The sequence below is a fragment of the Delphinus delphis genome, chromosome 15, assembly GCF_949987515.2.
Source record: "Delphinus delphis chromosome 15, mDelDel1.2, whole genome shotgun sequence".
Lineage (NCBI taxonomy): Eukaryota > Metazoa > Chordata > Mammalia > Artiodactyla > Delphinidae > Delphinus > Delphinus delphis.
Window position 1 is genome coordinate 61,232,660 of NC_082697.1, and position 288,358 is coordinate 61,521,017.

The 288,358-nt window shown below is 42.3% G+C and overlaps 5 protein-coding genes and 1 long non-coding RNA gene across 15 annotated transcripts in view; 4 read left to right on the forward strand and 2 right to left on the reverse strand.

The window, feature by feature from the left end:
* Positions 1-15,063: 15,063 nt before the first annotated feature.
* Positions 15,064-31,547, reverse strand: LOC132438780 (uncharacterized). 2 transcript variants are annotated; one of them, XR_009522224.1, is made up of 5 exons: positions 31,262-31,547; positions 18,414-18,495; positions 17,027-17,112; positions 16,393-16,484; positions 15,064-15,375 (listed from the first exon to the last, which is right to left on the reverse strand). It is a non-coding gene; the product is annotated as an uncharacterized lncRNA (long non-coding RNA). The 2 variants fall into 2 exon arrangements; XR_009522222.1 differs by having other exon boundaries at positions 15,067-15,375; positions 31,357-31,547.
* Positions 31,548-31,697: 150 nt separating this feature from the next.
* Positions 31,698-59,944, forward strand: RRN3 (RRN3 homolog, RNA polymerase I transcription factor). 4 transcript variants are annotated; one of them, XR_009522139.1, is made up of 19 exons: positions 31,698-31,790; positions 33,265-33,370; positions 34,531-34,587; positions 39,777-39,866; positions 39,979-40,108; positions 40,502-40,561; positions 40,913-40,976; positions 41,734-41,803; positions 44,285-44,383; positions 46,409-46,501; positions 47,504-47,642; positions 48,746-48,876; positions 50,663-50,793; positions 51,747-51,931; positions 53,074-53,182; positions 55,718-55,870; positions 56,021-56,118; positions 56,855-56,942; positions 57,840-57,876. XR_009522139.1 is itself a non-coding variant. In XM_060031781.1 (18 exons), exons 1-18 carry the CDS (start codon positions 31,702-31,704, stop codon positions 57,999-58,001), a joined length of 1,956 nt encoding a protein of 651 aa, XP_059887764.1. In that variant the 5' UTR covers positions 31,698-31,701; the 3' UTR covers positions 58,002-59,944. The 4 variants fall into 4 exon arrangements, 3 of the variants coding, with proteins under 3 accessions (XP_059887764.1, XP_059887765.1, XP_059887766.1); XM_060031781.1 differs by lacking the exon at positions 56,021-56,118 and having other exon boundaries at positions 57,840-59,944; XM_060031782.1 differs by lacking the exon at positions 56,021-56,118 and having other exon boundaries at positions 33,316-33,370; positions 57,840-59,944.
* Positions 59,945-61,421: 1,477 nt separating this feature from the next.
* On the forward strand, positions 61,422-75,343 carry NTAN1 (N-terminal asparagine amidase). Of its 3 annotated transcripts, XM_060031786.1 has the most exons (10): positions 61,422-61,645; positions 67,157-67,259; positions 67,336-67,401; positions 67,686-67,794; positions 69,674-69,747; positions 71,350-71,403; positions 71,949-72,002; positions 73,045-73,142; positions 74,473-74,586; positions 75,000-75,343. In XM_060031786.1, the coding sequence occupies exons 1-10, from the start codon at positions 61,565-61,567 to the stop codon at positions 75,177-75,179; spliced, it is 933 nt and encodes a 310-aa protein (XP_059887769.1). In that variant the 5' UTR covers positions 61,422-61,564; the 3' UTR covers positions 75,180-75,343. The 3 variants fall into 3 exon arrangements, with proteins under 3 accessions (XP_059887769.1, XP_059887770.1, XP_059887771.1); XM_060031787.2 differs by lacking the exon at positions 67,157-67,259 and having other exon boundaries at positions 61,437-61,645; XM_060031788.2 differs by lacking the exons at positions 67,157-67,259; positions 67,336-67,401 and having other exon boundaries at positions 61,437-61,645.
* Positions 74,510-124,588, reverse strand: PDXDC1 (pyridoxal dependent decarboxylase domain containing 1). Its single transcript, XM_060031785.1, has 24 exons — positions 124,431-124,588; positions 110,905-110,978; positions 109,880-109,945; positions 107,227-107,307; positions 105,356-105,502; positions 103,999-104,188; positions 102,265-102,333; positions 101,133-101,211; positions 98,170-98,254; positions 97,237-97,285; positions 96,983-97,084; positions 95,985-96,110; positions 91,675-91,725; positions 86,421-86,484; positions 84,610-84,698; positions 83,045-83,150; positions 81,410-81,581; positions 80,690-80,808; positions 80,299-80,420; positions 79,228-79,320; positions 79,043-79,139; positions 78,058-78,162; positions 77,314-77,540; positions 74,510-74,640 (listed from the first exon to the last, which is right to left on the reverse strand). The coding sequence occupies exons 1-24, from the start codon at positions 124,449-124,451 to the stop codon at positions 74,581-74,583; spliced, it is 2,394 nt and encodes a 797-aa protein (XP_059887768.1). The 5' UTR covers positions 124,452-124,588; the 3' UTR covers positions 74,510-74,580.
* Positions 124,589-143,057: 18,469 nt separating this feature from the next.
* On the forward strand, positions 143,058-178,130 carry MPV17L (MPV17 mitochondrial inner membrane protein like). 4 transcript variants are annotated; one of them, XM_060031791.1, is made up of 4 exons: positions 143,058-143,387; positions 146,018-146,088; positions 150,536-150,565; positions 177,997-178,130. In XM_060031791.1, exons 1-4 carry the CDS (start codon positions 143,078-143,080, stop codon positions 178,114-178,116), a joined length of 531 nt encoding a protein of 176 aa, XP_059887774.1. In that variant the 5' UTR covers positions 143,058-143,077; the 3' UTR covers positions 178,117-178,130. The 4 variants fall into 4 exon arrangements, with proteins under 4 accessions (XP_059887774.1, XP_059887773.1, XP_059887775.1 ...); XM_060031790.1 differs by lacking the exon at positions 177,997-178,130 and adding an exon at positions 150,648-156,286; XM_060031792.1 differs by lacking the exon at positions 150,536-150,565 and having other exon boundaries at positions 177,997-178,128.
* The window catches only part of BMERB1 (bMERB domain containing 1), a 119,434-nt gene continuing 9,083 nt past the window's right edge, over positions 178,008-288,358 (forward strand). The window contains exons 1-3 of the mRNA XM_060031789.1: positions 178,008-178,257; positions 251,135-251,258; positions 286,375-286,448. Coding sequence (XP_059887772.1) covers positions 178,152-178,257; positions 251,135-251,258; positions 286,375-286,448 — 304 coding nt within the window. The 5' untranslated portion in view covers positions 178,008-178,151. The remainder of the gene's footprint in view (positions 178,258-251,134; positions 251,259-286,374; positions 286,449-288,358) is intronic.

Below are 288,358 nucleotides of genomic sequence, written 5' to 3' on the forward strand. Positions count from 1 at the left end.
CACCCGTGCCTCAGGGAAGAATCTGACTTGTTCAGAAAAATGGTAGATAAGGACAGATTTCACCTCTCCACTCAGCTGGCTGCAAATTCTGGCTCTACGGGAGACAGGCCTGAAACAAGTTAATAGACATTAGCTGTTATGCCAGGCACTCTCCTAGGCCTGCTAATTTAATGCTCTCAAATGCCAAATGAGGCGGATATTGTTACTAGTGAAGAAACTGAGGTTACAGAGGTAACTTGCCCAAGGGGATGGAGTTCCTCTGTTCTGTCAAATCCCCATGGCCTGGTGTGTAAATACGGCCCCAAGAAGCCTTTTCCTTGCACTGAATTTACTAAATAACCATGCTATCTCGGCTGCCTACCTGATTGTTTAACAACAAATACCTGCTAACACTGAAACCTTAGGACACGTTTGTATTTAGAGAAAGTTCAAACCAACAGGGTCCTACTGTTTAGCACAGGGAACTATACTCAATATCTTCTAATAATCTATAATGGAAAAGAATCTGAAAATGAATATATATATGTATATGTATACACATATATGGATATACCATAAAGAAAATATATATATATATAAGTGAATCACTTTGTTGTACACGTAAAACTAAAACACCATTGTAAATCAACTATACTTCAATAAAAATTAAAAATAAAAAAAGTTTTAAATCAAAAAATAAAGTTCAGAATGGCAAATCCTATAGACATTTCACCCACATGAAGTAATTACAGATCACTATCCAGATATACAATGATTGCGGCTCAAACTGTTGGTTTTTAAGTTCATATGGACTTTACTTTCTCTTGATCATATGTTTGTTTTTATGAAGTAGAAAAGTTCACTAGGATTTACTCAGTAACAGATTACTTCCTGAAGTTGTCTAAAGCCATACAGAATTCAAGCTGGGCATTCTCTTCTCTTGAGCATCTTTCATGGGAGATAATCAAGATGATCCTAGAACACTATCTTCTTTATCGATATCCAGAAAACTAGATAGAGTAGAACTCTAGTCTGATCAGTCATGCTCCTTATGGGTACAAATAAACTTCATATTGAAAACAATGTCCTTCTGAAATGAGTTCTTCAGTCAACCTTTCAATGGTAATTCTTCCAATTCTTTTTCTCATCTTTCTGCCACCAGCAAAAATCCGCTGTGGCTGGGATCCCACGTGCTCCTATTTTAAACACCTTGTCACAGGAGATGAAGCATGAAAGGAGTTTCTTGATTTTGTACCGCCAATTCATCATTCACTTTATGTTAGGATATTTGCTGTTATCGATTGGAATGGCTCTGTCAGCTAAAGACTGGATAAGTTTTATCCTTAGACTGCTCCTTCTCTGGGTTCCGATGCAGGAACATATGAATATGTTATGAATATAACAATTATGAATATGTCAACAATATGAACAACATGAATATGTCAACATATGAATATTATAGCACAACAAGAAGGTGAGTCAAAGGCAAGCAAAGCATTATGGTGTCTACCTGCAGAAGGAACCTCCACCTTCATCTGGGATGCAAGAGCCAGAATAAGCCTATTATCCATTTTTGTGTGCAGAGCCAGGCCTCAAATGTATCTCCATTTTATTTATTCTTCTTAAACCTGAAAAAAATTTTAGTTTTTAAGATATAGCAACAAAGACCTTGCTTCTATTCAGTTCATTTCCATTTTCAGAAAAGCTTTTCTGAGATTGTGTTTGGGGCAGAGGGAAAGATTCTTCTTAATTATTCAAAGTTCTCTCCACATGTTAGTGATACAATAAATAACCAACAGAAGAGGTGGGTTTAGGGAGAAATTCTTCAGAGCCAGTTTACTAAACCTTTCCTAAATCCAACAATCAGTGTTCTCTAGAATAAATAGGGCAAAATTCCTATTCCATTTAACATCAACCAAGTCATCAATTAGAAGTTAAAGATGACCCAATTTTAATAGCTTTTGCTACTTACAGAGCACAAGTTAGGTGGGACCAAGAAAACATCAACAAAATCAGTACCATAATCCCTGTTCGTTAAACAGAAATGACGTGGGTAGGATGAATATGTCTTTTGTCCTTTCTCAGGATTCTGATATTGCCTGATGATAACAGAAATGTGGGCTGAAGCCTAAGCTCTTTGCCTCTTTCTCCCACAGGATATTTTTCCTTCTCTCACAGCCACCCACTATGAAAAGGAAAGCAACTGGGCCAGGACTTTCAGGGCTGGATAGACATGTTTCGATTCCTCTACAGCAGTGGTAATCCACTGGGACAGTTTTGCTTCCTAGGAAACACTTGGCTATGTCTAGAGTCATTTTTGGTTGTCACAACAACCTGGGGGTGGAGAGGAAGGTCCTACTGGCGTCTACCCACAATTAGAGCCCAGAGGTGCTTGCAAAATGTCCTACTGTATAAAAGACAGCCTTCCCACAACAAAGAGTTACCCAGGATAGTCTGTAGTAGTCTGCTTGGACTGCCATAACAAAACACCGGAGACTGAGTGGCTTAAACAACAGAAACTTTCGCAGTTTTGGAGGCTAGAAATCTCATACTGAGATGCTGGCAGACTTGGTTTCTGGTGAGGATTCTCTTCCTGGCTTGTAGGTGGCCACCTTCTGGTTGTGTCCTCAAATGGACTCCTCTCTGTGCACGTGGAGGGAGAAATCTTTGGTGTCCCTTCCCCTTCTTATAAGGACATCAGCCCTGTTGGCTTAAGGCTTCACCCTTATTACCTTAATCTTTATGACCTCCTTATGGGCCTTCTCTCCAAAGAAAGTCACACTAGGGCTTGAACATATGAATGTTGGCAGGACATAATTCAGTCCATAACAAGGAGCAAATGTCAACAGTGCCAAGAAGAAAGCTAGGATAGCCAAAAGGGAGAAACAGCCCAAATATTCATCAGTGGATGAATGAATAAACAAAATGTATATCTATACAATGGAATATTTTTAGCCTTAAAAAGGAATGAAGGGACGTCCCTGGTGGCACAGTGGTTAAGAGTCCGCCTGCCAGTGCAGGCGACACGGGTTTGAGCCCTGGTCCAGGAAGATCCCACATGCTGCGGAGCAACTAAGCCCGTGCGCCACAACTACTGAAGCCGACGCACCCTAGAGCCCACCTGCCACAACTACTGAGCCCATGCACCGCAACTACTGAAGCCCACGTGCTCTAGGGCCCTCACGCTGCAACTACTAAAGCTTGTGCACCTAGAGCCCATACTCCACAACAAGAGAAGCCACCGACCGCAATGTGAAGCCCGCGCACCGCAATGAAGAGTAGCCCCTGCTCACCACAACTAGAGAAAGCCTGCGCGCAGCAATGAAGACCCAACACAGCCAAAAAATTTTTTTAAATAAATAAATAAGATAAAAATAAAATTTTAAAAAAGAAAGAAATTCTGACACATGCTAGAAAATCTACAGACCTTGAACAACATGGATGCTAACTGAAAAAAAAAACAGACACAAAAGGACAAATATTGTAGGATTCCTCTTAAATGAAAGGTACCTAGAATAGTCAAAGTCATAGAGACAGAAAGTAGAATAGTGATTACCAGGTGCTGATGGGGAGGGGATGATGAAGAGTTACCATTGAATAGGTATAGACTTTCAGTTTGGGAAGATAAAGTTCTGGAGACGGATAATGGTGATGGTTGCACAGCAGTGTGAACATACTTAATGCCACTGAATTGTAGACGTAAAGGTAGTTAAAATGGGGTAGGTGATGTTGGCATCAGAGTGGCATAGACATTCCTCATTTTTGTCCCTTACCCTAACCAACAGCAAAAATTTGGCATCCATCCATGGACAAAGGTGCCACTGAGGGAGCTGTGGGATCCAGCACCATAGGCCAAGGGATGCAGGAGGAGTCTTGCCAACCTCTGCTCAAGTAATAGGCAGACAGACCTTGGTCCCAGCTATAGACCCTACAGTGGCCCATGAACTGGCTCCAGATTCTCTCTGCTGTGGTCTGGGAGTCCCTAGAATCAACCAGGGGTGAGAGAGCCTTTGTTGAAGTCCAGCTTTCCAGATGAAAAGTTCTAGGACATGAAAGGAGCAAAAAAATACAGGTCTGGACCAATGGAGAGAGTAAGAGGAACCGCTTGACTCTACCCACATCATTCCTCCCCCAAGGCAGCCCAACCTGGTGCCAAGAGAGGTTTCCTCGGCCCACAGGGGAAAGGGAAAGCATATGAGTGAGTGCCTAGCCTTCCCAGTTGTGCAGGATGCAGCCCAAGGGGCTCATTCCTCTCTTGCCCTATCCACAGTACAGAATCCTGAACTACATGACTGGAGCATGGGAAGAGGCCGGGAGAGTGGAGATAGGATTCTGAGGGCTTTAAAGGGATGCAAATCCTACTAGCTGCAAAGGGACTCCATCGGGAAGCCCACCCATACGTCGTCGCTGGGAATGTCTCACTTGCGAAGTGGTCCATGGTCACCCTCAGTGCCCCAGGTGCCTCACCCACACCACACCACCCCTTTGGGGCCAGGTCCCTGTGTGTGCTCCTGACAGCAGCAGCGGGAACAAACTTTGATGCATTGCTAAAAGAAAGCCAGCCTGAATCTGTGGGCTGGGGACAGACCACAGGCTTGGTGGTGCTAAAGCTTTAGCACCTTCTTTGGGAAAACGAAAGAGAAGCGGTCAGAACTTTGCAGCATCCAGAGAAGGCATAGAAGCTTAAGAATTCTGCCACAAGAGGGAGCAAGAAGCATGGAGCATGTGTACCCATATAAGGTCTGAGAAAGTCTCAGAATCTCTAGCCTGGCCAATAGAAGGTATCTCTCTTCAGAAGGCAGTTAGTAAAGACTGGAGAAGATGACTGCTACTTCAAATGTGAAGATAGCAAAGCAAAACTCCAAGGAACATAAAAGATCAAGGTAACATCACACCACCAGAGGATCAAAATAATCTTCCAGTATCAAGACCCAAAGACACAGAGATCTTCAATTCATCCAATAAAGAATTCACATAGCTGTTTTAAAGAAACTCAATGAGCTTCAAGGAAACACAGAAGGACAATTCAATGAAATCTGGAAAGCAATATACAAATAAAACGAGAGGTTTAACAAAGAGAGAGAAATCATAAAAAAGAACCAAACAGAAGTTCTGGAGCTGAAGCACACAATGAACGAAATGAAAAATGCAATAAAGGGACTTCCTTGGTGGCACAGTTGTTAAGAATCTCCCTGTGGGGAGGGCAGGGGGGAATGAATTGGGAGATTGGGCTTGACATATATACACTAATATGTATAAAATAGATAACTAATAAGAACTGCTGTATAGCACAGGGAACTCCACTTCGCTGTACAATAGAAACTAACACAACATTGTGAAACAACTATACCCCAATTAAAAAAAAAAGAAAAGAATCCACCTACCAATGCAGGGGACACGGGTTCGATCCCTGGTCCGGGAAGATCCCACATGCCTTGGAGCAACTAAGCCCATGCGCCACAACTACTGAGACTGTGTTCTAGAGCCCACGAGCCACAAATACTGAGCCCATGTGCCACAACTACTGAAGTCTATGCACCTAGAGCCCATGCTCCACACCAAGAGAAGCCATCACAATGAGAAGCCTGAGCATCACATCAAAGAGTAGCTCCCGTTCGCCGCAACTAGAGAAAGCCCATGTGCAGCAACAAAGACCCAACACAGACAAAAAAAAAAAAAAAAATTATTCACAAAATGCAATAGAGAGCAACAGCAGATGGATCACACAGAAGAATCTGTGAGATAGAAGAGAGGAATTTAGAGATTATCCAGTTCAAGGAGATCAAAGAGAAAAGAATGAAGAAAGCCTATGTGGTCTATGGGTTACATCAAAAAAAAGAGAGAGAGAGAAACATTTTTCAAATTACTGGAGTTCCAGAAGGAAAAGTGAGGGAGAAGGAGGCAGAAAGCTTATTTGAAGAAATAATGTCTGAGAACTACAATAATTTGTTAATGAATACACAAAATAAAAAGACGTAAATTGTGACATCAAAAAGATAAAAGGGGAAAGTAGAGAGGTAGAGTTTTTGTCTGTCATTTAAGTTAAATTGTTATCAGTGTAAAAGAGATGGTTATACCTATAGGATGTTATATGTAAGCCTCATGGTAAACACAAAGCAAAAACCTACAGTAGATTCACAAAAGATAAAGAGAAGGGAATCAAAGCATACCACTATAGAAAATAATCAATTCAAAAAGGAATGCAGCAAGAAAGGGAGAAAGGAAAAAGGGAACTACCAAATGTCCAGAAAACAATTAACAAAATGGCAATAGTAAGTCCAGAGCTATCATTAATTATGTTAAATATAAATGGACTAAATTCTCCAATCAAAAGACACAGAGTGGATGAATGGATTGAAAAACAGCACAACTACATGCTGCCTACAAGAGGTTCACTTCAGCTTTGAGGACACACAAAGGATCAAAGTGAAGGGATGGAAAAAGACATTCCATGCAAGTGGAAACTAAAAGAAAGCAGGGATAGCTACACTTAAATCAGACAAAATAGACTTTAAGCCAAAAATGGTAACAAGAGACAAAGAAGTTCACTATATAATGATAAATGGGTACATAAGAGTAAAAAGTTAAATTCCTCCCTAACAATCCCATTTCCCGTAGTGGATACCTCTAACAACCATTTGCACATTCTTTAAAATTTTTTTTTTCTTCACAAGATTTCTTTTTACTCATAATGTAAAAGTTTCCTGATTAATTACTTAATAATTTACCCCAAAGTCCAACTTCTAATCCTATTGGAAATGCACCCAGCCTCTGGTACTAGCTACAGATTTGAGGACTTCATAGGATGAACTTGGGAGTGAGGGACCTCAAATCTGAAAGCTACCAAGGCCTTGATAACGCTTTCAGAGGCCTGGTTATTAGCCCACAAGACACACTCCTTCTTCCCAAGTGCTCTCCAGGGTTCTATATGCCCAATAAACAAGTAAAATAATAAATACATATTTGACTCCACTATCTGCATCATCCCATGTCCAATCAACTACCAAGTCCTATTATTTCTTCCTTCATTCAAAAATACTTCTTAAGAGATTATATGCCAAGTTCTATGCTAGGCTGTGGGGATACCAAGATGAATAAGACTTAGTTCCTGCTCTCATGAAGCATGTAGCTTGGAATGCAGGGAAAGACAAGTAATCAAATAAGTAAAATAGATTCAACTTTTAAATCTCGATGGTCGTTCATTCCACTCTTCTAAACTATCAGTTGACCTCTGAGGAATGTTTAAATCAAGAATTTTCAATTTTGGTTGCATGTTAGATTCACCTAGGAAGATTATTTTTTAATATGCTGATGCTGGGACCCTACCCAAGAGTAATTAAATAGAATCTCTGGGGCTGGGGCCCAGGCATCAGCATTTGTTAAAAATTCTCCAAGTGATTCTAACATGTAGGCAGAGTTAAGACATCCAGCATACATTTGCAGCAACATGGATGGACCAAGAGATTATCGTACTAAATGAAGTAGGTCAGAAAGAGAAAGACAAATACCATATATCACTTACACATGGAATCTAAAATATGACACAAATGAACTTATCTATGAAACAGAAACAGTCTCACAGACATAGAGAACAATTGTGGTTGTCAACGGAGGGGGGAGTGGAGGAAGGATGGATTGGGAGTTGGGATTAGCAGATGCAAACTATTATATATAGAATGGATAAACAACAAGATCCTACTGTATAGCACAGGGAACTATATCCAATATCCTGTGATAAACCATAATGGAAAAGAATGTAAAAAAGAATATATATATATTTTTTAATTTTTTTAACATCTTTATTGGGGTGTAATTGCTTTACAATGGTGTGTTAGTTTCTGCTTTATAACAAAGTGAATCAGTTATACATATACATATGTTCCCATATCTCTTCCCTCTTGCATCTTCCTCCCTCCCACCCTCCCTATCCCACCCCTCCAGGCGGTCACAAAGCACCGAGCTGATATCCCTGTGCTAAGAATATATATATTCTTATGGAAAAACCTGAACGAACTTTTTTTTTTTTTTTTTTTTTTTCTGTACGCGGGCCTCTCACTCTTGTGGCCTCTCCCACTGCGGAGCACAGGCTCTGGACGCACAAGCTCAGTGGCCATGGCTCACGGGCCCAGCCGCTCCGCGGCATGTGGGATCTTCCCGGACCCGGGCACGAACCTGTGTCCCCTGCATCAGCAGGCGGACTCTCAACCACTGCGCCACCAGGGAAGCCCTGAACGAACTTTTTGGCTAACCCTGTATATATATATGAATCACTTTGCTGTACAGCAGAAATTAACACAACATTGTAAATCAACTATACTGCAATAAAAAAATTGCGGCTTAAAGTATGTCACATCATTTGTCATGGTATATTAACAGTATGTAAAACCAAAGACAGACCAACAGCTCCCAGCTAAAAGGCGTTATCAGTGTAAAAGAAATCTATTATTTCTGAAATTTAAACCCAGTTAGTATCATGTTGGTTACTGGACAAGTAATTGCTCATGTTTCCTCTGGTTAATGAATTCCTTCTTAGCCAATAAATGAATAATTAAGTTCATTAAGTTACTGACTTAAGAAAAAATACTAATCTGAGGTGTGAAAACATCTTCCTCTGAGAAACTATATTCTTATAATGACCCAATCAAGACCCTACCTCATATCAAAGAGCAGCCACACTTGCTGGTTGTGCTGAAAGGCTTTGATCTGTGTTCCTGTATAAGAACTACTTTTTACTATCAGGTAAGTAAAGCAAACATTCCTTTCATAAAAAGAATAACTTTTAAAAAATTATTTACTCAGAAACATCCTGTGGTTTGGGAATTCCCTGGTTGTCCAGTGGTTAGGACTCGGCGCTTTCACTGTTGGGGCCGGTTTGATACCTGGTGGGGGAACTAAGATCCCACAAGCCCTGAGGTGCAGCCAAAAAAAAAAAAAAAAAGTTAAAGACAATTACTGGCTCATGAAAAATTGTAAAAAAAGACAATCTCCATTGAAAATGAGATATACTAATAAGTATATTTTAATAGTATTATTGATGTTTGCTTCCATTAAGACCAGGAATATAAAATTGTAATAAATTCTGGTTTTGGTATAAATACTTAAAATACTGTTGTGAAGTTTTTTTTTTTAAATAGAATGTAATAACTGAGCACGACTTTTTAATATTAATATTTATTTGGTTGCACTGGGTCTTAGCTGAGGCATGCAGGCTCCTCAATTGTGGCATACAGACCCTTAGTTGCAGCATGCACGTGGGATCTAGTTCCCTGACCAGGGAGTGAAACTGTGCCCCTTGCAGTGGGAGCCTGGAGTCTTAACCACTGCACCATCAGAGAAGTCCCAATATTGTGAGTTTTGTGGGGGGTTTTAAAGTAATTTTTATTTAATTAATTAATTTATTTATGTCTCTGTTGGGTCTTCCTTGTTGCTTGTGGGCTTTCTCTCTAGTTGCAGCGAGCAGGGACTACTCTTCCTTGCGGTGCGCAGGCTTCTCATTGGGGTGGCATCTCTTGCTGCAGAGCACAGGCTCTAGGCGCCAGGGCTTCAGTAGTTGTGGCTCACAGGCTCTAGAGTGCAGGCTCAGTAGCTGTGGTGCAGGGGTTTAGTTGCTCCGCAGCATGTGAGATCTTCCTGGACCAGGGCTCGAACCCGTGTCCCCTGCATTGGAAGGCGGATTTTTAACCACTGCGTCACCAGGGAAGTCCTCCAATGTTATGAGTTTTAATACACCAATTTTTCAATATTTTTTCAACTACTTTAACACTGTAAGGAAAATAGAATTCCCTGGCGGTCCAGTGGTTACGATTCCGTGCTTCCACTGCAGGGGGCACGGATTCGATCCCGCATGCCACAGGGAGCATCAAAAAAACTTTGTAAGGGGGCTTCCCTGGTGGCGCAGTGGTTGGGAGTCCGCCTGCCGATGCAGGGGACACAGGTTCGTGCCCGGGTCCGGGAAGATCCCACATGCCGCGGAGCGGCTGGTTCCGTGAGCCATGGCCGCTGGGCCTGCGCGTCCGGGGCCTGTGCTCCGCGGCGGGAGAGGCCACTGCAGTGAGAGGCCCGCATACAGCCAAAAACAAAAAACAACCAAAAAAACCAACTTTGTAAGGAAAACTAAAAGGGAAGAAACTGAAGACACGGGGATGGGTAGGGGAATTCACCTCTAGGCCAGCTATTAACCAGTAGAAGTATGTAATAGTTCAGTCACTAGGAGGCAAACAGGTAAGATCGGAATTAAGATATCTATCAACAGACCCTAATCTAGCCAATTCTTCACCAAAACAAAGAAAAGCCTTTAACTCTGAAGGTGGCAATACCTGAGACCAAGCTGTACTCCTAGCTGAGGAGGGGAAATTCCTAGAAGAGGGTTCTTGCCTTTTGCTCTCCTTCAGGATGTCGCCCTCGTTCTGGAAGGTGGGAGCGAGGGGAAAGGAATGTAGATACGTCCCCCCTCCCTACGGCGGGGACAACAGACGACGGTCAAGAGAGGTAAACTCTCTACTCTCCGAGGATCCCCGAGGGAACGAACACGCGAGGGTAGCACAGGGAGGGAGCACTGCGCATGCGGAGAAGCCGGCCCCGCGGGCGACGGGGCGTACCGCGCATGCGCCAGGATCTGGGGACGCGCCCGTTTTTTTTTCCTCAGAACAGGTGAGCGGCGGCTTCTCTTTCCCGCCCTCTCGCCCCGCCTCCTGCTTGGCTCGCCCCCAAGGCGTTGCCATGGGGACCAAGCGGCCACAGCTGGCCTGTGGCGGTGCCGCCTGCCTGGTCGCTTTTGCGGACCTGGTGGCGGCGACAGTGGGAGCTCATGGAGCTTTCGGTTAACGACGTCGACAGGACCAAGAAGCGGTGTGGTCTGGGCCGTTGCAAGCATTTCTTTTGGTTGGGCGTCGCCTTCGACACGGTGGGCGCGACCGTGATGTTCACCGGGGTCTTCGCTGATCTGCTCTTCTACGACCTGTTGCTTTACCTGGGTTCCATCATCATCTTCCTCAGCCTCCTCTGGTGGGTTTTCTGGTACAGCGGTAACATCGAACTGTCTTCTGAAGAACCCTTGAACAGGCCCTACCACCTGCCTTCCGCCACCACGCTGGAAGTCCTGAGCCAGACCATCAGCAACCGTTTCTCTTTCAACATGGGCAGCGTTTCCAACACCTTTATGCGGATGCGGCCGCGGCGGCGGCACCGCCAGAGGTTCCTGCAAGGGAGTGCTCTGGATATGACCGTCACGGGCCAGGTCGAAAACCAGCTAGACCAGGACAAAGACGGGATGGAAGGTGCCAAGGAGAGCGGCGACGCTCAGGACTTTGGCAGCGAGGATCTCCCCAAACCTGAAGCTGTCAAAAGTTTAAAGGGAGTTTGCTCCTTGGGCCCCAATGCGGGTCCCCTAGGCACTGACGCTAGTCTCCCAAGGTTTGTTAAAGGACCATGGACCCATCTGGTGCAGCCATTCACTCCATCTCCTCTGGACCAGCCTCTCACTCCAGCCATCCTGGCTTTTAAGAGCCTGCCCATAGTCCCCGAGGCCTCTGCTAGCCAGCCTCTGCCTATTCTGAACTCTGAGACCCAGCCTGTAGTTTCCTTGGCCTCTACGAGCCAGCCCCCTGCAGTTACTCTTGCCTCTGTGAGCCAGCCTGCTGCCCCCTTGGCCTCTGCTAGCCAGCCTCTACCTATTCTGACTTCTAAGAGCCAGCCTGTAGCTTCCTTGGCTTCTACTACTCAGCTTCCGGTCCTCTTTGCCTCTGAGAGCCTGCCTGCTGTCCCTTTGTCCTCTACAAGTCAGCCTCTGACCATCCTTACCTCTCAGAGCCACCTCCTGGTGCCTGTGGCTTCACAGAGCCACCCCCGGGTACCTGTGGCTTCACAGAGCCACCTCCTGGTGCCTGTGGCTTCACAGAGCCAGCTCCAGAATCTTGCTCAGGCCTGTCAAACTCAGCCACCACCTCTTCAGGCTTCCCAATCCCAGGGTCTGGCCACCCAGGTCTCTCTGCTCCAGCTGCTGCCCACCCAGTCTTTTCAGACCCAACCTGTGGACCTTCAGGCGGCCCAGGCTATCCAGGACTTTCAGGCCATGTATCACACCCAACAGACCTCCCAGAGCAGCTCTTTAGTCCAGAGGATTGGACCAAGCCAGTCTCCATCTGCCCAGGAGTTTCACAGAGAGCCAGTTGCTTTTGAGACCCCACCACCAGCGGGCCAGGAGCTAAGTCAGAACCCCCCTGACACTGCATCCCTGCTCCCTGAGTCCCCAGCTGCTCAAGCCCAGCAGTCAGTGCCCCCCGGCAGGGCGCCCACCCCCATCCCGGAGAGGAGGAGTCGCTCTCTCTAGCACAGAACCAGACCCCAGCCCTCCGAGTGGCCCTAAGGCCTCCACCAAGTAAGTGACTTTGGAGGAATACCTGCAGTATTCCTTAACTGTTGCCGGGTCCATGTTCTGGTGGTTTCCTCAACCCCCTCTCTTCAAAAACATTAAGTTACTGGAGGTGAAGTGGCCTCTTCCTTCAGGGATTAGATCATTTGAACTTTGGTAGATTTTTGAAACCTAGTGCTCTGAGTGGATGAGTTACTGTTAAGGTTTTATGGCTCTCCCAGCCTGATGCTTTATTTCGACTTGGTGTGGAGAGGGTGTTAATTACCTTCCTTCAGGGCCTCTAAGGTGGGGGGACTCTGCAGTGTTTCTGAAACAAGATGATTTTAGGTGGTACAGGGACACAGCACAAATAGCAGTGAGCCTTCCAGTGGGAAAGTTATTCCCTTTTCAATTCTTTTTTCAATCTTTCTGATTATATCAAGGAGAATGCCCTTAGTTTGGGGTTAGTGATCTCTAACACCTCTGTAACACTTTGGTAGGCAACACCTGCACCCACCTAGAATTTAATACCATTTGTGTTAACAAAGTTATTTCAGTGGATAACTTCTATTCATGCCCAGTAATACTGGTTTCTCTATTTATTGATACAATAGTGATGGTTCTTTTTTGAAATCCACTTATTTAAGTAAAAAATACTTTACATGAGTCAATGTAAAGGTAAAAATTAATTGTAGAGTGAAACTTGGAAAGATTCTGAAATTTGGAAAACATTTGGTTATTTGTACTAAATCGTATGCACTTTCTATTAAATCCCAAGACCCTTTATTCTGACCTATTGGATGAATTTTGTGGTTAAAGTTATTGAGGAGAAGTTCACTTAACTCCCAAACCCTTGGCAATTGGAATGGTAGAAAAGATCATGTGAAGGTCAAAATTGGTGACCCTGCTTCTCAGGGGGTTAAGTGCTGAGTGTCAATATCCTGGTCTTTCTCTCTAATCCTGTTGATAAGTTATTTGGGGGGGCAGGGAGGAAGAGTATGGGGGGCAGAGCAATACTTTGAAATTATGTTAATGCTCCTTGTTTAAATGCTACCAACATATTCAAGAAGGTGTTTATCCTAATTTCATATTGGTTGGTTTCATTTCCAGCGTGAGATACAACTGAATATTAGGTGGAAGTCAAACTCTTTATTTCCTTATGATTTTCTCCAATTCGCCTTTAAGAGAATGTGTAACACTCTCTAGGTATATAAACACATATATATTCTATAGATAATCATAGGGGCAAAGTATTTTAGCTCTTGATTTTGTACAATTTGGACACGTGGATTCTAAAATGAAATACATTCAGTGTTTTATGTTTATCTCTTTAAAAATTTTTTAAGAGCAAAACACTGACAAACCATAATAATTCCAGAAGTTAAAGATTTAGTATTATTGAAAAAGATCATTTTTTTCCCATTAATTCTTTCAAGTAATTCATATGATCAAAATAATTCTCCATGTAATTCTTAAAGGAGCACTTACTAAGTGCCAGGAATAATGGTAAATGCATATAAACATGAAAGGATGCAGACCTTGCCATCAGAAAGTTTAGAGACCCTGTTCTCTAAAGAGGAGAAAATTTTAGACAAGGAAGGAGAAGGGGTAGGCTGGTGTCTACCTGATAATTTTTAGTGGAATAATTATTTTTGACAGGAAGAGCCATGCAGTGCCTTTCAAATAATTAATTCACTGACCCGGCATTTACTGAATTTCTAGCAAGTGCCAGGCATTCCATTAGGCATTGGGGATTCAGAGAGAAGGTGCCCCTGCTCTCCAAGTGCTCACTGTTCATCAAGGCAGACAGATCTAGGAATAACTAACACAGTGAGCTGTAACATGAGTCTACTCACAGTCTTCCAGAATACAGGGTGAGGAATTTTTCAATTGGATCCTAAAGTAGGTGTCTATTGGTTGAGGAAGATGAGAAGAACATTCCATGCATGGGGGAAAATCATCAATAGAAAGGCTCAGAGGTTTAACAGTCAGTCCATGGCTTGCTGGCAACACATTTGGGAAAGGATAATCCGATGCTGGAGTCAAGAGTGCTTGGGGTTGGGTGTGAGGAAGTGGGAAACCTTTGAAGGCTTTTTAAGAAGGGTACTTGTGTTCATAATTCTACCTGTGGGCTCTGTTCTAAAGTAATGGCAGGTGGCCAATAATTAGAGAATAATTGCTAAGTTCTCTGCCAGTTAGTTCTAAGGGGAAAACAGTCCTCTTAGATGTTACAACAGTTTCTAATTAAAGTGTAGGGGACTTCCCTGGTGACGCAGTAATTAAGAATCCACCTGCCAATGCAGGGGACACGGGTTCGAGCCCTGGTCCGGGAAGATCCCACATGCCACGGAGCAACTAAGCCCGTGCGCCTGTGCTCTAGAGCCCGTGAGCCACAACTACTGAGCCCGCATGCCACAACTACTGAAGCCTGCACGCCACAACTACTGAAGCCCACACGCCTAGAGCCTGTGCTCCACAAGAGAAGCCACCGCAATGAGAAGCCCACGCACTGCAACAAAGAGTAGCCCCCGCTCCCCGCAAGTAGAGAAAGGCCGCCTGAAGCAACGAAGACCCAGCACAGCCATAAATAAATAAATTAATTAATTAATTAAAAAATAAAGTGTAGGCTCCATGGGTATTCATCCTGGAAAACACTGTCAGGTGTTTATTTACTTGTACATAACATTTTTTTTGCTACAAAGATTGTTGCCAGGCCGTTTCCAGATTCTTGGATGTTACCACCATAGAAATGATAATGTTTCCACAAGACCCTTAGGCAAGCAGAGGTTTTTATTCAAAGAGGTAGCATGTGCACAAAGGAGAGGGCGGAAAACTACAACAGCAAGAAAACAAAGCAAAACAAAACTTCCAGCTCCTAGAGTAGAAGGGGCGAGTTGCTTTTATAACAAAAGGGAGGGTTCGTCTCATGGATCACTGATAATTTCCAGAAATCATCCAACTTCTTTGATCATCAGCAGGTGGCCCCATGATGGCTATAAGGAATAGGGAGTTGTTTCTGTGAGGGTGTAGAAATGCATGAGAATTTTCTGCAAAAACGCACAGGAACAGATAAGGTTAGTCTCTGGGACTCAGACCCCCGGGGCCTTTGTTTTTTAGCTTACAAGGCCTGTTTTTGCCCAAGGCCGTTACCCTGGTCCTTTTCCGAAATGGCTGTGCTCTTGTCTTCCTGTCTCAAGATGACGTCAGGTAGAATGACACCATTTTGTTGCATTTCTCTGTACTGACGGTAGGATAAGTACCTATCTAAAATGGAGGTTGACAAATTTTTTTCTATAAAGGCCCAGATGGTAAATATTTTAGGCTCTGTGGGCCAAAAGGCAAGATCCAGACTATTACGTGGCTGCTTATATAACAAGAGAGTAACTACTCCCGCCCCACCCCACCCCCTTTTGCTGGGGGATGGGCTGTATAGCAGCTTTGACTCCAGTTGCATGGCTGGAGTCATCCACCTGACCAAGAGCAACTGGCCCGAGGCAGAGGGAGACCAGCCTGCCTGGCCAGGTTCGCAGCCAACAGAGTGTATTTCACTCTGCCCCAGTGACACCCAGGCCCGAGGCCGTCATCCTCTCCTCTCAGAGAACCTGGCTGTCTCATCTTTGTCTGCTGGCCTGAGGAGAGCTGATTTGCCCAGTCCCTGACTCCCAGGTTGAGATTCCACCGTTGGATGCCTGCCATCTGCTGTAACGTTCAGGCCCTGAGGAGACGGCAGGCCAGACAGGCAGGCACAGGGAGCTCTGGGGAGAGCAGGAGTGGAAACCGATCCCCGGGGTTTAGTCCTGGAGGCTCCCAGCCATAGACCACAGCAATGTAAAAGCACGGAGTGGGGAGAGGTGCTGCTGGCATCTGGTGGGTGGAGGCCAGAGAGGCCGCCCAACACCCTATAGTGCTCAGGCCAGCCTCTCACAGCACAGAATTATCCCGCCCCAAACATCGTCAGTGTGAAGTTGAGAAACCCTGATCTAGACTAATAAAAATTTGCGCTATAGTTCATTAGGCACTTAAAAAAAAAACCACTTTATTTTGATCCTCAGATGATGCATTACCTCTTAAATAGTAATGGTATCTTCTCCACTTGACCATGAGGATCTCATTCATCTTTGTTTTGTTCATCTTTGTATTCCCATTTTGTATAATTCTGAATCAACACACACATATGGGGCATTTATTAATAATAATAGCTAACATTTATTGGGTGTTCATAATACACTACCCACTGTGCTTAAGTAACTTACAGGCTTTATCTCATTCGTCACAACCATCAGAGATAAGGCACCATTATTATCTCCACTTCAAGGAAGGGAGATTTGTTATTGGAAGGTTATGTAATTCTTTTCAATGTCACATAAATGGAGGAGCTGGAATTGATGTGTAATTGATGTATAATTTGTTATAAGGTGTATATTATAAGCTTTCCTTCCAAGCGATAGTTATTAAAGAACTTTTTTCTTAAGCCTATTAGTCATAACTTGGGCTGTAATACCCCAGATCAGTCTAGGGTTATTTCTCTGTTGAAAGCTTTATTTCCAGAGAGAGAATGAAAATCAACAACTCTTTCATTTTTTGGTTCCTCTCTATGTTTGTAAGTCTCATCTCAAATAAAATTGCTTTTTTCTTTCCAGAGCTCACCAATGTTCCTACAGATTTAAGTGCCAAGTTTATAAAAGCACAAATACTTACCTTAATCTCGATTTGGAAACCTCCATCTGGAGCCCTGGCCTGTCTCAGCACTGCAGACTTGACCAGCTGCCTCCACCAAGTCTGTGCTGCAGAGTGGGGAGAATTTTCCAGCCCCAGACAGTAAAGATGTTTATTGCCAGAATTTGAAGCCATAATAAACTATGCTGTTCCAAATGAACTTCATTTTAAAAGAAGTTGGTTTTTAAAATAGACTTCTCTTGTGAAAACATTCCAGCATTCTAAGCGGAAAATCATGTCTCACATACTCTGGGTGAATGTGTCAGTACAAATCCCACAGAAACGGACATTGAAAATTGCAGCTCCTTGTATTTAAGGATGCTTTGTGACCTCGTTAAGCTATCAGAAAGGTTAATACAATCAGGGTATTATAACATGTTACAGTTTATTTATATGTTCATTTGATTTAAGCAATATGAGTTTCCCTTTTTCCCAAGGATTTAAAACCTGCTGATTTGATTGCATATTTTAATGATAATCAAATAAAATTCATTTGGGACTGCTCTCCTCTTATGTTCTTTCTTTGTATCAGTGAATTGTTTATGCAAGAATGGTCTAATATAGGGATAGTTTGCTTTTAAATTTTCCAATTATAGGCAAAAGTACATTTTTAGGTGGTATGGTACTTTGGATCAAAACTTCCAAAAATTTAGTTGCTTTTATATTTCTTCCCCTTTTCTGCCCTATGCTTCATTATTTCTATGTTTATAATTTTTAAAAATTAACTCAAGTTGGAAGACTTCATGCATTGCAGATACTTGGAAAAAAGAATAAGGGAAGGACATTATGCTAAGTGAAATAAGCCAGTTTCAACAAGATATATACTGTATGAGTCCACCTATATGAGATTTCTCATATCAGAGAACCAAATTCAAAGAAACAGAAAGTAGAATGGGTAGAGTGGGGAACCAGTAGTTGTTTAATGGGTACAGAGTTTCAGATGAAAAGAGTTCTGGAGGTTGGCTGTACAACAATGTCAATGTACTTAACTCTACTGAACTGTACACTTAAAAATGGTTAAGGTGGTAAATTTTATGTGTATTTTACCACAATTTTTAAAAAAGAATAATTGGATTAAACCAGCAATTTATAAACTATATGACATTTATCAATTTATTTTTAAGTAATAATATATGCAACAGTTGAGCTTCTGTATATAAAATGAACCAGGTAAGCACAGCTGTTTTAATAACACAAGAACTATAGTTAGGAACTCAGAGAAAAATCAACTTTAACGTAGTACAGAACAAGCGACCAGGTAAGTGCAAAGGACATTGTTGGGGGTGTGCCCACACGCACGTTTCAGGAACCTACAGAAGAGCCTTTTATCTTGCAGTAGCTAATCAATATTTGTATGGTTGGATTTTACCTTGGGTAAATAGAGGTGGTTCTCAAGAACTGTGATTAGTGAACCTCAGGTGCTACCACAATGCCAGGAAGCAGACAGTCACCTTGAAAGAAAGATAGAAACAACTTTAATCATCTTAGTAAATATAGATGTTTATGTATTTTAAAAATACAAGGTCCCCAAATGACCGGCTGCCTGGAGCAGAGCTGCCCACCAGCCTGGACTCCACACGGGCCTCGACATGAAGGAGAAAGAAATCTCGTTATTCTTAAAAAATAAATACATAAATCAACCAATAAATATAAAATAAAAACACTGTCTGGTTTATTTTCCCCCCATTTCAAAAGAAATGTTTTTATACTACTCAGCCATAAGAAAGAATGAAATTTTGCCATTTGCAACAACATGGATGGACTTGGAGGGTATTGTGCTAAGTGAAATAAGTCAGACAAAGACAATACTGTATGATATCATTTATATGTGGAATCTAAAACATGTAACGAACTAGTGAATATAACAAAAAAGAAACAGACCCACAGATACAGAAAACAAATTAGTGGTTACCAGAGGGGAGAAGGAAGGAGGAAGGAGCAAGATGGGAGTAGGGGATTAAGAGGTACAAACTATTATGTATAAAATAATCTACAGGGGACTTCCCTAGTGGCACAGCAGATGGGACTCCACGCTCCCAATGCAGGGGGTCTGGGTTCGATCCCTGGTCAGGGAACTAGATCCCACATGCATAGCGCAACTAAGAGTTCACATGCCACAACTAAGGAGCCCTGGAGCCGCAACTAAGGAGCCTGCCTGCTGCAGCTAAGACCCAGTGCAACCAAATAAATAAATAAATAATTGTTTAATGAAATAAATAAAATAAGCTACAAGGAAATATACAACACAGGGAATATAGCCAATATTTTATAACAACTTTAAATGAATTATAACCTTTAAAAACTGTGAATCACTATATTGTACACCTGTAACTTATATAGTATTGTACATCAACTATACTTCAATTAACAACGTGATATAAAAAAATAAATATATAGGATGAACACATTTTTAAAGTTTAAATCTTTGGGTAATATATTTCCATATTACAAAATCCAAGCATAAAACAGCACAGAGTAAAGTCTCTCTATACTCCTCAGCACATTGCTACTGATAGACATTAAAAATGTTATTAGGACTTCCCTGATGGTGCAGTGGTTAAGAATCCACCTGCAAATGCAGGGGACATGGGTCGAGCCCTGGTCTGGGAAGATCCCACATGTCGTGGAGCAACGAAGCCCGTGTGCCACAACAACTGACCCTGCGCTCTAAAGCCCACGAGCCACAACTACTGAGCCCATGTGCCACAACTACTGAAGCCCATATGTCTAGAGCCTGTGCTCCACAACGAGAAGCCACTGCAGTGAGAAGTCCGCGCACTGCAACAAAGAGTAGGCCCCACTAGCCACAATTAGAGAAAGCCCACGTGCAGCAACAAAGACCCAACACAGCAAAAAAGTAATAAATAAATAAATATATATATTTTTAAAAATGTTATTGGTTTCTTGTAAATCCATTCATTCAAATACATATATACAATACATTCATTATATAACATTCATTTATATATATAACGTGCTTATACTGTACCTTCTAGTGTTTTTTTCAAAAAATTTTTTTAACATCTTTATTGGAGTATGATTGCTTTACAATGGTGTGTTAGTTTCTGCTTCATAACAAAATAAATCAGTTTTATATATACATATATTCCCATATCTCTTCTTGCTTGCGTCTCCCTCCTTCCAACCCTCCCTATCCCACCCCTCCAGATGGTCACAAAGCACCAAGCTGATCTCCCTGTGCTATGCGGCTGCTTCCCACTAGCTATCTACCTTACGTTTGGTAGTGTATATATGTCCATGCCTCTCTCTCGCTTTGTCACAGTTTACCCTTCCCCCTCCCCATATCCTCAAGTCCATTCTCCAGTGTGTGACTTTATTCCTGTTTTACCCCTAGGTTCTTCATGACATTTTTTTTTCTTAAATTCCATGTATATGTGTTAGCATACGGTATTTGTCTCTCTCTTTCTGACTTACTTCACTCTGTATGACAGACTCTAAAATAGCTCAATTTCATTTCTTTTTATGGCTGAGTAATATTCCATTGTATACATGTGCCACATCTTCTTTATCCATTCATCCGATGATGGACACTTAGGTTGTTTCCATTTCCGGGCTATTGTAAATAGAGCGGCAATGAACAGTTTGGTACATGACTCTTTTTGAATTATGGTTTTCTCAGGGTATATGCCCAGTAGTGGGATTGCTGGGTCATATGGTAGTTCTATTTGTAGTTTTTTAAGGAACCTCCATACTGTTCTCCATAGTGGCTGTACCAATTTACATTCCCACCAACAATGCAAGAGGGTTCCCTTTTCTCCACACCCTCTCCAGCATTTATTGTTTGTAGATTTTTTGATGATGGCCATTCTGACTGGTGTGAGGTGATACTTCATTGTAGTTCTGATTTGCATTTCTCTAATGATCAGTGATGTTGAGCATCCTTTCATGTGTTTGTTGGCAATCTGTATATCTTCTTTGGAGAAATGTCTATTTAAATCTTCTGCCCATATTTGGATTGGGTTGTTGGTTTTTTGATATTGAGCTGCATGAGCTACTTGTAAATTTTGGAGATTAAACCTTTGTCAGTTGCTTCGTTTGCAAATATTTTCTCCCATTCTGTCTGAGGGTTGTCTTTTCGTCTTATTTATGGTTTCCTTTGCTGTGCAAAAGCTTTTTAGTTTCATTAGGTCTCATTTGTTTATTTTTGTTTTTATTTCCATTTCTCTAGGAGGTGGGACAAAAAGGATCTTGCTGTGATTTATGTCATAGAGTGATCTGTCTATGTTTTCCTCTAAGAGTTTTATAGTGTTTGGCCTTACATTTAGGTCTTTAATCCATTTTGAGTTTATTTTTTTGTATAGTGTTAGGGAGTGCTCTAATTTCGTTCTATTTTTGTGTATGGTGTTAGGGAGTGCTCTAATTTCATTCTTTTACATGTAGCTGTCCAGTTTTCCCAGCACCACTTATTGAAGAGGCTGTCCTTTCTCCATTGTGTATTCTTGCCTCCTTTATCGAAAATAAGGTGACCATATATGTGTGGGTTTATCTCTGGGCTTTCTATCCTTTTCCATTGATCTATATTTCTGTTCTTGTGCCAGTACCATACTGTCTTGATTACTGTAGCTTTGTAGTATAGTCTGAAGTCAGGGAGCCTGATTCCTCCAGCTCCGTTTTTCTTTCTCAAGATTTCTTTGGCTATTCAGGGTCTTTTGTGTTTCCATACAAATTGTGAAATTTTTTGCTCTAGTTCAGTGAAAAATGCCGTTGGTACCTTGATTGGGATTGCACTGCATCTGTAGATTGCTTTGGATAGTATAATCATTTTCACAATGTTGATTCTTCCAATCCAAGAACATGGTATATCTCTCCATCTATTTGTATCATCTTTAATTTCTTTCATCAGTGTCTTTAGTTTTCTGCATACAGGTCTTTTGTCTCCTTAGGTAGGTTTATTCCTAGGTATTTTATTCTTTTTGTTGCAATGGTAAATGGGAGTGTTTCCTTAATTTCTCTTTCAGACTTTTCATCATTAGGGTATAGGAATGCAAGAGATTTCTGTGCATTAATTATGTATCCTGCTACTTTACCAGATTCATTGATTAGCACTAGCAGTTTTCTGGTAGCATCTTTAGGATTCTCTATGTATAGTATCATGTCATCTGCAAACAGTGACAGCTTTACTTCTTCTTTTCTGATTTGGATTCCTTTTATTTCTTTTTCTTCTCTGATTGCTGTGGCTAAAACTTCCAAAACTATGTTGAATAAGAGTGGTGAGAGTGGACAACCTTGTCTTGTTTTTGATCTTAGTGGAAATGGTTTCAGTTTTTCACCATTAAGGACGATTTTGGCTGTGGGTTTCTCATATATGGCCTGTATTATGTTGAGGTAAGTTCCCTCTATGCCTACTTTCTGGAGAGTTTTTATCATAAATGGGTGTTGAATCTTGTCAAAAGTTTTTTCTGCATCTATTGAGATGATCATATGGTTTTTCTCCTTCAATTTGTTAATATGGTTTATCACAATGATTGAACTGCGTATATTGAAGAATCCTTGCATTCCTGGGATAAACCCCACTTGATCATGGTGTGTGATCCTTTTAATGTGCTGTTGGATTCTGTTTGCTAGTATTTTGTTGAGGATTTTTGCATCTATGTTCATCAGTGATATTGGTCTGTAGTTTTCTTTCTTTGTGACATCTTTGTCTGGTTTTGGTATCAGAGTGATGGTGGCCTCGTAGAATGAGTTTGGGAGTGTTCCTCCCTCTGCTATATTTTGGAAGAGTTTGAGAAGGATAGGTGTTAGCTCTTCTCTAAATGTTTGATAGAATTCGCCTGTGAAGCCATCTGGTACTGGGCTTTTGTTTGTTGGAAGATTTTTAATCACAGTCTCAATTTCAGTGCTTGTGATTGGTCTGTTCATATTTTCTATTTCTTCCTGGTTCAGTCTCGGAAGGTTGTGCTTTTCTAAGAATGTGTCCCTTTCTTCCAGGTTGTCCGTTTTATTGGCATAGAGTTGCTTGTAGTAGTCTCTCATGATCCTTTGTATTTCTTCAGTGTCAGTTGTTACTCTCCTTTTTCATTTCTAATTCTATTGATTTGAGTCTTCTCCCTTTTTTTCTGGATGAGTCTGGCTAATAGTTTATCAATTTTGTTTATCTTCTCAAAGAACCAGCTTTTAGTTTTATTGATCTTTGCTACTGTTTCCTTCATTTCTTTTTCATTTATTTCTTATCTGATATTTATGATTTCTTTCCTTCTGCTAACTTTGGGGTTTTTTGTTCTTCTTTCTCTAATTGCTTTAGGTGTAAGGTTAGGTTTTTTATTTGAGATGTTTCTTGTTTCTTGAGGTAGGATTGTGTTGCTATAAACTTCCCTCTTAGAACTGCTTTTGCTGCATCCCACTGGTTTTGGGTCATCGTGTTTTCATTGTCATATGTCCCCCTCCCCCTTTTAAAGTTTCTCTTAAGATGCAAGAGGGAAAAGATATGGGAACATATGTATATGTATAACTGATTCACTTTGTTATAAAGCAGAAACTAACACACCATTGTAAAGCAATTATACTCCAGTAAAGATGTAAAAATAAATAAAGTTTCTCTTAAGTTGTTAATATGCAAGTTAAATCTGACTTTACAGGTTTGTAAACTCCTTGATGGCTAAAATCCTCTCTCTCTTTTGTTTCTCCCACAGGTCATATAATATACACTGAAGTATTTTGGACTTAGTTTTATTCTTCTAATAATTAAGGTCATACTTGACATCATCCTGAAACAGAATCAATGTGTGTTCTATTCAACACCATTCTAAGCATTTCATTTAATGTCTCTGGCATAGTCAAAACTCAGTTGTGAGAAGGCTAGAGATAGTGACAGTGAAAAACAAAATAGCATTGTTCAAAGAGTCTTATTTTTACCTTTGGTCTTACCCAAGACTTCTAAAACTGGAGTTACTAAAAAGTGATTAAATTGTTTTATTTTTTATTTAGTACATACTAAGTGCCAGATACTATACGAGGCACAAGGATGATTCAGTCTCTGCAGAAGTCATTTCCTTTCTCTCTGTTTTCAATGTTGTACAGCAAGAAATTAAGGGCTGAGTAGTCCATAACTAGATAATCAAGCCCAAAATAATCAGGCATTGGCTGCAGTTTTTAGTTTAAAAAGCCATAAGAAACAAACTATAAGTAATAGGATGCAAAATATTTAAGGTGTTACTGCTGGGCAATTTATGAATTATTTTCTTCTTTTCTACAATAAATCCATCTCTCTATCTCACAGGTCAGTTTTCAGCTGACTGCAACTACATTTCTCATGTTTACATGAAAATAAATGGGCAAATACTACTGTCATTTAATTAAAACCCACTCTGTAGTGCTCACTGTGCCATACTCTGTGGTTTGTGCTTTACACGCTCTAATCTGATCCTTACAATAGCCCTAAAATAACTGAAAAAAATTGTTATCCCCATTTTATAGATAAGGTAACTGAAGTTCTGAGAACATTTAGGCAGTTGCCCAAAGTAATAGAGTAAATGACAAATCTGGGGTTTGATTCCTATTCTTTGTGACTCAGCTCTAAAGGGTGAAACTCCATCAGTAAAACCCATGAAACAGTTTTTTAATTTTAAAATTAATATTGTTAATGTGATTATTTACCCATCCCCCATGTTCTATGAGTTAATATACTTCATTAAATTAAATAAGCATGGAAGACTATATGCCTTTTAGTCACCTGCACAAAAATAAGGAAAGAAAACTGCATTTTGACAAGTGCCAAATACCATAAATTATATTAGAGTATAATTATAGACTGTATGTAGTATAAGGCTTCCAATATTACAGTCTGCAAAACTAATGTGAATTCCCCACCATGTTAAGATCTCTCATAGTTTGACTCTGCTAGACAAAATGGCACAAGGGTCATTACTTATGATTAACAAAGTGATGCAGAACTTTGTTGTAAAAGTCGAAAGGGGCTGTAATTAGGAGATTAACTTATTTATGCAGTAATCTGGTTTGATCAGCCTGAGAAAGGGTACTTTTCTAGTTCTTGTTTCTGAACAGAGTGAGCTGAAAGTTTAACCCTGTGAGCTAGGTCAAGGTGTACAGCTCTAGAGCCTGATGCTCTTTCTGCGGTGCCACTCTTTCTCCTCAACGTGCTTTTATATCACACAGTATGTATTTACCACACGAGTTTAATAAACAGGGAATGGATCATACAGCAAAATATAGTTCTAAGTCTTTCTTTATCCTCTGTTATATAAGTAAATTTTTAGTTAAATGATTTAGTGTAACTGAGCAGGACCCTGTGGAACCTTCCCGGGACAGATGACCCCGCCACAACCTCCATCCTCCACCTGCCTCATGTTTGTAGAAAAACTTTAGCCTCCTAGGCCTTCCCCCAGTTCCAAAGAATAAATTTAATCTGAGAAATGAGAAAATGCAGAGGAAAATAGGCAAGCAAGACAAAATAATAGTTTTGCTATTAAACAAAGTCAAGGACATTTAGTACCTCCTCAAGGACTATAGATAATATCCTGAGCCATATCCTTTGAACTGTTTTGCAGATACTGGAACCCCCACAAGGTAGAAGAAGTTAACTGTATACTGCCCACAAGCACATAGACCCCAGGCCAGTTGGAACCAGAAGGCCTAGCTGACCAAAGATTTATGGCTCAGATAATGTTCCAACCACAAGTGAGACATGATGGCTACTTCTGTGTGATCAAGACAATCATCTCTGAAAATAGAAGATTGCCCCCTCCCCAGAATGTAGCCCTTTCCTCTTTTCCCTGTGTAATCGCCAAGCAAAACCTGGGGAGTAGGGATTTGGTTCTTTGGGACATGACTCCACCTTCTCCCCAGGATTGCTGGCTTCCTCAATAAAGCCATCTTTCCTTTTCACCCAACACTTGCCTCTCGGTATTGGATTCCTGAGTGATGATCAGGTGAACCTGAGTTCAGTAACATTAGTATGGAGAAATTTTTCCAGTACCATTATCAGATTATATCATGGTGAATTGCTGTTAAATAATATATTACTTCTTCTGAAATTTAACATCCACTTAGCTTAGATCTCTGTACTTTGTGTCTTGCTTTGCAAAAGGCTAATATAATTTGAATATAAAGAAGGAAAAGGAATGAGTATTTGTATTACAAAAGGATCCCTGGACAATTATTCATTTATTTCAGGATTCCAATTTTGGCTGTTTTCTCAGTGGATTCTCTTCTTCTCACCCACCACCACCCTCCTCCAAATGACTGTTACCTCAACCCTGAACTGACTGAAATCCTAAATGATATCCCATTTTCTATTCTTGCCATGGGGTCTTGCACACACTTTTCTTCCTACCTTCAAAGCACTGTCCCCTCACAGTCTCCTGACCCCTTCACCCTTAGTGATTTTTTTTTTTGGCCATGCCACATGCGAGATCTTAGTTTCCCAACAGGGGACTGAACCCGTGCTCCCTGCAGTGGAAGCGTAAAGTCTTAACCACTGGATCATCAGGGAATACCCGCTTAGTGCTTTTTAAATTTCAACTCAATAATCACTTTCTCAAGGAAACTTCCCAGAACTCCCTAAAGATATAAATTATGCACATTATAGAACCCCACAGCACTATGTATTCTCCTGTAAAGGAATTAATAGGTTTGTAAGTGTGATCAATGATACATTTGATCAATGTCTGTTTCTCTCACTAGTTGGCAAACCCCATGAGGCAAGGACCATTACTGCTGCTGTTGTTGTTAGCTGACCACAGACTTCCAGTGCCTAGCACAGGGCCTGGTACCTAGGTGTTCAATAAATATTTGTTGAATAGATGAATATAGATATTAACTACTATTAGACTGAAAGTCTGTCAGAAAAGATAAAGTTGAGGTTTGGTAGTTCCTTCCAACCAAAGATCAATTAGAAAGACAGATAAAACAAAGTTCAGAAATTATGCAAATAAAACAATAGAAAATGTTATTGATTCATAACTTAAGTCAGATGCAGTTGTCTTCTAAGGAATTTAGGGAAGAAATTAAGGCACTTTTCTCTGTAGCATCCTTCTGGTAAAACTCTGAAAAACATTCCAACTAGGCGTTAAATAGCATGAAGCTCTTGCGCATTACCACCATTTCCCAACAGAATAAAATGGTAATATTTTTTAATATCCTCCAAGAATATTAAAGGCAAAATTGAAAATTTTATGACTGTTTACAATATAATTTTGTATACTGTTTTACCTTTTTTTCTCTAGTTGTTTCTTATATATTTTGTGTCTTCAACTGGACTAAAAGTTCACTAAGGCCCTGCTTCATACCAGTGGTTCTTAATTTTGGCAATATTGTCTCCCAGGGGCATTTGACATGTCTGGAGACTTTTGCTTTTCATAATGGGGAGGAGGGGAATGCTACTATCACCTAGTGGGTGGAGACCAGAGATACTGCTAAACATCCTACAATGCGCAGGACAGTCTCCTCCCCTCATAAAGCATTATCTGGACCAAAATATCAATAGTGCCAAGGTTGACAAACTCTGCTTTATACTTCTCTGGGAAAAGGAAGGCTCTAAATTAATGGTCTTAGGATATATTTATACTATTATTTAATAATGTATTAAATACATTATATTGTATGTAATTATCTATTATAATTAGATAGCAATACAATTTATATGTATTTTTATTATATATAATTACATATACTGTGTGTAAATATACTTTAATTAGTAAACATATATACATTATTAATTAATATACATTAACTATATGTATTAAAGATACACAGGGACTTCCCTGGTGGGCCAGTGGCAAAGAATCCGCCTTACAATGCAAGGGATGCAGGTTTGATCCCTGGTCAGGGAACTAAGATCCCACATGCTGCGGGGCAACTAAGCCCATGCGCCACAACTACTGAGCTCACGTGCCTTAACTAGAGAGCCCGCTTGCTGCAAACTACAGAGCCCATGTGCCCTGGAGCCCGCGCCACAGCTAGAGAAGAGAAACCCCACATGCCACAACTAGAGAGAAGCCCACACGCTGCATCAAAAGATCTCTCATGCCTCAACGAAGATCCTGCGTGCTGCAACTAAGACCCGACGCAGCCAAAATAAATAAAATAAATAAATAAGTAATAAAGATATATAGTTGAGATCTTGCATTAAGGAATGGCGTTTTTGTAAAGATAAGTGACATAAAATAATTGTTGACTGTTTTTGGAAAGGGAAAAGGGACAAATGTGATATCTATTATTGGCTTTGCTATTTAGAAATTGTTCATTTGAATCATCCCTGCCATATAGTGATTTGAAAAACATTTCTGGAGCATTAATAGTGACATTTTCATCTACAGCAAAGGTACAATATGACCTCACCTCTCAAGATTGGGTTAGAGGAGGGCGCCTGACTCAAATTTGGCCAGTGAAAAATTATTTTCCGGTGCTTTAAGATATCCTGTATCCTTAGAACAAATTCTCCTTTTTTGCTTAAACTAGCTTGAGAAAGTTTCTGTTACTTTCAAGCCAAGAGGCTTTAACCAAGAGAACTACTCTAGGGATGACTGTAAAATTCATCTCTTGGGGAACACTGCTCTTTTGAAAAACAGTTTAATGGGTCTTCTGGGTATATGAAAGTAAAATTTCATTCTGGAGTGAAGAAGCTCAGAAAAATTATGAACGGCTGTAATGTAAAGGGATGACTTCTTTGTGAGCAAGGCTGCATCTTTTCAGGAGCATGTTAATTCTTGTTTGCTTGTTGTTGTTGAAGGAGAGGTCTTTCTTCTTATTTTTTTTTTATTAGAGTTGGAGACAAAAAGAGATCAGAGTCTGGGAAAGGCAAGATTGGATAAAGGAGGCTTTTCCCTGGCCAGCTGAGTTGGCCCATGGAACAGAGTGAGTAGAGGATCCCCAATGAAGAAACATGACCAAGGAACTCCAATAGTAGATTATACTATCTAGTTTTAGGATTTTTCTTGCACTGTGCTCAGGTTTCACTGAAAAAACATTTTAACTTAGAAGTCTTGTCTTAACTGTGCTTTGTGGGAATAAGGAAGGAGTTGTGCTCAAGCTTAAGGACAAGGTATTGCTGGCAGTGTGTAGTGGCACAACCACTTTGGAAAGCTCTTTTTTCCTTTTATTTTTTACTGAAGTATACTTGATTTACAACGTTGTGTTACTGCTGTACAGCAAAGTGACTCAGTTATATCGATACATATATATACATTCTTTTTTTAAAGAGTATTTTTTAAAAATACTTATTTATTTATTATTTATTTATTTTGGCTGTGCCGGGTCTTAGTTGCGGCATGTGGGATCTTTAGTTGCGGCATGCGGTCTTCTTAGTTGCAACACGTGGACTCTTAGGTGCGGCATGCATGCAGGATCTAGTTCCCCGACCAGGAGTCAAACCTGGGGCCCCTGCATTGGGAGTGCCGAGTCCTACCCACTGGACCACGAGGGAAGTCCCTATATACGTTCTTTTTCATATTCTTTTCCATTATTTATTTTTAAATTTATTAAATTTATTTATTTTTGGCTGCACTGGGTTTTTGTTGCTGCGCGTGGTCTTTCTCTAGTTGCGGCGAGCGGGGTCTACTCTTCGTTGTGGTGCATGGGCTTCTCATTGCGGTGGCTTCTCTTGTTGCAGAGCACCAGCTCTAGGTAAGCGGGCTCAGTAGTTGTGGCTCTGGGGCTCTAGAGCGCAGGCTCAGTAGTTGTGGCGCATGGACTTAGCTGCTCCACATCATGTGGGATCTTCCCAGACCCGGACTTGAACCTGTGTCCCCTGCATTGGCAGGAGGATTCTTAACCACTGTGCCACCAGGGAAGCCCTCCATTATGTTTTATCAGAGGATACTGAATACAGTTCCCTGTGCTATAAAGTAGGACCTTGTTGTTTACCCATTCTATATATACCAGTTTGCATCTGCTAATCCCAAACTCCCATGGAAAGCTCTTTGACTGTGTCTTGTATACCCCCCAAGCCAGCAATTCTACCCTAGAAAAATTCTTGCACATGTGAATCAGGAGACTATTATAAGAATATTCATAGCAATGTACATAACAGTGGGAGGGAGTGCGGAAAGAAAAAATCTAAATGTTGGAGATAAGAAAATGGATTTATAAATCATGGTATGTTCATATAATAGAACACTACAAAGCAGGGAAAACACAATTACATACAACAGGGATGGATTCTAGAAGCATAATGTTGATTGAAAAGAAGCAGCAGCATAATACAGCATGGAAGTAATTTTATCATTGAAAGATTAGTGAAAATAAACAGTATATTGTTTGGGAATATATATGGTAATTACATAAAGAAAAGTTGAAATGATTTTTAAAAAATCAGGATAGTGATTACCTTGAGAGGAAGCAGGGAGAAGGTGGGATATGGAAGGAGCACACAGGAAGAATCAATAATACAGGTTGTTTCATAAGTTCGGTGTACATTCACAGGTGTTCACTTTACTATGTTTGATAACTTACATTAATATATATTCTTTTTTACATATCAGACTTTCTAAAAATGAAAGAATAAAGTAATTGTCAAATTGCTTGACAGTACAGAGTTAAACTTCTACTGGCTGAGAGTGCAAAGAATTGTTTTGTTTTGTTTTTTAAGCTCTGGAGGTGGAGGGGTAAAGATTCCCACTTAAACAGCTGTCTTGAACATCTTTGTGAGCTAGGGCGTAATTTCCTCTGTTTTGGGGACATGAATGATTTCTGCCCAGCATTCCGCAGGAACTCTAAAGCAGTGAGCGAAGAAATGGTGAGACCATATGGAGACAGCAGAAGGACAGTTACACTGTTGCAAAAACAGAACAGTGCTTTATATTCAACAAGTTGCTGTAGCTGGTTTACGTCCTTTTTATATAGTTCTATACAGTTTCCAAAGGTTGCAACATTTTCCCTTCTTAGAAACTGAGGGGAGGGACACTCCCTTTTTCCCTCTGCCTCCTTCCCACCCACCCTGCTTTGGCACCTGTTGTTCCCTATGCTTGGAAGACCCTTCCCTGCTTTGTTGGTCGGCCGACTCGGTACCTCCTTTAAAATTTTAAGTTTAAGGGCTAATGCCTTTTGGAAACTGTCTTCTCTCACTCTCTGATTTCTCATCCCAGCATCATCACAGCTCTGAGATTTCTGGGTAACTCTCTTCATGAAACCTGCTTCCGGGAGGGTAAGATTAGCTTACCCAAGCTAATCTGCGAGGATAGCGCAGTGGGGACGGAGAAGCGGGTTCCTGGGTCAAGCCGACTTGTTCAAACCCCGACCCACCTATGTCTCTGCGGGTTTGGATTAATCACAGGGCTTCGGGTTCTTCAGTTTGATTGAGGAAGGCTTTGACTCCAAAAAGTTAATACTCGACATACCCAGCCACCGCTTAGCACCTCCCGGTGTCCTCGCCCTTTCTCCCGGAGCCTCAGGGCTGGACCGAGTCATCCTACAAACGTCTCCAGTCTTAATACTGGAGGTGGCCTCATCGCCGCACCTCGCTGGGCGGAGAAAGTCCTCCAAGCGGAATGAGGGACCTGATGCAGGGGGCCGAAGAGACCGCCTTGGCGGCACTCTAGCCCGCCGAGGTCACTCAGCTCTCCCCACGTGGGGTTCCTGATTGGCTGAAGGCCGTCGCTCGCACACTCGTTTTCCGGGATGGAGGCGGTCCTAGAAGGAGCACGACTTCCGGCGTAAGGTGTAGTCGTCGCGTGTCCGGTCAGATGGCGGCACCTTTGCTTCACACGCGGTTGCCCGGAGATGCCGCCGCTTCGGCAGCTGCAGTCAAGACGCTGGCCGCGTCGAGGACCGGGTAAGAACCAAGGACGCTTCCTTCTGCGCGTCTGGGACCAAAGCCCAGGACCGGGATTAGGGGAGAGGAGCTGAAGAGTCTGGGACAGAGCTAACGGAGTGGGGTGGGAGCAGAGGGAAGAGGGTCACTTCATGTCCTCAAGAGTGAGTCCATGCCCCTTAGATGGGTAATAAAAGTGGGAGAGGGGATGGAAAAATGAACCTATTCGCTGTTCCATAGTCCCTCCTTTCTCCCCACTGGTTCCCTTATAGCATCCCAGGCCTGGGTACTGCATTCTGTTCCTTTACTCTTTCCTCCTGCTTCTTCGACTAGCTTTGGAAAGAGGTCCCTGGGCTATTTGGGTTATTAGCCAAATGCTGCCACTGACGGAAAATTACGTCTTACGTTTTGCTTGTTTTTTTAAAATTTGTTTTGACACACGTTTGTTTAACAGTGTTTATATCTAGCTCAGCTTTTAAAGCCCCTAACGCCCGTAAAACACTTCGGGGTTTAACTTTGAGAGTCCTTAGCAGGATGCTATGTTTTTTCACTAATCTCTGTTTAAAAGAAGCAAACTTTGCGGAACACTTGGCATAATATCACTCATTTTATATATATATATGTATATATACATATATATATATATATATATATATATATATATATATATATGCAGGCTCAGCGGCCATGGCTCACGGGCCCAGCCGCCCCGCGGTATGTGGGATCTTCCCCTACCGGGGCACGAACCCGTGTCCCCTGCATCAGCAGGCGGACTCTCAACCACTGCGCCACCAGGGAAGCCCGTATAATATATTTTTTTTAAGTGCCTACTTTTGGCGTTAGGCATGGGGGACAGTATATCAAAAGAGACAGTGTCCCTGGTCTCAACAGACCTTCAGTCTAAGGTGGGAAAGACAGTAGATAAGTAAACGATGATTTCAGATAGAGGTAACTGCTGTGAAGAAATAAAACAGTGTGATGGTAGGGGAGAGGGAGAGGATGGGTACTTTCGATTTCTGATGGGGAAGGTCTCTGACATTTGAGCTTCAACTTGAATGAAGACAAGGGTCCAACCACGTACACATCTGGAGAGTGTTTCTGACAGAGGGAATAATAAGTAAAATGGGAATCTGCTTGGCAGGTTTGAAGAACAGAAAGGACCCTGGCTGCAGTACAGTAAGTGGTTAGAGGTGAGGTCAGAGAGGTAGGCAGGGGCCAGATTAATGTAGGACCTTGAAGACGATAAAGAGTAGGAAACCTTTGGAGAATTTAAGTAAGAGAGTAGAGTAGCATGATCTGTCTTAAGTTTTTGAAAGATCATTAGATCACTGAATGAAGAGTGGATTGCTGGGGGACTCAAGTGGAAGGAGGGAGGCCAATTAGGAGACTTTAGCAGTAGTCCCACTGAATGATGTTGTTTCAATAAGTGTTGGCTGTTATAGCTTTTATTTTTCCCTGTCATGCACTTAATGGCTTGATAATCTTGGTTCTATAGGCTTTCAGATATGCTTGCACTAGAAAATGATTTCTTCAATTCTCCCCCAAGAAAAACTGTTCGGTTTGGTGGAACTGTGACAGAAGTGTTGCTGAAGTACAGAAAGGTAAGAGGTGATAATGTGAGGTTGGTGGGTTTTTTTCCCAGCTTTATTGAAATATAATTGATATATTGAGGTTTGATTTTTGCTAGTCAGAATACAATTATAGCTGTTATACTAAAAACCAGTAGATAAATAAAATGGATTTTAGATATCAATATTGAAATCAAATAAATTTAACAACAGCACGGTGCTGTCAGTTCAAAATTAGAGTAGTAACCCCTTTACTGAGGTTTCACATCTTCAAGTGCTTTATTTACCTAGTGTCTTTTAAAATCTTTAGCAAGTAGTAGAATAAAAAACCATTAGATCAAAGCATTTTATTTCTTTTTTTAAAAATAAATTTATTTATTTTATTTATTTATTTTTGACTGTGTCAGGTCTTTGTTGCTGTGCATGGGTTTTCTCTAGTTGCGGCGAGCGGGGGCTATTCTTCATTGCAGTATGTGGGCTTCTCATTGTGGTGGCTTCTCGTTGCAGAGCACGGCTCTAGGTGCGCGAGCTTCAGTAGTTGTGGCACGTGGGCTCAGTAGTTGTGGCTCGCGGGCTCTAGAGTGCAGGCTCAGTAGTTGTGGCACACAACTATGTTGCGGCTTAGTTGCTCCTCTGCATGTGGGATCTTCCCAGACCAGGGATTGAACCTGTGTCCCCTGCATTGGCAGGTGGATGCCTAACCACTGCGCCACCAGGGAAGTCCCACATTTTATTTCTTAAGGAATTACCAAAGCATTGCTTTGGGACAATAAACCAGCTCTATTAATGGGGATTTTTTTTTTTTTGGCTTTGTTTTTGTGTTAGTTTAGAAGTGATTCTGCTGTATCTCAGCAATGGTGGGAAAATATGCATTACTGTCCATTTTTATATGTAACCTGCATTTATATCCATATATATGATTGGATAGTATCATGGAATATTGACTATCATATTCAAATGTCAGTACACAAGTATAGCTAAATATGAATGGCCTGTTGTCATTTTCTTATTTCTAAACCCCCTAGCTACACTAACATGAGTTTTAAAATTTTCGTAGTCAGGATTTTATAATCCGCAACTGATATGTGTATGTTACAATGTTCTTTTTGTAAAAGTTAAAAATCCTGCTGTTGGTCTTTAACTGGAAACCCAAGCAAGGAAAAATTCATTTTTTTTCCCCCCTTCCTGTTAAGGGGGAAACAAATGACTTTGAGTTGTTGAAGAACCAGCTGTCAGATCCAGAGATAAAGGTAATTAATTTTGTGTTTGATTATTAGCAAAGTTGTTGCCACTTTGTAGAGACATTGGTTTGCACTTTTGGTCCTATTCCATTCTCTAGAACTTGCTCTATGATCCTTCTTTAATGGTTCTCAACCAGGGGCACTTTTGCCCCTGAGGTAATTTGGTGATGAACTGGAGACTTTTTTTTTGCGGTACGTGGGCCTCTCACTATTGTGGCCTCTCCCGTTGCGGAGCACAGGCTCCGGACGCGCAGGCCCAGCAGCCATGGCCCACGGGCCCAGCCGCTCCGCGGCACGTGGGATTCTCCCGGACCGGGGCACGAACCCGCGTCCCCTGCATCAGCAGGCGGACTCTCAACCACTGCGCCACCAGGGAAGCCCATGGAGACAGTTTTGATTGCCACGACTGGGAGAAGTTGGAAGAGTGCTACTGGCATCTAGTGAGTGGATGATAGGGATGCTGCTAAACATCCTACAATACACGTGGCAGCCCTTCACAGCAGTGAATGATCTGGCCCCAAATGCCAGTAGTCCTGAGGTTGAGAAACCCTGCTTTAATTTTTCCTTTTTAGAACCTTTCTTCTATGCTGCATGCAACTCTCATGTCTCTCCAGTTCTAAAACAACAAAACAAAACAAAGAAACAACAAAAAATGACTTGTCTTTCAAACTACTACTCTTTCAGTGTTTTTGGAAATGGTTCAAGGTATATATACCTGTCATGTAGTAACAACTCAGTAAATGTTATTTCCCTTTTCTTCCTTTATTGCCCAGTTTTGGAAAGAATAGTCTGTTACTGTGGGCAGTGGTAGTTAAATTGCCTGGCATTAAAATCCCAACTCCATTGTTTCCCAGTGTGTGATATTGGGCATGTTGTTTAACCTCTTTGCCTCTGTTTTCCTCCTTGTAAAACCAGAGAAATGAGAGAAGTACTTTAAATGTAGCTGTTTTAAGAGGATCCAATGAGTTAATATACAAGAAGCATTTAGAACAGCCTCTGACTCAGAGGACTTTGTAATTGTTAGTTGTTGTTCCTGTTGACAGTCTGCATTTTCTCATTTCTCATTCATGTTTAAATCCACTGTTAAGTCCACTGCTGTATTTACTATGACAGAAGTTACCAGTGATTTCTTATGTGTTGATTTCAGTGGACTTCTTTTTTATTTTTTAAAGCCCCATAGTAATTCCTTGTAGCAGTTTATACAATTGACTACCCATTTCTTAAAACCTTTCCTTCAAGACTTCCCTGGCGGTCCAATGGTTAAGACTTAGCGCTTCCACTGCAGAGGGTGCAGGTTTGATCCCTGGTTGGGGAACTGAGATCCCGAGCATGCTGCGTGGCGTGGCCAAAAAATAGAATAAAATGAAAAAACAAAAAACCCCTTTCCTTTGGTTTCTTTGATCTTCCTGTCTTCTTATCACTTATCTCTAATCATTTTCTTGACAGGTTCTTCTTAAATTTGGCATTGATTGGATTTCCAATCTTAACCCTTTCCTCACTTTACAGATTCATCCTGTGTGTTTTCCTTATGCCCTCATGGCTTTGAAATTTATCTGTGTCCTGATAACTTCCAGATTTGCATCTATAGCTCAGATTGCTCTTGTGGACTCCAGACCTGTTTCTTTCTTTCTTTTTTTTTAAATCTTAAAATTTTTATTTAATTTAATTTATTTTTTATCGAAGTATAGTTGAATTACAATGCTGTACAGATGTCTTAACTGCCAGCCCACAGGTGTTACAAGTGCCCTGAACTTAGCATTCTCTCTCTCCCAAACCCACGTCTGCAGCTTTCTTTATGTGCTTAAATGATTTATTGCTTATCTCTGTCTCAGCCTAAGTCATCTCTAAAGCACATTCTAAACATGTCATTGCCCTACTTCATGCCCACTGAAGAATAAAGGACCAGCTTCTTAGCATGGTCTGCAACAAATTTTCAGTGTTCAGTCCCACTAGATACTTTATTTCTTAAATTTGCCATTTCTGTTCATCTTTAGGGCTTTGCATGTGCCTTTTTTTTTCTGGCTGTAAGAGGTCCTCTGTATCTACTTTGTTTGCTACCTATTTGAGCATGGGCTCTGGTTACATAGCCTCCCTCCCTTACTGGCTTTATGACTGAGGGCAAGCTACTGCATTTCAGTGCCTCAGTATCCCCAGCTATAAAATGGGAACCAATGGTAGTACCTATCTCATGGAGCGGTTGTAAGGATTAAACGAGTTAATATATGTTAAAGTCTTAGAATAATGCCTTGCACATAGTTAGTCTTATATTAGTGTTTATTATTATTATTACTGTAATTATAAAACTCCTACTCTTTGAGACCCAACTGCAATATCATCTTCGCCAATGAACTTTCTCAGGTTCTGTCTAAGCACATGGTTGTTCATTCAGTCCATACCCTACACTGCCAGCAGATCTTTCTAATTGTAAATTTGGCTTACAAGGACTTCACTGATTTGTCTGGCCCCTCTTTGCTCCCCAGATTTATCTGTTGGCTTGCTTGCTCACGATATAGTCCAGCCATACTGAACTACTTTTGGTTTTCTGAAGACATGCTTTTACCTCTGTAAAGTATAGAGCCCCCAAGAATACTGACTCTGTTTAAAGACAATGGAAGCATCACTTCTTTAGAGCTTTCTTTAAAGACCTGTGCATTCTTCCACAGGTACGAAGAACCACATTCTTTGTGTTCTGCTGTATTTTATATCAGCACATCTCCTTGGGATTTTGACAGACCAAGAATCACATCATTTGTGGCCACATTAGTTCAGAGGAGTGTTAAAATAATTTGTTTCTAATAATAGTTCAGTACTAAAGCACCAAAGTCTCTGACTGGTTTACTTTAAAAAGTGGAGCAGTTTAAATGTTGTCCTTATAATTTTGTTGTACTTGTTTTAGTGGGAAAGTGACAGGATAGAGCCAACTTATTTTTATTTGTGTGTAACTTAGCTTGTCTTCTCTGTTTCAGGCCTTGTTATCCTTAATGACCGTGGACATTATGAAGTTACTGTAGTGCAAATGAGTTGCGACTTACTTTATTTTATTACCAGGTTACTTAGGGTTCATCGGTAAATAGTCAGTGTCATTGAGGTTTGTCACATAGATAATGCATAGGAAGCACTCACTGGTGAACCGGTGGGGAAAACGTGGGGAGCTTCTTCATGTGGGGCAAGGCATTGTGGGAAAGTGGGCAGAGCGTTGATCTAGGCGGACAGGTTTTTTTTTTTAAACATCCTATTGGAGTATAATTGCTTTACAATGGTGTGTTAGTTTCTGCTTTATAACAAAGTGAATCATCTATACATATACATACATCCCCATATCTCCTCCCTCTTGCATCTCCCTCCCATCCTCCCTATCCCACCTCTCTAGGTGATCACAAAGCACTGAGCTGATCTCCTTGTGCTGTACGGCTGCTTCCCACTAGCTATCTGTTTTATATTGGATAGTGTATATATGTCCATGCCACTCTCTCACTTTGTCCCAGCTTACCCTTTCCCCCTCCCCGTGTCCTCAAGTCCATTCTCTACGTCTGTGTCTTTATTCCTGTAGGCGGTCAGGTTTGAACCTAGTTTTTTACTGGTTTGGTTGGGCAAATTGCTTATTAATCTTTCTTAGGCTCAGTTGCCTCAACTGTAAAATGGGAATAACAGTAATCCATTTGCAGCATTGTTAGGATTCGGAAAAGGTATATACGTGCGGTGTTGAGCACCGTGCCTGGCACATGGTGTGTTCTCACTAAATGACACTCCCTATAAGTAGTCTGTTGCTGTAGGTCCAGCCCTGTCTGCTAATAGTTTATCACTGCAGGTTCAACACTGTCTGTTTGTAGTCTGTTGCTAAAGGTACAACACCGTATGTCTCTTTCCCCTACTGAGTCTTAGTCAGCATTAACCATTTTCTTTCAAAAATTAGGGCCTTTTTTTTTTTTCTTTTTCTTTTTTGGCTGTGCTGCCCAGCTTGCGGGGTCTTAGTTTCCCAACCAGGGATTGAATCTGCACCCTCAGCAGTGAAAGCCACTGGACCACCAGGGAATTCCCCAAAATTAGGGGCTTTAATTTTTTTCTTGTGTATGCTGTATATATGCATGAATACAAACAGTATCTTTATTAAATATAACTGATATCTTATTCTCTACATGGCTTTTTTTTTTTTTTTTTTTTTGCGGTACGCGGGCCTCCCACTGCTGCGGCCTCTCCCGTTGCGGAGCACAGGCTCCGGACGCGCAGGCTCAGCGGCCATGGCTCACGGGCCCAGCCGCTCCGCGGCACGTGGGATCCTTCCGGACCGGGGCACGAACCCGTGTCCCCTGCATCGGCAGGCGGACTCTCAACCACTGCGCCACCAGGGAAGCCCTACATGGCTTTTTTGTATTGCTATTTAGATTTTCCCATGTCACTAAAAGTATTATGAATAGTAATTTTATTGTCTGAAAAATATTTAATGGAGTAGTGGAACCATCATTTATATAGAACACATTTTAATTCATTTAAACCCATTTGAAGGTTGGGTTAAGAAAAAGTTACATTTATTGATGACTCTAGTTAATCAGCTTAGATGAATGTTGTCAACATGCTTGCAGGTCAGCATGAGTATAGAGGAAGTAGAGGTACCTGTTGGTCCTTGTGATCTTAGAATATTTGAATCTGTTACAATTCTTTAGTTTAAAGAAGTCCCAGGTGTCAGCATTTGAGGTGTTCTCACTTTTCTAGGGCAAACAAAAGTGATTAGAATTAAGTATTGCATTTGATTCTTTTTCCTGTATATCAGTTATTATATTACTTTAAAAAAAAAGGAAAATTTATTGTAACATCTTTTTCCATTTTGATACAAACTAAGAAGTTTTCACCCCAACTTTGGCTTAAGTCCAAGTTTGTGACATTTTTTTCCCTCAATTTAAATTTTTTTTTTTTTTTGATGTGGACGGTTTTTTCTTTAAGTGTTTATTGAATTTGTTACAATGTTGCTTCTGTTTTATGTTTTGGTTTTTTGGCCACGAGCAATGTGGGATCTTAGCTCCCTGACTAGGGATCGAACCCGAACCCACACGCCCTGCATCATAAGGTAAAGTCTTAACTACTGGACCACCAGGAAAGTCCCTAAATATTATTGATAGATGATCAATGCCAGATAGATATCATTTCTCTGTTATTTGAGAGAATTTGTGATTTTGAACGTACTTTTCTTTGTTTAACTTAAGGATGACCAGATCATTAACTGGCTGCTGGAATTCCGTTCCTCCATCATGTACTTGACAAAAGACTTTGAGCAGCTTATTAATATTCTGTTGGTAAGTTCGCCATTTATTTCATCAACTATTATGTGTAATTCAGTACTTCGAAAATAGTATATATTGTATCAGTAAAATGTTCCTTTTGTCTTTCTCTCTCTCCCACCTCTAGAGGTTGCGGTGGTTAAATAGAAGTCAGACAGTGGTGGAGGAATATTTAGCTTTCCTTGGTAATCTTGTATCAGCACAGACTGTCTTCCTTAGACCATGTCTCAGCATGATTGCTTCTCATTTTGTACCTCGTAAGTGACTGCTCTTTGCTTGTTTTGATTTTTATTTTTTTAAATATCTCTATTAAAAAGTTACCTTCCCACTATATTTTGGAGATTATGCCACCATGGAAGATTCCAGGATGCTTATTGGCAGCAGTTCTGGTACATGTCTGTCCCCTATAATGACCTCTGTGGAAGTGTCTAGATTCATTTGTTGCTATGATTTTTATGGATTGTAATTTGCTTTAGTGAGCTTCTGACGAAGTCTTGGAACTCAGGGATTTTTAGCTACTTAAACCTCCTGCCCCCATTGTAAATTTTATTGTATTAAGTTTGGACAATGGAAAAATCACTCTTTTATGTAGCTGTTGATTGTTTAGATCAATATTAGAAGAATAACATATTTCCTTTTTTCTTCAAAAGCCCGAGTGGTCACTAAGGAAGGTGACATAGATGTTTCGGATTCTGATGACGAAGATGATAGTAAGTATAAAGAGGATTAAAGCAAAGACTGCCTCCCGTGTCTTAGTGAATGCATGCTGAATGCTGAAGTATCCTGGCACCTCCAGGACTTAATCTAATACGTAGACTGCAACAAAAGGCAACCTTCGATGGAATCGTTTTGTTATATTTAATGTTAATGTGCAATCAGTTGCCCTTAATGGCATTATTTATAGTCTTCGTTGATAGTCGGTCATGGAGAAAACTCTTGAAATTATTATTTTGCTGACACATGATTCAGTTTTGGTTAGCAGGCATTTTTAGACTTAGGTAGATAATTGTTCAGTTTTCAGTTTTATCTTCATGCTCATACTCTCCCTTTTCACCTTGTAGATCTTCCTGCAAATTTTGACACATGTCACAGAGCCTTACAAATAATAGCAAGATATGTCCCATCGTGAGTATACTTTGGTTACTTATTTTGAATTGTGGTGTTTAAGTCTCAAGAAAATTATGATTGGTTAGTAGAAAATTGTAAAATGTTCATAGCATCAAAACTGAAATTATATGCTGCATATTTTTTGTATCCTGTTGATATCAGATCACATTCTACAAAAAATGGCATTTCAGTTCTCTATTCATTGTCTTTAACTATTTTTCAAAACTTGTATGCAAATTCTCCCCTCCAGCTTTTTATGGTGGTTAGAATTTTGCTTTTATGTTCAACAGACACGATAGCCAAAACTTTTCAGTGAGAAGCCCCTGCGTTTGTGCCATGCCATATGAATAAAAATTAGTTCTAAGAAAATCTTTTAAGGTGTGTAGGTTTCTTCTGGAGGGGTGAACTTCAAATTCCCCCAGTAAGTTTAGCAAATAAGCTAACTTTAAAAAGTCCAAGTTGATAATTTTTTCTCCTTTTTAAAATAATATATATGTGCAGTGATTTTAAACTGAAGCTCTTCATTAAACTTTTGTGGAAAAAAGGATCCCCCCCTTTAATTTGCTGTTGATATCAAACTTAATAGAAGCTTATTTTTCCCCAAGTTGTTACCGATTTTCTCTGAAGCCATGCATTTATTTTCAGTTCCAATTCCTTGAAATAGGAGCTACTGTTTGCCTCCTGTATCTATATTTGCTCTTATAATGGAAATGTTAGCCTTCTAAGGAAGTCCAGTTAACATGGATTGGTTGCATGTTTTTTCTTTTTAAAATAGAACACCATGGTTTCTTATGCCGATACTGGTGGAAAAATTTCCGTTTGTTCGAAAATCAGAGAGAACATTGGTAAGAAATCTTTTCATGGGGGAAACTAATGGAAAAGTTGTTTTTTGTTATGTAGTTTTAGCTGAGTTTACGTCTTTTTCTTAAAAGTTGTTTTGTCTGCTGAATTTTAAACTCAAGGCTAAGAATTTGACTCAGATTCCTTTCTTAGCAACCAACTGACTGAGGGTTCTCAGTGCTTTTTCTCTTATTCCTACGTGCAAGTCAAAGGCAGAGTCCATTTCAGAAATATCTAAATAGGCTTAATGCTTACACAGATGGGAATTACTAGAAGATAATAGTTCATTTAATACCAATTATAAACATGCTTTATTTGAACATGAAGGCAGAGCCTTCTATAGATGAAGTCTTATGTTTTTTGTATAATATTTAGATCATCTGCCTAACTTTCAATAGTGGTTCCCTTTTAAGCATAGATTATTTTTTCCTAAATAATGTATTACAGGTATTAAATAAGGAGTTAATAACTTTTGCTGCTATTTGTGATGGTGTGCTTCAAGTGGAGTATTACAAATTCTGTATCTCTTATGAACATAATTGCAAAAATTCCCAACAAAATACTAGAAAATTGAACCTAACAACATATGAAAGGAATTATGCACCATGATCAAATGAAATTTATCCTAGGAATGCAAGGTTGATTTAATACCTCAAAACCAATTAGTATACTGTATCAGAATAAATGATAAATACCACATGGTCATCTCAATGGATGGAAAAACACCAAAACCCTTTTATGACAAAAATAGAAGGGAACTTTCTCAACCTGATAAAAGGCATCTATGAAAAATTCACAGCTAACTTTATACTCAATAGTGAAAGACTGAAGTCTTTCCCCTAAGATAAGGAACAAAACAAGGATGTCCACCTTTGCCATTTCTGGTCAGTATTAGCCAGGTGAGTTAAGCAACAAAAAGAAAAAGGCATCCAGATTGGAAAGGAAGAAGTAAAACTATCTCTATTTGCAGATGACATGATCTACATATAGAAAAATCCTAAGGAATCCACAAAAACAGTAGAGGTAATAAATGAGTTCAGTATAGTCACAGAATATAAGATTAATGTATAAAAACTTGTTGTACAGGACAGTGGGGAAAAGAATAGTCTTTTCAACAGTTGGTCTGGGACCAGAGTATGTTCACATGCAAAGAATGAAACAGGATTTATTACACCATATACAAAATTGAACTCAAAGTGGATAAAACTCTTAGAAAATAGATGAAAATATTTGTGACCTTGGATTAGACAACCATTTCTAGATATACCACAAGCAGCCGTAGAAGTAGTTAAATTGGATTTCATCAAAATTAAAAACTGTTGTGCTTCATAGTACACCTTTAAGAAAATGAAAAGATGACTTAAAATGGGGAAATACTTGCAAATGGTGTATCGGATAAAGGCCTTGTATCTAGAGTATATAAATAACTCTTACTGACTCAATAATGAAAAGTCATATAACCCAATTTAAAAATGGACAAAGGGTCTGAATAAGTGTTTCTCCAAAATAGTTATACAAATGGCTAATGAGCACATGAGAAACTCAACATCATTAGCCATTAGGGAAATGCAAGTCAAAACCATGAGATATTGTTTCTTACCAACTAGGATGGCTGTACTCAAAAAGATAGATAACAGCACGTGTTGGCAAGGATGTGGAGAAACCAGAACCCCCCTACCCTGCTGGTGGGAATGTAAAATGGTAAATGGTGCAGCTACTTTGGAAAACAGTCTTACAGTTCCTCAAAAACGTTAAATGTAGAATTGCCATATGACCTAGCATTTCCACTGCTAAGTATATACCCAAGAGAAGTAAAAATATATGTCCACCTGAAAACTTTTACATGAATATTCAAGGCAGCATTATTCATAGTAGCCAAAATATGGAAACCAAATGTTTAGCAGCTTATGAATAAACAGAATGTGCTATGTTTATACATTGTAATATTATTCAGCAATAAAAAAAGAATAGTTTACTTGCTACAACATGAATGGACCTTGAAAACATTATGCTAAAACACCACATGTTGTAAGATTCCACTTATATGGAATGTCTATACTAGGCAAATTCATAGAGAAAGTAGACCAGTGGTTACCTAGGGCTGAGAGGAGGTACATTATTAGAAGATACAAGGTTTTTTTTTAGGGTGATGAAAATGTTCTAAAATTGATTATGGTGATGGTTACACAACTCTGTGAATATACTAAAAACTATTGAATTGTACACTTTATAAATAGGTGAATTTTATATGAATTATATCTCAACAAACCTGCTTTAAAAACACTGTAGAAGTATACAAATCACAAACTTAATTTACTGGGGGTAATTAAATTATACTAGTATTGTGTATATAAACAGTGTTGTTTCTATGTTGCTTGATAGTCTTTTCTGTTTGAATAGTTGAAACTAAAGATTGTGTAATGTTTTGGTTGCATAATTATGAAACATTTATTCTCTGTTGAAATGTTCATCTTTTTATGTTTTAGGAGTGTTATGTTCATAACTTACTAAGGATTAGTGTGTATTTTCCGACCTTGAGACATGAAATTCTGGAGCTTGTTATTGAAAAGCTGCTCAAGTTGGACGTAAGTATTGGGTAATCTGTTTTTCTCTTTGATTTTTATTTATTAAATAGTGTTATAGTATTTGTTACAATCATAATATTTGAAACAGTAGTAGCAACAATGGAAAAAAATCCACAGTTCCACCTTTGATTCATTTCTTTGAACATTTCTTCAACATTTCTTTGAGCATTGATGTGCTGGTGTTTATAGACAGTCCCATCTCTCATGGTTGGGGAACAAGGCATTAATTAAATAGTCACATAAATGGAAAAGTACAGTTGTGGTAAATGCTGTGAATGGAACACATGCGTTATGAGCTAGAAAACCTGATGTAGTCAGAAGAAGTTGGAAATGCATACCTAAGGAAGTTATTTTGGGATTCTTTATACTTTTTTTAGAGGCTTGCGATAAGCTGCAGTGGGAATGAGAAAGTGATGGATTCTGGTGACATGGGGAGGAAAGGTCCTTGAGACTGTATTGGAAGTAGGGGAGTAGAAGGTAAGGGAAAGGTAAGGGAAGGTAAGGGAAGGTAAGGGAGCTACCTTCAAAGGTAGCTCCCTGTGGAATGAAAGTTTGGTGTTGCGGTAACAGTAATAAGAAACGTTAGGAGGAAGTTGCAGGATGATGAGTTCCATTTTGGATGGATTGAGGTGCAGGTGGGGAGCTAGATGGAGAATATTCACCAAGCAGTTGTAGCTGCAGGCAGGGGACTGAGAATGAGGCCAACAGGAGAGAGGAAGTGAGATCGGAAATGAGAGGAAAACCAAGAGTCTGGATACCCAGGGAGGATCTGGAGGGAGGAAGGCTTTAGTAGGCAGCATGAGACTTTAAAAAAAAATATTTTATTTATTTATTTATTTATTTATCATTATTTATTTATTTTTGCCTGCGTCGCGTCTTAGTTGGCAGCATGCGGGATCTTTGTTGCGGCATGCGGTATCTTTTGTTGGCGACGCATGGACTTCTCTCTAGTTGTGGTGTGCGGGTTTTCTCTCTCTAGGGATGTACGGGTGTTCTCTATATAGTTGTGGCGCGCAGTTCCAGAGTGCGTGGGCTCTGTAGTTTGCAGAATGCAGGCTCTCTAGTTGTGGCACACAGGCTCAGTTGCCCCGTGGCATGTGGGATCTTAGTTCCCTGACCAGGGATCGAACCCACGTCCCCTGCATTGGAAGGCGGATTCTTTACCATTGGACCACCAGGGAAGTGCCCTATTGCTGAGCTTTTTAAGGAGGATGAGAAAAGCAAAGTCCTTGGGTTTGGTGTTTAGGATGTAGTCTATTGCTGGAGGGAGCATGGATGGTTAGGAAGTGGGGCTGCTAGAGACCTGGTGAGGGTTTATGGTGTAAAGAGGGGATGAGGCGGGGTGAGAGACATATTTCAGGGTTGGGGAGACTTGAGGTTTGTGGACTAAGGAAATAGGAGTTGATGGGAAGAACATTGATTCTGTAGGAGGTCTAGGAAGGGCTGGAGGTTGGGTGGGCTGGCACATTGCTCACTTGGAGTTAAACCTCTCTGGTCAACTGCATAAATATATTCTTATGGAACATTTTAGAGTATACTTAGGAAGAAGGTCATTTATAGACAGTTGAAAAGGCATGATTTGAGTGGTATGTTAAACAAGATATCTGAAGGGTTATATAGCCAAATAAATATTCATTAATTCAAATTGATTGCATTTAATAATTTTCTCCTCAGTTGATTGATGATATGCTTCTTATACACCATGCGTGTGTCTTGTGCATAGTTAGAGTTGGAATAAACGTTGAGTTTGTTGAAGCTATCTGTTTTAGACCAACATAGCACAGTTCATATTAATTTTATGTACATATGTAGTACAGGGAGCTTAATTTATAATCTTGTAAATTTCTCCATGACCCAGACCCATTTATAGGTTTGCATTGTGATTGTTTATTGAGTTACAGTGCTATATAGGGTGCTAATATGGACATCTTTAAAGCATGTGTATCAGATGAATTTCAAGTCCCTGAATAATGTAGTTATATTTTAAATGCTTTTATTCTTTTTTTTTTCTTTGTTGTAATGTAGGTGAATGCATCCCGGCAGGATATTGAAGATGCTGAGGAAACAGCAACTCAGACTAGTAGTGGAACAGATGCCACAGAAGGGCTCTTTAATATGGTCAGCGTTTATTAATGAAATCAGACATACGCAGTTCACAGTCCCAGAGGGTGGGAAGAAACAGCTAATGGCTTCTCACCTTTTTCAAGGCTTTGAATTAAAACAGTAGTTCAGCAAACTTGAAAATGATTTTTTAAATGAGTAGTTTGCTTTTTTGTTGCTTATTGACTAGTAGAGCTTATTTCCAAGGCTTTGAATTTGGGTTTGGTGAAGTATGTTTCATTTTTATTCTTCTGTTTGTTCTTTGTTTTTTGTAAACCACATATTGTTTGTGAAAGAGTGATAAATGGAAAAGCATACCAATGTAACTTCTGTGTTTTACAAATTGTATACCTTAATGCAGTGCTTCTCTACCTGGGGCAGTGTCTTCAGTTGGGTTCACCGGGAGGAAAGCCTGAGGTGGGGATTCAGGTGCCCTTGGGACAAAGGGTGTGAGGAAGCTGGAAAAGGCAGGGGAAGGAACTAAGTGAGAGTTCGGTCTCAGTTGGAAAGCAGCTCCAGCCTGATCCCCCGCAGAAGCTCTGGAGCGTGAGTTGCAGGATAGAGTTAGTCCTACCTTGAGACCAGAGAGATGGCCTCCTGTGACCTCATGTCAGTCAGTTCTGATGGGGCGGGAATGGGAGCAGCAAGGGCATTTCTCTGGAGAAGGGGGGCAACTGTGAGCTGTCAGCAGCCAATACTCATAGCAGCTCGGGGATGGGCGCCCTGTCCTGGGAAAGGAAACCTGGCACCAACAGTGGGTGCCAGGAGCTGGGGGAAATCTGTGATGTTTGCATGGCCACACTGTAAATGGGTGTCTAAATGAGAATCAGAGGCTGAATCTGTGCTTTCATTTTGAATTCCACGGGTGGTTCTGATTCACACCTCTGTTTGAGAGCCCCTGCCTGGAAAGGTCTTTGTGTATTTTCTTTTATCTTTTAAAGGAAACGATTACCTCAGAATGTTCTTACTAAACTACTTTTACTGAGGCATTTCATGTTAGTTTTTACTTTACTTTCAAAGGACGAAGATGAAGAAACTGACCATGAAACAAAGGCCGATCCAGGAATGCTTGATCAGATGGTCCATCCTGTAGCTGAACGCCTGGACATCCTGCTGTCTTTACTTTTGTCCTACATTAAGGATGTCTGCTATGTAGATGGTAACAACCTGTAGTAGTCACAGTAACCGCTGCTTTGTTGAACACCTACAATGCACTGTGCTGGGTATTTTTCATACTTTAGTACTGATAGAAATCCTGTCAAAATTATGTTTGTCTTCAAAGCCCTTGATGATATTTTCACCGATTACTGTATTGAAAGCTTATATATGGAGTTTGGACAGTTTTAGGTGGACCTCAAGTTCAAGACATTTAAGAAATGGTATAGTAGACGTTGATACATGGTACTTGGTGTTCCGTATTGAATTTAGAGAGTCTAGGTACTTTGGTTTTGCCAGGTGTTGGTACTGTAGTGAACAAATTGATATGCTTCTTGCCCTTACAGAATTTTTAGTCTAGAGGCTTTGCCTCATAATAGGACTGCCATTCAGTCCTATTATTAGGACTTGAATCTGAATTAATATGTTACTACTCTAACTTTTTTGTTGTTATAAAAATAATACATATTGATTAGAGAAAATTTGGAGAATACAGGAAAGGATTTACAAAGTTTATACAGCCACATTCTTACTATTTGGAGAACCATTATTAGCATTTTTTTTTCTTTTCTGTTTGTATGGGTATATGTGTTTTTCTCGGTGAATTTGGGGATCACACTATATGTAGTATTTTATAATCTTCCCTTTTCACCTCTTGTGAACATTTTCTCATACCATTCACTGTTCTTCTAAAACAGTTATATGGATTTAACTGGTTTCTTATTTTTTTTCTCCTCCTGCTTTTTTTGCCATTATAAATAACAGTATAATGAACATCCTTGTATATATATTGTCAATTATTTGCTTGTGATAAATTTCTAGCAGTAGAATTACTGGATCAGAGGGCTTCTGCTTCTAAATGGCAGTTTTACAATGTGTGGCATCACAGTAGTGTGTATGAGATGAGAGCCTGCTTCCTTGCTAGTGCTGGGTTATTGTAATTAAAAAGGGAACTCTGTACAAAATAAAGATGGCATTCCCCACCCCCCGTAGCTTAATAGATGATGTATGTCTTAATGGTGTTTGCTTTTTACAAATTTGGTAAATGAAACTGGTAGCTTGGAAATAATGTCTTTATAAAACTGAAATGCCAAATTTTCTTCGTAGGTAAGCTTGATAACAACAAAACAAAGGATTTATATCGAGATCTCATAACCATCTTTGACAAACTCCTGTTGCCCACCCATGCCTCTTGCCATGTGCAGTTTTTCATGTTTTACCTCTGTAGCTTTAAATTGGTGAGTATGTCATTCACATTATTGTAGCTTATTTTATTCTTTCCCAGAATTTCCCCTTAAAAAGTGGGGGGTGGAGGGAGGTGTGGAATAGAGACCATGAGGTATTTCTTTGTCTTGAGCTCATTTTACTTAGTGCCCCTGATGAAATAACAAGCCCTTTTTCAACCCGTGGAAAGAGCAGAGGGCATTGCTGCTGCCTGTCAGCTTAAGCTGAGTGCTCTGAAAATGTCATCCTGCATTTAGTCCGCTAGGTGGTGCCCTTCCCTTTAATTCAAGCTTTTATTAAAATCTCATAAGGGATATTTAACTGTTTATTTTCTTTATTCTCTTTCAGTTGATCTTAACTAGCCCAAACTAAATTTTTAATCTAGGATTTAAAAACTTTGTTTTTCTATTTTGAGAACAAAGCAAAACAAAAGAACACAGGACTCTTCTTTGCAACTGTTTTGTAGCTTCCTAGAATAGTCCAGGAGAGTTGGTCATGGATAGAAAGGTTAAACTCAATCTGCCCCAAAGCATGTGTTAGTGGCTTTTGAAAAGAGCTATTTGGGAGAAGTTGGAGGTTGCATCCTTTGTTGAAAAGGAGCAAATTGGTCTGTTTTTTTCCTACCATTAGCATAATTAGTCAAATGCCAACTATACTTTATTTATTTTAAAATATTTATTTATTTATTTTGGCTGCACCAGGTCTTCATTGCAGCATGCAGGATCCTTTAGTTGCGGCATGTGGTCTCATATTTGGGGCATGTGTGTGGGATCTGGTTCTCTGACCAGGGATCGAACTCGGGCCGCCTGCATTGGGAGCTCAGGGTCTTACCTACTGGACCACTAGGGAAGTCCCACCGACTATACTTTAGTCTCTATTTCTGGTTAAGTTTGATATGTGCAGTCTGAAAGGTACTGCAGAAGGGGTTCCCACGTGAGCGTGGTTAATCATTGGTTTCCAATTATGGCTAAATATCAGAATCACTTACATAGCTTTATTTATTTGTTTTTTTTTTGGCTGCGCCACTTAGCTTTTGGGATCTTAGCTCCCTGACCAGGGATGGAACCTGGGCCCTGGCAGTGATAGCACCGAATCCTAACTACTGGACCACCAGAGAATTTCCTAACAGAGCTAACAGAGTTTTGGTGGATCCCAAAGCCCTGTCACAAATTTGTAGGGTTCCAAAGCCCTGAAACTGTAGGGTTGATTTTGTTTTTTGGCTGTGTTGGGTCTTGGTTGCTGGGCGTGGGCTTTCTCTAGTTGCAGTGAGCGGGGGCTACCCTTTGTTGCGGTGCATGGGCTTCTGATTGCGATGGCTTCTCTTGTTGCAGAGTACAGGCTCTAGGCGTGCAGGCTTCAGTAGTTGTGGCACACAGGCTCAGTAGTTGTGACTTACGAGCTCTAGAGCTCAGGCTCAGTAGTTGTGGCACACAGGCTTAGTTGCTCTGCGGCATGTGGGATCTTCTTGGACCAGGGCTCGAACCTGTGTCCCCTGCATTGGCAGGTGGATTCTTAACCCCTGCTCCACCAGGGAAGCCCCTATAGGGTTGATTTTGATGCTTAGCTAGTTTTGGGATCCATTGAATTATTTAATGCTGTGGAACACCTTTTGTTTTTAATAGTATTATCTCAAGATGTTTTAAAAATAAGAACCATGATAACGTATTCATTATTTATCTAGCAGTATAACTGAGATACTAGAACTTTACCATATTGGTGAGTTAAAAATCTTAGGATTCGGATCGCCAGAATATCTTAAGCGTTAAAAAAAGATGAGACCAACACCTTCTCTTTTTATAGGGATTTGCAGAAGCATTTTTGGAACATCTGTGGAAAAAATTGCAGGATCCAAATAATCCTGCTATCATCAGGCAAGCTGCTGCAAATTATATTGGAAGCTTTTTGGCAAGAGCTAAATTTGTTCCTCTTATGTAAGTAACCTAATTTTCCAAGTGCTTTTCATATCATCCTTTAAAAAGTATAGTATTGTCTCAAGTCAGAGAAATATCTGCCTTATTTTTTTGGTCTGTCTTTAAAGTGAAAAAATCTGTTCTCCCACTCTATTCAAGAAGTTTATATTTCTGAGAGGCAATTTCAGAATAAAATGTCTCCTTTCAAAATGTAAAACCTCACATGAAAAGCTTTTGTAATCTGTTCTGTATGGTTGCACTTGAATATGAAGATCCATTTGTCTTCATGGATGGTGTACAGTGTTGTATACTGTTTTGATTCTTTTTATAGGTTTGTCATTTTTCATTTGCATTCCGAATCAATTGTATCTGTTAAAGCTGAAGAAAAAAATCCTTTTAAAGGTAATAAATCTATTTAGGAGGCCAGCTCTGGGCCTGTTTCTTCTACTTATCCATGAAGATATCTTTGGACAAGGATGCTATTTAAAAACCCTTTCCTGATAGCTAAAAGCTATCTGGCTGTTCTGTCCTAAATTGTTGACCATGGGATTTCATCAGAACCCCTTAGGGAATGGTGAGGTCAACTGGACTGTCTTTCTCTTGTAAGATGTGAGTAAACATGCCCTGCTCTTTGGCCATATTCCCCCAAGAGGGCTGGGAGGCCATTGGAGAAGCCCTTCTGAGTTGATGAGGAGAAACTGTTCTCCAGCTCTTGGGACTTCAGGCATTCTTAGGGGCCTGCCTGTTGTTCCTAGGAGGTCCATGTGCTTGAGCTTGTAACCGGAAGGCTGTCTTTCCACCTGCCTACCATTTTCTTTCCTTTCTTTGCTTCTCCTCTGTGCCCATGGGTGATAGATACAGAAGCCAATGGACAGACTTTTCTTAGTTTGTAAGGAGAGGCAATTGTGTGTTCTTATGTCATTCTAGTTTTTTATGAAGCAAGTGAAGTTGACTTGAATTTTTCTTTTCTCTAGTACTGTAAAATCATGCCTCGATCTTTTGGTTAAGTGGCTGCACGTATACCTTAATAACCAGGATTCAGGAACAAAGGCATTTTGTGACGTTGCTCTCCACGGACCATTTTATTCAGCCTGCCAAGCTGTGTTCTACACTTTTGTTTTTAGACACAGGCAGCTTTTAAGTGGAAACCTGAAGGAAGGTCAGTGATGTGGGGTGATGGATATGAACTGGAATTTCCTTTTAAGCCCCACTTCTAAAAAGATGTGGGGCTTAAAAATAGTTGTATGAACTCTAGTAGGACAGGGTTTTATCACAAGATAAGTAAAATCACTGCTTTTCTTTGTATAAATAAATGGTAAGCGTCTTGGTTAAAGAGGACCTATTTTATATGGGAACATATGTATAACTGATTCACTTTGTTATAAAGCAGAAACTAACACACCATTGTAAAGCAATTATACTCCAATAAAGATATTAAAAAAAAAAGAGGACCTATTTCTTGTAAGCCATTACATTATGCCATTTTTAGTAATTTTTATCAAAATATACATCAAAGAATCTCCTAACAAAAGACACTTAGGCACAAGTTGGTTTGCTTGCCTCTTAGAATAAGTGTGGTGTCTTTCTTTTTAACATAGGAGAGAAGTATATTTATTGGTTCCAAGACAGTAGTATCTACCTAATTTTTCCTTCTACCTCCATAGTTTTTTGTAAACAAACAAACAAAACCCTGAAATACAAACAACTAATGCACACTTGAAAAACATGCTCAACTTTACTGATAACTTAAGACATGTAAGTCTCTCTTGGTTTTGTTGGCTGTCACATTTGACAGATTTTGTGTGTGTGTGTGTGTGTGTGTGTGTGTGTGTGTGTACATATGGAATTCAAGAAGGAGAAATTCCATATTGTATAATCATTACCTCTAAGGAATGGAGAATCACTGTGTTGTCTCAGCTTTTTAGTGATTCCATGATTGTTAGCAGAAATCATCACAGTCTTTGTTTCCCTCTATACGCTCAGCATGTGCTGAGGTTGCTTATATCTGAGTTCCAAATTGTCATGTAAGGTTATTGCCCACTGGAAATGTATGTTTACTTCCTGAATCTTTAAAAGAATAAACTCTTTTCTTTAGAAAAGTTGGTTTGGTCATAAATACATATGGTTGAGCCTAGTGATATTCTTTGGGCTCTACACTGCGTGACTGTCTACATGGACCTTTAAAGCATTTGTGCAAATACCTCTTTTAAATTTGTTTTTTTTACTGTATAAAATAATAAGTGCTGCTTGGACTATTGTGTTTGTATCTTTTTAAAAAAATATTTTGTTTTTTAATCAAAGGTTTGAGGTACCTTCAAAGTCTAAATTTTGAACGGATAGTGATGAGTCAGCTAAATCCTCTGAAGATTTGCCTGCCCTCGGTAGTTAACTTTTTTGCTGCAATCACAAAGTAAGTTATTTATGCTCTATTTGTGGAAGTTATTTCAAAGTGAATTTATGTTAGTATTATAAAATTCCATTAAATTTCTGTGGAATTACTTAACAAAATTAATAGCAAAAAACATTTAAAAACCAATAACCCAGTACTTGTGGAAAGCACTGCATTGAAGGTATTGTTTTTATACTTTGGTTGCACTGGAAATTGCTACTACTTTTTAATCTGAGGACGATAATTCAGCAGAAGCTTAGGCACTTTGAAATAAGTAAGGCAGCTAGCAAGCTGAGAGGTACAAACCACAGATGTTTATTAGAGTGACTCTCATAATGGTAATAAAAATAGACTGGACATGAGATAAACATCCAACAATAGGAAATTGGTTCATTGAGGGCCTTGTGGCTACAGCTGATGTGCGTAGCATTTATTGTGTGCCCAGCACAGTTCTGATAAGCACTCTGCATAGAACTCACTTAATCCTCACACAATCCTATGACTGTATTATTAATCCCTATTTATAAATGGCGAGAAGGGGGACACAGAGAGATTGAATGACTTGTGTGGAGTCATGGCTAGACTGTGGCAGAGCTAAGGTTTGAATGCCGGCAGGCCGGCTCCTTCTTAAGCATTCACTGAATTATTTTGCTTCACGTAGCAAGTGAATTGGAGACCTTGGGTATCTTATCCTGATATTGAGGGCAGGATCATAGCTTAAAATCTTTAACAGATTGAGCTATTAGGAGATAAGAATAATTTCTGCATCCCTCAGTCCCCTTTAGACATCTTGTTGCTCTCATTCAGCAGGCTTATTTTTCCTTTGCTGGCCATCTAGTTGAAGGTATTCTCTCTCCCTCAGATCTCAAAAATGGTAGTAAAGAATTAAGATAAGAAACCAATAAGCAACAGTGTCCAGTGGGTGGACGTTTCCAGCACATCGCGGGAAGATAGGAAGCAGCTGGAAGAGTAGAACGGATGGAGCAAAGCAGAGGCAGCTGCCCGTAGAATATTCATGGGGTGGGAGTAGAGGGCTGCAGTTGAGGAGCAGACTGGCCAGAGAGGCTCTAGATCTGGGGTTTGGGGTTAGCATGGACGTTAGGAGTAAGACGTGAGGCTGAGAGCAAGAGGTCAAAATAAAGGTCTGTGTCAAGGAATTTATGTATCATTCTGTAGCTACTGCTTCTGCTATATTGACTCATATAGCTGTATTTTGATTTCGACTGCTGCGTAATGTTCTCATAATTTTAAAACATCGATTCTTTGTTGGGATTTAAGCTGTCTTCCTTTTTCAGTGTGGGTGCATGGTTGTGTGTGTGTCCTGGTACACAGGCACATACTTCTTGTCACCCAGAAGTGCAGTTGCTGGGTTGTAGGAGGTGCACATCTTCACTTCTACCGAATATTGCGAAGTACTCCAGTGTGGTTTGGCCATTTAACACCAAGAGTCAAATGTGATCCTTGGCTAATGGAACAGAAATGAACATATGGTGCTTAAAATAGCAGTAGTGACCTAAGAGCCTGAGAACAGATACCTGAATGAATACCGTGGGAGGGAGGGTGGGAGGGGGAGCGTTGGCAAAGGTGAGCTAAATCTTCCTCTCAAAGAAGTGGCCCAGTGAGTGATTTTTGAAGTTCCTAAGTCATAACCACCAGGGAGTTTGACAACATATGGTCCTGTTGGGCTTTGTTGTTGTTGTTTTTAAAATTAATTAATTTTTGGCTACGCTGGGTCTTTGTTGCTGTGCATGGGCTTTCTCTAGTTGCGGCAAGTGGGGGCTACTCTTCGCTGCAGTGCGAGGGCTTGTCATTGCAGCGGCTTCTCCTGTTGCGGAGCACGGGCTCTAGGCGCATGGGCTTCAGTAGTTGTGGCTCACGGGCTTAGTTGCTCCGCGGCATGTGGGATCTTCCCGGACCAGGGCTCGAACCCATGTCCCCTGCATTGGTAGGTGGATTCTTAACCACTGCGCCACCAGGGAAGTCCTGGTCCTATTGGTTCTTATCGCAAGTTTTTCTGTCCATTTAACTGTGTTCACTCACTATGCCTTTTCTTTTCTTCAGCATTTTCTGAGGTTGTGATTCAGTAAACCCCATGGCTCTCCCTTAGTACCCTCCTTAATATCTTCAACAGCCAAGTGTCTCCACCAACAACCCATATCTCCTCTCAGTGAATCCTGAATCCCTTTTTCACCAATCCACTAATTCTTACAAACAGTAAAAAATAAGTAAATACAGCTACATAATTCTGTAAACTAAAAGAATTACCGTGAATGCATTAATTTTTAGTGAGTTCTGCCTGATTAGTAATCTAAGCCCACTCTCATATTCTTAAAGTGATAGCACATATTCTTTCTCCTTCGCTAACTTGTAAATAGTAGGCCCAGAGGACTGTACCCTAAAAGCATTACTTTCTACTTTATGTTATTTTTTTTCTTGTAGTTGTTATGTTCAATAAGATCTATATAGTCGGGGTAGTTGTCACACATGAACGGGCGTGTCCATGCAGAGTAATTCCAGCACATTAATGCCTCTGTCTGTGTTGGTTTTATTCCACAGCAAATACCAGCTTGTTTTCTGCTACACCCTCATTGAGAGGAACAACCGCCAGATGCTGCCAGTTATCAGAAACACTGCTGGGGGGGACTCAGTGCAAACCTGCACGAACCCACTTGACACTTTCTTCCCCTTCGATCCTTGTGTACTGAAGAGGTAGGTACACTTAGACAGTCGACCTTTCGATGGTGAATTTAAATGCGGTGTGTATGTGCCTTTACCAGGATCGGGATTTGGGATTTCTTTGTGGTGAGTGACCCTTCTGGTCGTTGATAGGGTCTCGTGGTCTCCTTGCGTGTTTTCCAGGCCCAGTGTGGAGAAGCCTGTTCAAGGCTGCTGAGGGTCGTGGCACACGAGGGCTTGCAGGTCTCTCCTTCAGTAGGAGCCCAGATTGACACCAAGAGGTTTTTGTTTTTCTTGAAACCTGTTGGTTTAAAAATACAAGAGGCTGGGGATAGAGGTACCTGGATAGGGAGGATGCTGCCTTTTCTTGGCTCATAAATTTCTGCCAAATGACTTGTTCCTTCTTCTAGAGACCACATCCCATACTGTTGCACAGGATAAGCAAATGCCAAGTGATTTATCTGGATGGGTAGTTCTGGAAAACCCCCAGGCCAGTCTTAACTTCAAATGTATATATATATATATATATATATATATAAGGAAGCAGGATTTCTGCTTATGACAGTTTGTAACTAACAACACAATGATTTGGGATTATCTGGTCCCCCAAGTCTTGGTTGACTGAAACCAGATTGGTCTTTTTACCCAGATTTATTTTTAGTAAATGACTATAGGAATATTAAAAAGGAATTTCCAGAATAATATAATTTCACCTTCATTTGGCATATTATAACTCACTGTTAATCTTTGCAAAGTTGAGAAGTAATTTCACTTGAAAATGAAAAGTTGAGAAACAGTAGGTGTAATACTCCATCTACGTGAGTGGATGAACTCTTACAAAGAAGGAGCCCCGTTAGTTACAGAACCTACATAGGATATTTTTGGACACTATTATTATTTGAGCGATAGTTTTTACTTCTTCATTTTGGGTAATGGGTCTTGTGAGAAAAGAGTTAAATATGTGGTGACCTTTGCTGTAGTATTTAATTTGAGTTTGAAACCTGATCTTCTTGACAGGTCCAAGAAATTCATTGATCCTCTTTATCAGGTATGGGAAGACATGAGTGCAGAAGAGCTTCAGGAGTTTAAGAAACCCATTAAAAAGGTAACTTTATGATTCAACATACTTTCTGGGAATCTCCTGTGTGGTTACAGAGCACAGTCAAATAGTTAATAGCAATGTTACACTTGAAAAATACTACATTTGTTCATTCTGCCTTTACAGAATTCCAAGCCCAGGTTGTGTTCTTACGAGAATAGTGTTTGTTTTTTAATGAATTGTTCAAACCAGACACTTCACATGCTGACTTTGGGAAGTGAAGGGTAAATAAAAGTCGGCTTAACACATTTAGATCTCTACCACTTGATCGTTACTACCAAGTAACAGTCTCAGATTTGCTTACTGTTGAAATGTTCCCAGAAGTTAACATTAATTTTGTAGGTTTTCATGAATAGGTGGTGAAGATGCAGGTCTGCAGCATGTCCTCCAGTGCGTGGCCATGGGGCTGAGGCAGCTATTGCCAAAGGAGAAAATTAGAATCCAATAATAAAAAATGTCACCATTTGTTTCTTTGTGGTGCATTCATTTATGTATTAAAAGTCAGCTTTAATGTGCCTGTCTTCTTTTTTATAAGTAATCATTGGAAAGCTCTTTTTAGTTTTATTCTTTCTTTAAATTTTGCGTCTGAGGAGGATGGTCATTCATTCATTCATTCACATTATGTTAGATTGAGCAAGAATGACATATCATGTTACCTGCCCTCGTTGAGCTTAAAATCTGTTCAAAAACAAAAAATCAGACTTTAAACAAACATAACGTGTGATGAGCAGTTGTGCGGACGGTTCATAATAAAGAAGTGTGCATTGGGAAGCGTTCGAAATTAAGATTCTTTTCCTTCACGTTTGTCTTTCCAGAAGTAGCACATTCCTGAGGAAAGGGATTCTTGAAAGCATTTCAGACTGCCACTTGAGATCTTGTTGATAATCTCTGTTCTTTGTGCAGGAGATGGTGGAAGATGAAGAAGATGATTTTTTGAAAGGTGAAGCTGGGATTACACCGAGCTCCTTTGATGCGCATTTCCGCAGTCCTTCAAGCAGTGTGGGCTCCCCACCTGTCTTATACCTGCCAGACCAGTCCCCCATGATCACAAGGATTTGTGATTGAGACTGACATTCCTCCTGTCGTGCCCTTCAGTACCAAGGTTCATACTGTTTGAGCATCGCGTTGAACTAGAGCGAGTACGTGCTTCAGGCATCTCACTTTCAAGTTAGACTTACTCTAATGTCTGAACAGACGTGGTTGGGTTTTTTGTTTTGTTTTTGTTTTTTCTGTTTTGCAGAAAAGGAAAGGAAAAGACAGGGGCTTCCCTGGTGGCGCAGTGGTTGAGAGTCCGCCTGCCGATGCAGGGGACACAGGTTCATGCCCCGGTCCGGGAAGATCCCACATGCCGCGGAGCGGCTGGGCCCGTGAGCCATGGCCGCTGAACCTGCACGTCCGGAGCCTGTGCTCCGCAGCGGGAGAGGCCACAGCAGTGAGAGGCCCGCGTACTGCAAAAAAAAAAAAAATAAAAAAGGAAAAGACAGAATATCATGTGCAATATTTTACGGTGGAGTTGATGATAAGTGTTGAAAGCTTGGCTCATTTGTTTAATGTATACATTTTTTTGTTACAGCTTTTTGACATAATTATTGTGAAATTTCTAATAGCAACAGCCTATTTTAACAGATTGCATTTTTAATGAGGTTTTTGTCAGAGCCATACTTACAGGACTTTGTTGATATGATATCTTTTCACTGAAAAATCCTCAAGGACACTCTTTGAAGTCTTCAGAATGAGTTTCTTTTGGATACGCTGTTTCCCCTCTGCTGTAACTGTATTTGTGTTCCGCGGTTTCAGTGGGGTGCAGAGAAGATAGCAGCAAAGTGTGGGGAGGGGGCCAGGGCTGGTCCTGGATGCTGCAAGTTGGAGCTGGCACTGAAGGAGATCTCCAGGGACTTCAGAAACTAATAAAAGCCTAGAGGGACGAGAGAGGATTTAGAGAAACAGAATCAGACACATCGTACATTTGTGAGTGTAAAAATGGGTTTAAAAGAAAAAAGGAGTTCCAGGTAAATGTAATTCACATTGACTGAAGTAGGGTTGGACTTTTATAAAACACAGCTCACAGTGTTTTACCCTGACGCTCCCAGAAGTGCTGTCAGGACTGGAACTACTTGTAGTGGAATGTAGTATTGATCATTGAGAATTTCTTTGTCCAAAAGTAGGGGAAGAGAGGGGATTTTAGGTTATTTGGTGGAATGGTTTTGCTAGCAACAGTAGGTCAGGGTTACAGCTACAGTCCCTGTCTACTGACTGTTCGTACCATGGATGCCAGCTCAGTGAAATCCTCTGGCGAGGCTCTTTTTGTATTTTTATAACTAAACACTGGGAGAGAGGAGTCTAAACAACCTCGCTGTATGATAAATTTGTGCAAGCGCTGCTAGTCATTTTGAAGCTCCTGCATATTTTAGCTTCATTCCTTATTTGTGTACTTGTTATTTGTGAAAACGGACACCTTTAAATATATTTATTTTTCTGCCACTTTCCTATTCTTTATTTAAAGGCAAGTGATATTTTCTTGATCACAAATATTTTATAATGAAATACTTTCTCTTTCCTAGGGCTTTGTATGCTCTCATATATTTACATTGATGGCAATGTAGAGTTTGAATTTCAGTCTGTAAATATGTTTTTGGAAAATAGAAATTTTTATTGTTTTAAAAAGTTTTGGGTATTGGTGATTTTCTTTTGGTGACTTGGTGGAAAGTTGTTTGAGAGCCTTTAGGTTCTCTGTTTTTTTAACTGCTGACAAAAAGGTAGGATTTTTGTATAGTGGATAAAATGAGTAATTGAAAATGTGTCTGTAGAAATTAACAGTAAGTGGGGTCTTTGTGAGTTGAGAAGTAGTTTTAATGTAGAAGTATTTAGACAAATAAGTCAAAAATTTCAAAGGAGTTTGAGAAAAAAAATACTGTGAAAATAAAACAATGACATGGTTAATCTGGAACTTTTGTCCTTATGCCAATACAGGGAGGTACCCCAATAAAGAAGCTTCTCATGTAAATGTTCTTTTGACTCCTGTGTTTTTTCTATTTTATATTTATTGATCTACTGTATTAAAGCACCGTTTTGCCATAGAAAACTGCAACTGAGACTTTACTTGATACTATATTAAAGAGGCAAAAGTAATGCCAGTGTGATTGCAAGTACTCAAAAATAATTGCATACTGGTGATGAGAATGGCTTCCAGGTGCATCTGAAGTGTCACTGACTCCTTGATCACACCCAACGGGTCCAAGGAAAACAAACACTTCCAAAAAGTTACATGCTTTTAAGGAACATCTGTGCAAAAAAAAAAGTTGTTTAATCTCCTTGGGAATTATATATGAAAACAGGATTTTCCTATCCCTCTTACTCAAAAGCAGGTTTTCAACTCGGGTAGGAGTTCCAGGGTCCATGATTTTGTTTGTCTGCTATGGGCAGGTCTTCTTTAATGAGAAGTGGCCAATTCATACAAGTGTGAAAGGACCAGTGTCATGAGTGTCAGACCTGTCTTCTCTTTCTAATCAGCTGTGTGACCTTGAGCAAGTTACCTAGCCTCTCTCTGAGCTCCACTTTGAAAATAAAAGTGGAAATTACTAATACCTACTTTATGGTTGTGAGGATTTGATGAAAATGCACGTAAAGTCAGCTGTTTGGTTACCTTGTGAGAAAGTCTAGTTAAGCTGGAAGCATTTTCATGGAAAGGTCTTTACAAGGCAAAGATAACTTCCGTTTCACCTGTATTACCTACTTAGTACCAACTTAATCTCAGCTGGAGGGGAAGGGCCAGAAGGCTCCACCTGCCAGGCAGTGCTTATTACAGCATCCTGTAGACATTCTAATAGTTTTTGCTCTGTGTGAAGTGGGGCCTCTTTTTCGTCCCACCAGTCTTTTGTAAAATTATTTTTGTTAATGTGGAGTTGGATCTATTTGGGTAATATTTCCAAGTTTTAGAATAGCTAAAACTATTTTAAACTCAAATAAGGTGAGAAGTCTCACGCCAGGGTACCTGTCCTCAGTAGGGTCTGTAGGGTATCTTGCTGATCTTTACTCTCAGGGTTCTTAGCCCATCTATGAGTGTCAAGCACCAGGTGTTATTAATGATTTCTGAATGTGTGGAGCTAGCAAACTTTAGGCTCCATTTTCCCAGTTTAAGACAGGTTGTGTTTACTATTAAATACAATCCTATGGCGCAGAACGGCAGGTTCGGAAACTCGGAAAACTTGCTCAAGGTCACTATGGGAAGTGGCACAGCCGGGATATGAACCTAGGCAGGCGGCGACCCCAGAGCCCGCACTCAGGCCAGGTTGGCTGAAATGTGAGCCACGCTTTCAGAACTACATTTCCCAGCGCCCCTAGCGGAGGCGGGGCGCTCCCTCCCGTTTGGACTACGTTTCCCATGGGGCCATGCGCCCCCCCCCCCCCCACCACCACCATAGATTTCCTCAGCCTCTTGGGGCTGCACCGCTTCCGTCGGACTCCACTTCCCGGTGGCACCCGCGGCTGGGCGCGGCGGCGGGGCGGCCCGAGAGAGAGGGCGAGGGCGAGGGCGAAGGCGAAGGCGAGGGCGGGGGCAGGGGCGGCGGGCGGCCCGCGGCTGAGGAGGCCACCGCCTCCCTGGGCCTGCCGGGGCGGCCGCCTCCGCGATGCCGCTGCTCGTGGAGGGGCGGCGAGTGAGGCTGCCGCAGTCCGCTGGGGACCTCGTCCGAGCCCACCCGCTTCTGGAGGTGAGCAGGGCCCGGGCGGGGGGCTTCGAGGCTGGCCCGAGGGAATCCGCAGGCGGTCCAGAGCCCTCCTCACCCCGCCGCCACCACCCGCTCTCCCCGAATCAGGCTCGAAACTTGGCGCAGCGGAGGTGCTATCGGCACATCCGGAGCCCAGGCCGCCGGCAGCAGAGTTTCTGCCCTCGCTTGAGGCATCTGTGGAGCTTTTACCTTCTTTGGACCTTAGAGGGCATCTGCTGAGGCCCCTCTTTTCCAAAGGAGGGAACGGGGGCCCAGAGAGGTTAGGTGACTTGTCCAGGGTCGCCCAGCACCGCGGCTTGAGGACACCCCGGGACCCCCTTTTTCCAGACAGGGCGGTCCCAATCTCCAATCCGGACTTGGCCCGTTTAGGCAAATCTGGGCAGCGCCCTTGCTCTTTCCCTCGCCGGGGATCCCCACCCGTGGTGAGCGCGGCATCGTCCTTGGGTCCTCAGGAAGCAGGAGGTTTTCTGGGGTGGGCAGGGGCATCCTGGCGGGTCGCCTAGTCTTCTAGACCCGGGATCTGGGGCTCCCGGTTAGTTTCAGTCGGAAGAAAGGGCCCTATTTTCACCCAGCTGGGGCGTGTTGAGGAACCACACCCTATGGAAGGGTTTTTTGTTTTGTTTCCTGCTTTTGTCCTTAGATGGACCTCTGAACCCTTAGTCCAAGCTTATGCAGAGACTGTTTAGAAAAGGGTTCTTACTGTAAAAAAAAAAAAAAAAAAAAAATCCGAACCAAACCTCCCACTTGCCCCAGATCCAGTTAAGGGGAAATCAACCATTTCATTGATTTAAGAGATTCATGTTGAGCCTCTAATGTACGTTGCCTATGGTGTTTGCCTCTTTCCCCACAATCAGGACATTTATAGGGTGGGGATGTTTTTTAATCACAGGGTGGCTCAAATACCATGACTGTTAATTAAGTGCCATAAAGGGGAAAAAAAATGCCCCTTTTCACTCTGCAGAGTGAAGCTGGGGAACCAGATTGAGTCTGTAGGCTTAGGGAAGGTATTTTTGGGTTTTCTTTTGTAACAGTTGCAGGGTGATTTTGTCTGCATGCTTGTTTTGTTTATTTTCCTTTGGTCTCGCCCCCAGAATGTAAGCTTCCTGAAGGCAGACAGTGTGTCTTTGTATCCTCAGAGCCTAGGGCAGTCCCTGTCAGTGAATCTGTGCTTTGTAAATATTTGTTCCACAAATGTCTGAGCAGAATGACCCCTGAAAATGACCCAAAAGATGAGGCGCGGGGGGGGGGGGTGTTACTGACAGGGAAAAGAGGACAACTCTGTGTGGTTCTCAACTTGCATTTCAAGAAAACAGTAGTGATATTAGCCAACACATATGGGGCACCTAGCAGACACTAGGTTAAGTGTTAAATACTTTCCTTGTACTGTGTCACTGCCACACCATGAACTGGTGTAGTTGGGAGTACGACTCACCAAGGGAGAAAAATTGCAGCTGCCTAAAGAATATAGGTGGCACCCTATTTTTACGTCTGCTTGAAATTTTCTATGATAAAAAGTTAGATCAGTGTCCAAGGCAGCCCCCTAAGTGTGTAGAGAGGGGGGAATGAGATGAGATACCAGGGCGGCTGGACCCCTAGAAGGGAGGTTTGGCCTCTCTGGGGAGACGTGGCCTAGAAATGCTGTGTAGTGGGGACCAGTTTGCCTTACAGGAACGGGGGGGCGGGGGTGGGGGCACTTCCATCTCGGCAGCCTAAGGGAAGAGGGGGAGGGCATTCTAGCTGAGCAAGCTGGACTGTGCCCCATGGCCCCTGGGCGGGAGGGGAAGGGCCCCGAAGGCGGGTGGACTGGCCTGTTTCCCTGGCAGAGAGGGCAGGAGGGGCAGAGTGGAAGATAAGCTGGGAGGGGTAGGTCGTACCTACGTGGCAGGGGTTTAGATGGATCTTTCAGCTGACATGCAGTGTGGAGAAATGAAAGGTTTAATTATTTTTTTAAATAACAAGTAGTGTTCCCTTGGTAAGAAAATAGAAATTATAAATCTCAAAAAGAAGAAAAAAGAATCTGTGACCACAACCATGCTTCACATTTTGCTATACTTTTTTACATGATAGCATTACTATATATTCTGTTCTATAATGTGTCTTTTTCATGTGACAGTAGGTTGTGAGTATGCAGTAGCAGCACTTACAAGCCTGTCCATAGCTATGCTTAGCATAGGATAATAGTAACAACAGCAACAATGATAGCAATGCCGTGGAACTTGCTGAGCATCCCAGCCCTAGGAAGCAGGTACTGCTCCTGTTCCCATTTTACAGATGGGGACTCTGAGGCACAGAGGGTGGAGTAAATTGCCCAAGATCCCACATCCTGTGAGTGGTGAAGCCTGGATCACAACCCAGGTGGTCCGCCTTTGCCTCTAGAGCAGCAGTGCTCAATATGTTAGCCACTGGCTGCATGTGGCGATTTACATTTAAGTTAATTAAAATTTAATAAAATTTAAAAATCAGCTCCTCAGTCACAGTAGCCGCGTTTCAAGTGTTCGACAGCCACGTGTGGCCAGTGGCTGCTGTATGAGACAGGGCAGGTACAGATCCTTGCCATCGCTGCAGCAAGCGCCTTTGGGCGGTGCTGTGTAGAGCCTTTGTTCTTAACCAGTCACTGGATGCTCAGGAACTGGTCCTGCGGCCTCTTGAGAAACAGTCCCATGGAATTCCACGTAACTTCGTTCCTGCCTTTAAGCATGCGCAATATTTATGCTCTTTCCCCATTAGGAACGTTCACAGAGCTAAATCTCTATAAACCCCTGTAATTATTCCTCAGAAGGGTTTTTTTGAGCAGAAAAGCGGGGTCAGGACAGGGGACCAGAGGTGGGGAATGGTGACAGCCACCCCCTACAGACCTGCTGTCAGTTAATCCTCCCGCAGCCTAAGGAGTGGCCGTCATCAGCCCCGTTTCCCAGAGGAGGGGACGGAGCACCGAAGCTCAGCCTAATGCCCAGGTCACTGGCTCAGGGAGAGGCCCCCGGGCACTATATTGTAGGAATTTAGGTGTAAGGGAAGAAAGGACTGAAATGAGGTAGCGCCCGAGGGGTGGGAGGAAGGCTCAGTTCTGAGGGCTGCGCCTGGCGGCACTCTCATACTTGCTCTCCCGTTTTCTTCAAATTTCAGTGTCACTCATAAGTAGCTTTCTGGGGACACAGCCACGGCCACTTGTCATGTGTCGTCTATGCTGCTTTCACGCTGAGGAGCTGAGACCGCATGGTCTGCAAAGCCCAGGATACTTATTGTCTGGCCCTTTCCTGAAACAAGTGTACTGACCCCTGCGTTAAGAGAACAGTGCCATCCGATAGGGATTGGGAAATGAGGATGAGCCGTAGCAGGGAGAGACTGAGGGAAAAGATATTTTTTCGTGAATCTGAGCGTCCAGCGAATAAAAAAAGTTCAGAAAAAGTTCAGAAAACGACTGCTTTTATTTCAGAAAGGATGCGAGTTTATAAAGTAGGACTGTGTGTTTTTCCACAGAGGAGAACTTTGGCTAACCTTTTTTCATTTTTTAAAGTGAAAGACGAAAGCAACGTTGCTGTTTTCACTTTCTGGCCATTCTCTCTCCTGATAATTTGTGCTTCTGTTTCTCTGGGAAATAGTAGGAGCTGTGTCGATGAGAGACATTGTGATTTTTGGTCTTGGGCACGCAAGTGATAATTCATTTCTCAGAAATAGCTTTGCTTTTGGGTGGTGACCAAGTTGTGAAAATAAGTGGTAAAAATTTGCCGTGACTTCTCCCTCCCCCTCCCCGAAAAGAACAAAAAGAGGTAAGTATTAAAGGAATAATAAAAAGGAAATTCTGCATTCTCCTTTATCTTATCTTGAATTAAGGTGAGAAATGGCGTGAAAATGAAAAGTGCTTACTGCTATGAGGTGTTGTGAGTTTTTGCACAATTGGCTGCATCTCTTTCTCCCAGACTCAGCCGTCCGATCACACACTGCACTTCACTCAGTCCTTAGTTCCTTTCTTCTTTAAAAAATTTTTTTTATTGAAGTATAGTTGATTTATACTGTTAATTTCTGCTGTACAGCAAAGTGATTCAGTTATATATATACTCTTTCATATTCTTTTACGTTATGGTTTATTACAGGATATTGAATATAGTTCCTTGTGCTGTACTGTAGGACCTTGTTGTTTATCTATCCTATATATAATAGTTTGCATCTGCTAATCCCAACTTAGTTCCTTTCTTAAGTGGAGGGGCCAGTCTCACTATAACTGCTGCCTTGCTTCCAATTAATGAAAGTTTATTAAAAGAGAACCCTCTAGAACTCGTCAAGTGTATTGTCATGTTTTTTTACATCTCTTGTATTTTGTTAAGTAAGCAAGTACTAACCTAAATTAGCACCAACAGTGAGGAATGGCCAGAAGCCAGTATAAGACCATAAAAATATTTCCTGGTCTAGACAGTACACAAGCTCTGTATTTGCACACGTGGTTAGGAAATTGTTTATTGAGGAGTTTATTTGTTGCAAGTAAGAAGAAAATTATGAAACATTTTAGTGATGCCTCAATTTGATGTTTTTGAAGAAAAAAAAGTTTAGTTCTCATGAAAGAATTAACCACCTGAGTTTTTTCCCCCCAGGCTTACTAATAATTTATACAAATATTCAATTAGTCAGAATTTTCACACCTAATATTAACCTGTCTTTTCATAAATTTGCTTATTTATGAGGGCTCCTTTTTGGTTTTCTACTTTAATAACATAATTACATCATAAGACATTTGGAGAATAGAGCGACAGTTAAATGACTTGTGTTTGCCCTGTTCTAACACAATCATGGTTATATTGGTGAATTTCCTTCCAGTATTTTTCCCTGTATGTGGCGACATTTTTAGCATTGTTGTATTAACAGCATATTTGCAGCTTAAATTTTTTTACTTGAATCTTGCTCTTCAGTTTATATTTCCAAGCTCTTTTCCCATAGTCTTCATTTTTTCATGTCTGTGCAGTTAGCAGTTGTGAGTTGGTTCTGCATAATTTACTTGCCTTTTCTGTGGTTGTCCCCAGCTTTGTGCCATTCTCGATAACACAGGGATTGAGTGCATTTTAGGTTATTTCCACAGTACAGATTTCCAGAGGTGGGAATTACTAGATTAGGAGACAGGTAAGGTCTGGATCCCTCCTCCTCTTTAAAGAAAGTGAAGGTCTGTGATTTCTGAGCCACCCAATCCACTAGTCCATATGCTCTGATTCTCTTTACAATTGTAAAGAATGGGGAAAGATTTTTGCATCTTATTTCATAGGTACTAGGGTCTTGTTCTATAGGGTGAAAAAAGAACAGAACTTCCTTGTTTCCTTCATATTGTTCCACATGGTAGTTACTGCTGCTGCCTTTTTATTTTAGCTTTTCTGTCAGATAATACACACACCTCAGACCTCACAAGTGTGTGTTTCCCACGTAGGGCACACTTTGGCTCTCTCCACCTCTCTAGTCACTCAATCCTCACTAATTTCCATCACTATTTTATTTTTTTTTTTAATTAAACAGGAAAGAGCCAGACTTCTCAGAGGTCAGTCTGTTCAACAAGTGGGACCCCAGGGCCTTCTGTATGTTCAGCAAAGAGAGCTTGCAGTGACCTCCCCAAAGGATGGTAGGTTAGGAAGCAGTGAATTGGGCGTTATCCCCAAAGGCTATTGGATATTTTATTTTATTTCTTTTTTAAACAGGCTCCATCTCCATTCTGGGTTCTGATGATGCCACCACTTGTCACATTGTGGTCCTGAGGCACACAGGTATGATGAGAGAGATGAAGGAAACCGTTAACTTAAACGGACCCGACACGTGGGACCATGAATTTCTCGATTTGCGTTTCCTGGCTCCGCTTACCTCTTCTCCATCTGCATGGCCCCTCCCTGTGGCCCTGGTCAGATGGGTTGGCTGGGCAGCCCAGACGTCTCTATTTTTCCTTTTACAGGCTGTTCAAAGATGAGGCGGTCCGAATGGACAGGCGTAGACCTGGCCTGCTGCCCGAGTTCTCATCGGGAATAACATGAGTCGTTTCACCCTTGTTCTTCAGGTAATGGGGCTACCTGCTTGACACATTGTGACGGAACTGACACCAAAGCTGAGGTCCCCTTGATCATGAACTCCATAAAATCCTTTTCCGACCACACTCAATGTGGAAGGTGAGCTCCACGCTACTCTGTTTTGTGATATTGGGAACTTGACACCATCACATAGAGGGAACAGCCGTGGCAGCTGTTCCAGCAACGTGGCCTGTCACCAGCACGGTGGCCGCCTGGTCCCCCTGGAGCAGAGCGTGGCCCAGCGTCGGCCCCTCGTCAGTAGTTGCTGAGGGAGTGAATGGGTGGCGGGTACGAGGGGAGGTTTGACTTTGAATCTGTAGTTCTGTTCTCAGTAATGTCCTCTTAGATGTCCGTTTTGCGGACATTGCCTTGTTACATCCCAGCGGTGGAATCTCTTCATTCTTTCAGCAGTTGTTTGTTGAATGTTTCCTGTGAACTAGAACTTGTTTTAGGGACATAGCAGTGAATGGAGTAGACAAACCCTGCCCCCGCGGGGCTCATATTCCATAGCAAGGAGATGTCAGCAAAACAGGATTTTAACGGTGGACAGGGCTCTGAGGAAAACAGGGCTGGGGAGGAGCCGGAGATGGCCGGGAGGAAGGGGGTGCAGTTCTCAGTGTCATGGATTCTGTATGACAGCTGACGCCTGCCCTGGGTGTCCACCACAGCGCCCAACCCTCTCACCGGTGACAGAAAGCATGACCACCTGTTTCACATGTGCGGCCCCGAGATTCAGCTCCCCAGAGTCACAGGGTTAGTTAAACGGGAGGCCCATGACCCCAGCCTGGCTGTCTGGCTGGTACTCACGCCTGTCCTCTCCCCTTTCTCTCTCGTTGGCGGGCCTGGCAGGCATCTCATCTTATTTGAAGTCTAAGGCAGCAGTTCATTTGAATGAACTAGTCATATGCAAGTTCTTAGAATTCCAGGACTTTAAAAGACCAGCCTCTCTGTTCTGAGTTTCACTAATGTAACACAGAGCAGTTTTAAAATTTAACTCTTCTCCTGCCAGGTCTGCGACAGGCTGGGCTAGCCTCACGGCTTTGTGGCTTGTGCAGTCGCCAGACTGCTGGGCCCTCCAGGTTACGTAGCCAGACTGGGCCATGGGCCCAACTCCGTGATTCTCAGCACACAGTTGTGAGATAGAAGATGTCATGAGGCGACTTGATGCTTTGCCCTGTGCTGCTGATGCAGAAGATTCTGGTTCATTCCTCAGGAGGATTTCGTCTGTCAGTAGAAGGGATGTGAAATACGGCCACACTTTCCCAAGCTCTGGTTGCCAGGTTGTCATAGGCTGAGGACCAGGGGTTAGCAGAGAAGTGTGCATGGGGCACTCAGGGTTAACAAAGTTAGTGTGGTCTTTCCAGCTGTAGGGCTTCCTACCTGGAGCTTTGCTGTGCATGGTGACTCCCTTAGGGAGTAGGCAAGGCTTCCCAAACTTATTTAACCCCAAGAACACTTTTTTCTGTTTCATGAGGCCAGTGTTCAAAGTTTCCCACTTTGGGAAAAGCTGGTGTTGTAGATAAGCATGTGCTTTAGACACAGACGCAGTTTCCTTCTCTGTGAAACGGAGATGCAAACCCATCTCTCCACGACGCTGGGTGGTAGAGAAGACGGCGTCTGTGCAGGGAAGGTGTCAGTCCCGCCCTTCCCAGTTCTGCACCCCAGGTCCTCTTAGGCTGAGACTTTTAAGAGGTTTTGGAAGCATCCCGCTTGGGGCAGGTCCATTGTGTGACATGGTTGTCTTCTTCCAGAGCAGCCTTTTTCACCCTGTGCCTCGAGGTGGCATCATGTTGGTGTTAAGACACAGCTCCGCTCGGCCCCCAGGCACCCGGGCAGGGTCCCAGTGTGCCGCATGGGTTCTTGTGCATGTGCTGAGGTGTAAACGGGGCCCGGGAGCCGAGAGCTAAAGTTCACAGCAGACCCAGCACACGCTGTCCCGTGCTGTTCGGCCTCTGACCACCTCCTGTCTCTTTGCCAGGCTGGAAGTGCACCTCGTGGGCGGCTTCAGTGATGACAGGCAGTTGTCACAAAAACTGACTCATCAGCTTCTTAGTAAGTTCACTTTCTTCCTCAAATTTGATAAAAATATGTATCTATTTTTGCTTAGATAAAAATCCCAATTAGTACAGAACCCAATTAGTATCTATTTTTGCTTAGATAAAAATCCCAATTAGTACAAAATCCCAATTATTAGTACAGTACAAAGGGGTGCACCTCCTTGGAGCCACACAAACTGCTCAGCTTGGAATCTTCCATAAAGACAGGATAGCAAAGAGCTAAATGCTTAGAGGTAATGGGATGGGGACAAGATTTTCTTTCAAAATAGCAGGTGATGCATCCCAAAATAGCAAGTGCTGTGAATTGTTTGAAAACAAGAACCACCTTCTGGGCAGAAATGTCCATTTTAATCTGAAAAGAATTAAAACCCCGATAAAAGCCAATTTTTCCCCTGTTAAATTAGCAAATATTAAAAAAAAAAAAAGATGTTCTTTGATTAACCATGAGGCAGCGAGGTGGGTGTATTCCTGCAGCACTGGAACATACTTTGGTGTAACCTGTCAGGAAAGCCATTTGGCATCATGGTCCATCATGGACCCAGTAATTCCCCTTCTGGGAATGTATTATAAGAAAATAATCTGAAATGTACACAGAGATTTATGCCCAAAGATGGGCAGTAGAATGTTATTTACAATTGGAAATAATCTAATGTCCATTAGTAGAGGAACAGTTATATAGCCATTAAAAAATAATACTTATGAAGAGGTTTGAATTACATGAGAAAATACATATGTACAAAACAGGATATAAAATTGTCTACATCTGAGCTCAGCTGTGCATGGACAAATATGGCAGGAAACATACTGAATGTTAACTGCTAGGATTATGGCCATTAAAAGCCCATACACTTATATCTTTAAAAACCCACATATTCTTTCCACTCTGCTGTATTTTCCAAATTTTTCATAATGATCAATTTTTGTATGACTGATAATCAGGAAAAAAAAGTTATTTAGGAAAAGGGTAAAAATCTTATGAATTTGTCCCCCCAGCCTCTCAGAATGGAGAGAAGAATGGAAAGCCTTGGTCGAAGTTTCCTTTGAGCTTGAGGCTAGGAGCACATCTGTCCCTTGGCAGGCAGGGTTCTGGGCATCAGCTCATGTGGATCTGACCTCTGATAAGAGGCCAGGTTGTGACCGGAAGGCTAGTGGATCCGACTCTCTGTCCCCTTCTTGACTTGTTCAGCATATGCTCTGCTAATTAAAGGAACTTTTTTTTTTTTTAATTGTGTGTCAAATGCCTGAACTCTTTTGAATACTGCACACAGCTCAGAACTGGCTTACATATTGGCAGATGGATTTTGTTTTTTTTGTTTTTGTTTTAGTATTTATTTTTTTTAGGCTGTGCCGGCTTAGTTGCGGCACTCAGGATCTTCCTTGTGGCACGCGGGATCTTTTTAGTTGCAGCAGCATGTGGGATCTTCTTTTAGTTGCAGCGTGAGGACTCTTAGTTGCAGCATGCACGTGGGATCTTGTTCCCAGACCAGGGATCGAACCCAGGCCCCCTGCATTGGGAGCGAGGAGTCTTACCCACTGGACCGCCAGGAAAGTCCCTAAAGGAACTTGTTTGACATCAGTTTTTAAATTCTCATCGTAGGTGAATTTGACAGACAGGAAGATGACATTCACTTGGTGACATTATGTGTGACAGGTAAGTTCTGCCATCTTTCCCAAAGCAAAGCTGTAGATTTCGGGGATGTTTTGCCCTTGCTCTTAAAGCAGGACCCAGCATCCGTGCCTCAGTCGCAGACGGCACTGTTTGTCAAATGCTTTGATGCCTTCTGGCTTTTCCCATATCTTCTGGGATGGCCTTCCCCGCCCTTCCCACTCCAAATCCTGCTCAACCTCAGTTGAGATCCTGACCCACCCCCTTGAGTGCAACTCCTCTGTCCTTCCTTGGGATTCTCAGCAGTCTGCTTTGTACTCCTGGGAAGGTGGAGGGGCCAGATCCCGGAGAGGAGCTGCCGCCACGCGTGTAGGCGGCTGGGAGGCCCAGACTCTGGAGAGGCAGTTTGTTCGCTATAACCTTACTGCTCTGGGGCTCAGCAGGGAAACAGGGACACAGTCCCTTTCATGTTCTGATTTCCCCCCCTTTTGCAGTGGGGACTCCTCCTTGGCCTTTATTTATGGAAAATAAAAGCGATTGTTGGTATTTATTAAAAATTGATCTTAAAATTTCTTTTTTTTACGTGTTAGAATTAAATGACCGGGAAGAAAATGAAAACCACTTTCCAGTAATTTATGGCATTGGTAAGTAGCATGTTGATTGGAGCGTTTATTGGTCTCACACTGACAAGACAAGCTCCGGTTAAAGGCCGATTCCACCAGCTAATAAGCCCGTTGCTGTCGGTGTGTCACAGCCTTAGGTTCTGATCCTGACTTCTCGGTGTATTTGCTGGGAAAGAAGCTTACCTTCTCTAACCTTTATCTACAAAATAGAGAAAACATCCACATCCTAAGGCTGTGAAAAGAAACAGGGTAGCAAATATAAAGTGTAGGCATCACCCCCATTAGGAGAAAGCTGAATGTCAGTGGTCTCTGCTCCCCCAAGAGGCCTCTGCTTTTTTCCAGCCGGTGCTCTGGGGGCTGGAGCAGGGCATTTGAATTTGAATCTTAGGGATTCAGTCGAATCCCTAAGAAGATTCAGTTGAATCTTCTTCCCTTCTTAGGGAACTAATTAAGGTTTTGATTGAGAACAAAGATCCTACAAAGGAAAGTGTGCAACCACCAGGCTAAAGAAAACCCAGAACTTTCCTCCCTCCTGTAACAGCCCCGAGGACTCCCAAGGCTGTAATAGGGTGAGCCTGCCTGTCTCTACAGAGGGCTCCTGCCATATCTGTGATATTTATTTGGCTGGGCGTTCACTGCTTTATTCTCTATACTTTGTATGTCTGAAATAGTAAAAACCAACACACAAACACCAGATTTGGCCCCAGTCCCAGGCCATGTTCGCAGCCGTGTTTGGTCACAGGGCTGACCAGCGAGGCTTTGCCACGCACTGCCTGAAGAGATGGTGCGCCTCCTGTGGGGGGGGCCCTTGGTTTGGAACCAGGTCTTACCTAGTCCAGCTCAGGCCTCAGCTCTTCTCAGCGAGATGCTTGGCTAAAGGGTTGCATTATCCCTTTCCAGGAAGGTAGATGCTACAGACACCTAAGAGTAACTTTGTTCAGTTTCCACTCTTTTCTCTCTGAGGGAGACTCATCCATATTCTATTACATGTGGTGGTAGAAGTGTGAGACTGTGCCAGCCCTTGTGGCTTTTGTCAGGGAAGTCATCCTGTTGTCCCTCACAGCTGTCAACATCAAAACCTCGGAGATCTACAGAGCCTCCTTCCAAGACCGAGGTCCAGAGGAGGAGCTACGTGCCGCACGAGCTTTAACAGGAGGACCAGTGAGTTTGATTATCATCTTTGTGTTACAGGGTTAAGGAAAAAAGGGGGGCATCAAACTCCAAAGTCTTAAGTTTTATAGACCTTAGAAATGAAAAGTTTGTCACTTCTTTAAAGTTGTACATGATCAGGAACCATCACGAACACGTCACGTAGAATAATAATGAACGTTTTCAATTATAAGCTCAAGACCCCAGTTCTCTGCCGTGAAGATGTTGGGGAGGTATGTGAACACCCAGCACCCAGATCCAAAGAGAACGAGCCCCTTTTACTTTGTAAGGACTTTACCAGTGAAGCTGCTGCAGAGAAAGGCGAGCTAAGGGGGAAGAAGAGCCTTCTCCCCTCTGCACCTCAGGATCACACTCTCCTCCGGACCAAGTAACTGAAGACCAGTTTGCTGGGATGAATTGATTAACCCCCAAAATAATCAAATCACTTTAAGAGTCTGATTGCTTTAGGGTGCTTTTTAATTAAGTAACACCTTCATTTTAAAAGTTAGAAAAATAAAAACCTAAGACTTACACATTGAGGAATGGGTGAAAGAATCCTTTTAAAATGCTTAAAGTGAAAAAAATAGAAATCGCATTCAGAGCACCCAAAAGAAATCTGCTCACTTATGAAATACTGCCACTTTCATTGGAAATGTCTGGATTCAATGGTCTGTTCTGCCAACCCTTTGACATTGTTAGGGTTCCTTTTGCAGCCTCTCAAGTAGCATAACAGCCTTGATTTAGCTAAGATTCAGGACATATTTCAGTCTCAGTAACCAAAATTGAACATTGCTGGTGAAGCTGAAAACTACCATTGGCACATTTGAGAATTCAGGGAATTGATCATTTGGCAAATTAACATTTTTACAAATTGGTTTTCCCCTTCTTCTGATGGGGCAATGGCATGTGTACTTTTAAGTTTCAAGGTTACTCGGGGTGTGAATAATGAGGCAGTGTTTCATGTAGCATTGAGGAGTGTGGACTTCAGTCAGACACACCTGGGTCTGGGCCTGGCCCTAACTCTTACGGACATGTGACCATGGGCAACGGGCCCGTCTCTCTGAGCCTCGGGTTTCCAACCAAAATGGGAAAAATGCCATCTTCCTGCAGGACTGTTGTCAGAACTAAACAAAGTAATGTCTGTTTCCCACAAAGTGTAGTACCAGAGAGGTGGAAAGTATTCAGTAAGTAGCAGCTTCTGTTACTTATGAGACAAAAATTGAAAGAAGCTTATCATCCAGACAAATGCCTTAATTTCAAGACTACACTGGAGCTTGCATTAAAGGTAGGGTTTAAGCTGATAACGTTCCTTAAATTCTATCCTTGAAACGTTCTTTTTTAGATGATTAGTATTTACGATGCAGAGACAGAACAACTTCGTATAGGACCATATTCCTGGATGCCATTTCCCCATGTGGATTTCTGGTTGCAGCAAGATGATAAGCAAATACTAGAGGTGAGAATTTACAGGTTGGGTAAATCTTAAATCTGTGGACCTTGGTTTCCTCATCTGTAAGGAAAAAAAAAGGGATTAGACTAGATAACAGCAGCTTTTCCTTCAGTGTTTGGAGGATGCCATTGGCAGACCCTGTTTAGCTGCTGTGTCAGTCAGGGGTAAGTGGAGTCCTGGATGGACATCTACACAGGGCAGCAGTAGGCAACCAACTGTTTTGTTCTCATTAACCCAGGACACCTCGTTTCTTATGTAATTTTACAAATTACATATATATATATATATATATATATATAGTGATCTGAGAACAGCCTGATTAATGTTTAAGGAGCAGAGAGAGACTCTGACATCTTTATCAAAGTAGGGAACAGAGCAGGGTTCTTCTCTCATGCCCCAAATCTTGTTTGTTTTTCCAGAACCTTTCCACGTCACCTCTGGCTGAGCCCCCCCACTTTGTTAAACATATTAGATCTACTTTGATGTTTTTAAAGAAATACCCTTCTCCGGCTAACACGCTGTTTCTTGGAAATAAGGCTCTACTCTACAAAAAAAATGAAGATGGCTTATGGGAAAAGATCTCTTCTCCAGGAAGCTAAAAATAAATAGGAATTACCAAAGAAAGCAACTTTTTGGCATGACAAAAGACCACTGGTGGAGGTAGGAAAGAATATCCATTCTACATCCATTCAGTCTTAGGTCTCTTTCCTTGCTCTGTGTTTTTCAAATGACTTTAAAATAAAATCTTATTTTGGCAAAGGCATTTGTTTAGGTTTACTTTTTGGTTAGTAATGAGAGGCAGAAGAGAAGCCAGCTTTCTCACTGTGCTATAAGCAGCTATTTCAGATACTTGGGTAAGTCTAATTCTGCTAAATTAGTGAATAAGGGAAAAACTGTCATCTATTTTGTTTAAAAGAACTATTTAAAATGCAGTAAAGTTCGGTGAGAATTTATACATCTCACAGAGATTTTTTTTTTGACCTCAAAATATTTTAGAAGCATCAAATCCAAAACTGATGTTATATTTTTAGAAACCTTTATTTTTCTGAAATTGTTATCCAAAAGGAAGTTACCATGCCCAATTAATGCTAAGATTTATGAAGTGAACTCAGTGGTAACAATTTCAAGAACCTTTATTGAAACCAACATTCAAATAGTATCTCAAGGGTGAAATTCTGTTTCAGCAAAACCAATTTAACAATTTCAAATATATATAAAAACATTTAAAAATTTATCTTGTTAAAGGTGATAATTTCCCCTTCCCCCATTTTATCTGCTATACTTCATTGCACCAAATAAACAGGGAAGACTTTGTTTAATCATTTGCACCAAAAAAAAAAAAAGGAAAATTGCATTTTGACAAGTGCCAAATGTCAGAAATCACATCAGATCAGAGTGTAATTACAGGCTTAATGTGGTATAACTAAGGCTTTCAGTACCTACAGTCCACAAACCCAACGTGAATCCCCACCATCTTAAGGTCTCCCGTAGCTTGACTTCACTGGACTAAAAGGCACAGAGGCCCTTACCTATGATAAACGAAGTGATGCAGTACTTTTGGAGAAGTAGAAACAGGCAGTAATCAAGGGTTACTTCCAATTATTTCAGCAGTAGTCTGGCGTGATCAGCCTGAGAAAGATTACATTTCTGGTTCTTGTTTGAGTTGGGCCCAAAAGGCTGAGCTGCTAGTGGAACAGAAGCTACAGAAGCTCCCATGAGAATGGGTCAAAGGTGTACTTAATTTAGAATTTCAGCGCAACGAGGTGCTATACAGCATATTAATACGAGGCTTTTAAGAGTAGCATCTATTGAGTTTTCAGATATTAAACATAGAAATAAGTAGTCTGTACTTGTGTGCCAATTTAAAAGCTTTATCAGTATTTAAAAATATACACATATATATATATATATATAATATGGTCAAGAAGAGTCTTTACAGTTACCCTTAATAGATGAGTCCTTTAATTTGTTTACAAATAGTATATAAAGGGAGAAATGGATTTGTGGCAGAGCTAAGTCAGACAGAAGCACTGTCCAGTCTAACTTGCTTGACGACCCTGCCACAGCTTGAGCGGACACGGTCCTTCCTGACGTCTCCGGGGAAGCAGCAATCGGGGGTGGCAGGAGAGGGCTTCTGACACTCTTATTTACAATCCCATTGAAACCCACTCTCCTTCAAGCCAAACGCAATCCAGTTGTATACTGCAACCTGATCAAACTAAACACCAAGCAAAACAGATGGCAAAGAATGCTGTCTGTCTCCTCTGCAGCAGGACAACAGAGAACCCAGAGAGTTCTAAAGAAAGCTGTCTTACCGAAGGGTTATTACGTGCAACCTAGTAACTTCTCACACGTGTGTTTAGAAAGATGAGAGCAAGTGTTTCAAGTGGCAGGCACTTGAAATTCTAAGTTTTCTCTGTGAATAAAAAGTGTTTATGGTAACTGGGGGGAAAAAGGTATTACTACAGTTGGGTAGACAGAAACAGTAGTTGTTGGTTGTTCTATCAATACATACCCACAAAATTACACAAGTCAATTGCCCTCCCAGAAGCCTGGCTTTCAGGCACATTTTTGTGCAAAAATCCCAGTTAAGCACAAATAACAGTAATTTCTCTCATACTAGCATGTGGCACAGTTCACATTTTCAGAATAACTTCATCTTCCCTGAAACAATATTCAGTACAGTCTCCAAGCAAACACTGAATTTTATCTTAAGCTCTCTGGCTCCTCTACCTGTGGGCAGTCATCTTCCAGGCGCTGGGCCCTGTCCTGGAGGGCCCCCGTCTGCTCGGCTTCTGGAGGGGTGGGCACCCCTGGGTGCCGCTCAGGGCTGTTAGCTTCCGAGGCATCTTGCCCACCCGACAGGTGCTCGATCTTCTCTAAGTCCTCGATGTGACTGACTGAGCTGGTCTCGCTCACAGCATCTGAACCTCTTAGGGACCTTTTAAAAGGCTTCTGGCCTAGAAGGAAGATCAATGAACGGCACTGAACGCTTGGAAAAGGACACCCCTGCAACGGAAGCTGTCTGTGCTCTAAGTGATTGCTTTATTTAATCACAGCTGCTTCGGCAGAAACCCCTGGGATCACTGGCTCTGAAGCATTTAAGTGATGAGGTGAGAAATGAGAGCTGATATGACATTAACACGCCCCCAGTGCCGAGGACTTTGAGGGAACCTCAGTCAGGAAAAGCTCAGGGGAGTGAACACCAGGTTAAGCGTGACAGCTATCCAGACCCTGACTTCCCCCGGGGAGTGCTACCCAGGTATTTCCCCAAGGCTTTGAAAAAGCTAAAGGGACAGTGACAGCTGTCCTTAAATGATGAGAAATAGGACTTTGGGTTGAAGAATCAAGAAAACAGAGGAATGCAGGTAATACCAAACGGTTAGGCGTTACATGATGCAAAGGTCTGTTTTACCAGGGGAAATACAACCAGTTTTCTTCAGTGTTAACGAACTCAAACATGGAGACGTGACGTACCTGGAAGTCTCTGTTTAGTGCGAGCGCCTGAGGGGGTCTGAGGCGGTGTTACTCCCGAGCCTTGTACTTTGTACACGTATGTGTGTTCTGTGGACTCCAGGGAGCCTGCAGAAAAGAGGGGGGTGGGGAGGTGTGTGTGGGGGGAGGTCCTGGCGCAGGCGCCCTGGGGGAGGCCCCGGGTCTCCTGACATGTGCCGGGAAGCGACAAAGCCATCTCGCAGCTGTGCCCACGTGTGAGTCCCGGCCCTGCTGGGGTGTTTCAGCCTCGTCTCCCCATGTGTCCTGTGTACATGTGAAAACAACCAGACAGCAGTGTGGCCCAAGTGTGCCTGAGGAGCCAGGCCCCAATGGGAAGTGTCCTTTAGCAACAAGGAATGGATGCCTCTTTGCTAAAGGTTTGGCGGGTTCAGTGTCAGATTATCCCTTGCTGTCATATGACAGTGTAGTCATCATTTCCTGGGGAAGGGGCCCCAGGTTCAGGGAATTATTCCACTGGTAGAACAGGAAAGGAGGGGCCTGCAGCTCAATATCTTTCCCAAATCCCAGCAACTGGTAATACTTGCTAGTTGCCTGGTTTGAAATAAAATGGCTCAGCACTACAGACTATAATCTTTCACTTGCCCCTGGCAAAAGCAGCTCTCTGCTGGGGCAAAACACTAATGAGGACTGCACAGAATGTGAACACTGAACCAAAACGTCCAAGACACACTGTCTGGAGGACTGAACAGCTGAGTGAACGCGTTCTTGTTGAGGTCAAGAGGAGTCTGCTGTGGGCAACAGGCACCTGCTTTCGTACTATTTCAGCTGTCGGGGCAGGAGAGGGAAGATGACAGAGTCCCAGGGGCAGACAAATCTCGCCTCCTCTCACAAGAGTCCCGGCCCAGTGCTTGGTGTAAAGCCTGGGACACAGACAAGGACCCTCAGCACGAGTGTGGGATCCCAGGGCATCATCTGGCAAAACTCTCCAGATGAAAGAGAGTCCTACCTGCCGTTAGGTTAAAAGTTCTTCCCTTTTGTGAAGCCTGTACTGGAGAAAACCAATTCAGCACGGATCCTACCACGGGGATTTGCCGTAACACCCCCTGCAAAACATAACCGTTGCTCAAAGCCATCCTGTGGAGGCTGGTGCCCAGCCTGAGGCCAGCTGGGGAGCCCACCCTGGAGCCTCACCTCTTCCAGAAGTCGCTCCTCATTTGCCTTCTGCAGTTGAACCTGAGCTTCCTGAATTCCTTTCCGAACCACTTCTGTCATGTTTTCCAGAAGCTGTGTTAAGACCAAGAAAGGCATTATTTGTCTAAGCTTCTTGCTGAAGGCCTAGAACTATTAACATAGCGCTGGGGACATTTTTCAAAAGTATATTAGTAAATGGCACTTTAAAATGTCAGTGTAAAAATAAAACAGAATGTCAAATAGAAGAGGTCAAAATGTTAAAGGAGGCCTAGGCAGACGTACCTTGGTGACCAGCCTCATTTGCCAGGGAACAGCAATAACTGTCCCTGTGATCTGAATGTCATATCAATAGAAAACAGACATGACTCTCAACATTCATGGAGACAGAGGCAGAAGTAATATAGGCGGGTTTGGAAGAAACTTCAAGAAGTCCACCCAAGAATGAAAAAAGTTGGCTCCTAGGCTTCATTTCAAACTCCCTTCTCTTCCGCACCCCTACTACCAAAAGTGAATCACATGACACAGGTTTCTGCCTCCTCTCAGACCAGTCTTGCTTTGGTCCCTTTTCTCTCCTTTTGAGTAATTTCTAGTGACTCGCATATCTGGTGTGGAGAGTGTCCTGTAAGTCTGACAAGCCTGGTCCTCCGTGCCAACTGGCCAAGAGAAGCAGGTCTATTCCTGGCGGAAAGTTCTGTCATCAGAAGCACCATCCCATCCAGCCTCAGGACCAGCTCCAATCAGGAACTCTTCCCTGGCCTTGTCGGGCAGAGGTGGACACAACTTCCTGAATGCATAGCCTCCCCTAACTTCTGTCCACAGCATTTACTACCTCAGTTGCTCACATGCGTCTCTTCCCCACTCTGGCTTGTGAGTTCACTGAAGGCAGTGACCGCATCACATCACCGGCATCCCTGATGCCTGCACAATGCCTGGCTCACAGGAAGCCTTTAAAAACTTGGGGAAAGAACGAATGAACAGACACTGCTAAGGGTAGCTTCTTCCTTTGTGACTCCAGCTAATTGCCCAGGGAAAACCCAGAAAAGGAATGAGACACTGATTAGTCTTACAGACCCTGGAGTTTTCCTCGATTTCTCGGGCTGTGACTGCAATGGTCTCCACTAGTTCAGAAACATCTATGTCGTCACTTGCCATGCCAATGTAAATACAGCTCTTCATGCTTTTATACTCAGGGCCTGCGGGCAGAAACAACAGACTGACTTGGTTCCCAAGTCCTCAGACACGGGCCACTCCCTGTACAGCAGCGCAACCAGGCACAGGAGAGCCTCCCCGAGGGGGTGAGGACGTGGATCTAATGAGGAGATGGGACCCAGAGAGGCTGCAGAAGGGGTGGAGGGCTCTATCACCCTGGGAAGATCTAAATAGCTAAGAGAGACCATTTCCCTTCAAACCAGTTAGAAAACAGCTTTCAAAGTTCAAAGTTGACTTTAGAAGGAGTAATTACCCATTTTAAATGTAAGGTCAGATTCCAGTTCATTTAACTTTTTCAGGAGTCCAGCATGGATTTTTTCCCCTTCTGGATCCGATTTCAAACTGCTCTTATCATCATTAGCGTGTTCATACCTATAAACGATATCACATAACAGTACTTCAGCAATCTACAAGATCAAGTGTCTCTTCAGACACAGGATAACAGGTGGAATAGAAGCTACTGGAAGTTACCAAGGATGTGGAATGAGACAAAGGGCAAAGGAGCCACTCAGAGGGTCTCAAGATCAAACCTTTCCAGAAAGTCCCAAGGGAAGCCCAAGTCTCCAGGGGCATGAAATGTAGAAGGAGGGGCAAGGCTGGGAAGTCCCATCACTTGTAAGAGGAACAGGAGGCTTCCCTGATCCAGAGAGGGGACGAAGGGGCCACAGGAGGGACACACACTGAACCAGAGGAACAGGGAACTGGCTTCTCCTTAGTGGGCTGTAGTTCTCCGTACGCACGTCAGTGGTGCACCCAACGTAGTTCTCCTAGTAACTTTCAAGCTGGCACAGAAAGAACACAGCAACTCCTATTTCACTCAGTGAGCGCTGGGCCGCCTGCCCGCTGTGCTCTTGTAAATGCCCAGCACATCTAGATGAACTTTCATCAGACATGAACACTGTCACTCCACGCAGTCATCTTAGATTTCTAATCTGGTTCACAAAATGACCCACCCACGGTCTTTACACCGTACCTGACAACCCCTATTCCAGGCCAGTTAGGGTCATCAACGTATAAGAGACCTGCTGTTCCCATCACCTCCTGCTTGAACTCCTCTCGCAGCTGCAGTGTACAGGTCAGGACTGGCAGCTGGCTCTGGATGCAGGCTACGAGCTGATCCACATCCTCTCCCCGAGTTCCTAAAACTGAACACGTGCACAGAATGTTAGGCAAACGCTTAAGGAATGGCTAAAAATGAGGGGGCAGTGCTCCCACTTCTACTGTCAGAAAGTCAGCAGCTCTAGGTATAGCACATTAGCTGAGCTGAGGAGTTTAAAAAAAGAAAAAACCCCACTAAACCCAGATATGGAAGAATCGTGTTAAAAAATCATATAGCTGGCTGCCCAGGTGTAGACACATTTTTTCCTTACACCGAAGAATTAGCCTATCCGATTTAATACACAATGAAATCCTACCATAGAAATCAGATTCTTCTCACAGAAAGACTGCTTAAGTCAGGTTATAAACATCATAGCACAGGTTAGAAACAAGGAGGCGTCCACACAGTTCTCGCTCTATGTTCACATGGAGAGAAAGAGAGGGGTTTCAGGGAGCAAGGGTGGGGGGCAGAAGGGCAGGGTGATGATGGCTTCTGAAGGTCAGAGCCTGAGAGGTCTCCGGGTTCAGGGATGCAAGAGTCTTGGCAACATCACTGCACCCTCACTTCTGCTGATTCCAATGCTTATATGATCTAAGCCTCAACATAGGTGGCCTGAGGTAGCCACAGCTAGCTTTTCCAGTTTCAGAGGCTAAACCTCTGGGGCTAGGCCCCCTGCATAGCAGGAGCAGAGACTCCTGGAAGGTCTGGAGGCCACTGGCTATCTTCACGATGGCTTTTCTGTGCAGGACAGTTGCCTGCACTTCACCACTTTGATGTTTTTGAGAAAATATCTTTCCAAAAATGTTGAAAACACCTCATGAAACACCATCAAACATTTTCTGAAAATGTTTAAATCGTCTCAGAAAAAAGCACAATCAGATTTTTAAGGCATCTCTTTTCAGCTTATTTTTAAGTGCCTACTATAAAATACGCCAACCACCATCCAAGCTATTTCATATTCATGATCTCACAGTTTAATCTTCACGTCACCACTATGAGGTGGTGGGGAACAGGTCTGGAGATAAGAAACTTGCTCCAGGTCCTACAGGTATGAAATGGCCGAGGAGGGGACAAGAATCCCCAGGACTTTGTCACAAAAGTCCACGTGCTTTCAGCTCTATAGTTCTCTAAAATGTCTACAACAGTGGTTCTCGACCTTCACTGGCCTATTGTGCCCAGGCTCCACTCCAAGTAAACCCAGTCAGTCAACCAGAATCTCTGCAGGTGGGGCCGAGGCGCTGGGAGTTTTCAGAGCTCCACAGGGATTCTAAAGTCAGTCTGGGCTGAGAACCACTGAACAGAGGGTCACAGGACATCAAAACACAGGAATTCAATTGACTTCAGAGGTCTCTCTGAGAAGTTACCCCGGAAGGTTAATCTACCTAAACTCAGCCCAAAGGAAAAGGAAAAGCCTCTCCAGGGAGAGAAGAGAATATCACAGCCTGGACTTCGACAGACACAGCACTGGTGCTCCCAGAACAGCGACGGCGACCCACGAAGACTGGTTACCTGCCGCGGTAGTCAGGGGGCTGAACCGCACGCACGTGCCCTCCACCTCCAGATCCATGACCGTGAGGCCACTCGCGGGCACCAGCTGCTTCAGCTGTTCTCCCAGCTGCAGGGAAAGGGGCAGAATGAACACACTCCCGCAAGGAGGGAATCCAGTGTCTCTGGACCTGCCCTCGTCTGCTCAGCCCAGACCCAAGAGGCTACTGGAGGCTAGTTTCCTTTCACCTTTGATTTTCTTTGAATACTTATGGTACCTTGTTTTTTTTCCTTTTTTTTAATTAATTAATTAATTTTTGGCTGTGTTGGGTCTTCGTTTCTGTGCGAGGGCTTTCTCTAGTTGCGGCAAGCGGGGGCCACTCATCATCGCAGTGTGCGGGCCTCTCACTGTCGCGGCCTCTCTTGTTGCGGAGCACAGGCTCCAGAGGCGCAGGCTCAGTAGTTGTGGCTCACGGGCCTAGTTGCTCCGCGGCATGTGGGATCTTCCCAGACCAGGGCTCGAACCCATGTCCCCTGCATTGGCAGGCAGATTCTCAACCACTGCGCCACCAGGGAAGCCCACCACCTTGTTTTTAAAAACCGTAAATTTTACCTTTTTTCTTACTCAAAAATATAAGTTCACTATAGAAAGATCTAGGCAATACACGTAAAGTAAAAAAAAGAAAATTTACCCACAATACACCACTGAGAGACACACACTGTTGACATGTGGTATAACCATCCCCCACCCCCGGATCTTCTGGGTGTGTATGTGTGTGTGTGTGTGTGTATGTATGTGTGTCTTCTGTTGTCATAAAACATGACATTCTACATGCTGTGTAATCTGCATTTTTTCACATAATTTACAATGACCATTTCCCCTCTGCCGTAAACATGCAGCTATGTGGTTTATACTGGCTGTTCTGAATGTCACTGTGTGGATGTACCATAATTTATTCACCAAAACCCCTAGGTTAGGCATGTCCAATGTTTTTTGTTTTGTTTTGTGTCTTTTTAGGCTGAGCCGTGCAGCTTGTAGGACCTTAGTTCCCCGACCACGGATCTAACCCTCGGCCCCTGCAGTGGAAGCGCGGAGTCCTAACCACTGAGGGCTTCTCCAGTGTTTTGCTAGGATTGGTACTGCTCTAGTGAACATCTTTACATCGTTTAGAATATTCTTTATACTCAAATCCAGGAGGTATGATTTCAGTGTCAAAAAGAAGCCAAAGCATAATGCTCTTGATCCATGTCGCCAGACTGCCAGAGGCGTGCAAGGGTCTGGCTCATGTGCTTCTGGTATCACCAGAGCTCCAAAGTGGCTGCACCGCAGGCCACGTCTTGCATGTTGTTGTTCAGCCTTACACAGCAGCAGGGAAACAGTCCCGTGAGGAACCGGCGGGAACAATGTTGACAGGACCTGCTGGAAGTCGTGCAGCACGTGGGGCTGTGGTCTGCTTAAGAAGCCCAGGACGAAGCCCCGCGCCTTCACAAGAGGCTCCCCCTGTGGGTTTCTGATTTCCCAGACAGGACCATGTATTATCCCAACCATCCAGGACGCAGAATAAAGGGCACGTGACAGCTGATCTTACCCAGCGGTTCAGTGAGTCGCAGGAGTGCCTCTCCTGGCTGACTGCTGACGGGGCCATGTTGGGCGCTGGGATGGCATTAAGTCCTGGATCTGACACACAACACAGAGAGGGGATTCGCCTCCCAGAAACACAGCTAACTACACAACACCCCTCCAACCCCGTTTCACTTAGCTCCCAACGTTAACCTGAGAGAAATGTCTCAACCGGAAATCAAATGTGTATCTCACCACGAATGAACAAAATGGCACATACATACAACGGAGTACACACAGCCGCAAGAAGTAAGGGAAGTCTGTCACATGCTCAACACAATGTACCCTGAAGGTGTCATGCTAAATGAAATACGCCAGCCACAAAAAGACAAGCACTGTATGATTCCACTTACATGAAGTAAAGCTGTCTAATTCAGAGAGACAGAGAGTAGAATGGTGGGTGCCAGGGGCTGGGGGGAAGGGGGAATGGGAGTTAGTGTTTAATGGGTATGAAGTTTCAGTTTTGCAAGACGAAAAAATTCTGGAGAGCTGTTGTCCAATGATGTGAATATATTTAACACTACTGAACTGTACACTTTAAAATGGTTAAGGTGGTAAATTTATGTTTTTTTAACCACAATTAAAATTTTAAAAAAATATATATGTTACAGAGAGTTTAAAGCTTTCACTTTTTTTCTCATGAAAAATACATTTGAATATATTCTCACAAATAGAATTCTTAATTTCATTTAAAAAGTTTTTCTTTCAAGGAATTCTGAGGGAAAATCAAAGCATAAAATTATAAGTTACCAACCAGTCTACCAGCACTGAGCACCGTGCAGGGAAGTCAGAGACCCAGCAGCACACCAGGCCTCAAAACACAACTGGCTTCCTTTTGTTAAACGGTTGAGGTGCCTGCTTGTGCCAGGCACTGTGCTGGGCACGGGGTTATGATATGAGGCAGACAAGGTTTTTGTCAGGGTGGTGCTTACCTTCTATTGAAGAAGTAGCATAAGGAAATGAAATGAAATCACCATACACTGTTGTTAGGGCCTTGAAAGAAGGCGGGAGCTCTGATATAATGTGAGGGAGTCACCTTGGACAGGACAGGCAGGGAGGACCTCCATGAGGAGGTGGACGCTGCAGGGACCTGAATGGTGAGAAGGAGCCAGAAGAGCGAGAGCGAGGGGGACAGCAGTGCAGAGGTCCTGCTCTAGGAGACGGTGGAGTGTTCTAGAGACTCAGAGAAGACCAGTCTGACTGAAGAACAGTGAGCAGGAAGAGGAAGTCGGAGGGGAAGGTGAGGGCTAGGACCCGCAGGCCTTCCATCTGGAACGGAAGGTACGCAGGCTTCTGGGCAGGGAGGTGGCAGGATGTGGAGAGCGGCCCGGAATGGAGCGTGTGGAATGTATGGAAGTGAGAGGTCAGGTGAGAGGGGACCGTGGCTGTCAGGTGAAAGATAACAGAGCCCTGGACTGGGTAGGGGGCACTTGGGACATTCTTTAAAGATAGAGATTCCTAGATCCAGCTTACTGAGTCAAAATGCTCAGGAAGGAGGGCCCCCAGCTCTATTTTCAAGGGACTCTCTCTCATTCATTCCAGCACTAGTCCAGGGACTGGTGTTTGGAAAACACTGGTTTAATCATAGGAAACTGTCAGGAAAATGCTAAGGCAAATAGGTCTGGAGTTCTTGTGAACATTATTCAGTTTTTTTTTTGAAATGATGATAAGATTCTAGCAATCAAAATATTTTGGATTATTTAGTTAACTTGAAGTGGTTTAAAATTCAAAGCCCTTAAACACAGAGAGAAAAATAACCCCCTTTTTAAAAGCACCTACCTGAGCCTGGTAACTCCTGGAAAAATCTGAACACCACCACTGGCGAACTGAGCTCATCCTCCACCTAAAAGATGGAATCTGATTATTACCAAGTAACAGTAAATTTCAAACACCTACAAAGTCAATCAGTGAGCTTGGAAAATAGGCTACAGACATTGGCACTTAAACACATAAAGGGAATCCCTAGTGGTCCAGTGGTTAGGACTCGGTGCTTCCACTGCCTGGGCCTGGGTTCAACCCCTGGTCGGGGAACTAACTTCCTGCAAGCCAAAAAACACACGCACGCACACACACACACACACCCCACCACCACCACCACCAACAAAAAACCACATAAAAAAGTTCAAAGGTTAATTTCATTTGCTAGAGAAACAAAAATCAATGGTTTAGTAAAATTCTTAAGACATAATTATAAGCCAGTCCCGAGAATACATGGCTGAATTATAACATCTGACACTGATACCTTGAAAATGAAAAGTGGGAGGAAATTTTAATAATTATGGATAAACATGGGTCTAACGTGAAAGATAAAAAAAGGCAAGGAAAAAGTGGCACTAGAATCACTGTCGAGCGTCCGAGCTTTCAAGAATCCAGAAGTGACGCCACCTCAAGCAGGACTGACTGGAGCTTTTTCTACTCACCCTGTAAAACTCTCTGGGCAGGATGCAAGTCCTGCTGGCAATGTGGATAACCACAGTCTAGAACTGAAGCTACATTTTTCTAAATCATTGAAGCGGTACTTATACTCGGGACAGGCATCAGACAACTATCTTCACTAACAGATTTCATAACAGCTGAAGACGTCCACTGCATTAAGATTGCACAGCACTAGGTCCATGTTCTCCACTGAACGAATGTACAGTGAGCCGTCAGCTTTCCCGTGGGGTCAGCACACAAAGGGAGCGGCAATGCCCTTGACAGACTGCGGTATTTGAAGTGGGGGGAGGCGGGAGAAGGGAGAGAGGATCTCTAAGCATTTAACAATTCCAGTACTACAATTCTCGTCTTGAAACCATTTCCCAAGGCTCTGCCAGTGATGGCTCACTCGTAGGCCCACAACAGGATGTGCTAACCGGAGAGACAGGAAGTAGCTGGTGCAAGATCTTCTCTACTAAGCTTTTCAAAGGGACAGTAGATGTGATTCAGATCAAGCAAGAGGTACATTCAAATCTGCCAATTATTTATTGAGCCAATTCCTGTGCTTTCATAGGTACTATCTCCTTTAACTTTCACATAAACAAATAAATCTATTAATACCTTTAAAGTTAGAGGGGTTTAATATTTATATAGAACGGAGTAAGCCCAATAAGTAAAGAGGAACAAAGTGACAAAATTCTACACCCATTCCCCTATTCTCAGGATAAGGCAGAATGACTTGAGTGCCAAGACTTTATAGTCTTTTGTTTCTTATTTCTTTGAGCTCAGTGGTCTCAAATGTCAGCCTGCACAAGAAATCCTGTACAGGGTTATATACATAGAATTCTGGTTCCAGCAACATGGTAGACCAAGCTAATACTTAAGTCATCAATTCTAAATACCTGAAATGCTTGATTAAATGTCACCAATAACCAAAAGAAGTTCAAACCATTGCTAGGCTCACAAAAAAAGGTGAATCCAGAAAGAAGAGAAAACAGAAAGAATAGTATAAGCTGAGCTGCAGGGGCTGGGGGGAGGGGAGCACGGATGGGGCCTGGAACTTCGCTTTAATGTCTAAGGTCATGGGTTTGAAACCCATGTGAGGGATAGTGCTGAGTTTACATAAAGCCAGGACCCTTGAAAAACACTCTTCATGAAAAGAGAGAAAAACTCCACCCACTGATCAGTAAGAAAGCTTAACTCTGCCTGATGCTCTGTAGAGAGAGAAAAAATTCTCTCACGAGAAATCAAAATGTCAGGCGTGCTCTGCACCTGGGTGGGATGTCCTCTGTAGTGTAAGACTCCTAAAGGTGTGAAACCAACATAAATACATGGACCTAGGCCAGTCAAAGAAAAAAAAATCTAGCTCATAACAGAAAAATTACAACACACACAGGGAGCAAGAGTCAGCAGACACAGCTGAGAGGACAATTTGTGGCCCCAAGGACCGAGACACTGAAACAACCATCAGAACAGACGTCGATCACTGCGTTTAAACAGAAACGAAGGACCAGAAATCTTTTTTTTTTTTTTTAAAGATGCTTAAAAAACAGAATAACTTGAAAAAGAACTAAAGAGAATATCCTGAAATGAAAAAGAGGTCACTGAAAGTTAAAACGCAGTGAATAGGTTAAACGGCAGATTAGATGCAGCTCCAGAGCAAATTACTGAACTCCAAGAAGGATCTGAAGGGCTACACCAGAAAGCAGCAAAGAGATGGAGGCATCCAAGAGACTGATGGAAGGTGGGATGACAAGGTTCAATATGCAGCTCACTGGTGTTCCAGAAGAGAAAGGGAAAGAGGTCATAGCTGAAAAAATGAATTTTACAGGATTAAATAAAAGAATCCTCAGGTTCAATTAGCACAAGTCCCAAGCAAGATTAAAAAAAAAAAAATCCTTACTTAGATATACCATGGTGAAAGTGGCAGTACACTAAGGACCAGGAAAATCTTAAAAGCCAGCAGAGACGTAAACACGAAACCATGTTAACTGCCCCCCAGAGGCACTCTGGGATTTTCAGGTGTAAGAGTGACAATATTAGAGTTTCCCCTCACATGCTGACTTTAGAATCTACTCCATGTGCTGGATAAGAGTCCTGTGAAACAACAGCCTTATCAGAATGCAGCTGCAGAGGAGACTGAATTGGGCACTGATAAAGCGGGGCACAAGCACCACCCCGGGCCCTGGAAAAGGCCTTGGTGCTGGAGGCAGTGAGCTGGGGCAGTGGGCCTGTGCTTCTGGGATGGGAGAGGCTCCTGAAGGGCCATCCAGGTGGGAAGGAAGGCGGCCATGGACGCCTGGAGAAGGGAGTGGCTGAGCAGCAGAGAAGCTCTTCTGTGATAACCTGGGGTCAAGTCCTGGCTTTGCCACATACTAGTTCTGGGACTCTGGACACACGACTCATCTGAGCCGAAGAAATGGAGATAACGCTACTCTACCCCAGAGACTTACTGTGAGGATTCCGGAGTCAGTACCTATGAAAGCACTAGACTAATACCGTGGTGAGGAGCAAAAGACACTTAATAATTACTTCTATCTTACGGCGCCTGACAGTCTTCATTTTGCTTTCCCATGCATTATCTGATATACCCCCTCACAACGAGCCTGAGGCAGGAGGAATTCATTCTCCTGTAACTGACCTCAGAGGGATGGTCCACTGACTAAGTTCGCAGGCATTGAGCGTGCATCCCAGCTCTACCACTGCCTCGCTGGGCAGCCTGGGCACGCACTCAACCTATCTGTGCCTTAGTTTCCTCACTAGTAAAAAGGGAATAAACACTGCGTCCAATTCACAGATTCTATATATTTATTCACACTTGCGTGCCTACTGTATGCCAAGTATCATACTTGGCACAGGACATAAAACCATGAAAAAACAGGCAAAAGTCCTTGCCTTTACAAGGCTTCTTCAGGGGAAAAACAGACAACAAACAAATACAGACCACAATTTCAGGTAGTAATAAGTTCAATGAAGGAAAAAACCCAGAGCCCAGAGAGTGATGGAAGGTGGTGGGTGTTACTCTAGGTAGGGTCGGGGCTCAGGGAAGGCCTCTCTCAAGAGGTGATATTTGAACTAAGATCTGATGGATAAGAAATCAGTAATGAGAAGAATTAGGGGGAACAGTGTTTTCAGGTACAGGGAACAGCATGTACAAAGGAGACTTGTGAGGGTTAAATGAAATAGGCATGTAAGGGACTTAGTACCACGTATGCTACACAGCAAGCATTTCAGAAACAGCATCTGTGATGATGATGATGATGATAATGATGATGGATTACCGACAGGCCACAATGCCTCATGGTGTTTGCCAGTTACTGTGCCCCCTACTGAGTAAAGCAGCCACTGGAGGGAGGGAGGGAGCAGGGTTATGCCTGGGCCATATGTGGCCTTACAAAGATGTTCTAAACCAACTGGAGATCAATTAGCATCATCAGCTCCTCCCTGCTTGGAGGAGAATGAGGAAGGAGAGGACATGAAGAGGAGCTCCAGAGGGCTCAGCAAGGGTGGGACAGGAAGTACACAGGCCCAGCACTGCCTTCACCCCACCAGCACACTCATTCTAGTCCATAATTTAGGTCTCTGTTTGCAGTCAAGGGCGTCCAACCAACATACCTTCACCGACAGCTGAGCTCACAGGCTTAGGAGGTTAACAGAATGAGTCAGTGTCACAGGGCCCCAGTGGTACTGCTGAAATTGGAACCCAAGTCTCCTGACTTACATTCATCCCTCTGCTTCTCCGGAGGGGCCACTGTCCTCTTCCAGGCTAGGACCTGAGTCACCTCAGGTCAGCTGAGTAGCTCCAAGCTCCTACTCAGAAGGCAATGCGAGCAGCCCCCATTCACGCACTTAAACCGAACCGTGTACTAAAGAGGAAATAAACTGCACTCACCTGAACCCCAAATAAACTCAAACATTCGTTTTAAACTTAACTGTATCCTGCAGAATTGTCAAAGAAACACCAGTGACCCTGTTTAAATTAGAATCTGATCTACATATTTTCTGAAATCCTAAAATACAATGAAGCAAAAGATGAAAACATTCAAACGTGAACTGATACTTGGTTATCAAACCCCCTAAATCCTCATCTACTTGTCTAGTTACCAGCCTTAGGGCACAATCTCTGACAGATGGTGGTACCTTTCAGGAAGATTACCAGGGCAAGAGGAGCAGGGCCGCCCCCTTTTCTCTGCCTTATTCCCCTTCATGCAAATGCCAGCTCTGGGGTCAAAGGGTTTCAGAAAGAGTAGCTCAAAGCACTCACAGACAAAATGATTTTTCATTTCAGGAAAATGGGTGTTCTAAAAATCCTTGGGCAGGTGAAATCAATGGTGCTTATTACATCTTTGTGCAATGCTAAATTTTAACAGAATAAAAACTGCAAATGGATTATATGAAAAGCACTGTATGGGTTCAAACAGTATATGGGGCAAATTTCTAGGCTTTCTGCTAACCGCAGAATTAGGTCATCAGTACATGCATGATGTACAAAGAGTGTGGTTTTACTGGAGCTGCCACAATTCCATGGACATGCATCAAATCTGGAGAAAATCATTCTAACTCTTAAATAAATTAAGAGTTATTTACTTCAAAAAACAGATCAAATTATATACTATACCAAGATTTTGACGTGGTTCACTTTCTTCAAACTTTCTTGCAATCGCTGACTCTGCAAATGACAGAAAAACAGCTTATGTAATTTCATATTAAGAAGCGTTTTTTGTGGGTTTTTTTTTTTTGCGGTACGCAGGCCTCTCACTGTTGTGGCCTCTCCTGTTGCGGAGCACAGGCTCCGGATGCGCAGGCTCAGCGGCCATGGCTCATGGGCCTAGCCGCTCCGCGGCATGTGGGATCTTCCCGGACCAGGGCATGAACCCATGTCCCCTGCATCAGCAGGCGGACTCTCAACCACTGCGCCACAAGGGAAGCCCAGAAGCGGTTTTTATGAGGGTCTTTGCAGGTCTGCAAACAAGGATCTCAGGCAGATAAAGCCATCTGCAACTTGATGATTTCTAATTTCAGCTGCCAATTTTTGCATTTAAACATCTGCAAATATTCCCCAATATTTCAGTTAAAAGTTACATTTAGTGGTTCCAGAAAAGCTTTTTCTAATGAGACATATGTGAATTTGTCATATTAGCAATATAGGTCATTCATTGATTCAAAAACTACTGAGTGCAAGGCAACAAAAGCAAAATTAAACAAGCAGACTATGTCAGACTAAAAAGCTTCTGCACAGCAAAGGAAATAATCAACAAAATGAAAAGGGAACCTATGAAATGGGAGAAAATATTTGCAAATCATTTATTTGATAAGGGGTTAATATCCAAAATATACAAATAACTCATACAATTCAACAGCAAAAAACCAAACAATCCAATTAAAAAATGGTCAGAAGATCTGAATAGACATTTTTCCAGACATAGAGATGGACAACAGGCACACGTAAAGATGCTCAACTTCGCTAATCATCAGGGAAATGCAAATCAAAAGTACAATGAGATATCACCTCACACCTGTTAGAATGGCTGTCATCAAAAAGACAAGAAATGACAAGTGTTCACAAGAATGTGGAGAAAAAGGAATGCTTGTGAACTGTTGGTTGGAATGTAAATTGGTGCAGCCACTGTGGAAAACATATGGAGCTTCTGCAAAAAATTAAAAATAGAACAACCATATGATCCAGCAAGTCCACGTGGGTTATCTGAACTGAAGAACATGAAAATGCTAATTCAACAAGATATGTTCACTGCAGCATTATTTATGATCACCAAGATACGGAAACAACTTAAGTGTCCATCAAAGGATGAATGGATAAAGGAGATGGGATACACACACACACACACACACACACACACACACACACACACACACAATGGAAAATAATCAGCCATAAAAAAGAATGAAATCTTGTCATTTGCAACAACATGGGTAGACCTTAAGGGCATTATGCTAAGTGAAATAATTCAGACAAAGACAAATACCATATGATCTCACTTACATGTGAAATCTAAAACAAAACAAAACAAAGCTCATAGCTACAGAGAAGACTGGTGGTTGCTAGAGGCGGGGGCTGGCGGTGGGTGGGTGAAAGGGATCAAAAGGTACAAACAGCAGTTATTAAAAATGAGTCATGGGGAATATAGTCAATAATACTGTAGTAACTTTTTTTTTTTTGGCCACAACTTGCTGCTTGCAGAATCTTAGTTCCCCGACTGGGGACTGAAACCAGGGCCCAGCAGTAGAAGCACAAAGTCCTAACCACTGGAATACCAGGGAATTCCCAATACTGTAGTAACTTTTTTTTTTTTTTTTTTTTTTGGCAGTACGCGGGCCTCTCACCACTGTGGCCTCTCCCGTTGTGGAGCACAGGCTCCGGACGCGCAGGCCCAGCGGCCATGGCCCACAGGCCCAGCCGCTCCACGGCATGTGGCATCCTCCCAGACCGGGGCACAAACCCGTGTCCCCTGCATCAGCAGGTGGACTCTTAACCACTGCACCACCAGGGAAGCCCCTGTAGTAACTTTAATACTGTATTGCATGTTTGAAAGTTGCTAAGAGAATAAATCTTAAAGGTCTTTATCACAAGAAAAGAAAATTTTTTGTTAACTATGTGTGGTGATGGATGTTAACTAGACGTATTGCGGTGATATTTTAACAATGCATACAAATATCAAATCATTATGATGTACTCCTGAAATGAATATAATGTTATATGTCAATTATACCTCAAAAACAAAAACAAAAAACAAAAAACCAGGGGCTTCCTGGTGGTCCAGTGGTTAAGACTCTGTGCTTCCAATGCAAGGGGTGTGGGTTCAATCCATGGTCGGGAACTAAGATTCCACATACCACATGGCGTGGCCAAGAAAATGTTAAAAAACAAAAACAAAAACAGAAAAAAAACAAAACCAAACTACCGAGTGCAAATGTGTGCAAGGCACAGTATTGATATTGGGAGGAAGAGCAAAGGTAAATGAGAGTGCATAGCACCGTTAAGAGTTGGTCAGGAGCATAGGGTCTGGAATAACCACATCTGGGTTCAAAACCTGGCTCTGCCCCTTACCACCTGTGGGACTGTGGGTAAATTACTTATCTGCCACTTACTAGCTATGACCTTGGACAAGTTTCTCAGCCTCTCTGTGCTTCCGTTCCCTCAACTACATAGTGGGGTGACAGTATCTATCCTCCACAAGTTGATATACGTTAGGTGTCTAGAACGTGGCATGCATTACGTAAGTGATGACGACTGTCATCATCGTTAATATCTCAATCCCAGCTCTCTCATCACTAATGTGGGGACAAAATAACATATACTGCATGGCCTGGGGGTCATTAATTCAACAGATGTTTATTTGAGTGTTGGACACAGGAAAACCCCTCATGAAAACTAATTAATATGTTATCAGTGGACCTTATATTCTGGGGAAGCTGTAGGGACCAAGTGAGAGCCTGCATCCACGGTGCTGCGCAGCGCCTGGCACTGAGTAAATGCTCAAGAACTGCTTCCCACGAAGACGAAGATGAGAAGGAGGAAGAAAAGAAGGACACTGATTTTTGCTTTCAGGAAACATGTGACCTGGTGTGGACTACAAAGGCAGGACTGGACACAGGCGACCACACCTGCTAAACCTCCATGCGGTTTTCACATGTGCATTTAGCAGCAGTGAATCAGCAGCAGAGTCAAGTGCTCAGGAGGGTTTGAGATCCGCCACAGCGTTTGCTGGCAGGAAGATGCCAGAGCTGCAGGGACCTCAAGTGTTTGGTGGCTAATTGTCATCATTATTTTCCTGCGCCCCATTGAATTGAATTGAAAAACACTGAAGGGAATTGAAAAACACTGAAGGGAATTGAAAAACTCTCCCTGGAGTGCCCAAACCTTCCCCAAACTGACTTAGTTACCATGGCGATGAAGGCTTCTCCTTCCAAAGGACCAAACCTCAAGATGTGAGCCAACAGCCCAGTGAGAAAATGTTTTTAAAAATGTGGTGCTTCTGTAAACATAATGAACATAAATCTTAATATTACTTAATATAAAAATGAAACTACTTCATTTAGAATGTTTCTATTTCATTAGAAACTAATGTTAAAATGAACTATCCTAATATTATAAACCAAAGGACTCCTGCTACAGTAATATGAAAATACTAATTTTTCTTAAATATAAAAATGACATGAGGAAGTGTCAATTCCAAGAACATATTTAAAACAAAGATTTATTTTTAAAACTATCTGCATACCTTCCTATATGACTAGGTGCTGCTATAAGAGCTTTACATTTATGAACTAAGTCCTCATAACAATCTTCCATCACATCATCACCCCTATTCTACAGGTGAGGAATTGGAGGTACAGAAAGGTGACATCATGCTTTAGACTTAGGTAGGATTCAGCTCTCAAACTGTGTAAATATGGCATTTTTTTTTGCTTTCTAAACTACAACATAATTATATATTTTTCACAATTAGAACACCTCAAACAGAGAATTAAAATTGTCCCTAGAGCCTTGCAATTTGGGAGCCCAAGCTGGTGGCTGTTAAAAATACCCATGCCAGCCTTACTCCCCTCAACCATCATATTTCTTTACCCTCAAGAGTCGGTCAGTCAAGTGGAACATTTATCCCAGCTTCTGCATTCTTCTCCACTCCTTCGCTGTCACCTTGGGACTTCTTTTCTCCCCCATGCTGACACCGGCATTCATTTTAATCTGATTTCATATGGACACAAATGCTGGGACAGCCCCAGCAGTCTCTCCCAGAACTTTGAACAAGAAACCTATATATACAGGGAAATTAGTCTGCTTGCTTATGAGATGGGAAATCCAGACAACAAGGTATTGGGGGGAGGGTAAATCAATGAAGCATTTTTCTGTCTCTGTTTTTGCCATGGAGTATCTGTGACTCATTTGAACTTCAGGTTTCTACTCACCAGCTGACAGGCATGCTTAATTCTCTCCACAATCCCATCAAGTCCCAAGTATTGTAAAGACAACCACAGTGGCAGAGCACGGAGCTTGTCTGTTGGCTTATTTGATGTAAGACCGGCAACTAAAGTCTAAAAAAGCCAATATGGGTTTATTAATCAAAGCCAATGAAATCACATAGCAGAACTAACTAGTTACCATTTACTATGCACTTGGTTTGTGTCAGATGCTATGCAGGCACTTGGCTTGCATTATTCATTTGATCATCAAACAACTCCATGAGGTAAGTATTCTAGGCAACTTAGCTCAGAGACCTTGCTTTGTCTAAGGGTTCACGGCTAAGATGTGGCAAAGCCAAGATGAGAATCCAAATGGGTTCATCCCAGAGCTGGAGCGCTTAGCCATTCAAGCGGCCCCTCCCAAGGCTGTTCTGAGCATCCTCAAACACCTAGCCATTATCACCGGAGCAAGGTATTAACTGTTTAAGAAGAATCAATGAAAGCTTATTTTGCATATGCCTCTCACTAACTGATCCACTAACAAGAACCACCACTATGCTTTTAAAAACTATATCATGTTACAACCTTTTAGACAATGTGGATCAAGAACCTTAAAATACTCTTACTCATTATTAATTCCACTTCTGGGAACCCAGTGTAAGGAATAATTTGAAACACAGAATGATGCTCATTATTTTAGTAACAAAAATTTGAAAACAGCCTAAAAGTTCACAAATGGAGAATGATTAAATAACTGTGGTACTCAAGTGATGTAATATTACACAGTGATAAAAAGTTTTTCATACACATGGGGTAGTATGGGGAGACTAAATAGAAAAATATATATGGCATAGTTTCATTTATGTCAAAAACATTTTTTTCAAAAAAAAAGTCACAGAGGTAACATTAAGGAAAGTGTTCACTTTTTCCTTTTTCTGTATTTTGCCCCCAGACCCAATGATTATTAGCCACTCCCCACTCCCTCCCAGTGAGAGTAAGCTTACCAAGGCAGGATCGTCGTGCTTATAAAGCGTCACAGCAGGAACTGCTGGCAAACCCAGCCATGGGCCTGGAGTCAATGTCATGCTGTCACATTTGGTTGCAGCCTACCACAGAGAGAACAACTTCTTGTTACACTATCAGGATACACTAAACCCAACACCTTTCTCCATTCATAAAAACTGTGAAAAGCCATCAGGGATTAAGTGATGTTAAATTCCTTCTTAAAAACACAGTATTTAGTAAATCAACAACATACCAGCACTGATGAGGAGACATAACCTAGAGCCAATGTTGCCAGATTCACACTGGAAGAAAAAACACAGACCTAAGAACTAATTATTTACTGCTGCTTATTCACTAAGTACACATTTTAAATTAAAAAAAGTTTTTTAAAAAGGGCTGTGCTGTTCCACACTGACATTTACATGTCTTTCAGCTGTGTTGGTAGCTTTTATAACAGCAACATAAAGTGTGGTACATATACAACTTTCAGGAAAACCTGGAAAATGCATTTTAATCAAAACGTATTTCAGGGGGTGTCATCTACTTACTTAGTGTAATGGGTGTCTTATTTTATATTATTTTATATCTTTGGTAGATACCAGTATTATTTCCCAGTCATCATTCTTTCCCAGAGGGACAAATTAAAAAGCAACGCACCGTGTACGTGTATGATGTCCTGGAAATGGACTACTTGGGCTGCCCTGCATCCTCTCCCCTCTCTTCTCTTAGCAGCAGTCCAATGGCCTTCTGGGAAGCCACCCCAATCTCCTCTATGAGACCACAGCTTCACAAATCACCTAAACTATTAAGAGTGTTACATTTCCCTCGCCACAGCAACTGGCTCAGTATGAGACTCCTGCTGGGACTTCTGACCCTCTGCACACACCTGGAAAGGCGGATGGAGTTGCTGCAGCAACTCTGCACCAGAACAGGAAAGGCTGTCTACAGACGGAGCCACCACCATGGAGGAACTTCAGCCAAGTGACCTGGCTGATGTGGTGCCTAAGGCCAATCCTAACACTTGTCTTCTTAGCTATGGGAGCCAATAAAACTTCTTGCTTAAGCCAATTTGGGTAATTTTGTAATCTGCAAGCCAAAGAGCCTTTAGTGATACATGTGACGACAAAGTGAGCTCCTCCTGGGCACTCTGCCAGCCCACCATGCAGCCAAATTCCCCTCCACTCACCCTTTCACGTGGAGCCATATGCCGTACTGCTCACAGAGCTCTTTCAAACGCCCAATCTTATCTGTGTGCCCTACTGCTGCAGTTCCTAGGATAAAACACACAAGAAAGGATACTAAAACAAATATTTTCTGAGTCTTTGCAGCATGATAAAAGCTTCCATATACATTATCTCCCTATGAGAGAAGTAACACTGTAGCTCTGTTTTATTGAGATTTTCTTTGTGGACTGGCTTAAAATCAACTTTTGCAAACTGGTTATTCAAGTTTTGAAGAGTGTGTATTGTTCACTATATGTATCTATAAAATCAAACTTGTTAACTGTGTTATTTAAATCCTCTATATACTTATTTTCTATTTACTTGATCTGATGTTTCATGAGAAATATATTCAAGTCTCCCACCAAGATTGTGGTTTTGTCAATTTATACTTGTATTCTATCAACTTTTCCTTTATATATTTCAAAGTTATATTCATAAGCATTCATACCTGTTATATCTCTGAGTAGATGCCATGAATCATTATTAATATGAAGTCTATTTTATCTCACAGCAACCTTGCTACAGTACTTGTGTTTCGTTAGCATTTGCCCAAGATATCCCTTTTCCACACTTACTTTTTATCACTTTCTGGGTAATTTTTATTTAGGTGTGCTCTCTATAAAAAAATACATAGATGAATTTGTTTTGTTTGTTTTAACCAAATTTGAGAGGTCCTTTGTGTTTGTTTTGTTTGTTTTCTTTTTTGTTTTTTGCTGCACTGCACGGCTTGCAGGATCTCAGTTCCCTGACCAGGAATTGAACCCAGGCCATGGCAGTGAACGCGCAGAATCCTAACCACTAGACCACCAGGGAATTCCCGAGAGGTATTTTGTTTTAGTATAGAAAGCATTCTGAAGTCAGTTGAAACATACTACACACTTTAACCCATTCCCTAGGTGATCTGTTTACACTGCAGGTTTTGCTGGGCAGATCCTCCTCACAGAGCCTTTAGTAAAAGGCACAGTCACACATTCTCCCAACTGTCCTAAATTTCCAGTTAGCAGAACCCACCTAACAAGATTTCTAACGCTCTTCAACAAACACAACTAATACAAGTGCTTCTTTTGCAGGGGTTATGCCAGGAAAAGGGCTGACAACTCCACTCCTCCCCCCATCCAAATTTGTCTCAAATTTTAAAAAAAAATCTAAAATGACACATTTAGTTTAGTTGAAACAAGATCAAAGGCCAACGCATGGGTTGTGTCACATGAGCCATCAAAACATAAAGCATTGTGCCGTGTTTAAGTGACTGGACCACATTCGGGCTCTCTTCCTTTTGTGGCAACGCCCGCTTGCTAACCACTGGGACGTGCACTCTGGTGACAATGTAGTCACACTGGTAAACCACTCAATCACGTGTAAACTGCAGCCTCTCCCATCTATTAAGTGATTGATAGTAGACTGGTTATGTTTCTTTCTTTTTTTTTTTTTTTGCGGTACGCAGGCCTCTCACTGTTGTGGCCTCTCCTGTTGCGGAGCACAGGCTCCGGACGCGCAGGCTTAGCGGCCATGGCTCACGGGCCCAGCTGCCCCGCGGCATGTGGGATCTTCCCGGACCGGGGCATGAACCCGTGTCCCCTGAATCTGCAGGCAGACTCTCAACCACTGCGCCACCAGGGAAGCCCAATCTCACACTCTTTTATTTGTAGCTGTACAGTAAGTCTAAAAGTCAGATAGGGTAAGTCTTCCAGTGTTGTTCTTTTTCACAATTATTTTGTCTCTTCTTAGATCCTTTTATGTCCATATAAATTTTAAAATCAGCTCATCAATTTCTATAAGAAATGGGAAGTCTGCTGAGATTTTGATAAGGATTGAGTTGAATCTATAGATTAATTTGGGGAGATATGACTTAATAATATTGCGTCTTTCAACCCATGCACATGCCATATTGTTCCATTTATTTGGGTCTTCTTGAATTTCTCTCAGCAACATTCTGTAGTTTTCAGTGTACACATCTTGCCTTATTTTGTTAAATTTATCCATAAAGGTTTTTTTCTTGATGCTATTATGAATGGCATTTAAATTTCAATTGTTCATTGCAAGCTTGATAGATCTGCTTATTAGTTCCAATGGCTGTTCTTTGTGGTTTCCTTAGGACTTTCTACCTATACAATCATGCCATCTGCAAATAAAGACAGTTTATTCTTCCTTTCCAAACTGTATGTCATTTAATTATTTTTCTTGCCTTACTCCACTATCTAGAGCTTCAAGTACAATGCTGAATACAATGTGGTGAGCACAGCAGAAAGTGGTAGCTGACCAGCTGTCTCAAAGGTGGACATTTAAATGTGACATTTAAGAATTTAATTTAGGGCTTCCCTGGTGGCACAGTGGTTAAGAATCCACCTGCCAATGCAGGGAACACGGGTTTGAGCCCTGGGCCAGGAAGATCCCATATGCCACGGAGCAACTAAGCCCGTGCGCCACAACTACTGAGCCTGCGCTCTAGAGCCTGCGAGCCAAAACTACTGAGCCCACATGCCACAACTACTGAAGCCTGTGCACCTAGAGCCCGTGCTCTGCAACAAGAGAAGCCACCACAATGAGAAGCCCACACATGCAACAAAGAATAGCCCCTGCTCGCTGCAACTAGAGAAAAACCTGCGTGCAGCAACAAAGACCCAACACAGCCAAAAAAAAAAAAAAAAAAATATTCAATTTAGAAAGGAAGCATATGAAGGAATAGAGAAGCACAACCTAAATGAAAAAGTATATACACACAAACAAGAACTCCCAAAACAAACCAACAATTAAGGGAATCTAATGAGCTAAAACTTTAGTACTGTAATTCTCACCACAGTGCTGATACCGACCTTCCTTAAACATGTGGCACACAAACATTCTTAAGACTTGATCTCTTTTAGGCTAACTATCTAGCCTCTTTCTTGTATGTCCAAAATGGAAGATTCAGGTTCATGATACCTACCAGCATTTGCAACAAGCAACAGGGGCAGTTTTCCTCGTTCTATGTCATCTTTAATCAGTTTCTCCAGGAAGGCAACGTCCTGGGATTGAAAGACAAACCACAAAAACATGAGACAACCAGCACAAAAGCGTATACACTGAAAAATTCTAACTTCTAAAAGAAGATGACTCTCAAAATTTATCAGAGCAATTCTTTTCTTGACCATTTTCCTTTTTTCTCCAATCACAGTTGTGAAAATAAAATCGTTTTCCTTGAAGACTAACTAGAAAAATCAGTTAAATGAGATTCAAGTTAGAAACTGGACATACAGAACCAACATTTCTCTAGTTTTAAACATTTACAATAAAAAAGAATGTTCTCTCAAACCCCCACCCCCCCACCAAAAACAACCAAAAATGTATCTCTGATATTACTCATTGACGTATCTGAACCAGAAAATCTAACTACCTTGAAAAAGAAATGCAGAGGGCTTCCCTGGTGGCACAGTTGTTGGGAGTCCACCTGCCGATGCAGGGGACACGGGTTCGTGCCCCGGTCCGGGAAGATCCCACATGCCGCAGAGCGGCTGGGCCCCTGAGCCATGGCTGCTGAGCCTGAGCGTCCGGAGCCTGTGCTCCGCAATGGGAGAGGCCACAACAGTGAGAGGCCCGCGTATGGCAAAAAAAAGAAAAAAGAAAAAAAGAAACGCAGAACCCTAAAACCTATCTCTTTTGCTTCTGACTTCAGTATGGAAAGGCTTATCACTTGCATGTCTAAAAATAAGCAGAATCCAATGCCAAGGATTACAATAATCAAAATCTGCCCATTCACAAATCCAGGCAACAGTGATAACCATTTGAAAGAATGAGCTTTAGAAGGAATTTCTGAGGCTTAACTGGACTCCATGCTTCTACTTAAAACAGGTGATACAGTGATTACAAGATTCCTTAAGAGCCAGGTGCTCCTCACCTTTATGCCAGCCAATCTTCCTGGACATTCAAACCTGGCAGCATGTATTATGCAATAGGAAGATCTAAGCAATCCATGAATAAGCTAATAATTATCTGGAGGCCAGCAAACAGAACTGCAGTTTAAAGGAAGGTACGGTTTCAAAACACAATTCTTTATTATTTTATAAACCTAAAGAACTCACCATCTGATGCTGGGATCCAAACATAGTGTTACAGGGTACACGACACAAGCAGGGGAAGGGCAAGCCAAGCTGCAAGAAGAAACATGCAATTTTACAAGAAAGATCTTTGTCACCATTCCCTTATGTCCCCAAAAGATTGTGGCTCTAAGTCACAATTATTCTTTTTAAATATTCTCTCTCCTTAGGAACTCGCAATATGAGCATTTTGGGGGATAATTCAGAATCCTTCCTGCAAGGATAAGTGGTAAATAACACCGGCTAAAGGCATTCAAAGTACAATATCTTATTTATGGGTCCACCCATTCCTAAAAAGCAATAGATATGGACTAGCAGATGTACATCTCTTGAGAGAAATGAAGTCAGCGTTATGGAGACAGTAATTGTCGAATAAATTTTATATTCCTCATTTTTAGCTTCCAAATCCTTAAGGAGTATATGTTTTAGGAATTTTTTTAACATTTGCAGCATATTGCTCTGTATAACTAAAACTTGGAAGCATTTAAAGACCAAAAATTTAACAAGCACTTTATTCACACTTTATCCCCTTAAAGAATTTTTCTTTTAAATTATGAAAGTGAAACCCAAGTAAAACACACAATAAAAAATTACAGAAATTAAAAGTGAAAATCCCCCCCCCATAAGCAGATAATTGCTAGGCAAAAATATATATATTTTTCTAGGTATAAAAAACATATGCATATAAGCATGTACACACTTTTTAAAACATGAACATGACTATTCTGCCACCTACCTTTCCCACTTAACAGAACACTCTCACACATCTTTCGCAGATTGGACTGCTGTTCCAAGACAGCTCTGGGTCCATAAGAGCCTGGCCTACAGTAGGTACTCAATAAGTAATTTGTTTCATGTTTCTACAGAGATATTATAAAACTCCTTATTTTGTACACCCTCAAGAAGAGGACATAATTTCTTGCCACCAATGACCACAGCTCAGAATAAACTTAAGCCCTGAGTTTCCCCTATGTATCTCCCTGGACTCCTCCATCTTACAAAAGCCAACCCCTCCAATCCTATGGGTTTTACTTTAAAACATTCTTGGCCAAGAGGCTTAACAAGTTCTTGACTCAAGGTAGCCCTGTAATCAGGCTACCATGAACTTTAAAAAATGGTAATGCAAAAAAAAAAAAAAAAAAGGTAATGCTCTTTGATCTAATAATTCTAGACTGGCTCTGAAAATCCACCTGAGGAATACAACCCAAAGTATAGAAAAGCTTCATGCACAAAGATGTCCATAAAAGCACTATACGAAGAGCACTTCCTCAAAATGGTCATAAAAAGCAAAAGAATGTGAACACTCTAATTACCCAAAAGGGAAACAGTTAAAATACTATATACTCACTTGAAGGAATATTATGAAGATATTAAAAACATACTTTACTTTGGAGAACTGGTAAAACATGATATGAACCTGTATAACAGTAAGTGAAAAAAGCCAGCTATAGCTATGTAAAAACACACATACACTCTGATTAAGCCAAGTCTGAAAGGAAATAAAGTAACGTGTTGACTGTGGTTGCCTTTGGGCAACTAAAAAAAAATACATATATATATATCTAAATTTATTAATACACATTTATACATAATAATGACAAAACAAGCTTATAAGAAAATCACCTTTCTTTTCACTTGAAAAAAACAGCAGCTAAAGAAAAACTTCCAGGACAGAACAAAACATCGTTTCTTTAAAATATCCACCTTATGCCGCATTACCTGATTACAGAGGTACTGGCCCAGGCCAGGCCTAGCAGCAGCACTTAGATATATAACAGGCGTCTTGTTATATAACACATTGAACCCATCCACCACAAAGTCTTCATAACGGGAATGAATGGCAAGCCTACAGATCTTTGCAAGTCCTTCTCTTTCTTCTTCGTGGAAATAAGCACAGCCATTTTCATACCTGTTAAGAGACACCCATATGTCAGTATGTTCTTATCTCTGATATTATATCCCAGTCTTATAACCATGGAAGTAATTCTTTTCTCAATTCCTATCTCAGTGAAAGGAGATCGGAATCACCCTCATCTCAGTGGGCTGACACCTCACTGCAGCTGGAGGTTATAAAGAACAGAGGCAATGACCCCTCATCCACACCCAGCTCCAGAAAGAGCAGAAACTATGAAAACCAGTAGAGAATGGGAATCCCTCAGATATAAAAAGGCTGAAGACCATGCACTGGCTTACTTTACAATAAAGCCAGCACTGGATAATGCAGGCATGGTTCTTAGTAGTTTCAGCCCTAAAACATCCAAAGTTAAGTGAAACTGTCAAAAATGCTAGTCAGCCTAACTTTTGCTTTCACTAATATCTGCCTGGGACATTTTATTCTTCTCATTCTCCAAAAAGAAGGACAGAGAGATTTTCAGTTACAGGTATTGGATTTTTATTAGAACAGAAGAAAATTTCTCCTTTGCCATACAGTTAGGCAAATTCATACTCTCGCCAGGTCAAGCTCTTTCCCAGCATCTGAAAATAAGTCTCCTAAGTTAAATGTTCCAACGTTAGGTAAACATTCCTTTTCCATAAACGTAATAGCATAAATAAACACAAAATACCATTGGTCCCATTTCTTCTACTGACTCCTTAGTCTGCTAGAATTCCTTAATAATGCCAATATTATCACAGTATAAAGCAAATTTCAATTTCATAACACATACTCATCTTCCTTACGACAGCATTTCCTTTTTACTAAAGCACAGCTAATACTTTGATTAAAAATACTTGAACCTATTCCACTGCTGTACCTTCTATCAACATGTGCCAATTAGGAATCTTAAGAACAAGTAACTGTGGACATTATCCAACATGTATGTGCTCATGTTCTCAGCTCTTTACATGTATTAGTTCATTAGTTCATGTAATCCTCACAACAATGTCATCAAATAGATATTAAGGCTATCCCCATTTCATAGATAAGGAAACTGAGGCATGGAGTGGTTAAGCAACGCTTCCAAGAGGAAAGGGAAGAGGCAGAGCTGAACCCAGGTAGCATAGCTCCAGAAAATAGATCTCTCACAGTCTATAACCAATGCATAAATGTCTTTACCAGAAACTAAAAACTTATTACCTGAAAATTCTGCATAGCCATAAGGTAGTGTCTGAAAGTATCCTAGTTGTAAGTTTTCTCAGCTTCTCTTTGTCCAGAGTTGAAATGTAAGCTCCCAGACTGTGCCCCAACAAAGCTATATGACCTTGTTCTCCAATATTCTGGATTCTGTTAATCAAAATTTATTAGATTAAAAAAAAAGTATTAGTCAAAGCATAAATATATAAAACACAGAGACACATTATTCCACAGAAATTTCTGTCAGACTTGAAATGCATTTAATGGCCTAGAAGGCAGACACTGAGATACATTTAGAAAATTCAATGCATAAGGTATTAATAGTTTGGGGGGAAATTTTTTTTTTAAATTCAAGTCCTAGGAGATAAATATCCTTTTTATTGAATACCAACTAAATACACAAACTGTTTTTGAATAATTTTCTCCAAAAAAGTTTTTTAAATTAAATACCAGTTGAAGAACTATGGAGAGTAGAGCTAAAATGTGCAGAAAATTTAATAATCAACAGACGAAGATCAATTCCCTGCATTAAATAGCTATTTATAACAACACAGCACATTCAAGGGGAACTAGGTATTGTTTTACATATTATTAAAGTGGATGGACTAATTTCCCTTATAAAGAATAAATGTAAAAAGAAAAAAACAAAAAATTGACAGGATACTGGGCAAAGGAGACAGTTCATAGAATAGGGAATATAAATGTGTCTTAAAACATATAAAAAGACACTTAATCTGGTTCATAAGAAAAATGCAAACTAAAACTATGCTGAAATATCATTTCTCACCTATCAGACTGGCAACGATCCTTAAGTCTGCTAATACCCTTTCAGGCAAAGGTGTGGGGAAAGATGTACTCTCACACATTATGGGTGGGAATGTGAATTGGCACAATTCCACGAAGGGAAATTTGGCAATATCTGTCAAATTTACAAATGCACAAACTTATCTGGCCCAGCAATCCCACTTCTAGGACTTTAATCTACAGAAACACTTCTTCTATGAGAAATGACACATGTACAGAGTTACTGGCTGTAGGAATGTTCGTAAGAGTAAAACATGAAAAGGAGACTAGTTAAATAAAATATGGCTCATCCATTTAGAGTAACACTAAACAGCTCTTAAAGGAGAAAGCTCCTTGTATACTGCTATGCCAGGAACTCCAAGACATAAATGAGAAAAGCAAGTCACAGAACAACATGCATAGTATTTAGGTACTGGAGGGGGTGAGCACAGACATTTTGCTTGGGTGTACATACACATGAAATATCTCTGACGAATACACAAGAAACTGGCAACTTATCTCTAGGAAGGAGAACAAGGTAGGGAGGCAGAGGTAAGAAGGAAAATTGCCTTTGTGTATATACCCTTTCTATCTTTTGAAATTTGAACTGGAAGAATGAATTACTTACTCCAAAAAAATTAAATTTAAAACTATTAAACAGAAAATGAAACTAAATAAATTGCTTGATAGATGCATAAACAGAAATAAAATAAACAGATGATTCACAAAGTGGCCTGCCACCAATGAATTCAGCTGCAGCACTTCTCAGCAATCAGAGGCGGAAGCACAGGAGCAGAAGCAGTCAGAAACAGAAAAGCACACAGCAGCTATGCTCTGGCCCCTGTGCCAGCCCCTCCCTAAGACACAAGACCATAAAAACGACAAGATTTTAGTAAATGACTTCCTTTTACAAAATATATTATCTAAAATATGTCAATGTCTCTCTGAAGAAACTGAACATCATTTTAATATCACATGTAACTAGGAATTAAATATAGCTTATTACTGCAGCAACTTGTGAGAATGCAATCATTATCAAAATCAAGAACACATATACTTTCAAACAGAAGCTGCCAACTGTTCTCCATTACCGGGTACTCTGGGGCTCCTCATCTTCATCTCCGTGCATCAGATTCTGAACTAACTGGAGGATGCTCACCATGTCCTGTCCACTGCGGAACAGAAAAACAGCTGACAAACAGGTGGAAACAGCACACATCCCTCACCAGTCTCTCACTATTTTCTCTCATCTAAATTAGCTTGACATGTTTTCTTTTTTAACTGAGGAGCTACGAAAGAAATAATGTGTTTTGAGATACAGTATACATCATTTTTAAAACAAACCTCAAATTATCAACTGAATTCTGAATATAACCTTACTTGTGATTAATCTTCTGCCTAAATATTAATTTGATTTTTAAAAATTTCACCTGCTTTAGCAATATTTCTCTACCTGTTCATTTGAATCTTGGAGACTATTTAATAAGCATGTAATAAGGGCCGAAGTAGTCCTTATAAGCTGTTGGAAGGTCACAAAAGCAGCAAGAATACTCCAGTGCCACTGGTGTATCTAGCTTCTCTCCATGTGGGAGTCTTGTCTGTTTGTTCTAACAGAGCTAAACATGAAATGCAAGCATGATTTATTATTACCTCTTCCCCAAGCTGGGGAAACTGCAGATTCACTTGCAGTGTAAACACTTACTTCTATCCAAGATATGTTTTTAAACGCTCATCACATGAGGAGGTGGAAACTTATGAGAAGAATGTGAAAGGTGAAGTTCTAAGCAATGGCAAGGCAACTTGTAAAACATGTGATGTCAAAATACTATCACTTTATTAATGAGAATGTGACTAATAAAAAGTTCTCTCTTTCGGGCTTCCCTGGTGGCACAGTGGTTCAGAATCTGCCTGCCAATGCAGGGGACATGTGTTCGAGCTCTGGTCCAGGAAGATCCCACATGCCGTGGAGCCACTAAGCCCGTGTGCCACAACTACTGAGCCTGTGCTCTAGAGCCCGTGAGCCACAACTACTGAAGCCCGTGCACCTAGAGCTTGTGCTCTGCAACAAGAGAAGCCACTGCAATGAGAAGCCTGCGCACTGCAACAAAGAGTAGCCCCCACTTGCCGCAACTAGAGAAAGCCCATGTGCAGCAATGAAGACCCAATGCAGCACCCCCCCCAAAAAAGTTATCTCTTTTCAAAAAGCACCATCAAAACAATGTCCCCAAACCTATCTTCCTCAAGGTGCTGACCTTCACGTGTGAGGGACTCTGATCCTTGGACATTGTGTAGAGATGAGGCCACATGACCTCGAGCAAGCTACTGAAACTCACGAAGCCCTACATTATACAACTGTGAGGATGCTGTTAGTCCATGAAAAGCACCGAATGCCACGCCTGGGGAACTGCTATCTCAGGCGCTGGCTATTAGCATTATTAGTGTGAGTACTCCTGACTGGTGACATTAATGCCCTCCCACTCTGAGAATTACGGATGTTCTTGGTAGTATGTCTTCTAGGGAAACTTCTGTGGGATGAGTGGAACGCTTTAATTCCCTTCAGTAGGCCTGGGATGAGGAGACTTACAAGATTTGGTTCCTGTTCTCAGCTGGAGAATGAACTTCACCCGTAGAGGACTTCAAGTCAGCACCCTTCATCTACAAGCAGGAGTGCTTATTTTAAAACGTTAGTACCTGGGGACTTCCCTGGTGGCACAGTGGTTAAGAATCCACCTGCCACTGCAGGGGACACGGGTTCGAGTCCTGGTCTGGGAAGATCCCACATGCCGCAGAGCAACTAAGCCCGTGCGCCACAACTACTGAGCCTGCGCTCTAGAGCCAGTGAGCCAAAACTACTGAGGCCCGCGTGCCTAGAGCCCGTACTCTGCAACAAGAGAAGCCACTGCAACGAGAAGCCAGCACACTGCAGCGAAGAGCAGCCCCTGCTTGCTGCAACTAGAGAAAGCCTGTGCGCAGCAACGAAGACCCAACGCAGCCAAAAAAAAAATTAGTATCTGGGTGTGTTAGATGTGACATTTATTGGCACACTGGGATCCTTCCTCTATACTACTCTTTTGCAACATACTTATTGTACATATTTATATTCAAGTCAAAGGACAACTTAAGGGAGTTGTACTATTTACCTACGTACAGTTTCCTGGTTATAAAAAAAATAATAAGTTTGTCTGAGGGAAACTGGGCCGGGACTTTAACTCCAGATAACTCCAGATTGAGTGCTAACATCCTGTGAAAATGTTAGTTGGATAACTACTTATTTTTCTGACTTCTTCCCTGATAGCTCAAGTCACAAACACTTGACAGATTTGCTTTAGTTGCCAAAAAATAAACCACTCTGCTAATAAATTAGAGTTGACATTTTCCTTTCATTTACTATATAATAAAATGATAAATCTTATCAAGTTAAAATAACTCTCACAATAAAGCTCAGTCTACCAAACAGATTACTGGTTTCAAGGATGAATCAAGTGTGATAGCTGAGTTATGAGTTTGCGTATCACTTCTGAGTTACAAGGTTGTGTTAAACTCTGAACGGGAAAGGGGGAGAAACAGTAGGTTTAGCGTTATCACCAACCAACCAATGGCATTTCAGTTTTCTGTTACACTACATATAACTCTCAATTTGCTTTGTGCTCATTAAAACTAAAATTGTAAGTCAGTGATGGTAAAATCTTGGTTTAAAGAAAGTGTACACCCTAAGTAAAGGTACTTATCTTCATTGCCACCTACCTGCCTTGCAGTGGCCCTGGAATATCCCCTGATAGGAGCTTCTTTCCATTTTCCTCCTCTGTTCTTCTAATTTAAACGAAATAAAAAACTGTTAACCTTCTAACATTTGAGCATGAACATGTGATAATGTTGCTCACAACCTCTTAGTAACTGATATGAGATTTGAAACACACATCTCGCCTTCTCGTCCCAGCCCCCAGGCTGGGGTAGGGTTTAGTTTCAGGAAAATAATATTAAAAATATAATAATACTTCAAGCCACTTCTTGGTTAGTTGATGCCCTATATGACCTGAATATACAGTAAGAAGTATTTATAGATTCAAGTCAATATATTAAATAAATGAAACTCTTAGTAGGCAGGACTGAAAATTATAAGTCCTGTCCCTTAATTTCAAAATCCTTTAATTACAAAGCACCTTATACCCAAGACAAATACCAATTTTAAATTCAGCTGAAGCTAAGTGTGACGTTCTGAAACCAAGAGGTCTCTTTTTTTTTTTCATCTTTATTGGAGTATAATTGCTTTACAATGGTGTTAGTTTCTGCTTTATAACAAAGTGAATCAGTTATACATACACGTATGTTCCCATATCTCTTCCCTCTTGCGTCTCCCTCACTCCCACCCTCCCTATCCCACCCCTTTAGGTGGTGACAAAGCACCGAGCTGATCTCCCTGTGCTATGCAGCTGCTTCCCACGAGCTATCTACCTTACGTTTGGTAGTGTATATATGTCCATGCCTCTCTCTCGCTTTGTCACAGCTTACCCTTCCCCCTCCCCATATCCAAGTCCATTCTCTAGTAGGTCTGTGTCTTTATTCCCATCTTACCCCTAGGTTCTTCATGACATTTTTTTTTCTTAGATTCCATATATATGTGTTAGCATACGGTATTTGTCTTTCTCTTTCTGACTTACTTCACTCTGTATGACAGACCAAGAGGTGTCTTTAACAGAAGGAAACTAGTGCTGTCAGTTTCACAGCAAGTTGAACACATTTAATGGGTCACTTCTGTTCCACAGGCTCACCTCTGACTGTCCTCTAGCATCTTCATGGCCTCCTTCAAGTTTTTTCCCATTTCAGCTAGTGTAGGGTCTGCTATCTGGGAAACAAATTTTCAAAAGGTTAAATTTTAACAACCCTCTATTACTTCTGCAACATAATTCATCCAGAAAAACTAAATGCAAGTCCATTTTCTTCTGGATTTATTATAAAATACCTGCATTATTAAAGAACATGTTTGATTTTAAAATTCCAACAGTACAAAGGTATAACATAAAAAAGTCCCACTCCCCAGGGGAGGCCACTTTTAAGTTTGACGTATATCTCTCCAAAGTTTCACTTTGCTCATATGCATCTCTCCAAATTGCTTTTTTCTGCTTTATAGTGACTATGGTTCCATGTCAGCAGGTCCACTTCGTTCCTCTTAGTGGTTACACCTTTTTGCATCTGATGGATGTATTATAATTTACTGAACCAGTCCTGAATTAATGGACCCTTAGGTTATTTCAGTTGTTCACTATTAGAAGCAAGGTCCAGAAAAGTATGTATAGTATACTATTCATTTTACTGTTGTAGTAGGCTGAAAAATAGCCCCCCAAAGGATATTCACATCCTAATCCCTGGAATTTGTGAACATTACCTTATACGACATAGTCTTTGCAGATGTGATTAAGGATCTTGAGATGGCACGATTACCCTGAATCATCCAGGTGAGCCCTAAATTCAATCACATGTATCCACATGAGAGAATCGGAGGGAGACCACACAGAGAGAGAAGACTATGTGACGACAGAGCAGAGAGAGATTTGAAGATGCTGGCCTTGAAACTGGAGTGATGGAGCCACCAAACAGGGAAGGATGGCTGGCAAGCAACATCAGCTGGAACAAGAAAGGAAGGGACACTCCCCCCGAGCCTCTGGAGGGAGCGCAGCCCTGCCAGCCCTTGATTTCAGCCCCGCGACAGTGATTTCAAACTTCTGGCCTCCAGGACTGAGAGAGAATGTATTTCTGTTGTTCTAAGCCACCCAGTTTGTGCTCATTTGTTACAGCAGCCCCAGGAGACTAATACGCTCAAACATCTGCAAGTGCTTCTAAAAACTTTGGGACGCTTACACAAGCTAGCCATAGTGATTGCCGCCAAAGAATGGCTACAGGGGTCAGAGAGAGTCTTTTTAGTTCATATCCTTTTGTTCCTTTTGGATTTTAGTACCATGTGTACATCTATCTCCCATTCAAAACATAAACGAAACAAATTTTTAAACATTCTTGCAGAATTGAAACACTCATTTTCCTTTCTTCTTACATCTCCGTAAAAATTTTTAGAGAGACAATCTTGTTGCCCTGAATCTCTGTATAGTATGAATTGGGTTATAAACAATCACAGAAGCTCTCTCTTGTTCCCCCCTTACTCTTCAAATACACTTCAAGTGTATTTATCTGCTTTTCTCTTCATATTGTCTCTTGTACCTCGTAATAGTTTACACAATGTAGATGTGCAATGAGTGTATATTACCTTTAGTACTGTGTTACCTCCTCAAAATTGTTTATTTTTTTAAAGAAATTCTACTGTTTATCAATGTAAGTATCAGAAAATATTAATTCTAGAAGGGACCTTAGGGGTCTAGCCCAGGAATTTCCCACCTGTGTTCTTCTCAGCCTTAAGACTCCTGGAAAGAACTTTGGGGAGAAGGGGTTGGGTAGCCAGTTGGAGCTGCTACCTCTCTGCCCCCGCCTTAAGGAGATCAGCTGTTTTTAACAATAGGGTTTTGAGTAAAGTTTCACTTGTAAAAAGTTTCATTAAAAAGAAGAAAAGAAAAAGTATAAGCATGAAAACCTCTGATTCTCGTATAACATTTTAGAGGAGAGGAAACTAAGACTTAGAGAGGTACACTGACTTGCCTAGGCTCATGGAAGTAATAAATGACAGAGAGGTGCCAGAACCCTGGTTTCCTGATGTGTTTCTGCCTGTTTCTATTACATCACACTGATTCTACAAGAGATTAGAAAATAATCACATAGCCACATCCGATCTAATTTTTACATGAGAAAAAAATAATCATTAAAAAAACAGGTGTTTCCAATAAAAATCACAATTTAAATGTAAGCACCAGATGGGTTAGAGAGTAATCTAAAAGGGTCTCCATGCTCTCCATTAACAGTTGTGAGTAGGATGAGGAACAGATAATGGTCAAGAGAATTGATCTTGCTCCTCAGTCTGCTGGTCACGGTCCTTACTACCCTCATCTCCTGTGACACATCAATCCCTGATCATCTGGCCAAATGAAAAGATAAACAGTTTGCTTGATCAATTACACCTCCGTGTTTCATGCTTATAACATCTGCCCCATCTGAAATGTCCTTGTACCTTTTACCACCTCTAACTACCTATTAAATCACAATTCACTACTTCCAAGAAACCCCTATGGATAAAACCATTTTCACATGTTCACATCCCCTCTAATGATATCGATACCATTTTTTCCTAAACCAAAAATCTGGACTCACTGCCTGACAAATGATTGTATTTATGGGGACAACAGGACGGAAGGCTTGAAACTGGGGCCATTCTAATATGCAACTGCCATTTATCCTCACGATTCTTTACATCCTTTACTATGAATTGTTTTATAGATGATCTTTCCACTATAGGTATTCTCCCCAATTAGATTATATGCTTTTTGAAAGCAGCCATTCAGACTCCTACTAATTTTGACTTCTCTTATAAGACCAAGAATCTAAAGTCAGCTTGATTCTTGGGTTGTCATATTACCTCTGAAACCCCTTAGGAAGGCATGGCATATTGGATATCAACATGCTGGCTCTAAGTTCAACACGGCTAACTTCTCCTATAAAATTCAACAGATTTTTCAGTTAAGAATAGACAAAATAGTTGACTTAGTTTAGAAGCCACTTCATATGACAATACTTATTTTTAAACACCAGAATCACATGTGATGACAAGATGTTTACACTGAGAGAGGCAAGAGAGAAGTGCAGCTTCACATTTCTCCATCTGAGTCTCTCGAGAGAGCAAGCACACACTCATTGAATGGAAAGGCTGACATTTAAATTGCTCTTGATCCTACTCAGAGTGAAGTGGGGACAGCGGGGAGTGGGTAACGGGTGCGTAGGGAAAATAGCACTTTTAGTTAAATTTGACTCAATTAAATGGGAATATGATGTAGACCCTCACGTGCTTGTGTTAACGGGATAATCCAAAATATAAAATGTTATCCAGTTGCAGGATATTAGGCCTTAAGTCAAGAAATGCTCGAAGAAAAATATTTATAAATTGGTTCCTTAAACCATGCCTCCATCAGCTTCTACTAAGGGCAGCAACTACTTTCTTATTTGCATTTCGTATCCTCAGTACCTGTTACAGTGCCAGAGTACTTGTGTGATAAATGTTAATAAATAATAGCAGGGTAACAGCCAGACACAAAACGAGAGAAAATTAAGTTGAATAAAGATGTCCATTATTTGGTATTTAGAAGGAGGCTGTTTTACAATATTGAGGGAAGAAAAAAAATAGTATTCTATGCCAGGTTCCCAGAAGAATGTCATATTTTTTCAACCCTTAGCATCTAACACAGGATCTGGCACAGAAAAAGGGCTCAATAAGATTTGTGATCCTTAATAATTACTAACACTTACTGAGTTGCTTGCTATATTCAAGCATCATCTAATTAACACCTTTACATGCATTACTGCCTGGCTAACCCAAAGGCACAGAGTTAGTATGTTTTGAAGCCAGAATTTAAAACAAGGTCTGTACTACTCTAGAACCAGTGCTCTTGACCACTAGGCAATACTGCTCCTCAATTTCATCAAAAAAGTAAACAAAGCAACTCACATTTTGAAAAAGCTCTTGTCTCAAGAACCATAATTAGAGCTAAGTAAGGTCTCATTTTAAAGATAATCCTTGGGACTTCCCTGGTGGTGCAGTGGTTAAGAATCTGCCTGCCAATGCAGGGGACTCGGGTTCAAGCCCTGGTCCGGGAAGATCCCACATGCCACGGAGCAACTGGGCCCGTGCGCCACAACTACTGAGCCTGTACTCTACAGCCCACGAACCACAACTACGGAGCCCATGTGCCGCAACTACTGAAGCCTGTGCACCTATGGAGTGTGTATATCCACAGATTCACTTTCTAATTACAAAACTACCACGTGTTCACTACTGAAGATTCAGAAACCATTATTAGACTGTTAGTCATTAGATCGCAAATTTGTAACTTATATTTCAGCTATGTTGATTCTGTGTAATGAAGTGGATTCGGTATTTTTGCTTCAATTACGTCTAACATTGATGCATGGCATGGCTTAAAGCAAGTTCAAAACTCCTAAGGAGAACCATTCAACTGTTCATATGATAACTGTCACAGAACTAGACAGCTCATTTTGTAAAACAAGCCCCGCCATTCATCCTTTGATAAGCATCTTTTCAACAATCATTTTTATACTAGTTGATTTCCATCACTTTCAGTCAGTGTGGGATATTAAGTATTAAATATTAAAATATCCTGCCACTATCAGAAGAAGAAATAGTATATATGTAATGGTAAAATATCATTAAAATTCTCACAATTTAAATGTTGGAGGAAAAAAGTTGAAAGTCAAATGCAAGATAAAATAGTAAAGGAGGTCAGGAAGTAATTCTCTATTTTTCAAGCCAGGAGGAAATTATACATTTATTTGGAATAAGGCAACATGGGTTAATGAAAAAAATCACTTATTTTTTGCTTTTGGCTAGAATTATATCAACTTAGTTATGAGGTAACACTGGTACTATTCCTACCCGTATTATTCGGAATACATTATATTTATCATTTTATTCTACTTCATTAAAAAAAAAACTGCTGGCCATGACCTGCTAAATTGATTTGACATCTCATATAAAGGATGTAACCTGCAGTTTGGGGGGGAAAAAACCCACACTATTTTAATGGATGTTATTGAAAATTAACATCCAGTTATTAGTAATGGAGTGAACAATCATTTGTTAATAAAGTTTATTAACTGAGAAGTTGTTTATAATAACCTTTCAAAAGTGGAAACTACATGGGCTTCCTGGGTGGCGCAGTGGTTGAGAGTCCACCTGCCGATGCAGGGGACACGGGTTTGTGCCCCGGGCCAGGAAGATCCCACATGCCGCGGAGCGGCTGGGCCCGTGAGCCATGGCCACTGGGCCTGTGCGTCCGGAGCCTGTGCTCGCAACGGGATAGGCCACAACAGTGAGAGGCCCGCGTACCGCAAAAAAAAAAAAAAAAAAAAGTGGAAACTACAGCAGAAGAATAATAAAATCTTAGGGCCTAAGATCTGGGAACTACTGCTCTCCAGTCACTTAAAATTTTCTCAGCTTTCAAATGCTTAATCAAGCTCTTGTATACATTTTCTTCAGTTAAACCAGCCTACCAAAGTGTGACCAAAAACTATATGATTTACTTTCATATGAATTAAGGAAAAAATAATACCTCAAGCCCTGAATTCATAAACATTACTGTTTAGCACAAATCTAAGTTTAAAAAAAAAAGGGCTGTAGTGACAGAAAGCAGATCTGGGATCCACTTGCAAAGGGGCACAAGGGAACTTTTTAGGGAGATGGAAATGTTCCATATCTTAATTATGCTGGTGGTTATATGACTATACACAACTGCCAAAACTCAAACTGTATAATTAAAGTGCATATTTTTATTGTATATAAATTGTTCCTCAATTTTAAAGAAGGAGGTTGAATTGATTTAGTCGATTGAAAAGGAATATTAAGCAAATAACCGTACAAGTGGTAACTGATGTGACAAAATTTGCAAAGATTGTATATGAATAACTGCTGTTTGAAAAATGCAGAGCTATACATTTAAAAAGAAGCAACGTCCAGAAAAGGGGAAGTTTAAAGAGTAATTTTAAAATATATAAATCACAACATTCATTAATAATAGAAGTATACAATACCATGTTTCAATAAACTTTTTTCAGGGGAGGAATGTTCATTTTGGGGGGTTCTACGACTATTGACAGAAGAAAAAGAAAGCATGTGAGAATACTAGCTGATCGTACCAGATAGAAGGCCTTGATGTTAACAAATGCTAGTTTCCAACATTTGCATTAGACTTACAAAAAAAAAATCACTACACAGAAATTACCACAACACTATAAATCAACTATACTTCAATAAAAAACAAATCACTACCTTTCTTCAATTGATCGACGTTATCAGATAAAGCTCTGAATTGATGTTTCTAACATTTCACCTACTCTTTTGCCTTCCACAGCTTTCTAAGCAAGGTTAATCCTGGATAGTGATAAGCATGCAAGTATCAACTTTCCAAAAACCATATATTTTCCTCCCAGGTGAAAACACAAAGGATGCCTGCTGTCTAGCACTAAACAAGTGCCCCAAATACTACACATCTCAGAGAAGCAATAAGAACAGCAGCAGCTGCTTCAGGAACAGAGCTGTTCCTTATGGGTCAACAATGAGAGAAAATGTAGGGATTCTCCAAGGTAATAATAGCACCTTGCAAACCTGACTTACTCATTGGAGCCTCAATTTCTACATCTATAAATACTTTTGTGTAGTTCCAACAGAAAAGTATTTAATTAAGAACAAGGCACTTTCGTCTATGTTTGTCTTTTAAGGATTGGATACTCTTGGAAAATCTTATTTTTAACTATGCTTGAGTGTGGACTTTATGCTTGAGTGTGTGAGAGCATGAAGACATACTGTACTTATTGGCTCATTAAGCAAAATATTTTAGTTGAAAAGGGATTTGCAAATATTGCATGAGGTGTTAGTATTTAAACTTACAAATCCCTCATGAAACGAGGCAAAAAAGAACATATAGGGGAAAAAAAGGGGCAAAAATATACAAAAGAGTGGGGAAAATCTGGTAGCAATAAGGAGGCAGCAAAGTTAGTAACACCAGATCAAACCTGGCATCAGTAGAAGTACACAGGGACTTCCTTGGTGGCGCAGTGGTTAAGAATCCGCCTGCCAATGCAGGGGACATGGGTTCGAGCTCCATTCCAGGAAAATCCCACATGCTGCAGAGCAACTAAGCCCGTGTGCCACAACTACTGAGCCTGCGTGCCACAACTACTGAAGCCCTCGTGCCTAGGGCCTGTGCTCTGCTACAAGAGAAGCCACCGCAATGAGAAGCCCATGCACCGCAACAAAGAGTAGCCCCTCCTCACCACAACTAAAGAAAGCCTGCGTGCAGCAATGAAGACCCAACACAGCCATAAATAAATAAAACGGTTTAAAAAAAAAAAAGAAGTACACAGAAGGAAAAAAGGGGCATTCAATTTACTTGCCTTAAGATACATGATGGGAAGGCCAGGGATCGAAATCTAAATTTCAGAAAATGTATTCCAAGAGAATCAATTCACTTAGACGTTTTATTTTATTTTTTATTTTTAAAATTTTTATTGGAGTATAGTTGATTTAAAATGTTGTATTAGTTTCAGGTGTATAGCAAAGTGAATCAGCTATACATATACATATATCCACTCTTTTTTAAATTCTTTTCCTATATAGGCCATTACAGAGTATTGAGTAGAGTTCCCTGTGCTATACAGTAAAGTCCTTATTAGTTATCTATTTTACATATAGTTCATTTAGACATTTTATTATGAGTGTTTGCCAATAACTACACGGATGGAAAAATACCACAACAGGCAAGCTCTATTTCTAAGAAGTTTACTAGTTTATCTGGAATCACATACTTATTCTGGAACAAAAAGAAAATTGCTTAAAGCAAAACATGCTATAGTCACTGGAAAAAATAAGTCATTAAGATATGCTTCTTAAAGAAGGTGTTTCCTAGGACTTATTGGGGGATCAATTCAGAAAGATAAAGATATCCATTACCCTTATCAATATCATTATTTCCAAAACTGAATTGGAATTATGCAGGTTTAATGTTGCCAACCTTATCTTAAAAATAATAATTCTAAGGAAAGGAACCCATCAATTCCTTCCTTCTATGTATCTTCAGAACTTTACTGTTGTAAAACTGTAAACTGTGTGAAACTGCCAATATTCAGATATTTCTAGGGGACAAAAACAGCAATTTCATATGACTGCACCAATACAATGTCCAGTCTAATAAGTAATTCAGTCTCACTAGGCTCCTGAAAATCTCACTGTAGCAAAATGTTCAATGTCCCTGAGTTGCACCTTCAAATTGAAGGCTTTACTTTGCTGTTCCTGTTTTTCTGCTCATAGGAAAAAGATCTCAGAAAGGTTTACTTTGCCCTCAGAATGCCTTTTCCACAGGCACTGGGGGAAAAAAAAGTGGACAGGGCCCCAGGCTGGGCCTCAAGGACTAACTAACCTTAAGGCAGCTAAACACTTAGCATTCGCCACAAAAAACAAAAACTACTGCAATAGTAACAGAAATTAAATAAACAAAATATTAAACTCAAAATAGTTTTATGGCCCTTGACTATTGTTTGGAGGGAATGGATTTAATTTAAGCTAGGTAAGTTTCTGAAAGGAATTTTTAAACATTTTCAAAGTGACTGGAGGCATATTTTTTATATCTAACTTTAAAAGGTAAAATGGCTTCCTTTCTCTTATGTTCTACCAGCAATAACATTAGGCACAAACATAAAGTAAAAATCTACATTATATTTACATTTAAAACAAACCTAGAAAAGCCATGATTCTGAAGTAAATATTCTACCTAAAGAATCTCTTCCACATACTCTTTCCTGGTCACTCACTCGATGCCCTCTGTTTCTTAATTCCTGTGATTCTTTTTACCCCTCTTTGCTATACAAGGCTTTGCCTAAACTTGTATGCCCCTTACTATAATGTAACCTCTCCCAGGGATCATGTCTTATTCACCTTGTGTCTTTCTCAGCACTCAGCACTGGGCTTTGACCATAGTTGACCAGCAATAAAAAATTTAAGTCAAAACAGGTTTCTGCTTCAGGTGAAAACATGACTTTAAGCTCAAGCAACTGCTTATCTATAATTATAACTCATAATTCTAGATAAGGTGGAACACACAGGACTGGGGACCACCAATAGCTCTACTAACTACAGCTGAAATTTTGAATAAATTGAGAACCACCAACGCCATAAATTTTTAGGATCAGGAACTTTGTGCCACGCTTTCCCTGACACCCAGCATTTGATAATCATTTACTGCCTTAGGCACCATGCACCTGTATGCAAAATCCTCAATCATGATGATATAGAGATCAGCTTTAAATGAACGGTAACATTATAGGCTATCATATCCTCACAGAAGTCCTTCTATTCTAGGTAAGAGAGGGATCTACAAAGGCTTATCACAGAAACTGGTCATTTCAAGCTTGGCTAATAGGGGTTCTTTACATGAGCTTTTTAGGTAAAGAGCAGGAATAGAAATTCTGGTAGTCCTTATCAGTAATGATCAGCAATGTTCCATCCACGCAGCTCCTATTGCCCCTTATAAACAGTAAGGTGGTAACAGAATTTTCCAAGATCAGGTCCAAGGTGGTAGGGGGGAACTTAGCTCAGGATGAGTACAACAGTAAAAAATGGGTTTGGTTGTAATTATTTAGGTCAGAAACAGGGTCGAGGTTGCCTCTTTTAGAGACAAGAATTAGATATACGGTACAGTAAATAAATTGGCCCTGCTCTATAGCACTACCCAATAGAACTTTCTGTGGTGAACATTTCTATTATCTGTGCTGCCCCAGTACTGCAGCCACAAACCACATTGTGACTGTTGAACACTTGAAATGTGGGTAATGTGACTGAGGAACTAAATATTAAATTTATTTAATTTTAATTAATTACATTTAAATTTAAATAGCCAAATGTGGCTGGTGGGGTTTCCATGGTGGCGCAGTGGTTTAGAATCTGCCTGCCAATGCAGGGGACACGGGTTCGAGCCCTGGTCCAGGAAGATGTCACATGCCACAAAGCAACTAAGCCCGTGCGCCACAACTACTAAGCCCACGCACCACAACTACTGAAGCCTGTGCACCTAGAGCCTGTGCCCTGCAACAAGAGAAGCCACTGCAGTGAGAAGCCCGCGCACCGCAACGAAGAGTAGCCCCACTGGCCGCAACTAGAGAAAGATTGCACGCAGCAACAAAGACCCAACGCCGCCAAAAATAATAAATTAAATAAATTAAAAAAAAATGTGGCTGGTGGACAGTGCAGCTCTAGATTCTCTAAGTCAGTGGTTCTCAACCAGAGGGGATCCTTTCACCCCCAGGGGACAACTGCCTCAACTGGAGATGTTTTTGGTTGTCACACTGTGGGGAGGGGATGCTACTGGCATCTAGTGGGTGGAGGCCAGGGATGCTGCTAAACATGCTACAGTACACAGGACAGCCTCCTACAATAGAGAATTATCCAGCCCAATGTCAGTGGTGCCAAGGCTGAGACATCTGCTCTAAGTTTACTCAAGGTTGGAATTAAAAGTGCAAAACAGGGCTTCCCTGGTGGCGCAGTGGTTGAGAGTCTGCCTACCGATGCAGGGGACACGGGTTCGTGCCCCGGTCCGGGAGGATCCCACATGCCGCGGAGCTGCTAGGCCCGTGAGCCATGGCCGCTGAGCCTGCGCGTCCGGAGCCTGTGCTCCGCAACGGGAGAGGCCACAGCAGTGAGAGGCCCGCGTACCGAAAAAAAAAAAAAAAGTTTAAAACAAACTGCTATACACCTTGTCTAAACATAATACTCAGGAAGAATGAGATTTTTCCAAGCAGCAAGAAAAGATCTGGGCTGTTCTACAAGTTTAAAGTAGCAGGTTTTTACTAACAGGTGTTATGTAGGTGTGTTGAGTACCTTATTAAAATCTTCAGCATCAGCGTTATTACTTCCTGTGGCATTTTTAAACTTGGATATTAACATAAGTAAACACTGTGAGATTTGTTCCTTATGAGTTGGACGTACAGTATTGGGGGGGCTGAGGCGCCAACTCTTCTAGTTTGAATTCCTTGTCCCTATAATTAACCTATCTATAGTTTCTCTGGATGTCACTAATTTTGAATACAAAAAGAAAACATATATTGTGAAAGAAAAGCAAATCAAGGCAAGAAAATGGCTCTGTCATCGCAGGTCTGCATGTCTACATATTACTTAAAGAAAAAGCAAGGGTACAAAATTATATTTGGACCAAAGGAAATGTACTGAGTGATTCTATTAAACAATGATAGCACACTACATTATAGAGTGAGAGAGATTACTTGAAATTTTAGAGGATGGGTATCAAATAACATTGTGGTTTCTGTAGCCAGTCTAAATTATGCAAGGATTAGTTTAAATGGCATCATTCAGAACTGCTCAAATAGTTCTTAAATTTATACTAGCAATGTAGAATTTAACCCAGCAGTCTATTCCTCAAAGAAACCAGAATAATGGACACAATTCAATGTTTTACTTTGATTCAAACTGTTTTTCACAACACAAAATTTTCAACATTCATATTACAGCAATGCTTTTTCTTTTCTGCCCACTTAGCACCAAGAGAAATTGTTCAGTACAAGTAAAGCCCTGTCTTGCTTCAGGGAATATAAAAATAAGACACAGTACTAGTTCTGAAAAACTTACATTCAGAATTTACACACTGGCCTAAGGCAGAGACTTCCAGCCCACACATTCTGAATTCCTGAAAGATCCCTGCAATTTTTGTGAATGTGCCAGGCTTAAGCATGCTGGAGTTTCAGTACCTCTTCAGATCTTCATTTGAAGAGTTTAAGATCTTTTATCATCAATTAACATTTAGGGAGCAACCACTGTAATCTAGTAATCAAATACCAGAAAAATAATATTTGAAGCAGGATTCCAACCCATTCTGTTTTGCAGACCTGCCTATAACGAACTATTCTTGGAGGAAAGAACACTCCAGTTCTTTAGATTTCTAACTGAAATGCCACAAAGCCCCTCCCATCTTCTTTATGAAATTGGAAAGGAAACAACACTGAAGGGACATTTTTAGCATCATTTTGTATTCAACCACAGGCGTTTGTATTCAACTACTGGTCCACACACGGTGTAGACCGGGGCTCTCAGCCTCAGCACTACTGATAATTCTCTGGTACAGGGTCTGTCTTGTGCAATGTCGGATGTTAGCAGCATCCCTGGCCTCTACCCACTAGGTACCAGCAGCCCCTTCCTAATGCCTGATTGTGACAATCAAAAGTGTATCCAAACGTTGGCCAAATATCCCCTGGGGAACAAAACAGCCTGGTGGTTGAGAATCACTGATTTAGACTGAAACTCAAAGTACCACAAGGTAGACACTGTGCTCATCAAAAGCCTGGGAAGACTTTATTCCTAGACAGAAAAACATGTAACATTCACCACAGAGGCGGTGTAAGAAAAACATATTATCTTTGTCCTTTCTTGATTCCTTCCACCCAATATATGAGAAACAACGGAGGCGTAGGCTATACCACTGTGTGCACATGAAGACATCTGGCTCAACTTGTACAATTACTCCCTTTAACTCTCCAGTGACAAGTGAACAAATCCACAGCAGCTGCTGCATTGAAAAAATGACAAAATATGTTACTTCTGCCAGTTCAAAATTAAAATAAAGCAGTCTTGAAACACTAGCATTGCTCCTGAATTCCACATATATGAAAAACCGGGTCTGGACAAGCGGACTCCCAAGCTTGTAAAGAAAGAAGGACTTTGAGGGAGGGCAGAAAGTCAGGGTCTGAAAGTAGGTATCCGTGAAGAAATCCAAGCACTGGTTCTCATTTACTAGCTCTAAATCCGGGACAATTAGAATCCATTTCACATGCCAGAGCGGTCAGCCAGGTACATCACGCTGCTGTTTCCCCAAGAGGAAATCAGAGTAAAACCCCGCTACCAGCGGATTTCCGACTGACCTCAGGGTCCCCCCTCGCCACGGAAAGGGGGAGCCAGAAAGTTGTGGAGCAGCAGCATTCCCAAAGACGAAATTCACAATCTACAGAAGCCCCGCCCCTTTCTGGACCTCAGGGGTCTTTCAAACTACTGCATCAGAATCACGTGAGGACCTCGTTAAACCCACAGATCCCGGTCCCGTCCCCCAAGGTTCCGACCCGAGGGCTGAAAATCTGGATTTTTACCAAGGGCCCCAGGTGATTCCTAGGCTCGCTGAAGATGGCAAATTACTGCTTGCACATCTCCCTTCCTAACTTGGAGCCCACAGACAACCTACAGGTTTCCAATTGGCTCCGAAACAACTGGGGCTTCATTCCAGGAGCTTCTGCGGCAGCAAGTTGTTAGCTCTGTCATCCGAGAGGGTGAGCCGAGCTCTCGCAGGCCCCAAGGTCGGCCCCGCGGCCCCCGACTGGGCTCCGGGTCGTTCGCGGCCCCGGGCAGAACCCGGCCCAGCCTCTCCTGGCCCACGGGGACCCCAGAGACCCCCGGCCCCGTGACGTGACCAGGCCCCAGCCTCGAGCGACGGGCCGGACGCCCTCGCGACCAGGCCTCCTCAGGCGGGCCCGTTAGCCCCCGGCCCCCTCCCCGGTCACAACGGCAGCTCGCGACCGGGAAACAGGCGCCCCGCAGGCGGGGGCCTCGGGCCGCCGCTCCGTATCCACCCCCGGTACGGACCTTCTCCAGGGGCGCGTCCATGGCTAAGGCGGCCGGTTGAGCCCGATGGAGGCCCGGCGATCCCGGGCACTACTTCCGCCTCCCGAGCTCCGCCGCCGTTTCCACGCTGGCAGCGCTGACGTCCCGCTCGCCCGCGGCCGGCGGGGCGGAGAAGAGAAGGAACTTCCTGGCTGCGCAGCGGGGAGTGGAAAGCGGGGCTCGGGAAGGCGGGGGAGGCGGGGCCCACGGGGAGGCGGGGCCCATGGGGTGGGCGGGGCCGTGGGTGGGCGGGGCCCTCCAGGCTTCCGTACAAGGCCGTCACGCCGGCCAGCCCAAATGTTTCCAGATGAGAGGGGGAGAATGGATGGTGGAGCCGTTCCAAACTCTCTTCAGAAGCCTGTCCTGGTGTCAGAGTAGAAGTATAATAATTACAAGGGGTCACTCATGTAGCAAAATGCTGGAAATACTGGTAACGCACCTCTACTTCCGGGCCTAGTGTTCCAAGTTCTCCCCGCTATCGCCATTCCTCAGGAATGGAACAGGCCATTCACCACGGAGAGGCGGGGCGACCGAGCGCCCCCGCGCACGCGCAGCTTTGGTGGTTTCCTAGGTGCTCAGGGCTTCGCGGGTTTCAGCTATTGGACTCCTGACCAGTGACCGCTACTCTGAAAAGGCGCTGATCAGAGCTGAGGTATTTGTCTCAGACCTTACCGCAGAATTCTAGACGGAAACGACTTTGAGACAACTGGCTCAGCCACTTTCTTCGTGTCAGGCCACAATTATGACTTGTTAGGTAATAATGATAATAATAGATCAGTTGCTGCTATTCCATTTTATGGTACAACAGCCTTGTGATGTAGAGATCATTATTATCTCCATTTCACAGTGCCAATCTAGGTTGGATCCAAGCACCCTGACCCCAGCGTCTGTACATTACACATACTGCCTCTATAACCGCTTCCACCCCTCCTGTATAATCATAAGGTGTTTCCAGGGAATAAGAGAAGACATAAATTTCCTTATTCTTCCCTCTAAATGAGGAAAACTGAAATGAACTAGTCTATCACGGTTACAGTCCGTAAAACAATTCACCACTAGTACACCGATGACGTTACAACCGCAAAACCATACCTCTTCTCTCCTGTTCTGGGCGCCTCTCTTCCGAAATCTGTGTAAATGACTGGGTTGCATTTTCAGTGTAGTAATTATATTTTTTGAGCTCTCTAAATTGTGTTAGATAAATTGCCCAGTTATGTTAATAAAATTATTTTCTACCAAAAGAAGCTTTGTGTACAGTGGGAACTATTCAGATTCTCCACAGAGCTCTGCAAACAGAAAAGGATGATAGATTTATGTCTTCCAAGATCTAAAAGTGGAATGTACCTCTTCGAGCTAAACAAGTCACCTTTTCCAACGTGTTGTTATCAAGCATTTAGAAAAGTTGTTATACCATGAACACCCATATGCCTATCCTACAATGAACATCTATCTGTATTTGCTTTACAAATATGATATTTACATAAGTATCCATCTATCTATCCATCAATACGTCTTATGTTTTGATACATTCCAAAATTGCAGACATCAATACGTTTCACCCCTTAACACCTCAGCCTGGGTATCATTAAAAACTCCTAATTTTTAAAACCACCTCCAAGTATCTGGATTATATTAAAAAGTAGATTCTACAAAACAAATACTAGAGAGATGAAACTTACATTTTCTATTTTAAAAGTAGACTTTAAAAGCCAACATGAAGAAAGTGGGAATAATTGGTTCATTCAATATTTATCCAAATGTTTATCGACTGCCATCTTGGACAGTTAGGGGCTAGAAATACAAGATCCTGCCCTTAAGAAAATGCTGTTTAGGGCAGAGGTTTTTACTTTGGACCCAGGGGGAGGTCTGTGAAACTCCTGAAACTATGCTCTAAATTTTGCATGAGTGCATTTTTCTGGGGAGCATTGCATAGCTTTCAAGATCAAGTTGGACACACACACACACACTCACACACACACACACACACACACACACTCCTGTCAAAAGAAATTAAAACCACTTGGCTTGTAGACAGACAGATATGTAAGCTGATAAATTATAATGCGGCATTCTATGGGCTAGAACAGAGAGATGAGAAAAATATTGTTGGAAGCCAGAAGATGAAACCACTCATTGTGGGAACAATTTGGCTTATATGTTCTGATATAGACCTTTCCTGATTAATAGGCAAAAAGCAAACCAAATAAAGGAAGTTTGTGGTTATTTTTCCTTTGGGGTCCATTCACATGATATTTGTTGTATCCTGAATAATATTTACATACCCATATTGTAGATGTTGTTTTTAAGTCTTTAAGTTTTAGAATCAACCAAATTACACATACGGAAGATATAGTTATTATTCACTATGGTAATGTAAAAATGATAAATTGCCAAAAAGGGGGCAGGAAGAGGCGAGGTAAAGAGGAACATAAGGGGAATCACTAATGTCCTCAACTTCATTCCAGGAAGTAAGTAGATACTCTCTAAAAGGGCTAAATCAAGGACTTCCCTGGTGGCGCAGTGGTTAAGAATCCACCTGCCAATGCAGGGGACATGGGTTCGAGCCCTGGTCCGGGAAAATCCCACATGCTGCAGAGCAACTAAGCCCATGCACTACAACTACTGAGCCCACATACCACAACTACTGAAGCCCGTGCACCTAGAGCCCGTGCTCCGCAACAAGAGAAGCTACCACAATGAGAAGTCCAAGCACCACAAGGAAGAGTAGCCCCGACTCACCGCAACTAGAGAAAGCCTGCACGCAGGGATGAAGACCCAACGCGGGCATAAATAAACAAAAGCATTTAAAACAGTGAATAAAAGAGCTAAATCAAGATTCAAAGTTTTAACTACAATATTTAAAGACATAAATGAAACCTCGGAAGAAATAAAATTAACAAAAATCAGGAGTTGGAGAAGATAGGAAAGCTGATGCAAATGGCAATAAATTTCTCATTTTTATAGTAAGGAGTCAATATATTTTTTCTGAATTAAGAAACAGATATAAGGATATTTTTTACAAAGTAGAAGGTAAAGGCTTTGGAGGAATGGGACTAGGAGTTTGGAGATGAAAGAAAAGAAATGGCAATATTCCATTTTATATTCTTCTGCACTATTTGAATTTTTATCATTTGCATGCATTTTCTCTTATGAATTAAAAAATTTAAATTAAATTGCCTGTAAAAACTAGATTTCAATCATTTTTTAATATTTTAAAATTTTGAGAGAGAAGTCTGCAGTCCCTAAAGGCGACTTGAGGTGGCAACCCTGAGACCATTTGTATCCTACCTTACTTCATTAGTTACACCAAGTTCACTAACAAATTTTTTTTAATCTTTCTATTGTTAAAATATAGAAAACAACTTAAAAGAAATGAATTGTCATTGACTAACACCCTATAATCACTAACACCCTATAATCACCATCCCCCCCATGAAAGGAACCTTCTCAGATATTCCATAAGCCCCAAAACAATCCCAGTCCCCTCCCAAGAAAAAATAACCACTCCCCCACATTTATAGTAATCATGCACTTACGTTTTCTTTGTAGTTTTATCACCCAAAGATGCATCCCTAAACACAACAGCTTAGCTTCATCTTTAAAAACAAAAACAAAAACTGAAACAAAGCCCCATCTGTATCTATATCTGTATCTATATCTATATATCTTTTTAGTCTCTTTTAATCTATAGGTTTTCCTATACCTTTTTCCTCATTTGCAACTTATTTGTTGAAGACACCAGATTATTGTTCTAGAATTTCCCTTAGTCTGGGTTTTCCTCTGTTCTCTATATTTCCTGCAGATTGACAGTTGGACTTAGGCTTAATCAGATTCAGATTTGAAGTTTGGGGAAAAGTAGTCAAAGGTGGTGTTGTTCTCTTCACCAAGAGGCACAGAGTACCTGGTTTTCTCTCTTTTTGTGTTGTTAGCAGGCACTAATATTCTTTAACTTACATTAATTCTGACCTGAATGGGAAGGACTGTGGATTTTCTTATACCATACACATTTTTATATCTGAGGGAGGTTCTTCGAGAGTGTAAGTCCGAGATATGATTTCATATCACTCTACTTTCATTTTTGGGTTTTTTTTGATGTAATTTCAAACTTGTAGGAAAGTTGTCAGAAGAGTACAAAGAAATTTTTAAAACTCTTCACTCAAATTCCCCAAATGTTAATATTTTACCATACTTGCTTCATTGTTCTCTCTCTAAATAAATATGTATATACACATATTACTTTTTTTGTGAATCATTTCATAGTCAGTTGCAGATGATGCCCTTTGATTTCTAAATAAATTAGTGTATATTTCCCCCCGAAGAAGGACATCCTCCTTCACAACCACAATACAAGTAATAAAATCAGGAAATTAACATTGATACTATTTCCTCTTTAAAAAAATTTTTATCGAAGTATAGTTGATTTACAATGTTGTGTTTAATTTCTGCTGTACAGCAAAGTGACTCAGTTATACATATATATATTCTTTTTCATATTCTTTTCCATTACAGTTTATCACAGGATATTGAATATAGTTCCCTGTGCTATACAGTAGGACCTTGTTGTTTATCCATCCTATATATATAAAAAAATAGTTTGCATCTGCTAATCCCCAACTCCCAATCCTTCCCTCCCTCCCCCTCCCTCTCCCTTGGCAACCACAAACGTGTTCTCTATATCTATGAGTCTGTTTTTGTTTTGTAGCTAGGTTCATTTGTGTCGTATTTTAGACTCCACATATAAGTGTTATCACTTGCTGTTTGTCTTTCTCTATCTGACTGACTTTGCTTAGTATGATAATCTCTAGGTCCATCCATGTTGCTGCAAATGGCAATATTTCATTCTTTTTAATGGCAGAGTAATATTCCATTGTACCTATATACCACATCTTCTTTATCCATTCATCTGTCGATGGACACTTATGTTCCTTCCGTGTCTTGGCTATTGTGAATGGTGCTGCTATGAACATTGGGGTGCATGCATCTTTTTGAATTACACCTTTTTGAATATATTCTCTGGATATATGCCCAGGAGTGGTATTGCTGGATCATATGACAATTCTGTATTTTTAGTTTTTTGAGGAAACTCCATACTGTTCTCCATAGTGGCTGCCCCAATTTACATTCCCACCAGCAGTGTAAGAGGGTTCACTTTTCTCCATACACTCTCCAGCATTTATTTGAAGACCTTTTTTCTTTTGTAGTAGTAGCTTTTGTTTTTATTTTTATTTATGTATATTATTTATTTATTTATTTTGGCCGCATTGGGTCTTAGTTGCAGCATGCAGTCTCTTCGTTGCAGCGCTTGGGCTTCTCTCTCTCGTTGCGGCCCTCGGGCTTCTCTCTAGTTGTGGCATGCGGGTTTTCTCTCTAGTTGTGGTGTTCAGGGTCCAGCGCGTGTGGGCTCTGTAGTTGTGGTGCACGAGCTTTCTCATTGAGGTGCACGAGCTCCGTAGTTGTGGCACATGGGCATAGTTGCCCCGTGGTATGTAGGATCTTAGTTCCCTGACCAGGGATCAAACCCGCATCCCCTGCATTGGAAGGCAGATTCTTTACCACTGGACCACCAGGGAGGCCCCTATTTGAAGACTTTTTAATGATGGCCATTCTGACTGGTGTGAGGTGGTACCTCATTGTTGTTTGATACTATTTTCTAATCAATATACTCTATTCAGATCTTGACAGTTATCCAAGTAAAGTCTGGGAGAGTAAAAGTCTGGAATAGTGTGTTCTGGAGTAGCTCCTCCAACTACCAACATACAGTTGTTGGATTTCCTCAGCACTCAGCCCTAAAGCCCCTTTCTTTCCTTATTCTACACACTCTCATCCTCCATTATTCAAGTAACATCTATACCTGGGCTCTTAAACTGAGAGTCACTTCATTAATGCGTTGTGAAATGAGTTTACTGGGTCATGTTTAGCAATTTTTAACAAATCAAATGGAATAGAAAACACCAGAGCACATGACATATGGAATAAGAATAATTAGGAAAAACTCCAAATGTCCATCAACAGGTGAAGACATAAATTGTGATCTGCCCATGCAATGGAATGGAATATTATGCAGCAATGAAAGAGAACAAACCACTGATATACAGAATACCATAGAGCAGGGATCAGCAAACTTTTTCTGTCAGGCGCCAGGTAGAAAATATTTTAGGCTTTGCAGACCATTTGGGCCCTGTTGCAACTACTCGGCTCTGTGTAGCATGAACATAGCCATAGATAATACATAAGGAAGTGAATCATGACCAAGTCTCAATAAAACTTTATTTATAGGCACTGAATTTTGAATTTAATATAATTTTCACATCATGAAATATTCTTCTGATTTTTTAAAAGTTGTTTGAAAACATAAAGCCATTCTTAGCTCTTGAGCCTTTAAATAAACAAGGAGTGGGCCAGATTTGGCCCACAGCCTGTAGTTTGCTGATCCCTGTTACAGATGAATCTCAAAAACATTATGCTGAGTGAAAGAAGCCAAATACAAATTGACACAGATACTGTATGTATACTGTGTGATTCCATTTATATGAAATTCTATACCATGCAAACTCATCTATAATGACAGAAAGCCTAGGGCCAGGGGTCAAAGGGAATTGAGTGCATAGGGGTGCTAGGGAACTTTTGCAGGTGATAGAAATGTTCTGTATTTTAATTGTGGTGGAGGTTCAGAGGTATATACATTTGTCAAAACCCACTGAACTGTACAAGTAATATGAATGTATTTGATTGCAGGTAAAACATACTTCAATAAAGTTGATAAAACATATCAGAGTGAATCAACTGTAGTAAGGGTAATCATTGTTTCTGAAACTTCTCTTCCAGTTATGTATATATAGATACGTGCAGTGACTGAATTGAACTCATCCTCTTCCACCCCAAATTCCTCAACATTCCTCGTCCCAGTAAAGGCACCATCATCCACCCAGTAGTTCAAGCCAGGAACCCTGGTATCTCTCTCTCACACACACAAACTTTCTCTTCCCTAGCCACTTTCAATCACTGTTGCCACCTATACCTCCTAAATATCTTCTAAAGCTGTCTACAAACCGATCTCTGTTGCCACACCTTGAGTACTGCCATTATATAAGTGATCTCTGTAGCCACACAGAACCCAGAGTGTAACTCAGCCTATGGGGCCTTCCCAGGATAGACCGTTACCCTACATCCTCTGCTGTAGCTCCTCTCTGAAGTACCCAGATAATAGTATCTCATGCACGTCTCCAGAGTTTTTCAGATGTTAAAAACCACCACCTTGGGACTTCCCTGTCAGTCCAGTGGTTAAGACTCCATGCTCCCAATGCAGGGGGCACAGGTTCCTCCTTGGATGGGGAACTAAGATCCCGTATGCTGAGTGGCATGGCCAAAAACAAAAACCAAAAAACTCACCACCAAATGGAAGAAATTAACTACTTGTTGATCATGAGCACATAGCCCCCAGACCTACTGATGCCTCAGGATAGATATAGATAATTTTAACCCCTGTGACACCTCCCTGCTACCTCACCATCAACGGATCAGAGAACTGTGCACAAGCTGATCACATACCCTGGGATGCCCCTCCTCACTTTGCCTTTAAAAAGCTTTGCTGAAACCCTGCAAGGAATTCAGGGGCGGGGCAGGGGGGGAGGGGGGAGGGCATGAGCCACCCATTCTTCTTGCATGGGCCTGCAATAAACCTTTCTTTGCTCCAAACTCTGATGTTGAGGTTTTTTGGCCTCACTGTGCGTCGGGCACCTGAACTTGCATTCGGTAACAAGAGTAGTCTGTTAAACAGAGAAACTGGATCCTCTGTTTGTAAGCCTTCCGTTGCTCATAGAATAAAGCGTGCATCCTTCACATGGCCCACAAGTGTGGTATGACCCCTTTCTACCTCTTCGGTCTTGGTTGTCATTCTTTGGGAAATGTCTTATGTACATATAGGCACCTATAGGCCCCTATGTCTCTCTTTTAATGTACTTAGCATAACTGTAATTAATTAGTTATTTAATGTCTTCCCCCCAAAAGACTATATAAATGCCATTTCTGCAGAGATGGAGTCTGTCTTTAATGTTATTTTGTCCCCAGTGACTAGCAGGTAGGCTCTAAAAATTATTTGTGGAATGAATGGATGAATGAATGAATGATGAATCTACATACTGGCACGACGTGCAGATTTTATTCCTAAACATTTCCATTATTTTCAATCTGGTTTTAATGGGTATCACATCTTAAAAAACTCCACAGTCCAAGTGGAGATTTTACTTCCCAAGTCTAGCCAGGTCAGTGTCTAGGATGCAGTGGGGGTTCAATGAATGAATACTGAATGCAATGATTCAACAAATACTTTCTGAGAGTCCACTATACGCCAGGCAGTATTCTAGAAATTGGGGATACCATGATTAAGAGATTGTCTCTGCATTTGCAGATCTTACATTCTTTTGGAACGGGGTGATAAAAAATGGCTCTATAATATATTAATTTGTTGTAAGTATCATAAGCAAAATTAAGCAGGATAAAAGAATGGAGAGTAAATTATAAATGAATCCATGCCTCAGGACGTAAACTTGAAATCTTTGTTCTAAAACATTGAAAATATTTGTTCAGTGATAACTAGCTGGAAATAGAAGAAAATTAAGCAAAACCAACTTACTACCATCAACAATTTACTAATTTTCAAGACCTTGAGGAAGGCATTTCTGTTGATTTCTGTTACTTAAAGGACTTTTCTTTGATGTTTGAGCACCTCTGGTAATTTACACTCTACCATCATCTAATTATCCCTGGAGCAGGATTGGGCGTGATGTCTTGGAAAATCTGAAGCAGATATGTTAACATTGATACAGCAATAAGAAAAAAAATTTTGCTAACATTTTAAACTATGATTTAATTTATGTTTAAGACTTTCTTCTAGGGACTTCCCTGGTGGTCCAGTGGGAAGACTCTGTGCTCCCAATGCAGGGGGCCTGGGTTTGATCCCTCTCGGGAAACTAGATCCTGCATGCATGCTGCAACTAAGAGTTCGCATGCTGCAGCTAAAAAAAGATCCTGTATGCTGCAACTAAAGATCCCACATGGGCTTCCCTGGTGGCGCAGTGGTTGAGAGTCCGCCTGCCGATGCAGGGGACACGGGTTCGTGCCCTGGCCCGGGAGGATCCCGCATGCCCAGCTCCCGCAGGCTGGGCCCGTGAGCCATGGCGGCTGAGCCTGCGCGTCCGGAGCCTGTGCTCCGCAACGGGATAGGCCACAACAGTGAGAGGCCCGCGTACCACAAAAACAAACAAACAAACAAACAAAGATCCCACATGCCGCAACGAAGATCCTGCAACTAAGACCCAGCACAGCCAAAATTTTAAAAATAAATAAATAAAATACTTTCTTCTAAGTAGGATTTTAGAGTATACTTAAATTTTAGGTGACGCTGTAAAAAGGTGAAATAGTATAAAAAGGTGATTTCACCTTTCATTTGTTTCAGATTTATTTATATTTTATGAAAGAATTCAGCCTTCTCTAAAACTGTGTACCCGAAAAGAATGAGCAAAGGCATTAACAGACGATATAAGAAAAGAAAAACATGTGCAGATGCTCAATTAACATGAAAAAGCACCAACATTACTAGTGATTAAAAAAATGCAAAATTCAAGTGAGTTTTTGCCTATTAAATTAACAATTTTTTTTTTGCTTTTAATAATAACATCTACAGTTTATTAGAGTAGGAGAGAAGAAATACTCTCATGCATTACTGGTTGAATTTCAAATTGTTATAAGCCTTTTATAGGTTTCAATTATATTCAACTGAATGCAATTTGGCATTCAGTAATAACAACCAAAAAAGCCTAAAATATACATATCTTTTGTCCGCAAAATTCTGCTCCCAGAAATTTAAACTAAAGACATCAAGTTAAAGACTTTACTATAAGAATGTCATATCAGATTGTTTATATTGGTGAAACATTTTAAACAATCTGTATATTCAATAATATAATAAAAAATTGGTTAAGTTATGGTAAATTTGGTCAAAACACACCTTCACAAACAATGATGTAGATAACCTACTTATTGACATGGAAAGATGATATATAGTTAACTCAAAAAGATATCTAACTCAAAAAGATATCTAAGAAAATAGCATGTATAACATTAAATAGTACTTGTGCTAGTTATTAATTTGTAATCTCCTGGCTCCAAATCCATTCTTTTTGCCTGCTCTGTAAAAATGGATCTGGGCCCTTTAAATGTTTCTCCTTTGCCAGCTGGCACAATGTTAAGTTTTATCAGTAGAGGGCGCGGGAAAGACATTGCAGGAGGAAAGGGGTTTGCTTCCAGGTTCTTGCTACTGGGCTTCTCCCTTGCCCTGCGAAGCTTCCCCCATGCAAGGAAAAACTTACTCCTCCTGTGTCTCCTCTACTCTCGACACTCTACTACAATCCTACTTCACTCCTACCAGATGTGCGGGTTTTCCACTCATCAAGCAGTTCTGTAACATCAGCTGGGTGTCCTAAGTTTAACCCAATTCTGACACTATCTACGTGGGGAGAGTCTGATCTCATAGGTTAGGGTCTCACTCCCACAAGACTTCCTCCCACTTTACACGCCAATCACAAGTCCAGGTTGTTACCTGTGTTTCTGACCAACTGGATATAAATCAGAGGTTCCCACAGCCTCCTCACTGGGTTTGATTAATTTGCTAGAGTGGCTTACAGAAATCAGAGAAACAGGTTTCTTGCTAGATCACCAGTTCATTATAAAAGGATATAACTCAGGAACAACCAGATGGAAGAGATGCACAGGGCAGGGTATGTGGGCAGGGGTTCGGAGTTTCCATGTCCTCTCTGGGGACCACTCTTCCCCAAATCTCCACACGTTCACCAACCTGGAAGCTCTCTGAACCCCATCATCTTGGGGTTTTATGGAAGCTTCTTTACAAAGGCGCAGTTGATTAAATCCTTGTCCACTGGTGATTGCTTCAATCTCCAGTCCCCAGCCTGCATCCCCAGATGTGGGTGTGGGACTAAAAGTTCCAACCCTCTAATGATGAGATCGGTTTCCCCTGGCAACAAGCCCACTCTTAGAAGCTTCCCAAAAGTCACCGCAATAGGGGCTTCCCTGGTGGCGCAGTGGCTGGGAGTCTGCCTGCCGATGCGGGGGGCGCGGGTTCGGGCCCTGGTCTGGGGGGGTCCCACGTGCCGCGGAGCGGCTGGACCCGTGAGCCACGGCCACTGAGCCTGCGCGCCTGGAGCCTGTGCTCCGCAGTGGGAGGGACCGCGGCGGTGTGGGGCCTGCGCACCGCGATGAGGAGTGGCCCCCGCTCGCCGCAACTGGAGAAAGCCCTCAAAAAAGAAAAAAAAAAAGTCACCGCAATAACATAAGCTCAGGTGTGGTTGAAAGGGGCTTGTTATGAACAACAAGACACTCCTTTTATATCGAGGACTCAGAAGCTCTTTCAGGCAGAGTACAAAACTGTAGACCAAATACTACAACAAAATGATGCTCCCATTGCTCTTATTACTCAGGAAATTCCAAGCATTTTAGGAACTCTGTACCAGAAACAGGACACAGACCAAATAAATATTTCTTATTATAAATCACTGTATTAAACCCTGGTACCCACTCTGGTGGTTTTGTGGCCGAGTACCTCCAATGAGTTCCCACAACAGTTTACCCTAGAGAGCAGATCTCCAGCAAATTCCACCGGCTGTCAGGGCATTAGAGCAACTGACTTCTTTGTCATTCGGTGAGACAGGGCTGTACCCTCCCAATAAGATCAGGATTTCAGCGCTAGAGGGTAGGGAGGGTTCTTCTTGGGCGTTTTATCTCAGTCTTAGTGGTAGTGGCTGGTCCTTATGTTTGCTATTTCTATACTCTTTAGGGTTCTCTTATTATTCAATCCCTCATCATTCCAATTCCCTGTTAATAATTCTTTATACAGTCAATAATCATTATTTGGTGATTCCATATTTGCAAATTCCCCTACTTGCTAAATTTTCTTTGGAATCCCGAAGTCAATACTCTTGATGCTTTTGCTGTCATTTGAAGACATTCACACACTCGGAGCAGCAAAAAATTTGAATCACCCAGCTTGCACTTTCCCAGCTACAGTCAAACAGGTGATGCTTGGCCTTTTTGTTGTGTCTCTCATACTGCAAGCAAGTGTCCTTTTCACAGTCTATTTCCACATTTTTTGAGCTTTCTGTCAGGACTTTCACTGTTTTAAATGGCCCTCGAGTTTAGTTCTGCAGTGCTCATAGTAACTTTATAGAATGTACCTACTTCAAGTAATAAGAATCGACTGTATTAAACTTTCCCTGTTCCAATTACAATGTGATTTCTCCCTCCTGATTGGATCGTACAGAGTACTAAAATCATCTCTAAACCATTATTCCACTAATTAGTTATTTCTTCCACATGTTAGTAGAGTCACACATTTCTATAGTAATTGAAGTTTCAGAGGTTCAAAAAAGCATAACTGGAGAAGAAAACTCTCTGAAATTAATTCCACCTTTTATGTGGGAATTCTTAATCATTTGCATATTTGAATATGCAAGATCTTTAAAGCTACCTCTAATGTTGGGTTTTTCATAATTTCAGATTTTCTATTTTATCTCTTCTTTATGTATTTTAGAACTTAAAAAGGTATTTCTTTTCCCAAAACTTAACAATGAAAAAATTAATGAAATAAATTTAATTGGCTGCTCTATTATCCCACACCAATGTGGGCAGAATAGTTTCTTAAAATAAAGCTGGTGAAAACAGAGTTCCTGAACACTCTACTTTGAATATTTCTTCCAAATGGCACATTTTCAAAGCACCAAGTCAGAGGTGGAATCTCTGATGGCCGCCATCCCTCTTAAGAAATCTGTTATCACATTTTCATACTCTATTGGGGGCAGGATAGAAGGATGGGGAAGTGTTCCAAACTTCTAACCAAGAGCAAAGGACGGGTACAATTCTCACCTTAGTACTTTGTTTTAGTTCCAATGTTAAGATGGTCTGAAAATGACCATATGGAACCAAGCACCTTTCACATAATTGGTGCCAATGTCAAGGGCATAAGAGTTGCCTAGGTCATAGAGACAGAATTCTTAGGGATGGTTTTTCCACAGCAGAGCTGAAATGCAATGATATCATGAAGGAATTGTTTAATATCATTTCTGTTAACAGGAAAAATTAAGGCTCTGGTGGGAACCAGGCTTGTATCTTCTTTCTAACAACCTCTCCTCCTGACCTTTTCCAGCTGAGTACCCTTTCTTTCTCTCCCGTGAACATTCATATAGGGAGTCAGCAGTGGTGGTGCCTCCTACCCCCACCTCCATCATTTCAATCCTACCCACTGGAACTCATCCAAATAAAAATAATTTTTGAAAAAGAAAATCATACTTACATTTGCATAAAGCATAGCTCTTTTTATTCATCTGTAGCCACACTAAACAAAAACCTTGTGTTTACTGGGCACACCCAGCTTCAAATCAAAGTACCCTCTTCCATTCAGGTCAAAGCTGGAGAAATTCCACTAAGAGTGAAGGGTTCTGGCATGAAGGGGTGGGTGGGTGAGAAAATCTTGAAAGAAGGAGAATTAGATAAGGGTTTTTATTGCCAACCTCACTTCAGGTGACAAGGAGGAAGACAGTTGCTTCAGTTTCTGGCTCTGTACTCACACCCTCAGAGACAATTGATATCTCAGAGGTGATATTGAAGGGGCTGGAGGAACTTCATGACCTTTTCTGAAGGTCATGACTGTTTTGGAAGCTGATTGCTTCCTCTGTTCATTGGAAAACAGACCTGTTGGTCTTGGAGCCTGTTAAGAGTAGTAGTCTTGTGTTTGTCAGTAGAAATTTCCAGATTAGCAAGAGAAGGTAGAAGATTTTAGACACTGCAGCCCACTTGGTGGTTCTTATTAAGCCCCCATTCGTTTAAATAAAATGAAATAATAATGGTTACAAATAAGCTTCATTGTAATCATCTTAATGTATGTTTAATGTGATGCTTAGTTGTTAATTGAAGCTCAGTTCCCACATCAGTACTTTATTCCCTGCTGAAAAAGCTCTTAACAAAACACCTCTTTTCCATTTTAACACAGCACTATGTTCTCTGGTTATCCTCCAGTGTTCAGAGATATTTATGTCACATAAATGTGTTGTCTCATTATTGCCAGAGGGCTCTCAATTACAACTTGCACAGATGATGAAGCATCAATGTAATGACTTAATCTTAGAGCATCTCTTCCCTTTGAAGGCCAAGCAGGTTCTTTAGCATCTTTACTGAATGAGATTGTCTTTAAGTACTGCATTTTTTGCTGCTTTTAAGAAGAGACAAATATACAGCAATAGTCGTAAAACCATCTCAGCCTTGGAAGTATTCATTCCTCTTTCTTTCAATTCCCATTAAGTAAATACATTGAGCTGCTTGATAAAGATCACCATAGATTTTGGAGGATATTTGCCTCTACAGATTGTTACCAATCCCCAGCCTCACTGGCTTTCTGTGAAGAGAAAATTAATTCATGTAGTAAAGTGCTTAGTAGAAAATCGACACCTGCAGTGGGCTCTCCGTAAATGTCAGTCCCATCCCTTTGGGGTTGCCAAATTTAGCAAAATAAATTTTAAAAATAGAGGATGCCCTTGGGACTCCCCTGGCGGTCCAGTGGTTAGGATTCGAAGCTTTCACTGCAGGGGACATGGGTTTGCTCCCTGGTCAGGGAACTAAGATCCTGCAAGCTGTGAGGACAAAAAAAGAAAAATATAGGATGCCTATTTCACTTCGAATTTCAGATGAACAGTGAAAATTTTTTTAGTGTGCCCCAAATATTGCACTGGGACATACTTACACCAAGAAGTTATTCTTTGTTCATAGGAAATTCCAAGTTAAGTTGGCACCCTATATTTTACCTGGAAACCCTAATCTCTCCCCCCACCCTACTTTCCTGCAATTTTCTCCAATTTTGCTCTATTTTTCTCTCTAAAAAGTTTGATTAAGGGAATTGTGTAGGAATCATTAGGGAGATTTTCTTTTTCCTTTTTTTTTTTTTTTTTTGCGGTACGCGGGCCTCTCACCGTTGTGGCCTCTCCCGTTGCGGAGCACAGGCTCCGGACGCGCAGGCTCAGCGGCCATGGCTCACAGGCCCAGCCGCTCTGCGGCATGTGGGATCTTCCCGGACCGGGGCACGAACCCTTGTACCCTGCATCGGCAGGCGGACTCTCAACCACTGCGCCACCAGGGAAGCCCAGATTTTCTTTTTTTCATAATGAAGAGCACAATTTTCTCTAATTTAGGCAGGAACTCGTTTTGGGGTTTTTTTTTTTTAAGCACTGCAAATACAAATCCTTCCCACAAAGCCCATAGTTTAGTGCCTGGCACATAACTGTGCTCAATGAATATTGATCAACTGAATGAATGAATGAAAGATTGCCTGGAAAAACCGATGGTCCTGATCTCAGTGTGCTGAGAAATGGGTAGTTCGATTTCAGCTAATGTGATCAATTGCTGTGAGAGGAGATCAAAAGGATTACAGAGAAGAAAGGCACGAATAATGGCCCTCCAAAGATGTCCATGTCTTAATCCACAAAACCTGTGAATATGCTATTTTACACGGCAAAAGGAACTTTATAGATGACTCTTAAGATAAGGATCTTGAGATGTGGAGATCACCCTGCATTATCCAGGTAGGCTGAATGTAATCATAAGGGTCCTTCTAAGAGAGAGGGCAGGTGGATCAGAGTCAGAAAAGACTATGTGACAATGGAATGACAGAGAGAGAGATTGGAAGATGCTATGCTGCTGACTTTGAAGGAAGGGGCCATCCAGGAATGCAAGGGGGCCTCTAGAAGCTGGAAAAGGCAAGGACATGGATTCTCTTCTAGGGCCTCTGGAGGGAATGCAGCCCATGGACCCGTTTTTTTTTCCTTTGGCTGTGCTGCGTGGCATGTAGGATCTTAGTTCCCCAACCAGGGATCCCTGCAGTGGAAGCATGGAGTCTTAACCACTGGACTGCCAGGGAAGTCCCCATGGACCCATTTTAGACTTCTGACCTCCAAACCTCTGAGGACAACAAATTTGTGGCAACTTGTCACAGCAACAATGGGAAAATAATACAAGGGGAATGTAAGTAATAAACAAAGAAAGGTGCATGCTAGGAGCCTGCTTAGCTGGGACAAGTCTGACAGAAAGATTTACTTGGGACCAGTAACAAGCACAAGGAGAGGGGAGGGATGAGAATCAGCATACGGGCGGATAGAAAGGGTCAAAGAACACAGAAATTGGCAGATTCCCAAGAACTGAAGAGAATGGGTGTATTAATCTGCCCTAGGGCTGTCAGAACAAAATACCACAGACAAAGTGTGTTTAAAAATATATTTTCTCCAGTTCTCTGAGCTAGAAGTCCAAGGTCAAGGTGTCAGCTGGTTTGGTTTCTTCTGAGGCCTCTCCCCTTGGCTTGCACGTGGCCTCCCTCTCACCATGTCCTCACATGATCTTTCCTCTGTGCATGCACTGCCCTCGTGTCTCTTTGTGTGTCCAAATTTCCTCTTCTTATTAGGACGCCAGTCAGATTGGATTAGGGCCCATCCTAAGGGCCTCATTTAAAAAATTTTTTTAAATTAATTAATTAATTAATTTTTGGCTGTGTTGGGTCTTCGTTGCTGTGCGCAGGCTTTCTCTAGTTGCGGTGAGCGGGGGCTACTCTTCTTTGCAGTGTGCAGGCTTCTCATTGCAGTGGCTTCTCTTGTTGTGGAACATGGGCTCTAGGCGCACGGGCTTCAGTAGTTGTGGCACGTGGGCTCAGTAGTTGTGGCTTGCGGGCTCTAGAGCACAGGCTCAGTAGTTGTGGCGCAGGGGATTAGTTGCTCCACGGCATGTGGGATCTTCCCAGACCAGGGCTTGAAACGGTGTCCCCTGCATCACCAGGTGGACTCTTAACCACTGTGCCACCAGGGAAGTCCCAGGGCCTCATTTTTAACTTAATCACCTCTTTAAAGGTCTTATCTCCAAATACAGTCATATTCTGAGGTACCGGGTGTTAGGGCTTCAACATATGAATTTTGGGGGGACACAATGCAGCCCATAACAGTAGGGTTGACAAACTGAGGAACAATCTACGATATAACTGATTAGTGCCCCAGATTGGAGACTAAGGTGATCTATGACAATTCAATACAAGGCAAAGTGATCCAGAATTGAAAGCCAGTCCTTGACAAAGGACTTTAGTGGGACAATTGGCAATAGTTTGAATAAGGTCTGTAGATTGGGTAATAGTATTACATCAGTCGTTCTGAAAATTGTACTATGGTTATGTAAGATGTCAATATTGGGGGAAGCTTGGTTGAAGAATATATGGGAACTCTGTACTATTTTTGCAAGTTTTCAGAAAGTCTGGAATTATTTCAAAATAAAAAGTTAAAAATCAAAAAATTAATAATTAACTAAAATAGGGTAAACAAATAGAAGAGAGAGGGAGAAATTGAGAATGGAATTGGGTGTGACAATGAAGGAAGGAAAAATAGAGGAAAAGAAGCAAAGAGGAACTGATTTCCATGAGATCAGAGGTTACATCTGCTGTTTGGGTTTCTAATGACCCCCTGCTTTTGGGACCTCAGCATATGATTTGGGAGGTAATATTCATTGAGGCACAGACTCTGAAAAGAAGGCAGTAGCCCCATTGAATCCCACCTCACATTCATGAAAGGCCTCAAAGTTTAACTTCTGACATTGTCTCTACAGACTGTTACATAGTCAGTGTGTGTGTCGAAAGTGTGAATTCCTTGTATGTTAAGACATTTAAAATACACTGCCATCTTGGTAACTGAGTTTTGGTATTCTGCCCACACCACTTTTTTTCCCCAATTTTCCCCTTCTTCTTTAACCTTTTTTGGTTCGTTTTGAGATATAATTCACATACCATACAATTCATCATTTTAAAGTGTAATTAGGGACTTCCCTGTTGGCGCAGTGGTTAAGAATCCGCCTGCCAGTGCAGGGGACACAGGTTCCAGCTCTGGTCTGCAGAGCAACTAAGGCCGTGGGCCACAACTACTGAGCCCATGCGTCACAACTACCGAAGCCCGTGCGCCTAGAGCCAGTGCTCCCCAACAAGAGAAGCCACTGCAAGGAGAAGCCCGCGCACCACAACGAAGAGTAGCCCCCGCTCGCCGCAACTAGAGAAAGCCTGCGCGCAGCAACGAAGACCCAACGCTGCCAAAAATAAATAAATAAAAATTTTAAAAGGGTCTTTAATGGTTTTCCGTGCAACTGTTACCACTATCTAATTATACAATAGTTCATCACCCCAAAAAAGAATCCCACACCCGGTTAGCAGTCACTTCGCATCCCCCCCATCGCCCAGCCCCTTAAGTCTGTAAGGATTTGCCTGTTCTGGACATGACTTGTAAGGGGTTAATGCATATGCGGACCAGCAGTATTTCAAAAGCTCAGCCTCCAGGATCGCCAGTGGCCACGGGATTGGTCGGTGCAGTTGGGTGTACGCGGGGCGCCCAATCGCCTTCGAGCGTGGAGAGGAGGCAGGTGCAGGTGGCGGGAGACGGTGCGCCGGTGGCTGGGGGCAGAGGGCGGAGGCCGGGGGGTAGGGGGTAGGGGGGCAGGGGGCGGTGGGCGTGGCCCGGAGCTGGCGGCGGTCCCTGGCCGGCGCCCAGGGCCCGGGCATGGCGGGCTGGTGGCGGGAGCTCCTGCGCACCGTCCGGCGCTACCCTTGGCCCACGAACGTGCTGCTCTACGCCGCGCTCTTCTCAGCCGGCGACGCGCTGCAGCAGCGGCTGCGGGGCGGCCCTGCTGACTGGCGGCAGACGCGGCACGTGGCCACCGTGGCCGTGGCCTTCCACGCGAATTTCAACTACGTGTGGCTGCGCCTGCTGGAGCGCGCGCTGCCGGGGCGCGCGCCGCGCGCCGTCCTGGCCAAGGTGCTGTGCGACCAGGCGTTCGGCGGGCCGGTGTACGTCTCTGCCTTCTACTTCGGTGAGTAGCCGAGCCAGGCACCTGGGGGCCGGAACTGGGGGACTGAGGCGGATCCGGAATTGGGGGACGAGAGGCAGGGGTCGGGGTTTCAGGGGCTGGGACCAGGCAGGAGGCTGGGGCTCTGGGGGCCGGGGACCGGGGCTGGAATCCTGGGGTGGGGGCCAGGGTTCAGGGGACTGGGAGGGTCTGGATGAGGGCCGGAGGTCGAGGTGCGAGGGTCGAGAAGTTTGGGGACCGTGGATTAACAGGATTGAGGGGAAAGAAATTGAGGGAAGGTTGCCGGAGAGGCCAGGAATTAGGGGGCCAGGTCGCAGTTCGGACGCTGGGTTGCCCGTAGTCTGGGGCTGGAGGTTTCAGGGGTCCTGGGGCATACGTAGGCCGGAAGTGAGGAGGCAGGGCTGGGGATCCGTTTTCCCCTGATAAAGGTCCACGGGAACGTCGAGGAGACCCCAGCTTGCTACCATGTCAGCTGTGAGCCCCGTGACCATGTTGTGGGGCGGGGTCTCCTTTCCACTGGCGGGATACTCCTTTTCAACATACAAACAAAAGGTGAGGGGATTCAGGATGGTGCGGGCAGAGCCGGTGGAATCTGAGGTGCGGCCCGGTTCCCCTCAAAATGTGTGCTCAGGGCGGTAGTGCTGCTTTTGTAACAAGATTTCCCTGAAGGGGGTCCCATCCCCATATCAAAACCCACAGAAAATGTCAGGAGACCTCGGACCCCTGCCATGAGAGGACTGTGTACCTGTGAGGGTCTGGGGAGCCCCCTCCTCAAAAAGTCCACCCTGGAGCCTGAGGGCCTGACTTTGGGAACCTTTCTTAGCGCCCTAAATTCTAAAAACAATGGCAAGGGCTCTGTGGCCTTCATCTTCATAGCGTTTTCTATTGCTTGGAAGGGAGTGGGCAGGGGAGGGGCACCCGATCCCCTAAGAAAATTCAAGGGTCCTGGGCCTGGCCTTGGCCTTGGAGATCACAGATCCCCCAAGGGGTCTTGTCAGTGGCTGTTGGTGCTTTCTTCTAAACTGTGTTGAAGTGGTCAAGTCACCACTTTGAAGGAACCTACACTGCCCCTTGGATCTTATTTTGGGGGCCAGAGTCACTCACAAACTCCACAGGAAACATGCCTGATGCAGTGCCAACCACATGGCCCATGGGGTCAGTGAGGTCAGGGGATAGAGGACCTGAGACCAGGAGCTGCCTGATTTATCAGAAGATCTGTCTCTGATCCCAGCGCGTGACTTCCAGGCCAGATTGGCAAACAGGTTCCTCATGCCTGTTACTGCAGTGCCCTTGTACTCTGGTGATGGGATGGAGGGTTGGGGGCTGCTGGCATTTGGGAGTCAGATTCCTATCTAATCCTCAAACAACCCAGTGAGGCAGGTATTGTTATTCCCATGTTACAGACAAGGAAACTGAGGCTCAAAGGGATAAACGACCTGCCCGAAAGCAACACAATCCATGTCATGGTCTTCATCTCCCTGGGGAATGTCAGTGTTCCTGAAACCAGAAAGATGCTGCAGTCACAGGGCTGCTGGGGCCTGTGGTTCAAGCCCGAGGCCCCTGAAACCGATTCCTGCCCACATTGCTTCTTTGTTTTGCATTTCAGATTTCTGGGCCCTGTTTCCCTCTCCTCATGTTAAACTGAAGGGGGAATGGTGGGAAGGGGGTGGGTTGGATGTTTGTTCAAGGCACTTCAGACTTGGAAATTACCTGTATCAGATGTTCCTTTGTGCTGGGGCTGCCTTGGGAGGTAGAATAGTTGTGATTGAAAGGTCTGGCTCGGAATCCACACCTGGGTTGGACTTGGATCACTATCAACCTCTCTGAGCTCTTTTCCTCCTCTGCAACTCCATCATCCTTAGCTGAGGGTTAGGAGGGTCAGATGAAAGAAAACACATCAAGTGCTTAGCCCTTAATTAGTGCTGGGTAAGTGGAATACTATTACCAATATTGGGCTCCGTTTTCTTACCGGTCCTGTTCTAAGAATCCCCTGCAATTGACTAAAAAGATTTTATTTCCCCTTCTTCCTAATCAGAGTTGGAGGAGACTTTTTAAAGCACTGTCATTTTCCTAAAATAGGAGGGTTTTTTCCTTGTTCCCTGACTTCCTTTTCAGGGTTGTTGAACGTCAAAGTTTTCCGGATGTTTTTAGGAAGTCTGAACTGGTGTTCTGCTTTCAAATTCCATTTAGAAAGCCTCTTAGATGGGAAATCTGAAGTTGCTAGAATACCCAGAGCCCAGCAGCCTTTTTGTAAAAGAAGGAAATTAAATTTTTAAAATTTTAAACATTTCACAACATGTTTTGAAGGGAGAGAAGAAAAGTCACCAATAGTCCCACCATGCTAACACTGAGGTTTTTGTGAATTCTCTAACAGATTTTAAAAAAATAATCATTCTGCTATAACTCGGTACCCTGCTATTCTCAGTTCATATTTATCATCACTTTAAAATTTACCTAACTTTAGAATGGAGATTATCTTTTGTTTTCACTGTTGGGTCAGACGGAACATACTGAGTTAGTGATAGTGGTGGTTACCTTGCATATTGGAATAGAAAACTTGAACATGAGCTGTTATACAGTATTCTTCGTATTAAATCTTTTAAAATTCTTTTGGTGTGTGTTTTTTCAAATAGGTATGAGTATTCTCCAGGAAAAGGATGACATATTTTTGGACCTGAGACAGAAATTCTGGAATACATATAAGGTAAGACAGACTTTTGAAAATACGACCAGGATCTTTTTGTATCTTTTTAACATTAAATACATTTAAATAAAAATATTCTTGGGTTTCCCTGGTGGCGCAGTGGTTGAGAGTCTGCCTGCCGATGTAAGGGACGCAGGTTTGTGCCCCGGTCTGGGAAGATCCCACATGCCGCGGAGTGGCTGGGCCCGTGAGCCATGGCCGCTGAGCCTGCGCGTCTGGAGCCTGTGCTCCGCAACGGGAGAGGCCACAACAGTGAGAGGCCCGCGTACCACCAAAAAAAAAAAAAAATTCTTAAATTAGGGCTCCAGTTGGTTGGCACAGGGTACTATATTTTGACAGATCTTAAATTTGTTTTGATAGTTGAATGAGAAGCTTTAAGAGTGTCTATATGTGTCTCTGAATTTTAGTCAATGTTCACAACGATTTCTGACATTCTTATATTTATTCTTGTTAGTGATCACGGTGATTTTTTTGGAGCCAAAGAAGTTATTGCAAAATAGGAATAGTAGAATGTGAGTGGCTTAATGGAATCATTCTCACATTTAGAGCTGATGTTTCCAAGTGTGCATTCTGCTGAGTCCCTACGAAAGGAACCTTCTTGACATCACAGAGGTATTTACAGAAAAGGAAGGTGTTTCCCAGGGTTATCCTGAGGCTGGAATCAAGTCACCTCTTGCCCTGTTTGCTCAGTACAAATATATATATGATCCAATCCCACAAATATCTATTCATTTATTCAATGAAGATTTATTGAGCAGTGTCCTCAAGACCTGGCAGAGTCAGGGATGCTTTCCATCTCTGGCCTAGTGTGATTCTATTAATGACAATATTTGATTCTATTTGATTCTATTAATGACAATGAGGTGAATTTTCAGGATTCCAGAATATACACAGCCTTGTCTAGGGCTCCACATCTACTTAATTCCTGATCAAAAGCAGTGCCAAGCCAGCCCCAGCCATCCCGCCACCCTCACCCACACCCCCAGCATCTTCTGTTGAACTATTCTGAGCACGAGAACCATTATCACCCGCTTGGTGGTTGAAGGCAGATGACAGGGAGGGTGGAAGCCACATGCTGCTGAGCCCCTCCGGGGGGAAAAGCATTCAGAACTCTTGTTACTTCTCTTGAGGCAAAAATTATGGGCCCATGGTGACATCCAAATATGATTTTCTTCTGCTTTACTTTGGGAAAGGAACATTTATACATTTATACGAAGAGCAAGCCAAGCAGAGTTGTAAAAGAAAGGGGCTTTGACCAAGGATTTGCAGATATTTCAGATTCTCCTTCTTTAATGAAGACATACAGGCTATCTTCTTTGGGTAGAAACGTGGCGACTTTTACACACCTTTTTAAAAACAGTGGTTCTGGGATTTCCCTGGTGGTCTAGCGGTTAAGACTCTTCACTCCCAATGCAGGGGGCCCAGGTTCGATCCCTGGTCAGGGAACTAGATTCCACATGCCGCAACTAAAGATCCCGTACGCGGCAACGAAGATCCTGGGTGCTGCAACTAAGACCTGGTACGGCCAAATAAATAAATAAATATTTTAAAAAAGAAAAAACCAAAAGCAAAACACAACAAAAACAGTGGTTCCAAATGAGTTAGTTGTATCTATGCCCTTGAGAAGAAAGAGGGTATCGGCAGTCTGATGCCCAGCACCATTTGGGGACTTCCCTGAAGATCTCCCATAACAAGAAACTATCTGCTAGGCATTGCACTAGGTGTTAGCAAGAAGATAACACAAAACATATATATATATATAGAGAGAGAGAGAGAGAGAGAGAGAGAGGGAGAGAGAGAGAGAGATACACGCACACACATTGCTACTGTCTTTAAGGGACTTACAATGTAGTGGGGTAGATAGACAAGTAAATAGACAAACATTAACCTCAATGCCAGGAGCAGTGCTCAGAGCATGCAAACGGGTACTTAGCACAGCATGGAGATGTAAGGGCGCGGCTCAAGGAAAGCTTCCGGGGGCAGGTTATGCCTGAGCGGAGTCTTAAAGAACTCAGGGGAGTTAGGCGGATACCTGGGGCCTTTCCAGGGGCAGAAGGAGCCGAGGAAGGAATGCATAAAACACTGTGGTGTACCTGTAAGGGAGAAACTACAAGAGATGCTATTCATAGAATATAAAATATGAATTGAGGAACAACTGCAAATGACTTTGGATCTCGGAAGGTGTTGAAGGCCATGCCAAGGATCTTGAACTTAAGTGATTACTGGCAAGGGAGACCAGTTAGAGGGTTACTGTGACCAAGTTCACGTAAGAAATCATGAAGCAGTGGGCAGAGGAAGGATTTCAAAAATACTTAGGAGATAGAATTGGTAGGTCTTGATGATGAATTGGAAGTAGGGTTGATGGGCAAGGACACATCTACGGTGACCCATCCGCATTTACTAGGTAGCGCGCAGCATTCTGTAAGCAAGAGCCCCCTTTTCTCTCCCAGTTATTTGCTTATTTCTCTGTTATCAGTAGGGACTCAGGGATTCCCATTTTTTCGATGGTTTGTAACTCATTGCTGTGTTTAATTATTTTTGTTTTGCAAATGTCCCAGACTTGGCCAGTGAGAGTCGCTTCAAGCTGGCTCCTATTTCCTTGTGAGAGTCCCCCCATCTTTTTTTTTTTTTTAAGCCACTTCCTTACTTTATATCATAAAGATAGATGTTCTAGGCTCATCTTGTACCTTGTACCTGCCCTACTCTGGCCCTGGAATCAACCATTTCTTTGAGGAGTCCTTTTTCCTTTTTGTGGGGAATGGCATGGGAGACCAAGATCTGCACACTGAGTGAGGCTACATTCTGAAGAAAAAAAATTGCCATAAGAAGTGAAGCTATGTTTGGATGGGTTTTTCCTAAAGTAGTAAATTCTTTTTTTTTAAAATAAATTTATTTATTTATTCATTTATTTAATTTTTGGCTGTATTGGGTCTTCGCTGCTACACGCGGGTTTTCTCTAGTTGCTGAGAGCAGGGGCTACTCTTTGTTGCGGTGCGTGGGCTTCACGTTGCGGTGGCTTCTCTTGTTGCAGAGCACGGGCTCTAGGCACATGGGCTTCAGTAGTTGTGGCCCGTGGACTCTAGAGCACAGGCTCAATAGTTGTGGTGCACAGGCTTAGTTGCTCCACGGCATGTGGGATCTTCCCGGACCAGGGCTCGAACCCGTGTCTCCTGCGTTGGCACGCGGACTCTTAACCACTGCATCACCAGGGAAGCCCCTAAAGTAGTAAATTCTTAAATGAGTATACACTTTAAACTTTAAATAGCTTTTATTGCAACAGTTTATTATAGAAACTTTAGAAAATAAAAATTAGTAAAAACAAAAAAAGAAAAAATAATACCACCTTTATATTACTAGTGTAATACCACTTGTAAGGACTATTTTAAAAACCTCTAGCTTTTTTTTTTTAAGATATAATTTACATACCAAGATCTCTATCTTTAAAAAAAAATCCATAATGATGACTCTTTTGTCAGAATGAACAGGTTAAAGCCTGTTAAAATAAATCCATCTTTTTTTTTTGGCCACACCACGCGACTTGCAGGATCTTAGTTCCCTGACCAGGGATCAAACCTGGGCCCCACCAGTGAAAGCCCCGAGTCTTCACCCCTGGACCACCAGGGAATTCCCACAAATAAATACATCTTAAAAACTAAACTTATTCTGTAGCATGAAGTAGTTAGAATATATTATTATCAAATCACCATAAAGAACAGTTTAGTCTAGAGTTTTAAAAATTGATTGATGATCCTGTATTTTATCAATATTTCCCTTGCATCATTTGCATGGGCCAACAGGAAAATTGCAATATATAAATATGTGTTGTGGACTTCCCTGGTGGCTCAGTGGTTAAGAACCTGCCTGCCAATGCAGGGGACACGGGTTCGAGCCCTAGTCCGGGAAGATCCCACATGCCGCGGAGCAACTAAGTCCGTGAGCCACAACTACTGAGCCTGCATGCCACAACTACTGAAGTCTGCGCGCCTAGAGCCCGTGCTCCACAACAAGAGAAGCCACCGCAACGAGAAGCCCGCATACCACAACAAAGAGTAGCCCCCCCTCGCCGCAACTAGAGAAAGCCCGCACGCAGCAACGAAGGCCCAACGCAGCCAAAAGTAAAATATGAATAAATTTAAATAAATAAATATGTGTTGTTATTTTGAAAGCAGTTGTCTTCTAGAATTGGTACTGATTCAGGTAGACTTTTTATTGTAAATTTGTGAATATAATAAAAATCTTTATTCTTGTGCCTAACGGCTGTTTGTACAACTCCTTACCCTCTTCCACTCAAGAGACCATAAGTAGTGTAATTTAATCTGCTTAGTCTGAAATGTAATACCGCGTCCACATTCCACCTGCCTGGTGTTTCTTAATGCTTTATAGAACGAACTGTGTGATCGTTTTGTGCGATTAAAAAGCATCCTAATAAAGTTTCTCTTTATTCCAGAGTGGTCTGATGTACTGGCCTTTTGTACAGGTGAGTTTCAAACTGCTTAGAATGCCAACTCATGGGTCTGGTTTATATGAGCCCTAAAAGACTCTTTCTCTCTCTGTTATAGCTGACCAACTTCAGCCTCGTTCCTGTTCACTGGAGAACAGCTTACACTGGGCTCTGTGGTTTTCTGTGGGCCACTTTCCTCTGCTTTTCACAACAGGGTGGTGATGGTACCTTGAAGTCAGCTTTTACTTTCCTTTATATAAAGGGAACAAATGAAGTTGAAAGACCCCCAAAGAAATGACAAGTCAAGAACTCCCTGAAATTGCCTAATTTTTTCCCCTTAAATGCAGAGGATTGCCTGCAGATGAAGTACCCTGCTTACCAGTTATGTGCTCCATTTTGAAGAATTACTATTCTGTAGACCCAATTGTTTTGTTTTGTTTTGTTTTTTTATTGCGGTACGCGGGCCTCTCACTGTTGTGGCCTCTCCCCTTCCGGAGCACAGGCTCCGGACTCGCAGGCTCAGCGGCCATGGCTCACGGGCCTAGCCGCTCCGCGGCATATGGGATCTTCCCAGACTGGGGCACGAACCCGTGTCTCCTGCATCGGCAGGCGGACTCTCAACCACTGCGCCACCAGGGAAGCCCGACCCAATTGTTTTTTAATTAGCAATGATAACTTTCAATTCTATTCAAATCTCCTTTTTTTTCATTCTAATCCGAAAGTATTATTGATACTTCTCTAGTATTTTCTCTTCCCTAATACTTTGGTTAATATCAATAACAGTGGCAGAATGGCAGTTTATAATCATTACTATTTCTGGTCTAATATTTTATTGCCAGTTGATTTAAGGAGCTTCCATTTTGATTGTACACATCTCTCTTCTAAAATCTCAGGTTATCTCTTAAACACTTTTGGCTCGGATTACCTTTTATACCAAAAATAGTCCTTATAGTTAATTTCTGTTTACACAGAATTCAATCAGGAATATGGAATAACCAGATTTTCCCCTAAAATGCTGTATAATAATTTATTGTTATGCTAATACTAAAGTTCTGCAAGTACGTTTTATGTAAGAAGAAATGTGCACAGTGTGTGATTAGTGTTCTGTATAGAGTGTATTTTACTGATGTCTTCTACTTTTGTAGTTTTTAATTATTTTTTTAGTTAATGTTTTTTCGTTTTCAGCATAGTCACTTGGCTAAATATCCCATTTCCTAGATATACGAAATATATAAAATATTTCACTTTTAAAAGAAATATATTGAGTGAAGTTTCTAAAAAAAATTAATAAGTTTTCTTCTGGAAGGGAGAACTCTATTCCATAAAGTTCCAGGGAAAATGGTTACCCCAAATTCACACTGATATTATCTTTTTTAAAATTAGTGCTTTAACATAAATCTTTATAGGTAATCTTTAAGGTGTACATGAGAAACTTGATCCAGTTTTTCAGATTTACTCAGTTTTTCTAACTTCAAAACCAGTGGGTTTAACAATTATTTGACTATTTCAAGAAGTTTTAGCAATTTTCACCCGAGAATTGCATCACTATTCTGTTGCTTCCCATGGAGTGTTTCACAGATTTAAAGATGTGAAGCACTGAGATGTTAATATATTTATCTTGAGAATTTATATTTAAGATTAATTTAAGAATGTATGCCTAAATATTTTAAGCATATAATTTATATAACTTGTAATATAAATTGATATGTCATAAGTAAATAACTTTTAAGTGTGGATTTATTTGAATTTAACAGATATGAATATATTTTACATTATTGGGGCAAGAGTAAGGAAATTTCTAGATAGTTTAATTCTAAAATAATTTTTTTTCAGTAGTTTTAAAAGTAGTTCGTACAACAGAAGAGCTATTTCACAACATATAAGACACGTTTTGTCATTTGAAAAGAATATCCAGAGTAACTATAGAAAAAACTACCTGGCAATCTTTTAGATGAGCTTCAATATTACTTATGGTGGAAGAATAGTGTTTGGGAAAATATTTCAGAAAACGAACCTTGTTTATACTGTCGAGGGGGGAAAGCTTATTATTCATAAAAGTATGATAATCTTTACTCAATAATGTGTTACTCTGTACTGTAGAGAGAATATGTAGCATGTATTCTCTGAATTTTTGCAAATAATACCCTTTTAATTTTTATGCAGGACTACTTTTTTTTTTAGCGTGAGAAATGGAACTCATTCGAAATAATGCAGTGTTTGTTTTAAAATGCTGCTGTCCTTGGTAAAACACGCTCTCAACCTTCCAGTGTTTAGAACAGAGCAGGTGGCTCTTATTCTTCTTCCAGGTTTTCCCATTCATAAGGTTTCTTTAACTTGCTTGTGTGTTGCCACCTGGCCCCTTTTCTGGCCCCCTGGTTGCTCAGGCAAAGGCAAAACCTTTCACTGATTTCCCTTGACAGAGTTGAGGTAGACTGAATTTTCAAAACAACTTGACCTAATAGGTGTAGAAAACAAAAGGGAAATTTAGAGGATGTTGAAGCATTTTTTTGAAAAAAGTTTACAGAATATTGCTTTTTGATCCTGGGTCCTGGCATTTGAGGTATTTACCTTGTAACTCTAATGGCATCTACCCAGCTTTCCTACTTTTCTGATGCCCTGATGGTCATTGTATGGTTATGCCATTGGCCACCACTACCGGGGAGTTGTCTCCTTGGCCCTGCTACCAGTAAAATCAAGAGTGCCCAGTCCCATCTTTTTGGACTCATGGTTTCCATTTCCAGTCTCAGATATAGGCCTTTTACCCAGATAACTGAAAAATGATTTCTCAGTTCAGGGGAGATCTTTTCCTTCTATACAAGTGGATGCAACCATCCTTATAGTCCACCAGGATAACCATAGTAGATAAAATTTCATAACCCTTATGTAGATAATAAATGTTATTAAAGGGCCACTGTAGGGATGTGAAGAGGGTAAACAACAAGGCGATAACTGTTAAAAGAAGTCCGTGGTCTAGTTGGGAGTATAAGTGAAGAAATTGATAATCAGGTTCTCAGGACATCTAATCCGATTCATCATTGATTGCTTGAACAGCATCCGTGACAAGTGGTCAATAGAAAGCTTGAATATTACTCAAGTAATGCATCCCAGCTGTAGGTTAGTGACATAAGCAGTAGGTACTTTGAAATCATGGTGCCTGAGGCAACCTGGGAAGGCTCCATGGAGGAGATGCCTGAGCTGGGTCTTGAAGGATGGAAAGTCGCAAGACTGAAGGTCTGTGAACTGGAGTGGTGATGATAGGATCAGATGAGATGAGATCTTGAAAGAGAAGAAAAAGGAAAGGCATTTAAGTTCTAAATTAGAGGGAAATTTCCATTGGCTGTTCCTCAACTTTGAATAAAGTAGATGTTTCTGTCCAGCTTACTTGTAATTAAAAATCATGCATAATTTGTAACCTATCAGTCTTTTTCATTTGTAGGAAAATTAATGAAAGTTATTCCCTTTTAGCTATATCATAGTGGGTTTGGTGAGGAAAAATTAGGCAATGTGAGAGTTTGCAAGTTTGCAATTTTTTTTGCATAACAATTTCTGATAACAAGTTTGAGAGTGGCATGTAAAAATATTTTCCTCAAAATCTGTCAGTAAGGTGATTCAGCAGACAAAGTGATTATCTGCCCACTACACAGTCAGTGAAATTTTGCATTTAGGGGTTCATGAGATTTTGCATTTAGGGGTTCATTTAGGGGTTCATGAAGGGTGCTTTAGGAAAACTTTATCTTATTTGTATTGATGTTTTGGGGGGCCAGAATAAGAAAAGTGTTTAATGAATCAGAGAAATTACAGCTACTAAAAGATAATTCAAAGAGAAAAACAGTTTCACATTCTAGTACTTCATTAATAATTGCAATTTTGGTTTTTAATACTTTGAAGAAAATTTTGTTTCATTTCTTTCACTGTAAAACACATAGATATAGAGATTTAACTTTGGTATTTCAGGTTGTGTCTAAATAAGGCCTCCAAGTCAACTGTGTTAACCACAACCAAATTAAACATAGATAGTCTCTCTAATTGAGGTAGATGACCCAGAATTACAATTTCTAACTCACCCATACTTTATTTCTCTCCAAGAATTGTCATCCTTTAGGATTCATTTGAAGCTATTGAAAAATATCTTTTGCTAGGTGGGCAATTTACTTTTAGTTCAGTGAAATTTTATGTGAATTTCTATAGTGTTTGCCAAAACAAATTATACCCAGAACACGCTTAACCATATATTCTGGAGGCAGCTTTCATTTGAAATTAGGTTCATTAAATTAGAAATTTAATGGATTTTTTGTGCCTGAAGATCTTGACCTTGCATTGACTACACTTAACCTAGTTTTACCCACAATGTTTAGAATCTAAAGGAACAGAAAATGCAATTAAACAACTATTGAAAATTTTTCTTTTAATAATGGGGAATAAGTGAAAGGGGAAATCTGGAGATTAACAATAAAGGATGTACTTGGAATTTCAAGCTACAGTGAGCAGTAGCCAACCAAGTGAATAAAATGGAATAGTTAGTAACTGAGTAACATTATTGGCATATATCAGTTAGAAGCATATCTTTCTTTTAGTTCTCTTCCCCCTTGTGTCTTCCTTTCCTTAAATCTTTATTTATCCATACCTTCCTTACTTTCTCTGTCGAATGGCCATAACAAGCCCCCTTCTCCTGTCCTTCATCCCTCCCTAACCCTGACCACCCAAGACAATCCAAGGGGACAGAATAACTGTGATGAAGTTAGGGATCAGACTACTTAAGTGACATAACAGCCATGATGTAGAGAGATGGTAGCAGAGCCTCCTCTTTGGATCTTTTCTTCCCTCTGGGGGAAGAAAATGTGGAAGGATCAATCAGCCCTAGGGAGAATTTTGAAGTGAGTGAACATTCTGGAGGCAGCTTCCATTAGAAATTAGGTTCATTTTCTGAAAGTATTAGAAAGTTAATGGGTCCTTGTACTTGGAGATTTTGACCTTGAAGTGTCCCCTTTCTTTTCAGAGATCCTCTCCTTCCTCTGGATGCCCGTTCCCTGCATTCTCTCTTACTTAGTGCGATATCTTCCAAATCGTTCTCATGTCTTTTCCTCACCTCTCAAAACTCCCATTCTCTCTATCTGACTGATTTCAGCTACATTTAGAAAAGTAGGTTTATTAAGCTAATTTACTGAGATGTGGATGACAGCCTTTGTAGTTGAGTTTTGTTTTTTTGTGTTTTAATTGCTAACACAAATGAATCTCTGGATGGAATTTTAGTAACTATTGCTGTGGTGGGAGGGGGTGGAGATAAGAGGGTATTTTGTGGCAAGAAGACCTCTGAGACACTTTACATTATGCTATCATTGCAATGTATTGTGAGCCTTCCACAATGGATAATCATTATCTGTTTGCATATTTGTATTCCCTTCTAGACTGAGCTTCTGGAGGGAAGAATATATTTCTTATGCATACTTGTATCTGAAATGTCTAGCACAGTGTTGGGCATGTAGCAGAGGCCCTGTAATACTGCTGAATGAATGAATGTAATTTGGATTTCGCATCTTTGTTTTTTGCCTCTGGACTGCTGCTGAGCAGTCTGGACTGATGGCCCTTTCATTTTCATCCCCATGTGCAGGCAGCTGTTTCTGTCTTAAGCTGGGCACAGTCCAGACCTTCACCTACTTTGGCCTCAGGCCCATAAAATTGTCTTTTCTTGGAGATGGCTATGACTTGTAGGCTTTGATGCCCCTGGCCCAACTTGCACATACCCTCTGAAAACCATCTCGTCACACCTCTCCCCAGCTCTACAAAGACTGGATTGTTTGTCTTTAATAATTGGGTGGAGGGGGCTTCCCTGGTGGCACAGTGGTTAACAATCTGCCTGCTAATGCAGGGGACATGTGTTTGAGCCCTGGTCCGGGAAGATCCCACATGTCGCGGAGCAACTAAGCCTGTGCGCCACAACTACTGAGCCTGCGCTCTAGAGCCTGCGAGCCACAACTACTGAGCCCACGCACCACAACTACTGAAGCCCGTGCGCCTAGAGCCTGTGCTCCACAACAAGAGAAACCACCGCAATGAGAAGCCCATGCACCGCAATGAAGGGTAGCCCCCGCTCGCCGCGACTAGAGAAAGCCCGCGCGCAGCAACCAAGACCCAACACAGCCAAAAATAAAAAAAATTAAAAAAATTTAAAAAGGGTGGAGGGAATTCCCTGCAGTCCAGTGGTTAGAACTCCATGCTTCCACTGCAGGGGCCCTGGGTTTGATCCCTGGTCAGGGAACTAAGATCCTGCAAGCCATGTGGCATGGCCAAAACAAAAAAGGGGGAATTGGGTGGAATCTTGATAGTTGGGCCTTCTCCAAACCACTAAATTACCCTTTGTGATGGTTAGTTTTATGTGTCCACTTGACTGGGCCACGGGGTCCCCAGATACTTGGTCAGTCATTATTCTGGGTGTTTCTCTGAAGGTGTTTTTGGATGAGAGTAACATTTGTATTGGTAGACTAAGTCAAGCAGATTGCCTTCCCTAATGTGGGTGGGCCTTGTCCAATCAGCTGAAGGTCTGAATAGAACAAAAAGGCTGGCCTCATCCCAAGTAATAGAATTCTTACTGCCTGACTGCCTTCAAACTGGGTCATTGGCTTTTCTTCTACTGTTGGACTCGAACCATTGTATATATATATATATATATATATATATACCACATCTTCTTTATCGATTCATCTATTTATGGACATTTAGGTTGCTTCCATGTCTTGGCTATTGTAAATAGTGCTGCTATGAACATTGGAGTGCATGTATCTTTTCGAATTAGAGTTTACTCCAGATATATGTCCAGGAGTGGGATTGTAGGATCATATGGTAGCTCTATTTTTAGTTTTTTAAGGAACCTCCATACTATTCTCTGTAGTGGCTGCACTCATTTAACATTCCCATCAGGTCCCCTTCTGTTGTTTCAATATTATAATTGAACTGTTGTGGATATAATGGAAATAGTAAGTGGCTGTCAGGAAGTTAACTTGGAGGGTGGGAGATGGAATTCCTTTCCTTGTACCCATCTGTTAGCTTTTAGTTCTAGAATTTGAAGGGAGATAGAACAAATGAAATAAAGTAACATGTAGAGTTCAGGTTTGTTAAAGTTTCATGGGTCATTCTTTCTGAATGTCTTCTGCATAAGGGTTGTAAATTGGAAAGTTGAAACAGAAACTGCTAAACCAAAGTGAAAATATTCCCTGTCCACTTGATTTCTTCAATAGCAGGCCTCTAAATTGAAGATTAAGAGAATGTTCTTAGGGGGGAAAAAGTATGTCAGTAAAGTTGTACATTTGGCCAGTTTAACTTTTTTCTATGAAAGGAAAATGGGAAAAAGTCAGTTTATGCATGGGTTGAATGCCAGAGAAAACAATATTTAGAGGACTTAATAAAGGGACATGAAGTATTAAATTAATATACTGAACAGTAACATACAGACCGACCACACAAAAATTATAATTTGCCAAGTTTTTGCAGTCTGTTTTTGCTCCATAATGATAAGTATTACTAAAGTGAACCACAATTTCCAGGCTTTTGGCCAATAATGAATTTGTGAGAACAGTATTAGAGAATCTTCTGCAGGTGATGTGTGAATTTTTTTTTTAAGGGTGATAGGTAAGTTGCTTGTAATATGTTATTTATTTACCTCTTTATCTATTTATTTATGGCTGCATTGGGTTTTTGTTGCTGCGCCCGGGTCTCTAGTTGTGGCGAGCAGGGGCTACTCTTTGTTGCGGTGCGCGGGCTTCTCATTGTGGTGGCTTCTCTTGTTGTGGAAACAAGACCCATATATATGCTGTCTACAAGAGACCCACTTCAGACCTAGGGACACATACAGACTGAAAGTAAGGGGATGGAAAAAGATATTTCATGCAAATGGAAACTGAAAGAAAGCTGGAGTAGCAATTCTCATATCAAACAAAATAGACTTTAAAACAAAGACTATTACAAGAGACAAAGAAGGACACTACATAATGATCAAGGGATCAATCCAAGAAGAAGATATAACAATTGTAAATATTTATGCACCCAACATAGGAGGACCTCAATACATAAGGCAAATACTAACAGCCATGAAAGGGGAAATCGACAGTAACACCATCATAGTAGGGGACTTTAACACCCCACTTTCACCAATGGACAGATCATCCAAAATGAAAATAAATAAGGAAACACAAGCTTTAAATGATACATTACACTAGATGGACTTAATTTATAGGACATTCCATCCAAACACAACAGAATACACTTTCTTCTCAAGTGCTCATGGAACATTCTCCAGGATAGATCATATCTTGGGTCACAAATCAAGGCTTGGTAAATTTAATAAAATTGAAATTGTATCAAGTATCTTTTCTGACCACAACACTATGAGACTAGAAATCAATTACAGGAAAAAGTCTATTAGAAATACAAACACATGGAGGCTAAACAACGCACTGATTAACCAAGAGATCACTGAAGAAATCAAGGAGGAAATAAAAAAAGACCTAGAAACAAATGACAGTGAAAACTCGATGACCGAAAACCTATGGGATGCAGCAAAAGCAGTTCTAAGAGGGAAGTTTATAGCAATACAATCCTACCTTAAGAAACAAGAAATATCTCAAATAAACAACCTAACCTTACACCTAAAGCAATTAGAGAAAGAACAAAAAACCCCTAAAGTTAGCAGAAGGAAAGAAATCATAAAGATCAGATCAGAAATAAATGAAAAAGAAATGAAGAAAACGGTAGCAAAGATCAATAAAACTAAAAGCTGGTTCTTTGAGAAGATAAACAAAATTGATAAACCATTAGCCAGACTCATCAAGAAAAAGAGAGAGAGGACTCAAATCAATAGAATTAGAAATGAAAAAGGAGAAGTTACAACTGACACTGCAGAAATACAAAGCATCCTGAGAGACTGCTACAAGCAACTCTATGCCAATAAAATGGACAACCTGGAAGAAATTGACAAATTCTTAGAAAGGTATAACCTTCCAAGACTGAACCAGGAAGAAATAGAAAATATGAACAGACCAATCATAAGTAATGAAATTGAAACTGTGATTAAAAATCTTCCAACAAACAAAAGTCCAGGACCAGATGGCTTCACAGCCGAATTCTATCAAACATTTAGAGAAGAGCTAACACCCATCCTTCCCAAAGTCTTCAAAAAAATTGCAGAGGAAGGAGCAGTCCCAAAGTCATTCTATGAGGCCACCATCACCCTGATACCAAAACCAGACAAAGATGTCACAAAGAAAGAAAATTACAGACCAATATCACTGATGAATATAGATGCAAAAATCCTCAACAAAATACTAGCAAACAGAATCCAACAGCACATTAAAAGGATCATACACCATGATCAAGTAGGATTTATCCCAGGGATGCAAGGATTCTTCAATATATGCAAATCAATCAGTGTGGTACAACATATTAACAAATTGAAGGAGAAAAACCATATGATCATCTCAATAGATGCAGAGAAAGCTTTTGACAAAATTCAACACCGATTTATGATAAAAACTCTCCAGAAAGTAGGCATAGAGGGAACCTACCTCAACATAATAAAGGCCATATATGACAAACCCACAGCAAACATCATTCTCAATGGTGAAAAACTGAAAGCATTTCCTCTAAGATCAGGAACAAGACAAGGATGTCCACTGTCACCACTGTTATTCACCATAGTTTTGGAAGTCCTAGCCATGGCAATCAGAGAAGAAAAACAAATAAAAAGAATACAAATTGGAAAAGAAGAAGTTTGCAGATGACATGATACTATATATAGAGAATCCTAAAGATGCCACCAGAAAACTACTAGAGCTAATCAATGAATTTGGGAAAGCTGCAGGATACAAAATTAATGCACAGAAATCTCTTGCATTCCTATATACTAATGATGAAAAATCTGAAAGAGAAATTAAGGAAACAATCCTATTTACCATTGCATCAAAAAGAATAAAATACCTAGGAATAAACCTCCTTAGGGGGACAAAAGACCTGTATGCAGAAAAGTATAAGACACTGATGAAAGAAATTAAAGATGATACAAATAGATGGAGAGATATACCATGTTCTTGGATTGGAAGAATCAATATTGTGAAAATGACTATACTACCCAAAGCAATCTACAGATTCAATGCAATCCCTATCAAACTACCACTGGCATTTTTTACAGAACTAGAACAAAAAATCTTAAAATTTGTATGGAGACACAAAAGACCCCGAATAGCCAAAGCAGTCTTGAGGGGAAAAAGCGGAGCTGGAGGAATCAGACTCCCTGACTTCAGACTATACTACAAAGCTACAGTAATCAAGGCAATATGGTACTGACACAAAAACAGAAACATAGATCAATGGAACAAGATAGAAAGCCCAGAGATGAACCCACGCATCTGTGGTCAACTAATCTATGACAAAGGAGGCAAGGATATACAATGGAGAAAAGACAGTCTCTTCAATAAGTGGTGCTGGGAAAACTGGATAGCTACATGTAAAACAATGAAATTAGAACACTTCCTAACACCATACACAAAAATAAACTCAAAATGGATTAAAGACTTAAATGTAAGACCGGACATCATAAAACTCTTAGAGGAAAATATAGGAAGAACATTCTTTGACATAAATCACAGCAAGATATTTTTTGATCCACCTCCTAGAGTAATGGAAATAAAAACAAAAACAAACAAATGGGACCTAATGAAACTTCAAAGCTTTTGCACAGCAAAGGAAACCATAAACAAGACGAAAAGACAACCCTCAGAAAGGGAGAAAATATTTGCAAATGAATCAATGGACAAAGGATTAATCTCCAAAATATATAAACAGCTCATGCAGCTTAATGATAAAAAAAACCCCAACCCAATCCAAAAGTGGGCAGAAGAGCTAAACAGACATTTCTTCAAAGAAGACATACAGATAGCCAAGAAGCACATGAGAAGTTGCTCAACATCACTAATTATTAGAGAAATGCAAATCAAAACTACAATGAGGTATCACCTCACACCAGTTAGAATGGGCATCATCAGGAAATCTACAAAAAACAAATGCTGGAGAGGGTGTGGAAAAAAGGGAACCCTCTTGCACTGTTGGTGGGAATGTAAATTGATACAGCCAGTATGGAGAACAGTGTGGAGGTTCCTTAAAAAGCTAAAAATAGAATTACCATATGATCCAGCAATCCCACTACTGGGCATATACCCAGAGAAAACCATAATTCAAAAAGATACATTCACCCCAATGTTCATTGCAACACTATTTACAATAGCCAGGTCATGGAAGCAACCTAAATGCCCATCGACAGACGAATGGATAAAGAAGTTGTGGTACATATATACAATGGAATATTATTTAGCCATAAAAAAGGAATGAAATTGGGTCATTTGTTGTGATGTGGATGGATCTAGAGACTGTCATACAGAGTGAAGTAAGTCAGAAAGAGAAAAACAAATATCGTATATTAACGCATGTATGTGGAACCTAGAAAAATGGTACAGATGGACCGGTTTGCAGGGCAGAAATTGAGACACAGATGTAGAGCACAAACGTATGGACACCAAACGGGGAAGGCGGCGGGTGGGTGGGGGGGTGTGGTGTGATGAATTGGGCGATTGGGATTGACATGTATACACTGATGTGTATAAAATTGATGACTAATAAGAGCCTGCTGTATAAAAAAAATTAAACAACAACAACAACAACAAAATCCAAATGTTTATTGAACTGAGTACCTACTCTAGTTTTAAAGTTGTTTTTCAAAGCCCAGTCCCCGACACCTTGCTACAAAGCCATCTCTGCCTGTTCTGGCTTTTGTTACACTTCTTTTCTTCTGACTCTGAGAGCATTTATAGTCTGTACCAGATAATTTAGCACTTTATTTTGTTTTATTCTCTATTATAAGCCATTTTGTATGTATTATATTTTCTCCCAATGAAATTGGAGCTCTTCCAAGTTAAGGGTTATATTTTATATTTCTTCTGTATCCTTCTAGCCCAATGCTTTGCCCAAAGGAGTTCAAGAAATACTGGTTGGTTGACTTCTGTGTAAATGAGTACTGACAATGGCACTAATTGCATTCATGCATAGAAACCCCCTGAAGTTGAAGAAAGTAGATTTCTTTGACTTTACTAACCAGTGTAATAAGTAATATACCATTAAAACTCAAGCAAAGAGAGAAGGGAAGGCGGAGGCGGGAATTAAGATCGAGGGCAATGGTTCTCATCTGGGGATAATTTTTCTCTCCAGGTAGGGTTGCCAGATTTAGCAAATAAAAGTATAGGACACCCAGCTAAATTTGAATTTCAGACAAACATTGAACACTTTTTTTCGTATAATTATGTCCCAAATGTTGCACTTGGGGCATATGAATAAAAGTGATTTGTTGTTGATCTGAAATTTATATTTAAGTGGAAGTTCTGTATTCTATCTGGCAACCCTACACCCAGGGGATATTTGGCAATGTCTGGAGACATTTTTGGTTGTCACAGTGGGGTGGAGGGGAGAGGGTGTGCTACAGGCATCTGGTGGGTAGAGCCCATGGATGATTCTAAACGTCCTACGATGCACAGGACAGCTCCCACAAGAGAAAATAATCTGACTCCAGATGTCAATTGTACTAAGTTGAGAAACTGTTCTACAGGATATAAGGAAACTAGTTCCAGGTTATCTTACCTTTTGGGCACTGTAAGCACAGCAATTAGGGTCTTTGACCTTTGAAGGTTTATAAAGATGTTTAAAACTTGAAGTGTGTGTGTGTGTGTACACATATACATACATGCATATATACATAAATGTCTACACATACATAGGTATGGCTTCAAAATACAAAAAAAAACTCACAAAATTAAAATCAGTAAGTTTAAATCTCTTAAAAGAGAATATAATGTCGGCCAGTAATCTGCAACTCAATTCACATAATTATATCATCTATATTAAATGTGGGATGTGGGTGCATTTCAATATGTTTGATACAATGTAGCGTAATCCTCTAAAACAAAGAGTAGAGTGTCTGGATTTTACAAAGGTTTAAAAGTAGTTCTGCTGAAGTCAGGCAGCATCCAAAATATTGTTTCTGGATGGGTTCCTGAAGGGAGAAGGACGAGGTTTTGAGATATGGAAGATGCTAGAATGTAAGGTCCACATGGAATATCCAAGGAAGACTTGAGTGAAAACCCAAGGCTGACAGGATAATCAAGGACAGAAATTAGAGGCAAGGGAGAAAAAAAGAAAAAGCTTTTCTGAATCATCATGAGTATGAAATAATTTGTTATATAGTGCTAAAGAAATCCTACCTTCTTATTCAGTTGTCACACCAGTAAGTCATCTCATGTCACTCTTCTGAGAATGAACCCTGGCAGTGGCTCTCCATCTCACTCTGAGGAACAACCAGGATTCTTATAGAAGCCTGGAGATCCTACCACACCTTCACCTTGACCCTCTGTTCTCAGTTCCTACCACTTCCCTCTCTGCCTCACATTCTCCAGGCACAGTCTTATTTAGGGTCTGTATTATTTATCTGTTGCTGTGTAACAAATTACCCCAAAGTGTAATTAAAAGAAAAAGCATACATTATCTCACAGAGTTTCTGTGGGTCAGGAATCTGGGAGTGGCTTAGCAGGGTGGTTGGAGCTCAGGATCTTCCATGAGGTTACAGTCAAGATGGCAGCTGGGGCTGCCGTCTGTGAAGACTTGACTGGGGCTGGAGGACCCGCTTCCAAACTCACTCACCTGGCTGTTGGCTGGAGACCTCAGTTCCTCACCACATGAACTTCTCCATTGGGCAGCTCCCAACTCACCTTTCTGTAGAGTGAGATCCAAGAGAAAGAACACTCGAGAAAACACCAACACATGCCTTTTATGACTTAGTTTTCAAGTCACACACTTTCACTTCTGCCACACTCTCTTCTCCTCTCTTCTAAATTCAGCCCTCAAGGGCATGAACACCAGGAGGCAGGGGGTCACTGGGGGCCCTAATGGAGGCTGGATACTGTAGGATCCTTGCACTGGCTCTTCCCTATGATAATCTCATGGCCAACTTCCTCAACTCCTTCAATTCTTTGCTTAAATGTATCTTCTCAATAAGGTCTGCCCCTACCACCCTGGTTAAAATTGTCATTGGCCCCCCTTTCCGCTATACTCTCCCAATCCTCCTTACTCAGCTCTACTTTATTTTTCCATAGCTGTAACGTCTTCTTCTACTATCCTATATAGTTTATGTATTTATTATGTTTATTGTTTATTGCATGTTTCTACCCTTCTCTTCCCCCAAGCTCCAGGGAGGCAGGATTCTTTGTCTCTTTTGCTGACTGATGTATCCCAAGCTCCCAGAAAAACACCTGACCTACAATAGGTACTCAAGAGACATTTTTGATTGAATAAATGAAGACCATAAAGCAGAAACAGTTTATTTTTAAATTGCATTATTAGGAAATCCCTGGTGGTCCAGTGGCTAGGACTCCACACTTTCACTGCTGAGGGCCTGGGTTCAGTCCCTGGTCGGAGAACTAAGACCCTGCAAGTGTGCGGTGCGGCCAAAAAACAAAATTGTGTTATTTAGGATAGCCAAGATATGGAAGCTACCTAAGTGTCTATCAAGAGATGGATGGATAAAGAAGATGTGGTATGTTTATGGTGTGTATGGCAGTAGAATACTACTCAGCCATAAAAAGAGAATGAAATTTTGCCATTTGCAGCAACATGGATGGACTTGGAAGGCATTATGCTAAGTGAAATAAGTCAGATAGAGAAACACAAATACTGTATATCACTTACATGTGGAATCTAAACACCACTACAAACTAGTGAATATAACAGAAAAGAAGCAGACTCACAGATACAGAGAACAAACTAGTGGTTACCAGTTGGGGGTGTGCAATATAGGAGTGGGGGAGAGGGAGGTACAAACTATTGGGCGTAAGATAGGCTACAAGGATGAATTGTACAACATAGGGAATATAGTCAATATTTTGTAATAACTGTAAATGGAGTGTAACCTTTAACAATTGTATAAAAAATAATAAAAATTTTAAAATTGATTTAATTTCTCAATGTCTCAAATAGACAACTACAGCATGTATCAGAAACTCTTATCTCAAAAAGAAAACTGGAACCCAAGCAAGTTCAGACTTCCATAGGATAGAAGAAGACAGAAATGAGAGATGAACTAGGAGTCTTTTAACAGAGGCATGCAGGGGAGAATGGACAGATCTGGCCCACAAGAGTGCTTTATGGCAATCACAGTTTGAAGATGGGAAATTTCATATTAAAAACCTGGGTTTCTGGCATCTCCTGAAAAATCTACTTCCATCGGAGAGTTCACTGTAGACTTCACTCCCTACGTCTGACAACCTGCCCAATGTGTTCATTTCCATTACCCACCTGGCCCCTGAAGGCATTGAGTTTGCAATCCCCTTTTTGGATTGTACACTACACTGGTGTCATTGGCCAGATAACCACACACTAATTATAAGCTTAGTTGATAGAAACATAATACAACGTAGGGACATAGTACCATGACATTTCTTGGATCTGTCCACTGGTAGAATGACGAACCTGTTGGTCAGAGATGGTCTGATTCCATCTTGCTCACTATTCAGCACGTTATATTAATAGTGTTAACATCTGATGTGGTACAGTGTGATTCAGCTTTTCTCTTGCACTTCTCCTGGCAACAACAAATGTTTCCCTTCTGAGTCAGCATTACCTAGATGCTACTGCTGACCAAAATTAGACCGTATATTTTCAACCACATAAATAAGAGCAATTCAAAGTGTTCTTAATATTGAGTATGTAGGTCATGTAATCAGCCTATGTTCATAGTTCCTGTGATCTGAGCCAGAGGCAGAAATACAGCAGCATGCTCTGCTATGCAAGCATCATTATATTATAATGAATAGGTAATATTAAATTGGGCTAATGAGTCATATTACCGTAATCCAATATTTCCCTTGTAAAGTCCCTGAGGTTTATACAAGGAAATCTTTTCTAGTAACAAGAAGAGTGGTTCTGAGACATGTGCCTCTCAGCACCTGGGTCTTTATTTATTAGTTGTGTGATTCTGGGTAAGGAGCTTAACCTTTCACAGCCTCAATTTACTCAGGATTAAAAGAGATCACATTTGTGAAAGCTTGAAGGACAGCGCCTGGCACATAGTGGGATTAATCGATGTTAGTGTCTTTTTAATTGACATTGATTCTTAAGATCCACAAAATAATAGACTAGATCAGCCGTCCTCTTGAAACTTATTTTCCTATATAATATGGGATCATGTAGCGCATGCTCAAGCAACACTTCTTGAATAGATTTAAGGGGGAAAGAAAGAGGTTGATTTTCTTCTCTTCTACTCCCAAGCCAGGCAAAGCAGATAAAGACACTTCACTTAGTATTTCTTTTCTGAATTGACCCAAAATTAGAGCAGACCCCTAAAAATATATACTGAAATTTATTCCAATTTTAACCCCAGTCTGTAATTCAACTATATCCAGCTTGGTTATCTTATCAGTGTCATGGACCAGCAACAGTGTATGTTTTCATATTCCCTTAAGTCATACGATCCTCTCTTTTTTCTTGTAATAATTTCTATAACTCTTATCACATTGTATTTCCCATTCCAACTGTTAACATTAATTCAACAAATATTTACGCTATGTCCCAGGTGCTGTGCTAGGCATGAGGGACGCCTGAGCTGAGAAGGACCCCATTCTCTGTTTGCTTCTGGTCTAGTAGATAGACTTATAAGCAAATTACAGCTACCACTTACTGTGCGCCCACAAACTGCAGACAAGATTCTGTGCCACGCCCTTTGTATAATGTACTAATAGGTGTGGTGTAGTGAATAGTTGTCAGCTGTCTCTCCAGCATCCATTTTCCACCCTCCTTCCCTACAGCTCCCAGTTCCTGTTTGTAGATCCTCAGGGAGGGTGATTCCACTCCTGGCTCAAAGGATGGAGCACCTGACCAAGGTGAAGCCAATCAGTGCATTTCCTGCCTGTGGTTACAGTGATTGGTTCAGGGATGGCCATGTGACCTGCAGTGGTAGGCATTAGGAGAGAGATACTCCTAACTTTAGCTGGGAACACCAAACAAAGGCATTCTTATTTTCAGGTTGGGGTATTAATACAGATGTGAGTGCTAGAACTGATGTAACCTTTTTTTTTTTTTTTTTTTTTTGCGGTACGCGGGCCTCTCACTGTTGTGGCCTCTCCCGTTGCGGAGCACAGGCTCCGGACGTACAGGCTCAGCAGCCATGGCTCACTGGCCCAGCCGCTCCGCGGCACGTGGGATCTTCCCGGACCGGGGCACGAACCCGTGTCCCCTGCATCCGCAGGCGGACTCTCAACCACTGCGCCACCAGGGAAGCCCGCTGTAACCATTTTTATTAGCATGAAGGGCACAGGAAGAGGAGTGTATCACTGAAAGAATCTCAGAGAAACCCTGATGATTTCTTAATCTCTACACTAGCCTATTTCAAAGCTTGCTTTACCTCTGGGCTTTTCTGTTTCAGTAGCTGATAGATTCTCTTCCTTGTTTAAACCACTGTGAATTAGGTTTCCTATTACTTGAAGGAAAGCATCTTGAAGGCTACACATGACCTCACAGTAGATGGCGCCTCCATTTTTATAACTGAGGAAGCAAAGGTACTTGTCTTCATCATCAACCCAATACATGGCAGAGCTATGATTTGAACTGAAGTTCGATTGGCTCCAAAACCCACACTTTCTATGATTGTAGAATTGCTTTCAGCATTTCCAGTGCAGTGTGATAAGTATATTAAAGATGTGGCAGTGACACAAAGGAAGAGATTGTTAATTCGTGTGTGTGTGTGTGTGTGTGTGTGTGTGTGTGTGTGAGTGATGTGGGCATGGAGATATTCAAGGAGAAGGAATAACATATGCAGAGGCATGGAGTGACTGGCTCATGGTATATGCTGAGTAAATGTTTTCTATTTCTTCTGACTTTATGCTTTTGAAAAGTTTATGTTGCCAGAGAATCTTAACTGGAGGGTACCAGTATCTCCATGGATCCTTCAAGATAACATAAAGGACTGAGAGTTACTTCCAAAAAGCTATCATTCTAAAGCAAAGTTGCACAGATTAATTCAAACATCCCTTCTGTACCATTCGCAGGAGCTGTGTCAACTCAGTGTGGCTACCTCATGCTCAGGTAACCTCAGGTAGCTCAGGTCAACAAGTCATGTCTCTTTAATATCTGGTTAGTCCATGCCCTCCTTTTGATTCCACTGTCATTTTTTGTTTCAAGACTTCATTGTTTCTCGTGTAAAGTCTTGCTACTCAAAGTGCAGTCCATGGACCAGCAGCCTTGACACCACTTGAGAACATCTAAGAATCTCAGACCCTCACCCCAGACCATCTGGATCAGAGGGTCCATTTTAACATGTTAAACTTTGGGAAGGGGCTTCCTGGTGGCACAGTGGTTAAGAATCCGCCTGCCAATGCAGGGGACAGAGGTTCAATCTCTGGTCCGGGAAGATCCCACATGCCGCAGAGCAACTAAGCCCGTGTGCCACAACTACTGAACCTGCGCTCTAGAGCCTGTGAGCCACAACTACTGAAGCCTGCACGCCTACAGCCCATGCTCTGCAACAAGAGAAGCCACCGCAATGAGAAGCCTGTGCACTGCAATGAAGAGTAGCCCCTGCTCACTGCAACTAAAGAAAGCCCACGCACAGCAATGAAGACCCAACACAGCCAAAAATAAATAAATAAAAATAAAATAAATTTATTAAAAATAAAAAACTTTGGGAAGTACTTATGTATTTTACCACTAGAGTCTCTCAACTGATATCCCTACCTCTAGTTTTATGCCACCTCCACTCCTCCATCCCATTCTCCTTAGGACCATCAAATGACCTTTCAGGAGTAACACTGAATATATCTCTAGCCTGCTAAAAATCAGTGATGAAAATTATTGTCAGGGGTAGCGATCATTTGAGCACAAATTAGTTCAATGGGAGTAGAAGTAGGGAGGAAGGGATAGTCTAGGTTGATGAATTCAGATGTACCTAGGCAATATCAGTAAGATTTATAGGACAAAATACACATTTTCTGGCTTGACTGACTGGCTGGAAGGAAACTTACCACCTGTGGAAGGTTTTGGAAGGAAGAGATTTAAACTGAGGCGCTTTGGTGACATTTATTCTAGCAGAGCTGTACAACAGAGAGATGCATATGCAGTCGTCCCTTGGTATCCCTGGGCTTTTGGTCCCAGGACCCCCTGGATACAACAGCCACAGATGCTCAAGTCCCTTACATCGAATGGTGCAGGTTTTGCTTATAATCTACACTCATCCTCCCGTATACTTTATTTTATTTATTTATTTAAAAAATAAATTTATTTATATATTTATTTTTGGCTGCATTGGGTCTTCATTGCTGCACGCAGGCTTTCTCTAGTTGTGGTGAACGGGGGCTACTCTTCGTGGTGGCTTCTCTTGTTGCAGAGCACAGGCTCTAGGCGCGCGGGCTTCAGTAGTTGTGGTGCGCAGGCTCAGTAGTTGTGGCTCACAGGCTCTAGAGTGCAGTCTTAGTAGTTGTGGCGTACAGGCTTTAGTTGCTCCGCGGCATGTGGGATCTTCCCGGACCAGGGCTTGAACCCGTGTCTCCTGCATTGGCAGGCGGATTCTTAAGTACTGTGCCACCAGGGAAGCCCCATCCTGTGTACTTTAAATCATCTCTAAAGTACTTATAATACCTAATACAAGGCAAATGCTATGTAAATAGTTATAAATATAATGTAAACGCTATGTAAATAGTTGCCAATGAGCAGCAAATACAAGTTTTGCTTTTTGGAACTTTTTGGAATTATTTTCCCCCAAACATTTTTACTCTGTTGTTGGTTGAATCTGCAGATGTGAAACGCACAGATACAGAGGGCCGAATGTACACATCCGGAAATATAGATTTGTGAAATTTTAGCACCCTTTTACTCATTTTACTATTTAGGTTAACTCCTTTCCAGATAACCTCTAACCTGCATAGGTGATGATGGAAAATTGAAGAAATTACAATAAGATTGGGTCTGTACATGTGTAGTGAATATGGATAGGAAGCGAAGATTTTGTTCCCGGGATGGAGCACTGTTGTGGAGCATCCCATAAATATCGATCCCATGTGCAAAAGGATGCTACTGGATTAATTCTACATGAAACAGTCAGATTTAGACAACATCTAGAAGTTGTGTTACGATATGCTTGTGTTAAGTTATACACAAGTCGGGGAGCTTTTCACAAATGGACATTTCTTCTGTTTATTCAGTTCTTCATTCATTCAGCAATCATTTGCTGAGTACCATGTGCCGTTCAGTATTCCAGCTCTGATTATTTGAAAATGAATAGAACACATTTCCACTCCGTGGGTATACCCATGAAAACATGTGAATTCTAGTAAGTTGTAGTACACACTTCTGGTGAGTGTAAGTTAAGTACGGCATTTCTGGAGAACGGTTTAATAATAGTCATCAAATGCCTTTGACAATGTGCATATCCTTTGATTTAGCAATTTCACTTTAAGGAATTCATCCTAAGGAAATAAAGGACATCTACAAAGCTTTAACTGCAAGACTCTCCTCATGGTTTTCTTGATAATCTCAGGAAGTTGGGAATAACCTGATGGTCCTCAAAACGAAGGAGATTGCTTATGTAAATTACTCTGCAGGCAGCAGGAATCCAGTGGAAGCTTTTAAGCATAAGAGTGGCATTGCATGTGTATATGTGTGTGTGTATTTGTATGTGTGTTTTAAAGATAATTTTAGGGGACTTCCCTGGTGGCGCAGTGGATTAAGCTCCATGGTCTCAGTGCACGGGACCCAGGTTCGATCCCTGGTCAGGGAACTAGATCCCACATGCATGCTGCAGCTAAGGAGGCCACGTGCTACAACTAAGGAGCCAGGGAGCCACAACTAAGGAGCCCGCCTGCCTCAACTAAGACCTGGTGCAACCAAATAAATAAATAAATATTTTTTAAAAAGATATTTTTAGAAGCAATGTGGAGAATAGTCTCTAGTAGGGAAAAAACCCAGAAAAGATGTTTTTTTTGCAATAGTCTGGGAAAAAGGTGTTGCAGCATTGAGCTAGAGCAGGGCAGTGGGAATGAAGAGGACAATTGGATTTTGGAGAAATTTCCAAGGTAGAATCAACAGGATTTGTTGACTGACTATGTGTAAAAAGAGTGTGGAATGTTTGAGAGTAAGGTACAGAGGCTAAATCTGAGATTTCTAATTGAGGTGGAGCAGGTTTGGGGGGAAATATAAGGAGTCTGATTTTGGACATGTTCAGGTTGAGGTTATAAATCCCTCTTCCTGGCTGTTGCCATGGTGATTCCTGGAGGAGAAAGGAAAGCTTTGAGAGGGGATGTGGGATTGTGGTTAAGTGTTTGGACTCTGAGACTGGCCGACTGAGACTGAGTGCAGGTGCTGCCACTTACTGGCAAACTACAACCTCTCTGTAGCTACAAACCCTGATCTCACAGGACAGAGATACAGAGTTAAGAAGGGTAAGTCTTGTAAAGTGCTTGGTACCAGTAACCACTCAATAAACATTGAAAAACAGAAAGCACCATAATAGAGTCCCCACATGCCCTGGGGACTTTTTTTCAGACTCCCCCCACCACCACCCTCTTACAGGCATGTAGCATTGACCTCACTCCTAATAACTTCATGCCCCAGCACAGCCAAAACACATGATCCCACTCCTTGAGCACTTTGGGCAGAAGTACCAGCTCCCTGCTCTCCAACGGATGCAGGATTTCAGGTCCGAAGTCTTCGGCATGTTTCCTCAGCTTCTTTTCTCTCTTCTAAACCTCCTTTAAGAGGAATATACAGTGTGCTTTCTGGAACTCTCTTTAACTCTATTTTCTCTTCCAAACCCATTTTCCTCTTTTTATCAATTTCCCCAAGACTGCTGGATGTTTCTAAGAGGAGAGAAGGACGGGGGCTGGAGATGGAGATTGAACAGAAGATGGGTTTAACTAGGAAGAGGTGAAGAATGAGAAGAGGAGAAGATGAAGGGGATAAACACTGGGAACCTTAACTGAAGGGGGTGAGTGATGGAGAAAGAGCTTGTGAAGGAGACGAGAAGGGAGGACTGGAACAGCAGGAGTGGGAACCAAGAGGACAGGAGAGAGCATGTCCTGGAAACTGGGTAGAGAGGGAGTTTGGAGTAGGGTCTGGTCCACAGCGTTATATATTTTTGGAGAGATTAAATAGGATGATGACTGGAAAGAAGCTATTGGATGTGACAAAAAATAGGCCATTACGGATCTTTAGAGCATTTTCAGGAGAATAGAGAGGAAGTGACTTGCCCAAGGTCATACCGCTAGTAAGTGGTGGAGCCAGGATGACAGAGCCCAAGTTTTTTTTATCACTCTGCTCTACAGGTAATATTCTTTACATGCCTACTAACATGTCCCAAGTGTGTCTTGTGTTTATGTGGGTTGGAAACTGATGATATGTTATTTTATTATAGAAATGAAACACTAAAACCCCAGATCTGCTTTATGAAAGTGATGCCTTCTTAAGACATTGATCACTGACTTTACAAATGGAACACACCAAAAAAAACACATAAAATAAAAATAAAAAATAAACAAATGAAACAAACCAACAAAACACCCCAGTTTTGATGAGAGAAGAGAGCTGTACTAATCCCAACTCTGCCTGATGAAAGTGTACGGTTCTGCTTTGGAGTCTGCCTTGCAAGCATAAGTGACAACTTCTTTGCAGAGCAGTTGACATGGGGTAGGCTCCTGGACTGTGCAGGAGGCATGCAACCTGGTCCAGTTTTTGCATTTTCCAGTCCTTTTCTGTGAATCTCTTTCACTGCTTCCTGAAACTCCTCATCTGTGGAACTCCAAGATATCTGCTAACCATCAATTTAGGAACGTGTTAATACTGGATAACACTGATCTCCCTGGAAGAGTCTGTAAAATTAGAAATATTATTATGACAAATGTAATGACTTCATAGAGTTGCATATTCTGGGATTTATGTAAGGATGACCTTGATAACTTGATGACTACAGCACAGCACGGAAGCCAACTTTTAACTTCAAGTATTGGCAGCAGTGATGAAATTAACAGAATAAATGACATTTATTGAATATTTATTCTGTGCTATGTGCTGTACTAAGCATGTTTCATAATTAACCCCATTTTACAGGAAAGGAAACTATTTCTTGGACAGCTTCCATAGTTGGTTTAAGGTAAATAGCTTCCAATCATGGAGTCATGATCTCACTCAAGCATCCTGACTTCCATCTATGGCCCTAACCTCTAGAACTTTTTCTTCTGAATCTTAAAATTAATGTTTCTTCTCATGCAAATCATAGTTTCTGGAATTCCCACGTTCTAGAAGCAACACTTCTTATATTTCTTTGAGACACGGGGAGATTTTTTTTTTCCCTCTGCATTAGGCTTTTCATTGAAACACAGATGAATTCTTTTTCTTTTCCCAGTTTTTTTTTTGAACTTCTGAATTTTATTTTATTTATTTTTTATACAGCAGGTTCTTATTAGTTATCCATTTTATACATATTAGTGTATGTATGTCAGTCCCAATTCATCCCCCGCCCCCCCACTTTCCCCCCTTGGTGTCCATACGTTTGTTCTCTACAGACACACAGATCAATTCTTCTCTGGCTATTCCACTGTTTCTATAATCAGGGTGTGTGACTGACAGGATGTGATTCAGTTGGAATACAAGGTATAATGCCATACTGATTATGGGGGGCATTCCACTTAAATGGCTAGTAACGTCTTTCCCTGAAATATTCAAAGAATGTTTTCCAGGAATCAAAGAGAGACAAGGCTGATAAATGATATGCTTTAATAAAAAATGATCTATTAGGAGAAATTGGGGCCATTAGGGGAGGGACCCATTTTGTGAGAGTAAAAATAGCTTGAACAATATCAGTGCATCTCCACACCCACATTTTCCCCCTTTCTCCATGATTTAAACTGGAATGAAAGACATATCATGGGAATGGGAAATGATCCTTCTGATGTTCTTTCATGAATATGTTTGCATTGCAGTTGAAACTTTTACTATCTCTCCAGATATAGAAGCATCACTGTAGTCCTACTAACATATAGCCTATATACTAGTAGCAAAATGGCTAATTCACTAAAACCCCAGGATAATGCTGGCCAAGGTACATATTAAGTGGGAGACAGAAGGGTTGGCGGGGGTGGGCTGATGGGTGGGGAGGTGTTTGCCTAGCCTAATTTTTCTGAATTGGGCCGTGTAATTGAGCCACTAACTGGGGAATCACTGTCCTGGAATCACTGTCATTGTTTTGGAAATTCCAGTTGCCACAGGACCTCAAGTGACATCCATCAACACACAAGCTGATGGGGGAAGAATGGATCGGGGGTATGGGATTAGCAGATGCAAACGATTACATATGGAATGCATAAACAACAAGGTCTTTATGTTTAGCACAGGAAACTATATTCAATATCCTGTAATAAACCATAATGGAAAAGAATATGAAAAACACACACACACACAAGCTAGAATGGACAGCCACCATCAGGTAATGCCAAACCCCAGGTAGGACCAGGACAGATTTGGATTGTGTGGCCAGACCCCTGGAATTCCCTGCTGGCTGGCTGCACAGGCTGGCCTTAGTCTCCATTAACCTTATGATAATGTGTTGCGATTTAAATGGTTAAATTCCATTCAATTTAATTTTTTTTGTTAATAGCTTTATTGAGATATAATTCATATACTATTCAAATCACCCTTTTAAAGGTACATATTCAAAGATTTTTAGTATATTACTAGAGTTATGCAACCATCATCACAATTTTAGAACATTTTCACCAAAAGGAAACCCTGTAATCTTTAGCAGTCCCTGCCTTCGCCTATTTTCCTCCACCCCCAGCCCTAAGCAACCACTAACCTACTTTCTTCCTCTGTTGATTTGCTATAATGTTTTCTCTGTAGATAAAGAATCTAGACAGTTTATATAAATGGGATCATATAACTTATGGTCTATTGTGACTGGTGTCTTTCACTTAGCATAGCGTTTTCAAGATTTAACTGTGTTGCAACATGTATCAGTACTTCATCCCTCATTATTACCAAGTAACATTCCCCTGTAGGAATATACCACATTTTATTTATTCATTCATCAGTTGATGGACATTTGGGTTGTTTTCACTTTTTTGGCTATTGTGAATAATGCTGCTGTGAGCATTTGTTCAAACAAGTTTTTGTGTGGATGTATCTTTCATTTCTTGTGGGTCTATACCGAGGAGTAGAATTGCTGGGTCATGTGATAACTGTGTTTACCCTTTTGAGAAAATGCCAGACTGTCTTCCAAAGTGGCTGCACCATTGTACATTTCCACCAGTAATGTATGAGGGTTCCAGTTTCTCCACTCAGTGTTGTTGTTGTTGTTGTTTTAATTTATTTATTTTTGGCTGTGTTGGGTCTTCGTTGCTGTGCGCAGGCTTTCTCTAGTTGTGGCGAGCAGGGTCTATTCATCATTGCAGTGTGCGGGCTTCTCATTGCGGTGGCTTCTCTTGTTGCAGAGCATGGGCTCTAGGTACGCGGGCTTCAGTAGTTGCGGCATGTGGGCTTAGTAGCTGTGGCTCACAGGCTCTAGAGCGCTGGCTCAGTAGTTGTGGTGCATGGGCTTAGTTGCTCCGCGGCATGTGGGATCTTCCCGGACCAGGATTTGAATCCGTGTCCCCTGCTCTGGCAGGCGGATTCTTAACCATTGTGCCACCAGGGAAGTCCCTATTACCTTAATTTATGCTCTTATTATTATTTTTCTACTTCACTTAGGTTTTATCTCTTCTTTTCTCTTGTAGTCTTTTCAGTTGAATACAATGATTTTTTTTTAACCAGTTCAACTAGTTTTAAGTTTATAGCTCAGTGGTATTAAATACATTCACATTGTTGTGCATCCATTACCCCCATCCACCCCCAAAACTCTTTTCATCTTGAAATACTGCAAATCTATACCCATTAAACAAAAACTCCGCATTCTTCCTTCCCCTTAGCCCTCAGCAACCACCATTCTACTTTCTGTTCCTGTGATTTTCACTACTCTAGGCACATCACATAAGTGGAATTGTACAGTGTTTGTCTTTTTGTGACTGGTTTATTTCACTTAGCATTATGTCCTCAAGTTTCATCCATGTTGTAGCATATTGCAGAATCCCCTTCCTTTTTAAAGGCTGAATAGTATTCCACTGTATGGAAAGACCACATTTTGCTTACCTATTCATCCTAACCCATTTATTTTTAGACTTACATTTTTAAATGCATGCATTTAAGGCTATGCATTTACTTACATCAAAACTTACAAGTTTTGATATGTGATACTCTCATGACTATCGAGGTCTAAATATTTAAAAGTTTTCATTGTTATCTCCTTTTTCTCTCATGAGCTATTTAGAAGTACTTTCCTGATCATAAATTTTTGAAGCCTCTTGCTGCTGGTTGATAAATCATTTTCTTAAAGCCTTTTCATACCTCCACAAGCTGTGTGGATACTTGCCCCAGATGATGTCTTAAGAATAACAACAAACAACAAATGAACAACACATGTCCTATAGAGCTTCTCCCCCAGCCCAGTACAAAACTACATACCTGTGCAGTCAAGAAGGTCAGTACAATAAAGAGGCTAAGTCTGGATTCAAGTGCTGACCAGACCACTTGGTAAGTGTGGGAATTTGGGCAAATAACTTAATCTTGCTGCACCTCAGTTTCATCTTCTATAAAACAAAGCTAACAAAACAGTATCTGTTTCACAGAGTTATTGGGGAGTGTTTAGCACCTAGCCATCATTCAATAAATAGTACTATTTTAAAAATCAGTCTAGCTGCTGATTTTACCTTGTACTTTTAATGCTGCTGTGCTTTGTTGGTTAAGATAAACCTCTGGGTTTCTGGAAAGTAAAGACCCATGTTCCAAATAGCTTTGTTATACTTGTGTCCAAAATAGTTTCATGTCTCTCTGAAGTTCATGCAAACACATACAGAGTGGACACAGGCACCGGCAGACAAGACTGTCCCATTTTATATTCAAATTCAAATTCAAAATACACACAGATGCAAACGACAGAGATTGTCACAAAAACGCACTCAGCCAAGCCCAGAACCCACAGATCCAGGTCCACACTCACGCTTCTGTAACACTCGCCACAAAGATGGATCCATTGCCCCCAGATAGAGATGCTCTCACAAATCCCACTCAAAACCTAGCAGCACGCTGATGTCACAAGCCCCAGTATGGGCTGCTGCCTTGTTTTTACTTCCTTTGTGATGGTTCTGTTTTAGTTGTTTTGTTGTTCTTCGTAGAGTTATCACCTACCCTCTTTTCTGTCTACCCAGCCCCCAAGCTCCCCGCCCCAAGCCTCCATTGCGCATGCGTCCTCATCCTTTTTTTTTCCTCTCTCTCTCTCCCCCTCCTCCCCCCCCCCCCCAACACTTCTGTACCAGTCGGCTGTCCCCGGCCCTGGCGGCGGAAGAGATGGAGCAACGTCACGAGCGCCCGGCCCCTTAAGACGCTGCTGGCTGGAGCCGCCTCCCTCCCTGCAACCCGCAGCGGGGATGGAGTAAAGGGAGACCCGTCGACCTGCCCGCGGAGATCAGCGATGGAGTTAAAGCAATCTTTGTCCATCCATCTGGAAGCTGAGAAGCCTTTGAGGCGCTATGGGGCGGTGGAGGAGACGGCGTGGAAAGCGGAGGGACTGGGGAGAAGTGAGTATTCGGGCGGGGGGTGGGACAGTTGGGGATCCGTGCGCTGGAGCGGGTGGTCGCGGGAGCGCGGGGTTGGTAGGGAGCGGACCGAGGGAGGCGCCCCCGCAGCGGGGCTTTCAGCGCTGCGGGGATGCGCTGCGCTGCGCTGCGACGCTCTCTCCCTCGAACAAAAGCCTCCGGGTTGGGCTTCACCGGGAGGCTCGGGAATCTCCAGGCAGCTGAGCCGGGAGTCTGGGGTGGACTCGGGAGTCCCGGATCCAAGCTCGCAGCCGGTCTTGGAAAGTAGGGTCTTTCCCGCAGCCGAGGGAGGAGGGTCTTTTCTCCACCGGGATGCACTAGGACGCTGGAGCCTTTGGACCATCCTGGAAAGCGCCCACGTCTCTGGAGAGGGGGGAGTGTCCGCTGGGTTTCTGCTTTTGCTTCTCCCCCGGCGTGAGGTTCAGGGCGCACCTGAAATTCCCAGCGTTTCTTCTCCTGCCTTCTCCAGGGTCGCGAGTGGGAGGGAAAGGATTAGGGGAAGGTTAACCCTGTGCACGCCCTTCTTTCTCTCTTGACTCAAAGTCTCTGGTTTGGGTACAGTCCTAGAAGGCAGTTCTGAAATGGACAGACTGTATTTGCTACTTCTCTCTACGGTATTTTGGGGTCAACAACATTAACAAATAAACTAAGGATTGTTTGTTTTTAATGAATAGGATGCAGTAGTTGAAACTCCTGCTCTCAAAGTATAGAGGCAGCTGCAGGGGTCCCAGCGTCACCAGCCCTCCCTGCAAACCCCGGGCGCTTAGCAGTCCCCTGCCCTTGCACTGCTTGCTTTAGCTCCGTACCTCCATCCGGGCTGGGAAGGGCCGTCTCGCCCTTCACAAGGACCCTCAGCTTCCTGCCTTGGCGCTGAGCTATGTTGGACCGAAGTATTGTGAATATGCTCTTTTCCTGTCTTCACCTGGTAGAAGATTGTGTGTGTGTGTGCTTTCTCCATACCTGTAATTACAAATTAAGAAGATCTTTTTAGAATGGCTCAACTGTACTCTGGTTTTCATGGGTTCAAGTAGAAATCACAGTCAAATGTCTTAGTTCTGCACCTGGAAACCAGAGTGTGTCCAGCCTCTCTCCTTTTCTTTTCTTTCTCCTTTTAAAATATGGGTCCTTCCTCCCGTTTCATCCTTTCAAAACCCTTTGGCTTTGGTACTTTAACATGACATGAGGGCTGAGGGTCTCTGGTCTTCCTGCAAGCTCAAAATAATACCCACAATGGCTGCCTTTTGTTGATAGATTGCCATGTATTAGGTCTTGCCTGTGCTAAGAACTTTAAATGCATCCTCTCATTCAATCCCTGGAACAGCCTCCTTGAGGGGAATATTATGACTTATGACTCCCCTTACATAGATGGAAAAATTGGGGCTTGCTAGGTGAGGTGATTTAAGTGGCAGAGTCAGGATTTGAACTCAGGTTTGTTGGGCCCCTGCACCCCTCTCTGCTTTTAACCTGAAGGTGTATTGCTTTCACATTTTCAGGAAGCTTTCTAAATCTGTTGAGAGTCCCAGAACACATTCAGTGATTTTAAGTATGTGGCAGCCTGTTGGTCTCTGGAGTTCACGGTGGCCTTGGAAGACTACTGGGTCTGTGCAGAATAGAAGCCCTGGGTTTGAATCCTGGCTCTGCCCCCTTGCTGACATGTGACTGAATTTATAACTAGTCACATTTTTTTTAAGCCTCACTCTGCCTCTGTTCTCTGAAAGGGAGATGATAATAATACATACCTTATGGCTTAATTGTGAACATTCAATAAGATGATGTAGGTAGAGCTCAAGGTAAGTGCTGAATATATTGGCTGCTTCCATTATTTTGTTACTACATCTGTAGAAAGAACCTGTTTTTATCCTTTGCAAAGAATTACATAAATCAACACTATGGACTAAAGCTGCAATGTTGGCCAGGTCCCTAGTAATTCTCTTATGTTTTTTTATGTTCTCACCACTTTATTAGGAAAAATTTCAAGCATACAGAAAAATTGCAGTGAAAACCTGATTTATAGCATTTTTGCTCCTGAAATTTTTGTACTTCTAAGTCTTAGGCTGCAAACTGTTAAAAGGTTGGCGGAAAGGCTTTCTTATCCTCTCTCTTCCAAACCAACAAAGATTCTCACTCTTGCTTCCCATTCAGATGCAAGACCACAGTTTCTGATCTGCTTTTGGTGTGGATCCCCAAATCTTTTTTTTTCTTTCATTTTTACCTATTCAAATTCAAAATCTTCTTAAAGCACTGATCCAGAGTTTCACTTTTTTTTTTTTTTCAGAGTTTCACTTTTGAATCTAGACTTTTGATCTCTAGACTCTTGTCTGCAGCCTAACTTTTTTTTTTTTTTAAGTGGACTTTTTTTTCTTTTTGGACTCTCTCTCAACTCCCAGGGGATCTGTGGATCCATCCCATAACATCTGGGGCCTCCACTTATTTATTAATGAAGTGTGAAAATTAGTACTATTGATTCTGTGGCATAATAATTGTCAAGCCAATGTCGCTATGCAGGAAATGCTGGAGAAAAAGAGAGGCCCATTAAAAAGAAGACACTCTCTGTTTAACTTTTACACATATTTAAATATTTTATGTTAAACACTGAGTAGGTGTTACTTAAAAAGACTTGAAAAGGGGAAAAAGATTGCAAAACTGGTCATTTTCAGTTAAGGTTGTATTAACCATTCTCTTTAATGTTAGCTAGAGTTTCTAGGTAGAAGATATAAATAGTATAGTAGCTAAGAATGAGAGTTTTGAAATCAGGTGACATGGATCCAAACCAGCTCTAACACCTTGTTGCTTTGTCACCCTGGGAAAATTGCTGAACCGTTCTGTAAGTTAGCTGTCTCATCTATAAAATGGGGATATGTTGGTTTGAACCCTTGGGAACTTGCCAGCTGAAATCTGAAACTGGTCCCGTACTCAGAGGGCAAGAAGAGGCCAAAGAAAGAGACAGCCACTCCAGATTGGTAGGTGGCAGGTTTAGCAACAAGGGAACTTACATATGAGGCTTGTCTTGGGCGCCACAAGATCTCTGCACCGGCCCGCCAGAATCTCAACAGTTTACATAGAGGCCTTAATGGGGTTCAGTGGTGTATCCCATCCTGATGGTCTCAACAACATCCTACTCTCTCAAAGCCGCATCCTTGAACTGGCTCCTAGTGCAAGAAGAATGGGTGGAATATACATTTCAAGGACGGGAGGGGTGAGGAGCCTCCGATGACCCCAGTCCTGCTCAAGAGTCAGCTGGCAGTTCCATCCTCTCAGTGACATCTTCCAACAGGATAGTAAGGACCACTTCAGGCTGTTGGGAGGATTAAATGAGATAATGTATATAATGCATTTAGCACAGTGCTTGACATACAGTAAGCGCTCAATCCATGCTGAATGGTTGTCACAATAGGGCAGGGGTCCCCAACCCCGGGCCATGGACCGGTATCAGCCTGTGGCCTGTTAGGAACCAGGCCATACAGCAGGAGGTGAGCAGCGGGCAGGTGAGCGAAGCATCATCGGTATTTACAGACTCTCCCTATCATTGCACTACCGCCTGAGCTCCGCCTCCTGTCAGGTCAGCTGCGGCATTAGATTCTCATAGGAGCTCGAACCCTACCGTGAACTGCGCATGCGAGGGATCTAGGTTGCGCGCTCCTTATGAGAATCTAATGCCTGATGATCTGAGGTGGAGCTGAGGTGGTGATGCCAGCGCTGGGGAGCGGCTGCAAATACAGATTATCATTAGCAGAGAGGTTTGCCTGCACAGAGACCATAACAAATCAATTGCTTGCAGACTCATATCAAAACCTTATCAGTGAGTGGCAAGTGAAAACAAGCTCAGGGCTCCCACTGATTCTGTATTATGGTGAGTTGTATAATTATTTCATTATATATTACAATGTAATAATAATAGAAGTAAAGTGCACAGTAAATGTAATGCCCATGAATCATCCTGAAACCGTCCCCCCACCCCCGGTCCGTGGAAAAATTGTCTTCCACGAAACCGGTCCCTGGTGCCAAAAAAGGTTGGGGACCACAGCAATAGGACATAAGAGGATGGTGCCCAATAGCATTGGAGGAGATTATTCCAGCCTGCCAGTTTTTCCTTGCGTGCATTTCTTTGTAAGTTCCAGGTAATGATTGTGTAGATACCACCTTTTTCCTTATGGGAAGGTGTAGGAAACGGCTTTTGCACCCTTGGAAACCACTTAGTATTTTCTCCTTTGAGAAAGAGTCTAAGGAATTGATCCCATCCACTTATTCTTTTTTTTTTTTTAAATACATTTATTTATTTATTTTTGGCTGCGTTGGGTCTTCATTGCTGTGCATGGGCTTTCTCTAGTTGCGGTGATCAGGGGGGCTACTCTTTGTTGTGGTGCACGGGCTTCTCATTGCGGTGGCTTCTCCTTGCGGAGCACGGGCTCTAGGCATGCGGGCTTCAGTAGTTGTGGCACACGGGCTTCAGTAGTTGTGGCTCGCGGGCTCAGTTGCTCCGTGTCATGTGGGATCTTCCCGGCCCAGGGCTCGAACCCGTGTCCCCTGCATTGGCAGGTGGATTCTTAACCACTGCGCCACCAGGAAAGCCCTCCCATCCACTTCTGACAACATTTTTCCACTAGAAGTGAGTAGGTTTTTTGTTTTTTTTTACTCAGTTGGAAAATGCATAGTGACATTTCAGTGTGGTTAGATATATAAAAGTATTGCTTTCAACCAACTGTAATTAATTAGGGGAGACACAAAGACAAGGTGCCTTTTGACAAAGCACAGAGCTTTTTAAAAGCACAGTTGTCGGTGGTCATGGCCGTTTCTTGAAAGATTTGAGTGTGCCTTAAAGGATGATCAAGATTTTGGACAGGGGAGGTGGGGGATGGTGGCACAGCGGGTAGGAGATGCCAGGAGAGATAACAGCATTGGCAAAAGCGTAGAGGTGGAAATAAATGTGCTTATGAGTAGGAGATTGGAATAAAGTGGAAAGCTCAAACGATAATCTTTCTATAAGCCCAGGAGAGATGACAATTATTTAAAAATCCAAGGGTGTGTGCCGACTGGCAAACAGATCATTAAACTGGCCAATGTTTCAGGTTTAATAAACAGTGTGGAGACTGAAAAATATGAATTGCCGGCAATGTATATTATAGATACTTGGGAAAGAATTTGTGTTACTTTCATCTATTTGATTAAATATGCTAATTTTATTATTTCAGTTTTGTTTTAGTCTTATTTCTCTTTTCTTATTACAGAAGTAGTACATGCACTTTATAAAGAATTCAAACTCATCTGAAATATAAAAATAAAAAGTGAAAAATTACCATAATCTGCTCCCCCTTCCCCATTTATTCATTCAATAAATAGGTATTAACTGCTTTATAAGTGCCAGGCAGTGTTCTAGGGGCTCAGACACAGTGTGGGGCAAGACAGGCAAGGTTCCTGCCTGCATGGAGCTTCTATTCAAGGGGAAAGCAGGAAGTGGGCTGGGAGTGAAGGTGACAGACAATACATAAGCAAATAAATAATGTCGTTCAGATGATGATGTGTTATATGGGAATTAATAGGGGAGGGATATTTCCCGTCCAGTGGTCAGGAAATGCTTTCCTAAGGAGGTGACACTTTGCCATGTAAATGTCAAGGATCCAAGAAGCAAATGCAAAGGGCCTTGGTATGTTAGAGGAAGAGACAGAAGGCCAGGGTGGCTGGAACCGGGAGGGTCAGGGTAGAGAGAGGAGATAAATCAGCAAGGAGCCAGACTGGGTAGGACCTTGTAGGTTGTGATTAAAAAAAAGAAAGTACAGATTTTATTCTTGTTGTAGAAGCTGCTGCTGATTGTCTAGCTTAACTAACATGAGCTGGTTTTTGTTTTTAAAAGGTCACATCGGCTACTAGATGAAGAATCAGACCATGGGGCAAGTGGTGATCGATGTAATCACTGTTCGCTGTAGTCTCAGGGTCCTTCCTAATCAATCCCATTTTGGATAAGTGGTAGGAATTTCCTTAGTGTGAAAGGAGTGACAAGGGTAAAGGCAACATGGACCACCTTTTGGGAGACTGAGCATCGGGTTAATGTTTAGGAGGTGTGCTAGTCTCTGCAGTCTCCCTGGAGAGGCAGCTGACTGTGTAACTTTATTGCAGGAACCATAATAGCAGGAAGGCAAAGATGATGAATATGATATTATCTTGTATGTCCTTTGAACAAAACCAATTATTTACATAGCTCTGTTTATTCGGTATTCTAAGTTTCATTTTTGCAAGCGTTTCCTTCTTGTATGTCCATTGAAGGAAAAATCAGTTATGCCTATTCTTGGTCTTGGATTAATTATTAAACACTTATTAATAATAATAGTAGTTAGTGAGCCTTAGCTATGAACTGGAGCTTATTAAATTCTAACAACTCTATTAGGTCAGCAGATAATTATGCCCCTTTCATAGATGGGGAAACTGAGGCTTAAGGAGGTTAAGAAAGCTGAAGGCCACGAAGCTAGTGAATGGTAGAGCTGGAGCCTGATTCTAGCTCTCTTTGACTCTAGATATTCCTAGTCAGTGTCTTTTATTCGTGGCACCGCGCTAGATGTTGCAGAGATTAGAGATGAAATAAGACACAGCCCCTACTCTGAGGAAGCTTACAGATTTGAGGAAGGGGAGCACAAATGTGAAGAACATCATGATATATATTATAAACCGGTATAAACAGTATGAAATAGATGCTAAATGAAGGTACAAGTGGGAAACGAGCAGAAGAAGAGATTGGCTCTTCCTGGGGGCTCCAGCATGACAGTAGGAGGAGTGTTTGCACTGGACCTGAAGGCTGAGCAGGGTTTCAGTGGGTGAAGAGAGGGGAGAAGGGCATTTCAGGTGAGCTGCCAGCCTCAGGCAAGGAGGTGGAGATCCCAAAGGCCATGCACCACTTTTTTTTTTTTTTTTCTGTTTCTTTCCCCTTGGAAAGAAACCTTGGGGTCTGTTTCACTCATGTGAATCACCTGTTACCTGGATGATCCTGAGGGCTGGAGACAAGCACAGGTGGAGGCTTTTTATGTGTAGCGCTTCAGAACATCACTCACAAAGCTCCCCCAAGGATGTTTACCATACAATCCACTCATTCCCTAACTATTCACTTACCCGATGGGCTTGAGCCCCTACTATGCGTTAGCTAATGAAGAAGACCCAGACTTCACCATTAAGGAGTTCTCTGGCTGGCTGTGTTCCAATCCTCCCTCTGCTGCTTCCCAACACTGTGATCTTGGACAAGTTGCCTAACTTCCCTGGACCCCACTCTCTTCATCTGTGAAATGGGAATGTACTTAATACCATGGAACTGTACACTTAGAAATGGTTAAGATGGGAATTCCCTGGCGGTCCAGTGGTTAGGACTCAGTGCTCTCATTGCCAGGCGCCCAGGTTCGATCCCTATTCAGGGAACTAAGATCCCACAAGCCGTGTGGCACACCCAAAAAATAAAAAATAAATAAATACAGGTATAATTTATATAATATAATAACAAATATATTGTAGGTCCAAGTGGTCACACCGAGGGATGGTCCTGGGGTCTGGAAGAGAAAAGGACTCTTGAAGTAGGCTGAAAAGGTGAACAACATTTCATCACTGAATGAGGGGAACAGCATTCCAGGCAGAGGGAATGGCACACGTGCACATTTTACCCAGGAACTACAGCTGGATCAGTCATGCTTGCTAGGCTCTTAAAAAGTGAGGGAGACAAGACGGGCAGGAGGTGAGTGCATTTTGGAGTCCAGATAAGTTTGTAGGAGGCTAGACAGGAGAAGGCTCAGCTCCACATTTCCTGCAGGGTCCACGTGGGGTGACCAAGGACTAGACTGCTAGAATTAAGTTTGGGGATTTTTGTTTGTTTGAATGAGTCAGAGTCTGACTTACTGATAGTTATTTTTTAGTTAAAATGCCTTGACATTAAAGGAGCAAAACTAGTGATTTTAAGAGAAGTAGAAGAGAATGATGGTAAGAAATATCATACACTGAACACTTACTATGTGCCTGCTCCAAGCACGTGTTTACGTGCATGCTCTAATTTACTCCTTCCAACACACCCTATGATGTGAGGTGCAATGGAGCCATTTATTGCTCTATTTTACAGATGAGGAAACTGAGACTCAAAGAGATTAAGCAACTTGCCCGATGCCAGTCTGCTAGTAAGTGGCAGAGCTGGAACTTGAACCCAGCACGGGTGACTTCATCCTACTGCCTTTCTTATTTCCTGGGATTAGTAAAACCGCTCTTAATACAGATACAGATAAGGTCGGTTAGACACTTCTCTGGGTTTCTTAGTACTGATTCTGTTCTCTGGCTCATTAATTTCCTTTTCCATTACAAACGCATCCCTTGTAAACTTGAGGACTACGTCTCACTGCTTCAGAGTGCCTTCAGGGTAAAACTGCGGTGGGAGCTTAAAGACATTTACAGAAATGCAGCAGAAGAATTTTCCTGTTTTGAAAACTTGTAGCTTCCCAGAGAGAGGCCTCCCTGGGGGTGACCAAGAAAGATTTCATGGACAGTCTAGTGTTTGAGAGTGGGAATTCTGCCTGCATTTGAATCATGACTTTAACACTTATTAGCTCTGTGACCTTGGGTTAGTTACTTAACCTCTCTGAATTTCATCTTCTCAGCTATACATAGCTTTTTTTTTTTGGTGGGGGGGGGGCCCGCACTGTGCAGCATACAGGATCTTTGTTCCCCAGCCAGGGATTGAACCTGCATTGGGAGCGTAGAGTCTTAACAACTGGACCGCCAGGGAAGTCCCTCGTCTTCTCATCTATAAAATGGAGATAGTAAGAAGACCTGCCTCATAGGGTAATGAGGAAGATTCAGTGAGATAATGTGGAAAGCCCTTGCAGAGAATGTGGAAAGCCACAGTCTCCCTAAATGATGGTGATGGTGTTGATGATGATGATACTGACAGAACAGGATATAAAGTGGACCTTAACTGGGTAGTATTTAAACAATTGGAAAGAAGGAAAAGAGGAAAGTTAAAGTGGGCGGTCTGGCCTCAGGAAAAGTGTGGAGGTGATGATGTGTAAGGAGATTGTTGGAGGCATGCATGAACTTGGCTGCACTGGTGGATTGGGGAAGTCCAGGGTTGATTGATCAGGGCCCCTAGACTTGAGCAGATTAAAAATGACAGGCTGCATGGAGCCACTGCAGGACAAGGGGCAGAGGTAAAGAAAGTAGCATCTTAGGAAGACTTGTCTGGCAGTGGTTGCAGACGGGATGGAAGGGCAGGGACTCCGGGGCGGTGGAGGACCAACCAGGCGTGTTTTGGAATCATCTGATCGTGAGTTCACAGGGACTGGCGTCTAAAGCAGTGGCAGTGGGTTGGGAGGAAGGGACTAACCAGGCAGACATCTGGAAGGGAAAAAGCATTGGTGGTTGATTACGGAGAGGAAAGAAAGAGGGTCTTCTAAACATAGGCAATGTGACAGGTGGGAAATAACTGTTGTTAGCCTGAGGCCTTCGGAATTTAAATACATCAGCACCAGTGCTGCTTATTCGCACTTTCAGTAGGTTTTAAAGAGGTGCATGGATTATGGGTGTCGGCAGAAGTAACAGTAATGGCCTCTTACCTTTATAGCACTTTCCAGTTTATACTTTTCCTGTGTTTTCTAATTTACTCTTTACAAAAAAGGGCAAAGGGCAGAAGTCATCATGGCCCTTTGTAAGTGGGGACACAGGTTAAGGACTCACCCCAGGGAAGGGGTGCAGCCAGTATGGACTGAGCAAGGACACAACAGCCCAGGCTGTTTGCACTAGACTAGGGTTTCCAGGGACATATTTATTTGGATAAATCACGAACAACAACTGCATTACAAGATGGTGACAAGTATGTCTAGATTTCATAAAATGCAAATTGGAAAATAACTATAAGGCATGACACTAATTAATCAGTTTATTTAAAATTCCCAAACAGGTAAGTCATTCATTCATGTATTTGTCCATTCATCCATTCATTTCCTCATCCATTGAATACATATTTAATGATAGCCTCTTATATGCCAGATATTATGCTAAGCTCTTTAGAATACAGTAGCCCTTTGAGTAGGACATCTATAGTCCCTGCCTTCAGGTGACTTAAGGTCTTTTGGAAAAAATAGAACTACTATATGATCCAGCAATCTCACTTCTGGGAATATATCTGAAGGAAATGGAAACAGGGTATCAAAGAGCCCTCTACACCCCCATGCTCACTGCAGCATTATTCACAATAGCCAAGACATGGAAACAACCTAAGTGTCCATCAGCCGATGAATGGATAAAAAAGATGTGCTGTATATATACAATGGAATATCATTCAGCCATGAGAAAGAAGGAAATCCTGCCATTTGTGACAAAATGGATGGAACTTGAAGGCATTTTGCTAAGTGACATAAGTTAGAAAGACAAATAGTGCACGATATCACACATGTGGAATCTAAAAAAAAAAAATCAGTCTCATAGAAACAGTAGAAAAGTGGTTGCTAGGGGCTGGGGGAGGGGGGAAATGGGAAGAGGTTGGTAAAAGGGTACCTACCAGCTTTCAGGTATAAGATGAAGGAGGTCTGATAAGAACTTGCTGTATAGCACAGGGAACTCTACTCAATACTCTGTAATGGCCTATATGGGAAAAGTATCTTAAAAGAAAAAAAAAAAAGAGTGGATCTATGTATATGTTTAACTGATTCACTTTTCTGTACCCCTGAAACAAACACAACATTGTAAATCAACTATACTCCAATAAACTTTTTTTTAAAAAGATGAGGTCTGAGGATCTAGTATAAAACATGATGACTATAGTTGATAATACTGAATTATATCATTGAAATTTGCAAAGAGAGTAGAACTTAAATGTCCTCACCAAAAAAATAAACAAATATATAAACGTGTGGTGATAAATGTTTTAGCTAACTACATGGTGAGAATCTTTTCACAATGTTTACCTATATCAAATCACCACAATGTACACTTTATTTTTTTTAACATCTTTATTGGAGTATAATTGCTTTACAATGGTGTGTTAGTTTCTGCTTTATAACAAAGTGAATCAGTTATACATATACATATGTTCCCATATCTCTTCCCTCTTGCATCTTCCTCCCTCCCACCCTCCCTATCCCACCCCTCTAGGTGGTCACAAAGCACCGAGCTGATCTCCCTGTGCTATGAGGCTGCTTCCCACTAGATATCTGCCCTACGTTTGGTAGTGTATATATGTCCATGCCTAACTCTGGCTTTGTCACAGCTTACCCTTCCCCCTCCCCATATCCTCAAGTCCATTCCCTAGTAGGTCTGTGTCTTTATTCCTGTCTTACCCCTAGGTTCTTCATGACATTTTTTCCCCTTAAATTCCATATATATGTGTTAGCATACGGTATTTGTCTTTCTCTTTCTGACTTACTTCACTCTATATGACAGACTCTAGGTCTATCCATCTCAATACAAATAGCTCAATTTCGTTTCTTTTTATGGCTAAGTAATATTCCATTGTATATATGTGCCACATCTTCTTTACCCATTCATCCGAACATGGGCACTTAGGTTGTTTCCATCTCCGGGCTATTGTAAATAGAGCTGCAATGAACATTTTGGTACATGACTCTTTTTGAATTATGGTTTTCTCAGGGTATATGCCCAGTAGTGGGATTGCTGGGTCATATGGTAGTTCTATTTGTAGGTTTTTAAGGAACCTCCATACTGTTCTCCACAGTGGCTCTATCAATTTACATTCCCACCAACAGTGCAAGAGGGTTCCCTTTTCTCCACACCCTCTCCAGCATTTATTGTTTCTAGATTTTTTGATCATGGCCATTCTGACTGGTGGGAGATGATATCTCATTGTAGTTTTGATTTGCATTTCTCTAATGATTAATGATGTTGAGCATTCTTTCATGTGTTTGTTGGCAGTCTGTATATCTTCTTTGGAGAAATGTCTTTTTAGGTCTTCTGCCCATTTTTGTATTGGGTTGTTTGTTTTTTTTGTTATTCAGGGGCATGAGCTGCTTATAAATTTTGGAGATTAATCCTTTGTCAGTTGCTTCATTTGCAAATATTTTCTCCCATTCTGAGGGCTGTCTTTTGGTCTTGTTTATGGTTTCCTTTGCTGTGCAAAAGCTTTGAAGTTTCATTAGGTCCCGTTTGTTTATTTTTGTTTTTATTTCCATTTCTCTGGGAGGTGGGTCAGAAAGGACCTTGCTGTGATTTATGTCATAGAGTGTTCTGCCTATGTTTTCCTCTAAGAGTTTGATAGTTTCTGGCCTTACATTTAGGTCTTTAATCCATTTTGAGCTTATTTTTGTGTATGGTGTTAGGGAGTGATCTAATCTCATACTTTTACATGTACCTGTCCAGTTTTCCCAGCACCACTTATTGAAGAGGCTGTCCTTTCTCCACTGTACATTCCTGCCTCCTTTATCAAAGATACGGTGACCATATGTGCGTGGGTTTATCTCTGGGCTTTCTATCTTGTTCCATTGATCTATATTTCTGTTTTTGTGCCAGTACCATACTGTCTTGATTACTGTAGCTTTGTAGTATAGTCTGAAGTCAGGAAGCCTGATTCCTCCAGCTCCGTTTTTCGTTCTCAAGATTGCTTTGGCTATTCGGGGTCTTTTGTGTTTCCACACAAATTGTGAAATTTTTTGTTCTAGTTCTGTGAAAAATGCCATTGGTAGTTTGATAGGGATTGCATTGAATCTGTAGATTGCTTTGGGTAGTAGAGTCATTTTCACAATGTTGATTTTTCCAATCCAAGAACATGGTATATCTCTCCATCTATTTGTATCATCTTTAATTTCTTTCATCAGGGTCTTATAATTTTCTGCATACAGGTCTTTTGTCTCCTTAGGTAGGTTTATTCCTAGATATTTTATTCTTTTTGTTGCAGTGGTAAATGGGAGTGTTTTCTTGATTTCACTTTCAGATTTTTCATCATTAGTGTATAGGAATGCCAGAGATTTCTGTGCATTAATTTTGTATCCTGCTACTTTACCAAATTCATTGATTAGCTCTAGTAGTTTTCTGGTAGCATCTTTAGGATTCTCTATGTATAGTATCATGTCATCTGCAAACAGTGACAGCTTTACTTCTTCTTTTCCAATTTGGATTCCTTTTATTTCCTTTTCTTCTCTGATTGCTGTGGCTAAAACTTCCAAAACTATGTTGAATAAGAGTGGTGAGAGTGGGCAACCTTGTCTTGTTCCTGATCTTAGTGGAAATGCTTTCAGTTTTTCACCATTGAGGACGATGTTGGCTGTGGGTTTGTCATATATGGCCTTTATTATGTTGAGGAAAGTTCCCTCTATGCCTACTTTCTGCAGGGTTTTTATCATAAATGGGTGTTGAATTTTGTCGAAAGCTTTCTCTGCATCTATTGAGATGATCATATGGTTTTTCTCCTTCCATTTGTTAATATGGTTTATCACATTGATTGTTTTGCGTATATTGAAGAATCCTTGCATTCCTGGAATAAATCCCACTTGATCATGGTGTATGTTCCTTTTAATGTGCTGTTGGATTCTGTTTGCTAGTATTTTGTTGAGGATTTTTGCATCTATGTTCATCAGTGGTATTGGCCTGTAGTTTTCTTTCTTTGTGACATCCTTGTCTGGTTTTGGTACCAAGGTGATGGTGGCCTCGTAGAATGAGTTTGACAGTGTTCCTCCCTCTGCTATATTTTGGAAGAGTTTGAGAAGGATACATGTTAGCTCTTCTCTAAATGTTTGATAGAATTCGCTTGTAAAGCCATCTGGTCCTGGGCTTTTGTTTGTTGGCAGATTTTTAATCACAGTTTCAATTTCAGTGCTTGTGATTGGTCTGTTCATATTTTCTATTTCTTCCTGATTCAGTCTTGGCAGATTGTGCATTTCTAAGAATTTGTCCATTTCTTCCAGGTTGTCCATTTTATTGGCATAGAGTTGCTTGTAGTAATCTCTCATGATCTTTTGTATTTCTGCAGTGTCAGTTGTTACTTCTCCTTTTTCATTTCTAATTGTATTGATTTGAGTCTTCTCCCTTTTTTTCTTGATGAGTCTGGCTAATGGTTTATAAATTTTGTTTATCTTCTCAAAGAACCAGCTTTTAGTTTTATTGATCTTTGCTATCGTTTCCTTCATTTCTTTTTCATTTATTTCTGATCTGATTTTCATGATTTCTTTCCTTCTGCTAACTTTGGTTTTTTTTTATTCTTCTTTCTCTAATTGCTTTAGGTGCAAGGTTAGGTTGTTTATTCGAGATGTTTCCTGTTTCTTAAGGTGGGCTTGTACTGCTATAAACTTCCCTCTTAGAACTGCTTTTGCTGCATCCCGTAGATTTTGGGTCGTCGTGTCTCCATTGTCATTTGTTTCTAGGTAATTTTTGATTTCCTCTTTGATTTCTTCAGTGATCACTTTGTTATTAAGTAGTGTATTGTTTAGCCTCCATGTGTTTGTATTTTTTACAGATCTTTTCCTGTAATTGATATCTAGTCTCATAGCGTTGTGGTCGGAAAAGATACTTGATACGATTTCAATTTTATTAAATTTACCAAGGCTTGACTTGTGACCCAAGATATGATCTACCCTGGAGAGTGTTCCATGAGCACTTGAGAAAAATGTATATTCTGTTGTTTTTGGATGGAATGTCCTATAAATATCAATTAAGTCCATCTTGTTTAATGTATCATTTAAAGCTTGTGTTTCCTTATTTATTTTCATTTTGGATGATCTGTCCATTGGTGAAAGTGGGGTGTTAAAGTCCCATACTATGAATGTGTTACTGTCGATTTCCCCTTTTATGGCTGTTAGTATTTGCCTTATGTACTGAGGTGCTTCTATGTTGGGTGCATATTTACAATTGTTATATCTTCTTCTTGGATTGATCCCTTGATCATTATGTAGTGTCCTTCTTTGTCTCTTCTAATAGTTTTTATTTTAAAGTCTATTTTGTCTGATATGAGAATTGCTACTCCAGCTTTCTTTTGGTTTCCATTTGCATGAAATATCTTTTTCCATCCCCTTACTTTCAGTCTGTATGTGTCCCTAGGTCTGAAGTGGGTCTCTTGTAGACAGCAAATAAATCTTGTTTTCGTATCCATTCAGCCAATCTGTGTCTTTTGGTGGGAGCATTTAGTCTATTTACGTGTAAGGTAATTATCGATATGTATGTTCCTATTCCCATTTTCTTAATTGTTTTGGGTTCGTTGTTGTAGGTCTTTTCCTTCTCTTGTGTTTCTTGCCTAGAGAAGTTCCTTTAGCAGTTGTTGTAAAGCTGGTTTGGTGGTGCTGAACTCTCTCAGCTTTTGCTTGTCTGTAAGGTTTTAATTTCTCCATCAAATCTGAATGAGATCCTTGCTGGGTAGAGTAATCTTGGTTGCAGGTTTTTCTCCTTCATCACTTTAAATATGTCCTGCCAGTCCCTTCTGGCTTGCAGTTTCTGCTGAAGGATCAGCTGTTAACCTTATGGGGATTCCCTTGTGTGTTATTTGTTGTTTTTCCCTTGCTGCTTTTAATATGTTTTCTTTGTATTTAATTTTTGACAGTTTGATTAATATGTATCTTGGCATATTTCTTCTTGGATTTATCCTGTATGGGACTCTCTGTGCTTCCTGGACTTGGTTAACTATTTCCTTTCCCATATTAGGGAAGTTTTCAACTATAATCTCTTCAAATATTTTTTCAGTCCCTTTCTTTTCCTCTTCTTTTTCTGGAACCCCTATAATTCGAATGTTGTTGCATTTAGTGTTGTCCCAGAGGTCTCTGAGACTGTCCTCTGTTCTTTTCATTCTTTTTTCTTTATTCTGCTCTGCAGTAGTTATTTCCACTATTTTATCTTCCAGATCACTTATCTGTTCTTCTGCCTCAGTTATTCTGCTATTGATCTCATCTAGAGTAGTTTTAATTTCATTTATTGTGTTGTTCATCGTTGTTTGTTTCATCTTTAGTTCTTCTAGGTCCTTGTTAAATGTTTCTTGCATTTTGTCCATTCTACTTCCAAGATTTTGGATCATCTTTACTATCATTATTCTGAATTCTTTTTCAGGTAGACTGTCTATTTCCTCTTCATTCGTTAGGTCTGGTGGATTTTTATCTTGCTCCTTCATCTGCTGTGTGTTTTTCTGTCTTCTCATTTTGCTTATCTTACTGTGTTTGGGGTCTCCTTTTTGCAGGCTGCAGGTTCGTAGTTCCCGTTGTTTTTGGTGTCTGTCCCCAGTGGCTAAGGTTGGTTCAGTGGGTTGTGTAGGCTTCCTGGTGGAGGGGACTAGTGCCTGTGTTTTGGTGGATGAGGCTAGATCTTGTCTCTCTGGTGGGCAGGTCCGTGTCTGGTGGTGTGTTTTGGTGTGTCTGTGGCCTTATTATGATTTTAGGCAGCCTCTCTGCTAATGTGTGGGGTTGTGTTCCTGTCTTGCTAGTTGTTTGGCACAGGATATCCAGCACTGTAGCTTGCTGGTCGTTGAGTGAAGCTGGGTGCTGTTGTTGAGATGGAGATCTCTGGGAGATTTTCACCATTTGATATTATGTGGAGCTGGGAGGTCTCTTGTGGACCAGTGTCCTAAAGTTGGCTCTCCCACCTCAGAGGCACAGCACTGACTCCTGACTGCAGCACCAAGAGCCTTTCATCCACACGGCTCAGAATAAAAGGGAGCAAAAGTAGAAAGAAAGAATTAGAAGAAAGAAAGAAAGAAAGAAAGAAAGAAAGAACGGAGGGAGGGAGGGAGGGAGGGAAGGAGGGAGGGAGGAAGGAAGGAGGGAAGGAAGGAAAAAAGAAAGAAAGATAAAGTAAAATAAAATAAAGTAAGATAAAGTATAATAAAGTTATTAAAATAAAAAAGTAATTATTAAGAAAACAAAACAAAACAAGAAAAAAACGGACGGATAGAACCCTAGGACAAATGGTGGAAGCAAAGCTATACAGACAAAATCTCACACAGAGGCATACACATACACACTCACAAAAAGAGGAAAAGGGGAAAAAAATCATAAATCTTGCTCTCAAAGTCCACCTCCTCAATTTGGGATGATTCGTTGTCTATTCATGTATTCCACAGATGCAGGGTACATCAAGTTGATTGTGGAGCTTTAATCCGCTGCTTCTGAGGCTGCTGGGAGAGATTTCCCTTTCTCTTCTTTTTTCTCACAGCTCCCAGGGGCTCAGCTTTGGATTTGGCCCCACCTCTGCGTGTAGGTCGCAGGAGGGCGTCTGTTCTTCGCTCAGACAGGACAGGGTTAAAGGAGCCTTTGATTGGGAGCTCTGGCTCACTCAGGCCGGGGTAGGGAGGGTCACGGAGTGCGGGGCGGGCCTACGGCGTCAGAGGCTGGCGTGACGTTGCACTAGCCTGAGGCGCGCCGCGTGACGTTGCACCTGCCTGAGGCGCGCCGCGTGACGTTACACCAGCCTGAGGCGCGCCGTGCGTTCTCCCAGGGGAGTTGTCCCTGGGTCGCGGGACTCTGGCAGTGGCGGGCTGCACAGGCTCCCCGGAAGGGAGGTGTGGATAGTGACCTGTGCTCGCACACGGGCTTCTTGGCGGCGGCAGCAACAGCCTTAGCGTCTTATGCCCGTCTCTGGGGTCCGCGCTTTTAGCCGCCGCTCGCGCCAGTCTCTGGAGCCCCTTCAAGCAGCGCTCTTAATCCCCTCTCCTCGCGCACCAGGAAACAAAGAGGGAAGAAAAAGTCTCTTGCCTCTTCGGCAGCTCCAGACTTTTCCCCGGACTCCCTCCCGGCTAGCCGCGGTGCACTAACCCGCTGCAGGCTGTGTTCACGCCGCCAACCCCAGTCCTCTCCCGGCGCTCCGACCGAAGCCCGAGCCTCAACTCCCTGCCCCGCCCGCCCTGGCAGTGAGCGGACAAGCCTCTCGAGCTGGTGAGTGCCGGTCGGCCCTGATCCTCTGTGCGGGAATCTCTCCGCTTTGCCCTCCGCACCCCGTTGCTGTGCTCTCTTCCGCGGCTCCGAAGCTTTCCCCCTTCACCACCCGCAGTCTCCGCCCGCGAAGGGGCTTCCTAGTGTGTGGAAACTTTTCCTCCTTCACAGCCCCCTCCCACTGGTGCAGGTCCCGTTCCTATTCTTTTGTCTATGTTTATTTTTTTTTTCTTTTGCCCTACCCAGGTACGTGGGAGGTTTATTGCCTTTTGGGAGGTCTGAGGTCTTCTGCCAGCGTTCAGTAGGTGTTCTGTAGGAGTTGTTGCACGTGTAGATGTATTTCTGGTGTATCTGTGGGGAGGAAGGTGATCTCCGCGTCTTACTCTTCTGCCATCTTCCCGGAAGCTCAATGTACACTTTAAATATCACATTTTTGTCAATTATACCTCAGTAAAGTTGAGAAAACTTCTTTGCAAAACCAAAGGACCAAGAGATGTTGCTGTGTCTCCCAGTCCTTCAGAAACAGAATTCAGTCAGCTTGCTGACCCGATGCCCTTATAGCTAAATGTTTTCAAGAGATTAATTCAGTTGTTTGGCCACAGGTGTGTTTTTGCAGGCCCTTGAGAAAGTGAGTCCTAATAGGGTCAAACCAAGTTTTCTGGGCTAACCTGGAGTGCAATTACTTGATTCTGTTTTCCTGTGAGTGCCATGACCACAGAAACTCTGCGTGTTACATTCACTGCTGAATGCTGAATGCTCGGTGTCTATCACATCACCCAGCACTCAGAAGCTTCACATTCAAAAAAATCACCAGTTGCTGAATTGGGCCACTGTTAATCCACAAAGATTGATATGCAAATGATTTAACTGTGTTTTGCAAACCTTCAAAATCATCAAACTAAAAAGAAATAAAGTTAGCTGGAGTCTTGGTCGAAATCACCTGCCCATCTCCTGCTTTAGAAAGTTTGTTCCTGCTCCTGTGGGTAGATGAGCCTTCTTGCTTTCCTGCTTTGAGGGAAGGTTGCAAGATTTTCAGATCAGATACAAAACAACAGGAATAGCTACTATTATTGTGAACTGGCAGTGCACCATGAATGCTATGATGGGTGTAGGCTGGGCAAGGTGCTTGACATATATACCATATCTCCTTGATTCTTAGATGTCAGCAAATGTGGGATGCACCATTCATAGTCAATCACATCTTTTTGGAACAACAAGAACAAAAAACAGCATGGCAGCATTAAATGTACTGGTCCATTAAAAGTCCTTTTAATTTCATGCGGAGAGCAGAGTCATCTTAGATGCTGCTGGTGAAATCGTTGAGTGTTCCAGCCTTTGGGGAAAGCAGTCAGATAACATCTATTAAAGTTTAAAATACTCATATGCTTTGACCCAGCAGTCTGACTCTGGGACTCTACCCAACAGAAATAGAAGCACCAGTGTACAAGGGAGTATGTGCAAAAAACAGAAAACCAAAACACTGAACACAGTGAAGGCCCAAGAGTAGAAGAATGGTTGAATAAATTATTGTTCATCCACTGTGAAAGGTAGGGAGCTGTTACAAAGGAATAAATTAGAGTAGTAATAGTTGTCTTAGAGGTATTATTGAGGGAGAAAAATGAGATCAAGGAAAATGTATATAACAGGATCTCATTTTTATAAAACAAAATGTCTTTCTCTGTATATATCACATATAATATATATGCATCCATGGATATGTGTGCGTGTTTGTATGTGTGTGATTTTATTAGTACGGAGAAAAACATGGAAAATGCATAACAAGTTGTTGCTATAGGCTACCTGGGGGAAGGTGGGGAGTGAGCGGGGGAGACGGGGCTGATGTGAGGGCCAGAGTGAGGTGGGGGCAATGGAGAGTCAAGCAAAAAAGAAAATTAAAAGGAAAACTTCACTAAAAAAATCTACTTAATATTATCACATGTATACATTTATGTTAAATTATGCATTTGTGGGATGGGGAAGGGGCATCCTAACTTCAGAAATGCTAAAATGTGGGAGAAGAAAGTGGTCTCAAAATTGAAGAGATACAGTTTTATCTGATTTACTCCCCTCTACCACCCTATAAGTTAAAGCATTGTGTGTGTGTGTGTATTAATATATATATGGAAATCCAGGAACAGAGAGATGAAAATCTTGCCCCATTAATCAACGGAGAAAGGATTTGAATCTAGGACTATCAAAAAGTCCATAACTTCCCCTTTAGTTACTTGTAAGCTTCCAACTATATTAAATTCCATTGGCTTTCCATATTTTTAAAGGGAAAGGCACCGAAATAGTGTGTGGAAACCAATTTTAAAGATTCTGGGTTGTCACCATGCTGACCCTTCCCACTTAGACCTTCTCCCATTGCAGTTCCCACGTGCCAGATTTCTTTGTTTTTTTTTTTAATTAATAATTTTATTTTTGGCTGCGTTGGGTCTTTGTTGTTGTGCATGGGCTTTCTCTAGTTGCAGCAGTGGGGCTACTCTTCATTGCAGTGCGTGGGCTTCTCATTACGGTGGTTTCTCTTGTTGCGGAGCATAGGCTCTAGGCGTGCAGGCTTCAGTAGTTGTGGCACTCAGGCTCAATAGTTGTGGCTCATGGGCTGTAGAGTTCAGGTTCAGTAGTTGTGACGCAAGGGCTTAGTTTCTCCGTGGCATGTGGGATCTTCCTGGACCAGGGCTCAAACCCATGTCCCTTGCATTGGCAGGCAGATTCTTAACCACTGCACCACCAGGGAAGTCAGTCCACTTGCCAATTTCTCCTGGTGATCCCAGGGCAGAAGAAAGAAACAACTCTCTCCATAATCCTGGTCCCAGAGATAAATTTGGGAAATAGACAATAATGAGCAGAGGAAGGGACAAACCAGTCTTTCCTTACTTCGTGTTTTTCTTCCTGTGTTTATACCCCTTTGTCTTGGTCCATTCGGGCTGCTGTGACAGAAGACCATAGACTGGGGGGCTTTCAAACAACAGCAATTTCACTCTCGCAATTCTGGAGGCTGAGAAGTCCAAGATGAAGACACTGGCAAATCCAGTGCCTGGTAGGGGCTTCCTGGTTCATAGATGACTGTCTTTTAGCTGTGTTCTCATGTGGAGGAAGGGGGTGGGGAGACTTTCTGGGGTCTCTGTTATAAGGGCATTAATTCCACTCATGAGGGCTCCACCCTCATGACCTAATCACCTCCCAAAGGCCCCACCTCCTAATACCATCACATGGGGGATTAGATTTTAATATATGAATTGGGGCGGGACATAAACATTCAGTCTATAGCACCCTCCTCAGTCCAGGAAGGAATTAAAACAGCTGAAAGCTGGAAATTTGTCCAGGCCCTACTCCAGGGGTGAAATGCAGGTGGCTCTTAAAAGTAGCTATCATTGTGACAAGGAACAAAAGTGCTTAAATTATTTCCATTTTGGTTCCATTTGGTTCTTTCACACCCAGCACTTCTGGTGAGACCATTTCACCCACTCCGTGTTTGCGGTGCACTGTTAGTGCTGGAGACCTGCCGTCCACCACTGCACAATCCATCCGTCTTCATCTGTTTAAATAGATGTAGGGAAGGTGTCCCCGGAGCACATCTAAAACAAGTGCAAATGACATCCAGAAGAGCAGCCCAGCAGGGGCGCAGGCGGCCGGGCTGGGATCCAGGAGCTAAGAGGTCCGCTTTTGTAAGGGTCAGCTCTGCCTTGTAGCAGGGCTTTCTTTCTCAAATGCTTATCCAAAGCCAGGACTAGGTTGGCTTTATATGTCTTTCTTCTCTACTGAGATCAAGATTTTATTTATTAAGGTCAATTTCACATACCATAAAATTAACCCTTAACCGTTTTAAAGTGTACAATCCAGTGGCACTTAGTACTTTCACAGTGTTGTGCAACCATCACCTCTATCTAGTTTCAAAACATTTCTTTGCCCCAAAAGGAGACCCTGTATCATTAAACAGTCCCTCCCCCTGTACCCCTTCCCCTACTGCTTTCTGTCTCTTTGGATTTACCTATTCTGTATGTTTCATATACATGGAATCATACAATTTGTGACCTTTTGTGCTGGGCTTCTTTCACTTAGCATCACGTTTTCAAGGTTCATCCATGGTGTAGCAGGTATCAGTGCTTCATTCCTTTTTATGAATAATATTTCATTTATGAATACACCACATTTTGTTTATTCATCAGTTGATGGGTATTTGGGTCATTTCTACCTTTTGGCTACTGGGAATAATGCTGCTATAATCATTTGTGAACGAGTGTTTGAGCACCTGTTTTAAATTCTTTGAGGGTGTATACCTAGGAGTGGAGTTGCTGGGCCATTGGTAATTTTATAGTTGACTTTTTGAAGAAGATACGGAGATTTTTGATTTCCACATTCTTTGGCAATTTCACCCTCCTCTGGCCCTTTTCTGTATCCTGCCTTCCCTTGAAGTTTATAAGTTTAAGTAGATAAGACAGTCAATTAGGGAAAGTGACATCTTATGGTAATTAAATACATGAATTCTTAACCAGGGCTCAGGCTGTTTAGGTTCATAGCTCATCTCTCCCATTTACTAACTGGTTGATCTTAGGCTAGTTTTTATAACCTCTCTGAGCCTTCATTTATTCTTCTGTAGGGATAATAATAATTCCAACCTCACAGGGGGGATGTTGAGAAGTAAGAGTGATAAGGTATGTATAATGCTTAGCACAGGGCCTAGCGTATAGTAAAAACCTAAGAATATATTAACAGTGACAGTTACTATAAATAGCTGTATGAGTTTGTTCAGGCTCCCATAACAAAATACCACAGACTGGTGGTTTAAACAACAGAAATTTGTTTCTCAGAGTTCTCGAGGTAGGGATCAAGATCAAGGTACTGAAAAGGCAAAGTTTCATTCTGAGGCCTCTTGTCTTGTAGGAGGCCACCTTCTCACTGTGTGTTCACATGGCCTTTTCTGTTTGCAAGTGCAAGGGGACAGAGAGAGAGGGAGAGAGCGAGAATTATGTCTTTTTTTGATGGACACTAATTCTATCTGATCAGGGCCCTATCCTGATGACCTCATTTAACCTTAATTACCTCCTTATAGACCCTATCTCCAAATACAGTCAAATTAGAGGTTAGGGCTTCAACATGGATTTTGGGGGACACAATAGTAACAGATTTCTTATTTGGGACTAGAAATTATGTTTTAGCATCATGATGTCTTGGGGCTAGAAGGAAATTTGGAATCCATTTGTCCAGGATTTCTCAATCGTGGCACTACTTTTTAAAAAAATTATTGAAGTATAATTGACTTACAGTATTATATTAGTTTAGGGTGTACAGCATAGTGATTCGATATTGTTATACATTATGAAGTGATCACCATGACAAGTCTAGTTACCCCCTGTCACCATGCAAAGTTACTACAACATTATTGACTATAATACCTATGTTGTACATTACATCCGCTTGATTTATTTATTTTTAACTGGAAGTTTGTACCTCTTAATCCCCTTCACCTATTTTACCTATTCCCCTAACCCTCTCTGGCAACCACCAGTTTGTTCTCTGTATCTGCGCCCGTTTCTGTTTTGTTATGTTTGTTCTGTTGTTTAAATTCTACATATAAGTGAAATCGTGGTATTTGTCTTTTCCCTGTCTGACTTATTTCACTTAGCATAATACCCTCTAGGTCCATCCATGTTGTTGCAAATGGCAAGATCTCACTCTTTTTATGGTTGAGTAATGTCCCATTGTATAGATATACTACATCTTCTTTATCCTTTCACCTATTGATGGGCACTTCTGTTGCTTACATCTTGGCTATTGTGAATAATGCTGCAGTGAACATAAGGATGCATATATCTTTTTAAACTAGTGTTTTTGTTTTCTTTGGATAAATCTTCAGAAGTAGAATTCTTAGATCATAAAGTGGTCCTATTTTTAATTTCTTGAGGAACTTCCATTCTGTTTTCATAATGGCTTCACCAACGTACATTCCCACCAACAGTGCACTAGGGTTCCCTTTTCTCCACACTCTCTCCAACACTTATTATTATTCATCTTTTCAACAATAGCTGTCCCGACAGGTGTGAGAGAACCTCAGCGCTGACATTGACGTTTGGGGTAATAATTCCGTGTTGAGGGGACTTTCCTGTGCATTGTAGGATGTTTAGCAGCATTCTGGCCTCTACCCACTAGACACCAATGGCACGTCTCCCACCCATCCCCAGCTATGACAACAAAAGTGTCTCCAGACATTGACAAATGTCCCCTAGAGAGGCAAAATTGTCCCCAGTTGAGAATCACTGATCAGGTCTAATTCTTTTTTGATGCAGATGGCCTAGTTTCATGATGCAGAAGAGTTTAAAGACTTTTCGTGTTCCATCTCTTCATCTTGGCCCCTAGGTTTCTGCCCTCTTTTCCTTCAGATGTCTCACAGTTCACACACACAAAGCGCTGGCAATAAAAACTTGCATATGCTCAGGATTAAGCCAAGAGAAACACTGTTATGAACTTCCTGAAGCATCAAGAGCTCTCCCCATGCAAAATGGGTTTGATTTTCCTCAGGCATTCCTGCCCTGGAAGATTTATACTTCCTACAAATTGAAGCGAAGAAGAAATTGTCACTTTCATTTACAAAAGAAAATGCTTCAGGTAGATGACTAGAAATACCGTTCAAACAATAGCTGTTAATTCTGCTACCAAAAGGAGAGGTGTTTATGTCAGCCCAGAGAACAGAGACTTCCATTTCTCTGGAACATTATCTGTGTCCAGGGACTGACCATTTCTTCTTTATTACCACCCCAAAGAGTGCCCAGACAGTTATGAAAGGACCAAGAAGGTAGAACATACCAGGTGACAGGTGACATCTCAGTTTTTGTAAACAGAAATGAGCACTTCTATGGGTGGGGTGGGGGGAGAAAAAGAATGCCTAGTTCTTTTTTTTTTTTTTTAACATTTATTTTATTGAAGTTTACTTGATTGACTATATATATACATCCTTTTTCATATTCCTTTCCATTATGGTTTATCCCAGGATATTGAATATAGTTCCCCATGCTATACAGTAGGACCTTGTTGTTTATCCGTTCTATAAATACTAGTTTGCATCTGCTAACCCCAAACTCCCAATCCTTCCCTCCCCCACTCCCTTCCCCCTTGCAACCACAAGTCTGTTCTCTATGTCTGTGAGTCTGTTTCTGCTTCATAGATAAGTTTATTTGTGTCATATTTTAGATTGCACATATAAGTGATATCCAGACGAAGTTCTTAGTGTAGAGGTGTACTCAGAAATCAGGTATTCCTGGTGATTCAGGTGTCTCTTCCTCCTCTTAAGAGAGACAGTGTGTGTACACGTCTCAGTTCATGTTCAGTTGCTTCTACGGTGTCTGTAGGGGCACAGAATAAAAATTTTTATTACCGGGGATAGGCTAGTTCCTATGTGATCCCCAATTCTGGCTGTAGATTAGAAACCATCCCCCCCAGTAGCTTTTAATAGAATTAGCCCATGCCCCCCACCTCCTTTGAGAGTGGGTTAGAAACCCCTTGCCCAGAAGGCAGATGATTTTCGCAAGTGCTCAAGCTAGGCAGTAGCAGAAATAGAGCTTGAACCCATTTATCCTGTATAATCAAATGCAGCTAAGTAAACAAGAGTTCCCTCCCTTTCTCTACTAGACCATGATGGCCAAACCTGAAAGCTCTCAGTAAAATAAATTATTAAATCTTAAATTGTAAATCTGTCATCACTCTTGGGAAACCAATTCATCCCCTCTGTCCTGTTGCCCTAGATCAGTCATCAATTTCCGAACACAAAAGATAATATTGGTATTATTATTAGCAACCATTATTCAAAAATTTGTCATGGATGGAGAGATACATAACCTGTGTTTGGTGGACGCATCACTCCATTAATTTAGCTCCTTTTCTGAAGAAAGAAAACACAATACACTGTATTTAGAAAAGGTAATTATCCATTAGCTAATGCATTTCCCAAAGAAACAGCCTACTATCCTACAATACAACAGGTCAGATGCAGTGGAAATTCACCCGTAGTTCTAATGGGGCAGGGGCAGGAGACAAAGGCATGTTTCAGGGAATACAGAAAAAAAATTAATGTTACTGTTAAAAGGTAATTTTCAGAAAGAGGTAAAATCACAACTCTCACGAAGATATAAAAATGAACACATGTTAAAGATCTTATTCTACTCAATCAATGAGGGAAACCAGGTAGATGTTATAACCAATTCAAAAGAATCTGAAGAATGGACTCATTTATGCATCAGAAATAATGAAATGAAGGCACAAAGGAAAGTAAAACTGAGTTTTCCATGAAGGAGAGAGAAGTCATTTGGACCCCTCTAGACAAGAGAGGATTTGCATGTGTATGAGAATTATGTTTGCGTTGTTACCAGTTACCTACTACTCACAGTGTTGTAAAATAGCTCAGAGACAATGAAAGACTAGAATCAGACAACCTGGCCGAGGTGGCCCGGAGACCACGTGTGCTTTTTCACTGAAGCACTTCCAGCCCCCCCTCCCGCCCACATTATCTACATGCTTTGCTGCAGAGGGAGCGATGAGAATTCAGGTTCTTCATTAACCACCGTTTACAAGCACAATGAAAGCTACTAGTTTTTAAGAGTTACAGTTATGAAAATATCCTTTATTGCAGAAAATGATTTCAAATGAAATCTGATCCAGTGAAAGCCTGGGCTTGAAAACATGGAGTCCAGAGGGGCACTGAAAAATGCCTGAAAATTCGGTCTATTAATTACGCAGCCGTTCATCTCTTGATGCCAAATGGGGGATATTGTATTGACTTTTTAAAGCATCATCCAGATGTTCAGCTTGATTGAAGTTGAGAGTGGGTAAATCCAGCCCTTGCTGGTTACCCATTTAGCTGCTCTGCGAACTAAAATTATCTACTACATATCTATACACACATACATATATATTTAATAAACACACACATTATATATGTATGTAGCAGATATATATTACACACATATATATATATGTAGTGAACATATATATAAAGCAGACACATATATACGTATATATATATAATTTATTTTTTTATCTTTAGAGTTCAGGGTCATTACCATATCATCCCGTGACTGATAACTACCAACTCTGCCTGGTTAACAGACCTGCCTTTCAAAGAAGAGGCTGTTAACACAGGGACTGGCACATAATGGAAATTCAATGCATTGAGGTGTGTGATTCCTTAGCAACTGAGGAAAGGTGCTTCACTTCTTAGGGAGGAAAGGATCCTGGGCAAGCAGCTAACCAGCTTCTAAAAATGGCATTGAAAGAGAAATTACTTTGTCTTCTGTGGCACTGGGATCAGGTATCTAGATTTACAGTATTTACTCAGCTGCCATTTCTATTATTATTTATTTATTTTTGGGCTGCGTTGCTGTGCGGGTTTTCTCTAGTTGTGGCGAGCTGGGGCTACTCTTCATTGTAGTGTGCGGACTTCTCATTGTGGTGGCTTCTCTTGTTGCGGAGCATGGGCTCTAGGCGCATGGGCTTCAGTAGTTGTGGCACACGGGCTTAGTTGCTCCGTGGCATGTGGGATCTTCCCGGACCAGAGCTCAAACCCGTGTCCCCTGCATTGGCAGGTGGATTCTTGACCACTGCGCCACCAGGGAAGACCTCAATTATCTAAAATAAAGCAAAGCAGTTTGAAGTTGGCCAGTGAGTCTAAACCCCGTGGTGTTTGATGGCTTACCAGCTCGGCACACACTGCTGCTCCAAGTATAAAGATCCGGCACCTCCACTAAGCAGTGTATCAGCAGTGAGATCTAAAGATAGAAATCCATGTCTCCATTCGTCTTCTCGCCACATTTATAAAATCAGCCCTCTGGATGCCCACTGGCCAATACAGTGATGTCTCGTATGACTGTAGGCCTTTTCTCGAAGGCAGCATTTTCTAAGCCGTGTTCTGAGGAATAACAGCTGTTGATAGGTTTTCTAAGAAAAAGGGAGGCCGATGGTCAATAAGTTTGGAAACTGCTGGGTGAAAGGTAGTTCTGTAGATTTCTTGACTGTAGGAATCCTTACTGGGCTGACGCATGGAGCAAATCTCCGTGGGTGCATGAAACCTGCCTTGGCCTTAGTTTCCTGCCTCAGTTCTGCCTGCTCTGCTGTTCAACAGTGTTTTCATCACTCCCTCAGCCCATCTCTCCCTTTCCCAAAACTTCCCATTGCCTCAGATGCCAATTACAAACTCCTCTACCGTATTTGGTTGGTTGTTTGTTTTCACTTTTTAATCGGATATAAAACACTCTGCCTGATCTTCCCCACTCTCCATAGTGCCCTGCTACACTCCCTCCCAACCAAGCCTTATTCCCACCCTGCTCTAAAATACACCCCTACTTTAAATGCTCCGGTTAGACTGGTCTCCTTTCCATCCTCACCTGTAAAATGGGGATCATCTGTCCCTACCTCTTACACTTACAGCGAACCTTCGCGCTTTGAACACAGTGCCCAGCGCAGGATAAGGGCCGGATCATGGGAGCTGCTGTTATCATCATCGTCATTATGGTACTTATTCCCTTCTTTTGCCACTCCGCCCTCCTTCTTTCTTCCTTTCTGCTTAAACTTAATCCTACCTTTCCTCAAGGAAGATCCATTCTTCTCCCTGCTTCGCCCAAGCCCTTCATCTGATTTACACAATTGATTTGCGCATTTTCTTCTGTAAGGAAAATGCATATGTAGCTTCAAGCCCCAGATTACTGTCTCCAAGCCCTTCCTACGTAGAAATTCAGGAATTGCCAAAGGTTCCAGCTTCACCTCCTCCAGAAGCCCCCAGTCCTTCCACCGCACCTGTTCTTTTGAAGAATTCCTTCCATTTGACCTCCTGTTATGCTTTCTTAGTTCTGTGCAATATCATGCTTAGTTGTCCTTGATTTGTGTCAGTCGCATGGGGACTATCTCACCTTTAGAGCAGGAACCAAGCCTTAACTTCATTCTCAATCTCCCCGTAGTGTTTAGATCAGGTGTTGGCAAACTTTTTCTGTACAAAGGTAGATAGTAAATATTTTAGGCTTTGTGGGTTGTATGGTGTCTCTCTACTGCTGTAGCCCCAAAGCTACCGTAGATGAATGCCTCAGTGAATGGGTATGAATGTGCTCCTTATAATGTTTATTTATGGTCACTGAAATTTGAATTTCACATAATTTTTCCATGTCATGAAATACTATTTTTTTGATTTTTTCCCCCCAGTCATTTAAATATGTGGGGGCCATTCTTAGCTCAAGTCCAGATTTGGCCTCTGCAGGCTTGTGGCTCCTGTCTTAGACAATCAGCAGGCACCGTAACACAACAGGTCAGATCACAACTGACTTCTGATTGCTGCCGGAGAAGAAAGTTCTGGCTGTGATTGGCTTTGTTCTTCCCAACCAGCCACTTGCTGGCTTTCTGCTCCCAGAGCTTGTCCTGTAGCTAGAGAGAGTTCACTGCCTGAGAGAAAAGTTTGTATGGTTCAATGTTCCTTTTAAGGTGCTCATTTTGGTTTTTCTCACGCACAAGGGATAGGATTATTTGCAAGCAAGAGAAATGGACACTGGATAATTCTGAGGCTTTCCAAGGGTGGGAGTAACCCATTGGTCAGCTTAAGAGGTTGCAACTGGAATTTTTTTAATGAAATAGAGGAGAATAGAAAATATAAGAATGCCTGTAAGGTACTAAGAGTAAATATTATTTTGTGCAGGTTTTATTTCACTTATGCCTATGTGTGATTGTAGACACTGGGCCGCTCTGTATGTCTTACTGTGGATCACATTAAATAAATTTGCAAAGCATAGGAACTAAAGGAAAAAAAGGGAATTTAGAAGCATGTCAAAATCCTTCCCGAATCAAAAAAGAGCTAAATAGCCAGGCCTTAAAAAGACAGGGGCTTCCCTGGTGGCGCAGTGGTTGAGAGTCCACCTGCCGATGCAGGGGACACCGGTTCGTGCCCCGGTCCGGGAAGATCCCACATGCCATGGAGCGGCTAGGCCCGTGAGCCATGGCCGCTTGGCTTGCGCGTCCAGAGCCTGTGCTCAGCAACGGGAGAGGCCACAACAGTGAGAGGCCCGCGTACCACAAAAAAAAAAAAAAGAAGAAGAGGAACCGTGACAACTATTAAGTTTCAGGTGGCAGAAAATTCAGGGCACTGTCTTCGGGCTGAATCAGACCCATTGTTTTGCATCCCTGGGACATTGTGCTCAAGATTCAAATACCCAGGAAAGGACAGAGAAAATTTCTTAGTTAACCAGAGTCAATTCTGTTGCTTGAAAATAATCATACCTCCTGTTTGTGAAAACCCTCCAAATGAGAACCTATAAAAGGCATGCTGAACCCTACAAGCTTTTCCCACATCCTAGTGCCTTCTGCCAGTATTGACCTTTGCAACTACTGCCCTCAGGACAGTGGACCCTCTCTATCAGAGGACAAGCTCTGGGACCAAAATGTGGCTGAATGTCAGTTGGAAGAGCCAAGTTAAGATCAAAGCCAAACATAGCCAGAACATAGCATGTGTATATTGGCCCAGTTAGATCAGGACCCAGCCCTTGGCTGCGAAGGGCACCATCTTGATTGCCAGTCCCACCAGACAGCATTCCACGGGTGAGGTGTGTTCTCCTATGGAAATACAGTGGAAATGCTATGACCAGAGAAAGACAGTGCATGCTTGCAGACCAAAATCCCTCTGGAGGTAAATCCTTCTCCAACAAAAATAACTGGTGGTTTTATTCTGATAATAAGAGGGATAATGGTCATAATGGTGATAATGATAATAGTCATTTAATTTTTTTAATTAAAAAATACTGAAGATTATAAAAGAGAGCAAATGTCCTTTAAAATAATCCTGCCAACCCCAGATAAACACTGAGAACATCCTTTCAGATGCTCCTTTGTCCTTCCTCTTCTCTCTCCTTCCCTTTTCCCCTCTGTCCTTCTCCTTCTCCTCTGAATCATGCTTCTCGAAGAGAGACAAATCACGTTTTGGAACCTGGTCCCTCTTCTCACACATCTCTATTGTCTTGGGGTATACCTCCTTCCCTGTGGAGGAAGAGAGTTCTTTTCCTTTTAGTGTTTGAATGGAGGATGTCTTCAGGCAGAGCTGTGTGCAGCTCAGAGCAGTGGAAGTTTAAGAGAAAATAATACTTGACAAATTAGATATAACTTGTACAATTTGGAGTGAAAGTTATGAAAGTAGGATGGAATAGAAAGTCTAATCTGATCCAACAGACACACGTTTTGATGCTTTTTGTGCAAATGGCTCTGCTTGGCTCTGAGGATGGGAAGGAAATGGAGATGAATAAGGCAGAGCTTCTTTCAAGGAGCTTCCTGCTAGTGGAGGAGAGAAGAACAGAGATGATGGCACGAACCAGTCCGTGGTAAAGCATGAACCACGTGCTATAGGGACACAGAGGAAAAGGCAATAAGCATGCAATTGTCAATTACAATCTTCATTTCATAAATAACAGGGCACCCCGTCTGTCTTCCATCCCAGCCTCACCTGAGTCGTCTCCTGCGTGCTTTGCTTTCAGTTCCCAGGATGGGGAAGCTGTTTTTCCCCTGGTGCCTTTGCCTGGATTCTCTTCTTTCTCCCCTGGTGAACTTTTCCTTCTCACACTTTTAGGTAGCAAATATCAACACCTCAAGAAGGCTTTCCCTGACCTCATCCCCCAGCTCAACACCCTTCTCTCTTAGCACACTGTTTGCTTTCCCATCACATCATTACTGTCTGCTTTCCCTCAATTCTGTTAGCAGAGGGATCACACCTGTTTTATTTGCGCAGCACTTGGCAAGTGCTCCATTAATATCTGTTGAATGAATAAAGAATAAGTGAACGTGTTCAATGCGAGAATATACTCATTAAAAAACAAGATTCAGCTGAGGAAATTTAAAGGTCTTATTAGTTTTATTCAACGATTCGTGAATTGGGCAACATCCGATCTAGCAGATAGAAAGGAGCTCCAAAGAACAGTCCAAGGCAAGAGATTTTGTGGGCAGAAGTGAACAGGAACAAGGAAGTCGCACTGGACAAAAGAGCGGATTGGTTATTTCAAGGTTACTTTTCTTATGGAGATGGCAGGGGTCTATCAGGAAGATTACTGACAAATGCTGATTAGGGGATTCCTGGTTGACTGGTTTAAGATTCCATTTCTGGGAGAGCCAAAATTGTAGTTAAGTCAAGTCTCGGTGATGTGGGGCTCAGCAAAAGCAACTCCATTTGGATTTTACCTAAAATACGTAAAATCTGGCATCTTGGATCAAAGAATTTTCTCTCATAGAAGAGAGTCTTTTTGTGATCTCAAGAGTGTTTTTAAAGTCTCAAAAGAAAATGAGCTTGCAAAATGAATTTCCATTCCTTTATGTGGAAATAATAAATACATGTAGTATAATACATTTAAACATATTTTGCAAAGTCAAGCTATACTAAAATCAGACCACTGGATCAAAATTTAGGATCATTCTGCTAATACCTAACTGATTTTTACCTTCTGTTTTCTAACTTGTAATCATGAGAAGCCTAGCCATGGACTATGATTAAATAGTAACTGCTTTGGTGCAGAGCACCGAAGCCTGAATGTGCTAACAAGGCCTTCTCAAACTAGCCATGAGCAAGAACCAAGAAGTGTCAAGTTTCCAGCCCTACCTGTCTTCCGCTAGGTCATTTTCTCTCCCCCTGGCACATAATAAAATCACCTATGCCTGGACACCATTCCCATCCAATGAGAGATTCTAATCTCTGGAGATATGCGTTGGGCTTATGGCTATAAATGACTTTGCGTTAAGCTACAAGATCAAGATCGCTACTGTATGATACTGTGAACTTGCTGAAGGACTGAACAGGAAGAATGGAGAGTAACACTCAGGAAACCCCATTTGAAGGGCTGTCTTTGAACAGAGCAACGGTTCAGTTGTTGGAATTTGGTTATAATGAGTATTTCATGAGAAATCACCGACATGGGCTCTGTAGCATCAACAATCTCTTGCAACAAAGAAGTCTTGAGTAGGGGAAGAGTAGAAAAATGCCATCTGAAAAAATACCCAGCAATGGCCACTACGAGGGTATTCAACATCCTTGTTTGCCTGGGACTGTCACGATTTTAGGGCTGAAGAGTTCTGCATCCTGGGAAACCATCATTCCCAAGTAAATCAGGGTGGTTGGTTACCCTACTACTACTGCTTGTTTCATGGAGATTTCAAGGATTTGGAAGGCATTTGCTGCCCAATGGTGAACAAGAGAACTGGTCGTCCCCTCCTTATCCATAGCATTACAAGCCAGATACTGTGACACTGAAAGTGACTGTTGCAAGAACATGGCCCCAGAAGAGAAAAATATAGAATGAAGCTGGTGTATTGGATGCAAACAAAGCAAGCAGTGCTAATGTTTACTAGATATTAAGACAGGAAACAAATTTGTTTTAAAAAACATACCTTTGGAACTGTATTCACCAACAAGACATTTAACCTGTATACTGAAGCCAGGATGCCTCTGGCCAGACTTTGCCACAGTGTCCTCTGAAAGGGCCGTAGTTGAATGTCTGACTATTCTTTATAGCAATTTCTGGCTAATCAAGTTGACATTTTCCTTTCTCTTCAGGTGGCTGAGATTTAAGAGAATGAAGTGATTTAGTGGCCGTTTATGGCAGGGGTTGCATAGATACTGTCAGTGGGCTTTTAAAAAGTCTTTTTAAAGGCATATCTGCTCATTATGAAAATTCAAACAAGACAGAAGTGTACAAAGTAGAAAGTAAAACCCATTTCCCACCCTCAAACTACCATCAGATTTGGTGTCTAGCTTTTCAGTCTTTTATTGGACATGTATTAACATATGTATTTTTGTAATAAAGGGAATCATATTATGTATATTATACATAACATAGTTTTTTCACTCAAACAATATGTCATGGCCATCTTCCTATGTCAATAATATAGAACTGTCTCATCCTTTTTGATGAGTGCATAATTTTCCAATGTCTGTGTATACCCAGCCGTTCCCTGTTGATGGACATTTAGGCTATTTCACATGTTTACTCTTATAAATAATACTACAATAAATATTTTCATTTTTACACATGGATAAATTTTTTAAAGTGGCATTGCTGAGTTAAAGCATTCAATTTTTTTTTGAGACCTTAAAAACAGTCTTGAAATCACAAAAAGACCCTCTACTATGAGACTGAAAATTCTTTGATTTGAGACGCCAGATTTTACGTATTTTAGGTTACCTCCACTGCTGTTTGAACAATACCACATACTCAGTATGTCCTGAATAAATATCCTAGATTGAATTGAAGTGCTCTAAAGAGTGTTGGAGAAACAGTCATTATTCAAGTAATATCAAGTCAGGCTTTAGGAGATAGGAAATTTCATATTTCTGTTTTAAAATTATGATTAAAAATGGAGGGACCTAATATTTCTCCTGAAAATACAAAATATGAGTGAGTTTAATCAGGTCATAGAACTTAGCATGTGGGAAGAAAAACTCTTTTAGTATTTTTCCTCTCATTTTTGAATGTGGTTAACTTGTGTGAGCAATACATAAGTCTGAATTCATCTTATGGGGTTCATTTTGAGACTAAATTAAAATTTCTTAACTTGAGGCAGAAAGGAAATATCCTTATTTGAAGGCAACATGATGTAGTGGAAAAAGCGGCAGTCTGGGAATCAGATTACCTTGGTTTTAGTTTTTGTTCACCCCTAAACTAACTATTTGCTTGTCAACAATCCCCTAACCTTCCTGATTCTTGCCTCCAGATGTATCTTGTCTCATTGGTCTTCCAAATAATTGACAGTCGTTTTCCACAATGCAAATATGACCCCTTGCTTAAATCCATCTGGAGTTCACCACTGCCTTTAGGATGAAGCTAAATTCCTTAGCTGATGGTGTAGCAGTCTGTCTTTCTAGCTTTTTCTCCCTTCACATGCCCAGCTAGGACCTTTGATCTAGCTGCCCTCACCTCCTTGCATTACTTTCAAGGCTCACAGTCTGTCATGCCTCCAGGCTTTGGTTCAGGTTATTCCCTCCTTCTGGAAGACCTGGTTCCCACCTGTCTGACCCGCTAACTCCTACTCATTCTTCAATATATAGCTCAGGCTTCTTGCTTTCTTGGAAGCATTTTCTGACCCCTACAGGTTGAATGGACTTGTCTCCTTTTGGTTCTTGTGGACATAACCCATTACCCCATGCATCCTCTGTAATGTCGCACTAATCACACTGCATCATTACAGCTGACTTTCTTGTCTTCCCTCTTTTGAGAGCAGAAGCCTTGACCTGTTCATCTCTGAGTCCCCAGTGTCTACCACAGGGTCTGACACATGTAGATGTTTGATAAATCTTTGTGGAATAAAACAATTGATCTGTCAAATAAGTGATGAAATTCAGTGATACAAAATTCTAGGATTCTTATGAGAATTAAAAGTTGAAAGGAACTCCAGAGCAACCTCTAAGGATATAACTCAAAATAATACAGTAAAAATAAATAAAGAAATAAAAATAATTAAAATTGTTAACTAGAAAATATCTATTTAACATAAAAGAAGTCAATAAAGGAGGAACAGAGGAACAAAAAAGACATGGGACGTAGAGAAAACAAATAGCCAAATGGCAGATGTAAATGCAACAACATCAGCAATTACATTAAATGTAAATTAAACACTCCATTCAAAAAGCAGAGATTGTCAGACTGGATTGAAAAAAAAAAGGATCCAACTATATGCTGCCCACAAGAGACACATTTTATATTCAAAGGCACAAACAGGTCGAAAATAAAAGGACAGAAAAATATATACCATGCAAACATAGAGAGCAGGAGTGGCTATACTAATGTTGAACAAAATAGATTTTAAGACAAAAATGTTACTAGAGACAAAGAGGGACATCTTATAATGATGCAAGGGTCAATACAGCAGGAAGCTACGACAATTATACATATATGCTCCTAACAACAAAAGCAGAAGGGAAGAATAGAATGAGAGTGTGTGTTTTCAGAAGCATTCCTTGAAAGCACTCCATGTTCTTTACCTGGTGGCCTCCTCTCTACTCCATTCTAAGGTATCATCATGCCCCATAGTGGCAGCCTTAATACAGAAAATAAATCACAACAGCACTAGCAGGAACCAGCCTAAGGGAGGAGGCACCATCATTTTTAGGTAAAGGGGAGATGTTTAAGAACTTATTCTAAACCAGGACTTTTTAGTCTTCAGAATTGCATCTTCTCAAGTCTCCTTCCTCTCCATTGGTTTCCCTTTTGCCACATCTCATTTCTCAGTAGTTCTGGTCTTGACACTAGGAATCTTTCATTCTGTGCATTCAATCGGCATGATTTTCTATTTTAATCCCAATCCTACTCTGTGATTGAAAGTGCCATCTTCTGGTGTGACAGGAAGCCATAATTAAATTACCAATTTAAAATTCCCTATCCTTCTCCAACTTCTAAGGAAGTTGACTCCCAAGAAGAATTCTCTGAGTGGGCTGAGGATTTCCTCAATGGGATGCAAACTGGAGAAGTCCAGAGAGGACTAAACAGCCCTACCTAAGAGAAAGAACCCACAAATTACAGGTGATGGGGTGGGGTAGGTGCGTGGGGACCCTGGAGGCAACGTAGTCAGACAGGGGTGGGAGAAGAAATAAAGAGGAGATTCAGAGAGGTGTAAAGGGTATATAGAGAGAAGAGATGTAAATCCAGAGAACATTTAGAAATTTACAAATCTGGGATGAGCAAAATAACCATCTCGCAATAAAACCTTCAACTAAAAAAAAAAAAGACATTACTGACTACTGGGGACAGGTTTGTTGTTTTTGTTTTTCATTTTCTTCTTGTTAATTTGTTTTTGATGTGATGATGTACCATGACCAGCCTGAAGGTGGCCAAGGGGGTAGAAGCAGCAGTTGTTACTCATGGGCTACATTGAGACTAGGCAGTCAGCTTGATATCTCAACACACCAACGAACACTGGCTGAATATTTACCAGCTCTGCCTAGTTACACAGTTTCCAAGATGAATGAGACATCATGCCTGCCCTCAAGGAATTTATCGGCTGGTAAGAGAGACAGATACATTAGTAGATAATTACATAATATGGTAAGTGCTTCATCAGAGAGAAGATCTGCATACACTGGGATCTCAGAGGCTTCTGACCCAGCCTGAGGACCCCAAGAAGTCATTCAGACCCCTGGGATCATTAACCAGCTGAGGAAGGGAACAGGCAAAGTTGCAGAAGTACAAAGCCGTGTGGTGCTTCCCAAGACCTAAAAGTAGTTCATTATCCACAGAACATACCCTGCGAGGCTTCCATTCCTACCTAGCTTTCCTTCTTTTCTCTCTTCTTCCCTCCTTCCTTCTCATGCTTATCCATTCACCTATCAGAGTTCATTTCATGCCCTCTGTACCCAAAGCTTGCTCCTCGGAGCCAGAAATAAAACGGGAGAAACAAACTTATTCATTGCCCTCATGGAGCTAATCACACAAAGAAAAATATAATTTCCACCTGTGGTAAGTGCTCTGAAGGAGAAGTCCAGGTAGGGTTTCCAGATAAAAATGCCAGATAACTTTGAATTTCAGATAAATGACAACTTTGTAAAGTATAAGTATGTCCCGTGCAATATTTGGGACATGCTTATACTAAAATTTTTGCTTGTTTGTCTAAAATTAGAGTTACCTGGGCACCATGTATTTTTATTCACTAAACCTGGCAACCCTAAGTTCAAGATGCTATGAAATCACACAGCCGGACGGCTTGGAAGAGGAACTGGGGAGAGGGGGGTGTTTCCGGAGGAGGAAACAGCATGGATAGAAGTAGAAGCAGCCTGGATGGAGTATTTGAGAGAAGGTCCCTGGGTCTTGAGCACAGATAGTTAATCCACTGGGATATGGAGAGAGGAGAAGCAATTGGAGAATGAATAAATATATCACGTTTTAAAGGAGGGTGCTGTACAAGTAAGTGTCAGGTACAGGGACTCAGTATCTTAATTCTAAAAGATTAGTCAGGAGTGATGTGCACTGGACTCTCTCAGCCCTCCTGTTGCCAGATGTCAAATAATTCAGATGTGAAGGCCAGTCCCCAGGCAACACAAGATTCTTAAACCATGCAGTGTCATCCTCAAATGAGTTGGGTTTTGCCTGTAAACATGCAACCACAGAGAGTTTCAAAAACTAGAAAGAGTTCTGGAAGGCCAGTGTATTTCCGTTTAAATATAAGGTGCAGCATAATGGACCCATCAGAGAGAAACCACCTGGAAAACCTTTCAGTAAACTAGGCGGGCTTTGTTTGCCATGTGGATGGAAAGCCACGGTGAAGAGGATGCCTGAGTGTCTGGCCCACGACCAGGCTAGCTGGACTGGAACCCCAGTGACTATGCATCAGGCCAGTCACGGGAGCAGTGGTTCTCAACCAGGGGTGATTTGGTCTCCCATGGGACATCTGGCAACGTCCAGAGACATTCTTAACTGTCACAAGTGGGGTCGGGGGGATGCGGCTGGCATCTAGTGAGTAGAGGCCAGGGCCGCTGCTAAACCTCCTATGATGCACAAGACAGCCCCCCTTCTCCCCAACAAAGATTAATTTGGCCCCAAATGTCAACAGTGCTCAGGGCAAGAAATCCTGGCATCAAGGCACTTATGTGGAGAGGAGGGGAAATGTCATTCTGACTCCAATGACAAGAATGATGTCCTGTGCTTCCAAGAGTACAGCTCTCCCTCCGTATCGTGGGGGATTGGTTCCAGGAGCCCCATGAATACCCAAATTCACGGTGTTCAAGTCCTTACTCCAGCCTTCACATATCTGTGGATGCAGAACCTGCGGACAGCAAAGGCGACCCTATTATGGGTGGCAGGGCCTCTGAAATACCCTAAAAGCCATCCTTTGAGCAGCTGTTACAGCAGAAGTGTAGCTAGGTCCTAACACAAAGGGTGAACAGCCTGGAAACCCTGCAGGAGGATGAAAAAGGGCTTCTCTTTAACCACCTTCTCCTGCCTTATCGTTGAACCACTGGACGGCCTGACCTGTGCTTTCCCTCAGCCTTCTCGAATATATGTCATCACAGCCTTAACAACGATTATAGTAACTTCTCACCCTAAATATTCTTGAGAAGATGCCGCTTAAGGAGAATATAAGCAGGGAAAGCCACCCCCTTCCCCTCCCCCCACCCCACTCCTGCTCCTCGTCGTGATGCAGCTGCCTTAGCAGTGAGGCTGATTCATCCTAGAGCCGGGTCTTCCAAATGTGGGTGTGCCCCAGCATCACGGAGCAAACTTGGGTTCTTTCTGTGTGTGCTTTAATTCCAGGCATAAGACTAGCACAGAATAAAGCCTAACACTTTTGTATCCACCTTCCAGAATTGATCAACACTAAGATCTTTACTTCAAATCAATTTTTAAGCAAAGAAACAAACGAACAAACCTTAAAGATTCAGCTGAATATCCCTCTTTCGTTCTCTTCCTTCCAGGAGTGACCTGATTGTGAAATAACACGTATCTTATCCACGTGTTTGTGTTTTTACTTTATTACATATGTATCCACACACAATATGCTGTACATGTCCATTTATCTCTTATTTTTACCACTAAACATTATGTTTTCAGGACTTACGCATGTCGATACATGTAGGCCAATTCTTTTATTTTTTGAACTGTTCAAAGTATTTGTAATATAGGAACATACCACAAATGCTTCAACCAGTGTCCTATTGATAATATATAGGTTGTTTTCAATTTTTCACTATTACCAAACACTGCTCTCATGGCCACCCTGGTATATATGTCTTTTTGAGCTCAGGAGCAAGCATTTACGCAGGGTATTTATCTAGACGTGGAAGTGCTAAACAAACAGTATGCACGCTTTTTTTTTTTTGCGGTACGCGGGCCTCTCACTGTTGTGGCCTCTCCCATTGCGGAGCACAGGCTCCGGACGCGCAGGCTCAGCGGCCATGGCTCATGGGCCTAGCCTCTCCGCGGCATGTGGGATCTTCCCAGACCGGGGCACAAACCCGTGTCCCCTGCATCGGCAGGCGGACTCTCAACCACTGCGCCACCAGGGAAGCCCTGCACGCTTTTATTTTTAATAAACATTGTCAAATTGTTGTCCAACTGTGATTGTATAAATTTACACCCTTCTCAGCAGGTTATGAGTTGCCATTTCCTTACATCCAAACAACCATAAGCTATCAAGATTGTTAGAAGTTTGCAAATCTGATGAGTGTGAAATGGTTTTTGTTATTTTATTTTTGCATTTTCTTGATTACCAATGAAGTTAAACATCTTTTCATCTGTTTATTGATATTTGAGTTTCCTTTCTGTGAATCCTTAGTTCATATCCTTTTGCTGTTTTCTTTTCCTATTGCGTTGTCATTTTCATAGTCATTCTTTATATTTGATTCCTCATCTTTTGTATATTCTTGTATGATAAACATCTTATCTCAGTCTGTGGCCTGTCTTCTTTTTTAACATTTTATTTTGAGATAATTGAAGTTTGCCTACAGTTGCAAGAAATAATAGAGAGCTCTCTACCTTTCACCCATTTTCCCCCAGTGGTAACATTTTGCATAGTACAATATGACAAGCAGAAAATTGACATTGATACAACCCATTGACATTATTCAGATTTCTCCAGATTTATGTGCACTTGTGTGTGTGTATTTAGTTCTATATCATTTTATAGATTTACATCATATGTATAGATTTGTATGGCCACACCATAGTTGAGATACAGAATAGTTCCATCACAGGGATCCCTTATGCTACTTTAATAACCGCAGTTACCTTCCCCCGCTCAATCCCTGGCACCTACTAATCATTTTCTATTTCTATAATTTTGTCATTTCAAGAATGTTATATAAATGGAATCATACAGTATATAAGCTTCTGAGATTATCTTTTTTCAGTCATCATAATTCTCTTGAGATCTATCCAAGTCGTTGCATGTATCAACAGTTCATTCCTTTTGATTGCTGAGTAATATTCCATAGATGGATGTACCATAGTTTGTTTCATCCATTGAAGGATGTCTGCATGGTTTCCAGCTTGGGGCTATTATGAATAAAGCTGCTGTGAACACTTGTACAATTTTTTAGTGTGAACATAAGTTTTCATTTCTCTGGGATAAATACCCAAGAGTATAATTGCCAAGTCACATGAGAGCACATGTTTAGCTTTGTAAGAAACTGCCAAACTATTTTATGCTTCTTCTAAGTTGTCAAATTTCTGAGTGCAAAGTTGTTTGTAGTATTCCTTTATTATTCTTTTAATGGCTACAGAGTGTGTAGAGCTATCCCATTTCATTCGATACTGGTGACTTGTGTCTTCTCTCATTTTTTGTTGTTGTTGTTGTTGTTTTTTGGGGTTTTTTTGGCGATACGCGGGCCTCTCACTGTTGTGGCCTCTCCCGTTGCGGAGCACAGGCTCCGGACGCGCAGGCTCAGCAGCCATGGCTCAGGGACCCAGCTGCTCTGCGGCATGTGGGATCTTCCCAGATCGGGGCACGAACCAGTGTCCCCTGCATCGGCAGGCGGACTCTCAACCACTGCGCCACCAGGGAAGCCCTCTTCTCTCATTTTATCTTTGTCAGTCTCTTAGAAGTTTTATCAATTTTGTTGATTTTGGGGGGTAAGAATTTGAGTTTTGTTTCATTGATTGTTCACTATCATTTTTGCTGGTTTTGATTTCACTGATTTCTGCTCTTATCTTTATTATTTCCTTCCTTCTGCATTCTTTGGGTTTATTTTACTATTCTTTTAGTTTCTTGACGTGGGAACTTCGGTTATTGATTTGAGACCTTTCCTCTTTTCTAATGTAAGTGTTTAGTACTATAAATTTCCCTCTCAGTAGTACTTAAGCTGCATTTCATTTATTTCAATATGTCGTATTTTCATTTGATCCTTTAAAAAAATTTTCCTAATACAAAAATTTTTCCTTTGAGACTTCTTTGACTCACAGACGTTTTAGAAGTATGTTGTTTAATCTCCAAGTGTTGGGAGATTTTTGCTATATTTCTGTCACTGATTTCTGGTTGGATTACATTATGGTCAGAGAACATAATTTGTATGATTTCAATTCTTTTAAATTTGTTAAGATTTGTTTGAGGGGCCAAGATATGTTCTGTCTTGATTAATATTGCATGGGCATGTGAAAAAAATGTGTTTTACTGTTGTTCAGTGGAGTGTTTCATAGATATCAGTTGAGTCAGTTAATAGTGCTATTCACTTATTTTATATGCTTGCTGATTTTCTGTCTAGCAGTTCTATCAGTTGCTGGCAGTGGAGTGTTGAAGTACCCAATTATAATTATGGATTTGTCTATTTATCCTTTCAGTTCTATCAGTCTGCTTCTGTTTGGTGCATAAACAGGATTGCTGTCTCTTCTTGGTGGACCAGTCCTTTTATAATTATATAACTGTCCCTCTTAGAATGTTCTTTGTTCTGAAGTCTACTTTATCTGATATTAGTATAGCCACTCCTTCTTTCTTTTGGTTGATATTTGTATATCTTTTTCTATCATCTTACCTTCAGTCCGCCAATGTTGTTATATTTGAAGTGAATTTCTTGTAGATAACATACTATTGGATCATGTTTTTCTATCCACTCTGCCAGTCTTTGTCCTTTAGTTGATATTTTTAAACAATTTACATTTAAGATAATTATGGATGTTTAGGGCTTAAATCTGCACTCAGTTCTACTGGTAATCATTATATTCTTCACTATCATGCACTGATAGTTAAAAACAAACACCAGTTTCACTTATGTTTTGATGAAGCAATAAGAATTATTAATTTTATCAACTCTTGACCCTTGAGTCAATAGTCAAGAAAATTTTTGTTTTTTATTTTTATTTTGTTTATTAGTTATTTAAAATATTCATGTGTTTACAAAGTCAAAACCTCAATCAAGGTATAGCAGAAAAGTCTAGCTTTCATTCCTGTCTCTGCTCTGTTTCCTCCCCCATCAGTAAATGTTTAAAATTAGATCTTGATTTATTCTTCTTTTTTAAAAAACTATAAGCAAGGGCTTCCCTGGTGGCGCAGTGGTTGAGAGTCTGCCTGCCAATGCAGGGGACACAGGTTTGTGCCCCGGTCCGGGAAGATCCCACATGCTGCAACAGTCAGAGGCCCGCGTACCGTATATATATATATATATATATATATATATATATATATATATATAAGCAAATATGTATATTCTAGTATTTCCCACTCTAAAAAATAATATTCTGGATGATGGAATGGGAAGTACATATAAATCTTTTTTTTTGTCTTTCCCTGTAGAACACCATTTTTCCTGGAAAGAATAACTGACAAACTATGATTTTTCAGGCTTGAGCGTATGTCAGTTTCTCAAAAATGAGTGAAGTGAGCCTGTCACTTCAAGGAAAACAACTGACAGTATTTGTTGCCAGTGATACAACTTGAGCTTTCAGTAGATGATTAGGATTTTGGAAGACTTGCATCTGTTACCATGAACTTGACAACTTCCCAATACAAGACTTTTCTGGTGAGATTGGTAATAAAGTGAATTAACGTGATTTTTGTGATAAAGCATGTCTACATTTGGAAGATTGGCCTAACCAATATTTTGGACCAATATTTTCTTTTTTGTTTTGTTTTTTTCATCTTTATTGGAATGTAATTGCTTTACAATGTTAAACAAATATTTTCTAAATGACCAATATATGATACTACAAAATCATATTTGGTTAAAAGATCTTTTCAAAGTGTAAGATAGACCAATGGATTTTTAATGTAACAGAGTATAAAAAGTTCATTGATAAAGTTTCAGATTCCACATTGCAACTAACCTTGAAGAAACTACTCCATCTTGAGTTTTGGTGTAGTAGAAAATAAGAGTATCCACAATAATAATCTGAAAAGGCTATTAAAATACTCCTCCTTTTGCTAACCATGCATCTGTGTGAGGCTGGATTTTCTTTATATACTCTAACCAAAACAATATATCACAACACACTGAATGTCAAAACAGATATGAGAATCCAGCCAGAAATTAAAGAGATTTGCAAAAATGTAAAACAATGGCACTCATTGATGGTTTATTTTAAAATAGTTTTTTAAAATTAAAAATATGCTATTTATGTTAACATGTAATGAATTTATAACAATTACTTTTAAATGAATTAGTAAATATTTCTAAAATTTCTCAGTTTTAATTTATTATATAGTAAATATTGATAGGTATAGTATAAGCAAAAGCTCTTGGAGTCCCCAATAATTTTTAGAAAATTGTCAAGAACTGTTGATATATTGCATGAAATAGCTATCTTATTTTATTTTTCCCACATGAATAACCAGTTTCCCCAGTACTAGGGAATAGTCTGCCCTGTCTCTACTGATTTGTAATGTAACCTCCTGCCTTCAGCATGTTTCCATGTGCATGTGGGTCTGTGCCTAGACTTCCTTTTTCTGTTACAATTTTCTATTTGTCCATCCATATGTCAATTCCACCAGTAATTAATAGTCTTAATTACTATTGCACAATATTATTTTACTATCTGGGGAGAATTGACATTTATGATACAAGTCTTCCCATCCATGGCCATGGTATGTATTTCAGTTTATTTGGGTCTACTCTTTATGTCCTTCAGTAAAGTTTTATCATTTTCTCTGCAACAATTTTATATATTTTATTAAATTCATTCCTATAACTTTGTTTTATTTGCTATTATGATTTTTAATTAAAATTTTAAATTAATATTGTAGTATAGGAATCTTACTGATTTGGGGTGTTAATCTTATAACCAGAAACTTTATTAAAGTCTCTTATTAACTTTAGTAGTTTATAGATACTCTTTTTTATTTTTAACATCTTTATTGGAGTATAATTGCTTTACAATGGTGTGTTAGTTTCTGCTTTATAACAAAGTGAATCAGCTATACATATACATATATCCCCATATCTCCTCCCTCTTGTGTCTACCTCCTACCCTCCCTATCCCACCCCTCTAGGTGGTCACAAAGCACCGAGCTGATCTCCCTGTGCTATGTAGCTGCTTCCCACTAGCTATCTATTTTCCATTTGGTAGTATATATAAGTCCATGCCACTCTCTCACTTCATTCCAGCTTACCCTTCCCCCCCTCCATGTCCTCAAGTCCATTTTCTACATCTGCATCTTTGTTCCTGTCCTGCCCGTAGGTTCTTCAGAACCTTTTTTTTTTTTTTTAGATTCCATATATATGTATGTTAGCATACGGTATTTGTTCTTCTCTTTCTGACTTACTTCACTCTGTATGACAGACTCTGGGTCCGTCCACCTCACTACAAATAACTCAATTTCGTTTCTTTTTATGGCTGAGTAATATTCCATTGTATATATGTGCCACATCTTCTTTATCCATTCATCTGTCGATGGACACTTAGGTTGCTTCCATGTCCTGGCTATTGTAAATAGAGCTGCAATGAACATTGTGGTACATGACTCTTTTTGAATGATGGTTTTCTCAGGGTATATGCCCAGTAGTGATTGCTGGGTTGTATGGTAGTTATAGATACTCTTGAATTTTCTGTGTGGACAATCACAGAATCTGCAAATTAACACTATTTTGTTTCTATGTCTTATACTTACTTTATCTTGTCTTATTGCACTGGCTCACCCCTCAGGTATACTGGTAATAGTGGTGATGTTGCATTATGTCAAGCGCCATGACCTACTGAATTAGGATTTCTGATGATGGAGAAGGGTGCCTGTTACAGGTTGAAGATCTAATATGGTGGATAAGTAGTCTGTATGTGGCTAAGAGCATGGGTTTTAGAGTAGGATGATCTGAGTTCACATTGCTGTTCTTTTTCTAACTCTGTGACCTTGGCAATCACTTAACTTCTTACAGTCTTAGTTACTTCATCTGTAAAATCAGAATAAAAATAGTCAGGAACTTACCATGTTGCTGTGCAGGTTATGTGAAACAAACATTAGCTTTTGCTTTGAGACCATCTGCCTTGAAGAGAGCAATTGTACCATGACCTGCTTCTCACTTGGGCGGTGATGGATTTTGTCAGTGCTTCCCAGTGCATTTCACTGCTCTTTCCCTCAGGTCAACTGTGCAGTTATCTCTTCTATCTTATGTTGAAGTTCAAGATAGAGAGTGTACCTACTCTATAAATATTAATCTCTTTGTAGAGGTCCCTTGAAAGGAAGAAAAATATTGGGATTAAAGCAAACTTAAAATACCTTTTCCCAAACACTTACTACAGTTATTTGTTAAATCTTAAGAAGTCAGCCTCAACGTGAAAGGCTGAACTTGGACATTCATTTGGCCTTTTGGAAAGGCACTTTGGCATACTTAGCAACAGCTTAAATGAACCATCCTTTGACCTGGGTGTTTCACTTTTAGGAATCTGTGTTATACAAATATCTGCACAAATGCATGAAGCTCTCTGCATTCTAACAGAATTTCATTAGAGCATTGTGTCTAGTAATGAAAATTTGTATCCATAAATGGGAAAGTGGTTAAGCTATGGTAGAGCCTTAGAGCAAAATACTCTGAAGCTATTTGGAAAAGAATGCAGTAGAACTGTCTAGAAAATCACGGAAGGGTCTTCAAGACACATCATTAAGTGAAAAAATGAGTGACAGAATAAGTAGTGTATGTTCCCATTTCCATAAAAAATTGAAAAGATACCCTGCACATGTACATATAGATATGCATACCCAACTATTACCAGTGGTTGGTTACCTCTGGGGAAAGGGGTGGGGCTGAAGGAGAGGTGTCAAGGGAACTTTTTCCTTTTTTAACATAGTTCTAGATTGTTTGAATTTTCTACAATGAGAATTAATTCACATATTGCTTGTGTAATTCTAAAATATCGTTAGGACCCCAAACCAGACCTTCTGTGAAAGTCAGAGATACTTCTTTGCAGGATAGAATCCATCATCATTAATACTGGCAAGATGCCTGCAGTTCCCCAGCCTGCCCCAAGGGCAGAGTGACCTTGAGTAAGAACCAGTCTTGAGAGAAGGGGAAAAGAAGGTCAGGCCCTAATCATGGGGACCACCCAGAGGTGTGGAACGGTGCTGAGGCAGCACCTTCTCTGTCTCTAAGGGAAAAAGTCTCTGCCCAGCCTGTGGACCAAATTGGGTGCCTTGATATGAACAGGACCCCATGAGGTGAGCAGAGATGCCGTCCCTCTACCAGGGCAGGGATTAGGGAGTAAGAAAACAGCTGACGGTCACCAGAACTATCCAGTGGGTGGCTTTGAATCTCGTTACCCTCTATCGATTGGTTGGTGGCTTCTGGAGGGGGAGCCCAGTGGAGAAAGCTGAACCTCATGTGTTAAGAGAAGAAGCTGCATTCAGCCGAGTCCAGCCCACAGTTCAAGGGCAGCTGAGGAAGCAGCCCATGACTCACTGCTCCCTTCAGTTTCACACCTGGAGGAGGATACCACTGACAGGGAGCGAAGGGAGGCAACTTCCAGGGGCTGTGACGTAGGAGTCTCCTATGTTTTGAAAAAACTCAAAAAACAAAAGAGGTTCTACAGGATTTTAAAATAGCGTTTATTGCCTGTGTTCCTAGTTACAAAATAAATACATGTGCATAATAATAATTATAGTTACAATTATTTTGCTGAGCATTTATACTATGTCGGACACTGTGCTTCAAGATTTATATACATTATCTCATTTGGTCTTTATAACAATTTCAAGAGAGAGGTCCTCAAATTATTTTCTCCATTTTACAGTCATGAAAAAATATATATATATACATACATGTAGGAAAAACTCATACATAATTCCACCCTTCAAAGTTGATCAATATCCGGATGCATGTTTTTCTAGTAAATTTGCCATCTGCTTTTTTTCCTATACAAATGATACCCATTTATTTTTCCATATCTGGCTTTTTTAGCATTATAGTGTGATTGCATCCCCAACTCATCAAATAGTCTTCGATAACTTGATTTTAACCAGCCCCTACACAGCGGAACATCTGACGTTTCCAGTATTTCACTGTTGTAAAGAATGCTGTCATGAATATATATCTTAGTGGACTACTCTATGATTATAGTTTTGTGAAGACCATAGAAGGATACATTCTTTTTTTTTAATTGTGATATACTTGACATATTTATTAGATGAGTTTAAGTGTACAACACGATTCGATATTTGTATATATTGATTGCCAAATGATCACCATGAGAAGTCTAGTTAACATCCATCACCACACATAGTTACACATTTTTTTTCCTTGTGATGAGAACTTTTAGAATGTACTCTCTTAGCAACTTTCAAGTATGCAGTACAGCATTATTAGTTACGGGCACCATGTTGTACATTACATCCCCAGGACTTATTTATTTTCTAACTGGAAGTTTGTACTTTTGACCACCTTCACCCATTTTACCCTGCCCCAAGCCCACCCCCAGGATAAATTCTTCTAATTTTTTGAGAGTATATGCTCCTCCCTCTACTAGGAGACAGTTTAGCTGGGTTGAGATCAGATGAACCTAGGTTTGATTTCCAGCTCTCTGCTACTTACCAACTGTGCAACCTTGAACAAGTCGTTTCCTCTTTCTGGGCCTCATTTTCCCATCTATGAAACATGGCTAATACAACATTTTCTACCTGGAAGGGTTGCCCTGACAATTAATGATGCAGTTACTGCTTAGCCCTTCACTAGACCTAGAAAATTTCCTTCACCCTCTTCTGCCTCTCAGCCTCCACAGGACAAAATCCAACCCACCCTTCAAGGTCTAGCTCCAAAGCCACCCCTGCTAGAAATATGATACATTTCTGGCTAGAATTATGTCCTTTATTTTTTTTAATTAAGGTGAAATTCGCATAACATAAAATTAACCATTTTGTAAATTGAAGTAGAGTTGATTTACAATGTTGTGTTAATTCTGCTGTACAGCGAAGTGATTCAGAACATTGATCATTGTAAAAGTTTATTATTCAGTGGCATTTAGTATATTCGCAATGTCTGCAACCATTGCTTCTAATTAGTTCCAGAACATTTTCGTCACCTAAAACTCATACTCATTAAGCAGTCACTTCCCCCACCACTACCCCAGACTAATCTTTCTGTCTCTGTGGATTTACCTATTCTGGATATTTCATATGAATGGAACCATACACCATGTGGCCTCTGTGTCTGGCTTCTTTCACCATTTTTACTTTTTTGACATCTAAAATATTTTTTTCTACATACTTTTCCTCTCTTGCCTCATGAATTTCTCCCTCCCCATGGGCTTCAAAGTCCCTCAACCCCGGGACATCCTCTTGTTTATTCTCCAAACGCCCAACATCCAGCAAGTGACCTTGCCCAAAGGAAGCCCCAAACACAGTTTGGCTGAACTGAATGGAAAGTGCAACCCTGAGCATGTTCTCCTGGCTCAGCTGATAAAGAATTCAAGGAATGGGACGTCCCTGGTCCAGTGGTTAAGACTCTGTGCTTCCACTGCAGGGGGCATAGGTTTGATCCCTGGTCGGGGAGCTAAGATCTTGCATGACGCACAGCCAAAAATGAAATGTAAAGAAATAAAAAATAAAATAAAAATTCAAGGAAGACACAGGCAAAGGACAAGTCGTCATTCACTGCAGTTAATCCTGAGCGGCCTGGGTGGCTTTGCCAACACCTGCAGATCCCACTGGGGTACTCTTACCTCAGACTCCACTAGCAGGCTGAACGAACACCCAGAAAATAACTTCAGGGCCCATTTGAGAAATAGTTAAAGATGATCTGCAGGCAAAGTAGAGACCCTCATCCTAAGAGGGCCTGCCCCTTCCCTGCTCATGTCCTTTCTATGGCTCCCTATTGCCCTCACCCTGGTTGCTGCGTGAAGAGTGGATTGTGGGGAGTGAAACCATGACGGCTCTAGAAATTGCTCGGATGACAGGCTAGGAGAGGAGTCATGAGATGGCATGCAGCGGGTGGATTCAGGGTGTGCTTTAGTAGTACAGGCACACCTTGGAGATACTGTGGGTTCGGTTCCAGACCACCGCAATAAAGTGAAGTTCGCAATAAAGCAAGTCACACGAATTTTTGGTTTCCCAGTGCACATTAAAGTATGTTAACACTATACTTGTAGTCTGTTAAGTGTGCAACAGCATTACGACTAAAAAGCAATGTATATACCTTAATTAAAAAGTAGTTTATTGCTAAAAAAATGCTAACCATCATCTGAGCCTTCAGTGAGTCATAGTGGTAACATCAAAGATCATGGATCACAGATCACCATAGCAAATATGATAATAATGAAAAAGTTTGAAATATTGTGAGAATTACCAAAGTGTGACACAGAGACACAAAGTGAGCAAATACTATTGGGAAAAATGGTGCTGATAGACTTGCTTAATGCAGGATTGCCACCAACCTTTGATTTGTAAAAAAATGCAGTATCTGCAAAGCTCAATAAAGTGAAGTGCCATGAAATGAGGTCAGACCTGAAATGAGGTCAGACCTGCTAATGAAAAAAAAGAGAAGGACCTCCAGCATCCTCCCGTGCTAGTTCCTAGCTCAGACATGACACTGCAGCCATCCTGGGCTGTCCTCCTCTCTTGAGGCTTGGTCTTGGCATATGTTTCCTTTCCACCTCGTCCCTTCTTTTTCTCCTCTCCCACTCTCGCTCTGTCCTTCTTGGGTGTCAGCTTAAAGGTCACTTCCTCGAAACACTTTTCTGGCCCCAGACTAGTGAAGGTCTCAATGCTTCTCCTGCCCAAGCACCTATCCACCTTATTGTACTAGTCCATTTGATTGTCTGTCTTTGAGCTCTATGAGGACAGGGGGTGGGTCTGTTTTGTTCACCTCTGTGTCAGCTGCACTGGGCCCAGGGCCTGGCATATAGTAGGCACTCGATAAACAGTGCATGCAAGAATGTCCATTGTCACATTCAGCCTGCTGGTCTGTGCCAAATATTTAGAATGTTCAGGGCAGGTACTGACCACCCCTGCAGGCTACAGGATGACAGCTGCACTACTCAGGGCTCTTGAGTTCAAGCAACAAAGCTAATTCGACTGGCTCAAGCTAAAGAAAGAAGTTATTGGCTTAGGTCCTGGAAGAGATTGGGCTAGCTTCAGGCATGGCTGGATCCAGAGGTTCAACTAAGGATCAGTTCAGTCCTGGATCAGCAGGACTCAGTCTCTCCATCTTCTTTTCTTTATTCTGCATCTACCAATGTCAGCTTTACTCTCAGACAGGTGCTTTTTGTGGCAATCTCAACAGCTCCAAGCTTACATTAGCCATCAGCTAGCAATCCCAGAAGGGAGAGCATACTCTTCTCCAATAGGTTCATTAAAAGTCCTGGGACTGACACTCATGACTCCAAATTGGGTAATTTTCCCAGACCTGAACCAATTATTGTGGCAGGAGAAAGGGGAAGAGGTTGTGGTGGGATATTTTCATTGACCAGGTTCTGGATCACATGCCCAATCCCCCAAGGGGAAATCAGGACACAGATGCTGGCTGGGGAAGAGAACGGACATCACTCAGAGGCCACTGGGATTGAAGAGCTGGACTCAAGGCCAGAGGCCTAATCCTGACCTTGCCATCGGTTAGCAAATTTCCTGGCCATTCAGGTCCTCATGTTGCCCATCTATAAATGGGACTATCACACCCATTAAAATCACAATTACTACCAACCCTGGGAAGCCATCACTTTCTTTTCCATCCCACTTACTGATTTCTTCAGAGAAGCATTTGGATTGTCTCAGAACCATTTCCACCTTCAGAAATGTGACTTATGAGGAAATTATGCAACTGCATTTTATATCCATTCCGGTCATTTCAGCAACTGGTTCTATGACACTGTTTATCTCCCTCCCTCAGCTCCATCCCAAGTAAAACTGCCATTTCCAGCTGTTTCATTGAAGGGAAATGGAGAAGAATGTTTGCTGCTTTTCAGGGAAAAAGAATAGAAGTACACAACCAATAAGAAAAAGTAAACTGAAGTCTAACACCAATTTCTTGACTCCCTGCATGTCCGATACACCATTTTAGGCATTTTCAACTAGTCCCTCCGCCTACAAACCAGTGATTCCTGGGAGCTGGCCTAGTTAGTGCACAACTAAGGGAATAATTAGAAATCCAGCGAATCCATTATTTGAGAGGCTCATGCTGATGATTCAGAGAATATGAAAACTGGAAGATTGTTTTGCCCTTAATTGGGCTATGTTTGAGGATTCTTTTGGTTGTAGGTAATTGAAACCCATTCGATTTAGCCAAAGGGGATATTATTTAAGGATTCTGGATTGTATTAGGATTCTCCAGAGAAACCCAATAGGAAATTATATATATATATACATACATATATATATATATATATATATATATATACACACATACATACAGAGAGAGAGAGAGAGAGAGTTGCTATAAGGAATTGGTTCATGCAATTATGGAGGCTGAGAATTCTCACGATCTGCCATCTGCAAGCTGGAGACTCAGGAAAGCCAATGGAGTAATTCAGTCTGAGTCTGGAGGAAGCCTGAGAACCAGGGAAGCCAATGATACAAATACCAGTCAGAGGGCAGGAGGATGAGATGAGACGTCCCAGCTCAATCAGTGAGGCAGGGAAAAAAGAGAGGAGTTCTTCTTTCTTCTGCCTTTTTTTCTATGCAGGTCCTCCAGGAACGGGATGCTGCCCATCCACATGAGGAGGGCTATCTGCTTTATGGAGTTCACCCATTCAAATGCTAATCTCACCCAGAAACACCCTCACAGACACACCCAGAAATAATGTGTAATCAGGGCATGGTGGCCCACTCAAGTTGACACTAAAATTAACCATCACGGGGGTGCCTCACAAAACCCAGGGCGGAGTTCTGCTGGAAGTCGGGAAGGGACTAGGGCGTGTCGTGAATCAGGGAGCTCCCTTCCTCCACCATTTCTCCATTTCTCATCTGTGTTTTTCTTGTCATGTCTCCTTCATTCTTCTCTCACACTGAAGACTGGCTTTTTCTGGTTTTGGGGACTTGTGGCAAACAGCTACCAGGCTTATGTTTTAAAACAGCAGTTAGATTGAGGCTAGAATCTTTTATTTATTTACTTATTTTTGGCTGCGTTGGGTCTTCATTGCTGCGCGCAGGCTTTCTCTAGGTGTGGCGAGTGGGGGCTTTTCTTGTTGTGGAGCATGGGCTCTAGGTGTGCGGGCTCAGCAGTTGTGGCTCGCGGGCTCCAGAGCACAGGCCCAGTAGTTGTGATGCACAGGCTTAGCTGCTCCGCAGCACGTGGGATCTTCCCGGACCAGGGATTGAACTCGTGTCCCCTGCACTAGCAGGCAGATTCTTAACCACTGTGCCACCAGGGAAGTCCTGAGGCTGGAATCTTAATCTCAGTACCAAAGTCTCAGGGAAGAGCCTATTGGTCCACTTGGGTCAGATGTCCATACCTGGTCCAATCAGATGTGGAGATAGGAGAGGGGTGGGGGTCCGTTGCCTAACATGACTATGTAGAATGTTCAGAGAAAAGACATTTTGCAGAAAAGCTGACGTTCTAAGAAGCTTAAAAAAGAAGTGTGCACTGCATTGTGCTACTAATTAAATTTCAGACTATAGTGTGTTGATGAAAAATTAATCAATAGTGAATCTAAGAAAGAAATGGAAAATTTTATTGGAGCCAACCTGTGGATTGTAACCCAGGAGACAGTCTTTCAGAAAGCTCTGAGGAATATTCTACCCGTTAGAGGTCAAAGCACAGTTACGTAAGTTTTTGAGATAAAGGGTTATACATCAAATTATGTATTATTGACAGTTTACACAATCCAGATCTACATGTACAAAGTGAGTAGTAGGTCATGGGTCACTGTGGTCCCTTACAAGATAAATAAGGAAGGTTATCTCCTAAGGAGGTCTGGTTAATGCAGATATACAGCACACACTAAAGGAGAGGGAGGAGGCCCAAACAGGCAGAGAACAATTTTATGTTTAAATTTTCTTGTCTTGCCATAAAATATGAATTTTGTTTCATCAGGTGAAATCTTGTTGCCCTCATATCTCTCTCTCTCTCTCTCTCTCTCTCTTTTTTTTTTTTTTTTTTGCTGTAGTGGAAGCACAGAGTCTTAACCACTGACTGGACCACCGGGGAAGTTCTCTTTTATTATTTTTATTTTTATTTTTTTGGCTTCATCATGCAGCTTGCAGTGCCCCAACCAGGGATTGAAGCCGTACCCCTGGCAGTGAAAGTACTGAGTCCTAACCACTGGACCACCAGGGAATCCCCCCCACATCTCTTTTATTTTTTTATTTTTTATTATTATTTTTTTTAAATTTATTTAGTTTATTTATTTTTGACTGTATTGGGTCCTCACTGCTGCATGCGGGCTTTCTCTAGTTGCAGCAAGTGGGGGCTACTCTTCGTTGTGGTGCGCAGCTTCTTACTGTGGTGGCTTCTCTTTTTGTGGAGCATGGACTCTAGGCACACGGGCTTCAGTAGTTGCAGCATGCAGGCTCAGTAGTTGTGGCTCACGGGCTCTAGAGCACAGGCTCAGTAGTTGTGGCGCACAGGTTTAGTTGCTCTGTGGCATGTGGGATCTTCCCGGACCAGGGCTCGAACCTGTGTCCCCTGCATTGGCAGGCGGATTCTTAACCACTGTGCCACCAGGGAAGTCCCCCCACATCTCTTTTAAATAAAGCTGAGATAGTCTTCCCCATAGTGTAGTCCAATTTAGGGGACCAGTTTACAAGGGTTTGAATCCTGGCCCCAGTGTTTTCTGGCTGTATGACTGTAAGCAAATTACTTACCTTGCCTCTGTGCCTTAGTTTTCTCATCTACCAAATGGGTAGAATAATAGTATCTACCCAGTGCAGTGGTTGGGACAATTAAATGTGTGAATATAAGTAAAATGTTCAAATTCTGCCTGCAAATAGTAAAGGCTTAATAAATAATAGGTATTGTTAAAATAAATAAGTAATAGCTATTGTTATTCTTACTGTTAAGTTCATTTCAATTATGGCTTATATTAGTTCTTAGATTATTTAAAAAATAGAAGATACTAGAAATAGAATTTTTGTGGTTATGGGAAAATAAATAACCATTAGTGAAATTGAATACATCCTTGCTGTTGCCTTTGGGATTGTTTTTGAGTTCTGAATAGTACTTCTGGTTTACAACCTTAAAAGCTTAGAACGGAGTTTCTTCTAAACAAGTTTCTATAAATAATTAGCAATTCTCATTTTTACTTGGCAAGAAAAGCCAATCGTTTTAACACGTTTCTGAGCATAATAAGTTTGGAACCTAAAGCCCTTAGTAGCCTAGTTTATAAAAGGCTACTTACAAAATGTCCTTTGTGTAAAGGATCCTTTAGGACAGAGGTCTGCAAACCTTCTTTTAATGGGCTAACAGTAAATATTTTGTCTTTGAAGTCAGATGGTCTCTATTCCAACCATTCAGCTCTGTTGTAGTGTAAAAGCAGCCATAGATAATACATAAACAAATAGGCATGGCTAGATTCCAATAAAGCTTTATTTAGGGACACTGAAATGTGAATTTTGTGTAATTTTCACATGTCACAAACTATTTTTCTTTTGATTTTTTTCCCGATATGTAAAAAACGGAAAAACCATTCTTAGCTCACAGGCTGTACAAAAACAGTGGTGGTCTGGATTTGACCTGTGGGCTGTAGTTTGCAATCCATGCTTTAGGAGACGATCATATTTGCATTTTTGACTATGGACAGGGGGAGACACAAGGATTGCCCTGAATCCACAGCCCTGTTACCCCAGAGGCATTTCCACCCTCTGCTGCTCCTCCTTACACATTTCTCTTAGAAGATGTGGAGTATTTATGTGACCATTATATGCAACATATTTCTGTCACATGCAACAGAAAACTCAAACTGCTTAAGCAAAAAGAGAATGCACTGGGTTCTGTTACTCTAGAAGTCGATCCAGGGTTCATCTGCTTCTCTCCATCTCTCCATCTCTTGGCCTTTCTCCCTTCCATGAAGGTTTGCCCTCAGGATCCATGTTCTGAGAGGTCCAAGGCCAGCAGGAAACTGGGCAGGGTTTCTCTCCCTCCAAAGTTCACACAAAAGCTCAGGGCCTGACTGCTTGTCTTTTGTTATGGAGCTTCATGCCCATCTGAACCAGCCCCAGGGGTCTGGGGAAACAGAACGCCACACCCTGGCAGGGTCAGCCCAACAATCCCCAAGACCCAGGAGTGGTGCCTGCATCGGTTCCCCAACTAAAATGGGGGTCCTCTTACCAAGGAAAGGCGAATGGATACTGGGAGGCAAAAATCAACAAATGTCCACGTCATGTCGGGGACATCACCATGTGACATTTAGAATCTAAATGCCTCGAACGAAGTGGGTGGATGAGCTGCCAGGAGCAGGAAATTGCTGTTCACACCCCATCTTCTCAAAGGGATTGCCTGTCTTCCCTTTGGCAAAGTTCTCTCTGCAGGTTCCAGCTTCTCCTGAAGCAGACCTTCTAGGCTTGAGAAACCCGGAGCTACAGAATGGTTTAGATTTCATTTTCTGTGCAGTCAGGTGGTCTAGACTCTCAGCACTCAGTTGATTGAGATTCTGTTCAGGGGAAGCAGTGACTTGAATAGCGAAAAGCCTGGCTCAGCCCCTCACCCGTCTCAGTAAAGGCAGACAGTGCCCCACCCTCTAGCTGGGCTCAAAATAGCTGTTTCTTGACGTGGGCTCTTTGTGACTCATGGTGGAGTTTTCCAGGCTTGGGAGTATTGATGACAATTTTCGTCTCCACACCACAGAGTCTAGCTTTTCCTACCTTTCCCCAGATATTTATCACCTCAAGGTTATCCCTTGGTACGCTTCATTCTGACCTTGTTTTTCTTTTGCTCTCAGTGACCCACTCCAGATTCAGCATTTTTTCCCCCATCCTCCACCAAACAAGAGTGTGGCCCTCAGTTACATGCACCTACTTTAGGAGGTGCCAACCAGATGTGGGGAAGAGAAAAAATTTTGTCCTCTACCCATCTCAGGCTCCCTGGCTAGAGCCCTGTAAATGAGACTGACAAAAGACAGATTCACAAGAGAAAAATAAACAGGAGTTTATTAACATGTGCATCACACATATACCTGGGAGTGATGAGTAACTCATAATAGTGGTTAGAACTTGGGCTGATGTAGCATCTTAACAGAAGAACAATACATTGTTAGAGTACTGGCAAGACAAAGAAAAGGGACTTTGAGTTTCTTATGAGAAGGTTGGTAGTTGGAGGAAACTAATGGACGATAAGGACTTGTTAGTCTAAGTTTGTTGTATAGATTCCTCTGGAGCCACCTCCAGGCTGATGAGGATCTAGAGTTGTTTCCAGTGATTAATTTCTCTCCTTCCTGGTACAGAGGGGAGGGGAGACCTCTTTATTATAAACTGATGTCCTGCTTTTAGGCAGATCAAGAAGGGCGGAGAGCTTTTCTTTTATCTTTTTTTTCCTCTCCATTGCCTTCAGCTGAAAATAATCCTGTGCCAAAGGGGCATGTTTTGGGGTGGCATATTCCGTTATCCTTTATGGAGGACCCTCAGGACATACTCCAGTCCTAACTCTGGGGCCTGGGCCAATGTTTCAGACCCCATCTTGTGTGCCTGGGTGTGTGTGTACCCCCAAAATGCTCAGCCTCCCTGCTACCCATTTGCCACACCCCAGGCCAGACAGCCCTGTCTGTGGGAACAGGACAGCCAGCAACTGCGGGGCTGAATCACCTTCTGCAAAAGTCCACAGAGAGTGGGAGCTACAGAGGTGGCTGTGGCTGAGCTGGAAGAAGCAGGAAGCATCTGCATTACTGCAGTCATACATTTATTGACTGCATGTATTCTATTTCATTTACTGATCACTTTCTATGACCAAGCCCTGGACTAAGCAATTTGCACACATTATGCTGCATTTAATTCTCCAACTCTCTGAGGCAGTTGCAGGAAGCTGGTCTTCCTACCTCGGTGCCTGCTCCCTACCTCTATACCCTCTCTCATGGGAGACAGCGATCTCATCTCTCCCCCGCTTAGAATCCTTCTGTAGGTCAACCACTGGGAATAAAGTTCCAACTTTCCACCAGGGCTTGCATTATCTGGCCCCTTCCTGTCTCTCCATCGTGTCACACCCTCCCCTGTTCTCATTTTGTTCCGCCCACACTGGCCTTTTCTCTGTTCTTGAGCGAAGCTGGTTCCCCTCTCAGGGCTCCCGCACTTGCTGTTCCATCTGCCGGTAACATTCTTTCCTTCTATCTTCCCAGGCCGGCTCCTCTTGGTCATTTAGTGTCAGCTCAAATGTCACTTTCTTAGAGAGGTCTTCCTCAGCCCCACTGTCTGAAGGATGCCCTGTCAATCGCTTACCAGACCATAACCACATTTTACTCTCTGCATAGTCCTGTCAACTTAAAGGATGTTTATTTTTTTACTTGCTGCCCATCTTCCCCACTAGGATGAATGCTGCATTTCTGTGTGCCTAGTGCCCGGAACATTGCTTGGCCTATGGTAGGTACATTGACTATATGAGAAGCCCCTCAGAACATCTGAGGCCAAGTCATTTGCCCAAGGTCCCACAGAGGAAGGACCCCCTGAGGGGGTGGAGCCCTGAGTATTGAAAAGGGATGCTGGATAGGATAAAAATCACTGCCTATGAAAAGTATCCCAACTGGCTGAAGTTTTGCCTAGTTTTTACGCCCAGCTTTTTGGCATCTTCAGCTTCGTTGAAATCAAGTTGATGTTTGGACTTGAACACAAAGATTTTGCATCTCTTGCAGTGTTGCTGGGAGCTGGCCCTTGCCACACCCCCAGTTCTAGCTGGGACACACAGAAGTTCTGGGGTTTTGATCCACTGGCATGTGACCCTCCTCACCTTCTAATGTGGGAATATTTTTCTATTTATAAAAATAATACCATATGCTGCCCTCAAGGAAGTGCTCATCAGTCCCCACCCTGTCAGCGTGGGCTGTGCTTAGTGACTTCCTTCTAGAGAGTACGGTATGGAAAGGAGTAGGGGGGGAGAAACCTGACAATTATGACCTCGGCCAGGCGATCAAGGTCAACATCAAGAGTGACCTTTACAGTGCCCTTGATAGAAGGCAGTGAGAATGGCACTCTCCCTCTGTGGTCTTCCTCTTGCAAACCCATAACCCCAGTCTAATCAACAGAAAAACAGCAGACAGATTCCAGTGGAGGGACATTCTACAAAAACATCTGATGAGTCCTCCTCAAAACCATCAACATTGCCATCAAAAACAAGGACACTCTGAGAAACTGTCACAGCCAAGAGGAGTCTAAGGAGACATGATGATTAAATGTCATGGGGTGTCCTGGATAGGATCCTGGAACAAAAAAAGGACATTAGGTGAAAACTAAGGAAATCTGAGCAAAGTATGGACTCTAGTTTAGTTTAAATATATATATATATATATATATATATATATATATACACATATCCTTGAGTATTTCTAGTCCGATGCTTTTGCCTTTTATCCCACGCTTTTGCTTTCTTTCTGTTTAGGGGCTTATCTTATTTCTCATGCTGGACTTTCAATCCAGCAAGTCCATTTCCACATTTGTGTCCTTTCTTCTTCTGCCATGATCCAACTCTCCCTCTGGCTTCCCAGCTCGCAGCCCATGTTGGTGAACATTGAACTTGGGCCACTCAAGCTTGCACACAGCCCAGGCACAGACTTCCCTGGCTGGTTTTCTCTGACCCTCAAGCATCCCAAATCACACCCAAACCACCCCAGCTCAGATAAGGATTTATCCCAGGCTATTCCTCGGTCTTGAACTTTCTGAAATAAAATAATGTTCTCCAAGCAGTTTATCTCTCCAGTTAAGTTTCTAGCCAGTGAGGGATGAAATGAGCCACATGATTTCCAAGCTAAGCAATTTTTAAAAACTGAAATATTACTTTAGACAGTCCCAATTTATTTTCCTCTAGATTCTAATCATCTTGGCCCCACCAAGCAGGCTTTTAAGCAGCACCATCTGGTTCTCTACCCATCCTTGCGTGACCTGGGCCCTCTGCTTACTTCTGAATTGGTTTGTAAATTGGAAGTGTTAGGGAGTCTTAGTGAAAGATGCATGAATCACAGCTCAGGATAGATTCATAATTGTCTATATTCATGAAGTCTGTCTGAGATTGCAGGGCTGGAGGACATTTTTAAAGAAATGAACCTTGAATAATAGGATGAACCTGCAGAAGTACCAAAAAACAGTTGTCTATGCAATTTTAATTGGACAATTACCTTATTGTTATTACAGGGTTATCGATTTCCATGGTTTTAATTCAACATTCTTACCAACTCCCTCTGAATTAGGGAGAATATTCTCTTGTTGGGTCTTTAAGGACCTCAGAAACCAATCTGAGCCCTTCTGCTTGGGGTTGGAGAAATACAACAGAGTGATTTGATGACTCATTGAAGGTCACTTAGACGTGTTGGGGTGAGGACGCTGAATAATGAAAAAATGACATTACAGATTGTTAGATAAACTGTCAGAACTCATGTGTCATTTCCTTCAAAGCCCCACTTAGAGGTAACACACACATTATTCAAGTGAAAACCTTGCTGGAAACCTCCCTTGGGAACTGCAGTCCCAATCTGTGTTGAAGTCTTGTGAACATCCTCAATGGTGATAAACCTTTGCCTTGGAGAGGGAGTTTGAGGTTTGGAAAGGTCATTCAGAGCCAAATAAAGTGGGTAATCAAATCACGTGAATATAAATGTGTTAAACTGCTTTTCTGGAATGGCTCATAAACTGATTTGAAAGCAATGATCAAAGAAGAGTTTGTTTATTAATACCTCTCCTTATTCCAGGAAGGATTTAATCAGCATATTGGAGTCTAAAAAATGTTTTAAAAGGCTTGAGGAATGTTGGTATTATTAGAAGCATAGGGCATTCTGAGGCGATTCCTTGAAGGGTAATATTCTAGAATAGTCATTTAAAGAAAAGAATTGCTTTCCACTACCTTAATATGATCTCCCTCCCCCTTCCCTCCAGACCTAAGACTAGTTTTGTGGATGAGGCAGGTGGGACACACAGCTTTTTAGTGCCTCTCATTCTCCTTAAAAGGCATGGAATGGGATGGTGTAAGAGGTAGGGTATTCCCAGTGAAGGGAGTTCTGGGGAGGGAGGTAAAGTTGGGGCAGGGGCTCCTGGGGCTGATCTCCTCTGTCCTTCCCCACCCCCAGCTCCAGCTGTGGTGTCGGCCTAAGGTTGTCTGATTTCTCTTTTGATGATGGTCGTGATGCTGCTGCTGCTGATGGTGATGGTGGTGATGCTGATGCTGATGATGGTGATGCTGATGATGGTGATGGTAGTGATGATGATGATAATGACGCAGAAGATGATAATGATGATGTGATGATGATGGTAATGATGATGAGGAGGAGGAGGATGCAGCTGCTGATGACGGTGATGGTAGTTGTGATAATTGACACTCACCAAGACCTCACTGTCTTTATGATGTACCAGGTACCACATTAAGAGCGTTACACACAACCTGTCATTCAACCCTCACCACAGCCAATGAGTAACCTTTATTATTATCCCCACTTAACAGATGATGGACCTTGACAGTGGGAAAGGTCACATAACCAGCTTACCAGCCTTGCAGATAGTTATTATGGAATGAACAAATACTGCAAGCTAGGGTTATTAGACACACTTTACAAACGAAAAAGCAAAAACTCAGAGAATGTAAGTAACTTGTCCGAGGGCACAAGCCAGTAAGGGGCAGAGCCAACATTTTAACTTGAGTCATGCTGTCAGCTAAGGGTGTTGTGCCATGGCTGTTGGCACTGAGCTGGGTCGGGTGGACGATACCCAGCGAGCAGGAGGGCAGTCTTACTGCTTGGTTGCCTCACCTCCTTCAGTAAATCTAGGTCCCTTTCTACAGAACACAGATTTTGCCCACGAGGATGTTAATGACCCCATCCTGGGACCCTCCACAGTAGGTTCATTTGGTCTCCTCTGTGATTTACTGAATAAAGGTCCCCAAAAGATGCTTACACCCTAATCCTCAGAACCTATGAATATGTTACCTCATACAGCAAACAGGAATTATTGTTGCAGATGGAAGTAAGGTACAGACTTTGAGATGAGAAGATTATAAGGGATTTCCCGAGTGGACCCAATCTAATCACATGAGCCCTTAAAATGAGAGAGGCTTTCTTGACTGGGTCAGCGAGAGTTGTGAAGGGCGAAGAAGAGTCAGAGAGATGCACCATAAAAGGACTCAACCTGTCATGGCTAGCTTTGAAAATGGAGGAAGTGGCTATAGGCCAAGGAGTGTAGGCGACCACTAGAAGCTAGAAAAGGCAAGGAAACAGATTCTGGGACTTCCCTGGTGGTCCAGTGGTTAAGACTCTGTGCTTCCACTGCAGGGGGTGTGGGTTCGATCCCTGGTTGGGGAACTAGGATCCCATATGCCGTGCAATGCAGCCAAAAAGTAAAAAAAAAAAAAAAAAAGAAAAGAAAAGAAAAGAGAAAAAACAAATTCTTCCCTAGAGCATCAGTCCTGCTGACACCTTGTTTATTGCCCAGTGAGACCCATGTCAAACCTCTGACTCCAGAACTATAAAATAATACATTTGTATTCTTTTAAGCCAATAAATTAGTGATCATTTGTCATGGCAGCCATAGACAACTAATACACAGACGGATATTTTTTTTCTTTTTCGCCTCTTGCCTTTTTTTTTTTTCTTGCCTTTTATTAACAGTTGTCCACGTTTGTTTTAGCTGGGGAGGCAGTTTAAGCATGAAGTCAATGTGAGCAGTGATTATCTGCAGAGAGGAAAGCCCCTGTGTGGCTATCATGGTCCCCCTTGTGTCACCTCATTACTAGTCACAGTTCTCAGCTGGTATTTTAGTAGAGCGGTCATTACCAGGGTGTCACCCTCCTGTCCATGGTTTTCCTGTTCTTCCCCCAATTCTGGAGTCCTCCATGTTCCTCTCTGTCCAGACCAGTGCTTCTGGGATGAAAGGAGCTAACGTGTATTGAGGACACCGTGCCAAGGGCTCTATGGATCCCCTCAGTTAATCTTCATAATGAGCCTTTGTGGTGGATTCCATCACTCTCTCCCCATTTCAGGAAACTGAGGCACAAAGAAATGAATGAAGAATCGCCTTCACGAAGTACAGATTTTCGGGTCCCCTCTCGGGGGATTCTGATTCGGTAGACCCTGGAGAAGCCCAGAGAGATGGATTTTTTAGCTACGCTCATGTGGGTCTCATGTCCGTGCTCCCAAAAGCACTGTTGAAAATGTGGGTCTAATAGAGAACAGACTGGTGGTTGCCAAGCGGGAGGGAGAGGGATGGACTGGGAGTTTGGGGTTGGCAGATGCAAACTATTACATGTAAAATGCATAAACAACAGGGTCCTAGTGTATAGTACAGGGAACTATATTCAATATCCTGTGATAAACCATAATGGAAAAGAATAATGTCTATATGTGTATAACTGACTTACCTTGCTGTACAGCAGAGATTGCACAACATTGTAAACCAACTATACTTCAATTTAAAAAAATTGAAAAAAAAAAAGAAAAAGTGGATCTACATCACTGGTTTTCAAGGGAGGATGAGTTTGTGCCCTATGGCAATATTCACAAATGTTTGAAGACACTTTGGGTGGGTGGGAGAATGCTGCTGGCTTCTAGTGGGTGGAGGCCAGGGATGCTGCTAAACATCCTACAATGCACAGGCCAGTCCCCCAGCTAAGAATGATCCAGCCCCATACGTCAGTAGTGCTGAGGGTAAGAAACTCAGGTCCCAACAAAGTGCTCAGAGGCTGCCAAGTAGAGGGGAGGTGAAACTCTTGCTTTCCCTTTGGTTCCTGAGCTTTCAGAATGAGCCCTCAGATATTCTCACATTCTACATCATTATTCCCAATTTACAGATAAGGAAACTGAGGCTTAGAGAGGTGAAGTCATTTGCCCAAGGGCAGCAGTTAGAAGGAGGCAGAGCCAGGACTTAAACCCAAGTCAGCTTGACTCCAGTGCCTGTTTCTTAACCCCACTGCTGACTGGGCCTTCTCCCTCATTACTTTTGTGACCTTGGACAAGGCCGATGTGGCAGAGAAAATAGAAACTCGAGAAAATAGAAACTCGGAGATGCTAAAAAAACATGCCCAAAGTCCCATTAGAGGATAATAACCATGACCACGATTTGAAGACAAGTCAGTTTCCTCAAAACCTTCCTTGGGAGGTGATTGTGATTACAAGGAGACATCACAGATGGGAAGGCTCCGTGCAGCGGGAGGTATAACTCGCAGGACCCAGAGGCATCCTTATTCACAAAGCAGAGGAGGAGGGCACGGAGCATCTGAATTAAAAGCAGTTACTTTAGCTTCTTGGGAAGTGGTGACTCACTAAAAGCAACCAGCTGTTTCCCATCAGATTCACTTTATAGCAAGAAGGCGAGATGCTTGATATATCCCATAATAGGATGTTTGGGGGTTGAAATGGGCTTCTTTCCTACATGAATGATTGATGACAATAAAAGCCTGGGGTATCCCCAGGAGCCTTTGAAATGCATCAGGATATCCATTCCCAGTAGTGGGGCCCAGATATTATTTCCCCAGTGTTTAAGACTCTTTGTGGGGTCGATACCAGGAAGACGTGCCTGTGGGTACCCAGGGTGGTGAGAGCTAAGGGCCTGGCCTCTTGACAGAGGGCTGGTGGGGCCACTCTTGGACCCTCTGTTCGGAGCAGGCATGGGTCTAAATGACCGGAAGGCCGTCCTTCTCCAGATCTGATGATCCTGACTTTGTCTCCTCCCCCATGTTAGTCTGACTCTTCCAGGGAAAGGACAGGTGATACTGACCACCCTTTATCACGCCCAGGCACTGCACCAAGCACTTGACATGGTTTCTCACTTCATCTCCATAGCAGCAACTCCATGAGGTAGGAGTTACTGTCCCATTTTACAGAAGAGGAAACTGAGACTTGGGAAGAATCAGTAATGTGTCCAGATCACACAATTACTGGTAGAGCAAGGACTTGAACCGGAGTCTATCCAAACCTACTATCAGGGGTAAGCTGTTGGTGAGCTAATGACTTTTCTCCCCAACATGTAAGCCCTTTCCTACAAGGTCAACTTGATGAGGGCAAGGGTTTTGTCTGTTTTGTTCCATCCGCATTGCTTAGAACAGGATCTGGCACGAAGCAGGTTTTCAATGCATATTTAGTAAATGGGTAATAAGAGCAAATATTACAGAGAACTTTCTATATGCCTGGCACTTATGCAAATTCACTAAAAGATGTGTATGATTGTCCCCACGTTGCAGATGAAGCAACTGAGGCCCAGAGTCAAAAATTGATGGGACCGTGTGGTCAGCCTGAGAGGTGGCCCTGAGACCTGAAAGTCCATGCCCTTAACCGACCCCTTCACATGCCATCTCTGAGGGCTCACATGGCTCCCAGAGCATCTGTACCCAACACATTTTTCTTTATTTTAAATCTGTTTTGAATAGGTAACACCTGCCATGGTAAGATTTCAAACAACATGGCTAACAGTAAATCACCAATGTCAGTGTCTCAGTGATGTTAACAGTGGTGGGCACTAGGGGAAGCGTAGATGGAAATTCTCTGTGGCGTTGGCTTTGCAACTTTTCTATAAATCGAAAATTATTCCAAAATAAAAAGCTAATTTAAAAATTCAAACAATAGAAAATGGTGTGTTAGGTGGAAGATGATTGTCCTCCAACATTGACCCCCAGTCTCCCACATCCTCCAAGGACAACCACTGTGGCCCTTCTCTCATGTGTCCTTCTGAGGATGTTCTAAGGATGCTGGATGCCTAATAAGTGTTTGTAGGATTGAAATGAATAGGTTCACCTTCATTAAATTGCCTCTGTCATACAAGCTGGGATGAAATAATGACTTGAAATGGCTGATTCATCTTTGGGTGAAAAACTTGACATGTGATTGCAAATTTTCCTTCAGCCCTCAGTTCTCATTTGATTTCCAATGAGAACTGAAGAGTTTGGGCCCACTGCTGCTTGTCAAGGGACCATCAGAACCAAATCCTGTTGTGTCATTCCACATCCTGTCAGACACAGAGATGAGGCTGCCTTAAGGACCTCTAAGACTCTCCCAACCCAAAGGGCTGGAATTCAGTTTTACAACAGCTTTCCCAGGAGGTGGGAGATGCCCAGGTGCTCTAGCATCAAACCACATTGAATTAGGTTGCAGGAAAATTACAGGCATACCTCGTTTTATTGCACTTCCCGGATATTGTGTGTTTTTGTTTGTTTGTTTTTTGGCTGCACTGCGTGGCATGCGGGATCTTAGTTCCCGACCAGGGATTGAACCCATGCCCCCTGCAGTGGGAGCGTGGAGTCTTAACCACTGGACGGCCAGGGGAAGTCCCCAGATATTGTGTTTTTTACAAATTGAAGATTTATGGCAACTCTGTGTCAAGTCTATCACGCCACCTTTCCAACAGCATTTGCTCACTTCACGTCTCAGTGTCACGTTTTGGTAATTCTCACATTTCAAACCCTCCACCAGCAAAAAGATTATGACTCAGTGAAGGCTCTGATGATGGTTAGCATTTTTTAGCAATCAAGTGTTTTTAAATTAAGGTGCGTATATTGTTGTGTGTTTTTTTAGACATAATGCTATCGCACACTTAATAGACTACATTAAAGTGCAAACCTAACTCTAATATGCCCTGGGAAACCAAAAAATTTGTGTGACTTGCTTTGTTGAGATACTTACTTTATTGCAGTGATCTGGAACTGAGCCCACAGTCTCTCCTACGCTCTCTTTTTCCCAATTTTCGATCTTTATGATTACCAAAGAAGAAAGCCTCAGTTTGGTGGTTTGTCTTTAACACCTCTCCAGTACTTGTTAACTTTTAGTACTTGCTAATCTACTTGGTTAAGAAAGAAAAATTAGGCCTTCAATCTGAGCCTTGAGCAGGCTACAATATTTAGCCAGAATTTGATAACACCACTTTGTTTCCATTGGACTTATGGTTATGGCTATTTTCTAATTATGCTAAGTGATGGTGACCTATTATTTATGGATGTGATTATGAAATTTCCTTTAAGGAGTTTATGTGAGTGAAAAAAAGTCCTTTAAGGAGTTTATGTGAGTGAAAAAAAGTCAACATAAAGAAATATCGAGATGGTATAGTTAGTGTTTAGCTCATGCTGCTGTAACAAAATACCATAGACTGGGTGGCTTAAATAACAGTTATTTCTCACAGTTCTGAAGGCTCGGAAGTCCAAGATCAAGGCACTGGCAGATCTGGTGTTTGATGAGGACCCTCTTCCTGGTTTGTAGACGGCTGTCTTCTTGTGTCCTCACATGGTGCAGAGCAGAGAGAGAGGAAGCAAGCTCTGGTGTCTCTTCTTATAATGGCACTAATCCCATTATGGAGCCCCACCCTCATGACCTCCGCTAACCCTAATTACCTCTCAAATGTTCCACCTCCAAATACTATCACATTAAGAGTTAGGATTTCTACATATGACTTTGGGAGGCGGGGTGGGGGTGGGGGAGCCACAAGCATTCAGTCCCTAACAGATAGTACATGATTGTGGTAAATTCTGTATAGTAATTGAGGTTTTGGAAACACTATTCTGTAGCAGCCTGGGCTTTGGAATCAGACAGACCTGGGTCTGTGCCACTCACTGGTTGAGTGACTTTGGCCAATCACTTATGTTCTCTCTGAGCCTCATCTTATTAACCTGTAAAGAGAGGGTGATAATGAGTATACCTACCTGCCAAGGTATTTAGGAGCATGATGAGTTAGTGCTGGACTCCTAGTAATGCTTAATATGAGAGAGCTCTGGGTGTATGAAATTAGGAAGCAGAAGCAAAAGTGGGCATTGTCCAGGGGACCCTGGGCTTAACTTCCTACTGTGACCCGTGGCTGGAAAAGACGAACCAGGGAAGACTTCTCTTTGGTCCCCAGAAATTTTCCTTCTCGCGCGTATTTGAATTACGAGTTTCTAGGAGATTGTCAGCCCTCATTTGCCAACCCCACCGCCTCTGCCCTGTACCCGGGTAGCTTTAAATTTTCAAGATAAATGATTAAACCTGCTGGCACATCCCAGTCATGTCCGGTGCTCAGCTCTTGTTTGCTGGTGCTGCTGTGCTCATGAGGCATGAATCTCCCTGGTGTGGCATTTGGGGATAAAAAGATGGATTTAGCTGCCTCATCCCCCAGAAGTGACTCAGCTGCTGGAAGCTGACTGACAGCAATGGCAGTTGGAGCCCTGGGGACTTCTGTGCCTTCGTGCTTCGTTCTCTCTACACAGCCATGCTTTGCTCTCTCTTAGAGCCTTGTTACAACTGTCTTCTCTAGTCAGCCTGAAACGCTTGTCTGTCTCCTTCCAGGATTTGTCCTCCTCTTGGACACCTTCATTGGCAGCTGTTGGATGTCTGCTTTTTATCTGGAGAATGTTGTCAAGGTTTCCATCATGCTAGTTCTATTACACAAGTTCAGACTGAAAAGAAACCGACCATGCATGATATTCACTTACTCACATCCTGTACCAGCATTTCTCAGAGTCTGCTCTGAAGACCTCCTGTATGAAGGTCCTTGGACACGACCCCCACCCCTCAACCCAGGTGTATCCTAATCCCTGGGGGTAGAGCTCCCCAGATAATCACCGCACCTGCAAACTCTTAAAAACAGCTACTCTCTATGTACCTAGTGCATTAAAATAGACTCAGTTTTCTCTATTGCTAAGGTGATGATGGTACTTCTTAAGTGGGGAGGTAGTTCTTAAATGAATAGAACTGATGACAACAAGGGCTTTGGAGTAGGACAGAGCTGGTTTTAAATCTTGGCCCCATCACTTACTCCTTTTCCTGAGCCTCAATCTGCTCATCTGTGAAATGGATGCTAACAGTATTTACCACCCAGGACTGTTTGGGGAATTAAATAAGGTGATTTGATCCTGGCATGTGATAAATGCTCAATAAATGTTAGCTAGTATCATTACTGGCTAAACCTGGTTTTTTTGTTTTTTTAACCTTTAAACTGGGGAAATGATAGCATCTACCATCTAGGGTAGGGGTGCAGGGGTTGGCAAACTTTTTCTGTAAAGGGCCAGATAGTAAATATTTGATGTTTTGTGGGCCAGTCTCTGTTACAGCTACTCATTCTGCTGTCATAGTTTGGCCAATGTTCCGATAAAACTTTATCTACAGAATCAGGGAGGGGGCTGGCTTTGGCCCATGGCTGTAGCTGGCTAACTCCTCAGCTGGGGTGTTGTGAAGATTAAATGAGATAAGGCTTGTAATGAGCCTAGCACAGTGCCTGGCACAGAGCAGTGACTAAGAAAGAATTCTAACGTGTTCCATATCTGATTTGAGGGCTAGGCTTTGCTCCTTTCTCCAGGGGAAGGAAAGCATCCATGAGCAAGACTTTTCAACAGAGGTATCAGCTCTATCCTCTGCCCCAAGTCAAAGCTAAACATTCATCTCAGCACCTGGAGCCTGGCAGTGCCACCGCCTCCATCCTCCCCCAAGGATGGAGGTAAAATGCCAATCCATGGGGTGTGATTAATTCTCTCTGTCCCACGCTTTGCCCCAGGGTATGTTGCCATTTTCAGCATGTGTCCCACGGAAATCAGGTTGCCCATCTAAACCATGATGTGTGAGAAATGAGGATACTTATATCTGCGGGGCGGTTAACTGCACGCATTCACATCCGTAAATGCATTTAACCCTCACCTGAGGCTGTATTATGTGGTTAAGGCAGGCAGTTAAGGGGAGAGAGAGAAAGAGAGGGAGAGAGGGAGAGGGAGAGAGGGAGAGGGAGAGAGAGGCTAGATTTGAATTCTGCCTCTGCAACATTCTGGTTTTGTGATGTTGGCCAAGTCACTTTGCTTCTCTAAGCCTCAGCTACATCTTCTATAACATAGGGATTAAATGAGATGTTACATATAAAGCCTACAGCACAGTGTAGCACATGATAGCTGTTGAATCCCATTTTGCAAAGGAAGAATGTGATGCTAAGAGGTAAAAGGGCTCATTCAAGGTCATGCAGCTGGTGATTGGCCTCAGACCAAGAATCTCTAACTCTGACCCCCAGCTGGTTTTCACCACGTCCCATTGCCCCCGCCCACCGCATCCCACTCATCCCCACCACCCCCAGCTGCTTCCAGGGACTCTTGCTGCTTCCAGCCACGGCTGTGCTCCATGCACAGTGACTAAATCTCTTGGAGACAGTGACATGGCTGTCAGGGAGCTTGTACGCTTGTTACCATTCATCACTGTAGTGGATTAAATAGTGTCCTCCCAAAAGTCATATCCACCCAGAACCTCAGAATGTGACCTTATTTGGAAATAAGGTCTTTGCAGGGAGAATTAAGATAAAGATTGAAATGAGATCATACTGAATTAGGGTGGGCCCTAAGTGCAATGAGACAGTAAAGGACAGAGGAGGATACACAGAGCCACTGGGAAGAAGGCTATGTGAAAACAGAGGCAGAGGTTGGAGTGATGCTGCCACAAGCCAAGGATTGCCAGGAGCCACCAGGATCTGGAAGAGGCAAGGAGGGAGCCTCCCCTAGAGCCTTTGGAGAAAACACAGACCTGCTTCTGGCCTCCAGAACTGTGAAAGAATGAATTCCTGCTGTCCTAAGCCACCCAGTTTGTGGTGATTTGTTGCGGCGCCCACAGAAAAGTAAGACACCACCTTCAACCCTAAGATGTGAATGGATAGGGGGGTATCAGACTCAGAATGCCTGTGTGAGGAAGGGGCAGCAATGACGGGGCAAAGAGCATGTGTTTTAGAGGCAGACCTTGGCTCAGCCCCTTCCCTTGCCAGCTTTGAGCTATTTCCCTTATTTACTAAGAAAGAGAACATCCTCGTCCTTCTGGCTTGTGGTGAGGATTAAAAGAGATGGCGTGGCACAGTGGGGTAATAACAAAGGTAATCGTAACCGTTCATCAAGAGTGACATGCCTTGGTTAATTCAATCCTCACAACAGCCCAGGGTGGAAGGAGTTAGCTGATGCAGGTGATGTGATGTAGACCTCGGAGTAAAGCAAGAACATTCCTTCCCTACATCTCCTTCTCTACCCATGAAGAGCAGTAGACTACTGCATCCTTCCAAACCCAGCCATTCACTCTGGAAATGTGACCTAAAGGCACCTCTTAGAGGCACGCGGAGATTGATCTCTGAGAATGCTCATTGCAGGGCTGCTTCTTCTAGTGGGGGAAACAGCAAACAACCTAAGTGTCTGAGATTTGGTGAAGTGATTCATGATACAGCCACAAATAGACACCACACAGCCTTTCACACTGCTGCTGGGGAAGAACATCCAAGGACGTGTGGAAATGCTCGTGAAATGTCATTAAGTGAAAAGAGCAGGTAATAAAATGGTGAGATCCTAACTTTATATTACAAAGACCAGACCTCCATGATGGTATATGTGTGTGTATAACATACGTATAAATATACAGCATCTTTTTTATTTTTTTAAATTTAACTTGGTCCTTTTTTTTTTTTTACTTATTTATTTACTTATTTATTTTTTTATTTATTTATGGCTGAGTTGGGTCTTTGTTGCTGTGCGTAGGCTTTCTCTAGTTGCGGCGAGCGGGGGCTACTCTTCGTTGCGGTGCACGAGCTTCTCACTGTGGTGGCTTCTCTTGTTGCGGAGCACAGGCTCTAGGCGCGCGGGCTTCCGTAGTTGTGGCACGCAGGCTCAGTAGTTGTGGCTCTCGGGCTCTAGAGCGCAGGCTCAGTAGTTGTGGTGCACGGGCTTAGTTGCTCCTCAGCATGTGGGATCTTCCCAGACCAGGGCTCGAACCCATGTCCCCTGCATTGGCAGGCTGATTCTTAACCACTGCGCCACCAGGGAAGCCCGATATATAACATCTAACTACTAACATCTTTGTGTATGTTTTTCCACTCTTTAAAAAAGTATAGATGTGTTTATATATAACATTATATATATAAAACACATGTATAAAACCATATATATTACCCTATATATGCACACTACCTATATAATATATATAATCACATAAATTACCATATGTGTGCACTAGAAGAATGTACACCAAGATGTTAGCGGCAATATATGAGGAATTATGTATATACATATATACGCATGCATATGTACTATTATGGTTTGAGTGTTTATGTCCCCCACGAATTCGTATGTTGGGGCCATAATCCCCAGTGTGGCTGATTTGGAGATGGGAAAATAACTGAGATTAAATGAGGTCATTAAGTGTGGGGCCCTGATCCCATAGGATTAGTGTCCTTATAAGAAGACACACCAGAGAGCTCTCTCTCTGCATGAACACAAAGAGTCCATGTGAGTACAGTGAGAAGGTGGCTGTCTACAAGCCATGAATAGAGCTCTCACCAGAAGCTGACCCTGCCAGACCTTGATCTGGGACTTCCAGCCTCCAGAACTGGGAGAAAATAAATGTCTGTAGTTTAAGCTGTTCAGCTTCTGTTGTTTTGTTATGATAGCCCTAGTGAACTAACATACATGTATATATACATACATACATACAGATATATTTATATATAGGCATATATATAGTGTCTTTCTATATATATGGTAATATATATGGCTATATGTATGTGGTATATATATATATGGTTATATATATAGTTTTTTAATATATGGTTTTACTTATATGACAATATATATAACTCTAATTATAAATATAAGATCAGAAGAATGTCCATCAAAATGTGGTTAGTTGTTCCCTCTGGGCAGTGGGGTTATAGGTGACTTTTTACTTTGTTCTCTTTTGCTTATCTGTATTATCTGAATTTTCTACAATAAACCCGTATTATTTCATATTACTATTACATTACTTAGTATTCCTATAATTATTAATGGTATTGCTAAAATAATTATTACAAACTTTTTTGTGCCTAAAGTTGGCATCGGTCTTTGGCGACTGGGAGAGGATGAAAAGGCCATGGTCAAAGGGACCAGAGGCTCAGAAGCCGGGACCAGGCAGGACTGTCAAGGCCATATGTATAACCTTGAACAAGTTTTGGTGACCCCGCCTGAGCCTCCTCTTGCCTTGTAACAGGGTTCCCATGGAAACGTGCTTTCCAGTTTCCAAAGGGCTGGCTCACAAATACACACTTGCAGCACTGGCAGAGATCTGTGTGCCTTCTTGGGGTATGAAGGTTGCTGGGGCAAAGAGGAGGCTGTCCAGAGGGAATTCTTGAAAACCCATGCAGCCTTGGGGTCCTGATGCCTGTGTTTTGTGTCTCCTGCACAGATCAGCTAGACATCATCTCCATGGCAGAGACAACCATGAGGCCAGAGGAGATCGAGCTGGAGATGGTGAAAATCCAGCGTCTCCGGGAAGTCTTGGTCCGGCGGGAGTCTGAGCTCAGGTTTATGTGAGTGCTGGGGGAAGGGGCGGAGGAAAGGAAGGGGTGTGGAGGGGGAGGACACCAGAGAACCTGACATTTACTGTTTATTGCTGTGTGCCAGGCACCGGGATGAAGGTATTACATACATTCTCACAACCACCTAGAGACGTGGGTATCTATGCCTCTGTTTCTTAGTATATAACCATTAGTCAATATATGGCCCTATACAAGATGATTAAATTAGTGCCTGAGTCTTGCTTTCCTGTCTTTTTTCTATTTTTATGCTTCCAATTTTTATTTTTTGTATTCTCAAAGAGCACAGAACTTATATTTTGTTCCAAAACTATAATTAAGCTTCTTACACATTGTTTCTAACATTAAAAACATATCACTAGTGTTTACAATACACTCCCCATGTTTTAAAAGGAAGGGAGACAGAGAATGTGAGTTCTTTAAAGTACTGAAGAGCTCCCTTCAGCCTGTGGGTGCTCAGGAGGGCCAAGGTTGCTTTTGTGACGATGGCTGTCACTCACTGCGCATTTACTGACCTTTGCATGGTGTGTGTGTATGTACATATTATCCCTGCACCTGGCACATGCACAGCAAGTGCTCAGTGACAAGATTAGCTAACACGTAAGCTCTAGCCCTGGGCCAGGCACTGCACTAAGCTCTTGACTTGTGACGTCACTAAATTTCCCCATGTTGCCCGTGAGTCCGACTGCTTAGAGACAAATGTCAACAGTAGACACTTGAATAAATCAAATTATCTAAAACATACAGAAGGATGTCAGTGCAGTCAGGACATATTTTGGGGGCTCAGTGACATACTTCAGGGGAGGGGCTGGCTTCTTGGCCCCCGGAAGTCTTGCTAGCAGCCTGCAGACAGAGGTGGATGATAATGAGGGCTCCCCCCAGGCCCTGCCTTTAGAGTATGTAGCCTTGCCTGGAGGTACACCACCTTGTCAATCTCAGAGACGCATGATGGACTCCAGGATGGCCAGGGTAGAGATCATAGCCCACTCAGACCTGGATAAACACCTCATCAGATGACGATCTGTAGCCTCCCGGGCTAACAGGCTGTGTGTGGACCATTGTTGAATTCAGTTTCCTGGCTCTTTCTCAGAGCCAGGCCCTCACCTCCCTGTAGGGCTGATGGTGCAGGTGGGTCCTATTCTTGCCTCCATTTTAGAGAAGAGGGAATTGGAGGTTAAGAAATTTACCCAAGGTTGCATTAGCTAATAAGTAGCCAAGGTAGGATGCAGTCTGACTCCAGAGTTTTTATTAAGTGAGTGAATAAGTGAAGGAAGGATGGAAAGAGGGAGGGAGGGAAGGAATGAAGGAAGGAGGGAAGCTCTGAATATATCTGCCAAGATAATGCCTTAAAGAGTATAAGCTCCTGAGGGCAGGGATCCTACGTCTCATCTTCACTGTTGGATTTTCCCAGCATCTTGAACACTGCCCGGCACTTATTAGGCCAATTAGTATTTGTTGAATGTGCAAAAATTGTTCTTTCACACTCCATCCTGACCCCAATAGTTTCCCTTCACACACACACACACACACACACACACACACACACACACACACACACACACACACACACACACACACACACACACGAGACCCGTTGGAATAGGGTAAGAGGGAAATAGAATTTCAGACCGTACTAAGCATTTACAGGCTCAGGTGGGGAAGCTCGGAGTGACGGGAATGTGACAGCCCTTGACTGAAATAGTCCCAATGACTGTAGCTGTAATAACCAGGGTGAGATTGGTTTTGTCACGCCTGCTGGGAAGTAATCAAGTTAATACCCTCAGCTCCCGTGCAGACTGTATGAGTCAGATCATATTGCATGGCTGAGGGTGTCTTCTCACTTTACCGTCTCCTGCGATGTTGATTCTTTCGAGAATGGGTTTAAAGGCTGCTGTCCCAACACCCCCGACGTTCAGCATTATTCTTTCATGGGTTTCCATTTTCCTGGCCCCTCTCTCTTGCCCTCCCCCTGGGACTCACAGCTTCTGCTTGTTCTGCCTTCCCCTCAGCGTGAACTCATAAGAGTGGGTTCAGGGTCATCCTGGCTCTCTTGCATCCTTGTCTGTGACCCTGGGCACATGACAGGCTTCAAAAGAACTGCTATTTACCACAGGCACTGTTATAATGCACACGTGCTATGTGTGTTATATGCATTTGCTCACTTATTTTAGCTTTTTGAATCCTCATAAGACCCCTGAAGGAGTGGTTCTATTCCTTCTATTTTATGGATAAGGAAACTGAGGTTAGAGAAGTGAAATAACATTTTCAAGGTCAACAGATAGTATGGGTGGAATTGGGACTTGAACCTGAGGTGTCTGCCTCAGAGGCAGAGCCCTGAACCCTAAGTTAGCCTGTTATTTATTCCCAGCAGAAGGATGCCTTTTCTCTTTGCCTTTTGCTCTTCTAGAATGCGAAGACAAACTCCCGGTTGGATGCCCACAATCCCACAATCCCACGTTGGGTTTGGTCTTGTTCCACGCCATCTTGAATTGAGTCGGGTGGAAACAGAAGTCATTCTATTGAGTCAGGCTTTGGACTTTTTCATACCCTTTCTCTGGAGAGAAGTGATTTATTTGAAGCCTAAAATGATGAGCTCCAACTTAGTCAAGGTTTTCAAGTTCACCTGCTGGGAATTTGACATAGAGCCTTATTCCTCTAAGGGTTCTCAGGGACCTCAAGAGTCAACATTTATAGAACCCTTAGCACAGATCTAGGCCTTGGCTAAGCCCTGTGCACACAGTATCACGTAACCTACGAAAAATGCTTGCTAATGGAAGGATGAAGCAGGAGCGCCTCCAGCATACCTGCTATCCCTAAGGCTTACAAGGTCAGGTTCAGAGAAGGGCTATGAGTGACCCCGGTGGGCATGTGTCTCCAGCGCACACCCAATGCATCTGCTCTCAATGTCCTCCCTTCGCTTGTCCCCTAGTTTCCAAGTCGCTAACTGGTGTTTAGAGATCTCCCTCTTGAATCTGGCAGTTTTACAAGCTTCATTTGGATGAGTCAATAAACCCCTTAGTATCACGAAAACACCGCTTTAATTGGCGGCAAATGTCCAGGAGGTAAAACTTGAAGCCTCCTTTGTTCCATCCTCGATCCTTCGTGCCACCCACCTCCCAGTCCCTCCCGCTGCTGCCCCATCTCCATGCCTCTCGCCATCCTGGCCTGTGGAGGCTGTCAACAACCTCAGACTCATTTTCTCACCCTTAATTCCAGCACTGACTCACACCATTAGCTTTTCATAACCCCTCCTGCAGCTCCGCTGGCCTGCCTCAGCCCTCCACACCTTCTCTACAAGGCTGGTCCTGCTGTTTATCTGGGTTTCAGATAATTAAGTATTTTCGGAGGTGGGGGGCGGTTATCTTCATTTTACACCTGCTTGCAGGATTGTCATAAAGGGACAGTGGGCTCTGTCTCTCAGCTTGCTCTGGGCGGCAGCAGCTTGTAATTAATGAGTCAGAGCTGCAGCTGGCAGGGGAGATGGGCTTGTGAAGGACAGATTTCAGGAGCACAGTCCTTGAGTTCCAATATTTCCAGACTCTGGGCTTGGACCCAAGTAACATCATTTTATTAAGAAGGACCAAGTGCCGTGAAGCGGTCATGCCCTAGAACGTGGCAGAGGTTCAGGGTGTGGTGGTAGAGAGTACATGACTTGTAAACTTTTCAAATACTTGCTATGCTGGGCAGTGTTCGAAGTATTTTACATGCATTGATCATTTAATCTTTACTGCAACTAGACATACAACATCCTCCCTCCCCATTTTATAGATGAGGAAACCAATGCACAGAGAGGTCAAGTGACTTGCCCCAGGTTGCCCAGGGTCTGTGAAACAGCAGATGATGATATAACCCTGGCATTCTGAGTCCAGAGTCCGTGATCTCAGCCATGATGCTATAGGGTCTCTCAACTGGTTTTGAACCCCAGTTCTACTTCTTATCGACTCTGGGCCCTGGAGCAAATCTTTTGCCCTGTTGGGAATTCCCTGGTGGTCCAGTGGTTAGGACTCCAGGGTCTCACTGCTGAGGGCCCCAGTTCAATCCCTGGTCAGGGAACTAAAATTCCATAGGTCGTGCCGTGTGGCCAAAAAAAAAAAAGTTTCTTTAAGGGACTTCCCTGGCAGTCCAGTGGTTAAGACTCCACATGCTCCCAATGCAGGGGCCCTGGGCTCGATCCCTGGTCAGGGAACTAGATCCCACATGCTGCAGCTGAGATCCAGTGCAGCCAAATAAATATTTTTGAAAAAAGAAAATCTTTTGCCCTGTTCCAGCCTCAGTTTTACAATGGGACATTGATATTTCCCTGGCAGCGCTGTCGCAAGGGATGGAAAGAGAGGACACGTGAAAGTGGGTGGCTCTTCCTAGGTAATAAGCACATCAAAATTCCCTTCCCTCCTTTAACTGTTAATAACGTGCTTTGAGGGAGAAGAGAGGAACAGGGCTGCTTCGTTATCTCCAGAGAAGACCGAGAAAACACCCCTCTCCCCGAGAAGCTGGGGAGTGGCTCTCACCCATCAAGTCCAACTCTATTCTGGGGCCCTGACTTTATTATGGTTGTTGTTATTTAAAAAAAAATTTTATACACCTGCATTCTTTATCCCTTTAATGAGCTGATAATTCTGAAGCCTGTTAGGAAAAGCTTCAAGCCAAGGGCGAAATGAAGCATGTGCATTTATGTAACTTGACACTTCTCAGCCACGTTTGGCAGTTTCGAGACACTTTGGATGCGCTCTGGGTTTTAAATACCATCTCCTAAGAGCAGGTCAGCGTTGTCAGAGCCACTGTACATATCAGGTGAGAAGAAATGTCTTTAATTGCAAAAGATCTAAAAAGCAATTTGTCTTGGACAAAATATACGAGAATTTGAGGAGTTGGGGAAGAAAGGGAGGAAGGAGACCTCGAGGGAAGAGGAAAGGGATGGAGAGGCTAGAGAGGATGGGGAATGTCCCAGGTGAGACCTCTGAATGGAAGGACCCCCCTGAATTTCTAAGTGTTTGGGGAAATAGGGATGAGGTTGGGGATCTGGGCTGATCAAATGGAGAAAAAATATCCCCCAGTGGATGGGCTTCTGCTGTTCCAAGTTGCTTCTCGAAGTCAGAACAAGCTTCAGGAAAGGAAATTCTTCTCTCAGGGAGCTCTGGCTGTCTTACCATAAAGGATTTCATGCTCTTGGCTGTAAGGATCTCCTCTGGGCCCTGGTGAGCTGGGAAAGGGATCACTGTATTAGACTCTTAATGATGGTTACTTTTATGTGTCAATCTGACTGAGCTATGGGGTGCGCAGATATTTGTTTAAACATTTTTTTGGGTGTGTCTGTGAGGGTGTTTCTGGAATAGATTAACATTTGAATCAGTAGACTGAACAAAGCAGATTGCCCTCCCCAGTGTGGGTGGACCTCATCCAATCTGTTGAAGACCTGAATAGAACAAAAAGGCTGAGTAAGAGGGAACTTTGCCTGCATGACTGCATGAGCTGGGGCATCGATCTTTTCCTGTCTTTGGACTTGAACTGAAAAATCAACTCCTTTTGGGTCTTGGGCTTGGAGACTATAGATCGTGGGACTTAGCCTCTATAATCCTGTGAATCCTTATAAGAAGTTTATATCTATCTATCTATCTACCTATCTCTCTGTCTATCTCTACATATCTATATATCTCTATCCAACAGTTTCTCTCCTGGGTATACCCTAGAGCTGCTCTGTATAGTTGGGTATGCACTAGCCCCATGTGACTATTTCAATTTAAGTTAATTAAAATTAAATAAAACCTAAAATGCAGTCCTTCAGTAGTCCTAGCCACATTACAGGTGCTCTTTAGTCAGTTATGGCTAATGGCTATCCCACTGGAAAGCATACATTTTTGTAGAACATTTCCATCATCACAGAAGAAACTCCCACACATGAATGACAGGAGGCATATTCCAGAACATTCATATCAGTCTGTTCCCACCTTTTCATCTTCATCCATTGTCCCCCTGCAGCCCCCATCCCTGCTTTCCACGGGCCTCTTTTCAGTCCCTCCGCCTCCAAGGGAGCCTTTTTGTCGGAGCTGTTCCCTCTACCTGGATGCCCCCCTCCCACCTGGTTAACTCTCCCCCTCCCCCCAGGGCTCAGATCCAGGGATACTTCCGAGGGGAAGCCTTCCCAGCACTTCCCAGGCTGTGTCCCATCCCATCACCATAACCAAGATCCTTTGGGTCTTCTAAGGAGAAGCCTTTCCTCCGTTTATAAATCTGTGTTCATCAGTTTGAGTACGTGTTCCCCATCTCTCTTCTGCTCTCCAGCGCACGCTGGCCCTGATGAGGACACAGGCTGAGCTGTTTTCACTCTCAGCAATGTCGTTAGCACCCAACACATGGCCAATGTGAGTAGGTGCTCTGTGACTATTTACCTAATAAATGAGCAAGAGCTTGACTTCCCTTCTTTTTTTAGTGCCTGACTCATTTGAAGTGGGTCAGTCCATAGTATTCCTACAGAGTGGTTGTGTGACATAGCAGCTTGCAGTGTAGACACTTTACGAAGTGTATGGGTTTCCTGTGGCTGCTTTAACAAATTAGACAAAGTTGGTGACTTAACATACAGGGACTTCCCTGGTGGTCCAGCAGTTAGGGCTCTGTACTTTCACAGCCAAGGGCCCGGGTTCAATCCCTGGTCGGGGAATTAAAACCCTGCAAGCTGCGCGGCGTGGCCAACAAAAACCAAAAAACAAACAAACAAAAAAAACCCACACACTTATTCTCTTGTCGTTCTGGAGACCAGAAGTCTGAAATGGGGTTCACTGGGCTGCCATCAAAGTGTCGGCAGTGCTAAGCTCCTTCTGGAGGCTACAGGGGAGGATACTTTTCCGAGGCCTTTCCAGCTTCTAGAGCCTTGTTTCTCATGTTCCCTGCTGGTGGTCCCTTCCTCCATCTTCAAAGACCACAGAGTGGGATCGTCCAATCTCTGCTGGCATCAGCCCACCTGTATAACCCAAGATAATCTCCCCATCCCAAGAGCCTTACTTGAATCACACCTGCAAAATCCCATTTGCCATATAGGGTAACATATTCACAGGTTCCAGGGATTAGGATGGGCATATGGAGGGACATTATTCAGCCGATCACGTTAACTGACTACGGCAATTCATTTAAGGGCTAAGCGCAGGGCTGGACTCCCAGTGTGGCAGTGACGGTGACAGGGATGGCCGTGGTGAGGCCGAGCGGAGGGAAAGGCAACATACACTATATGGAGAACCTGCATTGCTCCATCTGATGCTGAGTCTTCATCATTCTTTGAAATCTCCCAAGGAAAAAAAAGCATCTTACGAGACAGAGAGAGAGCATGCTCAGTAATGCATGCACAGTGCCCTGATAATTAAGGGTTTTCCCCTCTCTTTGCTTGTCTCTGGGAAACTGCTGATTTGAGTGGCAGCTGGGGTTGGGAGGTGCTTGTCCATATCACTTGATCTCAATTGAGGACTCAGTTCTTTGCTCTGCACTTAGCCCAGAATCAGATAATGCTTGGCTGGGCCTCATTTCTCTTCAAATAAGAACCAGCCCTCTCTTGATATTTCCAGGACAGGCTGCTCAAAGAGAAATGGGAGGGGGAAAAATACAAACAACTTAACAGATTTGCCTTCGTGTTTTGGGTCTACACAGCACAGCCACTCATTAAGACAGTATCCGGATTTACATCTTTGACTTCGTTTAATTGGCTGCTAGTCATTGATCAGTTACACAGATCTTTGCTCCTGGAATTCTGGCCCACTCTTGGTCCTTTTGTCCTCTAAACTCCTCAGAGGTTTCAAATGAGATTAGGTCAATCCAAGACATTCCTGGTTTGGGTTCTGCCAAAGGAAGGGCAGCCTGTTTTTTTCATTACTAAATGTCCTGGTCTTTGACAGAGTTGCTTTCTGATGAAAAGAGAGGCCTATAACTTTCTCCAGATTATATTACACCTACCTTTGAATTCTAGCTCTGCCATTTGTAGGCTGTGCAATCTCGAACAGATACCTTAACCTCTACGAGACTCAGCTGCCTCATCTGTCAAATGGGATGCAGCCAATATTTCCCAGGGTGGTTTTGAGGAGTAAAAGTGATCATGTTTATTAAGTGCCCGCCCCCATAGTGCCTGCCACAATATAAGTGCTCATTAAATGTTACTTTCCTTTCCTTCAGGAAGAAATTGAGTTTGGAAATGAACAGATGCTTGGTAAGAGCAGACATTGGAACCATGTTCTTGGTTTTTAGTAGTAGGTTACTTATTTTGAAGAGGAGGTACAGGAGAAGGGAGGAGATTGGAGGGGCGAGTGAAGGTCTCTTCCATGACATGGAGGTACATACAGACCAGAGAGGAAGTGACTCGGGGGCACCTGAAATTTGTCTTGAAACATCTGAAGGACTGTCATGTGGAAGAAGGAGTTGTTTTCTTCTTTGTGGAACTAGAACCACAAATGCTGCAGTGAATCCAGTTACCATCCCAGCATGAAAAAGGCCTTTCCACATATTTGGAGCTCTAAAAGTTGGGACCTTGGGAGGTAATGGGTTTCCATACCTGGAGATATCCAAGCATTTATTTATTTCTTCCTTCATTCAGCAAGCACATGCAATAAGTAATACAGATGAGGACTTGCCCTAATGGAGTCCAGGGGAGGAGACAAAATCTGGATGTCTCCAGAGTGAGAGATGGAAGCTTCAGGTGGTTGGTGGGGTAGGGTAGCAGGTGCTGAGGTGCTATCTATGGTCAATTCTCAGTGTTGTCATTATTAGTAATTTATCTAACGACTCTCGAGCACATACATGTGCCAGGCACAATGCTAGACTTTTTATGTAGATCACCTGGTTTCATCTTCATAGCAACCTGATGAGGCAGGTTTTAATAATACGAGCCACATTTTACAAACGAGGAGACTGAGTTTTGCAGAAGTTAAGCGGCTTGCCCAAGATCACCCAGCTAAGATTGAGCAGGGTTGGGATTCTAGCTCTGCAGCCTGACCCCAGAGCCCCGCTCTGCTGTGTTCACGCAGTGCCAGCGGCTGCCTCCCAGCCCACTGCCCCTCCTTAGAGAACCAGCCCCACATGAGGGGGTTTCCGGCCTCTCCCTGCCCCCCTCCTCCAGGCCAGAGCTCACTGGTCCACATTGGCTTAGCTTGGGCCAATCAGAGTCTCTCTCCTGGGATACAGAGAGACTGGGCCAGTTAGGTGATGGGAGATTTGCAAACCAAAGACTGGGGGTGAGCAGAGAAAGCCATACTTCAGTGGGAAGGACAGCACAACTGCCTTAAGAGCAGCAAACAAGGGAGACTGGGGCCCCCCAAAGCAGAAAATGAACTTGGCCATGACATTCCCATTCCAGTCCTCAAGCTGCCCTGCTGAAATGGGACTGTAGTAAGATGCCACATCTTCTTATACCCTAGGTGTCTACTCTCCAGACCCTTGGAGAAATACCTCCCACCCATGTTGCCACAGCCTGGAGAAAACCAAAATCCATGGCGATGATGTCTGTGAATATCCAGCGGGTTCCTCTCTGCCCCTAGGCTTGGTTTCCTGGGTCCTGTACCCCCATCTGTGTGGATATGAAACTCAGATGCTTCACCACTTTCCATAACAACAAAACACAACAAAGCCCTATGCTACTCCCGTTGGAGGAGTTTTAGAACTAAGGATCACGAAAGGGGTTGCACTGAGCTCTTCACAGCAAACAATTTCAAAATCCACATTTGACATTCCTGGCTGATAAGGTCCTTTTCACCACCCTGTGCAAGGCAGTTCTTTTTCTTGGCCCAGTCTCACCACCCTCCTTGTTCTTCTCCTTTGTCTCAGCTCCCTCCATTCCAAGTAAGACAAATTCCTCTCCCTGTCCTTGCAGAGCTGTTTCACCTTCTTCCAAGAAGCCATGGCACCAAAAGATGCTTGGGTTCATGAGAACACGACCCCAGGTGTTTGTCAAGCTATGATTCGCAGCAAAATTTCCTCCCCAAGGGAATTTGGGTACCAGCTATTAAGGTGTTAGCATTTCCCCAATTTCTTACACCTTTACTAAGCTATCTTTATTTCTATTCTTTCTAGTCTGTGCTGGAACGTTCTATTGAAAACTTAGCTACGCTGAGAACTCTACTTCCCAGAATCCCTTTCCCTACATTGTTCCAAGTAAAAGGTGGGAGATTCTGGGAGGCAGAAAGGAAGCAGCAGTGTTGACCTTTTAAGGGCCACCATGGTTAGACCATGGAGGTAACCAGGTACAGAAGTTCCTGCTCAGCCTCACTCTCTGCTGCTTCCGGTCCGTCTTGTCTTCCTGATCAACGGTGGCCCCATGTCTTCTAGACACTGGGCAGACAAGGCAACAGCCTTGCATGGACCCGTCCACTTGGCCCCCCTGCTGCCCCACCTTGCCAGCTACACGTGCCTGACTTCTCAGGTGGGCTGGCTGGTGTCTCCTTTGGTCCTCACCTCCCCTTCCCTGACCTCCACCTCCCCAGCTCCTCCCACGATTGTGACAGGTCTAATTCCTATAGTGCATCCCTTGCCCTGTAACTCACGCTGGTTCTGCTTCCCTTTCTGAGCCCTGATACACATCAATATACACATCAAAATACGCATCAAGAGCCTTTACAGAAGCCACCAGTGGCTGGAGCTAGTGAAACTTGTCCATCTTGCCCTTGGCTGGCAATTCCCCCCAAATCACTGGTTCAACCTTGACTCACCCAGAGTCAAGGAATCACAATGGAATCACCTGGAGAGCTTTAGAGAAAATGCTGCTTCCTGGGTCTCACTACCAGATTCTGACTTAATTGGTCCAGGGTGTGGCCTGGCCATTGAGAGTTTTAAAAGCAGTTTGGGTGATTCTCCCCTGACCTACCACTGCACAGATGTCCCCTCACCTCTTTCCTGGATGAAATAGAAGAACCCGGATGTCTGTCAGCTGCTTGAAGATGACTCACCTTGCTTTCTTTCCACAATTTTTACTTGATGAAAATGGGCCTCAGACAGAAGGTATAACATCCTACCTTAGCCCGACTCCTTGGCACGGCAATAGGCAATAGGTCTCTCTCCAGTAGCTTAGATCATGATAGGAATCAGAATGAAGTGTATGTTTGTGGTCTCCCGTGGAGCACGAGAATCTCAGTGTCATCTGTTGTCCTCCTCATCACATCCATAGTCGAAATTCATTGATTAAGGCTTTAATTGGAAGCAGTGCTGTGTTTATCAAGAAATTTACATTTCTAAAAGCTCCTAATCAGAAGCTGAATTTATAATCACTCAGCAATGCTCGCTTTCAATTCATTCCATTGCCCACCTGTTTTTGACCCCTAAAAACCAACACGTGGTCGCTTTTTAAATTTTTATTAAAAAAAATTCTATTGACGTATAGTTAATTTACAATATTGTGTTAGCCTTTTTTTTGGCCACACCCCGCAGCTTGCGGAATCTTAGTTCCCCGACCAGGGATTGAACCTGCGTTAGGAGTGTGGAGTCTTAACCACTGGACCGCCAGGGAAGTCACTAATTTTTATTTTTTAAAGAAATCAAACAAGCAAACCGAGAGTTGGAAGATGTGGAATTTCTGAGTTTCTTCACTGAACGGCAGAGGGATTTGGGGATTAGAGGATAGTAATGGTTTAAGTGGATTCTAGGACTGGACGGTGCAGAAATTCACTCCTCGCTCTACCAGCAAGTAACTGTAAGAACTGTAACACTCAGGTCCTTTTTCTGTAAACCTGGTGCAATAACAGTTCACACTTCATAGAGTTGGATTGAGGATTAAATGAAATAATGTGTGAAAAGCGCTTACTATAGAGCCCCGTCCCTTGTAAGTACCTCTTGTAGCTAAGTACCTCTTGTAGCTAAGTCTTTCTGCAGCCTACGAAAGGAGTTAGAGTTTGAAACAAGACAAAATTTATCTAGATATCAAATGAGATGTACATTTCGCTTTGAAAGCAACACTTTAGAAAATGCCTGAATAAACTGACATTTTGGCTCATCATAAGCTATATCAGATCATGGCAGAGAACTCTGCACCTTCCTTCCACCTTGAAGATGGTGATTATCTGCTTCTGTTCCACTGTCTCCAGGTGCTAACACTGCCCCTTAGGCCAACCATAACTGGCCTGGAGCTGTCCTGGAGGAAAACTCCACCTGCTCCTAGAACAATTTAGAGTAGGTCTGCACTGCACTCTGGTGATTAAATCCAGGGACCCTTGCCCAGGGCTTCATTAAGTGCTTGGAGGAGTCAGCCCTCAGGCCATCTGTTGTCTGCCATCGCTCTGTTATCTTGAGAAACATCCTCTGCTTGCTCCCCTGACAGAGTTAACCTGTGCCAGGGCGTGGTCGAGGGATCAGCATTGTGGCAGAAAGAGCACTGGATTTGGAGATGGGACCTGGGTTGAGATTTTGGCTGTGTGACATTTTGAGATTCATTTGGTCCAGTTTTTCCTGAAGTAGGGTACACGCTGGAATGATTTTAGGTAGTATTTGGGAAAGCATTAATTAAGAATTTATTTTCAGGAATTCCCTGGCGGTACAGTGGTTAGGGCTCTGCTCTTTCACTGCGCAGCGCACGGATTCAATCCCTGGTTGGGGAACTAAGATCCTACAAGCCACAAGGCATGGCCAAAAAAAAAAAAAAAATTATTTTCATGTCTTTTAAGGGAAAATATTGGTTTTTTCATTTATGGTGCTGTAAAAAGTTTTATATTCAAGATTTTTTAATTTTTAAAATAAAAGTCAGTGTAAGCAGTCAAGTATAAAGGAAACTATTGAATAAATAATAGTGGAGAGGACCAGAGACTTGGCAGACATTGCCATGGCGATATGCAAATGACCGATGTTTAGGAAACAATGACTTAGCCATTGTCTAGCCTTCTTTCTCCAAAGGGACATATGAATGTCACCTCTGGTGGGTGGTGGGAGGTATAGTCAGCACAGGTAGTGATTAAGGTCAAGGGCTTGCTTACCAGCTGTGTGATCTTGGGCAAATCTCTAAACTTCTCTGTAACTCTTTTGTGTGATGTTTTCTGACACCACCATCCAATGACAAAACTAAACAATTAATAATGAGTTTGATGTCCTATATTCAAGAGAAAACAATCCATGGGTTGGGAAAGTACAGAGCCTCACAAGCAGAGAAGCACTCTTCCTGATGGATTTGGGGCAAGAGCATTACAGAGCGTTAGAAGAGGCATGAGTGGCTAGAAGGTCAGGATTTCCTTATAAGGCCGGCAGGTCTATTTTCTTTCTTTTTCTTTTTTTTTGGCCACGCGGTTTGTGGGATCTTAGTTTCCTGACCAGAGAACCTGTGCGCCCAGCACTGCGCAGAGTCTTAACCACTGGACCGCCAGGGAAGTCCCCAGTAGGTCCTATTTTCTAAGGTAAGGTGAGCTCGCTAAAGCTGAGTTGGAGGATGTGATTGGTGTGTGTTAGGTTTCCTTGACAGTGGGTTCCCATAAATGCAGACTGACTTAGTGTAGAGGTGTGATGTGGGCCTGGCCCCTGGGCCAGCCTCCATTTTGTGGGTCCTGATATAGTGAAACTGCACGTCAGTTTGGGACTTGAACTCGACCAAAGCCCTGACTGGGACTCGAACCCACGCAGCTGGGACTTAAACCCAGCCAAAACCCACAGTCTTCCAACTGAGATCACACACCTGGTTTCAGGACTTAATGAAATTCAGATTCTTGAGGTCTCATCACAGAAAGAATCCAGTGAGAGACAAAGTGATAGGTAAGAAGTGGATTTAGAGAGAAACACACTCCACAGACAGTGTGTGGTCCATCTCAGAAGGTGAGAAAAGCACCAGGGTATGGGGTTGTCAGTTTTTATAGCAGTGGGTAATTTCATAGGCTAATCAGTGGGAAGAGTATTCCAGCTATTTTAGGAAGAGGCAGCACATTCCAGGAATTGGGCCACCGCCCACTTTTTGATCCTTACGGTTGGCGTTGGAACTGTCATGGCGCCTGTGGGTGTGTCATTTAGCTTGCTGATGTGTTACAGTGAGCGTACACTGAGGCTGAAGGTCTAGTGGAAGTTGACTTGTCCGCCATCTTGGACCCATTTGGTTCCAATCAGTTTATGTCATGCCTTCGGGCTATGTCATTCTTTCAAAGGGTGTGCCCTGCCCCCTTCCCTCCTGTTTCAATAGGAATTAACTTTATCACCCTTTCTGACACCAAATATGTGTCAGTTTTACACATCAATTTTCTGATTCTCCAACACCAACTGGATATCCAATAATCCAATTCAGTGCTGACCTGGAATTGAGATCTGATCCCACTAGTTAAAGGGCTCTATCCCAGAGGGCTGCCCTGCTTCAGATGTGAGTCTCAGTCCCAGGCCACCCACACTTCTGCCCATACAACTACAAATTTTGGGGTTCCTGTGACCACACACACACACACACACACACACACACACACACACACACACACAAACACGCAAGGTTCCGTAGTTTGCTAGAATGACTCACAGAACTCAGGAAAGCATTTACTTCCGTTTACAGGTTCATTATAAAGGCTACAATTCTGGAAGAGCCAAATGGAGGAGGTGCATTTGGGCAAGGTGTGAGGGGAGGGTGTGTGTGTGCAGAGCTTCCCTCCCCTTTCAGGGCACAGCATCTTCCCAGCACATCACTGTGCCCCCAACCCAGAAACTCCCCAAATCTCACTGTTTAAGAGTTTTTATAACTCAGTCTCCATCCCGTCTCTTTGGGGCTGGAAGTGCCCACCTTTCTAAATCACGTGTTTGGTCTCTTTGGTGTTACCTGAAAAACTGAGTTTGCCTCTTGGTGGGTGTCGAGCCAAAAGACACAACCAAGCCAAAGATGGGGAGAAGGAAGGATTTATTACTACTTGTAAGGAGAGCACTTGGGATTTTCCCAAAGCAGTGCCTCCCCAACAGCAAAATCGGACAAGTTTTAAGCTAAGGGTACATGCATATTCATGAAGGGGCTTGGGCGGGGACAGAGTCCACGCTTTAGTTGATTGAGGTCACAAGGGTCAGAAAAGGTCGCCATCATCATCCCTCAGGTTCCAGTTGATCTGGTGGTTGAGCGCTTCAGGCTAATCTTTACTACTGAAACAGAACTGGGAGGCTTTACAACTGATATATCATCTTTGCTGTCGTTACTTCTCTTGCCTGATAACAGTCCTTTGCTTCTGCATTCTTTTATTCCCTTAAGATCATTAATTATTGAGACCTGTTCAAGGACAAGCACTGTGGCCAGGCTTAGATCACAAAATGGCTTAGGCCCAAAATGGCTTCTTATCTGTCAAGACAGCCATGGTGCCTGGTTCTCTTTCTCCAGGATGCCTCCTACCCTATCTGCTTACATGGTGACTGGCCCCCACCTGAAGCTATCTGGGGGGTCCCATCTAAATCACACTGACGTAAACTCAGGTGTTTGTGCCAGAGCAGATTGTTATGAATAACAAAAGTGACACTTATCACTCAGGAAATTCCAAGGGTTTTAGGAGTTCTGTGCCAGGAAGCAGGGACAAAGACCAAAGAGATATTTTTTATTACACCACACTTGTTTTCCTCAGAATTAATTACCTCCTAGGGATTTTTTGGTAAAAAGTAGATGAGATAAGCCATATAAATAAGTTACCACGGTAATTATTCAATGAACGTTAGCCATGATGCCACTGCTACATGGGAAATTGCTAGATATGAAGTAGTGGGGAAAAAATGTCAGCTGAATGTGTTCCTAAGAAGCCATGAGAGTCTTTTATTATGCTTTTTAAATAAAAATTAACTAAAAATTAGAAGTAAGGGAAGGGGGTGGGGCAAGCATGTTCTTTCCATGTCATACTGGGGCATTGTTCAATGACCTGCCCAAGTATTATTTAATCATCTGGGAGGGTGTCCACATATTTGACTGGGTTATTTACTATTTGATTAGACCACTGACACTATGAAATTACATGTTGACATGTAGATTTTGTCCACTCAAAAAGCTAACCCTAAAGGTTATGGTTTTATTGCCCTAGAGGCTGTTAACCAGCTCTCTGTCTAACCTAGCAATCTTATTCTAAGATTCTTATTAAAGAGTACCCATGAATCTGAAACCGCACAACCCAGACTGGGACTTGAACACACTACCTTTTAATTGAGATCACACACCTGGTCTCAGGACTTTAATGAAGCTCAGGTTCTTGATGTCTCGTTGCAGAAAGAATTCAGTGAGAGACAAAGTAATAGGTAAGAAGTGGATTTATTTAGAGAGACACACATTCCATAGACAGAATGTGGTCTGTCTCAGAAACCAAGAGCAGCCCCAGGGGGTCATCTCAGAAAGTAAGAGCGGCCAAGGCAGAGTGTGGGCCATCTCAGAAGGTGAGAGGCCCCGAAATGTGGCGTGGTTATTGCACATTAAGCTGTACAAGAGCCACAAAAGACAGGTACTTCAGTCACGCTTCCAGCACTGGCTGAGGTTCTCCCAGCTGGATTGGTTCCAAAAAAGGAGGCAACATCAGAAAAGAAAGGGGTACAAAACACCTGAACGGCAATCCTATACTGTGACATGGACGCCCCAGGCCACAGAGTTGTCCTTAGCATGCTGCCTGAGGGCACAGGAGAGTCAGGGTGTGCTGTCTGCTTGTGTTTGACACTGGGAGGGAGCCCTAGTCCCTTTCTCCCTCACCTGACAGACCGTGGCTGACACCACCCGGGAGCCTGACTGAATTCAAACGGCAGTTTTGTATTTGTGGCTCATAAATGTCACATGAAAAGCACCTGAATGTTCACACTGATCACATGCAAAGAAGCAATACCACCATTAGCTCACCGCTTGGACAAAAATAAATTTAAAAAATAAATGTATTCCTCCATTCTGGGAAATGTTTCTTTATTCCTTTCTATCATTTCATCAGATTGGGAGGTATTTAAGGACCTGATTCTTATGCAACCCGCCTGGAAGTGCTTAACTGCATCTATATGTATATATTTACAATAAGTCGACTACCATCGGCATCTACATTGTCTAAGGGAGGAATCGCGGACAAGAACATTCATACTCAGTGCATTTCCCTGTAGCTCAGAATTTGCCAGCAACCAAGAGAGAAACCAGGGCACGTGCCCCTTGACACAGAAATCATGTTACACAACAGCAGTTATTCCTCAAACCTGGCAATCCAGAAAGGTGACATGTCAGTACAGAAATGAGAGGGAATGTTAACAGTAGAGCTAGAAGCACTTCTTCTAAAAGGCAAACTGCTGGTGTGAACTCCCACGGCCCATGGTGCTAGAGGAGGCCACTTGGTGCCCCATCAGGACATGGCAAGATGAGGCACTGACCCGAGGCCTGGTTTAGGAACTGCCTCATCCCTGCCCAGGAGCTGCATGTCGGAGGAAAGAGGACAAATGGGTGAGGGCTCTTTGAGAACCATCGCTGTAGAGCCAAAGCCCGAAACACACAACCTAAAACCTGAGACAGTCCTTCTCAGGAAAGATAAAGCTCTTCATTCTCTGGACTCTGGAGGGCTCTTGGGACAGCTGACAACTAAAGCAGGTGCCCACCTCAGAGCTCTGGAGGCAGTGTAAGGGATGGTTAGTTTTTATGGGCTGGGTAATTTCATAGGCTAATGAGCGGGAGGATTATTCCAGCTATTTCAGGGAAGGGGCAGAAATATCCAGGAACTGGGCCACTGCCCACTTTTTGACCTTTTATGGTCGGCCTCAGAACTGCCATGGCGCCCGTGGGTGTGTCATTTAGCTAATGTATTACAATGAGCGTATAATGAGGCTCAAGGTCCACTGGAAGGTGAATCTTCCACCATCTTGGACCTAGTTGGTTCTAACCAGTTTATGTCCTGTCCTCAAGGCTATGTCATTCTTTTAGAGGCTGTGCCCTGCCCCCTTCCCTCCTGTTTCAAATCCAGTTCCTTAAAAGCTCTGGGAATGAGCTTTACCATCTTATTGGTTCCCTCTATAATGGGTTAAATACATTTTTGACAAGTGTTCATTCTCTAGGTGTGTGAGTCACGTGTTTAAATTTTGAAAGTACGCTTCAGCATGGTCCTCATAGAGCCAGGTCCCAAGTTCCCTGGGCCCATAACTGAGTTCAGCCAGCACTCACAGAGAACATTCTGCATGCCAGGCACCGTGCAGAGCAGAGCACTGCGGGGAAGATGAAAGTGGGTGGGACTGGTCCCTAGAGTCAAGGATTTCATACTTTTATAATAAGTATATGTTAGCTCTTCTCTAGGCCAAGGTGTTCTGTTGAACATAAACAATTTTGCAGATTGCCAGTATCAGATGAGGCCATTCTAAGACCGAGATAGATCAAGACCAAGACAAGACAACTTCACAAGTATGTCTGAAAGTGAATAAGTTGTGAACATTGTCCAAACCATAAAAATGACCAAACATCTCCATATCCTGGTTCATCTGAGCGACTGCAGCTGCTGCTTTACCAATCTCAGCTTTAGCCTCACTCTGTTCTTCTCACTTTATGGCTAAGAATTAAGATGCCCTATCAGAGAATTCCCCCCACTTCCTGATGACATCCAGTCCAGAGTAAATGCCCACTTCCTTTAAACCATCCCCCAAAGCACCTAACACAAGCCCAAATCTTATCCTAAGCCCTTCGTAATACCCTCTTACTGATACCTTTCTGTCCAGAATTGAATTAAGGGGCAAGCTAGCCAGGTGTCCAGGTATCTGCAGACTCACTAAAGTGACATAAGATGGAGAAAGTTGTCCCCATCACCACTTCCCTCAGAGGCAGGAGCTGCTTGGGAGAGAAGCTTGTTTCAGTTAGGGTACTTGGCTTCAAAAAACAGAAATCAACGCTGCCTGACTCAAGCAAAGAAAAAGATTTACGGGAAGGCTAGGGGTGGAGTAGGGTGGGAGGAGAGCTCATAGAACCAAAGGTAGTCTTAAGGGCCAGGCTTGGAAAATGGGTAGGAATCCAGAGAGCTCCAGAGGCTAGCCACAGGACCAGTCTGGCCAGGATGCCACAACCATTGTTGCTGGACATCACAGATCCAGCCTCACCGTCCTTCCATCTCTGTGTCATTTGCTCAATGGTCTTGGGCAGGATCTTCTGGTTAGGTGAGTGTGGGGAAGAGGGAGTGCTCCGTTTTTTAACTTCTCTAATGAGGACTGACACAATGAAAGTTTCCCCCAAAACTAGAGTTTGGGTGTTAAGCAACCAAAAATTCCAACTTTTGTCCATTATAAAAGCGAGACTTCCTCTGTTACCAAACCCAACTTGGGTCTGCTTGCTTGCATGTAGTGAAGCCGATCTACTGACACCAGGTCATGGTGAAGGAAAGTGGAGCATTTACTGCAAACACCAAGCAAGGAGTCCAGGCCAGCTAGTGCTTACAAGACCCAAACTCCCTGATGGCTTTCAGGGAAAGGTTTTTAAAGACAGGGTGAGGGATGGTGGTTGTGGGGTACATGATCAGCTCGTGGACATTCTTCTGATTGGTTGGTGGTGAGGTAATCGGGAGTCAACATCATCAGCCTTCTTGTTCCCACCGACCTGGGGTTTACAGGCTTGTGGGCAGCGTACAGTTAACTTCTTCCACCTGGTGGGGGTTCCAGTATCTGCAAAACAGCTCAAGGACATGGCTCAGGATATTATCTAGAGCCCTTGAGAAGGAACTAAAGGTTCTTGACTTTGTTTAATGGCTAAACTATGATTATTTTGTCTTGACTTGTTTTCCTTTGTTTCTGCATTTTCTCACTTCTCTAAGTTTATTCTTTGGAACTTGGGGAAGGCCTAGGAGGCTAAAGTTTTACTACAAACAAGAAGCAGGTGAAGGTCATGGGGTGGGGGAGGGATCCTGTCCTGGGAAGGCCCCATAGGGCCCTGCTCCGTTGCACTCCAAAGAGACATTCGTCAGTATGTAACAGGAGATGGTCTGTAAACAGCCTTCTAAATAGAGTAAGTCGTGCTATCTACAGGATTTTTGTATTTTTGGAGAGGGTTATGCTGAATTGGTGTCAGAGCTGAATTTCTTGGAACAGTAAAGGAGAGACTTCTTGGAATAGTAAAGGAGAGACTTCTCACTACTGTAACCTGTGCACTCTGGTGGCACTACTTAGATTAGCATCCTGGCGCCACCAATTAACTGGCTGTGTGATTCTGGTTGAGCCACTTAAACTCTAGAAGCTGCAGGATCTTCATCATATAGTATCCACCTTGAAGGGTTGTTATAACCCATGTAAGAATTAACTGGGATAATCTGTATAAAGCACTTAATGCCTATCACACAGTAAATTATAAATAAACAGTAGCTAGAATCATCATTAGCATCATATCATCATCATCATCACCATCATCGCCACCAATAATCTTTACCCCATACAGCACTCAGCTTCTCTTTTAAATAAGTGTTGAATTAATATTTAAAGAATGTTAAGGACTTCCCTGGTGGCGCAGTGGATAAAACTCTGCGCTCCCAGTGCAGGGGACCAGGGTTTGATCCCTGGTCAGGGAACTAGATCCCACACGCATGCCACAACTAAGGAGCCTGTGTGCCGCAACTAAGGAGCCAGTGAGCTGCAATGAAGCAGCCTGCCTGCCGCAAGTGAGACCTAGTGCAACCAAATAAAAATAAATAAATAAATAAAAACTAAAAAATCGACAAAATACTTTTTAAAAAAATTTTAAAAATAATGTTAAAGAGTCATTCTCCAATTTGCCCACCTGTCGGGTCTAGCCAGTGATATTCAGGAATCTTGCCAAACCTGCCATGGTGGGACTATTTACACCATGGATATTGGCAAATGACACAAACCAAGGCTTCTCCCTCCCTCACCGACTCCCAGCCAGTCATTAAATGTTTGCCAGAAGCACCACTGTTTACACCCCTGCCCTGTCCTGGCTTTGGAGGATCCAGCAGAGAAAACTTGCTATTTCTTTGTGGTTTGCCAAGCCCTGGGATCCTGCTTCCATACAAAGAAGGCCACTAATCACTGGTGCTGAATAAACATGAGGGTGATTTAAATGTCAATGTGCTTATCATCAAAAGCAGATCTGCTTTTGATGGTGCAGTGAGTCTAAGGGAAATTGTGGGTGGTGATTGTAGATAATCCAGGGCTTACAGAGGGGTGCTCGGTGTTTTCACAGGAGGAGCAGGGCTAAGCTAAGAGTATGGACAGTGCTGCCAAATCCATAGGCTACCTTTTGGGCGGGGAGCCTTTGCTGGGGCTTGGAGTTTGCAGATTGTGTTTCTAAGATTTTTTCCTTCTGTCGTTAGATGCTCAGATGAAAGGAATAACAACTTTAGAATTCCTATATAGGAGGCGCTTCCAGCCAGCAGTCTGATCACAAGGAGGAATCAGGGGATTTATCTGAAGGCTGCATTTCCAATAGCAGGCCCATAGTTTTTTATTGATTGTGTGGTAGAGATCAATAAAAATCACCTGATTTTCTCCCAAGATTTTTTTTTAGTTGAACTTTACACAAAACTGGGGAAAATGTCTACTGCCCATCTCAAAAACATTTTGATGTGTATTCATTTTGGTTTATTTTTTCAAAAACACTTTAAAATATTGAGGTAGATTTGACGGCTAATGGAAATTATGGGATGGGGCTAAACCCATCACCCAAGAAAGCTCACATTTTGGAATGGCCAGTGGTTGAAAGTATTTTAAAAGGCTCCTGACAGCAAGGACAGGGCAAAGGATGGGGGAACTAGGGTAGAAGGGGACAACCTGGTACATCTGGGTGACATTTCTAGGCAGTTTGTCGTAGTGGTGATTGTCAGGGCTCTGGAGTCAAACTGTCCTCTTTCAAATCTTGCCTTCATCCCTTGCCAGCTGTGTGATCTTGGGTGAGGTACTTAACCTCTCTGAGCCTTCTATAAAGTTGAGAATGATAATACCTGCCCTATAGATAGTGAGGATTTAAAGAGATGGAGCTGGACCCCGTTCCTGACCCCTGGGAACTGCTCAAATGCATGTTAGCTTTTGTTAGTGTCAGCAGGAAAGAACGATGAACTTGGGAGTGGGAGGGAAGGTTTGGGGGAGAAAACATGGTCGCTGTGGCAGGAACTCAGCAGGGATCAGACAATGGAAGGCACAGGAGGCCCAAATGCTGAGAGAGCTCAGAATAGAAACGGTATTGATAGCAGAATGCAGAGCGGGATCACTTGAAATATGGATGTTTAATTGGATTTCTCTGTGGATGACTCACCGCCGTTGATAGATGCTATTACCCTGGTGGGGTCTCTATCATGGGATTTGAGAATTTTCCATCTGCACTTGTAGTCTTGAGGCCTTGTTTCAATAAATGTCCAGGACAGTGTGTCCTCCTCTGTGCCCGCCTGCCAGCTTGCCTTCCTCTCTTCATCACGTATTTAATGCGATGTGTCAGGCATGTGTGACGTGCTAGAATCACAGAGCGAAGAGGCAAAGCCCCTTAAAGGGTGCAGTCTATTTAGGGAGAAACACAAGTGCCCAGATGATTATCACGTGGGTGAGGGGCTGTGCAGCTGAAGGAAGAGGACGTGATGCAGCCTGGGAGCATCAGGAAGACTTTGGAAGATGCTGGGGCCGTCCCGAAGGCTGCATAGGAATTAGACTGAAACAAAGGTGTTCCGCGTGAGGGATGCGTTGAAGGGAGCAAAAGCTTGAAGGGTGCATGTCAGGATCACACAGGCATGCAGGCGGGCTGCTAGCCTGAAATGCAGGCTCTATGGCTAGAAATGAGGCTCGAGAGACAAGGGCACAGAGGGCCTTCTGCTGCAGCTATAGTGACCGGCCATGGAGTGGCCCATGGTAATTTAAAACAAAAAACTTTAAAAATCATCCAGATAATACATGCATGTTGAAAAAACAAACAAAAATTTAAAATACAGAGAAGCCAATGAAGGAAATAAAATTCCTTCAAGAGAATTCCCTAGCGGTCCAGTGGTTAGGACTCTGCACTTTTACTATCGAGGGCATGTGTTCAATTCCTGGTCAGGGAACTAAGATCCCACAAGCTGCGTGGCGCAGTCAAAAAAAAAAGAAATCCCTCAAAATAATCAAATGTAACATTTTGAATGAAGTCTTCCTGTCTTTTTTCTAAGCATCTGTATTTTGCAAAATTGGATCCTAACATTTCTTAACCACTTTTTGATATGGTTTATTCTCTTATATCAATAACATCTCTTTTGAGCATCATTTTTAATACCTGGGTAGAATTTCATCATGCACACATCCCATCCTTTATTTAAGCGGCCCTCTGTTATTGTTGACAATTATGTTGCTTCCAGTGTTTTGCTATTGCAAACAAGGCTCTGTTGCACATAATCATAGCTAAATCTTTATGGTGCCCTTAATTATCTCCCTAGGATGAAATCCTAGAAATGGAATCACTAGGCTAGAGTTTAAATGTTTTCAAGGCCCCGACATATGTTTTTACATTGTCCCCAGTTTTCTACTCTTATCAGTCCATTGGCCGTATTTGCTATTTCTCCTGTGTCTTCTCAAATTCCCACATCACTTTGAACTTGTCAACGGAGGACCGTCCAGGGAGAATGGAGAGGGATCAGGCTGGGAGATGAGGCCACTGTTCTAACCTTTGTGGCTGAAGGAGATTTTCCTCCTACCCTGCACAGGGCAGGCAGGCCCCCTGGGCTAACGACGGTTTAGGTGATAAGGCTGAAATCCAGAGTCTGGCCTCCCTCTTCTTGTAGGATTGCAGAGAAAACGCAGGACACCTGGTTAGATCTGAATTTCAGATCAATGACAGATTGTTTTTTAGGATAGGCATGTTCCAAAGATCACACGTGATATTCCTTTTTTTTTTTTTTTTTTTGCGGTACGTGGGCCTCTCACTGTTGTGGCCTCTCCCGTTGCAGAGCACAGACTCCAGACGCGCAGGCTCAGCGGCCATGGCTCAGGGGCCTAGGCGCTCCGCGGCATGTGGGATCTTCCCGGACCCTGCATCGGCAGGCGGACTCTCAACCACTGCGCCACCAGGGAAGCCCAGACGTGGCATTCTTATGCTAAAAATGATTCCATATTTATCTGAAATCCGACTATAACTGGGCATCCTCTGTTTTTGTTTGTTGACTCTGGGAACCCTTCGTGTCTTACCACATCCATTTTGTGTTGGTTGTATTTTCTCCTGGGGTCCTCTTGAGAAAACACTGCAGCCTGGCCAGCAATAACTTTATTTATTTATTTGGTTGCACTGGGTCTTAGTTGCGGCAGGCGGGCTCCTTAGTTGTGGCATGCATGTGGGATCTAGTTCCTTGATCAGGGATCGAACCCGGGCCCCTGCATTGGAAGTGCGGAGTCTTAACCCCTGCACCACCAGGGAAGTCCCTGTCCAGCAATAACTTTTAAACAGTTGCAGAGTTCTTCCTTGTATCGTTGGAAAGTAATATACGTAACTGATGCCCTATTGTTGGACATTCATGGTGTTTCCTTTTCTCTTCTCTCTTCTCCTCTCTTTTCTCTTTCCTCCCCCTCCTCTCCTTCCCCCTCCTACCCCTCCCCCCTCCCCGTCCTCCTCCTTTGCCTTTTTCCCTCTCCCTTCATCTCTCTATCTTACCTGTTTGGAGTTTAATCTTTGTGCACATCTTTAATTCTTTGTGGACCACTCAGCCGAGAGCCTCGGGGCTAGGATTAGGGAAACCCAGGACCAGAACCCTTCACAGCTTGCTGAGCCATCCAAGGGAATGACTTAACGTGTCTCAGTCTAAGCACTCTTCTTGGCAAGAGATTGGGGGACTAAAAGTAGAAAATACATGAAATCACAAAAATTAGTATGTCCTTAGTGAAGGGAAGGATGTGAAGGACAAATGCCGTAGCAGAAACTGCCAGATCACATTAGCAGGTGCTGCAGGAACTCTGTTGGCTGACCTCATATTCACTGCGCACAGCTTAATCCCCCACTGATGCCCAGAGGAGAAAGCAGGCTGGGCCCTCAGTCAAAGCGTCAGGCGGTTGAGAGCCCCATGGGCCCACCCCGTGGCCAGGAACCTTAGCCAGCTTGATTCCTGATGTCTCTCAGAAGTGAAAATTGAGGCAGGAAGCCCACACATAGTAGGCTGTCAGTAATCATCTAGGTTGTCTAGATGATTGATTTATTGGACAACTCAGCAAATCAATGACTCAATGATCAATATTCCCTTCTCTGGGCATTTACTTCTTCATCCGTATAAGGTGAGAGCTCTTCCAGCTCCAAGAACTCGGTTAGTCTCTGATTACTTTACAAGTTTTTTCCCCAAAGATTAGGTTCAGGATGAAATTTTTCTATAAAGGGCCAGCTAGTGAAAATTTTAGACTTTGGGCCATATGATCTCCGTCGTCATTACTCAACTCAGCCATTGTAGGGTGAAATTAGCCACAGACGGTAGGTAAATGAACAGGCACAGCTGTGTTCCAATAAAACATTTTTTATAGACACTGAACTTTGAATTTCATATAATTTTCATGTGTCCAGTAATGTTCTTCTTCTTTTGATATTTTTCCAACCATTTAAAAATGTGAAAACCATTCTTACCTCATGGATTTCAACAAAGCAGGCAGGGAGTCAGGTTTGGCCCATGGGCCATAGTTTGTTGACCCCACTGGAGATTCAAGAGCAAACACAACTTCCAGGAAGTCCCTTGAGCACCTTAAACAGAAAGTTCAGAGTGAGGATGCTCTTTCTCCTTGCTGTGTACATACCGGTCACCATGTCTGCCAAACTGGCTTTCATAGACACATAGCCCTGCCATGCTCTCACTCTAGAACCTAAGATGGCTCCCATGTCAAGTCCTTCATAACCAAGACCTGTATGTCACCAGTATTTCAGTGGACTCTTCCCTGTCACATAACACTGATATCACACTCCTTTCTACAGTCAGTGTTTGAGCTGCCCCCTCTGCCTGAGTGCCTGGGAGCCTTCTCTGTGACCCTCCAGGCTGTGCCCCTCCCATAAGTGGCACTGAGAAACCTTCCCCCAAAGTACTCTGGTCTCTATCTTCCCTGAACTCCAACCACCATATGAGATGGGACTTTGGTATTCCTGTTGCAGGAGGGGGGACCCCTTCCAGGGCTCGAGAGTGGGCTCTTGTCTAACACTCGGAAATGAATTGTCTGAGGAGACACACGGGCTGACAAAGCAAGAGACTTTATTGGGAAGGGGCGCCCGAGTGGAGAGCAGCAGGTAAGGGAACCCAGGAGAACTGCTCTGCCACGTGGCTCGCAGCCTCGGGTTTTATGGTGATGGGGTTAGTTTCCGGTTGTCTCCGGCCGGTCATCTTGCTTGGCCCATAGTTGGTCTGACTCAGGGTCCTTCCTGGTGACACGCGTCTCTCTCAGCCAAGATGGATTCCAGCACAAAGGACTCTGGGAGGTTGGTCGTCTCCTCCCTCTTTTGGCCCCTCCTGAATTCTCCCGTTAGATTTGGGTGGCAGCACCATGTTCCTTATTGGGACCTCCTGCTGTGAGAAAACTCAGGCAAGCGAGGCCTGGCCAAGGCCGGTGGTTTCGGTCTAGAGTTCTCTAACATTCCCACCTGAGAGGTCAGACTGCCTGGGTTCAAGTTCCTATTACTTACTCTGTGGCCTTGAGCAAGTTCCTAACACCATCCAAGGGATGATAATGATAATACTCACCTGACAGGGTTGCTGTGAGAGTTTATTGAGATGATTTTTATAAAATGCTTAGCCCAGAATCTGGCACCCATAGTATGAAAACATTAATAAATGCCAGCTACGACTATACTTCTGTGTTGTTTGACGTTTTTACAGGGAGGCTGTCTTTAATATGTGTATAATTTTTAAAAGACCAAAAGTACCCTTTTAGGTCTAAAACAAAAGCAAGAAATATTGTTGGTAATTTTTTCAGGAAAACTTGTAATTGACATGCAGCATACACACAGAAAAGGGCACAAACCCCCAGAGTTCAGCTTGATGAGTTTCTCAGTATTAGTAATTTTTCTGAATCCAAATAGAGATGATCTAGAAAAACCTGGGGGAGAGAAGAGTAATCCATGCTTGAGGGGGGTGACATTCTTTTAGGAACAGTGTCCCCTCCCAGATGAGGGTCTGATTACTATCAAGGGAAAAGCCAGTTAACATGCAGACCATAAATGTGCCACAGGGAGAAAACAGGCCTTCTGTGACGTGTCATAAAGGTGTCCCTTTCATGGATGTGTCACCTGAGCCCATGTGGCAGGTATCTCTCTGGTCACTTGGTCCCCAGCATGATGCTGAGAGATGACTGAGCCCAGGGTCTCCCTGGAGATGTCTCAACACTTATTCTCCCCCAGGGACAGCGTTTAAGCTCATTAATCCAAGAACGCCAAACAAACGCACACACTCATCATCTCAGTGCCATTAGGTTGGAGGAAATTGAAGTAGCACAGAAAGTGAGATTCATTCTTTGATGCACGAATGTTGGCTAAGAGTTTTCAGGAGTGTCTGCCAGCTGGCAGCCTAGCCGCTCACCTCCTCACCCAGGGCTGAAGGGTGGACAGAGTAGCCTTTCCTTTGCACCTACTATGTATGTGCTAAGCATAGGGCTGCCTGCTCTGTACAGATAAGGTTATTTCATTCTCATACAACCCCGAGACAAAGGTATGATTCCTTTTCAACAGTGAGAGCACTGAGACCAATGAAAGCAGTGAAAGGACTCACCCAAGTTGTACAGCCAGTCAGCAGCGGAACTGATACCCGCACTCAGGTCTGGCAGGGTCTAAAGCAAGTTATCCCCTCTAAATGCTAGCAGAACAGGGCTCCCAGTATCCTTGAAACCCCTCATCCTATATCTGAGGAAACAGAGGTGTGGGGAGAGAAATGATTTGTTGAGCCATTATGGTTTAGTTAGGTTTTTTTTTGGCTGCTCTGAGTGGCTTGTGGCATCTTGGTTCCCCTACCAGGGATCGAACCCACACCCCGTGCGTCAGAAGCACGGAGTCTTAACCACTGTACCACCAGGGAAGTCCCGTCATTATGGCTTAATAAGAAATATATTTGGTATTTGACCCCATTCTTGGCACAGAGCTCCTGAAACTTTTGTAATTTTCTGAGTGATTGGGGTGCTAGGAGCATTTTTTGTTCTACTATTTGCTCCTTGACACAAGAGCTTCTAAGACCCCAGGAATTTCCAGAGTGATGAGTGTCTTTTCGTGTGCGAATGAGATACCTGGTGGCTGGAGTCCCTAGGTGGCTTTAGGATGGGGACTGGTCCCCAGAAAGACCAAGACATGATTAGAAGCTTGGAACTTTCAGCTCCACCTCTGCATTCTTTGGGGAGGGGGAGGGGCTGGAGATTGAGTTAATAATTGATCATGCCTACGTGATGAGCCCTCATAAACACCTCTTAAGTATGATGTTCGGAGAGCTTCTGGGTTGGTGAACACATGGAGGTGATAGGAGGGTGGCCCACCTGGGGAGGGCCTGGAAACTCCACACCCTTCGCCATACCTCGCCCTGTGTATCTTTCTTCTAGTTATTCATCTGTACCTTTTTAAATATCCTTTATAATAAGCTACTAAATGTAAGTAAATGTTATTCTGAGTTTTATGAGCAGTTCTGGCAAATTATTGAACCTGGTAGAGGGGGTCACGGAACCACCAATTCATAGCCAGTTGGTCAGAAGTATAAGTGGTGCAGACTTGCCATTGGCATCTGCATCAGGGGCAGTCTTATGAGACTGAGCCCTTTACCTGTCGGGTCTGTGCTACCTCCAGGCAGTGAGTATCAGAATGGAGTTAAATGGCAGGACACCCAGTTGGTGTCCACCAAGAATTGGAGAATTGCCTGGTTTGAGAAAACCCACGCATTTGGTGTCACAAGTGAAGAGTGTATAGGAAAACAGAATTTTCCCTTTAGTCATAGAGGAGGTTTATGGTGAGACTGAGATCCAGGCTGCACATCCCAGACCAGCATTCCACCTCTAAGACCAGATGTTATTTCTTCTCACCCATCCCAAGAAGTCCATCGCATCCACAACTTACAGAAGAAGCCGCATAAATATTTTCTTAAAAAGTCAACCCTTTCCTCCGTCAGTCTGCTTCTGCCTTCACATCTTGGTCTCTGCTGGGTTTCCATTAGGCTCCACACTATGTCATTTTCAAAGAAATCTTGTAAAGCAGCAGCGCTGTTATTCTGACAGAGCCTATTCACCTCTCCCCGCCCAAAGCTGGTAAAATGACCAATTTTCTCCATCGTCCCAGCATGAAAGGTTAAGTGCATAATGACACAGACTGACTGTCTTTTCCTTCCTTCATCAGTCAGTTTCTCAGAGATGACATCGCTTTCTCTAGAACCAGCTGGCAGGAGCAGTTTGATTTCCAGGGTTCAGCACTATTCGTGCAGAGAACTAGACTAATGGGGCTTATTGGAAGTTCCAGCCAAGCTTCAAAAGTGCTTTGCATGAACGGTTTAAATGTTTTTTGAATTATATTATTTAATGGCATTGGACAATCATCATGACGTAATGCTCACAGTGAGCAAGGCATATGAATGTTTATTTTGATCCTGTTTTTATTAAAAATGCACATATTGGGACTTCCCTGGTGGTCCACTTGTTAAGACTCCGTGCTTCCACTGCAGGGGGCATGGGTTCAATCCCTAATCGGGGAACTAGGATCCTGCCTAACATGCGGCACTGCCAAAAAAAAAAAGGTTATCAATAAAAATGTATGATTCCAATATTTTTCAAGAGGCACATATCCACATACATGTATCAGTGAAGCTGTCTTCAGCTGCATGTAACAGAACATCTGATTGATAGTGTCTTGGACTTTTTTTTTTTTGGCCGTACCTCGTGACCTGCAGGATCTCAGTTCCCCCACCAGGCCGTGGCAGTGAAAGCCTGGAATCCTAACCACTAGGCCACCAGGAAACTCCCGATAGTATCTTCAGTTAATTAGGTATCAGTGGGGTAGCTCAAGGATGTCATCAAAAGTCTGGCTCTTTCCTCGCTTCCCTGTGCCATCCTCATCACAGTGGCTATAGCAGCTTCAGGAGTATGAGGGGATAGCACCCAAGACTCAAATCATCTTCCCAGAACTGCCCCTCCCACACAAGAAGACTTCCTCTTACCTCTCGTTGCCCCAAAGTGGGTCTCATGTCTACCTCTAGCTGCCAGGAAGCCTGGGAAAGTAGATGTCTGGCAGAGGCAAATGGGACTGCCATGACTGGTGCTATGGGCTAAGTGTGTCCCTCCCCTACCCCCAACAAATTCGTTTGTTGAAGCCCTAATCTCCAATGTGGTGGTCTTTAGAGGTGAAGCCTTTGGGAGGTGATTAAGGTCATGAGGGTGGAGCTTTCATGAATGGGATTAGTGCCCTTATAAAAGAGACCCCAGAGAGAGGATCTCTTTCTCCAACATGTGAGGGTATAGAAAGAAAACTGTCTGCAAATCAGGAAGAGTCCTCACCAGGAGCAGGACCAGCTGGCAGCTTGATCTTGGACTTCCCAGTCCTTCAGAACTGTGAGAAATCAATGTTTGTTGTTTAAGCCACCCAGTCCATGGTATTTTTGTTATATAGTAGCCTGAACAGACTAAGACAACTGGCTTCTGTTGTTACCGACCTGGGTCCTTGTACTCCTGTAATCAATAGAAATTGATAAGTGGCCAGATGAGGAATTCAGGCAGGGCTTTATTGGGACTCGTGCAGCATGAGGGAAAGAAAACAAGAAACAGGTGCCCGTGCTTGCTCTCCAAGGGCTGGCAAGCTGGTTCTTTAAATAGGGTGAGGGTGGGGGCAGATTGGTGGGTTGGGCTGGAGGGGTGGCTTAGGTGATCTGCCCACCCCCTTGGTGGCGCAGTGTGCAGGGAATCATGCACAGTGCCCTACTTTTGCTCTCCACAAAAGAGAAATGGCAGTTGGAGAAATGGAAGAAATCGAGAAATGGCAGTTGGTTTGTGGCCTTTTTGTATCTTATTGTTCATAATTGCCTCGACTGCTACTGCACAGGCATGCTTGTGCGTGCAGTTATTTTTAGTCCCTTCTAGTTTCTTTGTATCTGTTGCTTGTGGAGACGTGTGTCCAGGTGCAAGCATTGCAGCAAAGGGTCCAGGTCTCAGGTCCCAGCCTGTCTCGCCGAAAGGAGCTGGAGACATTGCCTCCTAAATAGATCAGGGCTATGGGAGGAAGGGGCAGAACGAAGGTCAGTTCAATGTCAGCCTCAACTCCTGCAGCCACTTGGAGAGGAGAGACCATGGTAAAGTGGTCAAGAGCTCCCGCGAGCTTGGGCTGAATCCCAGTGGCCACATACCAGGGTGGTACTTTGGTCACATCGCTTAACTTCCATTTCCTTGTCCGTAAAAATGGAGATAAAAACAACACCTCTCTCAGGACTGCCATGAGGACTTAGATGAGTTTATGCACAGAAAGCAAATGCTCAATAAACGTTGACTTTTTGTTTCCCTTAATGGTGGAGCCCGTCCCTCCCTCTTCCAGCCTGATTTTTGTTTAGGTAAATTCCCTGATAGACAGATTGGGTGGAGGTTGGGGGAAGCAAGCTCCTTTCCTGGGGATGTTCAGGGAACCACCAGGCTTTGGTTTTGCCAACTGGGGTTTGTAAGTTGAAGACCAGAGGTGAATTGCTTGGGATCTGTCCACTGAAACAAACCTAAAAATGCACAACGTGAGAGTTGTGAGTTAAGATTTATTGGGGGCAAAATGAAGACTATAGCCCAGGAGACAGCATCTCGGATAGCTCTGAGAAACTGCTCCAAAGAGGTAGGGGGGAAGGTCAGTATATATGTGATTTTGGTGAAGGGGGAGTGTACATGCAGTCAAGCACATATTTTTTGCAGAAGGTTTCTGCTAGTCTCGTGAAAGTTACTGCTAGTCACGAGGAGCAGACGTCACCATGAGGATTTTAGTGCTTTTCTAGATGCGAGGAGATGCAAGATTGGGCTCATAAAACCATCTCCTGAAAATATCCAACTATCTGAAGACCTGTTCTGCCAGTTTTTCCCAGAGCACAGAGTGCTTCATTTCTGACCTCTACCCTGAACTTTCAGGGGGTGTCGAAGGTCAGCAGCTGCAGTGGCTCATAATTTAATCCTTGTAGAGGTAGATGGCAAGTGCCAATCTGTAGGTGACAGGTCCGAGGACCACGAGGTGTGTGGAAGAGGAAGAGAGAGAAAGAGAAGAGATGGAAAGCTGGCGACAAGAGAAAAATCTGAGGAAAACACAGTGCTATCTACTAGGAATCTTCATGGGGTTCTGACGCATGCCTGTCTGTGAGAGCGTCACAAGAATTTCACCTTGCTCGTTAATGTGGGGTGAATGTGGATGTGCTTGGGAGGACTCAGAACATGCTAAGTGCAGTTTCGAGATGGACAAAGGGTGAAGGCCCCCCAGGGCAAACCCGCCACACCTGGGTTACATGTAGGAAGAAGACTGGCGTGAAATTCACCCGAACACTCGGAGTGGAACAGTGGCCTCTGGTGCACGTGGATCAAGGTTATGTGTAATCTTAGGTTCCTTCTTCGTACTTGTTTGTATTTTCCAAAATTTCTACAATGATCAGGAATCTGTTCTGCAATCAGATAAGAATTCTATTTTAAAAATTTTATTTAAAAAATTTTATAGAGAGGAATATAATTTTTAAAAGTTGTTTTAAGGTTGAACGTTAGCTCTGTTTGTCAAATACCCTGCTTATCCAGCATCATTTTCTCTTTCTTTTCCCCCTGCCTCTTTCTAACGGCTAATAGCAACAGATATGATTTACTGAGCCTTGTACTGTGTATGTCCCAGACACGTGCTCAGTGCCTGACATGCATAATAATCCTAGAAAGCTGTACTATTATAATTCCTGTTTCAAAGATGAGGAAAGTTAGACTCAGAGAAGAATTTCTGGCACATGGCCCCTTTGAACTAGAGATGTTTGGTGCCAATACTCTTGCTTCTAACTTTACCTGTCGCTCTTTTGTTCTTTCATCATCTTTCCTTCTCTCATCTTTCAAAAAGTATCTATCAGGTACCTGTGTCAATTCTGTGGTTATAACCCAAGATTTCTCAACTTCATCATGATTGGCATTTTGAACCAGGTAGTTCTCTACTGAGGCGGGCTGCCCTGTGCATTGTAGGATGCTTTGGAACATCCCTGGACTCTACCCACTAGATGCCAGTAGCAATCCCCCCACATACCCAGCAGTAACAACAAATATGTCTCCAGATGTTGCCAGATGCCCCCAGGGGCCAAAATCATCCTCCTTAAGAACCACTGATGGAGCCTCATCTCCACGCTAGATGTGGAAAAGGATTCTGGAGCACCTCCAGTTGAAGGCTCGCAGATAGGAACCCAGGGGAACAGCATGTACCCTTCTGGCAAAGCCCCCAAGCTCATCTGTGGCAGCTGCCACCTGCTAGGACATTCCGGGGCAGGGTTTGACAAGCGCTTGGAGTGCCTGCCCCTGGCAACAGGAGCAGGAGATGCAGGCTGAAACGAGACATTACTGCCACTCGTCCTGAAAGCTGGGATGCTGGGGGTCACACGGGCAGGGCAGGGGGCCCCAAGCTGGTCTGTGGATGGCATTTCTGAATGGAGATCAGGTTCTTGGCGAAGACGTCAAGGAAGGAGGCAGAAAGATCAGTGGATTCAGACAAATCGATTTCTGGTCCTGGTCCTGCCCCTACTTGCTGTGCAGACTCAGTTGAGCCTTTTGAGAATATTCCTGCTTTCCTCCATGTCTTCCTGGGACAGAAGGTTGATGTGTCCAAAGTGATCCACTCCATCCCCTCACCTGCTTCACTCTTCTTCGGAGCATCTGACGTTCTGTTGTATTTGTGTTCACCCTCTGTCTCTCCTGATTAAATTTCAGCTCATGAGGGCAGGGGAGCTGGTGCATCCCTGGAGCCTATGTCATTGGTGAACGTAATAAGTGCTCATTAAAGACATGCAGAATGAAGGCACACACACACCCCGTGGGGAAGCTATTTGGAAATATGTCTCAATGGCCATAGACATGTCATACCCTTTGTACTCAGTGGTTTTACTTCTGAAAATCAGTAGCCCCCACCCCAAATAATCCAACACGAAAGAAAAGCCTTTTCTTTCGTGGAAAGGTGAATCCATGTTCATCCTAACGCGGCTAAAATAGCACAAACAACTCAAAAAGCCCACCTAAGTAATCAAGATAAAGGCATAGGGAATTCCCTGGGAGTCCAGTAGCACTTGGTGCTCTCACTGCCGGGGCCAGGGTTTCATCCCTGGTGAGGGAACTAAGATCCCACAGCCGTGCAGTGTGGCAAAAAAAAAAAAGGGCATAATTAAAACTGCTCTGATAAATCTACTTGGTGAAATTCCAGGCAGCCATTGCAAATGTTGTTTACAGTAAGATGAGTTAATATTGCAACACACACACATGAAATACATAATGCAAAATTGTATATGCAACCCAATTGCTGAGATTATAGGGGTGAGCTTCCTTTCACACTGTTGGTGGGAATGTCATGCACAGTCCCTCTGAAGGACAGTTTGGAAATTCCTATTAAAATGTTCATGTCACTTAATCCTCCAATTGCATTTCTGGGAATTGACTTAGCTAGGAATTCCTTTATTTCTAGGAATCTATCCTAGAATATATCTGGAAATAAGTCTAATACCTATGAATGGGGGGAATGGTTAAATAAATCACTGTATATCGATATAATAGAATATTATATAGTCATTAAAAATGAGATGTGCATATCCTGACATGGAAAGATGCCCAAGACATATCATTAAATTAAAAAAAGCAAATTGCAAAACGTTTTTTGTGCATGAATGATGGTGTCATCTTTGGTCGTATAAGCATAAACATTTTTTTCAATCTGGAGGAATAGATGACAAACCACTGACAGTGGTTTTCTCTAAAGAATAGAGGGAGATTTTCTGTCTATGCGGTGAATTTCTGTAATGTTTAAAAGATTTTCACATAACTGAAAAAGGAAAACACTGAACCCACAGCATGAAGTCTCTCACGTATGCCAACAAAAGCCAGGCATGGGAAGACTGGAAGGAACTCTATCAAGGTGTTATTAACTGTGATTGATCATTTCTAAGTCATGGGATAAAGGGCAGTTTGTTTTGTTGTTTTTTTTTTTTACTTTTGGTGTAAAACTTCTAAAGAGCATGTGTGGGCTTTACAGAGGACAGAACTCCCCCATTAGCCCTCTTTGTTGAAACCAGGGTGGTGCTCAGGGTGTAGAATGTTCTGTTGATGTAACCTGCTGTTGTGCACTGTCCTCTTTCCCCAGGATGGATGACATCCAGCTCTGCAACGACATCATGGACTTGAAGCAGGAGCTGCAGAACTTGATCGCCATCCCAGGTAACCGTGGGGGACTCCACCTCATGAACCAGCTGCTCAGATCCCCTGTCTGGAAGGCCCTAATGCAGCCTCATTCTTGCAACGCAGTGCTTGCTCCCTGATCACATGGTTCAAACTCTGCATCGGGCAGACCCGGGTTCAAGTCCTAATTCTGACCACCTCCTTGACCTTGGGCAAGTCACATTATCTCTCTGAGACTCAACTTCTCTTCCTGTGAAAATGGGGTAGGAATAGTAATAGTACCTAATTCGTTGGGTGTAAATCTTACTGCGATAAATGAAACAACACAAGCCACGTGCTTAGCTTGATAGCTGGTCCAAAGAGTCCAGTAAATATTAGCAATGATTACTCTTATTATCCTGTTTGGGAACAAGTAGAGTATGGTGGTTACGAGCTCTGACTTTGGAGTCAAACCTAGATCTGTCATTTATTAATGATGTGACCTTGGGCAAGTTACTTCACTATAACTCGGTTTCTTCGTCTGTAAACTGGGACAATCATGCTATCTACCTCAAAGGATTGTTGTGAGACTGACCGAGGGGTGACACATGTAAAGTACTTAACACAGTTCCCATCTTATAGTGAGTGCGTAATAAATAAGTGCCATTATTATTATTACTATTATTATTATCATTAACCGAACACATTTCTACTCAGTGGTCAGGACTCAGAGCTTTCACTGCCATGGCCCCAGGTTCAATCCCTGGTCAGGGAACTAAGATCCTGCAAGCCCTGCCATGTGGCCAGAAAAAAATAGAATGAGGAGGGGGAGAAATAGCCAACTCCAGACACTACCCACTAGAAACTTCCATTTGATTAGCGTGGGGCCCTGGCATTGGTCATGTTTACAAGCTTCTCACACGGTTGTGATGGGCAGTCAGGGCTGAGAGCCACTGGGTCAAGTGTCTCATTTTATACTCCTCTGAGGGATCATTTAGTTGAAAGATACAAAAACCCATTGAAGCTTATGTAAACACAAAACGGGCAGTTACTGAAGGACTGCGGAGACTCCTGGAGCCTGCAGGCATTATCATATTAGTTTGCTAGGGCTGCCCTGACAAGTTCCCACAAACTTAGTGTCTTAAAACAACAGAACTTTATTCTTTGAGAGAAGCCAGAAGTCCGAAATCAAAGTGTCAGCAGGACCATGCTCCCTCCAAAGGCTGGAACAGAGAATCCCTCTTTGCCTCTTCCAGCTTCTGTTGGTTCCCATCAGTCCTTGTTCCTTGGCTTGTAGCTGCCTTATTCCAGTCTCTGCCTCTGTCTTTGTGTGGCCTTCCTCTCTTTGTGTTTCTCTGTGTGTCATCTCCTCTTCTTATAAGGACACCAGTCATTGGATTAAGGGCTGACCCAATGAGTATGACCTCATCTTAACTGATGGCATCCACAAAGACCCTATTCCCAAATAGCGTATTTCCAAATGAAATTAGGGGTAGCAAGGACGTACTATTTACTCTCAAACAGGCAGGAAGCTCAGCCCAACTCACAAAGGTCGAGAACCAAAAACAGGAAAGCAGGAAGGCTGTGGAATGTTCTTTGGCCCTTGCTCTCTCTTTCTCTCTCTCTCTTTCTCTCTCTGTCTCTTACTCTCCATTTTGGAGCATGTTCTGTTTTCTCCCTCTATAGCACATGAGCCAAGCAAGGCCACTTTTTTATCAAACCCAACTTGGGTCTGCTTGCCCGCAGGCTGTAAAGCCAATGTACTGACATTGGGTCATGGTGAAGGAAAGTGCAGTGTTTATAGCAGGGCCAAACAAGGAGTCCAGGACAGCTAGTGCTCAAAACGCCCAAACTCCTCCATGGGTTTCAGCAAAGCATTTTTAAAGGCCAGGTGAGGGAGAGGCATCCCAGGGTATGTGATCAGCTCATGCACAATTCTCCGACTGGTGGATGGTGAGGCAACAGGGCGG

What these genes read in the sequence shown, in the direction of transcription:
- MPV17L (XM_060031790.1), top strand. Translation starts at nt 143,078, where the DNA reads ATGGCGGGCTGGTGGCGGGAGCTCCTGCGCACCGTCCGGCGCTACCCT. An exon ending in AATTCTGGAATACATATAAG is followed by an intron (nt 146,089 to 150,535) that starts GTAAGACAGACT and finishes TCTTTATTCCAG; the next exon opens with AGTGGTCTGATGTACTGGCC. An exon ending in TGTACTGGCCTTTTGTACAG is followed by an intron (nt 150,566 to 150,647) that starts GTGAGTTTCAAA and finishes TCTCTGTTATAG; the next exon opens with CTGACCAACTTCAGCCTCGT.
- RRN3 (XM_060031781.1), top strand. Translation starts at nt 31,702, where the DNA reads ATGGCGGCACCTTTGCTTCACACGCGGTTGCCCGGAGATGCCGCCGCT. An exon ending in CTGGCCGCGTCGAGGACCGG is followed by an intron (nt 31,791 to 33,264) that starts GTAAGAACCAAG and finishes TTGGTTCTATAG; the next exon opens with GCTTTCAGATATGCTTGCAC. An exon ending in TGCTTCTCATTTTGTACCTC is followed by an intron (nt 40,109 to 40,501) that starts GTAAGTGACTGC and finishes TTTCTTCAAAAG; the next exon opens with CCCGAGTGGTCACTAAGGAA.
- PDXDC1 (XM_060031785.1), bottom strand. Translation starts at nt 124,451, where the DNA reads ATGGACGCGCCCCTGGAGAAG. An exon ending in GTTGCTTGTTGCAAATGCTG is followed by an intron (nt 98,255 to 101,132) that starts GTAGGTATCATG and finishes GTTTTATCCTAG; the next exon opens with GAACTGCAGCAGTAGGGCAC. An exon ending in AACTTTTAACCTAACGGCAG is followed by an intron (nt 78,163 to 79,042) that starts GTAGGACTCTCT and finishes TCTTTTCTGCAG; the next exon opens with GCTCCCTGGAGTCCACAGAA.
- NTAN1 (XM_060031786.1), top strand. Translation starts at nt 61,565, where the DNA reads ATGCCGCTGCTCGTGGAGGGGCGGCGAGTGAGGCTGCCGCAGTCCGCT. An exon ending in GAGCCCACCCGCTTCTGGAG is followed by an intron (nt 61,646 to 67,156) that starts GTGAGCAGGGCC and finishes TTAATTAAACAG; the next exon opens with GAAAGAGCCAGACTTCTCAG. An exon ending in GGTGACATTATGTGTGACAG is followed by an intron (nt 71,404 to 71,948) that starts GTAAGTTCTGCC and finishes TTTACGTGTTAG; the next exon opens with AATTAAATGACCGGGAAGAA.